This window comes from Nerophis lumbriciformis, linkage group LG36, assembly GCF_033978685.3.
Source record: "Nerophis lumbriciformis linkage group LG36, RoL_Nlum_v2.1, whole genome shotgun sequence".
NCBI classification, from domain to species: domain Eukaryota; kingdom Metazoa; phylum Chordata; class Actinopteri; order Syngnathiformes; family Syngnathidae; genus Nerophis; species Nerophis lumbriciformis.
This window is the reverse complement of record NC_084583.2, coordinates 15,223,926-15,495,000: the sequence shown is the minus strand read 5'-3', so window position 1 is coordinate 15,495,000 and position 271,075 is coordinate 15,223,926. Positions and strand designations below refer to the sequence as shown.

The 271,075-nt window shown below is 38.8% G+C and overlaps 7 protein-coding genes and 1 long non-coding RNA gene across 8 annotated transcripts; 2 read left to right on the top strand and 6 right to left on the bottom strand.

Moving 5' to 3' along the window:
• Nucleotides 1-39,442: 39,442 nt before the first annotated feature.
• Nucleotides 39,443-139,813, top strand: slc43a1a (solute carrier family 43 member 1a). The gene is made up of 15 exons (XM_061930077.2): nt 39,443-39,622; nt 61,371-61,531; nt 65,364-65,556; nt 71,383-71,438; nt 77,774-77,850; nt 125,385-125,477; nt 125,601-125,734; nt 125,808-125,935; nt 130,649-130,795; nt 130,880-130,915; nt 130,983-131,118; nt 131,185-131,314; nt 131,390-131,463; nt 134,308-134,431; nt 138,461-139,813. The coding sequence occupies exons 2-15, from the start codon at nt 61,378-61,380 to the stop codon at nt 138,656-138,658; spliced, it is 1,680 nt and encodes a 559-aa protein (XP_061786061.2). The 5' UTR covers nt 39,443-39,622; nt 61,371-61,377; the 3' UTR covers nt 138,659-139,813.
• LOC133576743 (uncharacterized) lies at nt 53,693-92,948 on the bottom strand. The gene is made up of 3 exons (XR_009811674.2): nt 92,447-92,948; nt 87,437-87,646; nt 53,693-53,848 (listed from the first exon to the last, which is right to left on the bottom strand). It is a non-coding gene; the product is annotated as an uncharacterized lncRNA (long non-coding RNA).
• Nucleotides 139,814-143,561: 3,748 nt separating the features above from the next.
• On the bottom strand, nt 143,562-151,879 carry med19a (mediator complex subunit 19a). Its single transcript, XM_061930645.2, has 6 exons — nt 151,476-151,879; nt 150,962-151,084; nt 149,016-149,149; nt 146,479-146,575; nt 146,295-146,392; nt 143,562-143,923 (listed from the first exon to the last, which is right to left on the bottom strand). Exons 1-6 carry the CDS (start codon nt 151,690-151,692, stop codon nt 143,858-143,860), a joined length of 735 nt encoding a protein of 244 aa, XP_061786629.1. The 5' UTR covers nt 151,693-151,879; the 3' UTR covers nt 143,562-143,857.
• Nucleotides 151,880-151,895: 16 nt separating this feature from the next.
• On the bottom strand, nt 151,896-160,456 carry pmf1 (polyamine modulated factor 1). The gene is made up of 5 exons (XM_061930646.2): nt 160,136-160,456; nt 157,512-157,617; nt 155,518-155,618; nt 155,126-155,321; nt 151,896-152,058 (listed from the first exon to the last, which is right to left on the bottom strand). Exons 1-5 carry the CDS (start codon nt 160,321-160,323, stop codon nt 151,993-151,995), a joined length of 657 nt encoding a protein of 218 aa, XP_061786630.1. The 5' UTR covers nt 160,324-160,456; the 3' UTR covers nt 151,896-151,992.
• Nucleotides 160,457-160,487: 31 nt separating this feature from the next.
• Nucleotides 160,488-170,797, top strand: tmx2a (thioredoxin-related transmembrane protein 2a). The gene is made up of 8 exons (XM_061930644.2): nt 160,488-160,676; nt 160,795-160,855; nt 164,227-164,340; nt 166,540-166,616; nt 166,682-166,788; nt 168,658-168,723; nt 170,213-170,342; nt 170,414-170,797. Exons 1-8 carry the CDS (start codon nt 160,488-160,490, stop codon nt 170,567-170,569), a joined length of 900 nt encoding a protein of 299 aa, XP_061786628.1. The 3' UTR covers nt 170,570-170,797.
• A 7,902-nt stretch (nt 170,798-178,699) lies between these two features.
• On the bottom strand, nt 178,700-222,139 carry zdhhc5b (zDHHC palmitoyltransferase 5b). Its single transcript, XM_061930632.2, has 12 exons — nt 221,992-222,139; nt 212,269-213,552; nt 205,936-206,057; nt 198,712-198,869; nt 198,440-198,612; nt 198,249-198,351; nt 198,066-198,157; nt 193,796-193,928; nt 187,133-187,247; nt 186,949-187,055; nt 180,496-181,382; nt 178,700-180,260 (listed from the first exon to the last, which is right to left on the bottom strand). Exons 2-12 carry the CDS (start codon nt 212,415-212,417, stop codon nt 180,155-180,157), a joined length of 2,145 nt encoding a protein of 714 aa, XP_061786616.1. The 5' UTR covers nt 212,418-213,552; nt 221,992-222,139; the 3' UTR covers nt 178,700-180,154.
• Nucleotides 222,140-232,444: 10,305 nt separating this feature from the next.
• Nucleotides 232,445-242,081, bottom strand: clp1 (cleavage factor polyribonucleotide kinase subunit 1). Its single transcript, XM_061930295.2, has 6 exons — nt 242,028-242,081; nt 238,293-238,572; nt 238,123-238,230; nt 237,928-238,047; nt 234,198-234,335; nt 232,445-234,119 (listed from the first exon to the last, which is right to left on the bottom strand). Exons 2-6 carry the CDS (start codon nt 238,563-238,565, stop codon nt 233,433-233,435), a joined length of 1,326 nt encoding a protein of 441 aa, XP_061786279.2. The 5' UTR covers nt 238,566-238,572; nt 242,028-242,081; the 3' UTR covers nt 232,445-233,432.
• Nucleotides 242,082-245,629: 3,548 nt separating this feature from the next.
• selenoh (selenoprotein H) lies at nt 245,630-258,387 on the bottom strand. Its single transcript, XM_061930615.2, has 5 exons — nt 258,340-258,387; nt 253,087-253,198; nt 252,763-252,905; nt 251,770-251,881; nt 245,630-245,843 (listed from the first exon to the last, which is right to left on the bottom strand). The coding sequence occupies exons 1-4, from the start codon at nt 258,356-258,358 to the stop codon at nt 251,775-251,777; spliced, it is 381 nt and encodes a 126-aa protein (XP_061786599.2). The 5' UTR covers nt 258,359-258,387; the 3' UTR covers nt 245,630-245,843; nt 251,770-251,774.
• Nucleotides 258,388-271,075: the final 12,688 nt, after the last annotated feature.

Genomic DNA, 271,075 nt, shown 5'->3' with positions numbered 1-271,075 from the left:
ATTTTTTACAACAAGCTTTTTTTATATTTGCATGGTAAGTATATATTATTAATGTTGTAAATACACTTCTTTGTATATCTAGAAAGGCTGGTCCTAAAGAGGGAGGATTTTTTTCTTGTGTGTGTGTGTGTGTGTGTGTGTGTGTGTGTGTGTGTGTGTGTGTGTGTGTGTGTGTGTGTGTGTGTGTGTGTGTGTGTGTGTGTGTGTGTGCGTTCTTGTATTTCCACCCTTCTTGGGACATGAAGAAGGAAACGTATCTTCCATATGAGGAAGTGTGAACAAGTGATGACATAAATCATGGTCCCAATAACATTGCATCTAATAGACAGTGTCTCATTTGCGCCCCCTGCTGGTCAAAATGAGGATGGTCCCAAAAAAAATTGACTGTCAACATATGAAATAACAAGTGTGTGTAAGGAATTGAAATGTGCCCCCTTTGGCCAAAATGTTTTGTTTTTTTTAATAAATAAATATGTATATAGAGAAATACTGTAATAACGAAGTAAATAATAAAGATTAAAAACCAATTACAAACAAAACATTTAAAAAATAAATAAATAAACTAAAAGCCGTCTTTTTCTCACAATGTGTCGACTTTTTTCTTATAAAATTGGGAACAATTTCTCATGTTCCTTCTGTTTCTGCAATATTGCAATATTTTCTCGGAAAACTATAATTTTATGTAAAATTATTACTTTTTAATGCAAAGTGGTGACATTTATCATATAAAATTCTGACTTTTATCACCATACTTTTCTCATAATATTGCAAAAATGTTCAGATTTTCTTGTCAAATTTGGACTTTTATTATAACACTGCCAAAATTCAAAGTTTTTCTTGTGAAATTGTGACCTTTTTCTTGTGAAATTCCAACTCATTTTTCACAACAAGCTTTTTTTATATTTGCATAGTATGTATATATTATTAATGTTGTAAATACACTTCTTTATATATCTAGAAAGGGTGGTCCTAAAGAGGGAGGAATTTTTCTTGTGTGTGTGTGTGTGTGTGTGTGTGTGTGTGTGTGTGTGTGTGTGTGTGTGTGTGTGTGTGTGTGTGTGTGTGTGTGTGTGTGTGTGTGTGTGTACGTATATGAACCCTATGAAGCCTAGGCCACTTGTCAACACATTGTTGTCGGGGGAATTATAACAATACAAATTAAAAATTAAAAAAAAGAATAGCGGCCATGTTTGCTGGGGAATCTTCACACATAAAAAGGAGGTATTTACAACAAACAGCCAGACGACATAAAAAAAAATTCCCACATACTGTGAACAAAACACTGCTGATAATTGTGTGAGATTTAAACATGCGGCGTTTATTTTTTTTGTGCACATAAAGCATGAGAATAACAATTGGTTGGACTTTTGAACACAGCGTGACGACTGGGAAGCTTTTTGTGTGGGCGTCACTGCCATAGAACATTCCCCCGTCCTGAGAAAACTGATGTTTAGATTCATATGTAGACTGCAGGGGTCCGAGAGTGATCTTATTATACAGATAACCAATAGTTCTGTTAGGTACCGATCGTATATATGGAAACACTGGTATCTCTGCCTTTTATACAATGTGTAGACGCATTTTTAAAGTATATATATATATTTATTTATTTTTTATCGCTGATTTTATTTATTTATTAGATGCCTTTTACTGAATATGCACAAGCACTGTTTTAAATAGTATGTAATAATTGCCTTTTATACTGTATTTTGTTAGTTTTATGTGATTGTATGTCTACTTGGACCTGGGAGTCTGCAATAAAGCTGGATTGATATTGTGGGGAGGCGTGGCCCGCAGGCCGACTAAGCGAGGTGGGGCACGCCGGGATCGACGCCGAGATAGATGTCAGCTGCGTGGATCGCCCACCTGGGCAGGATTATATAATCTCCTCTCGATGAATAAAGGGGCGACAGCCGAGCATGACGGGGCCAGAAGGAGTTGGAGACACGCGAGTAAATGTAGCGCGGAAGAGCCAGACAAAGATGACGCGGCAGGCTGAAAAGCGGACCGAAAAGCGAGCAGGAAGAGGAGCTGAAAAGCGACCCGAAGAGACTGAGTATTATTGAAAAATAAACAGAGTCAAAACTGCTCAAAGTCATGTCAGTCCTTGGTGGTCCATGGAACCCCCGACAGTGGAAGACTGTCACAGATATCATTTACTCAAAGAACCTGATGACTGTGGTTGCCATTTGAATGATAAAAGTGGGTTGTGACATAACCCAGAAGAGTACAGCTAAAGTATGACAAAAATGACTTTAATATATAACTTGTTATTCCTCAATGCACGGATGAATGAGTGAAATGTATCAGTGCAATTTCATTTTTCTATTCCTATTTCACGCATGTAGTTACGTTTCTCCTTATGTTCTTCAATAATGTGCTCCGTGAGGCTCTTTGCCTCGTTGGTGTGTTGTCGGAGGGTGAAACAACACGAACAGGGACGGATTCAAGTTGCACCAGTGGCCCAAAGATGCGAAAGTGGCAAGAAATTGGACGTTTCGCACACTTTACCGACGAAAGCTATGCTACGACAGAGATGGCAAGAATGTGTGAATATCCTGCGACACTCAAAGCAGATGCATTTCCAACGGTAAAGTCAAAGAAATCTGCCGCCAGACCCCCATTGAATCTGCCGGAGTGTGTGAGCAATTCAGGGACAAAGGACCTCGGTAGCACGGCAAGCAATGGCGGCAGTTTGTTCCCGCAGACGAGCGAGCTGAACCCCCTATCGACCCTAGCTTCCCTGGCCTGCTGACATCAACTCCAAAACTGGACAGATCAGTTTTCAGGAAAAGAGCGCGGATGAGGGTATGTCTACAGAATATATTAATTGATGAAAATTGGGCTGTCTGCACTCTCAAAGTGCATGTTGTTGCCAAATGTATTTCATATGCTGTAAACCTAGTTCATAGTTGTTAGTTTCCTTTAATGCCAAACAAACACATACCAATCGTTGGTTAGAAGGCGATCGCCCAATTCGTCCTCGCTTTCTCTCGTGTCGCTGGCTGTCGTGTCGTTTTCGTCGGTTTCGCTTGCATACGGTTCAAACCGATATGGCTCAATAGCTTCAGTTTCTTCTTCAATTTCGTTTTCGCTACCTGCCTCCACACTACAACCATCCGTTTCAATACATGCGTAATCTGTTGAATCGCTTAAGCCGCTGAAATGCGAGTCTGAATCCGAGCTAATGTCGCTATAGCTTGCTGTTCTTTCCGCCATGTTTGTTTGTGTTGGCTTCACTATGTGACGTCACAGGAAAATGGACGGGTGTTTATAACGATGGTTAAAATCGGGCACTTTGAAGCTTTTTTTAGGGATATTGCGTGATGGGTAAAATTTTGAAAAAAACTTCGAAAAATATAATAAGCCACTGGGAACTGATTTTTAATGGTTTTAACCATTCTGAAATTGTGATAATGTTCCCCTTTAAGAAGGGGTTAAAAACAAAACAGCAGCAGCATTGGTGAGGGAGGGGCAGAGACAGAGAGAGAGAGAGAGAGTTATGATAAACGTGCATGCGTCGCCAGGCTCTGCTTTTAATCCATAGATTTATCACATTTAATTTTTTATTATCTATAGCAGGGGTGTCAAAAGTGTGCCCCGGAGGCCATTTGCTGCCCACATATAATGTTTTAAAGACCCACTGTCATGTCTGTGTAATCATGTTTTGTTTTGTTTAGTTATTGGACTCTTTAGTTTCTGGCTTTTCACTCCCTTGTCTTGTTTCCATGGTTACCCATTAGTTTCACCTGTTTCACGTTTGGACTCATTGTGCACTCTTGTTTGTCACCATAGCAACCCATTAGTTTTCACCTGTCACGTCACGCACCTGTTTCACGTTTTGAGTCACGCACCTGTTTTCACTAATCATGTCTGTAGTATTTAAGTTCATTGTTTTCAGTTTGTCGTGCTGGTGACATCTGTCACGACTTGGACTTTGGCGTGGTTTGTTCCCCCGTGGTGCAAATGAACATTTGGACCAGACATGGCGTGAAGGTGAAGACATTATTTATTTTACACTAACAAAGGAACAAAAAGCGCGCTCAAGGCGGAAGTAGAAACTTGACTAACGAAACAAAAAGACTTGCACGTGGGCAAAAAAACTGTGAACAATTAAACAAAAACACTAACTGTGGCAATAATAGAAAAAACTTACTTGGACATGGCATGAAGTGCGCAGAGGTAGACAGAGTGTGACAGGGGTAAGAATGCCGGATGTCACCAGAACGACAAACTGAAAACAATGAACTTAAATACTACAGACATGATTAGTGAAAACAGGTGCGTGACTCAAAACGTGAAACAGGTGCGTGACGTGACAGGTGAAAACTAATGGGTTCCTATGGTGACAAACAAGAGTGCACAATGAGTCCAAACGTGGAACAGGTGAAACTAATGGGTAACCATGGAAACAAGACAAGGGAGTGAAAAGCCAGAAACTAAAGAGTCCAATAACTAAACAAAACAAAACATGATTACACAGACATGACACCCACGGCACATTCTAAAAATACTATTAAAATAAACAAAAACATAACAAAAGTGACATAAAAAAAAGCTTAAAGGTTAAATGTAATTTAGAAAAAGTTGCAATGTTGACTAATAAAACAAAGCTGTTTTTTTTTTTCTTTCAAACTGTCATTGCTCAAAACATAATATTGAATCAAAATCAATGTTACTATGAATTATTGACCTATCCAAGGTTTCCATTACTTCACATCAAATATTCCACTAAGAAACATATTTTTGGTGGAAGATTTTACAAATTTGGTACATAAATAACCCAAAAATGTATATTTTGTTGTTTTCTTACTGTACCGAAAATGAACCGAACCGTGACCTCTAAACCGAGGTACGTACTGAACCGACATTTTTGTGGACCGTTACACCCCTACTTATTCGGCATGGCCTTATTATAACCCTAACCCTCTAACCTTCTAACCCTAACCAAATTACTCTAAATGAAGTCTTTGTTACTTAGAATATGTTCCCCATACTAAAGTCTTACCAAAAACATATAACTTTGTCTACAATTTGAAAGAAAAAACATTTTTCACTATAGAAGGGTTAAGAACCAAACTGATCTAGAAGAACATTGATCAGTTTGCATTCTATAAAAGTTGGTTGCGACAAAGAGAACATTTGGAAATTGTTTAGCCTTTTGTTATTATTCAACATATTGCACATTCAAGTAATTGGAACAAATATATTTGTATTCAGGTATCAATGCTAGTTTTTGTACAAGATTGGTAAAACAAAGAGGACTTATTTGAGTAAGAGGAGTGAGTTCTTACTGTAAAAGGAGCATTGTTAGTTTATTGTGTTATTGCAGTCAAAAGTGTGCGAAAAAGAGCGTCTGAATGTCATTGAGAAGCATGAAAAGAGCCAGACTTTCAGCTTTTAAGAAGAAGAAGACCACATAATTGTCCTGCTCCAAATGGGACTTAATGAATGTTCTGTTTTACCTCACAAATCTACTTCCTAACAGACCAACAAGCCACTAACTTTTTCGTTTTTTTTTTTTTTTGGTCTGACAAGTAGAAGGTTTTGAAAGACTTCTACTTCCCTCCTGTGGTGAGAAGAGAGAGAAGTGATGATGACTAAGTTGTGTTTGCCAGCACGGAAACAATGATGAGTGCTTGATGAGCGTGGAGTTAATAGATGATCTTTGTACCTTTCAATCAGCGTGGAGTTAATAGATGATCTTTGTACGTTTCAGGTACCGTGAGACTCCAGCAGACCCCCAGCCAGGCCGCAAAACCTTCTCACGTTAATGCAAATGAAGACCACATTGGCTGTGTGTGTGTGTGTGTGTGTGTGTGTGTGTGTGTGTGTGTGTGTGTGTGTGTGTGTGTGTGTGTGTGTGTGTGTGTTGTGTTCGCTGATTGGATCTCATCTAAGTAGAAACAGATTGAAGAATGATAATTGCGCCTAATAGGTTGGAATTTGGAGAGTTCTGTCAAACAGCAGTCGCATCGCAGGGCTTCTTCTCAGAGGTCAATTGAAAACACACACACACACACACACACACACACACACACACACACACGCACACGCACACGCACACGCACACACTCCCGCGCACACTCACACACACATTGACGTACACGTCAACTTACACACACACATTCACATACACATTCATACACATACACTCGCTCACGCACACACTCACACACACACATACACATAGACACATTGACATAAACATAAACATACACACAAACTCCCGCGCACACTCACACACGTACACGTTAACTTACACATTCACATACACAAACACCCGCACACACACGCTCACAAACACACACATATACACTTTGACATACACGTAAACATACACACACACACACTCCCGCGCACACACACTCCCGCGCACACTCACACTCACACACACACACATTGACATACACATTAACTTACACACACACACACACATTCACATACACATGCATACACTTCCACCTGCACACGCACAAACACACATTCACACATACACATATACACATTGACATACACACACACACACACACACACACACACACACATTCAAATTCACATGCACACACGCGTACACACATACACACATACACGTTGACACACACACACACACACACACACGTTCACATTCACATACACACACACACACACGTACACACATACACTTACACGTTCACGCACACACGCACACTTACATGTTCACATACACATTCGCACATACACGTGTACACATTGACATACACATGCACACACACACACACATACACACACACATTCACACATACACAGTGACATACACACACACACATACACATTGAAATTCACATGCACACACACTTACACACATACACGTTGACACACACAGACACACATACATACACGTTCACATACACACGCACACACGTACACACACACGTTCACACACTCACGCACACACACACACACACACATACACTTACACATTCACATACAGACACACACACATTAACACATACACGTATACACATTGACATACACATAAACATACACACACACACACACACACATTAAAATTCACATGCACACACGCACACACATACACGTTGACACACACACACACACACACACGTTCACATACACACGCACACACATACACATTCACTTACACGTTCACACACACACGCACACACATACACATATACACATTGACATACACGTACACACACACACACATACACACACATACACTTACACATTCACACACATTAACACATATACACATTGACATACACATAAACACACACACACACATACACTTACACATTCACATTCACACACACATTCACACATACACATTTACACATTGACATACACGTTAACATACACACACACACACTTACACATTCAAATTCACATGCACGCACATGTACACACTTACACACGTACACGTTGACACACACACACACACACACACGTTCACATTCACATACACACGCACACACACGTACACACATACACTTACACGTTCACGCACACACGCACACACATACACTTACATGTTCACATACATATTCACACATACACGTGTACACATTGACATACACATGCACACACACACACACATACACTTACACATTCACATACACTCACACATACACAGTGACATACACACACACACATACACATTGAAATTCACATGCACACACACTTACACACATACACGTTGACACACACACACAGACACACATACATACACGTTCACATACACACGCACACACGTACACACATTCACTTACACGTTCACACACTCACGCACACACACACACACACACATACACTTACACATTCACATACACACACACACACATTAACACATATACACATTGACATACACATAAACATACACACACACACACACACACATTAAAATTCACATGCACACACGCACACACATACACGTTGACACACACACACACACGTTCACATACACACGCACACACATACACATACACGTTCACACACACACGCACACACATACACATATAAACACATTGACATACACGTACACACACACACACATACACTTACACATTCACACACATTAACACATATACACATTGACATACACATAAACATACACACACACATACACTTACACATTCACATTCACACACACATTCACACATACACTTTTACACATTGACATACACATTAACATACACACACACACACTTACACATTCAAATTCACATGCACGCACACGTACACACATACACACATACACGTTGACACACACACACATACATACATACATACATACATACACACATACACTTACACGTTCACGCACACACATACACTTACACACGCACACACATACACTTACACGTTCACATACACACGCACACACATACACATATACACATTGACATACACATACACACACACATACACACGCATACACTTACACATTCACATACACACACACACACACATTAACACAAACACGTATACACATAGACACACACATACACTTACACATTCACATTCACACATACACATGTACACATTGACATGCATATAAACATACACACACACACTTACACATTCAAATTCACATGCACGCACACGTACACACATACACACATATACACGTTGACATACACACACACACACACACATTCATACACACATACACTTACACGTTCACGCACACACATACACTTACACACGCACACGCACACACTTACACGTTCACATACACACACGCACACACATACACTTACACACGCACACACATACACTTTCACGTTCACACGCACACACATACACTTACACGTTCACTTACACACGCACACACATACACTTTCACGTTCACACGCACACACATACACTTACACGTTCACATACACACGCACACACGCACACACACATACATACATACACTTACACACACACACACACACATATTGCACATTCAAGTAATTAGGAAAAAAATAAATAAATAAAATAAAAAAATAACAAATAAATAAATAAATAAATAAAAAAACAAATATATATATATATATATATATACACACACATGTATATTCATATATAATTCATTGTTAAAAGTGTCCCTCTGAGGGCAAACATAAGTGTGACGTGGCCCTCAATGAGAAGCAGTTTGACAGGTGTGTGCTGGACGGACGTGGATCTTTGAGAGACGTTCTCTACGAGAGTTTAACGAGGCGCAGTTGAGGTGTAGAAGCATGCCGTAACACTACTCCAGCTACTTGGCAGCCATGTTGTCTGCTCAGACCTCACACAGGTGACAGCTGGACGTCATGACGTTCTGATCGATCCCCGCTCTCCTCCCGCGGGGCCGCGGCAGACGCCTGTCGGTCTGGAGACGCTGCCAAGGTCCTGCACCAAAGGCCCCCTCCACTGTCCATAGCATGCACCAGGACGCCCCAAAGAGCTTCCGTCGTTGCCAGAAGTCTTGCAAAAAGATCCTGCCAGAGGCCAAGAAGAGTTCTTCATCGTCCAGCGATCTGCAGGCTGAAGATCAAAATCCCCGAGGCGTCCGTGAAGAAGAGCATGATGCAAGATGAGGCCTGTGGAGGCTCAAGAAGAACAATGGACGGCTTGAGCCTGCCAAGAAAGCCTCCTTGTCTATGAGGACCACCGCTGGTCTGGTGGCTCCATCTGCTGCTACCATGCACGTGTCTTCTAATTCCACTCATGCAGCTACACAACACATGTCTTCTAATTCCACTCATGCAGCTACACAACACATGTCTTCTAATTCCACTCATGCAGGTACACAACACATGTTTTCTAATTCCACTCATGCAGGTACACAACACATGTCTTCTAATTCCACTCATGCAGCTACACAACACATGTCTTCTAATTCCACTCATGCAGGTACACAACACATGTCTTCTAATTCCACTCATGCAAGTACACAACACATGTGTTCTAATTCCACTCATGCAGGTACACAACACGTGTTCGAATTCCACTCATGCAAGTACACAACACATGTGTTCTAATTCCACTCGTGCAGGTACACAACACATATGTTCTAATTCCACTCATGCAGGTACACAACACATATGTTCTAATTCCACTCATGCAGCTACACAACACATATGTTCTAATTCCACTCATGCAGGTACACAACACATGTGTTCTAATTCCACTCATGCAAGTACACAACACATGTGTTCTAATTCCACTCATGCAGGTACACAACACATGTGTTCTAATTCCACTCATGCAGGTACACAACACATGTTTTCTAATTCCACTCATGCAGGTACACAACACATGTTTTCTAATTCCACTCATGCAGGTACACAACACATGTTTTCTAATTCCACTCATGCAGGTACACAACACATGTGCTCTAATTGCACTCATGCAGCTACACAACACATGTCTTCTAATTCCACTCATGCAGGTACACAACACATGTCTTCTAATTCCACTCATGCAGGTACACAACACGTTTTCTAATTCCACTCATGCAGCTACACAACACCTCTTCTAATTCCACTCATGCAGGTACACAACACCATCCATCCATCCATCCATTTTCTACCGCTTATTCCCTTTGGGGTCGCGGGGGACGCTGGAGCCTATCTCAGCTACAATCGGGCGGAAGGCGGGGTACACCCTGGACAAGTCACCACCTCATCGCAGGGCCGGTACACAACACATGTTTTCTAATTCCACTCATGCAGGTACACAACACATGTGTTCTAATTCCACTACAGACAGGGGACGTACAACCAAAAGTTCAGATAGTGAAGCAACTTTCTCCATTGGAAACAATTGAAACATGAATAAAAGGGTTCAATAGTCCAGTGTTTTTCAACCTTTTTTGAGCCAAGGCACATTTTTTGCGTTGAAAAGATGCGGAGGTACACCACCAGCAGAAATCATTAAAAAACGAAACTCAGTAGACAATAAAAAGTCGTCGTCGCAATTGTTGTTTAAAGCATAATCAAGCATGCATCACTATAGCTCTTGTCTCAAAGTAGGTGTACTGTCACCACCTGTCACATCACACCCTGACTTATTTGGACTTTTTTTTTGCTGTTTTCCTGTGTGTAGTGTTTTAGTTCTTGTCTTGCGCTCCTTTTTTGGTGGCTTTTTCTCTTTTTTCGGTATTTTCCTGTAGCAGTTTCATGTCTTCCTTTGAGCGATATTTCCCGCATCTACTTTGTTTTAGTAATCAAGAATATTTCAGTTGTTTTTATCCTTCTTTGTGGGGACATTGTTGATTGTCATGTCATGTTCGGATGTACGTTGTGGACGCCGTCTTTGCTCCACAGTAAGTCTTTGCTGTCGTCCAGCATTCTGTTTTTGTTTACTTTGTAGCCAGTTTAGTTTTAGTTTCGTTCTGCATAGCCTTCCCTAAAACTTCCATGCCTTTTCTTAGGGGCACTCACCTTTTGTTTATTTTTGGTTTAAGCATTAGACACCTTTTTACCTGCACACTGCCTCCCGCTGTTTCCGACATCTACAAAGCAATTAGCTACCGGCTGCCACCTACTGATATGGAAGAGTATTACACGGTAACTCTGCCGAGCTCTAGACAGCGCCAACACTCAGCAACAACACATCATTTGCAGACTATAATTACTGGTTTGCAAAAAATATTTTTAACCCAAATAGGTGAAATTAGATAATATCTCACGGCACACTAGTGTGCCACGGCACAGTGGTTGAAAAACACTGCAATAGTCCATATTGGAGTTGAGGTTTGTAAACACAATATAGAGTGCTATACAGTACTGTATACCAAACATGACATGGAGGTGATGTATCAACTTTCTCTTTATTAATAAGCCAAAACAACCACAGGCTGAAACACATTTGGTGCCCTCACAAGCGATCAGAAATCACAAAAACCCTTAACTTTAACAACCACATTGCGACGATAATACACACAGTAAAGTAAAATCCACTTACAGTACATTAGGGTTGTCCCGGTACAAATATTTTGGTACAGGTGCCAAAATGTATTTTGATACTTTTCGGTACTTTTCTAAATAAAGGGGACCACAAAAAAAGGGCACTATTGGCTCTATTTTAACAAAAAAATCTTAGGGTACATGAAACATATGTTTACTTTTGTAATTTAGTCCTTAAATAAAATAGTGAACATACTAGACAACTTGTCTTTTAGTAGTAAGTAAACAAAAAAAGACTCCTAATTAGTCTAATTGCGTCATTTATCATTCTATTATTTTGTACACATTATGAGGGACAAACTGTAAAAATTAATTATTAATCTACTTGTTCATTTACTGTTAATATCTGTTTATTTTCTGTTTTAATATGTTCTATCTACACTTCTGTTCAAATGTAATAATCACTTATTTAACTTTATATATATATATATATATATATATATATATATATATATATATATATATATATATATATAGCTGAGATAGGCTCCAGCGCCCCCCGCGACCCCAAAGGGAATAAGCGGTAGAAAATGGATGGATGGATGGATATATACATATATATACACAAAATGAGCAAGGAACATGAACAGGAAATCTTTACGCTGCATACTGTGATAATTTTGTGATATATATATACATATATATATCACAAATATATATATATATATATCACAAAATTATCACAGTATGCAGCGTAAAGATTTCCTGTTCATGTTCCTTGCTCATTTTGTGTCAGGAAGCATTGCATTTAAAATTCCATGTTAAATTCTACCTTTTTAAAACATATTGAGGTCGGTCGGTCGCGAGTTCAAACCAAAGACTATAAAAATGGGAGCCATTACCTCCCTGCTTGGCACTCAGCATCAAGGGTTGGAATTGGGGGTTGAATCACCAAAAATTATTCCCGGGCGCGGCCAGCGCTGCTGCTCACTGCTCCCCTCACCTCCCAGGGGGTGATCAAGGGTGATGGGTCAAATGCAGAGAGTAATTTTGCCACACCTAGTGTGTGTGTGACTATCATTGGCACTTTAACTTTTTATTTCAATCTTTTTTTAAATAAACCAACTAATTATTATTATTTATTTATGTATTTACATAATGAGTTGTGAAAAAGGCCATTTTATTCCCTGTTTTATTTTTTTTTTAAATGTCATTCCCATTTTATTTCACGCAAGGTGTTTCAAAAATAAAAAATAGCTTTTGACTTTAGTATTTGAGCCCCTTTAGCCCTATTGCGGTCCAAAATATTGTTGTTTTTTTAATAATTTAATTGCAAAGTTAAATTTTTTGGGTCGGGAATCAGCAACAACTCAAAAGTAAAATGTAGTTCAAAATAGCACTGAAGGGCTCATTTCAGCCACTACTGCTTCTGTCCGGCAGATGGCGACATTTAACAGGGAGCTCACGCTGCAGGCTTCCACACACGTCATGATGACGTCACACGCAACAAATGACATACATTGCACAAATACTTGCCTTGAACGATCTTTTTTATATAAATAAAAGTGTGTATATTACGATATACCGACACGTACTTTGCTATAACAACAAGAAAAAGGGAGATATAATTGGTCTTATGGGGTGAAATTGACCTAAAATGAACAAATAAATGATCATATTTTCCTTTTAATACAATTGTTGTTGTTTAATGTTATTTGTTGAAACCTTTTTTCACTGTTTTGTGTTTCTTGTCAACATGCTATTAGTATAAACACCGCATGTTTTTGCTAAGACTATGCTAAAAAAAATCACCCCTATTACTTTTAGTCCTGTCACACTAAATAAACCAACTAATTATTATTTATTTATTTATTATTTTACATAATGAGTTGTGAAAAAGGCCATTTTATTCCCCGTTTTATTTTTTTTAAATGTCATTCCCATTTTATTTCATGCAAGGTGTTTCAAAAATAAAAAATACCTTTTGACTTTAGTATTTGAGCCCCTTTCGTCCTATTGTGGTCCAAAATATTGCTTGTTTTTTTAAGAATTTTATTGCAAAGTTAAATTTTTTTGGTCGGGAATCAACAACTCAAAAGTCAAAAGTCAAATGTAGTTCAAAATAGCACTGAAGGGCTCATTTCAGCCACTACTGCTTCTGTCCGGCAGATGGCGACATTTAACAGGGAGCTCACGCTGCACGCTTCCACACACGTCATGATGACGTCACACGCCACAGGAAAATGACATAAATTGTACAAATACTTGCCTTGAACGATCTTTTTTTTATATACATAAAAGTGTGTATATTATGATATACCGACACGTACTTTGCTATAACAACAAGAAAAAGGGAGATATAATTGGTCTTATGGGGTGAAATTGACCTAAAATGAACAAATAAATGATCATATTTGCCTTTTAATACAATTGTTGTTGTTTAATGTTATTTGTTGAAACCTTTTTTCACTGTTTTGTGTTTCTTGTCAACATGCTATTAGTATAAACACCGCATGTTTTTGCTAAGACTATGCTAAAAAAAAATCACCCCTGTTACTTTTAGTCCTGTCACACTAAATAAACCAACTAATTATTATTTATTTATTTATTATTTTACATAATGAGTTGTGAAAAAGGCCATTTTATTCCCCGTTTTATTTTTTTAAATTTCATTCCCATTTTATTTCATGCAAGGTGTTTCAAAAATAAAAAATACCTTTTGACTTTAGTATTTGAGCCCCTTTCGTCCTATTGTGGTCCAAAATATTTTATTTTTTTTTAAGAATTGTATTGCAAAGTTAAATTTTTTTGGTCGGGAATCAACAATAACTCAAAAGTCAAAAGTCAAATGTAGTTCAAAATAGCACTGAGGGCTCATTTCAGCCACTACTGCTTCTGTCCGGCAGATGGCGACATTTAACAGGGAGCTCACGCTGCAGGCTTCCACACACGTCATGATGACGTCACACGCCACAGGAAATACTTGCCTTGAACTATCTTTTTTTTATATATATAAAAGTGTGTATATTATGATATACCGACACGTACTTTGCTATAACAACAAGAAAAAGGGAGATATATTTGGTCTTTTGGGGTGAAATTGACCTAAAATGAACAAATAAATGATCATATTTGCCTTTTGGTACAATTTGTGTTGTTTAATGTTATTTGTTTAAACCTCTTTTCACTGTTTTGTGTTTCATGATGACATCAAACGCAACAGAAAAATTACATAAATTATTCAAATACTTTCCTTTAACAATTTTTTTTTTTTTTTAGAAAAGTATATATATTATGATATATCGATATGTATTTTACAATAACATCGAGAAACTAGGAGATATATTTTGTCTTACAAGGTCAAATTGACCTAAAATGCACAAATATATTATCATATTTGCCTTTTCATACAATTTTTCGTCAAACGCAACAGGAAAATGACATAAATTGTACAAATACTAGCCTTGAACGATCTTTTTTTTTTATATATAAAAGTGTGTATATTATGATATACCGACACGTACTTTGCTATAACAACAAGAAAAAGGGAGATGTATTTGGTCTTTTGGGGTCAAATTGACCTAAAATTAACAAATAAATGATCATATTTGCCTTTTAGTACAATTTGTGTTGTTTAATGTTATTTATTTAAACCTTTTTTTACTGTTTTGTGGTTCATGATGACATCAAACGCAACAGAAAAATTACATAAATTATTAAAATACTTGCCTTTAACAATTTTTTTTTTAGAAAAGTATATATATTATGATATATTGATATGTATTTTACAATAACATCGAGAAACTAGGAGATATATTTTGTCTTACAAGGTCAAATTGACCTAAAATGCACAAATATATTATCATATTTGCCTTTTAGTACAAATTTTCGTCAAACGCAACAGGAAAATGACATAAATTGTACAAATACTAGCCTTGAACGATCTTTTTTTTTTATATATAAAAGTGTGTATATTATGATATACCGACACGTACTTTGCTATAACAACAAGAAAAAGGGAGATATATTTGGTCTTTTGGGGTCAAATTGACCTAAAATTAACAAATAAATGATCATATTTGCCTTTTAGTACAATTTGTGTTGTTTAATGTTATTTATTTAAACCTTTTTTTACTGTTTTGTGGTTCATGATGACATCAAACGCAACAGAAAAATTACATAAATTATTAAAATACTTGCCTTTAACAAATTTTTTTTTAGAAAAGTATATATATTATGATATATCAATATGTATTTTACAATAACATCGAGAAACTAGGAGATATATTTTGTCTTACAAGGTCAAATTGACCTAAAATGCACAAATAAATGATCATATTTGCCTTTTAATACAATTTTTCTTTTTTTTAATGTTATTTGTTGAATAACAGTTTTGTGTTTCTTGTCAACATGCTATTAGTATAAACACCGCATGTTTTTGCTAAAACTATGCTAAAAATATCCCCCCTGTTACTTTTAGTCCTGTCACTCAGAAAGTGAGTCAGAAGTCACATGGGCCAATGCACATCGTGAGTGGTTCAGTATGTTTGTGAGGTGGAAAGGAGTTCATTTTGGGAGGTTTACAAAAATAGGATTTGCAAGTAATCACCAAACTTGAACTCAAGTCATGAGTTTTCACTGCTATTTTCAGCGTGCGTGTAATTGGCCCACATATTTTCCTGAAAGTGACGTAAATGGAGCTGACTGCTTCTAGCGTGCATGCAGGTGGGGTTCAAGGGAGGGTGAAGGGGGGACTTCCCAGGTGCCCACAGCTGGAGAGAAGCTCACAGGAATTCCTACAGGATTATTTGATTAAAAAATCGGGGGGCCCACCCGAGTTCCTATCCTGACCCTGGAGGTGGAACAAAGATGACACGACTTTTGGCAAATTGCTATAGGTTGAAAAATTGCAGAGTGGACACTTCCCTGCGGAGCACAGCAGGATGCAGCTTTCCACTTGTTAAGACCTTTACTAGAATTACTCAGGACACATCAGCGGTAATAAATTAGACGAGAGGGGAGCTGATGGCGCCCGCTTTTCCATCGACAACCTCCGTGACCTCCACGGTGTGACGTCACGTGACTTGAAAGGCTTCGGATGTCAGCGATACCGGAGAACTGGGAGTAATGCGAGACACACACGCCATCACCACGAGAAAAAAAGTGTCTTGGCGGGCCAATTAGCTGTAAAAAACCGCTGTACAGTATGTGTGTTGGGGGCCCTTTTTGTCAGGAACACTAATACCAAAAGTCACAATGTCCCATAGAGTTCTAAAAAAGTTATGACAGACCACCTCAAAAAAACCGGAATGGAATTTTACAGTTTTTTACTGAATGGGACACCCAAAATGTACATGAAAATAAAGAAAGTGTGTTTGACAATATTAACTATGAACAATAAAACATTGAATATTAACAACATTTGAACATCGCTCCTCTTTTACGTGGGATTGACAATATTAACTATGAACAATAAAACACTGAATATTAAAAACATTTGAACGTCGCTCCTCTTTTACGTGGGATTTACAATATTAACTATGAACAATAAAACACTGAATATTAACAACATTTGAACATCGCTCCTCTTTTACGTGGGATTTACAATATTAACTATGAACAATAAGACATTGAATATTAACAACATATGAACATCGCTTCTCTTTTACGTGGGATTTACAATATTAACTATGAACAATAAAACACTGAATATTTACAACATATGAACATCGCTCTTCTTTTACGTGTGATTGACAATATTAACTACGAACAATAAAACACTGAATATAAACAACATATGAACATCGCTCCTCTTTTACGTGGGATTTACAATATTAATTATGAACAATAAAACACTGAATATTAACAACATATGAACATCGCTCCTCTTTTACGTGGGATTTACAATATTAACTATGAACAATAAAACATTGAATATTAACAACATTTGAACGTCGCTCCTCTCTTTTACGTGTGATTGACAATATTAACTATGAACAATAAAACACTGAATATAAACAACATATGAACGTCACTCCTCTTTTACGTGAGATTTACAATAATAACTATGAACAATAAAACACTGAATATCAACAACATTTGAACGTCGCTCCTTTTTTACGTGGGATTTACAATATTAACTATGAACAATAAAACACTGAATATTAACAACATTTGAACGTCGCTCTTTTAAGTGGCATTTGTAATATTAACTATGAACAATAAAACACTGAATATAAACAACGTATGAACGTCGCTCCTCTTTTACGTGGGATTTACAATATTAATATGAACAATAAAACACTGAATATTAACAACATTTGAACATCGCTCCTCTTTTACGTGGGATTTACAATATTAACTATGAACAATAAAACACTGAATATTAACAACATATGCACATCGCTCCTCTTTTACGTGGGATTTACAATATTAACTATGAACAATAAAACACTGAATATCAACAACATTTGAACATCGCTCCTCTTTTACGTGGTTTTTACAATATTAACTATGAACAATAAAACACTGAATATTAACAACATATGAACGTCGCTCCTCTTTTACGTGGGATTTACAATATTAACTATGAACAATAAAACACTGAATATTTACAGCATTTGAACATCGCTCCTCTTTTACGTGGGATTTACAATATTAACTATGAACAATAAAACACTGAATATTAACAACATATGAACGTTGCTCCTCTTTTACGTGGGATTTACAATATTAACTATGAACAATAAAACACTGAATATTAACAACATATGAACGTCTCTCTTCTTTCACGTGTGATTGACAATATTAACTACGAACAATAAAACACTGAATATAAACAACATATGAACATCGCTCCTCTTTTACGTGGGATTTACAATATTAACTATGCACAATAAAACACTGAATATTAACAACATATGAACGTCGCTCCTCTTTTACGTGGGATTTACAATATTAACTATGAACAATAAAACATTGAATATTAACAACATATGAACGTTGCTCCTCTTTTACGTGGGATTTACAATATTAACTATGAACAATAAAACACTGAATATTAACAACATATGAACGTCTCTCTTCTTTCACGTGTGATTGACAATATTAACTACGAACAATAAAACACTGAATATAAACAACATATGAACATCGCTCCTCTTTTACGTGGGATTTACAATATTAACTATGAACAATAAAACACTGAATATTAACAACATATGAACATCGCTCCTCTTTTACGTGGGATTTACAATATTAACTATGAACAATAAAACATTGAATATTAACAACATTTGAACGTCACTCCTCTCTTTTACGTGTGATTGACAATATTAACTATGAACAATAAAACACTGAATATAAACAACATATGAACGTCACTCCTCTTTTACGTGAGATTTACAATAATAACTATGAACAATAAAACACTGAATATCAACAACATTTGAACGTCGCTCCTTTTTTACGTGGGATTTACAATATTAACTATGAACAATAAAACACTGAATATTAACAACATTTGAACGTCGCTCTTTTAAGTGGGATTTATAATATTAACTATGAACAATAAAACACTGAATATAAACAACGTATGAACGTCGCTCCTCTTTTACGTGGGATTTACAATATTAATATGAACAATAAAACACTGAATATTAACAACATTTGAACATCGCTCCTCTTTTACGTGGGATTTACAATATTAACTATGAACAATAAAACACTGAATATTAACAACAAAAGAACATCGCTCCTCTTTTACGTGGTTTTTACAATATTAACTATGAACAATAACACACTGAATATAAACAACATTTGAACATCGCTCCTCTTTTACGTGGGATTTACAATATTAACTATGAACAATAAAACACTGAATATTAACAACATATGCACATCGCTCCTCTTTTACGTGGGATTTACAATATTAACTATGAACAATAAAACACTGAATATCAACAACATTTGAACATCGCTCCTCTTTTACGTGGTTTTTACAATATTAACTATAAACACTGAATATTAACAACATATGAACGTCGCTCCTCTTTTACGTGGGATTTACAATATTAACTATGAACAATAAAACACTGAATATTTACAGCATTTGAACATCGCTCCTCTTTTACGTGGGATTTACAATATTAACTATGAACAATAAAACACTGAATATTAACAACATATGAACGTTGCTCCTCTTTTACGTGGGATTTACAATATTAACTATGAACAATAAAACACTGAATATTAACAACATATGAACGTCTCTCTTCTTTCACGTGTGATTGACAATATTAACTACGAACAATAAAACACTGAATATAAACAACATATGAACATCGCTCCTCTTTTACGTGGGATTTACAATATTAACTATGCACAATAAAACACTGAATATTAACAACATATGAACGTCGCTCCTCTTTTACGTGGGATTTACAATATTAACTATGAACAATAAAACATTGAATATTAACAACATATGAACGTTGCTCCTCTTTTACGTGGGATTTACAATATTAACTATGAACAATAAAACACTGAATATTAACAACATATGAACGTCTCTCTTCTTTCACGTGTGATTGACAATATTAACTACGAACAATAAAACACTGAATATAAACAACATATGAACATCGCTCCTCTTTTACGTGGGATTTACAATATTAACTATGAACAATAAAACACTGAATATTAACAACATTTGAACGTCGCTCCTTTTTTACGTGGGATTTACAATATTAACTACGAACAATAAAACACTGAATATCAACAACATTTGAACGTCGCTCGTCTTTTACGTGGGCTTTACAATATTAACTATGAACAATAAAACACTGAATATTAACAACATATGAACGTCGCTCCTCTTTTACGTGGGATTTACAATATTAACTATGAACAATAAAACACTGAATATTAACAACATATAAACATCGCTCCTCTTTTACATGGGATTTACAATATTAACTATGAACAATAAAACATTGAATATTAACAACATATGAACATCGCTCCTCTTTTATGTGAAAACACTGAATATCAACAACATTTGAACGTCGCTCCTCTTTTACGTGGGATATACAATATTAACTATGAACAATAAAACACTGAATATTTACAACATTTGAACGTCGCTCCTCTTTTACATGGGATTTACAATATTAACTATGCACAATAAAACACTGAATATTAACAACATATGAACATCGCTCCCCTTTTACGTGGGATTTACAATATTAACTATGCACAATAAAACACTGAATATTAACAACATATGAACATCGCTCCTCTTTTACGTGGGATTTACAATATTAACTATGAACAATAAAACACTGAATATTAACAACGTTTGAACATCGCTCCTCTTTTACGTGGGATTTACAATATTAACTATGAACAATAAAACACTGAATATTTACAACATTTGAACGTCGCTCCTCTTTTACATGGGATTTACAATATTAACTATGAACAATAAAACATTGAATATTAACAACAAATGAACGTCGCTCCTCTTTTACGTGGGATTTACAATATTAACTATGAACAATAAAACACTGAATATTAACAACATATGAACATCGCTCCTCTTTTACGTGAGATTTACAATATTAACTATGAACAATAAAACACTGAATATTAACAACATTTGAACGTCGCTCGTCTTTTACGTGGGCTTTGCAATATTAACTATGAACAATAAAACACTGAATATTTACAACATTTGAACGTCGCTCCTCTTTTACGTGGGATTGACAATATTAACTATGAACAATAAAATACTGAATATGAACATTTGAACATCGCTCCTCTTTTACATGGGATTTACAATATTAACTATGCATAATAAAACACTGAATAATAACAACATATGAACATCGCTCCTCTTTTACGTGGGATTTACAATGTTAACTATGAACAATAAAACACTGAATATTAACAACATTTGAACGTCGCTCGTCTTTTACGTGGGATTTACAATATTAACTATGAACCATAAAACATTGAATATTAACAACATATGAACATCGCTCATCTTTTACATGGGATTTACAATATTAACTATGAACAATAAAACACTGAATATTTACAACATATGGACATTGCTCCTCTTTTACGTGGGATTTACAATTTTAACTATGAACAATAAAACACTGAATATTAACAACATATGAACTTCGCTCCTCTTTTACGTGGGATTGACAATATTAACTACGAACAATAAAACACTGAATATCAACAACATATGAACATCGCTCCTCTTTTACGTGGGATTTACAATATTAACTATGAACAACACTGAATATTAACAACATATGAACATCGCTCCTCTTTTACGTGGGATTTACAATATTTACTATGAACAATAAAACACTGAATATTTACAACATTTGAACGTCACTCCTCTTTTACGTGGGATTTACAATATTAACTATGAACAATAAAACACTGAATATTTACAACATTTGAACGTCGCTCCTCTTTTACTTCTCAGACCAGCTCCTCCATAGTTGTGTATCTTTTACAATCAAGCAAAACAAAAATGTAACAAACAGCAAAATATGAATGCAAAGTGTAATAAACACCTACAATATGATATATTATCACTTTTATGCAGAAATTTGTTGAAAAAATCTACTTCTGCATCTGTTCCTGACACATGCGTTTGGGGCTGGCTGCTCTGAAAACAAGCCCCGCCCACTCTGCTTTGTTCCTGATTACCGTAATAACTCCTATAACACCCAAAAGCTCAAATTTCAACCATTGAAATACTTGTTATAGTTCAAGACTTACGGTCATTTAAACACAGCACTGCACATCATAATGGCAAATACAGTTTTGATGTTAAAGGTCTAAAAAAAAAATTTACAGTATTTTTCGGACTATAAGGCACACTTAAAATCCTTTCATTTTCTCAAAATTCGACAGTGCGCCTCATAACCCGGTGCGCCTAATGTACGGAATAATTCTGGTTGTGCTTACTGACCTTGAAGCTATTTTATTTGGTACATGGTGAAATGATAAGTGTGACAAGAAGATGGCAGTGACACAGAAGAGATACGTGTGGACTGCAATATGACGCCAGTAAACAACACCAAAACTTTAAATGTTCCATTGAAAATAAAGAACATTACACACCGCACTCAAAAATCTTGAGAAAAAGCTTGATGGATTGTCGGCCCATTACGGCTACTGTAGTCAGAGATACAAGTATTACTATGGTGTGTGTATAAGGACCGCAAAATGGCACCCATTAGCAGACATTATTTGGCGTTTTGTTTCACAATATTATGCAAAACCAACTTTTCTTACCTTCTGGTACCTGCTGATGTGTATTTGAGATCTGCATAAGTCCTAAAAATGATAAGCGTCTTCTTTTTCTCTATCTTCTTGTTATGGGACATTCATCCTCTGCTGTTGCCATTTCTACTATAAAGTAGTGTAATGTTCTTACTTTTATCTGTCAGTAAACTGGCCATGAAAGCACTAAAACATACCGGTGTAGTGAGTTTACATTATTCACCCAAGGAACTTTAGTTATTAGAGAGTGACGGTTTTTCACGGGACACATTTCCGGGCGTTGTTGTTGCACTAGTGAGCCACGGATGAGGAGATGCTGCTCCGTCATTGATTGAAGTAAAGTCTGAATGTCATTAAAACAGTTAGCGCCATCTTTTGACACTTCTTCCACTCCTGTCCTTGCACGCTACAACAAAGATGACAGGGAGAAGACGCTGTCGAAGGTGAGCCACATAAATAAGACCGCCCACAAAAAGGCGCATCCTGAAGAGACTGTCAGAAAGCGACTTGAAGATGATGTGTAAAACATCATCTATGCAACATTTTGAGCAAAGAACCACCATCACATGTTATGTAGACCACAAGGAAGTCTTATACATTTAGAAAAAATCATAATAAGATCCCTTGAATGCGCCTTATAAGCAGGAGCTCTGTTCACTTGTGTCATCCTTTTGTGTTTCTGATGTTTCCTTCTTGTTTTCATGTGGGGTTTTTTTTTTTGCCTTTTGGTTGGGGACCCTTTGGGACTGTGCGACAAGGTGTGGCACTTTCGTGACTTCTGCCGTGCTTGTTTGTGAACTTCTGGATCTGCCTCCCGGAAGCCTTTTGGCCATGGGGACCATCTGCTGGATCTCTGCCACACCAGAGTCCGTTTGGAAAGACTGGAGGAGATGCGGATGAAGAGCTGGCGCCGAGCGCCGGGACGGACAGGCTTCACAGTGTCTTGGCTGAACGAGCAGGTATCGGACACCTCGGTCTCCTTGGACGTATCCTGGCTCATCCACGCGGACTGGACACTGGCCGAGAGTTGGTGGGCGGCCGAGGGTGGAGTCGGCTCTCTTGGTTGCTTTGTTGGGTTTGCTCCTGTCTCTGGTCGTGCTACGCCCACCCCAGCAGACGATGGCGTGGAACACCGCAGAGGCCACCACAGTGTATATGTTTTTTGTTGTTGTTGTTGTTTTACTTTTGTGGCTGTGTATAGAAGTAGCTGGTTGCATTAGCTCTGCTCTTCTAATGTCTTGAATGTCCTTTGTGTTCTTTGATGTTTCCCTCTTACACACATGATTATGTGTGCTATGGCTATCCATCCATCCATCCATCCATCTTCTTCCGCTTATCCGAGGTCGGGTCGCGAGGCAGCAGCCTAAGCAGGGAAGCCCAGACTTCCCTCTCCCCAGCCACTTTGTGCCCGAACCCCCTCATCTGGCTCCTCTCCATGTGGAGGAGCAGCGGCTTTACTTTGAGCTCCCCCCGGATGACAGAGCTTCTCACCCTATCTCTAAGGGAGAGACCCGCCACCCGGCGCAGGAAACTCATTTGTACCCGTGATCTTGTCCTTTCGGTCATAACCCAAAGCTCATGACCATAGGTGAGGATGGGAACGTAGATCGACCGGTAAATTGAGAGCTTTGCCTTCCGGCTCAGCTCCTTCTTCACCACAACGGATCGATACAGCGTCCGCATTACTGAAGACGCCGCACCGATCCGCCTGTCGATCTCACCATCCACTCTTCCCTCACTCGTGAACAAGACTCCTAGGTACTTGAACTCCTCCACTTGGGGCAGGGTCTCCTCCCCAACCCGGAGATGGCACTCCACCCTTTTCCGGGCGAGAACCATGGACTCGGACTTGGAGGTGCTGATTCTCATCCCAGTCGCTTCACACTCGGCTGCAAACCGATCCAGTGAGAGCTGAAGATCCTGGCCAGATGAAGCTATCAGGACCACATCATCTGCAAAAAGCAGAGACCTAATCCTGCAGCCACCAAACCGGATCCCCTTAACGCCTTGACTGCGCCTACAAATTCTGTCCATAAAAGTTATGAACAGAATCGGTGACAAAGGGCATCATCCCAGTCGCTTCACACTCAGCTGCGAACCTGCTATGGCTATGAGTTAGTTTTTTTCCTTGGCCTCAGTCTGGACCCCCTCTCTGTAAGGGGCGCCGGAAGTTGGCAGACCCGTCAGCAATCCTGTTCTGTCTCCCTGTAATGTTTGTCTGATCTTGAATGGGATTGTGCTGAAAATCTTAATTTCCGCTCGGGGATTATTAAAGTATTTCTGATTCTGATTCTGATTTTCTGCTCATCGGCAGTGCGCCTTATAATCCGGTGCGCCATACCGTCCGGACAATACGGTATGCGGAACGTCCGGTTGGCTGGATTTAAAATATTAATATCTAGGTCGTCCTCAGACGAGCCTTCCGTCGGTGCTTCCAGTCATCTTGATTCTCCATACATTTGGCCAGTTCCTTGGTACTCTGAGCTCCTGCACCCTTCTTGAGTATGTCCACGTATGTTAGTGTGGGACGTCCTCTTGACCGATGCCCATGCGTTGGTTCCCACAGCACCAATTTGCTGTCTGGCAGCTCCTGATGCCTTTGGCAGTGTCCTGCTAGTCTCATTCTCTATACAGCAATCTTCTCGCACACCCTTGGTATTCCCTTGTAGAGGATTCTGTTGGGTTGGACTCCGCCAAGGCTGCCCTTTGTCACCGATTCTGTTCATAACTTTTATGGACAGAATTTGTAGGCGCAGTCAAGGCGTTGAGGGGATCCGGTTTGGTGGCTGCAGGATGTGGTCCTGATGGCTTCATCTGGCCAGGATCTTCAGCTCTCACTGGATCGGTTTGCAGCCGAGTGTGAAGCAACTGGGAGTCCATGGTTCTCGCCCGGAAAAGGGTGGAGTGCCATCTCCGGGTTGGGGAAGAGACCCTGCCCCAAGTGGAGGAGTTCAAGTACCTAGGAGTCTTGTTCACGAGTGAGGGAAAAGTGGATCGTGAGATCGACAGGCGGATCGGTGCAGCATCTTCAGTAATGCGGACGCTGTATCGATCCGTTGTGGTGAAGAAGGAGCTGAGCCGGAAGGCAAAGCTCTCAATTTACCGGTCGATCTATGTTCCCATCCTCACCTATGGTCATGAGCTTTGGGTTATGACCGAAAGGACAAGATCACGGGTACAGGCGGCCGAAATGAGTTTCCTCCGCCGGGTGGTGGGTCTCTCCCTTAGAGATAGGGTGAGAAGCTCTGTCATCCGAGGGGAGCTCAAAGTAGAGCCGCTGCTCCTCCACATGGAGAGGAGCCAGATGAGGTGGTTCGGGCATCTGGTCAGGATGCCACCCGAACGCCTCCCTTGGGAGGTGTTTAGGGCATGTCCAACCGGTAGGAGGCCACGGGGAAGACCCAGGACACGTTGGGAAGACTATGTCTCCCGGCTGGCCTGGGAACGCCTCAGGATCCCCCGGGAGGAGCTGGACGATGTGGCTGGGGAGAAGAAAGTCTGGGCTTCCCTGCTTAGGCTGCTGCCCCCGCGACCCGACCTCGGATAAGCGGAAGAAGATGGACGGATGGAAGGATTCTGTTGGTTACGTGCGCACTCTTGTTGATGTTAAGCACTGCACGTTAAAGGGCCGATTTTTCCCAGGTCTGTGTTAAACAATAGGCTTCTGCTGGTTGAGTTTCCATGGAAGGCGTTAATCACAGTGCGGTGGAACCAGAAAAGGCCTGTGAAAGTCACGGCAAAGCAGCCTTGGTTCCATAGAAAAAGAAGATTGCGCAACAGGCTGTCGGCAGAATGCGTGGCTAAACATATTTACTTTGCTGGGCTGCTGCCCTGTCATGTGTTTGCCAACATTATTTACCCACACAAGACGGTCCCTGGCCACGACGTTATCGAATGTCAGCACGTCACTGATTATTACTCATTAATCAGGGGTGTCAAACTTGTTGTCATTGAGGGCCAGATCGCGGTCATGGCTGCCATTAGAGGGTTTGATTGTAACAGTGAATAATTCATGAATTTGCCTATTAATTAACATTGTTTACATTTTTTTAACGTAAAGAGTAAACAAAACTGTGGATTGTACCAGCGTTTTTTAAAGAAAAAAAATTGGCAGCTTAGTTGCCAGATTTTTACTGTAAAATATATAAATATATATATATAAACCCCGCCCACTCTGCTTTGTTCCTGGTCTGAGCTGCTGTGACGTAGATTACCGTAATAACTCCTATAACACTCAAAAGCGAAGATTTCGACCATTGAAATACTTCGTATAGTTCAAGACTTACGGTCATTTCAAAACAACACTGCACATCATAATGGCGGCGACAGTTTTGATGTTAAAGGTCTAAAAAAAAAAAAGATGTAGAACGTCCGGCGATAGAAAATCGTATTTTGCCGCGGTCTGGACAACCCGCACCGCCGTTATATTGCGGCTCCGTCGTGCAGCGAAATAGCGCGGACTTTTACGAGATCCCGCCAATCCGCACATAATCACGTGATAGGGGAAGTAGTAATAAAGCAAGCCACAAAACGTTTATTCTGTCCTTCCAAATCAACTCGGTCTTACCTTCATAAAGCACTTTATTTCGTCCAGTGACGTCACCCCTGGCGAGTCACAACAACAGTCCTCTGCTTTCCCGCGCTCCGTATCAGCTGATGTTTGACACAGGCCCCCACGTCCCCCATTTAGCTGTCCGGGATATGCCTGTACATTATTCTTTAATGTCGGACCTTCAGAATCAGCATGTCTTCATCCATTTGTGCCAACAAGATGAAATGAAGTCTGAAAACCTTTGACAGTTTGACTTCCTGTCGGTCTCTGCCCATTAGGGCGTTAAAAGTGTAAAATACGGTCTAGTCTTAGACTTAGATCGGTCAGATATAGTATTAGATTGGTCAGATCTAGTCTTAGACTTAGATCGGTCAGATATAGTATTAGCTTGGTCAGATCTAGTCTTAGACTTAGGTTGGTCAGATCTAGTCATAGACTTACATTGGTCAGATCTGGTCTTCGATTGGTCAGATCTAGTCTTAGATTAGTCAGATCTAGTCTTAGATTGGTCAGATCTAGTCTTAGACTTAGTTTGGTCAGATCTAGTTTTAGACTTAGATTGGTCAGATCTAGTCTTAGATTGGTCAGATCTAGTCATAGACTTATATTGGTCAGATCTGGTCTTAGATTGGTCAGATCTAGTCTTAGATTAGTCAGATCTAGTCTTAGATTGGTCAGATCTAGTCTTAGACTTAGATCGGTCAGATATAGTATTAGCTTGGTCAGATCTAGTCTTAGACTTAGGTTGGTCAGATCTAGTTTTAGACTTAGATTGGTCAGGTCTAGTCGTAGACTTAGATTGGTCAGATCTGGTCTTAGATTGGTCAGATCTAGTCTTATATTAGCCAGATCTAGTCTTAGATTGGTCAGGTCTAGTCTTAGACTTAGATCGGTCAGATATAGTATTAGCTTAGTCAGATCTAGTCTTAGACTTAGATTGGTCAGATCTGGTCTTAGATTGGTCAGATCTAGTCTTAGATTAGTCAGATCTAGTCTTTGACATAGATCGGTCAGATATAGTATTAGCTTGGTCAGATCTAGTCTTAGACTTAAGTTGGTCAGATCTAGTTTTAGACTTAGATTGGTCAGATCTAGTCTTAGATTGGTCAGATCTAGTCGTAGACTTAGATTGGTCAGATCTGGTCTTTGATTGGTCAGATCTAGTCTTAGATTGGTCAGATCTAGTCTTAGATTAGTCAGATCTAGTCTTAGACTTAGATCGGTCAGATATAGTATTAGCTTGGTCAGATCTAGTCTTAGACTTAGGTTGGTCAGATCTAGTCTTAGACTTAGATTGGTCAGATCTAGTCTTAGACTTAGATTGGTCAGATCTGGTCTTTGATTGGTCAGATCTAGTCTTAGATTAGTCAGATCTAGTCTTAGATTGGTCAGATCTAGTCTTAGACTTAGATTGGTCAGATATAGTATTAGCTTGGTCAGATCTAGTCTTAGACTTAGGTTGGTCAGATCTAGTTTTAGACTTAGATTGGTCACATCTAGTCTTAGATTGGTCAGATCTAGTCATAGACTTAGATTGGTCAGATCTGGTCTTAGATTGGTCAGATCTAGTCTTAGATTGGTCAGATCTAGTCTTAGATTGGTCAGATTTAGTCTTAGACTTAGATTGGTCAGATATAGTCTTAGACTTAGATTGGTCAGATATAGTATTAGATTGGTAATATCTAGTCTTAGATTGGTCAGATCTAGTCTTGGACTTAGATTGGTCAGATCTAGTCTTAGACTTAGGTTGGTCAGATCTAGTCTTAGACTTAGATTGGTCAGATCTAGTCGTAGACTTAGATTGGTCAGATCTGGTCTTAGATTGGTCAGATCTAGTCTTAGATTAGTCAGATCTAGTCTTAGACTTAGATCGGTCAGATATAGTATTAGCTTGGTCAGATCTAGTCTTAGACTTAGGTTGGTCAGATCTAGTCTTAGACTTAGATTGGTCAGATCTAGTCTTAGACTTAGATTGGTCAGATCTGGTCTTTGATTGGTCAGATCTAGTCTTAAATTAGTCAGATCTAGTCTTAGATTGGTCAGATCTAGTCTTAGACTTAGATCGGTCAGATATAGTATTAGCTTGGTCAGATCTAGTCTTAGACTTAGGTTGGTCAGATCTAGTTTTAGACTTAGATTGGTCACATCTAGTCTTAGATTGGTCATATCTAGTCGTAGACTTAGATTGGTCAGATCTGGTCTTAGATTGGTCAGATCTAGTCTTAGATTGGTCAGATCTAGTCTTAGACTTAAGTTGGTCAGATCTAGTTTTAGACTTAGATTGGTCAGATCTAGTCTTAGATTGGTCAGATCTAGTCGTAGACTTAGATTGGTCAGATATAGTATTAGATTGGTAATATCTAGTCTTAGTTTGGTCAGATCTAGTCTTAGACTTAGACCGGTCAGATATAGTATTAGCTTGGTCAGATCTAGTCTTAGACTTAGGTTGGTCAGATCTAGTCTTGGACTTAGATTAGTCATATCTAGTCTTAGACTTAGATCGGTCAGATATAGTATTAGATTGGTCAGATCTAGTCTTAGACATAGATTGGTCAGATCTAGTCTTAGATTGGTCAGATCTAGTCTTAGACTAAGATCGGTCAGATATAGTATTAGATTAGTCAGATCTAGTCTTAGACTTAGATCGGTCAGATATAGTATTAGATTGGTCAGATCTAGTCTTAGACTTAGATCGGTCAGATATAGTATTAGATTGGTCAGATCTAGTCTTAGACTTAGATTGGTCAGATCTAGTCTTAGACTAAGATCGGTCAGATATAGTATTAGATTGGTCAGATCTAGTCTTAGACTTAGATCGGTCAGATATAGTCTTGGACTTAGATCGGTCAGATATAGTATTAGATTGGTCAGATCTAGTCTTAGACTTAGATCGGTCAGATATAGTCTTAGACTTAGATCGGTCAGATATAGTATTAGATTGGTCAGATCTAGTCTTAGACTTACATTGGTCAGATCTAGTCTAGGGGCTGGTGCCAATATCTCAGTAGGCTTCATCAGTTCATGCTCATAGACTTAGATTGGTCAGATCTAGTCTTACACTGAGATTGGTCAGATCTAGTCTTAGACTTAGATCGGTCAGATATAGTATTAGATTGGTCGGATCTAGTCTTAGACTTAGGTTGGTTAGATCTAGTCTTAGACTTAGATTGGACCGTGAGGTGTATTATACAACTATTCTAGTATGGCATCGCCATTGACTTCCAGGAAGAGGCTGGATGACAACCCCGAAAGAGTGGTGACGACTGGAGAGACAGTTGACAGCCCGGAAAGACGGCAAGCGGGGCAGGGAGGGGTAGCATCCCAAGCTGCAGCTCTCGCAAGGGAGCACCCATACAGCGCTACGAAAAACCCTGAGGATACATCAGACCAAGATAGGCTTCCTAGGGAAACCCGTGGTGCAACGCACAGTGCCAGTACCCTGTACGGCACCCGATAAGACGGAGGAGGATCCAGGCCCGGACACTCCCCACAGTGCCCAGAACCTCCAAGCACCACCGGCGCAGCCCCAGTGTTGACCGTCGGAGGGGGGACGCGTGGCGTAGAGCGCTACCTGGACACAAGTCGAGGGACTGATCACCCTCGGCTGGGTCGCCCGGGTGAGGGTGTTTGATTAAGACCCGAAACACCCTATGACCCCGGGAGAATCACTGATGATGTGTCCAGGTTGCACCGTGAGGTGTATTATAAAACAATCAGATCTAGTCTAGCAGCTAGTGCCAATACCTTAGTAGGCTTCATCAGTTCATGCTCATAGACTTAGATTGGTCAGATCTAGTCTTAGCCTTAGGTTGCTTAGATCTAGTCTTAGACTTAGATTGGTCAGATCTAGTCTAGCAGCTAGTGCCAATACCTTAGTAGGCTTCATCAGTTCATGCTCATAGACTTAGATTGGTCAGGTCTAGTCTTAGATTGGTCAGATCTAGTCTTAGCTTGGTCATATTGGGTCACACGTATCAATGGATAGAATGCTTAGAGATTACTGGATGAATGAGAACATAGATAGACATTACCAACAGGTATCGTGGTGGACCTGGCAATGGTGTGGTTTTGCAGGTGGTACCAATGTTGTAACAAAGGCGGACCGCACCTGTGTGAGTGGTACCTCAACTTAAGACCTTTTTGAATCATCATTCTTTAAGTTGCGAGCACAAATCTGAGTTCCAATCATCCCGGTCATTATTTGGAGTAGCGAACGTCACAGTGAACCCTGTCACACCTTCTCCACCCTGTCACACCTTCTCCACCCTGTCACACCTTCTCCACCCTGTCCGAGAAGTGTTGTCCACACCATTATTAGTGTCAACAATTGCATAACCTTCCTGATAAAAAGCCGATATGTTACTCTTTTCTGCAAAATAAATGTAAACATAGTCACTGGTTGCACAATGCACAGTTCTATTGGATTACTCACGTGTATTCGTCATGGGCTGACTGGCTATTTTCAGCGCTCAAGTCATCATTTTATTTAGAATTGTGTTCATTCATGCATTACAGTTTTTGGATTAGATTAGGTTTAGATTTATTGGTCCCCGTTGGTTGACAAGACTCTGCAGCATCGCGTGGACATCGGGGGCGGTACCTCTGGATTGGCAGACCGGGGTGGTGGTTCCTCTCTTTAAGAAGGGGAACCGGAGGGTGGGATCACACTCCTCAGCCTTCCTGGTAAGGTCTATTCAGGTGTACTGGAGAGGAGGCTACGCCGGATAGTCGAACCTCGGATTCAGGAGGAACAGTGTGGTTTTCGTCCTGGTCGTGGAACTGTGGACCAGCTCTATACTCTCGGCAGGGTCCTTGAGGGTGCATGAGAGTTTGCCCAACCAGTCTACGCTTTGTGGACTTGGAGAAGGCATTCGACCGTGTCCCTCGGGAAGTCCTGTGGGGAGTGCTCAGAGAGTATGTGGTATCGGACTGTCTGATTGTGGCGGTCCGCTCCCTGTATGATCAGTGTCAGAGCTTGGTCCGCATTGCCGGCAGTAAGTCGGACACGTTTCCAGTGAGGGTTGGACTCCGCCAAGGCTGCCCTTTGTCACCCATTCTGTTCAGAACATTTATGGACAGAATTTCTAGGCGCAGTCAGGGCGTTGAGGGGATCCGGTTTGGTGGCTGCAGGATTAGGTCTCTGCTTTTTGCAGATGATGTGGTCCTGATGGCTTCATCTGGCCAGGATCTTCAGCTCTCGCTGGATCGGTTCGCAGCCGAGTGTGAAGCGACTGGGATGAGAATCAGCACCTCCAAGTCCGAGTCCATCGTTCTCGCCCGTAAAAGGGCGGGGTGCCATCTCCGGGTTGGGGAGGAGACCCTGCCCCAAGTGGAGGAGTCCAAGTACCTCGGAGTCTTGTTCACGAGTGAGGGAAGAGTGGATGGTGAGATTGACAGGCGGATCGGTGCGGCGTCTTCAGTAATGCGGACGCTGTATCGATCCGTTGTGGTGAAGAAGGAGCTGAGCCGGAAGGCAAAGCTCTCAATTTACCGGTCGATCTACGTTCCCATCCTCACCTATGGTCATGAGCTTTGGGTTATGACCGAAAGGACAAGATCACGGGTACAAGCGGCCGAAATGAGTTTCCTCCGCCGGGTGGCAGGGCTCTCCCTTAGAGATAGGGGGAGAAGCTCTGCCATCCGGGGGGAGCTCAAAGTAAAGCCGCTGCTCCTCCACATCGAGAGGAGCCAGATGAGGTGGTTCGGGCATCTGGTCAGGATGCCACCCGATCGCCTCCCTTGGTAGGTGTTTAGGGCACGTCCGACCGGTAGGAGGCCACGGGGAAGACCCAGGACACGTTGGGAAGACTATGTCTCCCGGCTGGCCTGGGAACGCCTCGGGATCCCCCGGGAGGAGCTGGACGAAGTGGCTGGGGAGAGGGAAGTCTGGGCTTCCCTGCTTAGGCTGCTGCCCCCGCGACCCGACCTCGGATAAGCGGAAGAAGATGGATGGATGGATGGATGGATGGTCCCCGTTGGGGAAATTCATTTTCACTGCCATACATTTGAACAATAGACATTACACATTACAAACAAAAATAACAAAAAGACATCATACTTGACTAACACACATTTATAGGCTTGTCAGACAGGTCGGCCAGGCCTGTTGTTAAGGGCGGCTATAGCTGCAGGGATAAGGCTTTTCCTGAGGCGGGCCCTCCGGAATTTGATGGTTCTGTACCTGCGCCCTGATGGTAGTGGGATGATGTATTGGTGTAGTGGGTGAGTGATATCCTGGACTATCGTGTTTGCCAGTCGAATGATGAACCTGTGGTTTAAATCTGAAATGTTGGGTGTGGGTAGGCCGATGATTTTAGCTGCTATGTTTGTAATGCGTGTGAGTTTGGTCCGGTTGGTTACAGAAAGCATGGTGAAAAAACATGTGGAACAGTACATAAGGCTGGGTTGAACAATGCTTTGGTAAGGTAATAACAGGAGATGAGGTGCAACGTATAGTCCTTTAAGTTTTCGGATGGCTGACAGTCTTTGTTGACTTCTTTTTTGGAATGTCCGTGGTGTGCTGATCAAAGGTGAGTTTATTGTCCAAGGTTACGCCCAGGTATTTAAAAGTGTCAACTGTTTTAACTGTGTGTGTGTTTATGATGATGGGGTGCTGAGACAAGGGGGGGTTGAACCATATTTATTCTCTTTTATTGACATTGGTTTCCAGTTTTGATGGCTGCTCTGAATATAAACAATATTATAAACTTCTACGTTTAAACAACAGCCGCTATTCGCTCTTCTGATTTGTTGTTGTCGCACTAAACCAGCCATATTGCTGGTGATTATACAGGTATATGCTATCCATCTTCTTCCGCTTATCTGATGTCGGTTCGCGGGGGCAGCAGCCTAAGCAGAGAAGCCCAGACTTCCCTCTCCCCAGCCACTTCGTCCAGCTCCTCCCGGGGGATCCCGAGGCGTTCCCAGGCCAGCCGGGAGACATAGTCTTCTCAACGTGTCCTGGGTCTTCCCCGTGGCCTCCTACCGGTCGGACATACCCTAAACACCTCCCTAGGGAGGCGTTCGGGTGGCATCCTGACCAGATGCCCGAACCACCTCATCTGGCTCCTCTCCATGTGGAGGAGCAGCGGCTTTACTTTGAGTTCCCCCCGGATGACAGAGCTTCTCACCCTATCTCTAAGGGAGAAACCCGCCAATTTGTACCCGTGATCTTGTCCTTTCGGTCATAACCCAAAGCTCATGACCATAGGTGAGGATGGGAACGTAGATCGACCGGTAAGTTGAGAGCTTTGCCTTCCGGCTCAGCTCCTTCTTCACCACAACGGATCGATATAGCGTCCGCATTACTGAAGACGCCGCATCGATCCGCCTGTCGATCTCACCATCCACTCTTCCTTCACTCGTGAACAAGACTCCGAGGTACTTGGACTCCTCCACTTGGGGCAGGGTCTCCTCCCCAGCCCTTTTCTGAGCGAGAACCATGGACTCTGACCTGTGCCGCTCCCAGTCTGTGGAACGCTCTCCCTGACCACCTGAGGGCACCACAGACTGTGGATGCTTTTAAAAAAGGCTTAAAAAGCATTTTTTTTTAGATGTATGCATACTAGTTTTAGCTATTTTGCTGTTCTAGTTTTTTTTTTTTTTTTTTTTTTATATATTTTTTAATACACTGTAGCACTTTGAGGTTGTTTACTCAATGTAAAGTGCTTTTTACAAATAAAAACTATTATTATTATTATATATGCTAATGCAACTTAATGTTAACTACATTTTTCATACGTTTGCGGTGTTCTACATTGTTTCCTCTTCATCCACCGTGTTAGGAGCGTGCAGAAAGAGTTCATATTGTCCTGTAAGTAGTTGGTATTCAGCACAAGAATAGCTTTGTGCACATGGCCTGCTGGAGTTCCAACCTCGCAACTGGAACGCTCATAGCCGGGCTGTGACGTCATCCCCAGCTCCCACTTCCGACTTCCGAGGTGACTGGAAGGCACCATAAATACCATGTTTCTTTGATTATGTTCCAGATTTTGCGCTGTGTGCAGGCGCCAAGTCCTGTTGGAACTTGAAATCTCCATCTCCATAGAGCAGGTCAGCAGCAGGAAGCATGAAGTGCTCTAAAACTTGCTGGTAGACGGCTGCGTTGACCCTGGATCTCAGGAAACAGAGTGGACCGACACCAGCAGATGACATGGCACCCCAAACCATCACTGATGGTGGAAACTTTACACTAGACTTCAGGCAACGTGGATCCTGTGCCTCTCCTGTCTTCCTCCAGACTCTGGGACCTCGATTTCCAAAGGAAATGCAAAATTTGCATGGTTGGGTGATGGTTTGGGGTGCCATGTCATCTGCTGGTGTCGGTCCACTCTGTTTCCTGAGATCCAGGGTCAACGCAGCCGTCTACCAGCAAGTTTTAGAGCACTTCATGCTTCCTGCTGCTGACCTGCTCTATGGAGATGGAGATTTCAAGTTCCAACAGGACTTGGCGCCTGCACACAGCGCAAAATCTACCCGTGCCTGGTTTACGGACCATGGTATTTCTGTTCTAAATTGGCCCGCCAACTCCCCTGACCTTAGCCCCATAGAAAATCTGTGGGGTATTGTGAAAAGGAAGATGCAGAATGCCAGACCCAAAAACGCAGAAGAGTTGAAGGCCACTATCAGAGCCACCTGGGCTCTTATAACACCTGAGCAGTGCCAGAAACTCATCGACTCCATGCCACGCCGCATTAACGCAGTAATTGAGGCAAAAGGAGCTCCAACCAAGTATTGAGTATTGTACATGCTCATATTTTTCATTTTCATACTTTTCAGTTGGCCAACATTTCTAAAAATCCCTTTTTTGTATTAGCCTTAAGTAATATTCTAATTTTGTGACACACGGAATTTTGGATTTTCATTTGTTGCCACTTCAAATCATCAAAACTAAATGAAATAAACATTTGAATGCATCAGTCTGTGTGCAATGAATAAATATAATGTACAAGTTACACCTTTTGAATGCAATTACTGAAATAAATCAAGTTTTTCAAAATATTCTAATTTACTGGCTTTTACCTGTATATATATATATATATATATATATATATATACATATATACATACATATATATATATATATATATATATATATATATATATATATATATATATATATATATATATATATATATATATATACATCCTGAAAATATGCAAACAAAACTGTGTTTAGATAATTGACACTTTAAACTTGCATAAATAAATATTAAGGATTATAACATAACTTGGCTTCTGAGAGTTTCAAAATGTAATGAATAAAATGCTAAAGTTGTTGATAAACAAGCAATTATTTATTTTATTTTAAATTAATTATTATGATAATTTAAAATCAATTATTTCAAATATGTTTATTGTAATGTATAATTCTATGGCTGGATGTAATAAAGAGTCAGGAAAAAATACAAATAAAAATACAATTAATTTTGATGTTTTTAGCAAAATATAGTAAAAATTTATTTTGTTTTTTGTTTTTTTTAATTAATAAATATATTTATTTTTAGGTAAGATAAACATAATAATACAATTTATCTCTAGTCTGGATGATTTAGTTCTTGTCACCCTGTTGTCCTCCCGTCATGAAAAAAGGCTGTCCTCACTCAGGTCCGCATGGAGCTGGAGGGGGCGTGGCTTCCAGCTCCGGCTGAAAATCGGGAGATTTTCGGGGGAATATTTGTCCCGGGAGGTTTTCGGGAGAGGCGCTGAATTTCGGGAGTCTCCCGGAAAATTCGGGAGGGTTGGCAAGTATGTTCATGGTACTTTAAACTCTACAATGCACTGTACTAGGGTTGTACAGTATACCGGTACTAGTATAATATCGCGGTACTAATGAATCAAAAACGGTACTATACTCTGTTTGAAAAGTACCGGTTCCCGGGCATGATGGCGCGGCGTGACATTGCTGGTTTTACGAGCAGAGGAGCATGTTCGGCAGCGCGCACACACAGAGTACTTACAAGCAGACACAGTGTGTAGACAGGAAAGGGAGAATGGACGCATTTTGGTGTAAAAAGTAAAGATAAAGGTGAAGTTATAACACTGAAACACCCTCAGGAAGAGCTGCTTTAAGACATGGCTAGATAGATAGCGGCTAATGTCCTTCCGCTGTCTTTAGCTACTTCTAAATCACTAATCCTCGCCTCCGTGGCGACAAATAAAGCATACTTGCCAACCTTGAGACCTCCGATTTCGGGAGGTAGGGGGTGGGGGCGTGGTCGGGGGTGGTTAAGAGGGGAGGAGTATATTGACAGCTAGAATTCACCAAGTCAAGTATTTCATACATATATATATATATATATATATATATATATATATATATATATATATATATATATATATATACATCCTGAAAATATGCAAACAAAACTGTGTTTAGATAATTGATACTTCAAACTTGCATAAATAAATATTAAGGAATATAACATAACTTGGCTTCTGAGAGCTTCAAAATGTAATGAATAAAATGCTAAAGTAGTTGATAAACAAGCAATTATTTTAATAATTAAATATGGTCATTTTAAATGAATTTATTAGGATAATTTAGAATTAATTATTTCAAATATGTTTATTTTAAAGTATAATTTTAATGCCTGGATGTAATAAGGAGTCAGAAAAAATACAATTAATTTTTATGTTTTTAGCAAAATATAGTAAAAATGTATTTAGTTTTTTTTTTAAATTATTAATAAACATATTTATTTGTAGGTAAGATAAACATAATACAATTTATCTCTAGTCTGGATGATTTAGTTCTTGTCACCCTGTTGTCCTCCCTTCGTGAAAAAAGGCTGTCCTCACTCAGGTCCGCATGGAGCTGGAGGGGGCGTGGCCTCCAGCTCCGGCTGAAAATCGGGAGATTTTCGGGGGAATATTTGTCCCGGGAGGTTTTCGGAAGAGGCACTGAATTTCGGGAGTCTCCCGGGAAATTCGGGAGGGTTGGCAAGTATGAAATAAAGTAAGTTTATTCCAACAAAAAATAAGCTGAAATAACTGAAAACATGTTTTATATTCTAGTTTCTTCAAAATAGCCACCCTTTGCTCTGATTACTGCTTTGCACACTCTTGGCATTCTCTCCATGAGCTTCAAGAGGTAGCCACCTGAAATGGTTTTCACTTCACAGGTGTGCTTGAAGCTCATGGAGAGAATGCCAAGAGTGTACAAGTTTATTCCAACAAAAAATAAGCTGAAATAACTGAAAACATGTTTTATATTCTAGTTTCTTCAAAATAGCCACCCTTTGCTCCCATTACTGCTTTGCCCACTCTTGGCATTCTCTCCATGAGCTTCAAGCACACCTGTGAAGTGAAAACCATTTCAGGTGGCTACCTCTTGAAGCTCATGGAGAGAATGCCAAGAGTGGGCAAAGCAGTAATGGGAGCAAAGGGTGGCTATTTTGAAGAAACTAGAATATAAAACATGTTTTCAGTTATTTCCCCTTCTTTTTTTGTTAAGTATATAACTCCACATGTGTTCATTCATAGTTGTGATGTGACAATCTACAATGTAAATAGTCATGAAAAAAAACAAAAAACACACGCGTCGAAGTAAAAAAAAAAAAAAAAAGAGCAAAATTGAAGTGAAGGAGGTGACTTCTCTCCTGCCTCCACCCCTTTGGCGAGGGAGGGAGGGCATTGCAAGTCAAATTAGGCAAAAGAGGGGGGCGCTTGTAGTGAAACTAAAGGGACAAAAGACGCGTGGACCCTCTGTGGAATTAAAACACGGGAAGCCAGCACGCAGAGGGAAGGAAGAAGTTTTGAAGTTTGAATGAATTTTCTTTTTTTTGTTGTTTGCGTTTGACTCTTCCCAGCAAGCTTCAAGAAGCCTCCTCGAAAAGACTCACCTTTTTCCTCACTGAGAAGCGACAGCACTCAAGTAAGTAGCATTTCCTCCCTAAACGGGTCGGATGGAAGATGTCACGAGAAAAGAAAAAAAAAGTGGCGCCGTGAACGCACACACACACGTGGCATTGCAACTTGCATTTCCTTCCAAGAAATGACAACTAAATAGACTTTTTTGTTTGTTTAACTAGGAGATGTTTGAACTAAACAAGAAACTAAATGAGGAGGAAGGAGGGGAAAAGTCCCAAGATGTTTAGGAAGTGAACATTCGGAAGGCATTGCTTAAAACTAAAAGTTCAAAAGGAGCACACCTTTTAAAAGTTGTATTTGTTGTACGTGTGCATGACTTACTTTCACACTCAACAATAAGTTCATTGGTAGAAATGAAGAACTACAGTTAGAAACACACAAAAGTGAACGTTAGACGGGGGAGATAAAAATGTTGCGTTTACTGACTCCAACAAAGTCGGCCATTGCCCCTTTCAGTTCTGAGAGAACCACAGCTAAAACACGCAAAAGTGATCGTTAGATACAAATGTTGCCTTCACTGACTCCAACAAAGTCGGTCATTTCCCGTTTCATCCATCCATCAATTTTCTACCGCTTGTCCCTTCTCCTTTCAGTTCTGAGAGAACTACAGCTAAAACACGTAAAAGTGATCGTTTGATACAAATGTTGCATTCACTGACTCCAACAACGTCGGTCATTTCCCTTTCAGTTCTGAGAGAACTACAACTAAAACACGCAAAAGTGATTGTTAGATACAAATGTTGCCTTCACTGACTCCAACAAAGTAAGACATTTCCCCTTTCATCTATCCATTCATTTTCTACCGCTTGTCCCGTCCCCTTTCAGCTCTGAGAGAACTCCAGCTAAAACACGCAAAAGTGATTAGACACAAATGTTGCCTTCACTGACTCCAACAAAGTCGGACATTTCCCCTCTCAGTTCTGAGAGAACAACAGCGAAACACACAAAAGTGATCGTTAGACGGGGAGATAAAAATGTTGCATTCACTGACTCCAAAAATGTCGGTCATTTCCCCTTTCAGTTCTGAGAGAACTACAGCGAAACACGCAAACGCGATCGTTAGATAAAAATGTTGCATTCACTGACTCCAACAAAGTCGGTCATTTCCCCTTTCATCCATCCATCCATTTTCTACCGCTTGTCCCTTCCCCTTTCAGTTCTAAGAGAACTACAGCTAAAACACGCAAAAGTGATCGTTAGACACAAATGTTGCCTTCACTGACTCCAACAACGTCGGTCATTTCCCCTTTCAGTTCTGAAAACTACAGCGAAACACACAAAATTCATCTTTAGACGGGGGAGATACAAATGTTGCCTTCACTGACTCCAACAAAGTCGGTCATTTCCCCTTTCAGTTTTGAGAGAACTACAGCTAAAACACACAAAAGTGATCGTTAGACATAAATGTTGCCTTCACTGACTCCAACAAAGTCGGTCATTTCCCCTTTCATACATCCATCCATTTTCTACCGCTTGTCCTTTCCCCTTTCAGTTCTGAGAGAACTCCAGCTAAAACACGCAAAAGTGATCGTTAGACACAAATGTTGCCTTCACTGACTCCAACAAAGTCGGACATTTCCCCTCTCAGTTCTGAGAGAACAGCAGCGAAACACACAAAAGTCATCGTTAGACGGGGAGATAAAAATGTTGCATTCACTGACTCCAACAAAGTCGGTCATTTCCCCTTTCAGTTCTGAGAGAACTACAGCGAAACACGCAAACGCGATCGTTAGATAAAAACACGCAAAAGTGATCGTTAGACACAAATGTTGCCTTCACTGACTCCAACAACGTCGGCCATTTCCCCTTTCAGTTCTGAAAACTACAGCGAAACACACAAAATTAATCTTTAGACGGGGGAGATACAAATGTTGCCTTCACTGACTCCAACAAAGTCGGTCATTTTCCCTTTCAGTTTTGAGAGAACTACAGCTAAAACACACAAAAGTGATCGTTAGACATAAATGTTGCCTTCACTGACTCCAACAAAGTCGGTCATTTCCCCTTTCATCCATCCATCCATTTTCTACCGCTTGTCCTTTCCCCTTTCAGTTCTGAGAGAACTCCAGCTAAAACATGCAAAAGTGATCGTTAGACACAAATGTTGCCTTCACTGACTCCAACAAAGTCGGTCATTTCCCCTCTCAGTTCTGAGAGAACAGCAGCGAAACACACAAAAGTCATCGTTAGACGGGGAGATAAAAATGTTGCATTCACTGACTCCAACAAAGTCGGTCATTTCCCCTTTCAGTTCTGAGAGAACTACAGCAAAACACGCAAACGCGATCGTTAGATAAAAACACGCAAAAGTGATCGTTAGACACAAATGTTGCCTTCACTGACTCCAACAACGTCGGTCATTTCCCCTTTCAGTTCTGAAAACTACAGCGAAACACACAAAATTCATCTTTAGACGGGGGAGATACAAATGTTGCCTTCACTGACTCCAACAAAGTCGGTCATTTTCCCTTTCAGTTTTGAGAGAACTACAGCTAAAACACACAAAAGTGATCGTTAGACATAAATGTTGCCTTCACTGACTCCAACAAAGTCGGTCATTTCCCCTTTCATCCATCCATCCATTTTCTACCGCTTGTCCTTTCCCCTTTCAGTTCTGAGAGAACTCCAGCTAAAACATGCAAAAGTGATCGTTAGACACAAATGTTGCCTTCACTGACTCCAACAAAGTCGGTCATTTCCCCTTTCAGTTCTGAGAGAACTATAGCTAAAACACGCAAAAGTGATTGTTAGATACAAATGTTGCCTTCACTGACTCCAACAAAGTCGGTCATTTCCCCTTTCATCCATCCATCCATTTTCTACCGCTTGTCCCTTCCCCTTTCAGTTCTGAGAGAACTACAGCTAAAACACGCAAAAGTGATCGTTAGATACACATGTTGCCTTCAGTGACTCCAACAAAGTCGGTCATTTCCCCTTTCAGTTCTGAGAGAACTACAGCTATCTACAGCGAAACACGCAAACGCGATCGTTAGATACAAATGTTGCCTTCACTGACTGAAACAAAGTCGGTCATTTCCCCTCTCAGTTCTGAGAGAACTACAGCTAAACACCAAAAGTGATCGTTAGACACAAATGTTGCCTTCACTGGATCCAACAAAGTCGGTCATTTCCCCTTTCATCCATCCATCCATTTTCTACCGCTTGTCCCTTCCCCTTTCAGTTCTGAGAGAACTACAGCGAAACACGCAAAAGTGATCGTTAGATACAAATGTTGCCTTCACTGACTCCAACAAAGTCGGTCATTTCCCCTTTCAGTTCTGAGAGAACTGCAATGAAACACACACAATTCTTCGTTAGACGGGGGAGATAAAAATGTTGCCTTCACTAACTCCAACAAAGTCGGTCATTTCCCCTTTCAGTTCTGAGAGAACTATAGTTAAACATACAAAAGTCATCGTTAGACGGGGGAAATAAAAATGTTGCCTTCACTGACTCCAACAAAGTCGGTAATTTCCCCTTTCAGTTCTGTGAAAACTACAGTTAAACACACAAAAGTCATCGTTAGACGGGGGAGATAAAAACGTTGCCTTCACTGACTCCAACAAAGTCGGACATTTCCCCTTTCAGCTCTGAGACGTCCGTCTCTTTACATTCCCGAGAAAGTGCTATTATGACGACGTAAACAAAGTCCAAGTATGTCAACACTCCACTATATATAGTAGCGTCAGAGTTGGCTCATGTGTTCCGTATATTACGAGCATGGGCCGTGCACTTGAACGCGGCAGCAGCCTCTCCTCCAGGAGGGAAGGAGGGAGGACTGAAGGCCGCCCAGGGGGCTCCGTAACTGGACGCCGCGCGGAGGCCGTGCCCGCGGAGAGACAGCTGCTCTCGGAGCACCTTCCTGCTTTTATACGATTTTATAACGGGGCCCCTTTAAAGAACCCCTGCTGGTTTGAGTTTATTTTCTCGGAAACGAGCGAGGAAAAAAAAAAAAAAGAGAGTTTTCTCTGCACTTTTGGTCTTGGTCACAATAATCATCAATAATAAGTGCATAACTGGGTTGGGAAAAGGCATCATAGTAATATTAATTGCAATATTAATATGTCTGACCAAAACAGATCCCATTCCTTAATGGAGGACACTGTACTATTCATTTATTACCATTTATAATTATATTTTGCATGTTATTTTATGTCAAGGATGAACACACTATTTATTTAAAAAAAAAAATTAAAAAAAATCCATCAATGTGGAAGTAGTGTCAAAGCGCTTTGAGTACCTTGAAGGTAGAAAAGCGCTATACAAGTACAACCCATTTATCATTTATTTATTTATTATCTATTTATTACACAAAATTCCATGCATGCCAAACTAACTAATTATATTTTTCTTCTAATTTCATGTCCCCAGAAACCCCAACACACAATTAATCAAATCCACTTTATTTGTATAGCATATTTTTAAAACACGCATAAGAAAAAAGTCGACACATTGTGAGAAAAAGACGGCTTTAAGTTCATTTATTTATTTTTTCAATTTTTGGTTTGTAATTGGTTTGTAATCTTTATTATTTACTTCAAGTTATTACAGCATGTCTCTCTATATACATATTTATTTTTATTTTTTAAATACATTTTGGCCAAAAGGGGCGCATTTCAATTCCTTACACACACTTGTTATTTCATATGTTGACAGTCAATTTTTTTGGGACCACCATCATTTTGACCTTGTGCAAAGTAGTAATTGGAGCAAAAGAGTGGCTATTTTGAAGAAACTAGAATATAAAACATGTTTTCAGTCCTTTTTTTTGTTAAGTACATAACTCCACGTGTGTTCATTCATTGTTTTGATGTGACAATCTACAATGTAAATAGTCATGAATATAAACATTGAATGAGGAGAAGGTGTGTCCAAACTTTTGGCCTGTACTGTGTATATATATATATATATATATATATATATATATATATATATATATATATATATATATAGTTATACAATACTTCTTTACTTTACTATATTATGGATCACGATGTGGGAAGAAAGGGATGGAAAGGAGAGGGAGAAAAGAGGAAGGGGAAGGAAAAAAGAAAGAAAAAAAGTGTGCTTTTGAACAATCATATATGGTATGTGTATATATGTGTATATGTATATGTATATATATATCGGTAAATGCATGTATTTACCTAAGTTAAAGTTCCAATGATAGTCACACACACACACTAGGTGTGGTGAAATTTGTCCTCTGCATTTGCCCCATCACCCTTGATCACCCCCTGGGAGGTGAGGAGAGCAGTGAGCAGCAGCGGTGGCCGCGCCCGGGAACCATTTTTGGTGATTTAACCCCCAATTCCAACCCTTGATGCTGAGTGCCAAGCAGGGAGGTAATGGCTCCCATTTTTATAGTCTTTGGTATGACTCGGCCGGGGTTTGAACTCGCGACCTACCCATCTCAGGGCGGACACTCTAACCACTAGGCCACTGATGCTTAACAAGGCATGTGACCAAGTAGTATGATTGTGACTCTCGAGTCCTCACTGCAAAAAGTCAGTGTTCGAAAACAAGAAGAAAAAAATTACAAAAATGAGGGGTATTTTATTTGAACTAAGCAAAATTATCTGCCAATAGAACAAGAAAATGTGGCTTGTCAAGACTTTCCAAAACAAGTCAAATTAGCTAACCTCAATGAACCCAAAAATAGCTTAAAATAAGTATATTCTCACTAATAACAAGTGCACTTTTCTTGGTAGAAAAAGAAGAGACCTTTAAAAATATTTTTAAATGAAGTAAATGCTAGTGCCATTATCTTGACATAATGATATGCGCTCGGCATTACATTTCTTGAAACCAGCAAACTTATACTAAAACCTAATTTATTGTTCTTAAAGGGGAACATTATCACAATTTCAGAATGGTTAAAACCATTAAAAATCAGTTCCCAGTGGCTCATTATATTTTTCGAAGTTTTTTTCAAAATTTTACCCATCACGCAATATCCCTAAAAAAAGCTTCAAAGTGCCTGATTTTAACCATCGTTATATACACCCGTCCATTTTCCTGTGACGTCACATAGTGATGCCAATACAAACAAACATGGCGGATAGAACAGCAAGCTATAGCGACATTAGCTCGGATTCAGACTCGGATTTCAGCGGCTTAAGCGAAATTGAAGAAGAAACTGAAGCTATTGAGCCATATCGGTTTGAACCGTATGCAAGCGAAACCGACGAAAACGACACGGGAGAAAGCGAGGACGAATTCAGCGATCGCCTTCTAACCAACGATTGGTATGTGTTTGTTTGGCATTAAAGGAAACTAACAACTATGAACTAGGTTTACAGCATATGAAATACATTTGGCAACAACATGCACTTTGAGAGTGCAGACAGCCCAATTTTCATCAATTAATATATTCTGTAGACATACCCTCATCCGCTCTCTTTTCCTGGAAGCTGATCTGTCCAGTTTTGGAGTTGATGTCAGCAGGCCAGGGAAGCTAGGGTCGATATTCTTCTCTTGATCATCTTCGGTGGCATAAGGGACGGTGTGAGTCAAGACATCCAGGGGGTTTAGCTCGCTCGTCTGCGGGAACAAACTGCCGCCATTGCTTGCCGTGCTAGCGAGGTCCTTTGTCCCTGAATTGCTCACACACTCCGGCAGATTCAATGGGGGTCTGGCGGCAGATTTCTTTGACTTTATGGTTGGAAATGCATCTGCTTTGAGTGTCGCAGGATATCCACACATTCTTGCCATCTCTGTCGTAGCATAGCTTTCGTCGGTAAAGTGTGCGGAACAAACCTCCAATTTCTTGCCACTTTGGCATCTTTGGGCCACTGGTGCAACTTGAATCCGTCCCTGTTCGTGTTGTTACACCCTCCGACAACACACCGACGAGGCATGATGTCTCCAAGGTACGGAAAACAGTCGAAAAAAACGGAAAATAACAGAGCTGATTTGACTCGGTGTTTGAGAAAATGGCGGATTGCTTCCCCGATGTGACGTCATCGCTCCGAGAGCGAATAATAGAAAGGCGTTTAATTCGCCAAAATTCACCCATTTAGAGTTCGGAAATCGGTTAAAAAAATATATGGTCTTTTTTCTGCAACATCAAGGTATATATTGACGCTTACATAGGTCTGGTGATAATGTTCCCCTTTAATGGAAAGGCAACAAGGCAAGCGCTTGTTACTCTCGGGGTCTCCTAGCCGCTCAGGCAAATCATATTGTCTAAAAATGCATTTTTCCATGGATAACATGACATCATCGTGCCAAGTGTGTGCTCTTTCAGTCAATTAGTGCGCATATATACAGCCCGGCCCCCGGCCAAAAATGTTTTAATTGTAATTTTGAAGAATTTACCTGAATGTGCATGAACTATTTCTGTTCAAAATTGTTATAAATGTTAAATGTTTAAATATTAACTGTCAGTTTACTGTACTGTGCCAACTGTACTACTATATGAGTTCGTGTTTTCTATTGTTTCTTTGAAAATAAAACAGCAAAGTCCATTTGGCTGTCATCTGTTTTAATTATGAGACACAATTGTGTCAAAGTCATGCTTTTTTATTTTATGCTTGAAATAAGAAATGATTACTTTAAAAAAGTAGTTTTATACTTGTGAGTGTTGATGACACAGCTTTGCAACACTTGATATTCTAGTTTCAAGCATGTTTTACTCAATATAGGTCATCAAATCTCAGCAACAAGCTGTAATATCTTACTGAGATCATTTAGGACCAAAACACTTAAACAAGTAAAACACTCTAACATAAAATCTGCTTAGTGAGAAGAATTATCTTATCAGACAGAAAATAAGCAAATATCACCCTTATTTGACATATTTCATCTTACTTAGATTTCACTTTTTGCAGTGCTTTCTTGTCTTTCTTTATCTTGAGATTGATTTCTTGTTTGTTTGTTTTTTCCCCTCTACTTGACATGTACAAAGTGAATGTGGAAAGCTTTTAGTACCTTTTTGGGGTCAGGGAATGTAAACCCATACTTGGATTTATTTATCTATCCACTACGCACTTGGAAGTGTATTGTTTACATGAACTGAACACCAGATAAAAACCATTGAATTTATATATTTATGAATAGTAATATCTAGCTATCCTGTAACATTGCATCATTCAGCCTCGCTCAGGCATTTCAGGAAGCAAATTCCTTATATGGCCTGAACACACACACACACACACACGCACACACCCATGAAAACAAACACACACACACACACACACACACACGCTTCACAGCCCTATGACAGTTTGTCTCACAACTTCCCGCCAACACCAAACCTGCCTGCATCTTAGTGTTGTGAGTCCTTTTGTGTGTTGATAGGAATGTCACAACAACATGAACGCCCTACTTTAACCCCCCCCCCTACACACACACACACACACACACACACACACACACACACACACACTCGTCTTTACCCTTGCAAGTGGACAAAACAGGCGGGACGCTTTCAAAGGATATCACCTTGCAAATAACCATTAACTTAGAATTTAATGGCAGCAACGCATTGCAAAAAGCGCATTTTTACCAGTGTGTTACATGGCCTTTCCTTTTAACAACACTCAGTAAAGGTTTGGGAACTGAGGAGACACATTTTTGAAGTGGAACTATTTCCCGTTCTTGTTTGATGTACAGCTTAAGTTGTTCAACAGTCTCCCTTCTCATATTTTAGCCTTCAACATTTTCAATGGGAGACAGGTCTGGACTACAGGCAAGCCACAAAATAAGCAGGGGCGTCCATGGTAACGTTGCTTGGATGGCAGCATATGTTGTTCCAAAACCTGTATGTGCCTTTCAGCATTAATGGTGCCTTCACAGATGTGTAAGTTACCCATGTCTTGGGCACTAATACACCCCCATGCCATCACACATGCTGGCTTTTACACTTTGCGCCTCGAACAATCTGGATGGTTCTTTTCCTCTTTGTCCACAGTTTCCAAAAACAATCAGACCACAGAACACTTTTCCACTTTGCATCAGTCCATCTTAGACGAGCTCAGGCCCAGCGTTTCTGGGTGTTGTTGATCAATGCTGGCTTTTACACTTTGCTCCTGGAACAATCCGGATATTTTTTTTCCTCTTTGTTCCGAGGACACAATGTCCACACAAAAACAATTTGAAATGTGGACTCGTCAGACCACAGAACACTTTTCCACTTTGCATCAGTCCATCTTAGATGAGCTCGGGTGTTGTTGATAAATGGCTTTGGCTTTTTGCATAATAGAGTTTTAACTTGCACTTACAGTTGTAGCGACCAGCTGCATCATAATTATCTGGATTGACACAGCATCTACACATCCGATCAAGTATTTCTTAATCAATGGATGACTTTTGCCATCACCTTGGGATTTGTGTGAGACAACTTGTGGGGGGGGGGGGGGGGCTTCATGTCTGGAGATTCACAGGGGAATGTGTGTGTGTGTGTGTGTGTGTGTGTGTTCTCGTATTTCTACCCTTCTTGGGACGTGAAGAAGGAAAAGTATCTTCCATATGAGGAGGTGTGAACAAGTGATGACATAAATCATGGTCCCAATAACATTGCATCTAATAGACAATGTCTCATTTGCACCCCTGCTGGTCAAAATGAGGATGGTCCCAAAAAAAATTGACTGTCAACATATGAAATAACAAGTGTGTGTAAGAAATTGAAATAACAAGTGTGTGTAAGAAATTGAAATGCGCCCCCTTTGGCCAAAATGTATTTAAAAAAAATATATATATGTATATAGCGACATGCTGTAATAACAAAGTAAATAATGAAGATTAAAAACCAATTATAAACAAAAAAAAATTGAAATAATAAATAAATGAACTAAAAGCAGTCTTTTTCTCACAATGTGTCGACTTTTTTCTTATAAAATTGGGAACAATTTCTCATGTTCTTTCTGTTTCTGTAAAATTGCAATATTTTCTAAAATTATTACTTTTTAATGCAAAATGGTGACATTTGTCATACAAAATTCAGACTTTTATCACAATATTGCCAATTGTTTTGTTGTACTTGTCAAATAGTGACATTTTTTTGAGTAAAATTATGACTTTTGTCATCATTTTGCCAAGTAAAATTCTGATTATTATTATAATATTGCCAAAATTTTAAAGTTTTCTTATAAAATTGTGACTTTTGTCGAGTAAAATGACGACTCTTTTCATTAAATTGCCAACATTTTAAGCTTTTCTTGTTAAATTGCGACTGTTATTTGGGTAAAATTCCAACTTTTATCATAATATTGCACAAATGTTCAGTTTTTCTAGTAAAATTTTGACTTGCATTGAGTGAAATTACGACTTTTATTATAATATTAGAGGTAGGCATTTTACGGAGGTCTCGACAAGGCAATAAATACAAGAATGTGTGTGTGTGTGTGTGTGTGTGTGTGTGTGTGTGTGTGTGTGTGTGTGTGTGTGTGTGTGTGTGTGTGTGTGTGTGTGTGTGTGTGTGTGTGTGTGTGTGTGTGTGTGTGTGTGTGTGTGTGTGTGTGTGTGTGTGCGTGTGTGTGTGTGTAGTGTCAGTTGCAGAAGAAACACCCTTTTCTTGAAATTCTCTTTATAGCACAATGGCTGCCTGCTGGACTGTATATAATCTCATTACACACTTCTTTCATGCTTACATACAGTATGAGGACATGGGCCGCACACGCGCACACACACACACACACACACACACACTCTTGTATGTGTTATCTTCTTGAGACCTGAGAAAAATGCCTCCCTCTTTAGGACCAGCCTTTCTAGATATATAAAGAAGTGTATTTACAACATGAATAATATATACATACCATGCAAATATAAAAAAAGCTTGTTGTGAAAAATGAGTTGGAATTTCACAAGAAAAAGGTCACAATTTCACAAGAAAAATGTAAAATGTTGGCACTATTACAGTAAAAGTCGTAATTTTGCTCAACGCAAGTCAAAATTTGACAAGAAAAACGGAACATTTCTGCAATATTATGATAAAAGTTGGAATTTTACCCAATAACAGTCGCAATTTTACAAGAAAAGCTTAAAATATTGGCGATATTATGAAAAGAGTCGTCATTTTACTCGACAAATGTCACAATTTTATAAGAAGACTTTAAAATTTTGGCAATAATATAATAATAATCGGAATTTTACTCGGCAAAATTATGATAGAAGTCATACATTTACTCAAAAAATGTCACTATTTTACAAGAACAACAACAAAAAAATGGCAATATTGTGATAAAAGTCAGAATTTGCATTTTGCATTCAAAAGTAATCATTTTAGATCAAATTATAATTTTCCGAGAAAATATTGCAATATTGCAGAAACAGAAAGAACATGAGAAATTGTTCCCAATTTTATAAGAAAAAAGTCGACACATTGTGAGAAAAAGACGGCTTTAAGTTCATTTATTTATTTTTTAAATTTTTGGTTTGTAATTGGTTTTTAATCTTTATTATTTACTTCAAGTTATTACAGTATGTCTCTATATGCATATTTATTTTTATTTTTTAAATACAATTTGGCCAAAAGGGGCGCATTTCAATTCCTTACACACGCTTGTTATTTCATATGTTGACAGTCAATTTTTTTGGGACCATCCTCATTTTGACCAGCAGGGGTGCAAATGAGACATTGTCTATTAGATGCAATGTTATTGATTTATGTCATCACTTGTTCACACCTCCTCATATGGAAGATACTTTTCCTTCTTCATGTCTCAAGAAGGGTAGGGATACAAAAGAACACACACACACACACACACACACACACACACACACACACACACACACACACACACACACACACATTCTTGTATTTGTTGCCTTCTCGAGACCTCGGTAAAATGCCTACCTCTAATATTATAATAAAAGTCGTAATTTCATTCAACACAAGTCAAAATTTGACAAGAAAAACTGAACATTTGTGCAATATTATGATAAAAGTTGGAATTTTACTCAAAAACAGTCGCAGAAGAAAAGCTTAAAATGTTGGCAATTACATGAAAATAGTTGTAATTTTACTCGACAAAAGTCACACTTTTATAAGAAAACTAACAATTTTGGCAACGTTATAATAATCGGAATTTTACTTGGCAAAATTACGACAAAAGTCATAATTTTACTCCTAAAATGTCACTGTTTTACAACAACAACAAAAAAATTGGCAATATTGCATGATAAAAGTCAGAACTTTATATGACAAATGTCATCATTTTGCATCAAAAAGTTATAATTTTACATAAAAAGGTAGTAATTTTAAGGGAAAATATTGCAATCTTACAGAAACAGAAAAAAGTCGACACATTGTGAGAAAAAGACTGCTTTTAGTTCATTTATTTTCGAGAACTTTTTTGTTTGTAATTGGTTTTTAATCTTCATTTTTTACTTTAGGTTATTACAGTATGTCTCTATATACATATTTACTTATTTTTTAAATTTTGGCTGAAGGGGGCGCATTTCAATTTCTTACACACACTTGTCATTTCATATGTTGACCGGAGGGGGAGCACTTTTAAAACCAACACAAAGTCAATTTGAAAAATCCCTAATTTTTGGGACCACCCTCATGTTGATAGATGTCACCACAAATGAGACATTGTCTATTAGATGCAATGTTATTGGGACCATGATTTATGTCATCACTTGTTCACACCTCCTCATGTGGAAGATACTTTTCCTTCTTCGTGTCTCAAGAAGGGTAGACATACAAGAACACACACACACACACACACACACACACACAAGAAAAATGCCTCCCTCTTTAGGACCAGCCTTTCTAGATATATAAAGAAGTGTATTTACAACATTAATAATATATACATACTATGCAAATATAAAAAAAGCTTGTTGTGAAAAATGAGTTGGAATTTCACTAGAAAAAGGTCACAATTTCACAAGAAAACCTTAGAATTTTGGCACTGTTATAACTGAACATTTGCGCAATATTATAATAAAAGTTTGAATTTTACTCAAAAACAGTCGCAATTTTACAAGAGAAGCTTAAAATATTGGCAATTATATGAAAATAGTCGTAATTTTACTCGACAAAAGTCACAATTTTATAAGAAAAGTAACAATTTTGGCAATGTTATAATAATACTCGGAATTTTACTCGGCAAAATGATGACAAAAGTCATAATTTTACTCAAAAAAATTTCACTATTTTACAAGAAAAAATTGGCCACGTTGTGTGATAAAAGTCAGAACTTTGTATGACAAATGTCACCGTTTTTGCATTAAAAAGTTATAATTTTACATAAAAAGGTAATCATTTTAAGAGAAAATATTGCAACATTACAGAAACAGAAAGAACGTGACAAATTGTTCCCAATCTTATAAGAAAAAAGTCGACACATTGTGAGAAAAAGACTGCTTTTAGTTTTTATTTTCGAGAATTTCTTTGTTTGTAATTGGTTTTTAATCTTCATTTTTTACTTCAAGTGATTACAGTATGTCTCCATTTACTTCACGTTATTACAGTATGTCTCTATATACATATTTACTGATTTTTAAAATTTTGGCCAAAGGGGGCGCATTTCAATTTCTTACACACACTTGTTATTTCATATGTTGACCAGAGGGGGATCACTTTTAAAACCGACACAAAGTCAATTTGAAAAATCCCTAATTTTTGGGACCACCCTCATTTTGATAGATGTCACCACAAATGCAATGTTATTGATTTATGTCATCACTTGTTCACACCTCCTCATATGGAAGATACTTTTCCTTCTTCATGTCTCAAGAAGGGTAGAAATACAAGAACACACACACACGGACACACACCAGTTGTGCCATTAGATTGTGATTGTGATTAGCTGACATTTGCATGCATACTTGAAGAAGTTGTCATTAAAAGAAGTGGAGGCCAAAGAGTTCCCTCCCTGTGTTCCCACCCTCTTCTTGCTGCTTGAATGCCAAATGGTTATATTTGGAACTATGCTTCCTCTTCAAATGTTTTCCAGTGTGTCGTGTCGTGTGCGCGTGTGCGTGTGTGCGTGTGTGTGTGTGTGTGTGTCAGGGTGCTCGTGACTGGTTAGGGTCATGAATGATTTAGGTTGCAGCGACCTGTGGCGTGTGTGTGTGCGTGTGTGTGTGTGTGTGTGTGTGTGTGTGTCTGTGTGTATGTTCTCCCATATTATTTACCCCCGTTACGTCATTTTGTCAAAGGGCGTGTGTATGTTGATGTGCGTCACCTCTCGGTGATGTCGGATGGACCTCCGCCTCCTCACCTTGCAGCTTTCACTTGCAAACGTGGCCCTTCAAGCGTGATAAAGTGGCCCTGAAGAAGACACAAAACAGAGGAAGTCACACAGAAAAGCATCAGTCACCAACATGTGGCCTCCTTAGAATAAAAAAGTTCTGTGTGCATTTTTAATAGGAAGAATAATAGATTTTTTTTTCAAAAGATGCACAATACACTGATAGCAGGGGTGTCAAAGTTGTTTTCACTGAGGGCCACATCACAGTTATTGCTGCCCTAAGAGGGCCGATTGGAACAGTGAATAATATCCCAATTTGCTATGTATTTGATTATTATATATACACTGTAAAAACAAAAAAATCTGTAGATTTTACAGTAAAGAAAATGGCAACTGAGTCACCAGAATTTTACGATAAAATGTACAGCTTTTTATTTAATTTTACAACATATTACGGTCAATAGAAAAACAGTAACACTGTTTTTTTAATATTCTGGCAACTGAGCTGCCAGTTTTTATTTTTTTATTTTTATTTTTTTACCATGAAATGTACGGTTGTTAATTGGAAAAAAACAGTCCAAAAAATCAGTAGATTTTACAGTAAAAAACTGGCAATTGAGTCACTAGAATTTTTGTACGTTTTTTTAAATATTCTGGTAACTGAGCTGCCAGTCTTTTTTTTTTTTTTTTTTTACCATGAAATGTACGGTTGTTGTTTTCACAACATATTGCTGTAATTGGAAAAAATAGTACAAAAAAAATCAGTAGATTTTACTGTAAAAAATTGGCAACTGAGTCACCATAATTTTAGTATTAATAGTACAGCTTTTTATTTAATTTAACAACATATTACGGTCAATAGAAAAACAGTAACACTATTTTTTTTATTTTTTTTTAATATTCTGGCAACTGAGCTGACAGTTTTTTGTTTTTTTTTACCATGAAATGTTTGGTTGTTGTTTTAACAACATATTACTCTAATTGGAAAAAATAGTAAAAAATAAAAAATAAAAAAAAATCAGTAGATTTTACAGTAAAAAACTGGCAATGAGTCACCAGAATTTTACTATTAAAAGTACAGCTTTTTATTTAATTTTACAACATATTACGGTCAATAGAAAAACAGTAACACTGTTTTGTTTTTAATATTCTGGCAACTGAGCTGCCAGTTTTTTTTTGTTTTGTTTTTTTAACCATGAAATGTACGATTGTTGTTTTCACAACATATTACTGTAATTGGAAAAAATAGTACAAAAAACTAAAAAATCAGTAGATTTTACAGTAAAAAAAAATGGCAACTGAGTCACCAGAATTTTACTATAAAATGTACAGCTTTTTATTTAATTTTACAACATATTACGGTCAATAGAAAAATAGTAACACTATTTTTTTTTAAATATTCTGGCAACTGAGCTGCCAGTTTGTTTGTTTTTTGTTTAGTTTTTTTTTTACCATGAAATGTACGGTTGTTGTTTTCACAACATATTACTGTAATTGGAAAAGATAGTACAAAAAAAAAAATCAGTAGATTTTACAGTAAAAAACTGGCAATGAGTCACCAGAATTTTACTATTAAAAGTACAGGTTTTTATTTAATTTTACAACATATTACCATCAATAGAAAAACAGTAACACTGTTTTGTTTTTTAAAAATATTCTGGCAACTGAGCTGCCAGTTTTTTGTTTTTGTTTTTTTTTACCATGAAATGTACGGTTGTTGTTTTCACAACATATTACTGTAATTGGAAAAAAATAGTACAAAAACAAAAAAAAATCAGATTTTACAGTAAAAAAATGGCAACTGAGTCACCAGAATTTTACTATTAAAAGTACAGCTTTTTATTTAATTTTACAACATATTACCATCAAAAAAAAACAGTAACACTGTTTTTTTTTTTTTAATATTCTGACAACTGAGCTGCCAGTTTTTTTGTTTTTGTTTTTTTTTTTACCATGAAATGTACGGTTGTTGTTTTCACAACATATTACTGTAATTGGAAAAAATAGTACAAAAACAAAAAAAAATCAGTAGATTTTACAGTAAAAAACTGGTAACTGAGTCACCAGAATTTTAGTATAAATGTACAGCTTTTTATTTAATTTTACAACATATTACGATCAATAGAAAAACAGTAACACTGTTTTTTTTTTTTTAATATTCTGACAACTGAGCTGCCAGTTTTTTTTTTTTTTTTTTTTTTTTTACCATGAAATGTTCGGTTGTTGTTTTCACAACATATTACTGTAATTGGAAAAAATAGTACAAAAAAAAAATCAGTAGATTTTACAGTTAAAAATTGGAAACTGAGTCACCAGAATTTTACTATAAAATGTACAGCTTTTTATTTAAATTTAGAACAAATTACGGTCAATAGAAAAACAGTAACACTGTTTTTTTTTAATATTCTGGCAACTGACCTGCCAGGTTTTTTTTTGTTTGTTTTTTTTTAAACCATGAAATGTACGTTTGTTATTTGGAAAAAACAGTAAAAAAAAAAAAAAATCAGTAGATTTTACAGTAAAAAAAATGGCAACTGAGTCGCCAGAATTTTACTATTAAAAGTACAGCCTTTTATTTAATTTTAGAACAAATTACGGTCAATAGAAAAACAGTAACACTGTTTTTTTTTAAATATTCTGGCAACTGACCTGCCAGTTTTCTTTTGTTTGTTTTTTTTTTACCATGAAATTTACGTTTGTTAATTGGAAAAAACCGTACAAAAATAAAAAATCAGTAGATTTTACAGTAAAAAACTGGCAACTGAGTCACCAGAATTTTACTATTAAAAGTACAGCTTTTTATTTAATTTTCAACATATTACGGTTAATAGAAAAACAGTAACACTGTTTTTTAAAAAATATTCTGGCAATCGAGTTGCCAGTTTTTGTTGTTGTTTTTTTTTACCATGAAATGTACGGTTGTTGTTTTGACAACGTATTACTCTAATTGGAAAAAATAGTAAAAAAATAAATAAAATAAATAATCACTAGATTTTACAGTAAAAAAATGGCAACTGAGTCACCAGAATTTTACTATTAAAAGTACAGCTTTTTATTTAATTTTACAACATATTACAGTCAATAGAAAAACAGTAACATTGTTTTTTCTATATTCTGGCAACTGAGATGCCAGTTTTTTTGTTTTGTTTTTACCATGAAATGTATGGTTGTTGTTTTTACAACATATTACTGTAATTGGAAAAAATAGTACAAAAAAAAATCAGTAGATTTTACAGTAAAAAATTGGCAACTGTGTCACCAGAATTTTACTATAAAATGTACAGCTTTTTATTTAATTTTAGAACAAATTACGGTCAATAGAAAAACAGTAACACATTTTTTTTTTAAATATTCTGGCAACTAAGCTGACAGTTTTTTTTTTGTTTGTTTTTTTTACCATGAAATGTACGGACGGTTGTTAATTGGAAAAAACAGTACAAAAATAAATAATCAGTAGATTTTACAGTAAAAAAATGGCAACTGAGTCACCAGAATTTTACTATTAAAAGTACAGCTTTTTATTTAATTTCACAACATATTACATTCAATAGAAAAACAGTAACACTGTTTTTTTTTAAATATTCTGGCAGCTGAGCTGCCAGTTTTTTATTTTTTGTTGTTTTTTTTGTTGTTGTTTTTTACCATGAAATGTACGGTTGTTGTTTTCTACGGAGTACCATTTGTCTGTCACAGAATGACATCACACTAAGACATTCAGTGACAGTTTTCCAGTGTTTATCAGTCATTTTTCTTTAGTTATTTAGAATTTTGGTACAGCAAAAACCTTTTAAACAAAGTGTTTGCAAGAGAAATGTTCTGAAATTTGTAGGTATATTCTTGCTACCGTTTACATTTTCAGAATGCATAATATTGTTTTTTAGAGAAATGCTTTGTTATTATTGTCAACATTATCTGGAATCAATTTTTGGCAGCAGCAAAGTGGCCATTTGGGTAGATATTTGTTCTAAAAAAAGGTATTTCAACAAGTAAACAGTACAGTAGGTACTTAATTTTGATATATGTAATGCTAATAAGGTTATTCTAGTAAAATATGCAGAGATAAGACTTGTCAATATCAAAATGTTACTTGAAATCATTTTTTGGCAGCAGCAAAGTGGTTGTTTTGGTAATGTTTAGCTTTGTAAAGGGTATTTCGACAAGTAAACAGTACAGTATGTTCTTGATTTATATATATGTAATGCCCATAAGGGTATTCTAGTAAAATATGCAGAGATGAGATGTGTCAGTATCAAAATATTACTTGAAATACATTTTTGGCAGCAGCAAAGTGGTCGTTTTGGTAGTTTTTAGCTCTAAAAAGGGTATTTAAACAAGTAAACAGTACAGTAGGTACTTGATGTTGATATATGTAATGCTCATAAAGATATTCTAGTAAAATATGCAAAGATGAGATGTGTCAATATCAAAATGTTACTTGAAATAATTTTTTGGCAGCAGCAAAGTGGTCGTTTTGGTAGTTTTTAGCTTTGTAAAGGGTATTTCAACAAGTAAACAGTACAGTAGGTATGTGATGTTGATATATGTAATGCCCATAAGGGTATTCTATAGTAGAATTTGCAGAGATGAGATGTGTCAGTATCAAAATATTACTTGAAATACATTTTTGGCAGCAGCAAAGGGCCATTTGGGTAGATATTAGCTCTAAAAAGGGTATTTCAATAAGTAAACAGTACAGTTGGTACTTGATGTTGATATATGTAATGCCCATAAAGGTATTCTAGAAAAATATGCAGAGATGAGATGTGTCAATATCAAAATGTTACTTGAAATAATTTTTTGGCAGCAGCAAAGTGGTTGTTTTGGTAATTTTTAGCTTTGTAAAGGGTATTACAACAAGTAAACAGTACAGTATGTACTTGATTTATACATATGTAATGCCCATAAGGGTATTCTATAGTAAAATATGCAGAGATGAGATGTGTCAGTATCAAAATATTACTTGAAATACATTTTTGGCAGCAGCAAAGGCCCATTTGGGTAGATATTAGCTCTAAAAAGGGTATTTCAACAAGTAAACAGTACAGTTGGTACTCGATGTTGATATATGTAATGCCCATAAAGGTATTCTAGTAAAATATGCAGAGATGAGATGTGTCAGTATCAAAATGTTACTTGAAATACATTTTTGGCAGCAGCAAAGTGGCCATTTGGGTAGATATTTGCTCTAAAAAGGGTATTTCAATAAATAAACAGTACAGTATGTACTTGATTTTGATATATGTAATGCCCATAAGGATATTCTAGTAAAATATGCAGAGATGAGATGTGTCCGTATCAAAATATTACTTGAAATCGATTTTTGGCAGCAGCAAAGTGGTAGTTTTGGTAGTTTTTAGCTCTAAAAAGGGTATTTAAACAAGTAAACAGTACAGTAGGTACTTGATGTTGATATATGTAATGCTCATAAAGATATTCTAGTAAAATATGCAGAGATGAGATGTGTCAATATCAAAATGTTACTTGAAATAATTTTTTGGCAGCAGCAAAGTGGTCGTTTTGGTAGTTTTTAGCTTTGTAAAGGGTATTTCGACAAGTAAACAGTACAGTATGTTCTTGATTTATATATATGTAATGCCCACAAGGGTATTTTAGTAAAATATGCAGAGATGAGATGTGTCAGTATCAAAATATTACTTGAAATACATTTTTGGCAGCAACAAAGTGATCATTTGGGTAGATTTTAGCTCTAAAAAGGGTATTTCAATAAGTAAACATTACAGTTGGTACTTGATGTTGATATATGTAATGCTCATAAGGGTATTCTAGTAAAATATACAGAGATGAGATGTGTCAATATCAAAATGTTACTTGAAATACATTTTTGGCAGCAGCAAAGTGGTCGTTTTGGTAGTTTTTAGCTCTAAAAAGGGTATTTCGACAAGTAAACAGTACAGTATGTTCTTGATTTATATATATGTAATGCCCATAAGGGTATTCTAGTAAAATATGCAGAGATGAGAAGTGTCAGTATCAGAATATTACTTGATATACACTTTTGGCAGCAGCAAAGTGGCCATTTGGGTAGATTTTAGCTCTAAAAAGGTATTTCAATAAGTAAACAGTACAGTAGGTACTTGATGTTGTGCGCCTTATAACCTGGTGCGCCTAATGTACGGAATAATTTTGGTTGTGCTTACCGACCTTGAAGCTATTTCATTTGGTACATGGTGTAATGATAGGTGTGACCCGTAGATGGCAGCCACACATAAGAGACACGTGTAGACTGCAATATGATGGCAGTCACACATAAGAGACACGTGTAGACTACAATATGATGGCAGTCACACATAAGAGATACATGTAGACTGCAATATGATGGCGGTCACACATAAGAGACACGTGTAGACTGCAATATGATGGCAGTCACACATAAGAGACACGTATAGACTGCAATGTGATGGCAGTCACACATAAGAGATACGTGTAGACTGCAATATGATGGCAGTCACACATAGAGACATGTGTAGTCTTTTACTTTTAGAAAAAAATCATAATAATATGACTCCTTTAATGCGTCTTACTGTATTAAAATGGAATTGTATTAAAAAACATGAGAAAATGTTTTACTTAATTGTAATTATTTTATATAAAAACTATTTACAACAAGTTATATTAAAATATATTCAAACATCAGGAAATACGACCACATCACACCAGTTCTCAAATCTCTTCACTGGCTTCCTGTTCCACTCAGGATTGAATACAAAGTCTCCCTTCTAACTCACCAGTGCCTCCATGGAAATGCCCCCCCTCTACCCAAACAACTGCTCACCCCCAAATCCTCCACACGAGACAGGCTAACGTCCTCCAACATCCGAGGACAAAGCTCCAGACTATGGGAGACCGGGCTTTCTGCTCCGCCGCTCCCAGTCTGTGGAATGCTCTCCCTGACCACCTGAGGGCACCACAGACTGTGAATGCTTTTAAAAATGCTTAAAAACCCTTCTTTTTAATAAAGCCTTTTTTTTTTTAGATATATGCGTGCTAGTTCTAATTTTTACTATCTTTTTTTTTTTTTTGGTAATACACTGTAGCACAGGTTGATTGGCAACACTAAATTGGCCCTAGTGTGTGAATGTTGTCTATCTGTGTTAGCCCTGCGATGAGGTGGCGACTTGTCCAGGGTGTACCCCGCCTTTCGCCCGAATGCAGCTGAGATGGGCTCCAGCGACCCCAAAAGGGACAAGCGGTAAAAAATGGATGGATGGATGGATATTCAAACATACATAGGAGTCCTGGAATTTTTCAAGTAAAAAAAAAAAGGTAAATGAATAAAAAAGCGAGGGATCGTCTACAAATGAAGTGTAATTATTTGTCATAACTGTGACAAACAAGGAAAAAATTGAGGCACCTTATAATATTATTAGTGTAAATAATATTTGACTTCTAATGAGAATATATTATATTTAAAAACCTTGCATATATATCTTTTTCGAATGAAATGATTTCATTCCTAAACATTTACAATAGCTTTGATATTTTTCTTGGTGGATTTGCTTAATTGTCAGTGTTTTAGCCACGTGTGACTAAGTTGAGGTATTTAAAGATGCACCGCTAACGTCTTTCCCCTTTTTATTGCAGAGCAGCGATGGCGCCATCTCTGCGCCAGGCCTACAGGAGGCGTTGGTGGATGGCGGTGACGGCCGTGATCGAGAACCTGCTGTGTTCCGCCGTGCTCTTGGGCTGGGGCTCGCTGCTCATCATGCTGAAGCGGGAGGGCTTCTACTCGCACCTTTGCTCAGGTGAGCTCACACGCCGCACACCTCATCACGGACACGAACGCACCATCGCATTTGAACGTGACAGGAGTGAGTTGTTAAGCGTGGAATTAGCAAATACGTGAGATATAACTTGTATTCTTCAGTTCCCAGAAAGGCGCCTTATAAGTGAAACATATTATTATTATTATTACTACAACCATGTGGCAACTGATGAAAACACAATTTTTTTTGTTTATATCCCAACTATTCCCCCCCCCCCCTTCCCCCAAAAAAAGACCTCTGGCCGGGGGTCGTTGGAAGCCGCCATACTTATTAAATGGTGCCGAGTGTCTGAATCCGTGAGTTTTAGGTGTAACTGTACAAAATGAGCCACGGAGCTACCCTAAAACAGTAGCATGTTTACATAAAAATGCTAACACTTAAAATGTGTGCTAACGATACTACGATAACAGTCAGAAGGTTTCATATACCAAGTTATTTGACTCAAAGGTGTGTGGCTGCGGAAATAGAGAAAAAAGTGTGCTGCAAGGGGTTCTGGGTATTTGTTCTGTTGTGTTTATGTTGTGTTACGGTGCGGATGTTCTCCCGAAATGTGTTTGTCATTCTTGTTTGGCGTGGATTCACAGTGTGGCGCATATTTGTAACAGTGTTAAAGTTGTTTATACGGCCACCCTCAGTGTGACCTGTATGGCTGTTGATCAAGTATGCGTTGCATTGACGTGTGTGTGCGTACAGAAGCCGCACATATCTTGTGACTGGGCCAACACGTTGTTAGAATGGATGAAAAGCGGACGTGACGACAGCTCGTAGAGGACGTTAAAGTGTGAAGTGAAGTGAATTATATTTATATAGCGCTTTTTTTCGAGTGACTCAAAGCGCTTTACATTGTGAAACCCAATATCTAAGTTACATTTAAACCAGTGTGGGTGGCACTGGGAGCAGGTGGGTAAAGTGTCTTGCCCAAGGACACAACGGCAGTGACTAGGATGGCGGAAGCGGGGATCGAACCTGCAACCCTCAAGTTGCTAGCACGGCCGCTCTACCAACCGAGCTATACCGTCCCAAGGCAGTGCCTTTAAGGCACGACCCAAAGACTCTGGTCCGGGTGGACTACGAGATATAATGACTGATGAACACCTTTGTTCGATAATGAAGGTTGCCTCAGCTTAAAGCCTGAGCCCCGACATTAATGAACTAGCCTCCAAGAAAAGATGGCAGGTATTTGGCTTGGGCACATCAGATTAGATCAGTGTGTTGCAAACTGAGCAGTTTAAAGTCCTGAATGGTTGGTTTATTCATTGTTATTTTATTTTCAAATTTATTAGGCTGTGGAAAAAGTTAACGTTGATATTTACCTCAGAAGGCTGCAAATAGAAAAGAGGCATTCAATTTTTATTTAAATTGTATTTAATTAAAAGGTTAATTTGTTCAACCTCAAGTTTAAAATTTTGGCCCACTCGGTATTTGAGTTTGACACCCCTGATCTACAGTCCCTTAGCCAATCAGGACGCAGAACACAATGCACATTCATTCATATGCTGTAAAAAAAAAAAGGGAGGGAACACTGTATATATTTTTTAATTATAATAATACATTTTAAAAAAATAAGTTTTTCGGCCATCTCAATGCAACCAGAAGGAGCTTTTCCAACCTGTAACCGGTTTTGAAAACGTCTCATAGCAAATAACACCTTGTGAGAATCTGTTTGAATCGAGAACCGCGTTGAATCTGGAATCTGAATCGAATCGTCGCACCGAGAATCAGAATCAGAACGAATTGTTCGGTGCCCAAAAGTTCACACGCCTACTATTGACTTTGTTTTGCTCAAACAATTTAGTGTAATAAAAGATAATAAGGAAGTCGTTTAAATACTGTGTCAGTTACAGCTCATTTATATTAGCGTATGTTCCGCACTATAAGGCGCACCGGATTATAAGGCGCACCTTCAATGAATGGCCTATTTTAAAACTTTTTTTTCATATATAAGGCGCACCGCATTATAAGGCGCATAGAATAGACGCTACAGTAGAGGCTGGGGTTACGTTATGCATCCCGTAGTTGCGAGACCTGTTGTTGCTCAATATTGGTCCATATATAAGGCGCACCGGATTATAAGGCGCACTGTCAGCTTTTGAGAAAATTGGAGGTTTTTAGGTGCGCCTTATAGTGCGGAAAATACGGTACCTATTCTGTGTTTTATGTTGCACGATTGTACCAAGAAAAATTCCTAGTTCGTGAACCCGTTCTCAAACAATGGCAGTAAAACTATTCTGACTTTGATATTATTGATCACATTATATAAATAAAGTGAAACATTCACAGTTAATACCAGTGTTTTTCAACCATTTTTGAGCCAAGGCACATGTTTTCCGTTGAAAAAAATGCGGAGGCACACCACCAGCAGAAATCATTAAAAAACAAAACTCGGTTAACAGTAAAAAGTCGTTGGATATGACTTTAGAGCATAACCAAGCATGCATCACTATAGGTCTTGTCTCAAAGTAGGTGTACTGTCACCACCTGTCACATCCCACCCTGACTTATTTTGACTTTTTTGCTGTTTTCCTGTGTGTAGTGTTTTAGTTCTTGTCTTGCGCTCCTATTTTGGTGTTTTTTCCTCTCTTTTTTGGTATTTTCCTGTAGCAGTTTCATGTCTTCCTTTGAGCGATATTCCCCGTATCTACTTTGTTTTAGCAATCAAGAATATCCATCCATCCATCCATCTTCTTCCGCTTATCCGAGGTCGGGTCGCGGGGGCAGCAGCCAAAGCAGGGAAGCCCAGACTTCCCTCTCCCCAGCCACTTCGTCCAGCTCTTCCTGTGGGACCCCGAGGCGTTCCCAGGCCAGCCGGGAGACATAGTCTTCCCAACGTGTCCTGGGTCTTCCCCGTGGCCTCCTACCGGTCGGACGTGCCCTAAACACCTCCCTAGGGAGGCGTTCGGGTGGCATCCTGACCAGATGCCCGAACCACCTCATCTGGCTCCTCTCGATGTGGAGGAGCAGCGGCTTTACTTTGAGCTCCCCCCGGATGACAGAGCTTCTCACCCTATCTCTAAGGGAGAGACCCGCCACCCGGCGGAGGAAACTCATTTGGGCCGCTTGTACCCGTGATCTTGTCCTTTCGGTCATAACCCAAAGCTCATGACCATAGGTGAGGATGGGAACGTAGATCGACCGGTAAATTGAGAGCTTTGCCTTCCGGCTCAGCTCCTTCTTCACCACAACGGATCGATACAGCGTCCGCATTACTGAAGACGCCACACCGATCCGCCTGTCGATCTCACCATCCACTCTTCCCCCACTCGTGAACAAGACTCCAAGGTACTTGAACTCCTCCACTTGGGGCAAGATCTCCTCCCCAACCTGGAGATGGCACTCCACCCTTTTCCGGGCGAGAACCATGGACTCGGACTTGGAGGTGCTGATTCTCATCCCAGTCGCTTCACACTCAGCTGCGAACCGATCCAGTGAGAGCTGAAGATCCTGGCCAGATGAAGCCATCAGGACCACATCATCTGCAAAAAGCAGAGACCTTTTTACCTGCACCCTGCCTCCCGCTGTTTCCGACATCTACAAAGCATTTAGCTACCTGCTGCCACCTACTGATATGGAAGAGTATTACACGGTTACTCTGCCGAGCTCTAGACAGCACAGACACTCAACAACAACACATCATTTGCAGACTATAATTACTGCTTTGCAAAAAATATTTTTAACCCAAATAGGTGAAATTAGATCATCTCCCACGGCACACCACACTGTATCTCACGGCACACTAGTGGCCGATCTAACACTTCACGAGTAATAGAATCTGTGTATTTTAGCCAAGGTTTCTAACTCGTGACTCCCCCAGAGAACGACTCGGTGGTGGTGACTCTGGGCAACGCCACTGATGGCGACGCGGAGGAGTGGCTGAGCTGCGTGGACCAGGAGGAGATGTTAAATCTGGGCTTCACCATCGGCTCGTTCCTGCTCAGCGCTACCACCTTACCCCTCGGGATCCTGATGGACAAGTTTGGGCCCCGCCCCATTCGCCTAATGGGCAGGTAATGCTGATTGAAAGAAATGAAATACCGTAGGTGTTTAGTCATCAGTCGCAGGTGAAAGACATGACTAATAATAATAATATGACCAGATTGTATTACTCTTTATATAAGAACACATACTGTTACTACGGGAATGCTGAGTCAGCATCTATTATTTTTGTTTATTTAGACCAGAGTTGGGCAAATATTTGGACTCGGGGGCCACATTGAGAGAAAAAATATGTCTGGAGGGGGCCAATGTGTATGTGTGTATAAATGATGTATACATATATATATGTTGGGGTCCCTTTTTTTCAGGAACACTAATACCAAAAGTCACAAGGTCCGATAGAGTTCTAAAAAAAGTTATGACAGACCACCTCAAAAAAAACTGAATGAAATTTTACAGTCTTTTACTGAATGGGACACCCAAAATGTACATGAAAATAAAGACAGTGGGATTTACAAATTTTAACCATACAAACAATAAAACACTGAATATTAACAACATACGAACATCGCTCCTCTTTTACGTGGGATTTACAATATTAACTATGAACAATAAAACACTGAATATCAACAACATATGAACATCGCTCCTCTTTTACGTGGAATTGACAATATTAACTATGAACAATAAAACACGGAATATTAACAACATATGAACATATTTTACTTCTCAGCCCAGCACCTCCATAGTTGTGTATCTTTTACAATCAAGCAAAACACAACAAAAATGTAACAAACAGCAAAATATGAAGACAACACATGATGTAAGTGTCTATATTAGCTATATTAGCCTACTATCAAAATTACTTTAAAAGCCTTATATAAGTGTAATAATGAAGACAACACATGATGTAAGTGTCTATATTAGCCTACTATCAAAATTACTTTAAAAGTCTTATATAAGTGTTATAATGAAGGCAACACATGATGTAAGTGTCTATATTAGCCTACTATCAAAATGACTTTAAAAGTCTTATATAAGTGTTATAATGAAGACAACACATGATGTAAGTGTCTATATTAGCCTACTATCAAAATTACTTTAAAAGTATTATATAAGTGTAATAATGAAGGCAACACATGATGTAAGTGTCTATATTAGCCTACTATCAAAATTACTTTAAAAGCCTTATATAAGTGTTACAATGAAGGCAACACGTGATGTAAGTGTCTATATTAGCCTACTATCAAAATGACTTTAAAAGCCTTATATAAGTGTTATAATGAAGACAACACATGATGTAAGTGTCTATATTAGCCTACTATCAAAATGAATTTAAAAGTCTTATATAAGTGTTATAATTAAGACAACACATGATGTAAGTGTCTATATTAGCCTACTATCAAAATGACTTTAAAAGCCTTATATAAGTGTTACAATGAAGACAACACATGATGTAAGTGTCTATATTAGCCTACTATCAAAATGACTTTAAAAGTCTTATATAAGTGTTACAATGAAGGCAACACATGATGTAAGTGTCTATATTAGCTATATTAGTCTACTATCAAAATGACTTTAAAAGCCTTATATAAGTGTTATAATGAAGACAACACATGTGTCTATATTAGCCTACTATCAAAATTAGTTTAAAAGTCTTATATAAGTGTTACAATGAAGGCAACACATGATGTAAGTGTCTATATTAGCCTACTATCAAAATGAATTTAAAAGTCTTATATAAGTGTTATAATGAAGACAACACATGATGTAAGTGTCTATATTAGCCTACTATCAAAATGACTATGTGTAAATGTAATATTTATTCTACACATTTTTACAGCATTAGAAAACTTTAGTAAAATTGAGGCGAATGGTAAAGATGTGTGTGTCCTAGTTAAAGGAAATGGCAGGATGTCTTCTTCTGATGGATTTATTACAATGTTTGCTGTGGTCTGGAACAACATGGCACACAAACAACTATCAGAAATGCAGCCAATATTACATACAGATAATGTGTCATGAGATATAAGTTAGATACACAGAAGACATAAGTAAAGGAAATTAAATGCACGCAAATACACCTACAAACGAGGCATAATGATGCAATATGTGCATACAGCTAGCCTAAATAGCATGTTAGCATCGATTAGCTTGCAGTCAATGACATCAACATAGATCACCTTTGTGCATTCACGCACAGCATAAAACGTTTGGTGGACAAAATAAGACAAAGAAAGAGTGGCATTAAACACGTCTTTCTGTGGCGGCGGCGGAGAAAGTTGTGCATGTAAACAAACTGTTACGTCACAGTCCACACAATTACGGTGAATTTAAGGACAGCCGAAATTAGTAGGTCAAAAGGGCGCTCAGCAAATACTCTCATTAGTGGAACTTAAACATATTAAATTGAGGGCTTTCTAACAATTAGGACGGTTTGTGTCACGTTTGTCTTCCTACAGAAACAATATCAAATATTTTATAAATACTTTTGCATTTTCATACATTTTTGAAGAAGGTCCAGGGAGCCACCAGGGTTGCTGACCCCCCCGTCCTAAGGGCACCCCAGCCCTAGTGCCTAAGGAGCGTGCTTCCTTAGTGAGTCACTAGCAGTCGTGAGAATGCCAGCAAGAATTTGAGTCTTTGAGCCATGATGGAGCTTGTAGGAGAAAGTGGAGAGATCACATTCCCCAAGTGGGAGGTTGGACGTTTGTGTCTTTTGTGCGGCGATGAATGAATGAAGGTGGGGCGCTCGTACGGCGTGTGCGTTGCCAGGTGGGAAGTCTGCTGTGTGCCATTTCAGACTTGTCCCAAATACAAACTAAAACAATTGAAAAGCGGACTACTTATGTGGTTTCTGTGTCGTATGTAAATAAACCTGATAATGACTGTAAATATCATACACTTCCTTCCTGGCAAGCACAGTCCGACATCAGAACGTGTTTTCTAACACGTACAGTACAGGCCAAAAGTTTGGACACGCCTTCTTCTTATTTAAAGTGTTTTCTTTATTTTCATGACTATTTACATTGTAGATTGTCACATCAAAACTATGAATGAACACATGTGGAGTTATGTACTTAACAAAAAGGAAGGTGAAATAACTGAAAACATGTTTTATATTCCAGTTTCTTCAAAATAGCTACCCTTTGCTCGGATTACCGCTTTGCACACTCTGGGCATTCTCTCCATGAGCTTCAGGTGGGTTTTGACCCTGAAAGGGTCATAGTTTTGATGCCTTCAGTGACAATCTACAATGTAAATGTGTGTGTGACAATCATTGGTACTATAACTTAACATGCTTTAAGTTATATATATATATATATATATATATATATATATATATATATATATATATATATATATATATATATATATACAAACCCCGTTTCCATATGAGTTGGGAAATTGTGTTAGATGTAAATATAAACGGAATACAATGATCCTTTTCAACCCATATTCAGTTGAATGCACTACAAAGACAACATATTTGATGTTCAAACTCAAACTTTATTTTTTTTTTGCAAATAATAATTAACTTAGAATTTCATGGCTGCAACACGTGCCAAAGTAGTTGGGAAAGGGCATGTTCACCACTGTGTTACATCACCCTTTCTTTTAACAACACTCAATAAACGATTGGGAACTGAGGAAACTAATTGTTGAACCTTTGAAAGTGGAATTCTTTCCCATTCTTGTTTTATGTAGAGCTTCAGTCGTTCAACAGTCCGGGGGTCTCCGCTGTCGTATTTTACGTTTCATAATGCGCCACACATTTTCGATGGGAGACAGGTCTGGACTGCAGGCGGGCCAGGAAAGTACCCGCACTCTTTTTTTTTTACGAAGCCACGCTGTTGTAACACGTGCTGAATGTGGCTTGGCATTGTCTTGCTGAAATAAGCAGGGGCGTCCATGAAAAAGACGGCGCTTAGATGGCAGCATATGTTGTTCCAAAACCTGTATGTACCTTTCAGCATTAATGGTGCCTTCACAGATGTGTAAGTTACCCATGCCTTTGGCACTAATACACTCCAACTTTGCGTCGATAACAGTCTGGATGGTTCACTTCCCCTTTGGTCCGGATGACACGATGTCGAATATTTCCAAAAACAATTTGAAATGTGGACTCGTCAGACCACAGAACACTTTTCCACTTTGCATGAGTCCATCTTAGATGATCTCAGGCCCAGAGAAGCCGGCGGCGTTTCTGGGTGTTGTTGATAAATGGCTTTCGCTTTGCATAGTAGAGCTTTAACTTGCACTTACAGATGTAGCGACCAACTGCATTTAGTGACAGTGGTTTTCTGAAGTGTTCCTGAGCCCATGTGGTGATATCTTTTAGAGATTGATGTCGGTTTTTGATACAGTGCCGTCTGAGGGATGGAAGGTCACGGTCATTCAATGTTGGTTTCCGGCCATGCCGCTTACGTGGAGTGATTTCTCCAGATTCTCTGAACCTTTTGATGATATTATGGACCGTAGATGTTGAAATCCCTAAATTTCTTGCAATTGCACTTTGAGAAACGTTGTTCTTAAACTGTTTGACTATTTTCTCACGCAGTTGTGGACAAAGGGGTGTACCTCGCCCCATCCTTTCTTGTGAAAGACTGAGCATTTTTTGGGAAGCTGTTTTTATACCCAATCATGGCACCCACCTGTTCCCAATTAGCCTGCACACCTGTGGGATGTTCCAAATAAGTGTTTGATGAGCATCCCTCAACTTTATCAGTATTTATTGCCACCTTTCCCAACTTCTTTGTCACGTGTTGCTGGCATCAAATTCTAAAGTTAATGATTATTTGAACACAAAAAAATGTTTATGAGTTTGAACATCAAATATGTTGTCTTTGTAGCATATTCAACTGAATATGGTTTGACAATGATTTGCAAATCATTGTATTCCGTTTACATTTACATATAACACAATTTCCCAATTCATAAGGAAACATGGTTTGTATATATATATATATATATATATATATATATATATATATATATATATATATATATATATATATATATATATATATATATATACATACACGTTAGGTCAGAAAAAACACAGAGGCTATTTCATCCCTACAAGCCTGTTTGGCAGGTTTCTCTGCAAAACAGACATAGTCCGACAAGTTGGTCAACTTTGGCATTCAATTTAGACCCAGCAATGGCGGTAAAGACAACAAAAGACGCTTGATTCCACCCCCCCACCCCCCTTTTTACTTTGCGAGGACTATGAGTCAACAACATTCTATCAATCGGCATCCTAATGACAGCAGACATTGTACAGCAAGTGATGTTTTATTATGTCTGTTGGCTTTTATGAAGAAAACGCGTACGTTGTGATGTGTTTTTGAAATTAATGCGCCGCCAAATGCTTATTAAAATGATCAAAATACATAAATATGACATGTTTTTTTATGAATGTGCCTGTTACTACATTACATATATACTTACAGTATGTACAGTACAGGCCAAACGTTTAGACACACCTTCTCATTTCAATGTGTTTTCTTTATTTGCATGACTATTTACATTGTAGATTGTCACATCAAAACTATGACACCTGTGAAGGGAAAACCATTTCAGGTGACTACCTGTTGAAGCTCATCAAGAGAATGCCAAGAGTGTTCAAAGCAGTAATCCGAGCAAAGGGTGGCTATTTTGAAGAAACTGGAATATAAAACATGTTTTCAGTTATTTCACCTTTTTTTTTTGTTAAGTACATAACTCCACATGTGTTCATTCATAGTTTTGATGTGACAATCTACAATGTAAATAGTAATAAAGAAAACACATTGAATGAGAAGAAGGTGTGTCTAAATGTTTGGCCTGTACTGTACATTGATGATAATTATGAGAGGATGCTTTAATAAAACAAACTTTCCCTGTGGTTACAGCTCTTGTTTTGGTTTTTCCTGCATCTTGATGGCTGTGTCTGCCTACGACCCTCCCAGTGAGTGCACACACACACACACACACACACACACACACACACACACACACACACACACACACACACACACACACCAGAATCCATCAGCTGTGATAGCCTTCATCTGTGTCACACGCTGCTCTCACATGTGTTGAAGTGTCAAACGGGAACATCAAGTGGCGTTAGTGATCATTGGCCAGGTCACTAAGTAATGCGTCCCCTGGCAACAAGAACGACGCCCCCGTGTGATGGATGGCGATGATGTCATGGCGAGCCGGGGATATTTTAAAATGTCGGTTGGGACTTGTGTGGAGTCAGCTGAAGAAATAGCAGCCCAGGGATAAATACAAAACCCACCTGACACTTAACTAGGTACACAAGCACATGTAATGAATACCATAGATACTAATGATCAATAATGTAATATATACCATAGATACTAATGATCAATAATGTAATATATACCATAGATACTAATGATCAATACTGTAATATATACCATAGATACTAATGATCAATAATGTAATATATACCATAGATACTAATGATCAATAATATTTACCATAGATACTAATGATCAATAATGTAATATATACCATAGATACTAATGATCAATAATGTAATATATACCATAGATACTAATGATCAATAATGTAATATATTCCATAGATACTAATGATCAATAATGTAATATATACCATAGATACTAATGATCAATAATGTAATGTATACCATAGATACAAATGATCAATAATGTAATATATACCATAGATACAAATGATCAATAGTGTAATATATACCATAGATACTAATGATCAATAATGTAATATATACCATAGACACTAATGATCAATAATGTAATATATACCATAGATACAAATGATCAATAGTGTAATATATACCATAGATACTAATGATCAATAATGTAATATATACCATAGATACTAATGATCAATAGTGTAATATATACCATAGATACTAATGATCAATAGTGTAATATATACTATAGATACTAATGATCAATAATGTAATATATACCATAGATACTAATGATCAATAATGTAATATATACCATAGATACGAATGATCAATAATGTAATAAATACCATAGATACTAATGATCAATAATGTAATATATACCATAGATACTAATGATCAATAATGTAATATATACCATAGATACTAATGATCAATGATGTAATATATACCATAGATACTAATGATCAATAATGTAATATATACCATAGATACTAATGATCAATAATGTAATATATACCATAGATACTAATGATCAATAATGTAATATATACCACAGATACTAATGATCAATAATGTAATATATACCATAGATACTAATGATCAATAATGTAATATATACCATAGATACTAATGATCAATAATGTAATATATACCACAGATACTAATGATCAATAATGTAATATATACCATAGATACTAATGATCAATAATGTAATATATACCACAGATACTAATGATCAATACTGTAATATATACCACAGATACTAATGATCAATAATGTAATATATACTATAGATACTAATGATCAATAATGTAATATATACCATACTAATGATCAATAATGTAATATATACCATAAATACTAATGATCAATAATATATAACATAGATACTAATGATCAATAATGTAATATATACCATAAATACTAATGATCAATAATATATAACATAGATACTAATGATCAATAATGTAATATATACCATAAATACTAATGATCAATAATATATAACATAGATACTAATGATCAATAATGTAATATATACCATAAATACTAATGATCAATAATATATAACATAGATACTAATGATCAATAATGTAATATATACCAGATATACTAATGATCAATAATGTAATATATACCATAGATACTAATGATCAATACTGTAATATATACCATAGATACTAATGATCAATAATGTAATATATACCAGATATACTAATGATCAATAATGTAATATATACCATAGATACTAATGATCAATAATGTAATACATACCATAGATACTAATGATCAATACTGTAATATATACCATAGATACTAATGATCAATAATGTAATATATACCATAGATACTAATGATCAATAATGTAATATATACCATAGATACTAATGATCAATAATGTAATATATACCATAGATACTAATGATCAATAATGTAATATATACCATAGATACTAATGATCAATAATGTAATATATACCACAGATACTAATGATCAATAATGTAATATATACCAGATATACTAATGATCAATAATGTAATATATAACACATAGTACCTCCATTTACTAGCTTCATTGTGTGAATGTTCCAAAACATTCACATATTATTATTATTATTATTATTATTATTATTATTATTATTATTATTATTACTTCTTCTTCTTCGGGAATTGCGGGCTTTCCCTTGACAAATTCCCAGATTTCCCAGAATTCCAGGTTTTCCGGGACATTTTTCCCCATTCAAAATGAATTGGCCATTTTTCAAACTTCCACCATTTCCATATTTTTCAACCGATTCATACCATTTTACCTTCAACACATTCCACCATCCTGGAAATTCAAACTACCTTTTTTCCAAGTTCAAAAAAAATTCCAGGATTTTTCAGAATTCTTGGTTTTCCAAAGCCCTATTTCCAGCCTTTTATCTGGCGACGACTCCTTCCACATTTTCCAACGCATTTCAACCGTTCCACCGTCAAAACATTTCTCTTAATCAGGACAAAAAACAAAGTTGTTTTTTGAACTAGAAACATTTTGGGTTTTCCCAAAATTCCAGGAATTCCGTAATACCATTCCTGAATTCAACATGTTACTACTTCAACATTTTTCGACCAATTTGAAAAAATTCCAACACCAACCATTTCAACTCATTCAAGTTTGTTTTTTTAACCATTATCAAGAAAAATTCCCGCTTTTCCCCAAATTCTTTGTAAATTCCCATTGAAATCAATGGGAAAATGTTTTAAGTTCCACAACTTCCACATTTTTCATCTGATTCAAACCATTCCACCTTCGACTCATCCTAGACATTCAAACATTTTTCCACATTCAACAAATTTCCAGGAATTCCTGTTTTTTTCCGTTTGACTACTCCTTTAACTTTTTTCCAATACAATACTCGAAAAAGGAAAACCAAAAATGTATAAAGAAATTAACATTATCAATGATAATAATCATTAACATCAGTAATATCAGTAACAGTTGTTTAATGTTTAAAATCCAAAAATTGATTCTTAAAAAACATTTTTAATGTTTTTTTAATCGGTTCCTATAAATTATGAATCGATTTAGAATCGTAATGAATAAAAAATAAAACATTTGGATGTGAATCGATTTATTGAGCATTTACTTACGACTAGATCTGACCAATCTAAATCTAAGACTAGATCTAACCAACCTAAGGCTAAGACTAGATCCGACCAATCTAATACTATATCTGACCGATCTAAGTCCAAGACTAGATCTGACCAACCTAAGTCCAAGACTAGATCTGACCAATCTAAGACTTTATCTGACCAATCTAAGTCCAAGACTAGATATGACTAATCTAAGACTAGATCTGACCAATCTAAGTCTAAGACTAGATCTGACCAACCTAAGTCTAAAACTAGATCTGACCAAGCTAATACTATATCTGACCGATCTAAGTCTAAGACTAGATCTGACCAATCTAATACTATATCTGACCGATCTATGTTTAAGACTACATTAAGCGGACTTCAATGGTCATCAAACACACCATCGGCAGCTTCTCCATATTTTCATGGATAAATGTCCGCCATTTAGGTATGATGTTAACATCGTTGGCTGCCGTTATCGACTCAACTCTGCTTCGGCGTGGCGACACGCTCGAACTGCTTCGCCGAGTTGGCGACGCGCTCGATCATGTTTTTGATGATTTCTTTTTTTAATTCAACTCACTTATGGCTGGAAAACAAAAGTTATGTCCGTGTCTAGCGGAGCGATCGCATTACATTACAGTCATTCTGTGACTCTGCGGGTTTAATCGCAGCGAGTGAGGCCAAATGTTTGGTTGAATCTTACAGATAATATCAGACTGCCGATATTATCGGCCGATAAATGCTTTAAAATGTGATATCGGAAATTATCGGTATCAAAAAGTAAAATTGATGACGTTTTAAAACGCCGCTGTACGACATAGGGAGAAGTACAGAGAGCCAATACATCTGCACCGTAACACAATATAAACACAGCAGAACAAATACCCAGAAGCTCTTGCAGAACTAACTCTTCCGGGACGCTATAATATACACCGGTCCGTGACGCATTTGCTACCGGGCCGCAGAGAAACATTAAATAATTTGTAAACAACTGCAAACGACATAAGCCTGTTTATAGATGTATGTAGCAGTTGCCCTCTAGTGGGTTCTCCTGACCACCACACACTGGCACGAGAGACCGGTATTCAGGATTCAACAACGTTTTATTGAGTTCTACGCCTCAGCAATCGCACTCAACTTTCCTAGTGTGTGTCTCGCTCTGTTCTCCAGCTTGTCTCTCTCTCTCTCGCTCCAACTCCAACACTCGTGTCTCGGCCCGGCTGCTGCTAATAAGCATGGCAGGTGATTGGATGATCAGCCCCAGCTGGGTAATCCAATCACCTGCAAGCTGTGCTCCGAGGCCGGTCCTTCCACAGCCCGCTCCGCGGCAGGCCCGCAGACCACGCCCCCCTCCACAATGTACAATATAACTCCTCATAGGAAGTTGCCATTTGTTTTATTTGACATGATACAACGCACATTAATGAACATATGCAATATAAATGTGCCAAAGGCTGATTTCCATCTGCAGGTTGATGGTAACCTGCTGGGGATCTCATTGCAAAGAAACAAGCTCCCACTAATTCAGCGTTATAGTGACTTGCATTTTTCATGCACTTATTTTTGCTGTGTTTATTTGGCACAAGTGGAAAGCCGGTCCCTGAAAATAATGCCAACATTAAACCGGTCCGTGGTGCAAAAAAAGGTTGGGGACCCCTGGTTTAATGCATCACAACACAATTAGGCATAATAATGTGCTAATTCCACCACTGTATATATCGGTATCGGTTGATATCGGAATCGGTAATTAAGAGTTGGACAATATCGGCAAAAAAGCCATTATTGGACATCTCTACTCTTAAGTTGAGGTGGCGCTGTAACATAATCACTATTAAGCACACCGCCAACTACCATCACTACAATATAAATGTGTGTTGGTCATGTATGATGTCTTTTTGTTATTTTTTTTGTGATGTGTAATGTCTATTGTTTAAATGTACGGCAGTGACAATGAATTTCCCCAAGGGGACCAATAAATCTAAATCAATAATATTTGTAACATAATCACTACCAAGCACACCGCCATCTACCATCACTATAATATTTGTAACATAATCACTACCAAGCAGACCGCCAACTACCATCACTACAATATTTGTAACATAATCACTACCAAGCACACCGCCAACTACCATCACTTTAATATTTGTAACATAATCACTACCAAGCACACCGCCAACTACCATCACTATAATATTTGTAACATAATCACTACCAACTACCATCACTATAATATTTGTAACATAATCACTACCAAGCACACCGCCAACTACCATCACTACAATATTTGTAACATAATCACTACCAAGCACACCGCCAACTACCATCACTACAATATTTGTAACATAATCACTACCAAGCACACCGCCAACTACCATCACTATAATATTTGACATAATCACTACCAAGCACACCGCCAACTACCATCACTATAATATTTGTAACATAATCACTACCAAGCACACCGCCAACTACCAACACTACAATATAAATGTGTGTTGGTCATGTATGATGTCTTTTTGTTATTTTTTTTGTGATGTGTAATGTCTATTGTTTAAATGTACGGCAGTGACAATGAATTTCCCCAAGGGGACCAATAAATCTAAATCAATAATATTTGTAACATAATCACTACCAAGCACACCGCCAACTACCATCACTATAATATTTGTAACATAATCACTACCAACTACCATCACTATAATATTTGTAACATAATCACTACCAAGCACACCGCCAACTACCATCACTATAATATTTGTAATATAATCACTACCAAGCACACCGCCAACTACCATCACTATAATATTCTGCTGTGTAGACCTCATGAAACAATGGAGGTGTACCTAATGCTGTGTCCACCTGTGTTGGGCTTGGTAACGCTCCACGGGAGTCGCACCCTGAAATGAAACACCCGTGACCACGTCAGCCGGACACTCCATGATTATCTCACAGCTGTAACTCTTTCTCCCGCAGCGCTCTCGGCCCTCATCTTCCTGGCTCTGTCTCTCAACGGCTTCGGGGGCATCTGCCTGACCTTCACATCGCTGACGGTGAGACGCAAAATAAAATAATACACCTTCATGATAATTATTCCTGTGTACATGCACTAGAGCAAAAGGTTACCAACATCTTTGACCTCGGGGCCCAACTTTTCTATGACAGAGAGGCCCCGAGGCCCACTTCAATTGTACGGTATACCGGTACTAGTATAGTATCGTGGTACTAAGGAATAAAAAACGGTACTATACTCCGTTTGAAAAGTACCAGTCCCCATATTTCTTTTTTTAACAAGGACGTGGTGACATTGCTGGTTTTACGAGCAGAGGAGCATGTTCGGCAGAGCACACACACAGAGTACTTACAAGCAGACACAGAAAAGGGAGAACGGACGCATTTTGGCTTAAAAAGTAAAGATAAAGGTGAAGTTATAACACTGAAACACCCCCAGGAAGAGGTGCTTTAAGACATGACTCACATCCATCCACCGTCGGCTGTGTTTTAGCTACTTCTAAATCTCTAATCCTGACCTTAACATGCTAAGTACATTTCTTACAAGTACCATTATCACTGGAGGAGGAGGAATAGCTAAACATGCTTCACTACACACCGTAGGAGGATACAATAGCTCACCGGCGTCACAACGTAAACAAACGCCATGGGTGGATCTACACCTGACATCCACTGTAATGATACCAAGTACAGGAGCGTATCTAGTCGATACTACTATAATTACATCGATGTTTTTTATCGTCACAAAATATTTTTTCCTTTTTTAAAAATGTATAATATGTTTATAAACTCAGTAAATACGTCCCTGGACACATGAGGACTTTGAATATGACCAATGTATGATCCTGTAACTACTTGGTATCAGATTGGTACCTAAATATGTGGTATCATCCAAAACTAGAGATGTCCGATAATATCGGCCGATCAATGCTTTAAAATGTAATATCGGAAATTATCGGTATTGGTGTCAACCTCCCGATTTTCCCGGGAGACTCCCGAATTTCAGTGCCCCTCCCGAAAATCTCCCGGGGCAACCATTCTCCCGAATTTCCACCCGGACAACATTATTGGGGGCGTGCCTTTAGCGTCCTCTACAACCTGTCGTCACGTCCGCTTTTCCTCCATACAGACAGCGTGCCGGCCCAGTCACATAAGATCTATGGCTTTTACACACACACAAGTGAATGCAATTCATACTTGGTCAACAAACATACAGGTCACACTGAGGGTGGCCGTATAAACAAGTTTAACACTGTTACAAATATGCGCCACACTGTGAACCCACACCAAACAAGAATGACAAACACATTTCGGGAGAACATCCACACCGTAACACAACATAAACACAACAGAACAAATACCCAGAACCCCTTGCAGGACTAACTCTTCCGGGACGCTACAATATACACCCCCGCCCCCATCTCCGAATTCGGAGGTGTCAAGGTTGGCAAGTATGCTGTAGTATACTCTGGACTGAAGCTGTGTGCCTTCATTGTTTTTGTAGCTGTTGTTTTGAGGCATGTTTAATTTTTTTTTTTTAATAATGCAGTTTGTGAAAGTCAAAGTATAGTATTTCCCATAGTTGTAGTGGGTATCAGGATTATCTCAGGGAGAGCAAATTCCAAGCTGCTGTTTTGAGGCATGTTTAAAAAAATAATGCACTTTGTGACTTCAATAATAAATATGGCAGTGCCATGTTGGCATTTTTTTCCATAACTGGAGTTGATTTATTTTGGAAAACCTTGTTTTTGATTGATTGATTGAAACTTTTATTAGTAGTTTGCACAGTACAGTACATATTCCGTACAATTGACCACTAAATGGTAACACCCCAATAAGTTTTTACACTTGTTTAAGTCGGGGGTCCACGTTAATCAATTCATGGTAAAGTTACATTGTTTAATGCAGTGGTTCTCAACCTTTTTTCAGGAATGTACCCCCTGTGAAAATGTTTTTAATTCAAGTACCCCCTAATCAGAGCAAAGCATTTTTGGTTGAAAAAAAGAGATAAAGAAGTAAAATACAGCACTATGTCATCAGTTTCTGATTTATTAAATTGTATAACAGTGCAAATTAAAGCTGCAAGCAGCATTGGTCGGGCCCGCATATTTGGCAGGTGCTAGTCCTAAGTGTCCCAATACTTTTGTTCAGTTTTCGTCATAAGTGTCCCAATACTTTTGTCTACTTTTAGTCCGAATTCTCCCAATACTTTTGTTTAGTGTACCTACCTTGTCTGCATTGTGTGGGCACGCTGATGCTTCCTGCTTTTAAGCAGCCTTCTTGAAAAAACAGCAGCATCAGCGCAGCAGCTCTTTGAAGGGTCATAAAATCAAAACCGGAGCCGGTATTAAAACTATTACGATAACTTTTAATCAAAAGGGTTCAATCTCTCTCCTGTGTTAGTTTGAAGCCGAAACAACAAACACGCTCAGAGGAGATAATGTTTGAAGAAAGGTGACCGGTTTTAACAAAAATGTTGTGTTGAAGGGGGAATAGCAAGCTTCTTGTAGATTTTTGCTGAGGGTTGTCAATTTATGAAATGTAGGTCTAAGTGAGACCTACGGAGAGGATTTTGTTTCATGTCTCTCCGACCTTCCCAGTGGGAGTTACAGGCAGTTTTGTCATTTTTTTTTTCTCCCGAGGAGCAGTTTTTTCTCCGTTTTATTCAAAAATTGCTCTAGAGCGCAATTTTTAAATTTGGGGTTAGGTTTTTTTATTAGATCACAATTTTTGCCAGTCCTTTTGCGTTCAGTTTGGTGAGTTTTGAAGCGTGTTAAGGGGGTCAAATTACAGCTCAAAGAGGCAAAAGTGACTGTTTTTAGTACTTTTTTGTCTTGAAGGGGTAATTGCCAACTTCCTGTTGATTTCTGCCCGATGATATACAATTATGAAAACTAGGTCTAAGTCAGACCTACATAGAGGTTTTTGTTTCATGTTTCTCCGATATTCCTAGTGGGAGATATAGGCAGTCTAGTTTTTTTTTTCCTAGGGGGGCGCTAGAGCGCAATTTTGAGTTTTGGGGTTCGGTTTTTTTATTAAAAGAGAATTTTCGCAGGTCCTGATGGGTGGGTAAAATATGGTGAGTTTTGAAGCATGTTAAGTGGGTCAAATTAGTGCTCAAAGAGGCGGCGGAAGAATAATAATAAAGAAAGAATAAAACCTTACAAATTCAATAGGTCCTTATGTCCCATTGCATAAGGACTCCCTGTGGGAGTCCTTATGCAATGGGCCATGCGGGCCCTAAATATTGCTCATTTGTAGTGGTCTTTCTTGAACTATTTAGAAAAAAAGATAGGTTTTTATTTATATTTTTATAAAGGATTTTTGAATTGTTGCTATTTTTAGAATATTAAAAAAAAATCTCACGTACCCCTTGGCATACCTTCAAGTACCCCCAGGGGGGTACGCGTACCCCTGGGGGTACGCGTACCCCCATTTGAGAACCACTGGTTTAATGCATCCAGCGGGGCATCACAACAAAATTAGGCATAATAATGTGTTCATTCCATGACTGTATATATCGGTATCGCTTGATATCAGAATCGGTAATTAAGAGTTGGACAATATCGGATATCGGCAAAAAAAGCTATTATCGGACATCTCTATCCAAAACTAATGTAAAGTATGAAAGAAGAGAAGAATAAGTGATTATTACATTTTAACAGAAGTGTAGATAGAACATGTTAAAACAGAAAATAAGCAGATATTAACAGTAAATGAACAAGTAGATTAATAGTCAATTTTTACAGCTTGTCCCTCATAATTTTGACAAATAGATGACACAATATGTTACTGCATACGTCAGCAGACTAATTAGGAGTCTTTGTTTGTTTACTTACTACTAAAAGACAAGTTGTCTAGTAAACGAGAGAATGCCAAGAGTGAGCAAAGCAGTAATCGGAGCGAAGGGTGGCTATTTTGAAGAAAATAAAACATGTTTTCAGTTATTTCACCTTTTTTTTGTGAAGTACATAACTCCACATGTGTTCATTCATAGTTTTGATGTGACAATCTACAATGTAAATAGTCATGAAAATAAAGAACACACATTGAATGAGAAGAAGGTGTGTCCTAACTTTTGGCCTGTACTGTATATAGTGGTTAACTCATTATGACGGCTAAGATATGGATCAAACTGCAATTTTTTTATTCAATTGTAATTGTGAGTAATAAAGAATTGTATCTCTTCTATTTTTGCTGTCCTGGTGCTGCAAATGGAATATCACTCTCTGAGGTGTGAGGACACGTTGTTGAGTGACAAGTTCAGTAAACTCTGAGCTGTCAACACAAGTGTCACATCACCAATAGTTTTGTGTACAACATCACAAGGTACATACACTTGTAAAGAACATCATGTCATGGCTGTCTTGACTTTACAATCATTTCTACAACTCTTATTTTTTTGTGATAGAGTGATTGGAGCACATACTTGTTGCTCACAAAAAAACATTCATGAAGTTTGCTTCTTTTATGAATTGATTATGGGTCTACTGAAAATGTGAGGGTCAAAAGTATACATACAGCAATGTTAATATTTGCTTACATGTCCCTTGGCAAGTTTACCTGCAATAAGGCGCTTTTGGTAGCCATCCACAAGCTTCTGTTTGACCACTTGACCACTAAATTGCTGCAGTTCAGCTAAATGTGTTGCTTTTCTGACATGGACTTGTTTCTTCAGCATTGTCCACACGTTTAAGTCAGGACTTTGGGAAGGCCATTCTATAAAGGTGGGGTGGGGAATGGATAGGTGGTAGCAAAGGGTTTATATTGTAGCGTCCCGGAAGAGTTAGTGCTGCAAGGGGTTCTGGGTATTTGTTCTGTTGTGTTACGGTGCGGATGTTCTCCCGAAATGTGTTTGTCATTCTTGTTTGGTGTGGGTTCACAGTGTGGCGCATATATGTAACGGTGTTAAACTTGTTTATACGGCCACCCTCAGTGTGACCCGTATGGCTGTTGACCAAGTATGCATGGCATTCACTTGTGTGTGTGAAAAGCCGTAGATATTATGTGACTGGGCCGGCACACAAAGGTTTATTGGCGCTCTGTACTTCTCCCTACTCCCTACAGCGGCGTTTTAAAAAAAGTCATACATTTTACTTTTTGAAACCGATACCGATAATTTCCGATATTACATTTTAAAGCATTTATCGGCCGATATTATCGGACATCTCTACTCACAAGTATAAAACTCCTTTTTTTAAAGTAATAATTTTTTATTTCAAGCCTGAAAAAAATAAATAATGAGCGCATATCATTATGTCAAGATAATGGCACTAGCATTTACTTCATTTAAGAATATTTTTCAACATATTGAGCAAAAAGGTCTTTTTTTTCTACCAAGAAAAGTGCACTTGTTATTAGTGAGAACATACTTATTTTAAGGTATTTTGGGGTTCATTGAGGTTAGCTCATTTGACTTGTTTTGGAAAGTCTTGACAAGCCAAATTTTCTTGTTCTATTGACAGATAATTTTGCTTAGTTTAAGTAAAATACCCCTCATTTTTGTATTTTTTTTTCTTGTTTTTGAACACTGACTTTTTGCAGTGTGTACACCGCAAAAACGGCAATGTAAGAAAGATTAAATACCTCAAATAAGGGTGATATTTGCTTATTTTCTGTCTGATGAGATAATTCTTCTCACTAAGCAGATTTTATGTTAGAGTGTTTTACTTGTTTTAAGTGTTTTGGTCCTAAATGATCTCAGTAAGATATTACAGCTTGTTGCTGAGATTTGATGACCTATATTGAGTAAAACATGCTTGAAACTAGAATATCAAGTGTTGCAAAGCTGTGTCATCAACACTCACAAGTATAAAACTACTTTTTTAAAGTAATCATTTCTTATTTCAAGCATGAAAAAAAAAATCATGATGTCATATCATTATGTCAAGATAATGGCACTAGCATTTACTTCATTTTTCAACATATTGAGCAAAAAGGTCTCTTTTTTCCTACCAAGAAAAGTGCACTTGTTCTTAGTGAGAATATACTTATTTTAAGCCATTTTGGGTTCATTCAGTTTTGTACTCCCTCGTCCCAGGAAGAATGCTTTATAGATCTGTATCGCTCTGGAATAACCTGCCTCAAATTCTCACCGGCATTGAAAGTAAACATGTTTTTAATAAGAAAGTCATATTTTATCTGAGTCTTTAAATTAGTTAGCTTGTTGATGATTTTGTTTGGTTTTATATTGTGTAGTTATATTTATATGGTAATTATTATTCTGTGACTGTAATTTGTTTGCTTGTTTTCTTATTGATGCTTTTATTTTTTTCTGTATTGTGTAGTTATAATTATATATATATCGAGTCATACCAAAGACTATAAAAATGGGAGCCATTACCTCCCTGCTTGGCACTCAGTATCAAGGGTTGGAATTGGGTATTAAATCACCAAAAATGATTCCAGGGCGCGGCCACCGCTGCTGCTCACTGCTCCCTTCACCTCCCAGGGGGTGAACAAGGGGATGGGTCAAATGCAGAGGACAAATTTCACCACACCTAGTGTGAGTGTGGCTATCATTGGTACTTTAACTTTAACTTTTATGCTTTTACTTGTAATTGTATTGAGTTGTGGACCCCAGGAAGACGAGTGGGTTGTTAATAAAAATCAAATCAAAAAAATCATTGAGGTTAGCTAATTTTACTTGTTTTGGAAAGTCTCGACATGCCGAATTTTCTTGTTCTATTGGCAGATCATTTTTCTTAGTTCAAGTAAAATACTACGGAGCCCCTAAAGGGACATGGGGGAATTTTTTTATTTTTTTTATTTTATTTTTATTTTTTATTTTTTTTAGACATGTATCTCGTGCGCACAAGATACTTTTTATAAAGTTATAAAAAAAAAATTTTTTTTTACAATTTTATTTTATTTTAATTTTTTTAGACTTTTTTTAGTCTAAAAAATAAAATAAAAAACTATAAAAAAAAAATTCCCACATGTCCCTGTAGGGCAGGGGTCGGCAACCCAAAATGTTGAAAGAGCCATATTGGACCAAAAATACAAACACAAATCTGTCTGGAGCCGCAAAAAATTAAAAGCCATATTACATACAGATAGTGTGTCATGAGATATAAATTGAATTAAGATGACTTAAAGGAAACTAAATGAGCTCAAATATAGCTACAAATGAGGCATAATGATGCAATATGTACATATACCTAGCCTAAATAGCATGTTAGCATCGATTAGCTTGCAGTCATGCAGTGACCAAATATGTCTGATTAGCACTCCACACAAGTCAATAACATCGACATTCATGCACAACGTTAAAAGTCTGGTGGACAAAATGAGACAGAAAAAGAAGTGGCATAAAACACGTCCTAGAAAGTCGGAGAAATGTAAACAAACTACGGTGAGTTCAAGGACCGCCAAAATTAGTAGGACAAAACGGTGCTCGTCAAATACTCGAATCAGTGAAGCATGTTTAATATAAACAGTGTGCTTTATAACAATTAGGGAGGTTTGTGTCATGTTTGTCCTCCTACAGAAACCATATTAAAACAAAAATATATATATATTTTTTTCCCCTCATCTTTTTCCATTTTTCATACATTTTTGAAAAAGCTCCAGAGAGCCACTAGGGCGGCGCTAAAGAGCCGCATGCGGCTCTAGGGCCGCGGGTTGCCGACACCTGCTTTAGGGGCTCCATAAAATACCCCTAATTTTTGTAATTTTTTTCCTTGTTTTTGAACACGGACTTTTTGCAGTGTACTTTCCCCACAGCTGATTCTGTTCAGGCGGGCGCCTCTTTAGCCGAAAGCGTCCCGCCTTACATACGACGTGTTCTGAGAAAAGTGGTGTTTTTTTTTTTGTTTTTTTGTTTTTTTACGGTTTTCATACCTGCCAACTTTTGAAATCAGAAAAACCTAGTAGCCAGGGTCCAAGGGCCGCAGGCCCCAGTAGGTCCAGGACAAAGTCCTGGTGGAGGGTTCAGGGCTTCGCCCCCCGACGCAAAATGATTATTAGCATTCAGACAGGTTAAAATGTTGCTAAAACCATCACTTTTCTATCAGTCACAGTGACTTTTCAAAACAAAAATATTACAGCAAAAATCATATGGGTTGATTGACATGTTTATTCTGTAAGCTAACTTCAATAGTTTGAAATTATTTTGACAGTTAATGCCAGTTATCCTGTCAACCTTTCACAAGACTTCAATTTGTTAATTGAAAGTATAAACAGTATAAACACTTTTTACAGTAAACAAATGGTAAAACAGTACTAAACAATTCCATAAAAAAAAAAATTGGTGTCATTATTAACTTTTTGTCCAAGCTTGTATAATCTACTGCCTTGTTCAATTGTAAAAAATATTCTGTGCCTAAAATTCACATTTCTATCACAATTATCATACTGTAAACATGGTAAGCTAACTTCATTAAAATTAATAGTCCTGTCAATAGCATGGAATTACAATTCAAATGTAGTTTTTTTGTAAGCCTTTCAAAAGAATTCAAAATATGAAAAATTAATGAAAATTAATTTAAGCCATCAGACACTTGAAAAGTGGCACATCACATCTCTAATGTAATCATTTGAACTTTTCAACAGAAATAGCACTGCAAAAATATTAAGGACATACTTCTGTATTTTGGTAGTTATGCTGTCAACATTTAACAAGATTTCTTCAACTTGGACTTGAAAGCATAAATAGTATAAACACTTTTAACAGTATGTCGTGCTGTGAAATACAGCCGACAGGATTGCGCACCAAACACGAAGCAAGGCCAAAGCGCATGCATGGTGCAGGAGAACAAAGGACTTCTTTCATTTAAGGTTTGTGATAAACCATCAAACTCATTCGTTAAAAGGACTCTATAGTAATATAAAGCAAATTTTTCTGGACATTATCATGCAAGAAAAGTTTATTTTTGGGACCGCGATCACCGCGTAATGATTTTTAAAGGTTGCATTACAAACATTTAACTGTCCCATGTGATCAGCCAGTGCGATTGGAAATCCATGCTCAATTATTGCCTCCGTAAATAAAACTTCGGCATTTATCACATCCAAAGAACCTGTTTGGGCGACGAAAAACGTTGAAAGTTTTCCACTTGTATCGCTAGCAACGGCATTAGACTTGTGTTTTTTTGTCCCAACGTGGTCTTTTACATCGCTAATTCCTCCGTGTCCGATCGAAAAATCTTGTCTGCACAAGGTGCAATTCACGTAGTTTTCACCCTTTTTTTTTTTTTAATTAATGAAAAAACGTATTTTTTATCACTGCAACCGTAACCCGGAATAGGTTGATGAAAACCGTACGAATTACGGGAAAACCGGAGTAGTTGGCAGGTATGGGTTTTGGTAGCGGAGAGGTGTCAGCGTGGCGGCAGCCTGTATTTGCCTCAGCTGAGGCAACAGCGCGTGGCGTGCCTGGGAGCCGCTCGTGTTGACATTGACAGCAGACATGTGTTTTTGCGTGTGATGTGTCAGCTGCTGAGGACATTTTATCGAGCGGGCTTTATTGTCGCCGTGTCACTGGTGTCCTGGCAGGTATTTGGCCCCTGCACTGTTCTCACAACAGCAAGGCGCACGTGTTTCCATCAGGTCCTCTCCACCAATGAGGGCCCCGGCTGGGCCACACACCCCCCTCCCTCCTTCCCTCCCTGGGCTCGGCCCACTCACCTCTATTTCCAAACAGTCAAGGCCGCACTTTCTCCTCTGTTGCCCCCTCGACTGCTTCCCTTCTTGCCTCGTCCTTTGCACGTGTTTGTGCTCGGCGTGTGGAGATGAATGCCAGACAGACGGCGAGATAAAAAATGTCAAAGCGGGAATTTCGGGGCTGATGACATTTGCAGCGGGGCGGACGTTGGCCCACTTTCACGTCAGATGTCACTAGCAAGACAAACAAACAAGGCATGAAGAAACCTAACTCAACTTGAACTACATTGACTTTTGAATGCTATCCTATTTGGGTTAAAAATTGTCAGGTTCAAACACTGATGACATTTATTAAACAAGACAAGAGGCAAACAATCAAACAGGCAGAATTCAATTTAGACTCAATATTGAGGAGAAAACGTGTCGACCTGTAACCTCTTACAGTGTCACCCACGCTCTGCCAAAAGATTGCACTCCTCCTTCTTTATTTGACTTTCTCCCACCACCTGCCCACAGCTGCTTCCAGAGGGAAGTGGGTCGTAAACAGCGTTGCCTTCGGTTACCGAACAGTTCAAAAGAAGAGGTCGTAAAATAGTTCAAAAAGAGTTCCATAAAATAGTTCAAAAAGGGTTCATAATATACTTCAAAAAGAGTTCGTCTGGAAATTGGGCAGATTCTGCCATCCGTCCGCTTTGAAGTCACAGTGGAGTTTTACGAGCCTTCCTCCTGGTAGGCCCCAAAGACAGCTCCCGTCCCCCTGCCAGGAACTCAATGTAATACAAAGCTTTTGTGATCATCTAGAAACAATTATTGTAACAAAAATATTTTTTGCAAACCAGTAATTATAGTCTACAAATGATGTGTTGTTGTTGAGTGTCGGTGCTGTCTAGAGCTCGGCAGAGTTACCGTGTAATACCCTTGCATATCAGTAGGTGGCAACCGGTAGCTAATTGCTTTGTAGATGTCGCAAACAGCGGGAGGCAGCGTGCAGGTAAAAAGGTATCTAATGCTTAAACCAAAAATAAACAAAAGGTGAGTGCCCTAAGAAAAGGCATGGAAGTTTAGGGATGGCTATGCGGAACGAAACTAAAACTGAACTGGCTGTAAAATAAACAAAAACAGAATGCTGGACGACAGCAAAGACTTACTGTGGAGCAAAGACGGCATCCACAAAGTACATCAGAACATGACATGACAATCAACAATGTCCCCACAAAGAAGGATTAAAAACAACTGAAATATTCTTGATTGCTAAAACAAAGTAGATGCAAGACATGAAACTGCTACAGGAATTTAGACTCAATATGGAGGAGAAAACGTGTCGACCTGTAACCTCTTACAGTGTCACCCACGCTCTGCCAAAAGATTGCACTCCTTCTTTATTTGACTTTCTCCCACCACCTGCCCACAGCTGCTTCTAGAGGGAAGTGGGTCGTAAACAGCGTTGCCTTCGGTTACCGAACAGTTCAAAAGAAGAGGTCGTAAAATAGTTCAAAAAGAGTTCCATAAAATTGTTCAAAAAGGGTTCGTAAAATAATTCGAAAAGAGTTCGTCTGGAAATTGGGCAGATTCTGCCATCTGTCCGCTTTGAAGTCACAGTGGAGTTTTACGAGCCTTCCTCCTGGTAGGCCCCAAAGACAGCTCCCGTCCCCCTGCCAGGAACTCAATGTAATACAAAGCTTTTGTGATCATTTAGAAACAATTATTGTAACAAAAATATTTTTTGCAAACCAGTAATTATAGTCTACAAATGATGTGTTGTTGTTGAGTGTCGGTGCTGTCTGGAGCTCGGCAGAGTTACCGTGTAATACTCTTGCTTATCAGTAGGTGGCAGCAGGTAGCTAATTGCTTTGTAGATGTCGGAAACAGGGGGAGGCAGCGTGCAGGTAAAAAAGGTATCTAATGCTTAAACCAAAAATAAACAAAAGGTGAGTGCCCTAAGAAAAGGCATGGAAGTTTAGGGATGGCTATGCGGAACGAAACTAAAACTGAACTGGCTGTAAAGTAAACAAAAACAGAATGCTGGACGACAGCAAAGACTTACTGTGGAGCAAAGACGGCGTCCACAAAGTACATCAGAACATGACATGACAATCAACAATGTCCCCACAAAGAAGGATTAAAAACAACTGAAATATTCTTGATTGCTAAAACAAAGTAGATGCGGGAAATATCGCTCAAAGGAAGACATGAAACTGCTACAGGAAAATACCAAAAAAAGAGAAAAAAAGCCACCAAAATAGGAGCGCAAGACAAGAAATAAAACACTACACAGGAAAACAGCAAAAAAGTCCAAATAAGTCAGGGTGTGATGTGACAGGTGGTGACAGTACACCTACTTTGAGACAAGAGCTATATTGATGCATGCTTGGTTATGCTTTAAAGTCATATGCAACAATTGCGACAACTTTTTACTGTCAACTGAGTTTCGTTTTTAATGATTTCTGCTGGTGGTGTGCCTCCGCATTTTTTCAACGGGAAAAAATATACCTTGGCTCAAAAAAGGTTGAAAAACACTGGTCTAAAAACATGAGAAACGTCCATCTTCTTCTCTATTGTCTTGTACCACAATGGTTGCTTTCTTAGTTCTGGTTTTTCATGACGTCATGAGGAGAAAAACATTCTTCCCCGTAGGCAATTTGCACGCCACTTCACGGAATAGGCTCCGTATCTTAAAATAGTAACTGGAGCTTGGAAATGACAGGCGGAGCTGTAAGTTCCATCATTTGGGGTCATTTTGCTAACCTTCTTTATATTTATATAGCGCTTTTCTCTAGTGACTCAAAGCGCTTTTACATAGTGAAAGACAATATCTAAGTTACATTTAAAGCAGTGTGGGTGGCACTGGGAGCAGGTGGGTAAAGTGTCTTGCCCAAGGACACGACGGCAGTAACTAGGATGGCGGAAGCGGGGATCGAACCTGGAACCCTCAAGTTGCTGGCACGGCCACTCTACAAACCGAGCTATACCGCCCCGCGCTAACAGTTTATAATAAGAACGCACTACAAAGCCATTACTAATTACTTAAATCATAACTTCTGAAGCATATTTCCGACATGAATACTTATTAATATGCAGTTTAATAGAATAGAATAGAAAGTACTTTATTGATCCCTGGGGGAAATTCAGCACCACAGTTCGCTCACAATAAACAATAAACACTTGGGTATTTTTTACATGTGAATAATATAAATACAGTCTATTATACAGCATTATTCACATGTGAATAACATAAATACAGTCTGTTATACAGCATTATTCACATGTGAATAACATAAATACAGTCTATTATACAGCATTATTCACATGTGAATAATATAAATACAGTCTATTATACAGCATTATTCACATGTGAATAATATAAATACAGTCTATTATACAGCATTGTTCACATGTAAACAATATAAATAGTCTATTATACAGCATTATTCACATGTGAGTAATATAAATACAGTCCATTATACAGCATTATTCACATGTGAAAAACATAAATACAGTCTATTATACAGCATTATTCACATGTGAACAATATAAATACAGTCTATTATACATCATTATTCACATGTGAATAACATAAATACAGTCTATTATACAGCATTATTCACATGTGAATAGTATAAATACAGTCTATTATACAGCATTATTCACATATGAGTAATATAAATACAGTCTATTATAGAACATTATTCACATGTGAATAATATAAATACAGTCTACTATACTGCATTATTCACATGTGAATATAAATACAATCTATTATACAGCATTATTCACATGTGAGTAATATAAATACAGTCTATTATACAGCATTATGCACATGTGAATAATATAAATACAGTCTATTTATTATACAGCATTATTCACATGTGAGTAATATAAATACAGTCTATTATACAGCATTATTCACATGTGAATAATATAAATACAGTCTATTATACAGCATTATTTACATGTGAGTAACATAAATACAGTCTATTATACAGCATTACTCACATGTGAATTATATAAATACAGTATTATACAGCATTATTCACATGTGAATTATATAAATACAGTCTATTATACATTTAAGTACAGTCAAAAAGTTGTTTAACACAGTCATAATTCTCACCATTAGTACATTTCTGAATACTTTGTGTGTGCGTGTGCGTGTGTGTGTGTGTGTGTGTGTGTGTGTGTGTGTGTGTGTGTGTGTGTGTGTAAATGACGAGAGATTAGATAGGTCTGATTTACAAAAGCCAAAAGCAGTGAAGTTGTCACGTTGTGTAAATGGTAAATAAAAAGAGAATACAACAAATCCTTTTCAACTTATATTCAATTGAATAGACTGCAAAGACAAGATATTTCATGTTCACACTGAGAAACTTCTTTCTTTCTTTCTCTGTTCCTGAGCCCATGTGGTGATATCCTTTACACACTGATGTCGCTTTTTGATGCAGTACCGCCTGAGGGATCCAAGGTCCGTAATATCATGGCTTACGTGCAGTGATTTCTCCACATTCTCTGAACCTTTTGATGATATTACGGAGCGTAGATGGTGAAATCCCTAAATTCCTTGCAATAGCTGCTTAAGAAATGTTGTTCTTAAACAATTTGCTCAGGCATTTGTTGACAAAGTGGTGACCCTCGCCCCGTCCTTGTTTGTGAATGACTGAGCATTTCATGGAATTTATTTTTATACCCAATCATGGCACCCACCTGTTCCCAATTAGCCTGTTCACCTGTGGGATGTTCCAAATAAGTGTTTGGATGGGCATTCCTCAACTTTCTCACTCTTTTTTGCCACTTGTGCCAGCTTTTTTGAAACATGTTGCAGGCATCAAAATCCAAATGAGCTAATATTTGCAAAATAACAAAGTTTTCCAGTTTGAATGTTAAATATCTTGTCTTTGCAGTCTATTCAATTGAATATAAGTTGAAAAGGATTTGCAAATCATTGTTTTCTCTTTTTATTTACCATTTACACAACGTGACAACTTCACTGCTTTTGGGTTTGGTATATTAGACATTTTTATACATTTTTCAAATCCGTACCTGTACATGAACGCATCACTTCTTCAGTTCAGTTCCAAGTTCAAGATGCACGACTACGTCGCCTGTTCAGTGTGAGCTAATAACACACAAACATACTTTAGTAAAACATTTAAATCTCCCATGGATGAACACTATAAGTGACTGTTCTACTCAGCGTGTACAGCGTGACCTTTCTTGTGTTGTTGTTGTTGTTGTTGTTGTTGTTGGAGCTCCACGTCACATCCTGATTGGAGACATCCCGCTTAAATAGCAACTCATGTTTCCCCAAACAAGACCTTCCAGTTCCCTTGAGGAGGCACATTCCTCCCTAATGCAATAACCCTTTCAACCATTATTACATTATTATGCTCAACTGCTCACAAATGGCTGTCCACAGTTTTGTGTACTTACAAGGGAATTAGACTCTTCCATATTGTCTGTTCAACAACAACAACAAAAATATACACAAAAACTGTAGAAAAAGTCAGTTGCTTGCTAGTTTGGTGGTGGCTAGCTGCTAAACCAAAACGTCTCAAAGCTACTGACGCGCTATCCGCTCAACCTGCGGCTAGCGTTAGCGGCTAGCGTTAGCGGCTAGCGTTAGCGGCTAGCGTTAGCGGCTAGCGTTAGCGGCTAGCGTTAGCGGCTAGCGTTAGCGGCTAGCGTTAGCGGCTAGCGTTAGCGGCTAGCGTTAGCGGCTAGCGTTAGCGGCTAGCGTTAGCGGCTAGCGTTAGCGGCTAGCGTTAGCGGCTAGCGTTAGCGGCTAGCGTTAGCGGCTAGCGTTAGCGGCTAGCGTTAGCGGCTAGCGTTAGCGGCTAGCGTTAGCGGCTAGCGTTAGCGGCTAGCGTTAGCGGCTAGCGTTAGCGGCTAGCGTTAGCGGCTAGCGTTAGCGGCTAGCGTTAGCGGCTAGCGTTAGCGGCTAGCGTTAGCGGCTAGCGTTAGCGGCTAGCGTTAGCTAATTGATTCAGAATCAGAATTAATAAGAAATAATACATTTTTTGACACCCCTGGTATACACGCAGCTAGTAATGCAAGAAGGTCTGAAATACGCTTGTTAAAAAATGTATTCTTTAAAAAAAAACATTTTATTTTTTGTTTAAAATCGATTTAAAAAAAAAAAAAATTGATTCAGAATCGGAATTAATAAGAATCGCGATTCATTCGTATTTTATTTTTTTGAAACCCCTAGTATACACGCAGTTAGTAAGCACAAGGTCTAAAATACGCTTGTTAAAAAAAACATTCTTAAAAAAAAAGACATTTATTTTTGGTTTTAAATCTATTTTAAATAAAAAATAGTAATTGATTCAGAATCAGAATGAATAAGAATCGCAATTCATTGGAATTTTTTTTTTTTTTTTGACACCCCTACTATACACGCAGCTAGTACGCGCAAGAAGGTCTAAAATGCGTTTGTTAAAAAAAAAATTCTTAAAAAAAACATTTATTTTTTGTTTTAAATCTATTTAAAAAAAATAGTAATGATTCAGAATCCGTATTAATAAGAATCGTGATTCATTCGAATTTATTATTTTTTGACACCCCTCGTATACACTCAGCTGGCAAACGCAAGAAGGTCTAAAAAAAACCGGCTGTTAAAAAAGGTACCCTTAAAAAAAACATTTATTTTTTGTTTTAAATCGTTTTAAAAAATAAATAAATAATTGATTCAGAATCGGAATTAATAAGAATCGCGATTAATTCGAAATAATACTTTTTTTGACACCCCTGGTATACACGCAGCTAGTAATGCAAGAAGGTGTGAAATAGGCTTGTTAAAAAATGTATTCTCTAAAAAAAAACATTTTATTTTTTGTTTAAAATCGATTTAAAAAAAATAAATAATTGATTCAGAATCGGAATTAATAAGAATCGCGATTCATTCGTATTTTATTAAAACCCCTAGTATACACGCAGTTAGTAAGCGCAAGGTCTAAAATACGCTTGTTAAAAAAAACATTCTTAAAAAAAAAAATAATTTATTTTTGGTTTTAAATCTTTTTTAAATAAAAAATAGTAATTGATTCAGAATCAGAATTAATAAGAATCGCAATTCATTCAAAAAACTTTCTTTTTTTTGACACCCCTAGTATACACGCAGCTAGTACGCGCAAGAAGGTCTAAAGTACGTTTGTTAAAAAAAAAATTCTTAAAAAAAACATTTATTTTTTGTTTTAAATCTATTTAAAAAAAAAAATCGTAATGATTCAGACTCGGTATTAACAAGAATCGCGATTCATTCGAATTTATTATTTTTTGACACCCCCAGTATACACGCAGCTAGTAAACGCAAGCAGGTCTAAAAAAAAAACGTCTGTTAAAAAAGGCACCCTTAAAAAAAACATTTATTTTGTTTTAAATCAATTAAAAAACACTTTTTTAATTGATTCAGAATCGGAATTAATAAGAATCGCGATTAATTCGAAATAATACATTTTTTGACACCCCTGGTATACACGCAGCTAGTAATGCAAGAAGGTCTGAAATACGCTTGTTAAAAAATGTATTCTTAAAAAAAAACATTTTATTTTTTGTTTAAAATCGATTTAAAAAAAAAAAAATAATTGATTCAGAATCGGAATTAATAAGAATCGCGATTTATTCGTATTTTATTTGTATTTTTTTTAAACCCCTAGTATACACGCAGTTAGTAAGCACAAGAAGGTCTAAAATACGCTTGTTAAAAAAAACAAATTCTTAAAAAAAACATTTAATTTTTGTTTTAAATCTTTTTTTTTTTTTAAATAGTAATTGATTCAGAATCAGAATTAATAAGAATCGCAATTCATTTGAATTTTTTTTTTTTTGACACCCCTAGTATACACGCAGCTAGTAAGCGCAAGAAGGTCTAAAATACGTTTGTTAAAAAAAAAATTCTTTAATAAGAATAATACAAAAGAAAACACATTTTTTATGCATATGTAAATGTATTCAGTTATAAATATTCATTCACTTTCTTCATGAATCTACGGAGCCCCTAAAGGGACATGGGGGAATTATTTTTTGAAATTATTTTTTATTTGTAATTTTTTTTTAGACATGTATCTCGTGCGCACGAGAAACTTTTTATAAAGTTATAATTTTTTTTTTAGACATGTATCTCGTGCGCAAGAGAAACTATTTATAAAGTTATAAAAATAAAAAATGTATAATTTTTTTTGTAGACATGTATCTCGTGCGCACGAGAAACTTTTTACAAAGTTATAAAAAAAAAAATGTTTTAATTATTTTAATTTATTTATTTTTTAGACATGTATCTCGTGCGCACGAGAAACTTCTTAGAAAGTTATAAAAAAAAATTGAAGGTATAATTTTTTTTAGACATGTATCTCGTGCGCAAGAGAAACTATAAAGTTATAAAAATAAAAAATTTATTTTTTTTTAGACATGTATCTCGTGCGCATGAGAAACGTTTTATAAAGTTATAAAAAAAATGTTTTTAAATTATTATTTTTATTTATTTTATTTTTTTTTAGACATGTATCTCGTGCACACGAGAAACCTTTTAGAAAGTTATAAAAAAAAATTAAAGGTATAATTTTTTGTTTGACATGTATCTTGTGCGCAAGAAAAACTATTTATAAAGTTATAAAAATAAAAAAGATATAATTTTTTTTAGACATGTATCTCGTGCGCACGAGAAACTTTTTATAAAGTTATTAAAACATTTTTTTTTAAATTATTATTTGTATTTATTTTTTAGACATGTATCTCGTGCGCACGAGAAACTTTTTAGAAAGTTATAAAAAAAAATTAAAGGTATAATTTTTTTTTAGACATATATCTCGTGCGCACGAGAAACTTTTTATAAAGTTATTAAAAAAAATGTGTTTTTAATTATTATTTTTATTTATTTATTTATTTTTTAGACATGTATCTCGTGCGCACGAGAAACTTTTTAGAAAGTTATAAAAAAAACTTAAAGGTATAATTTATTTTTTAGACATGTATCTCGTGCGCAAGAAAAACTATTTATAAAGTTATAAAAATTATAAATGTATAATTTTTTTAGACATGTATCTCGTGCGCACGAGAAACTTTTTAGAAAGTTATAAAAAAAAAATAAAGGTATAATTTTTTTTTTAGGCATGTATCTCGTGCGCAAGAGAAACTATTTATAAAGTTATAAAAATAAAAAATGTATAATTTTTCTCTAGACATGTATCTTGTGCGCACGAGAAACTTTTTATAAAGTTATAAAAAAAAACATTTTTTTAATTATTATTTTTATTTATTTATTTTTTAGACATGTATCTTGTGCGCACGAGAAACTTTTTAGAAAGTTATAAAAAAAAATTAAAGGTATAATTTTTTTTTAGACATGTATCTCGTGCGCAAGACAAACTATTTATAAAGTTATAAAAATAAAAAATGTATACTTTTTTTTAGACATGTATCTCGTGTGCACGAGAAACTTTTTATAAAGTTATAAAAAAAAAATTAAAAAATTATTATTTTTATTAATTTTTTTAGACATGTATCTTGTGTGCACGAGAAACCTTCTCATGCGCATGAGATACATGTCTAAAAAATTGTTTAATTATTAAAAAAAAAATGTATTAAAAAATAAATTTCCCCCATGTCCCTTTAGGGGCTCCGTATGAATCTCAACTTTACCGCGTTTTTTCTATGTTTTTATTGTAATATTTTCAGAATGTGTTTGTTCTATTTTTGACCAAACTAAGACAAAGAAAACAATCTGAAGTTGTCTTTATTTTTTAATTTTAATGCCATGATTTTAGGTTCCTCCATGCGGTTCTGAGCTAAAATGACTTTGACACCCCCGATTCTTGAACATGCCCTTTTTTAGTGTCAGTTCAACGAGGTCGATTTTAGGTCACAATGACCCCGGCGTCTAGTTCCCGCTAAAATTATAATGAGAAGACACGCCCTCTTGGTTCCTGTCAGGTAACCACGACGCCCGTCTGACGTCTGACACTGCAGGAATGAAGACTGAAATTCCCTCCAGGGACATGTTCCAGTTAAATAACTCCTTGTTACGAGAGCTGTCACTTTTTGTCATGCGCAGCTAAAAAAAAAAAAAAGAAAAGAAAAAGTCACAGCGGGGAATGACGGAGGAGCCTCTGTAAAGTCACACGGGGTCAACTCCAAAGAAAGTTCAAAAGCAAAAGTGTTTGTTGTGTTATTGCACGGCCTCTTGTGATAGACAAACAATCCAATCTGATTTTTTTGGGGGTCGTACAAGTGTGGCGCAGCTGTGAAGGATAGTAACTCTACATGCTCAAAAAAAGGGGAAAAAAGTCGGCGTTAATCAGCTGTGGTTTAGTGTTTCCTGCTGGGAACTGTGGGAGAAAATCTGCAGCTGTCAAACCAAAAATAAGAACAATATCACTAACCCCATGACTGTTCTCGTATTTAGTAGGGTTTTTTTTCATTATTAAGTTTGAACTTATTAATATTGGCAATTTTCCTTATTTTATTAGGCACTAAATACCCCTCATGTACTGACTAAATTACACCACGTCATCTTTTACTTTGTCTTCTTATTCTCTGGCAGACCAGGCACAAAAAAAAAGTTGCGTCAGCAGGTGGTGACAGGAGTAACTTTCACCGCAAATGTTGGTGTGGGAGAAAATCTGCAGGTGAAAATCAAAAATAAGAACAATATAACTAACCACATTACTTTTCTCGTATTTAGTCGGTAATATTAAGATTTTTTCATTATTAAGGTTTTAACTTATTGATATTGGCAATTTTCCTTATTTTATTAGGCACTAAATACCCCTCATGTACTGACTAAATTACACTACGTCACCTTTTACTTTGTCTTCTTATTCTCTGGCAGACCAGGCACAAAAAAAAAGTTGCCTCAGCAGGTGGTGACAGGAGTAACTTTCACCGCAAATGCTGGTGTGGGAGAAAATCTGCAGCTGTCAAACCAGAAATAAGAACAATATAACTAACCACATTACTTTTCTCATATTTAGTCGGTAATATTACGATTTTTTCAATATTAAGGTTTTAACTTATTGATATTGGCAATTTTCCTTATTTTATTAGGCACTAAATGTAGCAATACCCCTCATGTGCTGACTAAATTACACCACGTCACCTCTTTGGCGGACTAGGCACAAAAAAAAGTTGAGTCAGCAGGTGGTGACAGGAGTAACTTTCACCGCAAATGTTGGTGTGGGAGAAAATCTGCAGCTGTCAAACCAGAAATAAGAACAATATAACTAACCCCATTACTTTTATCGTATTTAGTAGGTAATATTATGTTTGTTTTTTTCATTATTAATTTCTAACTTATTAATATTGGCAATTTTCCTTATTTATTAGGCACTAAATACAGTAATACCCCTCATGTGCTGACTAAATTACACCACGTCACCTTTTACTTTGTCTTCTTATTCTCTGGCAGACCAGGCACAAAAAAAAAGTTGCATCAGCAGGTGGTGACAGGAGTAACTTTCACCGCAAATGCTGGTGTGGGAGAAAATCTGCAGCTGTCAAACCAGAAATAAGAACAATATAACTAACCCCATTACATTTCTCGTATTTAGTAGGTAATATTACGATTGTTTCATTATTAAGTTTTAACTTATTAATATTGGCAATTTTCCTTATTTTATTAGGCACTAAATGTAGCAATACCCCTCATGTGCTGACTAAATTACACCACGCCACCTTTTACTTTGTCTTCTTATTCTCTGCCGGACCAGGCTCAAAAAAAAGTTGCGTCAGCAGGTGGTGACATGAGTAACTTTCACCGCAAATGTTGGTATTTATAGAAAAATTATATATTGTAAAAAAAAAAGTTGCGTATTCCTGCAAACTATTTCAACCAGGCATAGAAGTTTTTCAACTCGCAACTGTCTCTATGTACTGCTTTCATTCCTTTTAAACTTTAATACTATCCATTATTGCAACAAATATGACAGTATATTATCATACTTTCCAAACATGTTTTTGTCTAAATAAAAATATATAAAAATACTGAACTTTAAAACAAACTCCCCATCAAATTAATACAAATGACAATACATTTTTACTGTAAATTGAAAAAAACTACGACAGTTTTTTTGCGTAAATATCATTTTTACTGTAAAATCTTGTTTTTAACGGTGTATTACTGTAAATGGAAAGACGGTACATTTGTTTTTACGGTAGAAAAACTGGCAGCTAAGTTGCCAGAATAAAAAAATTACTTGCAGTGTTTTCCATGAACAATATAATGTTGTAAAAAAAACAATGTCAATTCAACACAAATATTCTGGCAACTAAATTGCCAGCTTTTACCGTAAAATCGCCCCAAAAAACAGTGGTACTGTTTTTCCATTTACCGTAAAATGTTGTAAAAATTAAAAAACATTTTTTTTACAGTAAAATGTTGTAAATGTAAAGTTTCTACAGTAAAATGGATAGTCTACTTAAAACAATTGATATAATTAACTAGATGAGGGAATTCCTGAAGGAATTGCATGTGAATGCTCCAATGCTGAAGTTGAACTGAAATCCTGGAATTTTTTAAAATAATTGTTGAAGTAGAGCACACAATTCCAAAAAAGGCTGAATATTTTGAAGTTGGAACAGTTTGAATCAGATGAAAAATATGGGAGTTGTGGAACTTTGAAGAATGTCCATTGATTTCAATTGGAATTTCCCAAAAATGTTGGGAAAAGCGGGAATCTTTTTGAAAATGGTAAAAAAAAAACTTGAATGTTCTGAATGAGTTGGAAATGGTTGGTGTTGGAATTTTTCAAATCGGTCCAGAAATGTTGAAGTAGTAACATTTTTATTTGAGAAATGGTATTAAGGAATTCCTGGAATTTCGGGAAAACCGGGAATATTTCCAGTTCGAAAAACATCTTAATTTTTTGTCCTGATTAAAAGGAATGTTTGGATGGTGGAACGGTTGAAGTGGGTTGAAAAATGTAGAAGGAGTAGTCGCCAGAAAAAAGGGTCAAAAAAGGGTTTGAAAAAACGGCAATTCTGGGAATTCCTGGAATTTTTTTTTGTTGGAAAAATGATTGTTTGAATGTCCAGGATATGTGGAATATGTTGAAGGTGGAATGGTTTGAATCGGTTGAGAAATTTGGAAATGGTGGACGTTTGGAAAAATTCATTTTGATTGGGAAAAATGACCCGGAGAACCTGGAATTCTGGAAAATCTGGGAATTTTTGGAATTTGTCAAGGGAAAGCCCGCAATTCCCGAATAGGCTGAACAGCTTGAAGTTGGAACGGTTTGAATCAGATGAAAAATATGGGAGTTGTGGAACTTTGAAGAATGTCCCATTGATTTCAATTGGAATTTCCCAAAAATGTGAGGAAAAGCGGGAATTTTTTTCAAAATGGCAAAAAAAACCTTGAATGTTCTGAATGAGTTGGAAATGGTTGGTGTTGGAATTTTTCAAATCGGACGAGAAATGTTGAAACATTTTGAATTGAGAAATGGTATTACGGAATTCCTGGAATTTCGGGAAAATCGGGAATTTTTCGAAAAACAACTTAATTTTTTTGTCCTGATTAAGAGGAATGTTTGGACAGTGGAATGGTTGAAGTGGGTTGAAAAATGTGGAAGGAATAGTTGCCAGAAAAAAAGGTCAAAAAAAGGGAATTCTGGGAATTCCTGGAATTGTTTTGAATATGGAAAAATGATCGTTCGAATATCCAGGATATGTGGAATGTGTTGAAGGTGGAATGGTTTGAATAGGTTGGAAAAATTTGGAAATGGTGAACGTTTGGAAAAATGGCCAATTCATTTTGATTGGAAAAAATGACCCGGAGAACCTGGAATTCTGGAAAATCTGGGAATTTTTGGAATTTGTCAAGGGAAAGCCCGCAATTCCGGAATAGGATGAACAGCTTGAAGTTGGAACGGTTTGAATCAGATGAAAAATGTGGGAGTTGTGGAACTTTGAAGAATGTCCCATTTATTTCAATTAGAATTTCCCCAAAATGTTGGGAATTTTTTTGAAAATGGTAAAAAAAACCTTGAATGTTCTGAATGAGTTGAAATGGTTGGTGTTGGAATTTTTAAAAACGGTCAAAAAGTTTTTTGAAGTAGTAAGATTTTTAATTGACAAATGGTATTAAGGAATTCCTGATATTCCAGGAAAACTGGGAATTTTTCCAGTTCGAAAAACAACTTAATTTTTTGTCCTGATTAAAAGGAATGTTTGGACGGTGGAATGGTTGAAGTGGGTTGAAAAATGTGGAAGGAATAGTTGCCAGAAAAAAGGGTTCATAAAGGGTCAAAAAAGGGTTTGAAAAAACGGGAATTCCTGGAAAAAAATTTTACTTAGAAAAATGATTGTTTAAATGTCCAGAATATGTGGAATGTGTTGAAGGTGGAATGGTTTGAATCAGTTGAAAAATGTGGGAGTTGTGGAACTTTGAAGAATGTCCCATTTATTTCAATTGGAATTTCCCCAAAATGTCGGGAATTTTTTTGAAACTGGTAAAAAAAACCTTGAATGTTCTGAATGAGTTGAAATGGGTGGTGTTGGAATTTTTAAAAACGGTCAAAAAGTTTTTTGAAGTAGTAAAATTTTTAATTGACAAATGGTATTAAGGAATTCCTGAAATTCCAGGAAAACCGGGAATTTTTCCAGTTCGAAAAACAACTTAATTTTTTGTCCTGATTAAAAGGAATGTTTGGACGGTGGAACGGTTGAAGTGGGTTGAAAAATGTGGAAGGAATAGTTGCCAGAAAAAATGGTCAAAAAAGGGTTTGGAAAAAAAGGGAATTCTGGGAATTCCTGGAATTATTTTGAATATGGAAAAATGATTTTTCGAATATCCAGGATATGTGGAATGTGTTGAAGGTGGAATGGTTTGAATAGGTTGAAAAATTTGGAAATGTTGGAAGTTTGGAAAAATGGGCAATTAATTTTGACTGGGAAAAATGTCCCGGAAAACCTGGAATTCTGGGAAATCTGGGAATTTTTCTAGTTCGAAAAACAACTTAATTTTTTTGTCCTGATTAAGAGGAATGTTTGGACGGTGGAACGGTTGAATTGGGTTGAAAAATGTGGAAGGAATAGTTGCCAGAAAAAATGGTCAAAAAAGGGTTTGGAAAAAAAGGGAATTCTGGGAATTCCTGGAATTATTTTGAATATGGAAAAATGATTGTTCGAATATCCAGGATATGTGGAATGTGTTGAAGGTGGAATGGTTTGAATAGGTTGAAAAATTTGGAAATGTTGGAAGTTTGGAAAAATGGGCAATTAATTTTGACTGGGAAAAATGTCCCGGAAAACCTGGAATTCTGGGAAATCTGGGAATTTTCCTAGTTCGAAAAACAACTTAATTTTTTGTCCTGATTAAAAGGAATGTTTGGACGGTGGAACGGGGTTGAGAAATGCAGAAGGAGTACTTGCCAGAAAAAAGGGTTTGATAAAAACGGGAACTCTGGGAAATCCTTGGAATTTTTTTTTAACTTAGAAAAATGATTGTTTGAATGTCCAGAATATGTGGAATCAGTTGAAGGTGGAATGGTTTGAATCAGTTGAAAAATGTGGAAATGCTGGACGTTTGGAAAAATAGCCAATTCATTTTGATTGGGAAAAATTACCCGGAGAACCTGGAATTCTGGGAAATCTGGGAATTTTTGGAATTTGTCAAGGGAAAGCCCGCAATTCCCGAATAGGCTGAACAGCTTGAAGTTGGAACGGTTTGAATCAGATGAAAAATGTGGGAGTTGTGGAACTTTGAAGAATATCCCATTTATTTCAATTGGAATTTCCCCAAAATGTCGGGAATTTTTTTGAAAATGGCAAAAAAAAAACTTGAATGTTCTGAATGAGTTGAAATGGTTGGTGTTGGAATTTTTAAAAACGGTCAAAAAGTTTTTTGAAGTAGTAAAATTTTTAATTGACAAATGGTATTAAGGAATTCGTGAAATTCCAGGAAAACCGGGAATTTTTCCAGTTCGAAAAACAACTTAATTTTTTGTCCTGATTAAAAGGAATGTTTGGACGGTGGAACGGTTGAAGTGGGTTGAAAAATGTGGAAGGAATAGTTGCCAGAAAAAATGGTCAAAAAAGGGTTTGGAAAAAAAGGGAATTCTGGGAATTCCTGGAATTATTTTGAATATGGAAAAATGATTTTTCGAATATCCAGGATATGTGGAATGTGTTGAAGGTGGAATGGTTTGAATAGGTTGAAAAATTTGGAAATGTTGGAAGTTTGGAAAAATGGGCAATTAATTTTGACTGGGAAAAATGTCCCGGAAAACCTGGAATTCTGGGAAATCTGGGAATTTTTCTAGTTCGAAAAACAACTTAATTTTTTTGTCCTGATTAAGAGGAATGTTTGGACGGTGGAACGGTTGAATTGGGTTGAAAAATGTGGAAGGAATAGTTGCCAGAAAAAATGGTCAAAAAAGGGTTTGGAAAAAAAGGGAATTCTGGGAATTCCTGGAAATATTTTGAATATGGAAAAATGATTGTTCGAATATCCAGGATATGTGGAATGTGTTGAAGGTGGAATGGTTTGAATAGGTTGAAAAATTTGGAAATGTTGGAAGTTTGGAAAAATGGGCAATTAATTTTGACTGGGAAAAATGTCCCGGAAAACCTGGAATTCTGGGAAATCTGGGAATTTTCCTAGTTCGAAAAACAACTTAATTTTTTGTCCTGATTAAAAGGAATGTTTGGACGGTGGAACGGGGTTGAGAAATGCAGAAGGAGTACTTGCCAGAAAAAAGGGTTTGATAAAAACGGGAACTCTGGGAAATCCTTGGAATTTTTTTTTAACTTAGAAAAATGATTGTTTGAATGTCCAGAATATGTGGAATCAGTTGAAGGTGGAATGGTTTGAATCAGTTGAAAAATGTGGAAATGCTGGACGTTTGGAAAAATAGCCAATTCATTTTGATTGGGAAAAATTACCCGGAGAACCTGGAATTCTGGGAAATCTGGGAATTTTTGGAATTTGTCAAGGGAAAGCCCGCAATTCCCGAATAGGCTGAACAGCTTGAAGTTGGAACGGTTTGAATCAGATGAAAAATGTGGGAGTTGTGGAACTTTGAAGAATATCCCATTTATTTCAATTGGAATTTCCCCAAAATGTCGGGAATTTTTTTGAAAATGGCAAAAAAAAAACTTGAATGTTCTGAATGAGTTGAAATGGTTGGTGTTGGAATTTTTAAAAACGGTCAAAAAGTTTTTTGAAGTAGTAAAATTTTTAATTGACAAATGGTATTAAGGAATTCGTGAAATTCCAGGAAAACCGGGAATTTTTCCAGTTCGAAAAACAACTTAATTTTTTGTCCTGATTAAAAGGAATGTTTGGACGGTGGAACGGTTGAAGTGGGTTGAAAAATGTGGAAGGAATAGTTGCCAGAAAAAATGGTCAAAAAAGGGTTTGGAAAAAAAGGGAATTCTGGGAATTCCTGGAATTATTTTGAATATGGAAAAATGATTTTTCGAATATCCAGGATATGTGGAATGTGTTGAAGGTGGAATGGTTTGAATAGGTTGAAAAATTTGGAAATGTTGGAAGTTTGGAAAAATGGGCAATTAATTTTGACTGGGAAAAATGTCCCGGAAAACCTGGAATTCTGGGAAATCTGGGAATTTTTCTAGTTCGAAAAACAACTTAATTTTTTTGTCCTGATTAAGAGGAATGTTTGGACGGTGGAACGGTTGAATTGGGTTGAAAAATGTGGAAGGAATAGTTGCCAGAAAAAATAGTCAAAAAAGGGTTTGGAAAAAAAGGGAATTCTGGGAATTCCTGGAATTATTTTGAATATGGAAAAATGATTGTTCGAATATCCAGGATATGTGGAATGTGTTGAAGGTGGAATGGTTTGAATAGGTTGAAAAATTTGGAAATGTTGGAAGTTTGGAAAAATGGGCAATTAATTTTGACTGGGAAAAATGTCCCGGAAAACCTGGAATTCTGGGAAATCTGGGAATTTTCCTAGTTCGAAAAACAACTTAATTTTTTGTCCTGATTAAAAGGAATGTTTGGACGGTGGAACGGGGTTGAGAAATGCAGAAGGAGTACTTGCCAGAAAAAAGGGTTTGATAAAAACGGGAACTCTGGGAAATCCTTGGAATTTTTTTTTAACTTAGAAAAATGATTGTTTGAATGTCCAGAATATGTGGAATCAGTTGAAGGTGGAATGGTTTGAATCAGTTGAAAAATGTGGAAATGCTGGACGTTTGGAAAAATAGCCAATTCATTTTGATTGGGAAAAATTACCCGGAGAACCTGGAATTCTGGGAAATCTGGGAATTTTTGGAATTTGTCAAGGGAAAGCCCGCAATTCCCGAATAGGCTGAACAGCTTGAAGTTGGAACGGTTTAAATCAGATGAAAAATGTGGGAGTTGTGGAACTTTGAAGAATATCCCATTTATTTCAATTGGAATTTCCCCAAAATGTCGGGAATTTTTTTGAAAATGGCAAAAAAAAACCTTGAATGTTCTGAATGAGTTGAAATGGTTGGTGTTGGAATTTTTAAAAACGGTCAAAAAGTTTTTTGAAGTAGTAAAATTTTTAATTGACAAATGGTATTAAGGAATTCGTGAAATTCCAGGAAAACCGGGAATTTTTCCAGTTCGAAAAACAACTTAATTTTTTGTCCTGATTAAAAGGAATGTTTGGACGGTGGAACGGTTGAAGTGGGTTGAAAAATGTGGAAGGAATAGTTGCCAGAAAAAATGGTCAAAAAAGGGTTTGGAAAAAAAGGGAATTCTGGGAATTCCTGGAATTATTTTGAATATGGAAAAATGATTGTTCGAATATCCAGGATATGTGGAATGTGTTGAAGGTGGAATGGTTTGAATAGGTTGAAAAATTTGGAAATGTTGGAAGTTTGGAAAAATGGGCAATTAATTTTGACTGGGAAAAATGTCCCGGAAAACCTGGAATTCTGGGAAATCTGGGAATTTTCCTAGTTCGAAAAACAACTTAATTTTTTGTCCTGATTAAAAGGAATGTTTGGACGGTGGAACGGGGTTGAGAAATGCAGAAGGAGTACTTGCCAGAAAAAAGGGTTTGATAAAAACGGGAACTCTGGGAAATCCTTGGAAATTTTTTTTAACTTAGAAAAATGATTGTTTGAATGTCCAGAATATGTGGAATCAGTTGAAGGTGGAATGGTTTGAATCAGTTGAAAAATGTGGAAATGCTGGACGTTTGGAAAAATAGCCAATTCATTTTGATTGGGAAAAATTACCCGGAGAACCTGGAATTCTGGGAAATCTGGGAATTTTTGGAATTTGTCAAGGGAAAGCCCGCAATTCCCGAATAGGCTGAACAGCTTGAAGTTGGAACGGTTTGAATCAGATGAAAAATGTGGGAGTTGTGGAACTTTGAAGAATATCCCATTTATTTCAATTGGAATTTCCCCAAAATGTCGGGAATTTTTTTGAAAATGGCAAAAAAAAAACTTGAATGTTCTGAATGAGTTGAAATGGTTGGTGTTGGAATTTTTAAAAACGGTCAAAAAGTTTTTTGAAGTAGTAAAATTTTTAATTGACAAATGGTATTAAGGAATTCGTGAAATTCCAGGAAAACCGGGAATTTTTCCAGTTCGAAAAACAACTTAATTTTTTGTCCTGATTAAAAGGAATGTTTGGACGGTGGAACGGTTGAAGTGGGTTGAAAAATGTGGAAGGAATAGTTGCCAGAAAAAATGGTCAAAAAAGGGTTTGGAAAAAAAGGGAATTCTGGGAATTCCTGGAATTATTTTGAATATGGAAAAATGATTTTTCGAATATCCAGGATATGTGGAATGTGTTGAAGGTGGAATGGTTTGAATAGGTTGAAAAATTTGGAAATGTTGGAAGTTTGGAAAAATGGGCAATTAATTTTGACTGGGAAAAATGTCCCGGAAAACCTGGAATTCTGGGAAATCTGGGAATTTTTCTAGTTCGAAAAACAACTTAATTTTTTTGTCCTGATTAAGAGGAATGTTTGGACGGTGGAACGGTTGAATTGGGTTGAAAAATGTGGAAGGAATAGTTGCCAGAAAAAATAGTCAAAAAAGGGTTTGGAAAAAAAGGGAATTCTGGGAATTCCTGGAATTATTTTGAATATGGAAAAATGATTTTTCGAATATCCAGGATATGTGGAATGTGTTGAAGGTGGAATGGTTTGAATAGGTTGAAAAATTTGGAAATGTTGGAAGTTTGGAAAAATGGGCAATTAATTTTGACTGGGAAAAATGTCCCGGAAAACCTGGAATTCTGGGAAATCTGGGAATTTTTCTAGTTCGAAAAACAACTTAATTTTTTTGTCCTGATTAAGAGGAATGTTTGGACGGTGGAACGGTTGAATTGGGTTGAAAAATGTGGAAGGAATAGTTGCCAGAAAAAATAGTCAAAAAAGGGAATTCTGGGAATTCCTGGAATTATTTTGAATATGGAAAAATGATTGTTCGAATATCCAGGATATGTGGAATGTGTTGAAGGTGGAATGGTTTGAATAGGTTGAAAAATTTGGAAATGTTGGAAGTTTGGAAAAATGGGCAATTAATTTTGACTGGGAAAAATGTCCCGGAAAACCTGGAATTCTGGGAAATCTGGGAATTTTCCTAGTTCGAAAAACAACTTAATTTTTTGTCCTGATTAAAAGGAATGTTTGGACGGTGGAACGGGGTTGAGAAATGCAGAAGGAGTACTTGCCAGAAAAAAGGGTTTGATAAAAACGGGAACTCTGGGAAATCCTTGGAATTTTTTTTTAACTTAGAAAAATGATTGTTTGAATGTCCAGAATATGTGGAATCAGTTGAAGGTGGAATGGTTTGAATCAGTTGAAAAATGTGGAAATGCTGGACGTTTGGAAAAATAGCCAATTCATTTTGATTGGGAAAAATTACCCGGAGAACCTGGAATTCTGGGAAATCTGGGAATTTTTGGAATTTGTCAAGGGAAAGCCCGCAATTCCCGAATAGGCTGAACAGCTTGAAGTTGGAACGGTTTGAATCAGATGAAAAATGTGGGAGTTGTGGAACTTTGAAGAATATCCCATTTATTTCAATTGGAATTTCCCCAAAATGTCGGGAATTTTTTTGAAAATGGCAAAAAAAAAACTTGAATGTTCTGAATGAGTTGAAATGGTTGGTGTTGGAATTTTTAAAAACGGTCAAAAAGTTTTTTGAAGTAGTAAAATTTTTAATTGACAAATGGTATTAAGGAATTCGTGAAATTCCAGGAAAACCGGGAATTTTTCCAGTTCGAAAAACAACTTAATTTTTTGTCCTGATTAAAAGGAATGTTTGGACGGTGGAACGGTTGAAGTGGGTTGAAAAATGTGGAAGGAATAGTTGCCAGAAAAAATGGTCAAAAAAGGGTTTGGAAAAAAAGGGAATTCTGGGAATTCCTGGAATTATTTTGAATATGGAAAAATGATTGTTCGAATATCCAGGATATGTGGAATGTGTTGAAGGTGGAATGGTTTGAATAGGTTGAAAAATTTGGAAATGTTGGAAGTTTGGAAAAATGGGCAATTAATTTTGACTGGGAAAAATGTCCCGGAAAACCTGGAATTCTGGGAAATCTGGGAATTTTCCTAGTTCGAAAAACAACTTAATTTTTTGTCCTGATTAAAAGGAATGTTTGGACGGTGGAACGGGGTTGAGAAATGCAGAAGGAGTACTTGCCAGAAAAAAGGGTTTGATAAAAACGGGAACTCTGGGAAATCCTTGGAATTTTTTTTTAACTTAGAAAAATGATTGTTTGAATGTCCAGAATATGTGGAATCAGTTGAAGGTGGAATGGTTTGAATCAGTTGAAAAATGTGGAAATGCTGGACGTTTGGAAAAATAGCCAATTCATTTTGATTGGGAAAAATTACCCGGAGAACCTGGAATTCTGGGAAATCTGGGAATTTTTGGAATTTGTCAAGGGAAAGCCCGCAATTCCCGAATAGGCTGAACAGCTTGAAGTTGGAACGGTTTGAATCAGATGAAAAATGTGGGAGTTGTGGAACTTTGAAGAATATCCCATTTATTTCAATTGGAATTTCCCCAAAATGTCGGGAATTTTTTTGAAAATGGCAAAAAAAACCCTTGAATGTTCTGAATGAGTTGAAATGGTTGGTGTTGGAATTTTTAAAAACGGTCAAAAAGTTTTTTGAAGTAGTAAAATTTTTAATTGACAAATGGTATTAAGGAATTCGTGAAATTCCAGGAAAACCGGGAATTTTTCCAGTTCGAAAAACAACTTAATTTTTTGTCCTGATTAAAAGGAATGTTTGGACGGTGGAACGGTTGAAGTGGGTTGAAAAATGTGGAAGGAATAGTTGCCAGAAAAAATGGTCAAAAAAGGGTTTGGAAAAAAAGGGAATTCTGGGAATTCCTGGAATTATTTTGAATATGGAAAAATGATTTTTCGAATATCCAGGATATGTGGAATGTGTTGAAGGTGGAATGGTTTGAATAGGTTGAAAAATTTGGAAATGTTGGAAGTTTGGAAAAATGGGCAATTAATTTTGACTGGGAAAAATGTCCCGGAAAACCTGGAATTCTGGGAAATCTGGGAATTTTTCTAGTTCGAAAAACAACTTAATTTTTTTGTCCTGATTAAGAGGAATGTTTGGACGGTGGAACGGTTGAATTGGGTTGAAAAATGTGGAAGGAATAGTTGCCAGAAAAAATAGTCAAAAAAGGGTTTGGAAAAAAAGGGAATTCTGGGAATTCCTGGAATTATTTTGAATATGGAAAAATGATTGTTCGAATATCCAGGATATGTGGAATGTGTTGAAGGTGGAATGGTTTGAATAGGTTGAAAAATTTGGAAATGTTGGAAGTTTGGAAAAATGGGCAATTAATTTTGACTGGGAAAAATGTCCCGGAAAACCTGGAATTCTGGGAAATCTGGGAATTTTCCTAGTTCGAAAAACAACTTAATTTTTTTGTCCTGATTAAGAGGAATGTTTGGACGGTGGAACGGTTGAATTGGGTTGAAAAATGTGGAAGGAATAGTTGCCAGAAAAAATAGTCAAAAAAGGGTTTGGAAAAAAAGGGAATTCTGGGAATTCCTGGAATTATTTTGAATATGGAAAAATGATTGTTCGAATATCCAGGATATGTGGAATGTGTTGAAGGTGGAATGGTTTGAATAGGTTGAAAAATTTGGAAATGTTGGAAGTTTGGAAAAATGGGCAATTAATTTTGACTGGGAAAAATGTCCCGGAAAACCTGGAATTCTGGGAAATCTGGGAATTTTCCTAGTTCGAAAAACAACTTAATTTTTTGTCCTGATTAAAAGGAATGTTTGGACGGTGGAACGGGGTTGAGAAATGCAGAAGGAGTACTTGCCAGAAAAAAGGGTTTGATAAAAACGGGAACTCTGGGAAATCCTTGGAATTTTTTTTTAACTTAGAAAAATGATTGTTTGAATGTCCAGAATATGTGGAATCAGTTGAAGGTGGAATGGTTTGAATCAGTTGAAAAATGTGGAAATGCTGGACGTTTGGAAAAATAGCCAATTCATTTTGATTGGGAAAAATTACCCGGAGAACCTGGAATTCTGGGAAATCTGGGAATTTTTGGAATTTGTCAAGGGAAAGCCCGCAATTCCCGAATAGGCTGAACAGCTTGAAGTTGGAACGGTTTGAATCAGATGAAAAATGTGGGAGTTGTGGAACTTTGAAGAATATCCCATTTATTTCAATTGGAATTTCCCCAAAATGTCGGGAATTTTTTTGAAAATGGCAAAAAAAAACCTTGAATGTTCTGAATGAGTTGAAATGGTTGGTGTTGGAATTTTTAAAAACGGTCAAAAAGTTTTTTGAAGTAGTAAAATTTTTAATTGACAAATGGTATTAAGGAATTCGTGAAATTCCAGGAAAACCGGGAATTTTTCCAGTTCGAAAAACAACTTAATTTTTTGTCCTGATTAAAAGGAATGTTTGGACGGTGGAACGGTTGAAGTGGGTTGAAAAATGTGGAAGGAATAGTTGCCAGAAAAAATGGTCAAAAAAGGGTTTGGAAAAAAAGGGAATTCTGGGAATTCCTGGAATTATTTTGAATATGGAAAAATGATTGTTCGAATATCCAGGATATGTGGAATGTGTTGAAGGTGGAATGGTTTGAATAGGTTGAAAAATTTGGAAATGTTGGAAGTTTGGAAAAATGGGCAATTAATTTTGACTGGGAAAAATGTCCCGGAAAACCTGGAATTCTGGGAAATCTGGGAATTTTCCTAGTTCGAAAAACAACTTAATTTTTTGTCCTGATTAAAAGGAATGTTTGGACGGTGGAACGGGGTTGAGAAATGCAGAAGGAGTACTTGCCAGAAAAAAGGGTTTGATAAAAACGGGAACTCTGGGAAATCCTTGGAATTTTTTTTTAACTTAGAAAAATGATTGTTTGAATGTCCAGAATATGTGGAATCAGTTGAAGGTGGAATGGTTTGAATCAGTTGAAAAATGTGGAAATGCTGGACGTTTGGAAAAATAGCCAATTCATTTTGATTGGGAAAAATTACCCGGAGAACCTGGAATTCTGGGAAATCTGGGAATTTTTGGAATTTGTCAAGGGAAAGCCCGCAATTCCCGAATAGGCTGAACAGCTTGAAGTTGGAACGGTTTGAATCAGATGAAAAATGTGGGAGTTGTGGAACTTTGAAGAATATCCCATTTATTTCAATTGGAATTTCCCCAAAATGTCGGGAATTTTTTTGAAAATGGCAAAAAAAAAACTTGAATGTTCTGAATGAGTTGAAATGGTTGGTGTTGGAATTTTTAAAAACGGTCAAAAAGTTTTTTGAAGTAGTAAAATTTTTAATTGACAAATGGTATTAAGGAATTCGTGAAATTCCAGGAAAACCGGGAATTTTTCCAGTTCGAAAAACAACTTAATTTTTTGTCCTGATTAAAAGGAATGTTTGGACGGTGGAACGGTTGAAGTGGGTTGAAAAATGTGGAAGGAATAGTTGCCAGAAAAAATGGTCAAAAAAGGGTTTGGAAAAAAAGGGAATTCTGGGAATTCCTGGAATTATTTTGAATATGGAAAAATGATTTTTCGAATATCCAGGATATGTGGAATGTGTTGAAGGTGGAATGGTTTGAATAGGTTGAAAAATTTGGAAATGTTGGAAGTTTGGAAAAATGGGCAATTAATTTTGACTGGGAAAAATGTCCCGGAAAACCTGGAATTCTGGGAAATCTGGGAATTTTTCTAGTTCGAAAAACAACTTAATTTTTTTGTCCTGATTAAGAGGAATGTTTGGACGGTGGAACGGTTGAATTGGGTTGAAAAATGTGGAAGGAATAGTTGCCAGAAAAAATAGTCAAAAAAGGGTTTGGAAAAAAAGGGAATTCTGGGAATTCCTGGAATTATTTTGAATATGGAAAAATGATTGTTCGAATATCCAGGATATGTGGAATGTGTTGAAGGTGGAATGGTTTGAATAGGTTGAAAAATTTGGAAATGTTGGAAGTTTGGAAAAATGGGCAATTAATTTTGACTGGGAAAAATGTCCCGGAAAACCTGGAATTCTGGGAAATCTGGGAATTTTCCTAGTTCGAAAAACAACTTAATTTTTTTGTCCTGATTAAGAGGAATGTTTGGACGGTGGAACGGTTGAATTGGGTTGAAAAATGTGGAAGGAATAGTTGCCAGAAAAAATAGTCAAAAAAGGGTTTGGAAAAAAAGGGAATTCTGGGAATTCCTGGAATTATTTTGAATATGGAAAAATGATTGTTCGAATATCCAGGATATGTGGAATGTGTTGAAGGTGGAATGGTTTGAATAGGTTGAAAAATTTGGAAATGTTGGAAGTTTGGAAAAATGGGCAATTAATTTTGACTGGGAAAAATGTCCCGGAAAACCTGGAATTCTGGGAAATCTGGGAATTTTCCTAGTTCGAAAAACAACTTAATTTTTTGTCCTGATTAAAAGGAATGTTTGGACGGTGGAACGGGGTTGAGAAATGCAGAAGGAGTACTTGCCAGAAAAAAGGGTTTGATAAAAACGGGAACTCTGGGAAATCCTTGGAATTTTTTTTTAACTTAGAAAAATGATTGTTTGAATGTCCAGAATATGTGGAATCAGTTGAAGGTGGAATGGTTTGAATCAGTTGAAAAATGTGGAAATGCTGGACGTTTGGAAAAATAGCCAATTCATTTTGATTGGGAAAAATTACCCGGAGAACCTGGAATTCTGGGAAATCTGGGAATTTTTGGAATTTGTCAAGGGAAAGCCCGCAATTCCCGAATAGGCTGAACAGCTTGAAGTTGGAACGGTTTGAATCAGATGAAAAATGTGGGAGTTGTGGAACTTTGAAGAATATCCCATTTATTTCAATTGGAATTTCCCCAAAATGTCGGGAATTTTTTTGAAAATGGCAAAAAAAAACCTTGAATGTTCTGAATGAGTTGAAATGGTTGGTGTTGGAATTTTTAAAAACGGTCAAAAAGTTTTTTGAAGTAGTAAAATTTTTAATTGACAAATGGTATTAAGGAATTCGTGAAATTCCAGGAAAACCGGGAATTTTTCCAGTTCGAAAAACAACTTAATTTTTTGTCCTGATTAAAAGGAATGTTTGGACGGTGGAACGGTTGAAGTGGGTTGAAAAATGTGGAAGGAATAGTTGCCAGAAAAAATGGTCAAAAAAGGGTTTGGAAAAAAAGGGAATTCTGGGAATTCCTGGAATTATTTTGAATATGGAAAAATGATTGTTCGAATATCCAGGATATGTGGAATGTGTTGAAGGTGGAATGGTTTGAATAGGTTGAAAAATTTGGAAATGTTGGAAGTTTGGAAAAATGGGCAATTAATTTTGACTGGGAAAAATGTCCCGGAAAACCTGGAATTCTGGGAAATCTGGGAATTTTCCTAGTTCGAAAAACAACTTAATTTTTTGTCCTGATTAAAAGGAATGTTTGGACGGTGGAACGGGGTTGAGAAATGCAGAAGGAGTACTTGCCAGAAAAAAGGGTTTGATAAAAACGGGAACTCTGGGAAATCCTTGGAATTTTTTTTTAACTTAGAAAAATGATTGTTTGAATGTCCAGAATATGTGGAATCAGTTGAAGGTGGAATGGTTTGAATCAGTTGAAAAATGTGGAAATGCTGGACGTTTGGAAAAATAGCCAATTCATTTTGATTGGGAAAAATTACCCGGAGAACCTGGAATTCTGGGAAATCTGGGAATTTTTGGAATTTGTCAAGGGAAAGCCCGCAATTCCCGAATAGGCTGAACAGCTTGAAGTTGGAACGGTTTGAATCAGATGAAAAATGTGGGAGTTGTGGAACTTTGAAGAATATCCCATTTATTTCAATTGGAATTTCCCCAAAATGTCGGGAATTTTTTTGAAAATGGCAAAAAAAAAACTTGAATGTTCTGAATGAGTTGAAATGGTTGGTGTTGGAATTTTTAAAAACGGTCAAAAAGTTTTTTGAAGTAGTAAAATTTTTAATTGACAAATGGTATTAAGGAATTCGTGAAATTCCAGGAAAACCGGGAATTTTTCCAGTTCGAAAAACAACTTAATTTTTTGTCCTGATTAAAAGGAATGTTTGGACGGTGGAACGGTTGAAGTGGGTTGAAAAATGTGGAAGGAATAGTTGCCAGAAAAAAGGGTCAAAAAAAGGTTTGAAAAAACGGGAATTCCTGGAATTTTTTTTACTTAGAAAAATGATTGTTTGAATGTCCAGGATATGTGTTGAAGGTGGAATGGTTTGAATCCGTTGAAAAATGTGGGAAATGGTGGACGTTTGGTAAAATGGCCAATTCATTTTGTTTGGGGAAAATTACCCGGAGAAGCTGGAATTCTGGGAAATCTGGGAATTTTCGGAATTTTTCAAGGGAAAGCCCGCGATTCCCGAATAAGCTGAACAGCTTGAAGTTGGAAGGGTTTGAATCGGGTGAAAAATGTGGACGGTAGAGCGCAACAAAATCTGGAGAAGAAGAAGAATAAATAGATGGATTTTGGTGTAGAAAACATATTGTGTGAATGTTTTGGAGCATTCACACAATAATAATTCATAAATGCTTCACTGTTACTGACGACAGCCATAACTTTGACGTGGCCCTCGATGAAAACCACTTTGACCTCCCTGCTCTAAAGAGTTCTTCCTCTCCCCCTTACTCATTTACACTCCTCATCTATTACTAATAGCCTTTCTTTCTAGTGCATTCCACTTCCCCTGCAGAACCCACCGTCGCATAATTAAGGCCCGCATTTGGCGTGCGGTCTGAAGGATTAGTGGCGATTAAAGTCAGTGCCAAGGTGGGACAAGAGGCAGGTGAGTGGGCCCAGCAGGACGTGAAGCAGGACATGAGTGGGAGTGACAGGGGAGCACCAGCCTCCGTACATTGCTTCACCCCATGACCATGGTGTCCCTGCAGACGTGAACACGGTGTCCCTGCAGACGTGAACACGGTGTCCCTGCAGACGTGAACACGGTGTCCCTGCAGACATGACCATGGTGTCCCTGCAGACGTGAACACGGTGTCCCTGCAGACATGACCATGGTGTCCCTGCAGACGTGAACACGGTGTCCCTGCAGACATGACCATGGTGTCCCTGCAGACGTGAACACGGTGTCCCTGCAGACATGACCATGGTGTCCCTGCAGACATGAACACGGTGTCCCTGCAGACATGACCATGGTGTCCCTGCAGACATGAACACGGTGTCCCTGCGGACATGACCATGGTGTCCCTGCAGACATGAACACGGTGTCCCTGCAGACATGACCATGGTGTCCCTGCAGACATGACCATGGTGTCCCTGCAGACATGAACACGGTGTCCCTGCGGACATGACCATGGTGTCCCTGCAGACATGAACACGGTGTCCCTGCAGACATGACCATGGTGTCCCTGCAGACGTGAACACGGTGTCCCTGCAGACATGACCATGGTGTCCCTGCAGACATGAACACGGTGTCCCTGCAGACATGACCATGGTGTCCCTGCAGACGTGAACACGGTGTCCCTGCAGACATGACCATGGTGTCCCTGCAGACATGAACACGGTGTCCCTGCGGATATGACCATGGTGTCCCTGCAGACATGAACACGGTGTCCCTGCAGACATGACCATGGTGTCCCTGCAGACGTGAACATGGTGTCCCTGCAGACGTGAACACGGTGTCCCTGCAGACATGACCATGGTGTCCCTGCAGACATGAACACGGTGTCCCTGCAGACGTGAACACGGTGTCCCTGCAGACGTGAACACGGTGTCCCTGCAGACATGTCAGCTACCTCACATGGCTGGAGTGAGTTTGCTTTAACTCGAGTAAGAGGTGCAAACTCTGGCCTGGTTCCTAGACGTACTCAACTATTTCTATTCTAAGAAGCCGTGAATGAGTGAATGGGTGTTCTCTCTCCCCTTGACATCCTCAGGAAAGCCTTTTTTTTTTTTTTTACTTCCCTGTTTACCCGCCATCAGAATCGTGGTCTGCGTGCCAGCAGTAGCGAGATCTGACCCTCCAGGTCGTTCTCGGACAGGAGCTGAGAAAACACGCCTATGAAAAACATCCACCTTCACATTTCTGTGGTCGACCCCAAAAATGTCCTTTTAAAGACTTTGCTGAAAGTATTCATATAAATGCTTAATTAACGATAACCTAATCACGGTCATTAGAAAGGTAACAACTAGGGTTGTCCAGATAACAATATTTTGGTGTATTTTGACACTTTTCTAAATAAAGGGAACCACGAAAAAATGTCATTAATGTCTTTATTTGAACAAAAAGTCTTAGTGTACATGAAACATATGTTTATTATTGTCATTTAGTCCTTAAATAAAATAGTGAACATACTAGACAACTTGTCTTTTAGTATTAAGTAAACAAACAAAGACTCCTACTTAGTCTGCAGTAACATATTGTGTCATTTATACACCTATCATTTTGTCTACATTATGAGGGACAAACTGTAAAAAATGATTATAAATCTACTTGTTCATTTACTGTTAATATCTGCTTATTTTCTACACGTCTGTTAAAATGTAATAATCACTTATTCTTCTCTTCTTTGATACTTTACATTAGTTTTGGATGATACCACACATTAAGGTATCGACCCGATACCAAGTACCGTATTTTTCGGAGTATAAGTCGCTCCGGAGTATAAGTCGCACCGGCCGAAAATGTATAATAAAGAAGGAAAAAAAACCATATACAAGTCGCACTGGAGTATAAGTCGCACCAGCCGAAAATGCATAATAAAGAAGGGAAAAAAACATATATAAGTCGCACTGGAGTATAAGTCGCACCTGCCGAAAATGCATAATAAAGAAGGAAAAAAACATATAAAGTCGCACCGGAGTATAAGTTGCAGCTGCCGAAAATGCATTATAAAGAAGGAAAAAAACATATATAAGTCGCACTGGAGTATAAGTCGCACCTGCCGAAAATGCATAATAAAGAAGGGAAAAAACATATATACGTCGCACCGGAGTATAAGTCGCACCTGCCGAAAATGCATAATAAAGAAGGAAAAAAACATATATAAAGTCGCACTGGAGTATAAGTCGCACCAGCCGAAAATGCATAATAAAGTCGCACTGGAGTATAAGTCGCACCTGCCGAAAATGCATAATAAAGAAGGGAAAAACATATATAAGTCGCACTGGAGTATAAGTCGCACCTGCCGAAAATGCAAAATAAAGAAGGAAAAAAACATATATAAAGTCGCACCGGAGTATAAGTCGCACCTGCCGAAAATGCATAATAAAGAAGGAAAAAAACATATATAAAGTCGCACTGGAGTATAAGTCGCACCTGCTGAAAATGCATAATAAAGAAGGAAAAAAACATATATAAAGTCGCACTGGAGTATAAGTCGCACCTGCCGAAAATGCATAATAAAGAAGGAAAAAAAACATATATAAAGTCGCACTGGAGTATAAGTTGCACCTGCCGAAAAAGCATCATAAAGAAGGAAAAAAACATAAATAAAGTCGCACTGGAGTATAAGTCGCACCTGCCGAAAATGCATAATAAAGAAGGGAAAAACATATATAAAGTCGCACTGGAGTATAAGTTGCACCTGCTGAAAATGCATAATAAAGGAGGAAAAACATATATAAAGTCGCACTGGAGTATAAGTTGCACCTGCTGAAAATGCCTAATAAAGATGGAAAAAAACATATCTAAAGTCGCACTGGAGTATAAGTCGCACCTGCCGAAAATGCATAATAAAGAAGGAAAAAAACATATATAAGTCGCACTGGAGTATAAGTCGCACCTGCCGAAAATGCATAATAAAGAAGGAAAAAAACATATATAAAGTCGCACTGGAGTATAAGTCGCACCAGCCGAAAAGGCATAATAAAGTCGCACTGGAGTATAAGTCGCACCTGCCGAAAATGCATAACAAAGAAGGGAAAAAAAAAAACATATAAGTCGCTCTGGAGTATAAGTCGCACCTGCCAAAAATGCATAATAAAGAAGGAAAAAAACATATAAGTCGCACTGGAGTATAAGTCGCACCTGCCGAAAATGCATAATAAAGAAGGAAAAAAACATATATGAAGTCGCACTGGAAAATAAGTCGCACCTGCTGAAAATGCATAATAAAGAAGGGAAAAAAACATATATAAGTCGCACTGGAGTATAAGCCGCACCTGCCAAAAATGCATAATAAAGAAGGAAAAAAACATATAAGTCGCACTGGAGTATAAGGCGCACCTGCCGAAAATGCATAATAAAGAAGGGAAAAAGCATATATATGTCGCACTGGAGTATAAGTCGCACCAGCCGAAAATGCACAATAAAGAAGGAAAAAAACATATATAAGTCGCACTGGAGTATAAGTCGCACCAGCCGAAAATGCACAATAAAGAAGGAAAAAAACATATATAAGTCGCACTGGAGTATAAGTCGCACCTGCCGAAAATGCATAATAAAGATGGAAAAAAACAAATATAAAGTCGCACTGGAGTATAAGTCGCACCTGCCGAAAATGCATAATAAAGAAGGAAAAAAACATATATAAGTCGCACTGAAGTATAAGTCGCACCTGCTGAAAATGCATAATAAAGAAGAAAATAAACATATATAAGTCGCACTGGAGTATAAGTCGCACCTGCCGAAAATGCATAATAAAGAAGGAAAAAAACATATATAAAGTCGCACTGGAGTATAAGTCGCACCTGCTGAAAATGCCTAATAAAGATATAAAAAAACATATATAAAGTCGCACTGGAGTATAAGTCGCACCTGCCGAAAATGCATAATAAAGAAGGGGAAAAACATATATAAGTCACACTGGAGTATAAGTCGCACCTGCCGAAAATGCACAACAAAGAAGGAAAAAAACATATATAAGTCGCACCGGAGTAAAAGTCGCACCTGCCGAAAATGCATAATAAAGAAGGAAAAAAACATATAAGTCGCACTGGAGTATAAGTCGCACCTGCCGAAAATGCATAATAAAGAAGGGAAAAAACATATATAAGTCGCACCTGCCGAAAATGCCTAATAAAGAAGGAAAAAAACATATATAAGTCGCACTGGAGCCCGGCCAAACTATGAAAAAAACTGCGACTTATAGTCCGAAAAATACGGTAGTTACAGGATCATACATTGGTCATATTCAAAGTCCTCATGTGTCCAGGGACGTATTTACTGAGTTTATAAACATATTATATATATTTTTTTAAACGAAAAAATATTTTGTGATGCTAAAAAATATCGATGTAATCATAGTAGTATCGACTAGACACGCTCCTGTACTTGGTATCATTACAGTGGATGTCAGGTGTAGATCCACCCATGGCGTTTGTTTACATTGTGACGCCGGTGAGCTATTGTATCCTCCTACGGTGTGTAGTGAAGCATGTTTACTCCAGTGATAATGGTACTTGTAGGAAACTTACTTTATTTGTCGCCATGGAGGCCAGGATTAGTGATTTAGAAGTATCTAAAACACTACCGACTTTATCTATCAAAATGCGTCCATTCTCCCTTTTCTGTCTATACACTGTGTCTGCTTGTAAGTACTCTGTGTGTGCGCGCTGCCGAACATGCTCCTCTGCTGGTAAAACAGTCACGACTTGACGACGAGTGCCAAGAGTGTGCAAAGCAGTAATCGGAGCAAAGGGTGGCTATTTTGAAGAATATAAAACATGTTTTCACTTATAACTCCACGTGTTCATTCATAGTTTAGATGTACAATGTAAATAGTCATGAAAATAAAGAAAACACATTGACTGAGGAGAAGGTGTGTCCAAACTTTTGGCCTGTACTGTATTTGAGGCGGGGGTCTTAGGTTAAAGCCGCCCTGCAGAGGGGTCCTGACTTAATTCCCTAATTGTGCCTTCGCACCTCATGACATCAATTAGGCCGACGCAGGCCTGTGGACTATCGGGGGCGACGAGACTTGATGAAGTGGAAGAAGTTGGGAATACCCCGGTCATGGAGTTAGGACGACAGAATAGCGAGCTTGTTATCCCCGCACATGTGATCTTATAATCGTGATTGACCCACTTCAAAAAAGGAATGAAAGTACATGTGCGCCACAATGGATGCTTTGTTGGGCGGGCTAAGCTGCTTATTACTGTAAACAGGTCAACCTGATGTGTGAGGTCTCAGTCGTGCCTGGTGCCGCCCTCGCCCGAGTTCAATAGCGTGATTTAATCCCACCGTTTCTGAGAAAGTTACAGTTGGGGCGGAGGTACGGTATAGGTTTAGTCCCTCGGTTGTTTGGGGTCAGCTTTCTGTCTTCTGGACGAGTGTTGAAATTATTGGGACCTTCTCTGAGTTACTGAGGGAGCAACTTCAGCTTTTTTCCCTGCTCTGACCAGAACAACACAGAAGAAGTCTGCCCCCTGCTGGTTAAAATAGCAGCTGCACAAAACAAAATAGGTACCATGAGAGGAATATATAAAAACAGTGAATTCTGGGTCCTAATTTGATGACAAATTTGCACATTTTAAACCACCGCAATTCTAGTTTTTCTCTTGAAAAAAATATTACCTATAAATAAAAATTAAAATTAATGTACTGGACTATTTAATGACAAGCTTGCAATGCCGTTTTGGAAAGTTTTGCACCCCTAAAAACAACAAAAGTGACTTGTTTTAAGGTTGGAAATGATCCGTGTATCTTCCGTTCATTCTATTTCCAATTCTTAAATGCAAATCAAATTTTGGGGCATTTTTTCTATTTTCATTTCTGAAAGAAAAGTTAGACAATTTTTTAAAAGGACAATAGGACTCCTGCTGAACAAAGATGTTAGCGTTATGCTAAAAACATGCTAAATGAAAAGCTAAAATACTGCTTCCGGTTCAATTTGTCATCACACAGATAAAGAAGCATTTTTGCATTTTGGATGAACATTTATTAGATTTTTGTGTTTATCTGGAAAAATAAAAAGCCATAAAAGGAAATCCAATTTTATGGCAATATGTATGTAGGTATGAAAATCAACCGTTTGTTTGTTTTCAAAACTGCCATATATATTAAAAAAAAAAATCGAAAAACGGCCCTAATTTTGTTTTGTTTTATTTGCGTTTCAGAATTGGAAATAGAATGAACGGAAGGCACACGGTTTTTATTGCCATAAAATTGGATTTTGTGTCATTTTCCTTTAATGGATTTTTATTTTTACAGATAATCACAAAAATCAAATAAATGTTCATCCAAAATGCAAAAATGCGTGTTTATCTGTGTGATGACAAATTGAACCGGAAGCAGTATTTTAGCTTTTGCTTTGCGTTTAGCATATTTTTAGCATAACGCTAATGGTCTGTTTACCTTCCGTTCATTCTTTTTCGAATTCTTAAATGTAAATAAAAAAAAACAATGAGACATTTTTTGTATTTTCATTTCTGAAAAAAAAGTTGGACAACTTTTGAGACTGAGACTTTTTTTAAAAGGACAATAGGACTCCTGCTGAACAAAGATGTTAGCATTATGCTAAAAACATGCTAAATGCAAAGGAAAAGCTAAAATACTGCTTACGGTTCAATTTGTCATCACGCAGATTAAATATATTTGTGTTTATCTGGAAAAATAAAAATCCACTAAAGGAAAACAGCACAAAATCCAATTTTATGGCAATATTTTAATGAGCCGTTTTTCGATTTTTTAAAATTATATTTCAATTTGTCATCAGACAGATAAACACGCACTTTTATATTTTGGATTAACATATATTAGATTTTTGTGTTTATCTGGAAAAATACGAATCCATAAAAGGAAAACCGCACAAAATCCAATTTTATGGCAATATTTTAATGAGCCGTTTTTCGATTTTTATTATATTTCAATTTGTCATCGCACATTTTTACATTTTGGATGAACATATATTCGATTTTTGTGTTTATCTGGAAAAATACAAATCCACTAAAGGAAATCAGCACAAAATCCAATTTTATGGAAATATTTTTATGAAAATCAACCCTTTTTTTTGTTTGTTTTAAATATGCCATACTGTATATAGTCAAAATACAAAAACGGCCCTAATTTAGTTTTTTGATTTCAGAATTGGAAATAGAATGAACAGAAGGTAGGTTTTTCATTTTTATTATATATGGTAGATTTTAAAACAACAAAAAATCATTAAAATATTGCCATAAAATTGGATTTTGTGCTGTTTTCCTTTTATGGATTTTAATTTTTAAAGATAAACACAAAAATCGAATAAATGTTCATCCAAAAGGCAAAAATGCGTGTTTATCTGTGTGATGACAAATTGAACCGGAAGCAGTATTTTAGCGTTTCGCATGTTTTTTAGCATAGCGCTAATGGTCTGTTTACCTTCCGTTCTTTCTTTTTCGAATTCTTAAATGTAAATATAAAAAAAAACAATTTGAGACATTTTTTGTATTTTCATTTCTGAAAAAAAAGTTGGACAACTATTGAATGAGACTTTTTTTTTAAAGGATAATAGGACTCCTGCTGAACAAAGATGTTAGCATTATGCTAAAAACATGCTAAATGCAAAGGAAAAGCTAAAATACTGCTTACGGTTCAATTTGTCATCACGCAGATTAAACACACATTTTGCATTTTGGATGAACATTTATTCGATTTTTGTGTTTATCTGGAAAAAAAAATCCACTAAAGGAAAACAGCACAAAATCCAATTTTATGGCAATATTTTAATGAGCCGTTTTTCGATTCTTTTTATTATATTTCAATTTGTCATCAGACAGATAAACACGCATTTTTACATTTTGGATTAACATATATTCGATTTTTTTGTTTATCTGGAAAAATACGAATCCATAAAAGGAAAACCACACAAAATCCAATTTTATGGCAATATTTTAATGAGCCGTTTTTTGATTTTTATTATATTTCAATTTGTCATCACACATTTTTACATTTTGGATGAACATATATTCGATTTTTGTGTTTATCTGGAAAAATACAAATCCACTAAAGGAAAACAGCACAAAATCCAATTTTATGGCAATATTTTAATGAGCCGTTTTTCGATTTTTTACTATATTTCAATTTGTCATCAGACAGATAAACACGCATTTTTACATTTTGGATTAACATATATTCGATTTTTTTGTTTATCTGGAAAAATACGAATCCATAAAAGGAAAACCGCACAAAATCCAATTTTATGGCAATATTTTAATGAGCCGTTTTTCGATTTTTATTATATTTCAATTTGTCTTCACACATTTTTACATTTTGGATGAACATATATTCGATTTTTGTGTTTATCTGGAAAAATACAAATCCACTAAAGGAAAACAGCACAAAATCCAAATTTATGGCAATATTTTTATGAAAATCAACCCTTTTTTTTGTTTGTTTTTAAATCTGCCATACTGTATATAATAAAAAAAATACAAAAACGGCCCTATTTTAGTTTTTTGGTTTCAGAATTGGAAATAGAATGAACGGAAGGTAGGTTTTTGATTTTTATTATATATGGCAGATTTTAAAACAAACAAAAAAAGGGTTGATATTCATTAAAATATTGCCATAAAATTGGATTTTGTGCTGTTTTCCTTTTATGGATTTAAATTTTCCCAGATGAACACAAAAATCGAATATATGTTCATCCAAAATGCAAAAATGCGTGTTTATCTGTGTGATGACAAATTGAACCGGAAGCAGTATTTTAGCTTTTCCTTTGCGTTTAGCATGTTAGCATGTTTAGCGTGTCGCCTCCATGGCGACAAATAAAGTGAGTTTCTTACAAGTATCATTATCACTGGAGGACGAGGAATAGCTAAACATGCTTCACTACAGGATACAATAGCTCACCGGCGTCACAATGTAAACAAACGCCATGGGTGGATCTACACCTGACATCCACTGTAATGATACCAAGTACAAGAGTATATCTAGTTAATACTACTATGATTACATCAATATTTTTTATCATCACAAAACCTTCTTTTGTTTTTTAAAAATTTATATTATGTTTATAAAGTCAGTAAATACGTCCCTGGACACATGAGGACTTTGAATATGACCAATGTATGATCCTGTAACTGCTTGGTATCGGATCGATACCTAAATGCGTGGTATCATCCAAAACTAATGTAAAGTATCAAACAAGAGAAGAATAAGTGATTATTACATTTTAACAGAAGTGTAGATAGAACATGTTAAAACAGAAAATAAGCGGATATTAACAGTAAATAATTAAGTGGATTAATCATTTTTTACAGCTTGTCCTTAATAATGTGTACAAAATAATAGGTGTATAAATGACACAATATGTTACTGCATAGACTAATTAGGAGTCTTTGTTTGTTTACTTACTACTAAAAGACAAGTTGTCTAGTATGTTCACTATTTTATTTAAGGACTAAATTACAATAATAAACATATTTTCAATGTACCCTAAGATTTTTTGTTAAAATAAAGACAATGCATTTTTTTGTGGTCCCCTTTATATCGGAAAGTATTGAAAAGTATCGAAATACATGTTGGTACCGGTACCAAAATATTGCTATCGGGACAACCCTAATATAAATACACAGTTGTTCATTTGACGCCTGTCATTTTTTACACCAATGATTGATTGATTATAAATTGTATACATCAAAGCTCTTCAAGATATATTAATAATTGTTTTGTGCTGCTTCAATGTGAGCAGCTGCCCAACATGTTTGGCGCCCTGAGCTCCACCATCATGTCTCTGATGATTGGCTCCTACGCCTCGTCTGCTGTCACCTTCCCTGGAGTCAAGGTAACTTTTTTAAACCAACATACAAATAAACTTTAATGCTCACGTTTGAATAATAATGTTTAAAAGACGTCACCTAATACTTAAATTCTACCGTGTTGTGTTTGTACACTTTTGTGTCTCCAGCTGATCTACGACAGGGGCGTATCCTTCCAGGTGATCATGTGGGTCTGGGCGGGCCTCGCCGCGTTTGTCTTCGCCAACTGCTTCATTAATTGGCCCAAAGAAGGCTTCCCCACACCTGAAGAGGTGGACTACAGGTCAGCGTGGCGGCCAAATATGCGTCGGGATCCGAATACGAGCCTGATCGTCTCCTCTTTGTGTGGGTTCCAGCAAGATCCTCACACTGCAAGAAGTGCCGTCGTCAGACCAGAAAGTGGTCGGAGAGAGACTCAAGGAAAAGAATGGAGACCTTCAACATTCCACGGAGAAACTTCCTAATGGCGGCAATGTTGCAAGCAGTAAGTGACCAACAACTCTTGGCTCCAGACGCCATCACGCTAGTATTAATTAGTTGCTACGAAGGGTTGTCCCCATACCAATAGTTTGGTACCGTACGCTGCAAAAAGTCAGTGTTCAAAAACAAGAACAAAAAATACAAAAATGAGGGGTATTTTATTTGAACTAAGCAACATGATCTGCCAATAGAACAAGAAAATTCGGCTGGTCAAGACTTTCCAAAACAAGTCAAATTAAAGCTGCAAGCAGCGATGGACGGGACCGACTTTGAGGGCTCATAAAATCCAAACCGGAGCAGTAATTAAAACTCTTTCATCAACTTTTAATCACAAGGGTTCAATCTCTCTCCTGTGCTAGTTTGAAGCCGACACGACAAACGCGCTCAGAGGAGATAAAGTTTGAAAAAAGGTGAAGGGGGAATTGCAAATTTCCTGTTGATTTTTGCTGGGGGTTGTCAGTGTATGAAATCTAGGTCTAAGTGAGACCTACATAGAGGTTTTTGTTTCATGTCTCTATGACTTTCCTACTGGGAGTTACAGGCAGTTTTGTCTGTGTTTTCTTCCTAGGGGGCGCTAGAGCGCAATTTTGAGTTTTGGGGTTTGGTTTTTGGATTAGATCCCAATTTTCGCCAGTCCTGATGTGTGTGTCCAATTTGGTGAGTTTTAAAGCATGTTAAGGGGGTCAAATTACAGCTCAAAGAGGTGGCGGTATAATAATAAAACGCTAGAAATACAATAGGGTCCTCTGTCCCAAAGGGACTCGGTCCCTAATTACTGACTTTATTTAAGTTTATTATTCAGTATCAAATGCTTCAAGTCGGTCAAAATGTTTTTAAAGTTTAAAGATTGACTTTTTTTTAAATTTCAGACAAATTGATGCACTATAAATCTTTTCGATTACAGACTAAAAAACAATGTTACTGGTAATCACAATTCTTTTTTGTTCTAATTTTATAAATGCTCCTTTCTTTTTTCTTTTCTTTAGTGTTAATAAGGATACAATGTTCTGCAGAGGTGTACTTATAGATATAGATAATGTTTGAAAAAAGGTGACTGTTTTGACCCAACTTTTGTTTTGAAGGGGGAATTGCAAACTTCCTGTTGATTTTTGCTGGGGGTTGTCAGTGTATGAAATATAGGTCTAAGTGAGACCTACATAGAGGTTTTTGTTTCATGTCTCTATGACTTTCCTACTGGGAGTTACAGGCAGTTGTGTCTGTGTTTTCTTCCTAGGGGGCGCTAGAGCGCAATTGAGTTTTGGGGTTTGTTTTTTTGATTAGATCCCAATTTTCGCCAGTCCTGATGTGTGTGTCCAATTTAGTGAGTTTTGAAGCATTAAGGGGGTCAAATTACAGCTCAAAGATAATAATAAAACGCTAGAAATTCAATAGGGTCCTCTGTCCCAAAGGGACTCGGTCCCTAAAAATACAAAAATGAGGGGTATTTTATTTGAACTAAGCAAAATTATCTGCCAATAGAACAAGAAAATTCGGCTGGTCAAGACTTTCCAAAACAAGTCAAATTAAAGCTGCAAGCAGCGATGGACGGGACCGACTTTGAGGGCTCATAAAATCCAAACCGGAGCAGTAATTAAAACTCTTCCATCAACTTTTAATCAGAAGGGTTCAATCTCTCTCCTGTGCTAATTTGAAGCCGACATGACAAACGCGCTCAGAGGAGATAATGTTTGAAAAAAGGTGACTTTTGTTTTGAAGGGGGGATTGCAAACTTCCTGTTGATTTTTGCTGGGGGTTGTCAGTGTATGAAATATAGGTCTAAGTGAGACCTACATAGAGGTTTTTGTTTCATGTCTCTATGACTTTCCTACTGGGAGTTACAGGAAGTTGTGTCTGTGTTTTCTTCCTAGGGGGCGCTAGAGCGCAATTTTGAGTTTTGGGGTTTGGTTTTTTGATTAGATCTCAATTTTCGCCAGTCCTGATGTGTGTGTCCAATTTAGTGAGTTTTGAAGCATTAAGGGGGTCAAATTACAGCTCAAAGAGGCGGCGGTATAATAATAAAACGCTAGAAATTCAATAGGGTCCTCTGTCCCAAAGGGACTCGGTCCCTAAAAATACAAAAATGAGGGGTATTTTATTTGAACTAAGCAAAATTATCTGCCAATAGAACAAGAAAATTCGGCTGGTCAAGACTTTCCAAAACGAGTCAAATTAAAGCTGCAAGCAGCGATGGACGGGACCGACTTTGAGGGCTCATAAAATCCAAACCGGAGCAGTAATTAAAACTCTTTCATCAACTTTTAATCAGAAGGGTTCAATCTCTCTCCTGTGCTAGTTTGAAGCCGACACGACAAACGCGCTCAGAGGAGATAATGTTTGAAAAAAGGTGACTTTTGTTTTGAAGGGGGAATTGCAAACTTCCTGTTGATTTTTGCTGGGGGTTGTCAGTGTATGAAATATAGGTCTAAGTGAGACCTACACAGAGGTTTTTGTTTCATGTCTCTACGACTTTCCTACTGGGAGTTACAGGCAGTTTTGTCTGTGTTTTCGTCCTAGGGGGCGCTATAGCGCAATTTTGAGTTTTGGGGTTTGGTTTTTTGATTAGATCCCAATTTTTGCCAGTCCTCATGTGTGTGTCCAATTTAGTGAGTTTTGAAGCATGTTAAGGGGGTCAAATTACAGCTCAAAGAGGCGGCGGTATAATAATAAAACGCTAGAAATTCAATAGGGTCCTCTGTCCCAAAGGGACTCGGTCCCTAATTACTGACTTTATTTAAGTTTATTATTCAGTATCAAATGCTTCAAGTCGGTCAAAATGTTTTTAAAGTTTAAAGATTGACTTTTTTTTTAAATTTCAGACAAATTGATGCACTATAAATCTTTTCGATTACAGACTAAAAAACAATGTTACTGGTAATCACAATTCTTTTTTGTTCTAATTTTATAAATGCTCCTTTCTTTTTTCTTTTCTTTAGTGTTAATAAGGATACAATGTTCTGCAGAGGTGTACTTATAGATATAGATAATGTTTGAAAAAAGGTGACTGTTTTGACCCAACTTTTGTTTTGAAGGGGGAATTGCAAACTTCCTGTTTATTTTTGCTGGGGGTTGTCAGTGTATGAAATCTAGGTCTCAGTGAGACCTACATAGAGGTTTTTGTTTCATGTCTCTACGACATTCCTACTGGGAGTTACAGGCAGTTTTGTCTGTGTTTTCTTCCTAGGGGGCGCTAGAGCGCAATTTTGAGTTTTGGGGTTTGGTTTTTTGATTAGATCCCAATTTTCGCCAGTCCTCATGTGTGTGTCCACATTGGTGAGTTTTGAAGCATGTTAAGGGGGTCAAATTACAGCTCAAAGAGGTGGTGGTATAATAATGAAACGCTAGAAATACAATAGGGTCCTCTGTCCCAAAGGGACTCGGTCCCTAATTAGCTAACCTCAATGAACCCAAAAATAGCTTAAAATAAGTATATTCTCACTAATAACAAGTGCACTTTTCTTGGTAGAAAAGAGACCTTTTTGCTCAATATGTTGAAAAATATTCTTAAATGCTAGTGCCATTATCTTGACATAATGATATGCATACATCATGATTTTTTTTTCATGCTTGAAATAAGAAATTATGACTTTAAAAAAGTAGTTTTATACTTGTGAGTGTTGATGACACAGCTTTGCAACACTTGATATTCTAGTTTCAAGCATGTTTTACTCAATATAGGTCGTCAAAGCTGTAATATCTTACTGAGATCATTTAGGACCAAAACCCTTAAAACAAGTAAAACACTCTCACATAAAATCTGCTTAGTGAGAAGAATTATCTTATCAGACAGAAAATAAGCAAATATAACCCTTATTTGAGATATTTCCTCTTACTTAGATTTCAGTTTTTGCAGTGTACCGGTACCAAAATGTTGTTCGATACTTTTCTAAATAAAGGGGACCGCAAAAAATGTCATTATTGGCTTTATTTGAACAACAAATCTTAGTGTACATGAAACATATGTTTATTATTGTCATTTAGTCCTTAAATAAAATAGTGAACATACTAGACAACTTGTCTTTTAGTAGTAAGTAAACAAACAAAGACTCCTAATTAGTCTATGCAGTAACATATTGTGTCATTTATACACCTATTATTTTGTACACATTATGAAGGACAAACTGTAAAAAAGTATTAGTAATCTACTTGTTCATTTACTGTTAATATCTGCTTATTTTCTGTTTCAACATGTTCTATCTACACTTCTGTTAAAATGTAATAATCACTTATTCTTCTCTTCTTTGATACTTGACATTAGTTTTGGATGATACCACAAATGTAGGTATAGATCCGATACCAAGTAGTTACAGGATCATACATTGGTCATATTCAAAGTGTCCAGGGACGTACTTTCAGAGTTTACAAACATAATATTAATTTTAAAAAAGGGAAAAAATATTATGTGTCGATAAAAAATATCGACGTAATCATAGTAGTATCGACTAGATACGCTCTTGTACTTTACCATGAATTGATTAACGTGGACCCCGACTTAAACAAGTTGAAAAACTTATTGGGGTGTTACCATTTAGTGGTCAATTGTAGGGAATATGTACTGTACTGTGCAATCTACTAATAAAAGTCTCAATCAATCAATCAATCAATACTTACCCAATTCCAGACCAACCCTGTGATGCAATATCGTTCCAAGGACCAGAACCGTGTTTGTCTCTTGCTGCGTTTGATAGTAAGTGGATAATAAATATCATCTTCTCCCAAGACGCCGTCCCCTTCCGCCGCTCCGTCTTCTCCCCCATCTTCTTGTGGAGTCTGGTGACCATGGGCATGTCCCAGCTGAGGATCATCTTCTTCATGGGCGCCATGAACAAGATGCTGGAGTTCATGGTGACGCACGGCCAGGAGCACCGTGAGCGTCTCCCCACTCTCTCAAACTCCCCAAAAAAAGTCTCCTCTTTTCCAACAAAGTCCTCTTTTTTTTCTCCCCTTCTAGTTTCCGAAGAGTTGGTGGTTGAGAGCGCAGAGAAAGGTCAGCAGGCATTTCCGTGAAGTGAATTCTTCCTTTTATCGACCTTTCCTGTCGGTTTGTTCTTCAGTGAGCTTCTACTCGTCCATCTTCGGCACCCTGCAGCTGCTGTGCTTGGTGACGTGTCCTCTCATCGGTTACATCATGGACTGGAAGATGAAGGAGTGCGAGGAGGAGAAACCCTTCTCATCGGCCGTGGAAAAGAGGTAGGGGGATATTTGGGGGTAGACACACATGCAAGGTGTTTGATGTCTTTGTGGTGACCTCATCAGCCAGCCTGGCGGGCCCACGCGTGACCGTAAGATCCAGAAGGTGACCAACGCCATGAGGGCCTTCGTCCTCACCAACGTGCTCCTCATCGCTTTTGGCTGCTGCTCCCTCATAGACAACCTGCCGCTACAGGTGGAGCAGGCGCCTCAGGCAAACACGCTCAGGTGTATATGTGGGAGGAGCTAAGCCCGTTCTCTCCCCTGCTAGATCCTGACCTTCATCCTTCACACCATGGTCCGAGGCTTCATCCACTCCTGCTGCGGAGGACTTTATGCTGCCGTGTGAGTATTTTATAGTCAAACTGGTTTCATTTCAAGTCTTAATTGTGTGAATGCTCCAAACATTCACACATTCTTTTCTACAACAAAATTCATCTATTTATTCTTCTTCTTCTTCAGATTTTGGCGCGCTCTACGTTCCACATTTTTCACCCGATTCAAAGCGTTCCAACTTCAAACTGTTCAGCCTATTCGGGAATCGCGGTCTTTCCCTTGACAAATTCAAAAAATTCCCAGATTTCCCCAAATTCCAAGTTTTCCGGGACATTGTTAGAGTGTCCGCCCTGAGATGGGTAGGTTGTGAGTTCAAACCCCGGCCGAGTCATACCAAAGACTATAAAAATGGGAGCCATTACCTCCCTGCTTGGCACTCAGTATCAAGGCTTGGAATTAGGGGTTAAATCACCAAAAATGATTCCCGGGCGCGGCAGATTCAAACCTTTACACTTTCAACACATTCCACTCATCCTGGACATTCAAACTATCATTCATTTCCAAGTTCCAAAAAATTCCAGGAATTCCCTTTTCTTCCGGCAACTACTCCTTCCACATTTTGCAACCCACTTTAACCGTTCCATCGTCAAAACATTCCTCTTAATCAGGACAAAAAGTGAAACATGTTTAATATTCTACTTTCTTCAAAATAAATAAATAAAAGGGTGGCTATTTTGAAGAAACTAGAATATAAAACATGTTTTCAGTTATTTCACCTTTTTTTGTTAAGTACATAAAATAACATAAATAAATAAAAGGGTGGCTATTTTGAAGAAACTAGAATATAAAACATGTTTTCAGTTATTTCACTTTTTTTTGTTAAGTACCGTACATAAAGTAAAATAAATAAATAAATAAAAGGGTGGCTATTTTGAAGAAACTAGAATATAAAACATGTTTTCAGTTATTTCACCTTTTTTTGTTAAGTACCGGTACATAAAATAAAATAAATAAATAAATAAAAGGGTGGCTATTTTGAAGAAACTAGAATATAAAACATGTTTTCAGTTATTTCACCTTTTTTGTTAAGTACATAAAATAAAATAAATAAATAAAAGGGTGGCTATTTTGAAGAAACTAGAATATAAAACATGTTTTGAGTTATTTCACCTTTTTTTGTTAAGTACATAAAATTAAATAAATAAATAAATAAAAGGGTGGCTATTTTGAAGAAACTAGAATATAAAACATGTTTTGAGTTATTTCACCTTTTTTTGTTAAGTACATAAAATAAAATAAATAAATAAAAGGGTGGCTATTTTGAAGAAACTAGAATATAAAACATGTTTTCAGTTATTTCACCTTTTTTTGTTAAGTACATAAAATAAAATAAATAAATAAATAAAAGGGTGGCTATTTTGAAGAAACTAGAATATAAAACATGTTTTGAGTTATTTCACCTTTTTTTGTTAAGTACATAAAATAAAATAAATAAATAAATAAAAGGGTGGCTATTTTGAAGAAACTAGAATATAAAACAGGTTTTCAGTTATTTCACCTTTTTTTTGTTAAGTACATAAAATAAAATAAATAAATAAATAAAAGGGTGGCTATTTTGAAGAAACTAGAATACAAAACATGTTTTCAGTTATTTCACCTTTTTTTGTTAAGTACATAAAACAAAATAAATAAAAGGGTGGCTATTTTGAAGAAACTAGAATATAAAACATGTTTTCAGTTATTTCACCTTTTTTTTTTTAAGTACATAAAATAAAATAAATAAATAAATAAAAGGGTGGCTATTTTGAAGAAACTAGAATATAAAACATGTTTTCAGTTATTTCACCTTTTTTTGTTAAGTACATAAAATAAAATAAATAAAAGGGTGGCTATTTTAAAGAAACTAGAATACAAAACATGTTTTCAGTTATTTCACCTTTTTTTGTTAAGTACATAAAATAAAATAAATAAATAAATAAAAGGGTGGCTATTTTGAAGAAACTAGAATATTAAACATGTTTTCAGTTATTTCACCTTTTTTTTGTTAAGTACATAACTCCACATGTGTTCATTCATAGTTTTGATGTGACAATCTACAATGTAAATAGTCATGAAAATAAAGAAAACACGTTGAATGAGGTGTGTCTAAACTTTTGGCCTGCACTGTATATTTTTATGTTGTAAAAGAAAATTCTAAAAAAAATGACATATTTAAAGACCAAACTTAGTGTCATTTTTTTCCTATAGATGAAAAAGTGTACTATTATAAATAAAAGAAAACTATAAAAATGGGGGGAAAAAGACAATGAGAAAAAGCTGTGATTTTGAAATGAATAAAACACTGTTGCTTAAAACAAAACTTACCCTAAGTTTTGTTTTTAAATACTGTAAATATAATGTCTGTTTTTAATGTTAATTTTTTTTACAAAACTGCATACTTTAACTTTTCAGTATGCGACCCTTGGTGGAAGACATTTGGATCCATATTAGTATGAAATATTTAGCTTTTTTTCCACATTACATCACAAATTGTTGCTCTTTTTTTTACATTTTACATCTTGTCAAACTTGTAGTAAACTGCAGCTGCAGGCCACACTGTGTTATTATGTTTCTGCATGCTCACATAGTCCCCAAGTTTAAAAGACAGGCACTTTTATGCGGTACATGTCATTTTTTTTGGGTCAAAATTGAAAGAAGGAATATGTTTATGAAGAAAGATGAAGTGCTTTATTAATGCGCATTATTTCCAGGCTTTCGCGGGCCACATTAAACGACGTGGCGGGTTAGATGTGTTCTAGGTTCTTAGATGACATGCCTCGGAACAGGCAGGATTTGTGATGTGGCTCTTGTGCTGGATTTTCATGCGTGTCCCTGTCAGCCAATGATAAACCTCCAGTCCCTCTGCCAACACAGATACCCATCCAACCACTTTGGCACACTGACGGGCCTCCAATCCATGATTAGTGCAGTGGTTGCCTTGCTGCAGCAGCCTCTCTTCATCGCCATGGTCGGCCCTCTTAAAGGAAACCCCTACATGGTGAGGACATGCTTTCCTACCAATAATATTTCCCAATGCTTAATACATTTTCATCCATTTTCTACCGCTAGTCCCTTTCATGCTGGAGCCTATCCCAGCTTACAATTGCTTTTTACAAACCCCGTTTCCATATGAGTTGGGAGATTGTGTTAGATGTACCGGTAAATATAAACGGAATACAATGATTTGCACAAGACAACATATTTGATGTTCAAACTGATAAACATTTGTTTTTTTTGCAAATAATCATTAACTTTAGAATTTGATGCCAGCAACACGTGACAAAGAAGTTGGGAAAGGTGGCAATAAATACTGATAAAGTTGAGGAATGCTCATCAAACACTTATTTGGAACATCCCACAGGTGTGAAGGCAAATTGGGAACAGGTGGGTGCCATGATTGGGTATAAAAGTAGATTCCATGAAATGCTCAGTCAGGATGGGGCGAGGGTCACCACTTTGTCAACAAATGTGTGAGCAAATTGTTGAACAGTTTAAGAAAAACCTTTCTCAACCAGCTATTGCAAGGAATTTAGGGATTTCACCATCTACGCTCCGTAATATCATCAAAGGGTTCAGAGAATCTGGAGAAATCACTGCACGTAAGCAGCTAAGCCCGTGACCTTCCATCCCTCAGGCTGTACTGCATCAACAAGCGACATCAGTGTGTAAAGGATATCACCACATGGGCTCAGGGACACTTCAGAAACCCACTGTCAGTAACTACAGTTGATCGCTACATCTGTAAGTGCAAGTTAAAACTCTCCTATGCAAGGCGAAAACCGTTTATCAACAACACCCAGAAACGCCGTCGGCTTCGCTGGGCCTGAGCTCATCTAAGATGGACTGATACAAAGTGGAAAAGTGTTCTGTGGTCTGACGAGTCCACATTTCAAATTGTTTTTGGAAACTGAGGACGTCGTGTCCTCCGGACCAAAGAGGAAAAGAACCATCCAGATTGTTATAGGCGCAAAGTGTAAAAGCCAGCATGTGTGATGGTATGGGGGTGTATTAGTGGCCAAGACATGGGTAACTTACACATCTGTGAAGGCGCCATTAATGCTGAAAGGTACATACAGGTTTTGGAGCAACATATGTTGCCATCCAAGCAACGTTACCATGGACGCCCCTGCTTATTTCAGCAAGACAATGCCAAGCCACGTGTTACATCAACGTGGCTTTGTAGTAAAAGAGTGTGGGTACTAGACTGGCCTGCCTGTAGTCCAGACCTGTCTCCCATTGAAAATGTGTGGCACATTATGAAGCCTAAAATAGCACAACGGAGACCCCCGGACTGTTGAACAACTTAAGCTGTACATCAAGCAAGAATGGGAAAGAATTCCGCCTGAGAAGCTTCAAAAATGTGTCTCCTCAGTTCCCAAACGTTTACTGAGTGTTGTTAAAAGGAAAGGCCATGTAACACAGTGGTGAACATGCCCTTTCCCAACTACTTTGGCACGTGTTGCAGCCATGAAATTCTAAGTTAATTATTATTTGCAAAAAAAAATAAAGTTTATGAGTTTGAACATCAAATATGTTGTCTTTGTAGTGCATTCAATTGAATATGGATTGAAAATGATTTGCAAATCATTGTATTCCGTTTATATTTACATCTAACACAATTTCCCAACTCATATGGAAACGGGGTTTGTAGTAGAGATGTCCGATAATGGCTTTTTTGCCGATATCCGATATTGTCCAACTCTTAATAACCAATTCCGATATCAAGCGATACCGATATATACAATCGTGGAATGAACACATTATTATGCCTAATTTTGTTGTGATGCCCCGCTGGATGCATTAAACAATGTAACAAGGTTTTCCAAAATAAATCAACTCAAGTTATGGAAAAAAAGTGCCAACATGGCACTGCCATATTTATTATTGAAGTCACAAAGTGATTTTTTTTTTTTTTAACATGCCTCAAAACAGCAGCTTGGAATTTGGGACATGCTCTCCCTGAGAGCGCATGAGGAGGTTGAGGTGGGCGGGGTTGAGGTGGGAGGGGGGTAGGGGGTAGCGGGGGGTGTATATTGTAGCGTCCCGGAAGAGTTAGTGCTGCAAGGGGTTCTGGGTATTTGTTCTGTTGTGTTACGGTGCGGATGTTCTCCGCCCACCTCAACCTCCTCATGCTCTCTCAGGGAGAGCATGTCCCAAATGCCAAGCTGCTGTTTTGAGGCATGTTAAAAAAAATAATGCACTTTGTGACTTCAATAATAAATATGGCAGTGCCATGTTGGCATTTTTTTCCCATAACTTGAGTCGATTTATTTTGGAAAACCTTGTTCCATTGTTTAATGCATCACAACAAAATTAGTAGAGATGGCCGATAAATGCTTTAAAATGTAATATGGGAAATTATCGGTATCGTTTTTTTTTATTATCGGTATCGTTTTTTTTATTTTATTAAATCAACATAAAAGACACAAGATACACTTACAATTAGTGCACCAACCCAAAAAAACTCCCTCCCCCATTCACACTCATTCATACAAAAGGGTTGTTTCTTTCTGTTATTAATATTGCGGTTCCGACATTATATATCAATATATATCAATACAGTCTGCAAGGGATACAGTCCGTAAGCACACATGATTGTGGTCCACTAATAGTACTAACCTTTAACACTTAATTTTCATTAATTACTAGTTTCTATGTAACTGTTTTTATATTGTTTTACTTTCTTTTTTTATTCAAGAAAATGTTTTTAATTTATTTATCTTATTTTATTTTGTTAATTTTTTTTAAAAAAAGGACCTTGTTGTCCAAATTAGGCATAATAATGTGTTAATTCCACGACTGTATATATCGGTATCGCTTGATATCGGTAATTAAGAGTTGGACAATATCGGAATATCGGCTATCGGCAAAAAAGCCATTATCGGACATCCCTAAAAATTAGGCATAATAATGTGTTAATTCCACGACTGTATATATCGGTATCGGTTGATATCGGTAATTAAGAGTTGGACAATATCGGAATATCGGCAAAAAAGCCATTATCGGACATCCCTAAAAATTAGGCATAATAATGTGTTAATTCCACGACTGTATATATCGGTATCGGTTGATATCGGTAATTAAGAGTTGGACAATATCGGAATATCGGATATCGGCAAAAAAGCCATTATCGGACATCCCTAAAAATTAGGCATAATAATGTGTTAATTCCACGACTGTATATATCGGTATCGGTTGATATCGGTAATTAAGAGTTGGACATAATCGGAATATCGGCAAAAAAGCCATTATCGGACATCCCTAAAAATTAGGCATAATAATGTGTTAATTCCACGACTGTATATATCAGTATCGGTTGATATTGGTAATTAAGAGTTGGACAATATCGGAATATCGGATATCGGCAAAAAAGCCATTATCAGACATCCCTAAAAATTAGGCATAATAATGTGTTAATTCCACGACTGTATATATCAGTATCGGTTGATATCGGTAATTAAGAGTTGGACAATATCGGAATATCGGCAAAAAAGCCATTATCGGACATCCCTAAAAATTAGGCATAATAATGTGTTAATGCCACGACTGTATATATCGGTATCGGTTGATATCGGTAATTAAGAGTTGGACAATATCGGAATATCGGCAAAAAAGCCATTATCGGACATCCCTAAAAATTAGGCATAATAATGTGTTAATGCCACGACTGTATATATCGGTATCGGTTGATATCGGTAATTAAGAGTTGGACAATATCGGAATATCGGCAAAAAAGCCATTATCGGACATCCCTAAAAATTAGGCATAATAATGTGTTAATTCCACGACTGTATATATCGGTATCGGTTGATATCGGTAATTAAGAGTTGGACAATATCGGAATATCGGATATCGGCAAAAAAGCCATTATCGGACATCCCTAAAAATTAGGCATAATAATGTGTTAATTCCACGACTATATATCGGTATCGGTAATTAAGAGTTGGATAATATCGGATCAAATCTCTACTTGTTATGAATGAAGACAAATATTTCCCCTGTAACTTTGCAACTTTCTTCTAATCAGATCAACGTGGGCCTGCTGATCCTCTCTCTGGCTGGCTTCCTGTTGCCTGGTTACCTCTTCTACCACCGCAGAGCCTTGATCAGAGAGAAGGCGGCCCGAGACTCCAGGGCCGCCGGCCAGGAGATGCAAGCCCTCAACCACGCGGAGGCAAACGGCTTCAAGCCCCACAGCAACGGGCAGGCGGCTGTGGAGGCTTGAAACCCCCAAGGATTCGAGGAATTATAGGATTTTATTTTTGTATGTGCCTTTATAATGAGCGGCGATATATCCAGTGTTCCTTTTTTGGGGGGGGGTCATTGTAAATCAGATGAAAATAGGAACGACCCGCCCCCATCCGCCCCCTTGCTTTGCATCCACTGAGTGTTTGTGTTGATGCTGTGGTGTGATGTGGAGAAACTGTGTGAGCGCCGCTGTTTATTTATTTCTGGGGGTTCATGTCACAGAGCCAAACGAGTGCGATCCAAAGCCATACGTAGGATTTACTCAACAAGCCGACGCAAAGACACTACGGCTATAGCCGTACTTGATGGAGTTTTCAAGAACAAATCATTGCTAACACCAAAGAACAGCTCGGACAATAGGAGAAACGTTCTGTTTTCAGTATTGTTTGAAGAGTGTGATGAAGTTTTTAGTGTATTATTAATCAAATCAGAGATGATAAAAAGATAAGAGTTGAAGGTGATTCATACGGATAGGCTGGTTGTAGAGACGCCACATCTACCTCCTCCATTTCATTCTTTGTACTGTCTCTCTGCAGCCATCTGCCGCCTTCGTCTTTTTATTTTATTCACAGTGTAAAATGTTGATTCCCACACCGCAAAATGTAATCGGCGCATCATTTCTTCCTTGTGCATACGAACCCCTGGCATTACTATTTTTAAAGATGTATAGCAAATTTGACAAGGAAGAATATGACTGATACGCAATTAGAAGAGTGTGTGTTGTTTGAAACACTTTGTACTGCTTTATGCACAGAGATGAACTAGTGTGTGTATAAAATATGTATTTAAAGTGTATTTTTGATACTTTAGCTGCAGTAGCATTGAGAGAGAGAAAAAAGGGAACTACGGTACTAGCAAATGTTCAGTAGTGTGCCAAAATGATTGCTTTGAAACTTTGTTTTCGTTTGTGTTGATTCTCAATTAAGAAAACCTGCCAAAACGTGTGTAAGTAAACCAAGGGTGCACAAAGTGGGGGCCGCGGGCCAAATTCCATTTTGCCCACCTAAGAGAGGCTTCCTCGATTGAATACATATTTATACGGACCTCTTTCAAGCTTACGGAGCCCCTAAAGGGACATGGGGTAAAAACAATTTTTTATGATTTTTTTTTTTTTTTTTTAGACATGTATCTTGTGCGCACGAGAAACTTTTATAAAGTTATAAAAATAAAAAATAAATTAATTTATAATTATTTTTTTTTTAGACATGTATCTTGTGCGCAGGAGAAACTTTCTCGTGCGCACAAGATACATGTCTAAAATATATATATATATATATATATAATTTTTTTTTTTAGACATGTATCTCGTGCGCACAAGAAACTTTTTATAAAGTTATAAAAAAAGTTTTTTTTAAATTATAATTTTTTTTAGACATGTCGAGATACATGTCTAAAAATAAATGTATATATATATATATTTATATATCTAATATATATAATTATTTTTTTTAGACATGTATCTCGTGTGCACGAGAGTTTTCCTGTGTGCATGGGATACTAAAAAAAAATTATATATATATATATATATATTTTTTTTTTAGACATGTATCTCGTGCGCAGGAGAAACTTTTCGTGCACACAAGATACATGTCTAAAAAATATACCGGTATATATATATATTATTTTTTTTTTTAGACATGTATCTCGTGTGCACGAAAAGTTTATATATATATATATATATATATATATATATATATATATATATATATATATTATAACTCGTGCGCACGAGAAACTTTTTATAGTTATAAAAAAAAAAATTTTTTAAATGTATAATTTTTTTTTTTTTAGACATGTATCTCGTGCGCACGAGAAACTTTCTCGTGCGCACAGGATACATGTCTAAAAAAATAAAATTATACAATTTTTTTAATTTTTTATAACTTTATAAAAAGTTTCTCGTGCGCAGGAGATACATGTCTAAAAAAAAAAAATTATAATAAATTATAAATGATAAAATTATATTAAAAAAATTGTTTCCCCCATGTCCCTTTAGGGGCTCCGTACAAGCTCACACAATCATTGAGGCTAAAATCCTCCATCATGGTGCTGCTGTACACGGAAAAAATGCTGCTTTTGGCCCGTGGCCCATTGTCACTTGTGGGCAAAGTTTGGGCACCGCTGGTGTAAATAATAGTGGCATGAGTGTTGTATTGGATGACATACTGCTTGCTTTACCCATTGTGTGTGTGTACAGTATATTGCAGTGTATTATTACGATGAGATGTCGGCTGTGCTCCATTTTATTCTAGCGTGTACGAGTAAGACCGGCTTCAAATTATGCAATCAGTTTGTAAAGAATGATTTTTGTCTTTTGACTCACCGCATTTCAGTGTCAGTACATGTTTATTACTGGATGCCTTTTAGATGTGATGCCATTATTTCCTGATTTATATGAGTGCACTCTGTTTCAAACTGTCTGGACTTGAGGAACAAGGCTAGGCCAAAGCAAAGCTGGTTCATTAGAGAAACGCCTGGAAAGTGTTGGTCGCTGCAAGACTTGCTTGTGAAGAACCGTACAACACGAAGCAGTTTTTGATTGATCATTCCTGCAGTTTTTTCCCAACAAAAGGTTAAATGTAAGATTCATCATAACTAATGCAATGCTTGTTGTGGGGGAGAGACATTTTGCACATTACATGAAATCACCCCCGACATTGTTCTTGGCTCTATTAATCGTCTCTGCTCACACTAATCTCTCCAAGTAACCATTATTACTGTTTTATGCTTGTCTTTCTCTGCTAAAATCATTTTATGCAGCTTGCGCATTTTATAAATAAATATATGTAAGAAGACTTTTTGTGTGAGTTTTTATTTTATTTTATTTACAATGTCTCCAAAACTCCAAAACAAAAATCCATAGCAAAAGTGTTATTTTTACAAGCAAACACACAGTGTGAACCCACATAGGACTCATTATGGCCAAACTTGGACTTGAAGTTCATTTTATGTTTGTATCCTATCGCTGGAAATAACACAAGAAGCTGGATCATATAAATCTCCATCAATTATACTTTTTTAAATTAATATACAAACCCCAAAACCAATGAAATTGTCACGTTGTGTAAATGGTAAATAAAAAGAGAATACAATGATTTGCAAATCCTTTTCAACTTATATTCAATTGAATAGACTGCAAAGACAAGATATTTCATGTTAACACTGAGAAACTTAATTTTTATTTGCAAATAATCATTAACTTAGTATTTAATGGCAGCAACACATTGCTTAAAAGTTGTCACAGGGGCATTTTTAACACTGTGTTACATGGCCTTTCCTTTTAACAACACTCAGTAAAGGTTTGGGAACTGAGGAGACACATTTTTGAAGTGGAATTCTTTCCCATTCTTCCTTGATGTACAGCTTAAGTTGTTCAACAGTCTCTGTTGTGGTATTTTAGGCTTCATATTGCGCCACACATTTTCAATGGGAGACAGGTCTGGACTACAGGCAGGCCAGTCTAGTACCCGCACTCTTTTACTATGAAGCCACCCTGTTTTGACACGTGCCTTGGCATTGTCTTGCTGAAATAAGCAGGGGCGTCCATGGTAACGTTGCTTGGATGGCAACATATGTTGCTCCAAAACCTGTATGTACCTTTCAGCATTAATGGCGCCTTCACAGATGTGTAAGTTACCCATGTCTTGGGCACTAATACACCCCCATATCATCACACATGCTGCCTTTTACACTTTGCGCCTATAACAATCTGGATGGTTCTTTTCCTCTTCGGTCCGGAGGACACGACGTCCAGTTTCCAAAAACAATTTGACAAGTGGACTCGTCAGACCACAGAACACTTTTACACTTTGCATCAGTCCATCTTAGATGAGCTCGGGCCCAGCGAAGCTGGCAGCATTTCTGGGTGTTGTTGATAAATGGCTTTCGCTTTGCATAGTAGAGTTTTAACTTGCACTTACAGATGTAGCGACCAACTGTACTTACTAACAGTGGTTTTCTGAACTGTTCCTGAGTTAATGTGGTGATATCCTTTACACACTGACGTTGCTATTTGATGTAGTACCGCCTGAGGGATCGAAGGTCTGTAATATCATCACTTACGTGCAGTGATTTCTCCAGATTCTCTGAACCCTTTGATGATATTACGGAGCGTAGATGGTGAAATCCCTAAATTCCTTGCAATAGCTGCTTGAGAAATGTTGTTCTTAAACTGTTCCACAATTTGCTCAGGCATTTGTTGACGATGTGGTGACCTTCACCCCATCCTTGTTTGTGAATGACTGAGCATTTCATGGAAGCTGATTTTATACCCAATCATGGCACCCACCTGTTCCCAATGAGTCTGTTCACCTGTGGGATGTTCCAAATAAGTATTCCTCAACTTTCTCAGTCTTTTTTGCCACTTGTGCCAGCTTTTTTGAAACATGTTGCAGGCATCAAATTTCATATGAGCTAATATTTGCTAAACATAAAAGTTTTCCAGTTCAAACGTTAAGTATCTTATCTTTGCAGTCTATTCAATTGAATATAAGTTGAAAAGGATTTGCAAATCATTGTATTCTCTTTTTATTTACAATCTACACGTGAGAAACTTCACTGGTTTTGGGGTTTGTAAAAGGACATTTTCCCCCCATATTTCTTTAGGTATTGTGCCTCTCTGAAGTCTGGCTATCGACATTTATTTTAAAGTTCAGGACGCTGAATATTTGTTAACATCTCTATTGTGTGATCTTACAGACTTTAAAACATTCTTGTGTCATGTCCAGCCTAGAAAGACTCATTCAACAACTTAAAAAAAAAGTTTTTTACTGCAAATATGCCCAGAGTCCAGACTATGAATGACTTGGGCTGGAACTGTGTGTGCCTGGTCGTACTGTTAAGGAATCTAAAATCTGTAAGACATGTTTAAAGGCAAAAAGTAAAGACATTAAAGGAAGTTTATTTGATTTTGGTAATAGAGTGCAATGTTGTTATAACATTGCCATTATAAATGTCCATTGCATTGTTGAAGGCGTCACGCGATCATTTGTGATTCCAGCCAGTCCGTTAGGGTAGCATACGATAGTACCAGTCAAAATTTTGGACACGCCTTTCCGTTCGATAGCATGAGCCAAACCGACTGGTACTGTACTTTGAATATTATGCTTCTCTGTACACACGCTCGCTTACAAAAACCGCTCACATTCACTCAGACATGCACACGTGGGGCCCGGGCCTATCTGAGGCTGTTGCTGTTGGGCTGTGAGCCGGCGAGGCCAGTGTGGTCGGGGCTGTGGCGGTTCTGGAAGATGGAAGGGGCGTGGGGGAGAACCAACAATATCATTAGGACTTCGGAGCCGTATGTTTGTGGGGTCTGTACACAGGTTGAAGCCATTTGCATGATGAAGCGTTTCTGTTACCGTCAAATGCAAGGAGTATTTTTTTTACTACATTAATAAGGGGTTTCCTAAAGCTACAAAGATATACAGTATATTCTCAGCATTGTTTTCTTATGTGTGTATTCAGTTATTGGTATGATCATTCAAATGACAGGACACAAAGAGGGTATGAATTAGAGAAACATTGTGCATGACTAAAAATAAAAATACTGGAAATGCATAAACAAACTATACTGAACTGCCCGTATAGTCATGAAGTCATTCATTAAATAATCAAAAAAGGCCTAAAAATAGAATGATACATATACAACATGCTAAGAAAACCCCACTTAAATAAGGTAATTAATAATAGACTATTTGCATATTAATCATTATTAGGAATAATGACACAATTAGTAGGGCTGCAACGATTAATCAGATCAGACCAGTGTTTTTCAACCTTTTTCGAGCCAAGGCACATTTTTTCCGTTGAAAAAATGCGGAGGCACACCACCAGCAGAAATCATTACAAAACAAAACTCAGTTGACAGTAAAAAGTCGTTGTCACAATTGTTGGATATGACTTTAAAGCATAACCAAGCATGCATCACTATAGCTCTTGTCTCAAAGTAGGTGTACTGTCACCACCTGTCACATCACACCCTGACTTATTTGGACTTTTTTCCTGTTTTCCTGTGTGTAGTGTTTTAGTTCTTGTCTTGCGCTCCTATTTTGGTGGATTTTCCTCTTTTTTTGGTATTTTCCTGTAGCAGTTTCATGTCTTCCTTTGAGCGATATTTCCCACATCTACTTTGTTTTAGCAATCCAGAATATTTCAGTTGTTTTTATCCTTCTTTGTGGGGACAATATTGATTGTCATGTCATGTTCGGATGTACTTTGTGGACGCCGTCTTTGCTCCACAGTAAGTCTTTGCTGTCGTCCAGCATTCTGTTTTTGTTTACTTTGTAGCCAGTTCAGTTTTAGTTTTCGTTCTGCATAGCCTTCCCTAAGCTTCAATGCCTTTTCTTAGGGGCACTCACCTTTTGTTTATTTCTGGTATAAGCATTTGACACCTTTTTACCTGCACACTGCCTCCCGCTGTTTCCGACATCTACAAAGCAATTAGCTACCTGCTGCCACCTATTGATATGGAAGAGTATTACACAGTTACTCTGCCGAGCTCTAGACAGCACATCATTTGCAGACTATAATTACTGGTTTGCAAAAAATATTTTTAACCCAAATAGGTTATATTAGATAATCTCCCACGGCACACCAGACTGTATCTCACGGCACAAAGTGGTTGAAAAACACTGGATTAGACAACAGCTTTGATATATTATGTTTCTTCAATTAATCATTTAAGGAGTAACTAATAAAAACTTTAGACGTGCAGACATGGTTTCCGCCATCAGTTGCAATAATACGTACATGAGAGCGGTGGTGAATGATCTGAGTTATTTTCCTTTAAGGGGGCTGTTTGCAACATTTACACAGATGGCTAGAGGGCGCCAACTTCCCAGTGTATTTTACACAGTATATCCTGGCCTCTTATGGCTTCTGGTACGTAATTAGGTACGTACGTAACACATGCGCACGCATTAGCTTTGGGTGTTGTTAGCTAAAAATAGCCATTTGGATAGCTAGCATTAGCTGTCATTGAATGTATATTCTATCAACACAACAGGACTGCAAATTATCAGTTGCTTCTCTTGGACTGCTTTTGTGAATGTGCACGCATTCTCTGCGAAGAAAGGTGTTGACGAGACAGGGTGAGTGACCGCCGTAAACGCCAATAATTGTTTTCGGGCCGGTAAACATTTTTACTACATAAACTATGTAATTGGGATGAATATAGAGAATTGTCAAACAAATGTGTAATGTTATTAATGGTAACATAAGCTCGCCGGTGGTGTCCTTGATGTATTTTTTGCTTATAAAAATGTTACTGTGTGCAAACAGCACCTTTGATTATTTTTTATTAAATCACACATGTTAAAAGTGCAATTTCAATGTTGATTTAAAAGGAATGAAGGTTCTGACAAGCAGAAAAATCATTGTTGATTTCAACTATTTTCCCTAAAATACGCATTGAGGCTACAAAGCGTGTTTACCAGATTACTGTGATCAATCAAACAAACTATTCGATGGATCACTAAAATTATTGATCGCTGCAGCCCTAGAAAATAGTGCTTTGAGAACCAATTCTGAATAAGACAACTTTCTTGGTTTAAAATGTGTCTTGCAACAATATCTCTACATGTCTGCTGGATGTGTGGGATCATGTTTCCTACCTTCTTCTTTTTCTTGTCTTTCTTCTTCTTCTTGCGGTCGGGATCATCATCCCGCTTTTTCTTCTTCTTCTTGGGGTCAGTGTCTGATGGCGTCTCTGCTGCATCGCATCGGAAGCAAATATGGAAGACTTTTAAAAAGGCTGTGTGTTAGTGTACGCCTGTGCGTGTTGGGTTCATGTCCTACCTTGTGGTAATGGGTCCTGCGGGCGATGGTGTTTGTGCCTGTGTTTGTTCTTCTTCTTTGGAGGCTGTATGTGCATTAGTCTGTACTGTTCTGGTAGCTGCAAAACAAGGTTCACAAGCATGCATGTAGTATTATTTAAGGACGACAAATTGGCAAGATTACTGTAATTGCAAACAAAGTAGACGGAAAAACGGATTTTGGGACACCTTTAGAAACTAAAAATGAAATAAATATAGGTTACAGCAGTGTTTATTAACCATAGGGCCATTGTTCGGGCCACGAGCGCCCCTTAGAGGGACGCCAAAACATATCTCTTCCTCAGCTGTGGTCCATATGTTGTGAACCACTTGTGGCAGTAATGACAATATCAAGCAAATAAAGGAAGTCTGGAGCTAAAGTCATAGAGGTTTTTTAAGCGCAAAACTGATGACTAAAGCGATTAAGCTGTATTTTAATTTGCACTTTAATTTTATTGCCAGTTTAGTAAAAAAAATATTTATTTTTAATTTGGTTAAAATTAATTTACTTTAACACTGCGTAAATGTATGTATTTATTTTGCATCAGTCCCTTATTTTGTAGCACCGTATTTTTCGGAAATCCTTTCAATTTCTCTAAACTCGACAGTGCGCCTTATAACCCGGTGCGCCTAATGTACGGAATCATTTTGGTTGTGCTTACCGACCTCAAAGCTGTTTTATTTGGTACATGGTGAAATGTTAAATGTGACCTGTAGATGACAGTCGCACATAAGAGATACAGTATGTGTAGACTGCAATATGATGGCAGTCACACATAAGAGATACGTGTATACTGCAATATGACTCAAGTAAACAACACCAAAATTGTATACAGTATTTTTCGGATTATAAATCGCAGTTTTTTTCATAGTTTGGCCAGGGGTGCGACTTATACTCAGTAGCGACTTATGTGTGAAATTAACAACACATTACCGTAAAGTATCAAATAATATTATTTCTCATTCGCGTAAGAGACGAAGCAAATGTCAGCAATCGTCAAACACACGTCAACCAATAAGAATTCGGCGGGGGCGGGTCATGGCAAATGTCTATTCTTGGTGTTGGATTTTATCAAATAAATTTCCCCCAAAAATGCGACTTATACTCCAGTGCGACGTATATATGTTTTTTTCCTTCTTTATTGTGCATTTTCGGCCGGTGCGACGTATACTCCGGAGCGACTTGTATTCCGAAAAATACGGTATGTTCCATTGAAAATATAGAACAATACACATGGCGCTCAACAATCTATCAAAATGTTTTAGTGACACTTTGGTAAGCTATGAAGCCGCATCGCTTGATGGATTCTACTGTGCTTCAACATAGGAGTATTATTATGGTGTGTGTATAAGGAAAGACATTATATGGCGTTTTGTTTCGCAATATTATGCAAAAGGGACTTTTCTTACCTTCTGGTACCTGCTGATCTGTATTTGGGATCTGCATTAGTCCTGAAAATTAGCATGCGTCCACCTTTGTAGTTCGTGGAAACACCGTAGTCGATAAGCTTTTTCTTTTTTTCTATCTTCTTGTTATGGGACATTCATCCTCCACTGTTGCCATTTCTAATATAAAGTAGTGTAAAGTTCTTACATATATCTGACTGTAGACTCGCCATGGAAGTGCTAAAACATACCGGTGTAGTGAGTTTACATTATTCACCCAAGGAACTTTAGTTATTAGAGTTCTGGTCGGACGGTTTTTCACGGCGTTGTTGTTGCACTAGTAAGTCACGGATGAGGAGATGCTGCTCCGTTATTGATTGAAGTAAAGTGTAAATGTCTTTAAAACAGTTAGCGCCATCTTTTGACACTTCTTCCACTCTTGTCCTTGCACGCTACACCGCTACAACAAAGATGACGGAGAAAAGATGCTGCCATAGGTGAGCCACGTAAATAACACCGCGTACAAAACGGCGCATCCCGAAGTACTGTCAGAAAGCGACTTGAAGATGATCTGTAAAACATAATCTATGCAACATTTTGACCAAAGAACCACCATTACATGTTATGTAGACTGCAAGGAAGTCTTTTACATTTAGAAAAAAATAAAAATAATATGACCCCATTAATGCGCCCTATGCACCTTTTGTATGAAAATAGACCTAACTAGACCCGCTCATCGGCAGTGCGCTTTATAATCCGGTGCGCCCTATTGGTCCGGAAAATACGGTATATTTGATTAGCATTTATATTTCTAATCAGCCTGAATTCAGCCTTGATAATAATCTTTGTGATTAACACATGCATCATATCATTTGACAAAGTTGTACATTGTAAATAGATCAAATATAATTATCGAATAAGATTTAAATCAAGAGTAATGCAGTGTTAATATTTGAGTGGGCCGGGGCTCTGAGGTCAGAAAGGTTAAGAACCCCTGGTTTACAGCAACTACTCAATACAATTAGACGATCAGAGACACTTTCCCCCGGATAAGTCACATGCAAATATTTCTTAACGAACCCTAACACTTGTGTTGTGTGTGTAAGACGAGCTAAAACTGTATTGGGTGGTTACCGGCCCAGTGTGTAGTCTGAAGCCTGTTAGCAGGGCGCCTGTAAGCGGACTGAAAGAGTTTCCAGATACTGGCGGCTTATCGATAAGGGATCGTAGTGAGCTTCCATCCTGATCCCCGGGACAGTCAATCATACCTGCAATAAAAAAGAAAAGGGACAAATAAGCACACAACTTTATTAAAGGAGGGCTGGTTATAATGCATGTCTAACATTATGACTATGCTGGTTCAGAATGGATATCAGCTGATTAGATGTTGGAATCGTATGCCTACTACACAGAACACACTGACCTGTAGACCAGTGTTTTTCAACCTCTGGGAGATTATGTAGTTTCACCTATTTGGGTTAAAAATATTTTTGCAAACCAGTAATTATAATCCGCAAATAATGTGCCGTTGTTGAGTGTCAGTGCTGTCTAGAGCTCGGCAGAGTAACCATGTAATACTCTTCCATATCAGTAAGTGGCAGCCGGTAGCTAGTTGCTTTGTAGATGTCTGGAACAGGTCGTGTGAGACGACGATGGTTTGTCGTGATCACAATATGCAGGCAATAGCGGGAGGCAATGTGCAGGTAAAAAGGTATCTAATGCTTAATCCAAAAATAAACAAAAGGTGAGTGCCCCTAAGAAAAGGCATTGAAGCTTAGGGAAGGCTATGCAGTATGAAACTAAAACTGAACTGGCTACAAAGTAAACAAAAACAGAATGCTGGACGACAGCAAAGACTTACTGTGGAGCAAAGACGGCGTCCACAATGTACATCCGAACATGACATGACGATCAACAATGTCCCCACAAAGAATGATAAAAACAACTGAAATATTCTTGATTGCTAAAACAAAGTACCGTATTTTTCGGAGTATAAGTCGCCCCGGAGTATAAGTTGCACCGGCCGAAAATGCATAATAAAGAAGGAAAAAAACATATATAAGTCGCACTGGAGTATAAGTCGCATTTTTTGGGGAAATTTATTTGATAAAACTCAACACCAAGAATAGACATTTGAAAGGCAATTTAAAATAAATAAAGAATAGTGAACAACAGGCTGAATAAGTGTACGTTATAAGAGGCATAAATAACCAACTGGTATGTTAACGTAACATATTATGGTAAGAGTCATTCAAATAACTATAACATATAGAACATGCTATACGTTTACCAAACAATCTGTCACTCCTAATCGCTAAATCCCATGAAATCTTATACAACTAGTCTCTTACGTGAATGAGCTAAATAATATTATTTGTTATTTTACGGTAATGTGTTAATAATTTCACACATAAGTCGCTCCTGAGTATAAGTCGCACCCCCGGCCAAACTATGAAAAAAACTGCGACTTATAGTCCGAAAAATACGGTAGATGTGGGATATATCGCTCAAAGGATGACATGAAACTGCTACAGGAAAATACCAAAAAGAGAGAAAAAAAAACACCAAAATAGGAGCGCAAGACAAGAACTAAAACACTACACACAGGAAAACACCAAAAAAGTCAAAATAAGTCAGGGTGTGATGTGACAGGTGGTGACAGTACACCTACTTTGAGACAAGAGCTATAGTGATGCATGCTTGGTTATGGTTTAAAGTCATATCCAACAATTGTGACAACGACTTTTTACTGTTAAATGAGTTTTGTTTTTTACTGATTTTCGCTGGTGTTGTGCCTCTGGATTTTTTCAAAGGAAAACATGTGATTTGGCTCAAAAAAGGTTGAAAAACACTGCCTTAGAGCGTGGTGGCGGACTGTAACTGAGTGTGCAGCCCCAAACGTTTCTCCTCATGAGCAAAATTGAACTCTGTCTCTGCCTGATTCCTTGCTTCTTGTCTTGTTTAATAGATAGTTCAATGTTTGAACCTGACACTTAACTTTAAGAGGTTGAAAAACACTGCAGTAGGCAAACCTTGTACAACCCTAACTCGATGTTACCATTACACACACGAAGACCCACCTGGTAACTCTGGTAGAAAGTTGCTGAGCTTCTCCTTCACCTTCTTCCCACAGAACTTGTTGTAGGCATGCTCCAGGTTGTAATGTGTGATGAGGTTGGTGTTCCCTGTTAATTCGTTTCCCACTAAACACAAAGCGGACGTTAGTAAGACTTAAACATGTGAAAGGGCTAGTCATGAACAACAAAACATGTGAAAGGGCTAGTCATGAACAACAAAACATGTGGAAGGGCTAGTCATGAGCACTATGAAGCTAGTTCGTTAGCAGTTGGTGAAAGCAACATTGTAATAGAACGGTTAAAAGGTGAAGAAGTTATTTATAAGGATGTTGTGCTACAGTATGTAAGCACAATAGCGTCAATAAAACAAAGTACTGTCATTATTAGCTTGATCAGAAATGCTAACATGCTTGCTTGTTGTTAACTAGTCTGTTGGCATTGTTGACAAACTCTACCCTCTAGTTATTAAGTTCATAACACGTCAGAATAACACAAATTTATCAGAGTGGCACAATACCAGGTAGTTCTCGTAGTAAGTAGAATGGTTCGTTCATGGCGCCAGACTTCCGCAGAGGAGGCCCCTCATCCCCGAGCTGTGGTGGCATCTGCCCCGCGACAGAGGCTTGATTCTGCGGCAGAGGCGCAGGTTTCCCCGCCCCGAATCCGAGGGACGACGAACCGGGCGGTCCCTGAGATTCATTTTGCCCGAATAATGTTGAGAATATCTCTGTCATATTCGTGACTTAAGATAGATTTATGTACAAATAAATACCGGGTTCTTATGTATTCAGAAGCCTGAGATTTCATTGAAACCCAGTCTGTCTTTGTGACGCTCTCACGTAATGTCGCAAGTAAACACGCACACACACTACCGTAATACTTGCTCAATGTGCGCAAACAGTTTTTTTTCTCCACACATACCACAAAAAGCGATCGCTTTAATTAATTAATTGTATTTCGTTCCACAAAGAACAATGAACAAAGTCAGTATATACAGGTACATTAGTCATTTCGGCCAAATACATTTGGAAGAATCACACATCAAAAACATTTGCAGGGCATAGAGAAGATGCAAGGTTTTCAAATTCAGTTGCTGATGCCTGCAAATACAAAAAACAAATACAAATGATTAATTTAATTATACATACAACACAAATAAAAATAATGAGTGTTAATTATTACATATATTTTCTCTTAAAAATAAAGTATTAATAGTTGAGGAAGTGATTGAACTTTAAAGGGGCCCTATTATGCAAAACCAACTCTTCCTACCGAGCGGTACCTGCTGGTGTGTATTTGGGGTCTGCATTATTGCGAAGATATTTATTAAAGAATCCTGACTTCTTTCATACTTACGGGAAACGAGCTGTTTGGAATTTTCCCTTCATTTTCCCATTGTTGAAGTTAGCAGATTATCCATTTACAAACCCCGTTTCCATATGAGTTGGGAAATTGTGTTAGATGTAAATATAAACGGAATACAATGATTTGCAAATCATTTTCAACCCATATTCAATTGAATATGCTACAAAGACAACATATTTGATGTTCAAACTGATAAACATTTTTTTTTGCAAATAATCATTAACTTTAGAATTTGATGCCAGCAACACGTGACAAAGAAGTTGGGAAAGGTGGCAATAAATACTGATAAAGTTGAGGAATGCTCATCAAACACTTATTTGGAACATCCCACAGGTGTGCAGGCTAATTGGGAACAGGTGGGTGCCATGATTGGGTATAAAAACAGCTTCCCAAAAAATGCTCAGTCTTTCACAAGAAAGGATGGGGCGAGGTACACCCCTTTGTCCACAACTGCGTGAGCAAATAGTCAAACAGTTTAAGAACAACGTTTCTCAAAGTGCAATTGCAAGAAATTTAGGGATTTCAACATCTACGGTCCATAATATCATCAAAAGGTTCAGAGAATCTGGAGAAATCACTCCACGTAAGCGGCATGGCCGGAAACCAACATTGAATGACCGTGACCTTTGATCCCTCAGACGACACTGTATCAAAAACCGACATCAATCTCTAAAGGATATCACCACATGGGCTCAGGAACACTTCAGAAAACCACTGTCACTAAATACAGTTGGTCGCTACATCTGTAAGTGCAAGTTAAAGCTCTACTATGCAAAGCGAAGGCCATTTATCAACAACATCCAGAAACGCCGCTGGCTTCTCTGGGCCCGAGATCATCTAAGATGCAAAGTGGAAAAGTGTTCTGTGGTCTGACGAGTCCACATTTCAAATTGTTTTTGGAAATATTCGACGTGTCATCCGGACCAAAGGGGAAGTGAACCATCCAGACTGTTATCGACGCAAAGTTCAAAAGCCAGCGTCTGTGATGGTATGGGGGTGCATTAGTGCCCAAGGCATGTGTAACTTACACATCTGTGAAGGCACCATTAATGCTGAAAGGTACATACAGGTTTTGGAACAACATATGCTGCCATCTAAGCGCCGTCTTTTTCATGGACGCCCCTGCTTATATCAGCAAGACAATGCCAAGCCACATTCAGCACGTGTTAGCACAGCGTGGCTTCGTGAAAAAAGAGTGCGGGTACTTTTCTGGTCCGCCTGCAGCCCAGACCTGTCTCCCATCGAAAATGTGTGGCGCATTATGAAGCGTAAAATACGACAGCGGAGACCCCCGGACTGTTGAACGACTGAAGCTCTACATAAAACAAGAATGGGAAAGAATTCCACTTTCAAAGCTTCAACAATTAGTTTCCTCAGATCCCAATCGTTTATTGAGTGTTGTTAAAAGGAAAGGCCATGTAACACAGTGGTGAACATGCCATTTCCCAACTACTTTGGCACGTGTTGCAGCCATGAAATTCTAAGTTAATTATTATTTGCAAAAAAAAATTAAGTTTATCAGTTTGAACATCCGGGTTGGGGAGGAGATCTTGCCCCAAGTGGAGGAGTTCAAGTACCTCGGAGTCCTGTTCACGAGTGAGGGAAGAGTGGATCGTGAGATCGACAGGCGGATCGGTGCGGCGTCTTCAGTAATGCGGACGCTGTATCGATCCGTTGTGGTGAAGAAGGAGCTGAGCCGGAAGGCAAAGCTCTCAATTTACCGGTCGATCTACGTTCCCATCCTCACCTATGGTCATGAGCTTTGGGTTATGACCGAAAGGACAAGATCACGGGTACAAGCGGCCGAAATGAGTTTCCTCCGCCGGGTGGCGGGGCTCTCCCTTAGAGATAGGGTGAGAAGCTCTGCCATCCGGGGGGAGCTCAAAGTAAAGCCGCTGCTCCTCCACATCGAGAGGAGCCAGATGAGGTGGTTCGGGCATCTGGTCAGGATGCCACCCGAACGCCTCCCTAGGGAGGTGTTTAGGGCACGTCCGACCGGTAGGAGGCCGCGGGGAAGACCCAGGACACGTTGGGAAGACTATGTCTCCCGGCTGGCCTGGGAACGCCTCGGGGTTCCACAGGAAGAGCTGGACGAAGTGGCTGGGGAGAGGGAAGTCTGGGCTTCCCTGCTTAGGTTGCTGCCCCCGCGACCCGACCTTGGATAAGCGGAAGAAGATGGATGGATGGATGGAGTTTGAACATCAAATATGTTGTCTTTGTAGTGCATTCAATTGAATATGGGTTGAAAAGGATTTGCAAATCATTTTCACGGTGGCAGAGGGGTTAGTGCATCTGCCTCACAATACGAAGGTCCTGAGTAGTCTTGGGTTCAATCCCGGGCTCGGGATCTTTCTGTGTGGAGTTTGCATGTCCTCCCCGTGACTGCGTGGGTTCCCTCCGGGTACTCCGGCTTCCTCCCACCTCCAAAGACATGCACCTGGGGATAAGTTGATTGGCAACACTAAATTGGCCCTAGTGTGTGGATGTGAGTGTGAATGTTGTCTGTCTATCTGTGTTGGCCCTGCGATGAGGTGGCGACTTGTCTAGGGTGTACCCCGCCTTCCGCCCGATTGTAGCTGAGATAGGCTCCAGCGCCCCCCGCGACCCCAAAGGGAATAAGCGGTAGAAAATGGATGGATGGATGGATGTATTCCGTTTATATTTACATCTAACACAATTTCCCAACTCGTATGGAAACGGGGTTTGTATGAAAAAATCCTAATATGACCACTTTAAATAGATATGAGAAAGAAATGACACAAAACGGTTTCTTTCCTCTTTTTTGACACTTTTCATTCTCACCTTCCAGTCGGCAACGGCAGCTGAAATGAGATGTTCAGTCTGAGCAATCCTCTCCCTGCCAGCCTGAACCTTTTGTGCGAGGGCCGCATTCTCCGCTTTGATATTCTTCACTTCCAGCCGTAAGTAAGCCTTCTGCTTTCGATAAAATGGCTTTATAAAGCTGCTAAAGTCTTGCTCTGGAACGCCAGAAGGACGCCTAAAAGGACAAGACGGGATAAACAATACACTCGATGGATAAATAGTCGTAATCCTGTAGTGGCGAACAACAACAATATGTATGAAGCATAAAGAAACATGAGATGGCCTCAAGTAAAAACACAAAAAGAATGACATAAACGTAAAATCTCCCCAAAGTAACCATTATATTTTTGCCGAGCTGATATTGTACTAACCATGCAGGGTCTGGGTTGTTTTTGGCAGCACTCTCCAGTTGGTCCAGCTCATTTAGTTTGGCCTCAAGTCTCCCTTCTTTAATCAGTGTGCTGATATCCTCCTTTAACACAAAACACAAATGTAAGTGTACATAAATAAGCAGGCATTAAAGCTGGGTAATAAACATTGATGTAAGAGTCCATACAGTACCATCATTAAAAATAATTGACATTAAGTCATTGATTTTCCACTGTCAAAAATATTGAGTTAACTCATGGGATTAATCACAAAAAATCCCATTAACCATGACAATCCCCAAGTTGGCGCATTGTGTAAATCGTAAATAAAAACAAAATACAATGATTTGCAAATCCTTTTCAACCTATATTCAATTGATGGACTGCAAAGACAAGATACTTAACGTTCGAACTGGAAAACTTTGTTATTTTTTGCAAATATTAGCTCATTAGGAATTTGATGCTTGCAACATGTTTCAAAAAGCCTGGCACAAGTGGCAATAAATACTGATAAAGTTGAGGAATGCTCATCAAACACTTATTTTGAACATCCCCTAGGTCAGGGGTCGGCAACCTTTACCACTCAAAGAGCCATTTTGACCGGTTTCACAAATTAAAGAAAACAATGGGAGCCACAAAAATCTTTAGAAATTTAAAATGAAATAACACTGCATACAAAGTTGTTTTTTTTGCTTTGTGCTATGTATAAACCAAGGGTCTCAGACACGCGGCCCACACCTTAATATGTAAATTGAACGTTAGTGCGGCCCGCGAGTTTTATATGAATGGTGCTTGACAGCATCTTACTTACCAACCCTCCCGATTTTTTCGGCACACTTCGATTTTCAGGGTAATTATTCTCTCGAACGTGCCGTGAAGGTACGGCATTTAGCGCCCACTACAGCTAGCGTGCCGGTCCAGCCACACGTATGAGGCTTCTGCTTGCTCACGTTAGAGACAGCAAGGCATTCTTGGTCAACAACCACACAGGTTACACTGACGGTGGCGGTATAAAAAACGTTAACACTCTTACTAATAATGCGCCACACTGTGAACCCACACCAAACAAGAATGACAAACACATTTCGGGAGAACATCTGCACCGTAACACAACATAAACACAACAGAACAAATACCCAGAATCCCATGCAGCCCTAACTCTTCCGGGCTACATTATACACCCCCGCTACCAAACCCCGCCCACCTCAACCGACGTACAGAAAGGGGGTTGGGGGGGTTGATTGGGGTGGTGGCGGGGTTTGGTGGTGGCAGGGGTGTATAATGTAGCCCGGAAGAGTCAGGGCTGCATGGGATTCTGGGTATTTGTTCTGTTGTGTTTATGTTGTGTTAAGGTGCAGATGTTCTCCCGAAATGTGTTTGTCATTCTTGTTTGGTTTTGGTTCAAAGTGTGGCGCATTATTAGTAAGAGTGTTAAAGTTGTTTTATATGGCCACCGTCGGTGTAACCTGTGTGGCTGTTGAGCAAGTATGCCTTGCTGTCACTTATGTGAGCAAGCAGAAGATGCATATGACCAAAGGCTGGGCTGGCACGCTGTTTGCACAGACTGTAAAGGGTGCTAAATGTTGTACCATCATGGCACGTCCTCAATATTATTGTAAGGGTGAAAACCTGAGAATATTGCTGAGCCGCATCAGAGTGATCAAAGAGCCGCAGCCGCGGGTTGCCGATCCCTGCCCTAGGTGAACAGGTGGGTGCCATGATTGGGTATAAAAGCAGCTTCCATGAAATGCTCAGTCATTCACAAACAAGGATGGGGCGAGGGTCACCACTTTGTCAACAAATGCCTGAGCAAATTGTTTAAAAACAACATTTCTCAACCAGCTATTGCAAGGAATTTAGGGTTTTCACCATCTACGGTCTGTAATATCATCAAAAGGTTCAGAGAATCTGGAGAAATCACTGCACGTAAGCCATTATATTAAATAATTGACATTAAGTCCCCCATTTTCCACATTTTGATATAAATATCTACATACCTTTACAGCACTGCGCAACTCTTCTAAAAACTGCTTATGGATGCATTCCATCCTCCGAGGGCTCATCTTGTACAGCTGATGGAACATGCTGGCAAACCTGTTAAAACTGTTTAAAAGAAGGATGTAGAAAAGTCAGGCAATTGAACTCTTCGACGCAGTAAACTATTTATTATTTTATAGCAACAAAGATGAAGACCTGTTCCAAAAAAAACAAATTGAACCGAGTACGCTAGCATTTCCTGGTGAGTACAAGTTGATGTATAGTTTGTCTTCACTGCAATAGTTTTGACTATATAAATTCATTACTAGAATTCGCTTCGTTGATTGGGTTGATATTTATATACACTGTTTTGAATATCAGGTTGAAATCTCTATAGGGTCACATCTTCATATGTATTATTTTCTCTGACCATTAGAAGACCCCGCCTTCCGCCCGATTGTAGCTGAGATAGGCTCCAGCACCCCCCGTCACCCCGAAGGGAATAAGCGGTAGAAATTGGATGGATGGATGGCATTAGAAAATAGACTCTAACACAGAAAGTGAACAAACGTTAAATAAATACAAAAGTAAAGCAATTGAAAATATTGTAAATGTCAACATTTAAAACACATGGTGAGAATGAATAATCAATAATGGACCTGCAGATAGGGTAGGATTAAATATTATTAGCTTCTTCCTACTCCTTTTCGGATATGATAAATTGTGCAGCGTAAACATACAATGTTCCTTAATGCAGTGTTTTTCAACCTTTTTTGAGCCAAGGCACATTTTGTGAATTATATTTTTTTTTTTTGTGAATTATATTTATATAGCGCTTTTCTCAAGTGACTCAAAGCGCTTTACATAGTGAAACCCAATATCTAAGTTACATTTAAACCAGTGTGGGTGGCACTGGGAGCAGGTGGGTTAAGTGTCTTGCCCAAGGACACAACGGCAGTGACTAGGATGGCGGAAGCGGGGATCGAACCTGCAACCCTAAAGTTGCTGGCATGGCCGCTCTACCAACCGAGCTATACCGCTCCCGTTGAAAAAATGCGGAGGCACACCACCAGCAGAAATCATTACAAAACTAAACTCAGTTGACAGTAAAAAGTCGTTGTCGCAATTGTTGGATATGACTTTAAAGCATAACCAAGCATGCATCACTATAGCTCTTGTCTCAAAGTAGGTGTACTGTCACCACCTGTCACATCACACCCTGACTTATTTGGACTTTTTTGCTGTTTTCCTGTGTGGAGCGCTTTAGTTCTTGTCTTGTGCTCCTATTTTGGTGTTTTTTTCTCTTTTTTTTTGTATTTTCCTGTAGCAGTTTCATGTCTTCCTGTGAGCGATATCTACTTCCATCCATCCATCCATCTTCTTCCGCTTATCCGAGGACGGGTCGTGGGGGCAGCAGCCTAAGCAGGGAAGCCCAGACTTCCCTCTCCCCAGCCACTTCGTCCAGCTCCTCCCGGGGGATCCCGAGGCGTTCCCAGGCCAGCCGGAGACATAGTCTTCCCAACGTGTCCTGGGTCTTCCCCGTGGCCTCCTACCGGTCGGACGTGCCCTAAACACCTCCCGAGGGAGGCGATCGGGTGGCATCCTGACCAGATGCCCGAACCACCTCATCTGGCTCCTCTCGATGTGGAGGAGCAGCGGCTTTACTTTGAGCTCCCCCCGGATGACAGAGCTTCTCACCCTATCTCTAAGGGAGAGCCCTGCCACCCGGTGGAGGAAACTCATTTCGGCCACTTGTACCCGTGATCTTGTCCTTTCGGTCATAACCCAAAACCCTTCCGGCTCAGCTCCTTCTTCACCACAACGGATCGATACAGCGTCCGCATTACTGAAGATGCCGCACTGATCCGCCTGTTGATCTCACGATCCACTCTTCCCTCACTCGTGAACAAGACTCCGAGGTACTTGAACTCCTCCACTTGGGGCAGGGTCTCCTCCCCAACCCGAAGATGGCATTCCACCCTTTTCCGGGCGAGAACCATGGACTCGGACTATCTACTTTGTTTTAGCAATCAAGAATATTTCAGTTGTTTTTATCATTCTTTGTGGGGACATTGTTGATCGTCATGCCATGTTTGAATGTACATTGTGGACGCCGCCTTCGCTCCACAGTAAGTCTTTGCTGTCGTCCAGCATTCTGTTTTTCTTTACTTTATAGACAGTTCAGTTTTAGTTTTGTTCCGCATAGCCATCCCTAAGCTTTGATACCTTTTCTTAGGGGCACTCACCTTTTGTTTATTTTTGGTTTAAGCATTAGACACCCTTTTACCTGCACACTGCCTCCCGCTGTTTCCGACATCTACAAAGCAATTAGCTACCTGCTGCCACCTACTGATATGGAAGAGTATAACATAGTTACTCTCCCAAGCTCTAGACAACAACACATCTTTTGCAGACTACAATTACTGGTTTGCAAAAAATATTTTTAACCCAAATAGGTAATATTAGATAACCTCCCACGGCACACCAGACTGTATCTCACGGCACACTAGTTGAAAAACTCTGGATTAGAAGACGTTTCGCCGCTCATCCGAGTAGACTTCATCAGTTCGTGCTCAAAGACTTATATTGCAATAGTACAAATGTAAAAATGTATTATCATATAAAAAAACAGTGATTTCGTTACCTCGCCAAGTCGATGAACTTCTCCAGGCTTTTATGCATCACTTTATCGAACAACTCTAGCCTACTCCAGCGAGTTTCGTCATTTACCAATGCCTTGCAAGCATCTCCTGCTTCAACTGTGAGGTTTTCTGGACAACTTGTGTCCGCGTTTTCGTTTTGACGAACTGTTGTCGCTTCGTCGTCCTCCATTTTTAATTTTTGCTCTGTTTACAATTCGCGCCTAAACTACGGCACGTCACGAGGCCCATTTCGCACGGACAATTATATGTTCTGCGCATGTGCGGAAGTAGTGTTGCGACATTTCCGGCGGTTGACTTTCCCACCGTCAGCTGTATCACTCCGCCTCGGCCAGAATGGGCTTAATCACCGGGCTCTGCGCGTTCTTGTACCACCTGCCACAGATCTACAAATGGCTGCTGAGACCTTACTATATCACCTCCTTCTTCATGACCATCGCCTTCGTGGTGGTCCGCAAGGCTCCCGGCTTGTGCGAGCACCTCTCCACCCAGAGGGAGGACGGCAACTCATGCGACTTCGACTGGGTGAGAGCACGCCGGGGTCGTATCACCACTGCAGTGGCGGTGCTAAATTAAAATGGAGGCTTCTTATTACCGGCCAGTAGTAAATCATTGGATGTTTATTTGTATTTATTTTTTACAGAGAGAAGTCGAAATTCTCATGTTTCTGAGTGCCATAGTGATGATGAAGAACAGAAGAGCAAGTGAGTGTCCTCCATAGTACTGTAGGTGCCCCTCGTAGGACACTTCATTAGGTACACATCTACCAGTGAGGTTTGAGGCACCGACTCACTATTTACAAACATACAGTATGATGCTGAGTCACCGACTCACTATTTACAAACATACAGTATGATGCTGAGACACCGACTCACTATTTACAAACATACAGTATGATGCTGAGTCACCGACTCACTATTTACAAACATACAGTATGATGCTGGATCACCGACTCACTATTTACAAACATACAGTATGATGCTGAGGCACCGACTCACTATTTACAAACATACAGTATAATGCTGGGTCACAGACTCACTATTTACAAACATACAGTATAATGCTGAGTCACCGACTCACTATTTACAAACATACAGTATGATGCTGAGTCACCGACTCACAAACATACAGTATGATGCTGAGTCATATTTATTTATTATTATTATTATTTATTTATATATATATATATATATATATATATATATATCCATCCATCCATTTTCTACCGCTTATTCCCTTTGGGGTCGCGGGGGGCGCTGGAGCCTATCTCATATATATATATAAATATGTATGTTCCTCGTGCACTAATTGACTGAAAGAGCCTGCCCAATATGATATGCCTGAGCGACTAGGAGACACAGAGAGTAACAAGTAGTGGAAAATGGATTAGAAAGGACAGATTTAAAAAAAAATTAAAAAAAATTAAATAATTACCGGTATAATAATAATGAACATTTTGGACGTTGGCCTTGGGGACCCCTGCACTAGACAGTATATCTTACCTTTACTTGTAAACGAAGTCCATTCGCCTTTTCTTCTGGATGAAGATCTCTACAACTTTGTTGTAGAAGTCCTTTTTTCTCTTTCTGTGAGTTTTAAAAGTCTCTCTTTCTCAATTGAGATAATTGCCACGAAATGCAAGCTCCCGTTTCCCCAAAAAACAAGTGGCGTTTATTAAGTCTTTTAATGTCTCACCATGTTCCTTTACATGGATGCTGATATTTAGTCCCCGTTGTTCATTTAGAGCCAGATCAATGCTTGATATTTAATTTACACATTTTTCATTGAGGGGTTTTGTGATTTTTGACTTAAATGTGTTGATTATTAAAGTCAGAATAAAACACAGGATGAAGATTTCAGGCAAATATAAATAAATAATTAATAAATACATGTGATGTATGTATATTAACGTGTTTGTGTATGTACATATACAGGTAAAAGCCAGTAAATTAGAATATTTTGAAAAACTTGATTTATTTCAGTAATTGCATTCAAAAGGTGTAACTTGTACATTATATTTATTCATTGCACACAGACTGATGCATTCAAATGTTTATTTCATTTAATTTTGATGATTTGAAGTGGCAACAAATGAAATCCAAAATTCCGTGTGTCACAAAATTAGAATATTACTTAAGGCTAATACAAAAAATGGATTTTTAGAAATGTTGGCCAACTGAAAAGTATGAAAATGGAAAATATGAGCATGTACAATACTCAATACTTGGTTGGAGCTCCTTTTGCCTCAATTACTGCGTTAATGCGGCGTGGCATGGAGTCGATGAGTTTCTGGCACTGCTCAGGTGTTAGAGCCCAGGTTGCTCTGATAGTGGCCTTCAACTCTTCTGCGTTTTTGGGTCTGGCATTCTGCATCTTCCTTTTCACAATACCCCACAGATTTTCTATGGGGCTAAGGTCAGGGGAGTTGGCGGGCCAATTTAGAACAGAAATACCATGGTCCGTAAACCAGGCACGGGTAGATTTTGCGCTGTGTGCAGGCGCCAAGTCCTGTTGGAACTTGAAATCTCCATCTCCATAGAGCAGGTCAGCAGCAGGAAGCATGAAGTGCTCTAAAACTTGCTGGTAGACGGCTGCGTTGACCCTGGATCTCAGGAAACAGAGTGGACCGACACCAGCAGATGACATGGCACCCCAAACCATCACTGATGGTGGAAACTTTACACTAGACTTCAGGCAACGTGGATCCTGTGCCTCTCCTGTCTTCCTCCAGACTCTGGGACCTCGATTTCCAAAGGAAATGCAAAATTTGCTTTCGTCAGAAAACATGACTTTGGACCACTCAGCAGCAGTCCAGCTGGTGTCGGTCCACTCTGTTTCCTGAGATCCAGGGTCAACGCAGCCGTCTACCAGCAAGTTTTAGAGCACTTCATGCTTCCTGCTGCTGACCTGCTCTATGGAGATGGAGATTTCAAGTTCCAACAGGACTTGGCGCCTGCACACAGCGCAAAATCTACCCGTGCCTGGTTTACGGACCATGGTATTTCTGTTCTAAATTGGCCCGCCAACTCCCCTGACCTTAGCCCCATAGAAAATCTGTGGGGTATTGTGAAAAGGAAGATGCAGAATGCCAGACCCAAAAACGCAGAAGAGTTGAAGGCCACTATCAGAGCAACCTGGGCTCTCATAACACCTGAGCATTGCCAGAAACTCATCGACTCCATGCCACGCCGCATTAACGTAGTAATTGAGGCAAAAGGAGCTCCAACCAAGTATTGAGTATTGTACATGCTCATATTTTTCATTTTCATACTTTTCAGTTGGCCAACATTTCTAAAAATCCCTTTTTTGTATTAGCCTTACACAATATTCTAATTTTGTGACACACGGAATTTTGGATTTTCATTTGTTGCCACTTCAAATCATCAAAATTAAATGAAATAAACATTTGAATGCATCAGTCTGTGTGCAATGAATAAATATAATGTACAAGTTACACCTTTTGAATGCAATTACTGAAATAAATCAAGTTTTTCAAAATATTCTAATTTACTGGCTTTTACCTGTGTATATATATTCATTTTGCCTATCTAAAAGTTAGTTTTTCTTTTTAAAGGACATAGCATGTGTTAAATTGTGCTGTTTTTCCAATAAAATGTATTTAAATGAATTTCAAAGGCAGATGTTGATTTGAGATGTAAGTGTTTTGAGTTAACAGCTCTGTCACAGGACCAATTAAGCTTACAAGATGAGGTCCTACTGTATTGTACAGATAAAAAAAACAAAAAAAATAAAAGCACACACATTGAACACAAAAGAAAGACACAATAATTTGTATAAAGGCAGACTTGTGGAACATGTGTACTGATTGTGGCCTGTCTTGTAAGAATATGGTGTTAAATGTCAAACACTCCAATTTAGTATGAAAGAACAATTGCATGCTAAAGTGTAGACTTCACTCTAACTTCTAAATGTTTAACCTGTGTGACTTATTACCTTGCAGGAAGTGCATGCTTGACCACAAACCTGCATCTGTTGTGTAAACATTACCTTGTGGAGGTCCTTTGTTGACCTTGTATCAACCTGTTTTTCCTCCATTTGTCTCCCCACCTCCCAGTCACCTTGGAGCAGCACGTGGGCAACTTGTTCCTCTTCAGCAAAGTGGCTAACGTCATCCTCTTCTTCAGGCTGGACATCCGTCTCGGCATCCTCTACCTGGCTTTGTGTGTGGGTCAGTGGCTCCATCAGTTCATGCAAACATCCATCCATCCATCCTTTTTCTACCGCTTGTCCCTTTCGATGTCACATGTGCAGGCATATTTGCTGCATAGTAATGACCGGGAAAGAGTGTGCTTACACAATACCTACTGGTTGTTGCTTTTGGGAGTAAAAACCATGCTCTTATAGGGGTGTAACGGTACGTGTATTTGTATTGAACCGTTTCGGTACGGGGGTTCCGGTTCAGTTCGGAACAAGTTTCCACACGGACATATTAAAGGGGAACATTATCACAATTTCAGAAGGGTTAAAACCATTAAAAATCAGTTCCCAGTGGCTTATTATATTTTTCGAAGTTTTTTTCAAAATTTTACCCATCACGCAATATCCCTAAAAAAAGCTTCAAAGTGCCTGATTTTAACCATCGTTATAAACACCCGTCCATTTTCCTGTGACGTCACACAGTGAAGCCAACACAAACAAACATGGCGCATAGAACAGCAAGCTATAGCGACATTAGCTCGGATTCAGACTCGGATTTCAGCGGCTTAAGCGATTCAACAGATTACGAATGTATTGAAACGGATGGTTGTAGTGTGGAGGCAGGTAGCGAAAACGAAATTGAAGAAGAAACTGAAGCTATTGAGCCATATCGGTTTGAACCGTATGCAAGCGAAACCGACGAAAACGACACGACAGCCAGCGACACGGGAGAAAGCGAGGACGAATTCGGCGATCGCCTTCTAACCAACGATTGGTATGTGTTTGTTTGGCATTAAAGGAAACTAACAACTATGAACTAGGTTTACAGCATATGAAATACATTTGGCAACAACATGCACTTTGAGAGTGCAGACAGCCCAATTTTCATCAATTAATATATTCTGTAGACATACCCTCATCCGCGCTGTTTTCCTGAAAACTGATCTGTCCAGTTTTGGAGTTGATGTCAGCAGGCCAGGGAAGCTAGGGTCGATAGGGGGTTTAGCTCGCTCGTCTACGGGAACAAATTGCTTGCCGTGCTACCGAGGTCCTTTGTCCCTGAATTGCTCACACACTCCGGCAGATTCAATGGGGGTCTGGCGGCAGATTTCTTTGACTTTATCGTTGGAAATGCATCTGCTTTGAGTGTCGCAGGATATCCACACATTCTCGCCATCTCTGTCGTAGCATAGCTTTCGTCGGTAAAGTGTGCGGAACAAACGTCCAATTTCTTGCCACTTTGGCATCTTTGGGCCACTGATGCAACTTGAATCCGTCCCTGTTCGTGTTGTCACACCCTCCGACAACACACCGACGAGGCATGATGTCTCCAAAGTACGGAAAACAGTCGAAAAAACGGAAAATAACAGAGCTGATTTGACTCGGTGTTTGAGAAAATGGCGGATTGCTTCCCGATGTGACGTCATCGCTCTGAGAGCGAATATTAGAAAGGCGTTTAATTCGCCAAAATTCACCCATTTAGAATTCGGAAATCGGTCAAAAAAATATATGGTCTTTTTTCTGCAACATCAAGGTATATATTGACGCTTACATAGGTCTGGTGATAATGTTCCCCTTTAAGTAGCGTAACGCACGTTGTGTAAACAATGCACACCGAGGCACAACACACGGCATGCTAGCAGCTAACGGGCTACGATAGACTGACCATACGTCCTCTTTTCACCGGACATGTCCTCTTTTGCGCAGCTGTCAGGGCGGAGTTTCTTAAATGCCTCAAATGTCCGGCATTTTGAATTAGGGTTGCCTGTATTTTCAATGTACGTTCAGGGTTAAGAAGGGGTTAAAAACAAAAATTGTGCGCTCAGCAGCATTGGTGCATTCAGCCAGATGTTCACTATTCTTTATTTATTTTAAATTGCCTTTCAAATGTCTATTCTTGCTGTTGGCTTTTATCAAATACATTTCCCCCAAAAATGCGACTTATACTCCAGTGCGACTTATATACGTTTTTTCCTTCTTTATTATGCATTTTCGGCCGGTGCGACTTATACTCCGGAGCGACTTATACTCCGAAAAATACAATATTTGTATTAATGGATACATGTTGAAAGTGCACTTTCAATGTTGATGATGTTCAATGAAAAAGTGCTACATAAATATCAATTTAAACATGAGTATTTTCCCTGAAAGCCAGCCTGAGGCTGTAAAGTCTTTTATGGATGAATGAGTGAACTAACCTGCAGCCATCTTGTATGTTGTGTGTCTGCAGCGTTCATGATGACATGCAAGCCTCCTCTCTACATGGGCCCAGAGTACATCAAGTACTTCAGCGACAAGACCATCGACGTGAGTTGCCCACAGACCATGTGCCAGGGACCAGCTGTGTTGAAACCCCGGTCATGTGTTGTTAGGACGAGCTGCAGAGGGACAACCGCGTCACCTGGATTGTGGAGTTCTACGCCAACTGGGCCTCCGAGTGCCAGTCCTTTGCTCCCGTCTTTGCTGACCTGTCACTCAAGTAAGAGATCATCACAATGTGTCTTTTTTGTCAGCATATACAACACTTGCAGAACATTTCTATAAGCATATTTTCTTTATTTTCATGACTATTTACATTGTAGATTGTCACATCTAAACTATGAATGAACACATGTGGAGTTATGTACTTAACAACAAAACGTGAAAACATGATTTATATTCTAGTGTCTTCAAAATAGCCACCCTGTGCTCTGATTACTGCTTTGCATACTCTTGGCATTCTTTCCATGAGCTTCAAGCATTTGCAAAGGAAAAATCTAACTATAAAGAAAACCGTGAAGTCAGTCACGTGTGTGTGTGTGTGTGTGTGTGTGTGTGTGTGTGTGTGTGTGTGTGTGTGTGTGTGTGTGTGTGTGTGTGTGTGTGTGTGTGTGTGTGTGTGTGTGTGTGTGTGTGTGTGTGTGTGTGTATACCCTCCCTTCTTGAGACATGACTGTGTTGCTTTTAAAAGTGCTCCCCCTCTGGTCAACATATGAAATAACAAGTGTGTGTAAGAAATTTAAATGTGCCCTCTTTGGCCAAAATTAATTAAAAAAAAAAAAAAAAAATATGTATATAGAGACATACTGTAATAACTTGAAGTAAATAATGATGATTAAAAATCAATTACAAACAAAATAATTAACTAAAAGCCTATATTTGTTATATTTGCATAGTATGTATATATTATCAATGTTGTAAATGCACATCTTTATATATCTAGAAAGGCTGGTCCTAAAGAGGGAGGCATTTTTCTCAGGTCTCAAGAAGGTATCAAATACAAGAGTGTGTGTGTGTGTGTGTGTGTGTGTGTGGTGTGTGTTCTTGTATTCCCTCCATTCTTGAGACATGACTGTGTGTCGGTTTTAAAAGTGCTCCCCCTCTGGTCAACATATGAAGTAACAAGTGTGTGTAAGAAATTGAAATGTGCCCCCTTTGGCCCAAATTAATAAAAAAAAATAAAAAAATATATGTATATAGAGACATACATTTTTCTCAGGTCTCAAGAATGTAACAAATACAAGAATGTGTGTTCTTGTATTGCTACCCGTCTTTAGACATGACTGTCGGTTTTAAACGTGCTCCCTCTCTGGTCAACATATGAAATAACAAGTGTGTGTGTAAATAATGTAAGTGCGCCCCCTCTGGTCAACATATGAAATAACAAGTGTGTGTAAAAAAATTGAAATGTGCCCCCTTTGGCCAAAATTAATAAAAATTAAAAATATGTATATAGAGACGTACTGTAATAACTTGAAGTAAATAATGATGATTAAAAACCAATTACAAACAAAAAATAATGATCTAAAAGCTTATCTTTTTTTATATGTGCATAGTATGTATATATTATTAATGTTGTAAATACACTTCTTTATATATCTAGAAAGGCTGGTCCTAAAGAGGTAGACATTTTTCTCAGGTCTCAAGAAGGTGACACATACAAGAATTTGTGTGTGTGTGTGTGTTCTTGTATTTCTACCCTTCTTGAGACACTAAGAAGGAAAAGTATCTTCCACATGAGGAGGTGTGAACAAGTGATGACATAAATCATAGTCCCAATAACATTGCATCTAATAGACAATGTCTCATTTGCACCCCAAATAGACTGTGTCGCTTTTAAAAGAGCTCAACCTCTGGTCAACATATGAAATAACAAGTGTGTGTAAAAATTTAAAGTAAAAGCTTGCCTTTTTTATATTTGCATAGTATGTATATATTATTAATGTTGTAAATACACATCTTTATATATCTAGAAAGGCTGGTCCTAAAGAGGTAGGCATTTTTCTCAGGTCTCAAGAAGGTAACAAATACAAGTGTGTGTGTGTGTTTGTATTAAGAGGATGCTCACAGTGTGTGTGTAAACCCGCAGGTACAACTGTACTGGTCTCAGGTTCGGGAAGGTGGACATCGGCCGTTACGGAGAGGTTTCACAAAGGTAAGTTTGCTTCTCGCTCCTCAATTGTTGGGATTTGGACTTAAGTTAATTTTTCATTTTAACAAGACATTCTGAACTCCTCTTTGAACTTTCTCCTCTGTGGGAAGAGTTTAGAGAAGGTCCTACATGACTGTGCCCCCCGTGAAACACTGAAGGCACACATGAGAGCCTGGAAATAATGTACTTTAATTAAGTACTTTATCATTTCTTACTAAATGTATTCCTTCTTTCAAATTTTACAAAAAAAAAAATACATGCACTGCATGCAATGACATGTCTTCTAAAAGTTAATATTATCTCATAATAAAACAAAATATGATATGTTTTTGTTAAATTAAAGAAAATACTTAAATATCTGCTGGGTTTTTGATTTCATAGTTATCCATCAAATTGTACACTGTAAAAAGGACAGTAGATTTTACAGTAAAAATGTGGCGACTGAGTTTTTGTTTTTATTTACCGTAAAATCAACTTTGGTATTGTTTTTCTAAACACAGTACTACACTATAAAAAATAGCTACCGTGGATTTGACAGTAAAAACAGTCAGATTTTCAGAAAAAGAGAGCCTGGAAATAATATACTTTAGTTAATTACTTTATAATTTCTTACTAAATGTATTCCTGCTTTCAATTTTGACCAAAAAAAAAATACATGCACTGCATGCAATGACATGTCTTTTAAAAGTTAATATTATCTAATAATATATGTTCCAAGAAAATGTTTTTGTTAAATTAAAGAGAAATACTTAAATATCTGCTGGATTTTTGATTTCATAGTTATCCATCAAATTGTACACTGTAAAAATGACAGTAGATTTTACAGTAAAAAAAATTTTTACCGTAAAATAAACTTTGGTATTTTTCCAAACACAGTATCACACTATACAAACAGCAACTGTGGATTTTACAGTAAAAAGTTACATGAATTTTACTGTAAAAAACCCCAGCTGTTTTTCCATTTCATTTTTTTTAAGCTGCAAAATAACTACGGTTTTTACGGTAAAAATTCTGGCAACTAAGCTGCTATTTTTATTTTTTTTTTACAGAAAAATCTTAAGGGTTTTTTTGTACAGTGTACGTAAAAGAATATATAATATTCAAACACATAGGCAGTTATATAAATGTATTATACATAATTAGTCATATTTCACTATATATGAATGCAGTACTCCTGCCACCCAGCAGGGAGCAGCAGTGAGGCACAGTAAAGGAAGAGGACATTATTGTTTCTGGAAAAAATGTGAATAAATCGTGAGAATCTGACTTTTTAACAGAAAAGTACGAATGCATTGAAATTGCTGACGTCTTTTGTGTTGGTGGTCGCTTTACTTTTGGTTATTAAATACATGTAGCGCTGAATTTGACCAGCAGAGGGCAATAAAGCGACACCTTATTAGTACATGAAGATATTATGGTCACACTTATCGTGTGTTTGTAGATGAAGAGAAAGCAAGTGCGTGACTAGACGGGTATGATCTTTCTTGGCCAGGTACAAAGTGAGCACGTCCCCTCTCTCCAAGCAGCTCCCCTCGCTGATCCTCTTCCAAGGAGGTCAGGAGGTCATGAGACGGCCAGCGGTGGACAGCAAAGGTCGAGCCGTGTCGTGGACCTTCAGCGAGGTTTGCCCGCCTTTTGTGGCGTCCATCGCCGCCGCTAAAAAAAACGCCAATGTCGTCCTTTCCGTCCCCAGGAGAACATCATCAGAGAGTTCGACCTGAACGAGTGCTTCCAGAAGTCCAAGAAGCTGAGTAAGAGTCGCGGTTTGAAGGAAGAACAACAAGCGGACAACTCCCGGCAAGAGGGGGCGGAGCCTGAGGAAAGTTCCGAGAGCAAGAAAGAGAAGTGAAACCACGCTTGTTTTTTTAAATTTTCACCTCAGTGTTTTCTAAACAAACCCTAATAATGTAGAATGTATTGGTTATTAATTTCAACTTTGTATCAATCAAGGGAAGTTTTATTTAACTTTTTGTATTTGTTGACTTGTGTGTAACATGTTGTGTTAAAACCTGTCCAACTCATGTTTACAAATGTTCCCTTCATTTAAACCCTAATTAAAGTCTAATCCATTACACCAGTGTGTTTCCCACTTCAATGATTACCTCGCTAAATACCACATGACCATTGCTGGGGAAATACTATACAGAAACACATTTACACACTACTGGCCATTGAATCAAGTAAAACACATCTTATGTGGTACTGTCAGAATTAAAATTGCAAAAAACATATTAAACGTGAAAAACTAAGGAAATAAAATATCTGAATTCACAATTTGTTGAACCCTTTCGAGTTTCCGGGGTTGGCCGACATGGTCTCACAAGATGTAGTTTCTCTTTAAATACCATCCATCCATCTTTTTCCGCTTATCCAAGGTCGGGTCGCGGGGGCAGCAGCCTAAGCAGGGAAGCCCAGACTTTCCTCTCCCCAGTCACTTTGCCCAGCTCCTCCCGGGGGATCCCGAGGCGTTCCCAGGCCAGCCGGGAGACATAGTCTTCCCAACGTGTCCTGGGTCTTCCCTGTGGCCTCTTACTAGTCGGACGTGCCCTAAACACCTCCCTAGGGCGGCGTTTGGGTGGCATCCTGGCAAGATGCCTGAACCACCTCATCTGGCTCCTCTCTATGTGGAGGAGCAGCGCCTTTACTTTGAGTTCCTCCCGGACGGCAGAGCTTCTCACCCTATCTCTAAGGGAGAGACCCGCCACTCATTTGGGCCACTTGTACCCGTGATCTAGTCCTTTCGGTCATAACCCAAAGCTCATGACCATAGGTGAGGATGGGAACGTAGATCGACCGGTAAATTGAGAGCTTTGCCTTCCGGCTCAGCTCCTTCTTCACCACAACGGATCGATACAGCGTCCGCATTACTGAAGACGCCGCACCGATCCGCCTGTCGATCTCACGATCCACTCTTCCCTCACTCGTGAACAAGACTCCGAGGTACTTGAACTCCTCCACTTGGGGCAAGATCTCCTCCCCAACCCCGAGATGGCACTCCAACCTTTTCCGGGCGAGAACCATGGACTGGGACTTGGAGGTGCTGATTCTCATCCCAGTCGCTTCACACTCGGCTGCGAACCGATCCAGTGAGAGCTGAAGATCCTGGCCAGATGAAGCCATCAGGACCACATCATCTGCAAAAATCAGAGACCTAATCCTGCAGCCACCAAACCGGATCCCCTCAACGCCTTGACTGCGCCTAGAAATTCTGTCCATAAAAGTTATGAACAGAATGGGTGACAAAGGGCAGCCTTGGCGGAGTCCAACCCTCACTGGAAACGTGTCCGACTTACTGCCGGCAATGCGGACCAAGCTCTTTAAATATCCTTCTTGAAAATGGCCTTGCAAATATATGTGTTGTCTTGTCTAATCAGAAAAGATGCAGACGAGGCGTGTTGGCTGACTTCTTCAAGTTTACTCCACAGTGTGCTCATCAAAAACATCCAGCTGCCGGCATGTCTACATTTTCATTTTATGTGGCCCGTGAGAGCCTGGAAATAATATACTTGAATTAAGTATGTTATCCTTTCTTACTAATTCTTTTCCTTCTTTAATTTTGACAAGAGAAAAAAGACATGCACTGCATGCAGTGACATGTATTTTAACAGTTAATATTATCTCATAATGAAACAAAAAATGTATATGTTCCAAGAAAATGTTTCTGTTAAATTAAAGACAAATACTTAAATATCTGCTGGATTTTTGATCATATCATACACTGTAAAAATTACAGTAGACTTTACAGTAAAAATCTGGCGACTGAGTTTTTTTCAATTGTAAAATCAACGTTGGTTTTGTTTTCCAAAGACAGTACCGTATTTTTCGGACTATAAGTCGCAGTTTTTTTTCATAGTTTGGCCCGGGGGTGCGACTTATACTCAGGAGCGACTTATGTGTGAAATGATGAACACATTAGCGTAAAATATCAAATAATATTATTGATCTCATTCACGTAAGAGACTAGACGTATAAGATTTCATGGGATTTAGCGATTAGGAGTGACAGATTGTTTGGTAAACGAATAGCATGTTCTATATGTTATAGTTATTTGAATGACTCTTACCATAATATGTTACGTTAACATACCAGTTGGTTATTTATGCCTCATATAACGTACACTTATTCAGCCTGTTGTTCACTATTCTTTATTTATTTTAAATTGCCTTTCAAATGTCTATTCTTGCTGTTGGCTTTTATCAAATACATTTCCCCAAAAAATGCGACTTATACTCTAGTGCGACTTATATATGTTTTTTTCCTTCTTTATTATGCATTTTCGGCCGGTGCGACTTATACTCCGGAGCGACTTATACTCCGAAAAATACGATATGTTCCAAGAAAATGTTTTTGTTAAATTAAAGACAAATACTTAAATATCTGCTGGATTTTTGATCATATCATACATTAAAAATTACAGTAGATATTACAGTAAAAATCTGGCGACTTGAGTTTTTTTTAAATTGTAAAATCAACGTTGGTATTGTTTTTCCAAACACAGTACTACGCTATAAAAACAGCAACTGTGGAGTTTACAGTAAAAAACTGCAGATTTGTTACATTAATTTTACTGTAGAAAAAACTCCATTCCATTTATTTCACGCTGCAAAATAACCGCAGTTTTTATGGTAAAATTCTGGCAACTGAGCTATTTTTTTAATTTGTTACATTAAAATCCATAGGGTTATTTTGTACAGCGCACGTAAAAGACATAATATTCAAACACATAGGCAATTATATGAAGGTATTAAACATATACATAATTAGTCATATTTTCCATCCATCCATTTTCATACCGCTTGTCCCTCATGGGGTGGCGGGGGGTGCTGGAGCCTATCCCAGGGCAGCTGTGGCTACAAATGTAGCTTACCACCACCAGGTGTGAATGAATGATGGGTTCCCACTTCTCTGTGAGCGCTTTGAGTATCAAATAATAGAAAAGCGCGATATAAAATCTAATCCATTATTATTATTATTATTATTATCCCAGCTGCACATCTTATTCACTATAAATATGTATGCAGTACTCCCGCCACCCGGCAGGGGGCGGCAGCGGAGCAGCAGTGGGTGAGTAGAAGAAGATGGCCCTATTGATTCTGAATAATTACGTCAACTGGCCATTGAATCAATTAAAACATTGTATGTGGTACTGTCAACATTAAAATGGCAAAAAAACATATTAAACGTAAAGAAATAAAATATCTGAACTCACGTTTCATCGACAGCTGAGCCAGCTTCCGGGGTTGGCGGACATCGTCTCACAAGATGTAGTTTCTCTTTAAATATCCTTCTTAAATGGCCTTACAAATATATGTGGCTTGTCTAATCATAAAAGACGCAGACGAGGCGTGTTGGCTGACTTCTTCAAGTTTACTCCGGAGCGTGCTCGTCAAAAACATCCCGCTGCCGGCATGTCTACATTCATTTAACATAAACGGGGTTACTGCGCATGCTCTTCACTACTGTGGCATGCTGGGTAATGGAGTTCTTATGTTACCTAGCTCATTACATCACAATTAGGCCAGCAAGAAGGCCTTACTGACACCAGCTCGTGATCTGATTGGCTAGCGCAACTGTCTGTCAAATGTGTCTGAAGGCAGATTTGGTACAGCATGGCAACACGAGCTAGCTGAATTCTGATTGGATAACAACTCCACACTAAAAACAACAGCACTGGAAGGAGCATAATATGACATGAAGAGAATATGAATACTTTTATATATTTAGGGAAAGTAAATAAAAAAATATTTTTGTCTGTATCTGCATTACGCCCATTTCCTACCGCTTGTCCCTCTCAGGGTGGCTTAAGCCTATCCCAGCTGCATTCGGGCGGACACCACCTCATCACAGACCAACAGCATTTACACTCACATTCAAATGAGTGGTTTAGTTCCTGCGTGTCAAAGACGTGATTAGTATTAGAAGCGGCCTGCTGCTGTTTTGCTCGCACCAATACTGTCAGAATAATTGTATCTAAGTTATCACGAAACTTTGTGTTTCCATGAGTTCCCGGCGAGAGGACAAAAGCCGTCTTTGATCTTACCAAGCAAAAGGCTTGTAAAGCTCCGCTGTGTACATGAAAGTGTCAGTTTCTTTGATCTATTGTGATCCACGGGAAGATCTTGTCTTGACCCGAGATCTACAAAGCGGAGAGGAAGCAGGACCCGACGCAAGCTCCAGGCATATTTTCTTTGAACCGTTTTGTGACCGAGGGCAACGGCTGTTTATGACCCCCTCTCCTCTTAGAAACAGCCATTGCCATGTAATCAGTGAAAGTCCAAATAAAAGAGGTGGCGTGCAATCCTTTCGTCAGAGCGTGGTGGGAGACTGTACAAGAGTGCAGCCCAGACGTTGCTCCTCATTGAGCTAAATTGAATCCTGTCTCTGTTTAATTCCTTGCTTCTTGTCTGTTTAATAAATGTCATCGGGGTTTGAACCTGACAAATACTCTTGTCAGTGTTGGCGCTAGAAGTCATAAAAATGGGGTCCCACAGTAGATTTTTGGGGTGCCTCTTTTTTTGTAAGCGTTTTGAAAACAAATGATAAATGTATGCATTGTCCTGTTATATCTCGCATTCTATATTGTGTTTTGGAAAAAAGTTGTCGTAAATGCACCAGCTCAGTGGCCAAGTGGTTAGAGTGTCCGCCCCGAGATGGGTGGGCCGTGAGTCATACCAAAGACTATAAAAATGGGAGCCATTACCTCCCTGCTCGGCACTCAGCATCAAGGGTTGGAATTGGGGGTTAAATCACCAAAAATGATTCCTGGGCACGGACCTCCGCTGCTGCTCACTGCTCCCCTTACCTCCCAGGGGGTGAACAAGGGGATGGGTCAAATGCAGGGGATAGTTTCACCACACCTAGTGTGTGTGTGTGACTATCATTGGTACTTTAACTTTAAACATTAAAAAATAATACAAAAAAACCAAATATATATGTTAATGTATTCAGTTATAAACATTCATTCACTGGGAGACCGGGCTTTCTGCTCCGCCGCTCCCAGTCTATGGAACGCTCTCCCTGACCACATGAGGGCACCACAGACTGTGGATGCTTTTAAAAAAGGCTTAAAAACCCTTCTTTTTAAAATAATAATAATAATAATTTCTTTAGATATATGCATACTAGTTTTAGCTATTTGGCTGTTCTAGTTTTTCTTTTTCTTTTTTTTAATACACTGTAGCACTTTGAGTTTGTTTACTCAATGTAAAGTGCTATTTACAAATAAAATCTATTATTATTATTATTCACTTTCTTCTTTCCTTCATGGATCTAAACTTTACCGCTTTTTTTCTATATTTTTATTGTAATATTTTCAGAATGTGTTTGTTCTATTTTTGGCCAAAGTAAGACAAAGAAAACAATCTGAAGTTGTCTTTATTTTTGACTTTTAATGCCATGATTGTAATAGTGTGCACACACTTCCCTCCATGCGGCCCCTGAGATAAAATGACTTTGACACCCCTGCTTTAGTTTGACCTTTTTTATTCTGAGAAGACATCTTCAAAAAAATTCTTTATAAGGCCATTTCGGAAATGTCTTAAATATTCTCGGTACAGATCTTTTTGTGAATCGCATTCCGATCCCACGTTGAGCAATATTTATTCTGGCACGCTTTGAGCGGCCTTCAGGAAACAAGACAGGTTGATTTCTTAGTCCGTGTCATGTGACTTCTTGTTTGATGTTAGAACTGGGACCGCCCACTGGGCTCATTTTTGTTTTAGTTTTTAGTCTCACACAGCAGGGAACAGCATGAGCAAGAATCACATGCATGATGAAGACACAGCCTTCTTTCTACGCTTTCATTCCTTTAAAGCACAGGTGTCAAACTCAAGGCACGGAGGGCCATTTCTGGCCCGCCACATCATTCTATGTGGCCCACAAAAACCTGGAAAAAATGGGTTTCAATAAAATACTTTTTTTAATTTTTTTTTTTTTTTACTAAATGCTTTTCTTTTTTTTACTTAAATTTAAATTTTGACAGAAAAAAAAGGCATATTTTAAACTTTAATATTATCTGATCATGCCAATTATTATATACTGTATTGCAAAACTTTTTTTGTGAGATAAAAACAAATAGTTAAACAACTGCTTGTCACCTTTATTTATGATTTTAAAGCCAGTTATACATAAAAAAATGTAATGCAATATGCATTTCTATTAATCATGATTAATCACAGGTTATTACCCGCATGCATAATGTAAATTTATTATGATTTTAAAGCAAGTTATACCAAAAAAAAATCGAATAAATCCATATGCATTTCGATTAATCATGATTAATCGATTAATCATGATTAATCAAATCACACATATGGATTTATAGTCGAATTCAGCGCTACATGTATTTAACCGGTTATGAGAGTTTTAACAGCCAAAAGCAAATGGATGTGCATTTCAATTAATCATGATTAATGACAGGTTATTACCTGCATGCATAATGTAAATTTATTATGATTTCAAAGCAGGTTATACATAAAAAATCTAATAAATGCAATATGCATTTCGATTAATCATGATTAATCACAGGTTATTACCCGCATGCGTAATGTAAATGTATTATTATTTTAAAGCAAGTTATACATTTAAAAATCGAATAAATCCATATGCATTTCGATTAATCACGATTAATCAATTAATCATGATTAATCGTGATTAATCGAAATGCAATATGGATTTATGGTCAAATTCAGCGCTACATGTATTTAACCGGTTTTGAGAGTTTTAACAGCCAAAAGCAAATGGATGTGCATTTCAATTAATCATGATTAATCACAAGTTATTACCCGCATGCATAATGTAATTTAATTATGATTTTAAAGAAAGTTATACATAAATAACTAATAAATGCAATATGCATTTCGATTAATCATGATTAATCACAGGTTATTACCCGCATGCGTAATGTAAATTTATTATGATTTGAAAGCAAGTTATACATAAAAAAAAATCTAATAAATCCATATGCCTTTTTTTATTAATCATGATTAATCGATTAATCAAAATGGATTTATGGTCAAATTCAGCGCTACATGTATTTAACCGGTTTTGAGAGTTTTAACAGCCAAAAGCAAATGGATGTGCATTTCGATTAATCACAGGTTATTACCCGCATGCGTAATGTAATTTGATTATGATTTTAAAGCAAGTTATACATTAAAAAAAATATAATAAGTCCATATGCATTTCGATTAATCATGATTACGTGGTGAAGTGGGTAGAGTGGCCGTGCCAGCAATCGGAGTGTTGCTGGTTACTGGGGTTCAATCCCCACCTTCTACCATCCTAGTCACGTCCGTTGTGGGCAAGACACTTCACCCCTTGCTCCTGATGGCTGCTGGTTAGCGCCTTGCATGGCAGCTCGCGCCATCAGTGTGTGAATGGGTGAATGTGGAAATACTGCCAAAGCGCTTTGAGTACCTTGAAGGTAGAAAAGCGCTATACAAGTATAACCCATTTATCATTATTTATTAATCGATTAATCATGATTAATCGAAATGCATATGGATTTATGGTCAAATTCAGCGCTACATGTATTTAACCGAGTTTGAGAGTTTTAACAGCCAAAAGCAAATGGATGTGCATTTCAATTAATCATGATTAATCACAGGTTATTACCCGCATGCATAATGCAAATTTATTATGATTTTAAAGAAAGTTATGCATAAAAAAAATCTAATAAATGCAATATGCATTTCGATTAATCATGATTAATCAATTAATCGTGATTAATCGAAATGCAATATGGATTTATGGTCAAATTCAGCGCTACATGTATTTAACCGGTTTTGAGAGTTTTAACAGCCAATAGCAATTGGATGTGCATTTCAATTAATCATGATTAATCACAGGTTATTACCCGCATGCATAATGTAAATTTATTATGATTTTAAAGAAAGTTATGCATAAAAAAATCTAATAAATCCATATGCATTTCGATTAATCATGATTAATCAATTAATCGTGATTAATCGAAATGCAATATGGATGTATGGTCAAATTCAGCGCTACATGTATTTAACCGGTTTTGAGAGTTTTAACAGCCAATAGCAATTGGATGTGCATTTCAATTAATCATGATTAATCACAGGTTATTACCCGCATGCATAATGTAAATTTATTATGATTTTAAAGAAAGTTATACATAAAAAAACTCTAATAAATGCAATATGCATTTCAATTATTAATGATTAATCACAGGATATTACCCGCATGCATAATGTAAATTTATTATGATTTTGAAGCAAGTTATACATACAAAAAAAAAATCAAATAAATGCATATGCATTTTGATTAATCATGATTAATCATAGGTTATTACCCACATGCATAATGTAAATTAAATTTAAAAAAAGCGGCCATTACTGCGATGTGGCCCTCAATGAAAATGAGTTTGACACCCCTGATTTAAGGCAAGAGTAGAATTTAGTGCGAGGCTCAATTGGAAAATGAACTTGAGTGTTTTGTCCTTTCCTGCTTAACATGGCTGTGGGTTTCAAATAAAGTCACTTGTACCTTTTGCCATTTCATGTGAAAATCAGACCTACTGTACACAATATGCGAGGAAAGTGGAAAAACAATAGAAACAAAAAGCAAAAATGTGCCTGCTCTACACTAAATGCTGGAAAGGAAGCAAACATAAATCAGGACCGGCGTTACAAACCAGTCACTAAAACATCGATAATCACAAGAAGCTCATTAGAAATTCCAAACCTTGAAAACAAAACAAAAGACTGCTTTGAAATGTTTCCTCGGATCTACTTTTCTTTTTCTTGTATGAAAGGTAAAATAAATAAGCCCATCCCTCGCTGACACTAATTGGCTGAAGAGGATTAAAAAGGTTCTGCGATCATCAAAACAACAAACACGGATCTTAAAGCTACACGAGTGAGTTTGCATAACGCCTCCAGCACATTCCGACGACACGCCTCCCGCTTGTCCATTCATCTGTGGCTTTTAGGAAAATAAAAGCATTCTTTGCCACGTCTTTTGGAGGATTTCCTGCCAGAGCTCAGGAGTGGCTGATGCAGCCGTCAATTATAAACAGGCGATTAACCATACAAAAAAAAAAAAAACAATGATACACATTTTCCACCCTCATTGATACCTGACAGGACCCGATAATAATCTGCAAGATTTGACATTGATATAAAAGAATATTTCAAAACTTATAAAACTAAAAGGATACTGTGTCTTTTCATAGGTCGGTTGCTTCTTTCGACAAGTCGTGTGGTCCGTAGAACAGGTCAGTCTTCCTTGGTCCACACCTTCAAATGTGACATCCACAGACCGGAGTGTGGAGAATACAACATCTGTGAAGAACCCGTCTGCAAAAGTGTCTTGAGGGAAAAGAAACCAGCGTCCGAGAGTCGGACTTGTCTTTGGGAAAACCAACGAGCGGCACCGGGATGTCAGGTCTGTAATATCCAGCTGTCAATCAAACCGATATCTCATAAGTGGTCCCTCCCACGCCCGTCACCTTCTTCACTCCGCCTCCCGGCTTAGATGACGTGTGATTGGCCAAGATTGTGCGAGAGGACATCCTGAAAGAGGGAGACGGGGGTGAGTGCTTGGAGAACAACATGACGGTTTCTCTCCTTTTGAAACGAAACAACCGCATGCTAGCATGCTGCTAACTGGAAACCGGAGGAGGAAGAGCAAGACTCACACAGATCAGGGAGGAAGAGGATGGCTGACACAATGCAGGAAGGAAGAAGAAGATTAGGAAGAAAGGGAGGAGGAAGAGGAGCAGGCGAAGCGTTACGTAGCGTTACTCACTGTGGAGCCTGAAGCCCTCCTCCGGCTCCTCCCCCTCCCAGCGCCGCTGCCACCCGAGGCTTGTGCTGAGGCCCCGCCTCCCCGGTGTACGACTGGGACTTGCCCAGGGAGAGGCCGCGCGGGGGCGGCGAGATGGGAGGCGAGGAGGGCGACGGCACAGAGTTACGGGGGGCCCTGGAGGAGGAGTCGTGGTTATGCTGGAGCAGGTGCTGGGTCTCCGGGAGGCCGGAGGCAGGGGGCGGGCTGACGGCGCGCAGGTAGGCCCTGTGGGGGGAGGAGAAAGTGGCAGAACCCTGGAGCAGATGGCCCTCCCTCTGCTGGGCGATCTGAGCCGAGAGGAAGGGGGACGTGTAGCCCTGCAGCGGCGAGCCGGGGGGCGCCGTGTCAGGCTGGCCTCGGACCAGCGCCGGCAGCGGGGCGCGAGGCTTCTGGGGCGACAGCTCGTGGGCCGCCGACTCAAACTCCGGGCTGTCGGACGGCGTCAGCAGGCTGTCGTAGGAGAGACTGCCGTTGCGAGGGGTCTGATTGGCCAGGCTCTTGTAGCTGGTGTCCGTGGTGCCTTCTGATTGGAGGGTGGCCAGGGGGTTGTGCGCCATGTGGGCCGAGCGCAGGCTGGAGGAGTAGGAGCCGCCGGCGGACAGAACCAGAGAGGACGGGTACGAGGTGTGGGAGCGTGCGGTCAGGGAGTAACCCGACACACCGCCCACGGTCCTGCCTGAACCCCCGGGGCCCTCGCCCCTCTCCCCTCCCCCTCTGAACGCCCCCGCGCCGCCCCCCAACGCCACCGTGGTCCCGTCCAGTTTGCTGGGCTCCGAACGGTAGCTGGGATGGCGGCTGGAGTGGAGGATGGAGGGAGACGGAGAGTCCAGACTCTCGCCGCGGATCACCTGAGGAGAGCAGAGAGGAAGAGAGGCGGAGGTCCGGACAGCAGCAGGAGGAAGAAAGATGAAGAAGTCCCCATGTTACCACAGGAAGACCACACACAAACAACCCACAGTTTGGACAAGAGTGGTGGGGTAGGGGGGTAGGGGAGGGGATGCTTGATTGGTGACATCATCACACTACTGCTCGGGAAACATGGACTGTCAAAGACCAACATGGAAATGGACGCTACGACACATTCCAGTCACTGCACTTTCAGGGGGAGGGTACTGGGGGAAGGGGGCGGGGGGGTGTTCAAGCAGAGTGGTGTATAAAAGTCGCTTTCAGACCACCTCCTCACTGATTGGTCAACAGGCACTCATGTGACTACAGGGCGCCATGACTGCTACAACTTTGAGATCATGCTATGCGTCTGCGGCGCTTCCTCGTTACTTTTTGCACGTGTAAAAATGCTCTGTTGTGCAGCATATGGGGCTGCTCCACCCGTGAGGAAGAAAGAAGGAAAGAAGGAGGAAGGAAGGAGAAAGAAAGAAAGAAAGAAAGAAAGAAAGAAAGAAAGAAAGAAAGAAAGAAAGAAAGAAAGAAAGGAAGGAAGTATGCTCCATCCGTGAGAAAGAAAGAAGAAAAGAAGAATGAAGGAGAAGGAAAGAGGAAAGAAAGAAAGGAGGATGCTCCATTCGTTAGAAAGAAAGAAGAAAATAGGAAGGAAGAAAAAAGTTAGGAAGGAGAAAGAAAGAAAGAAAAAAGAGGAAGGAAGAATTAATGACGGATGTTTCACCTGTGAGAAAGAAAGAAAGAAAGACAAACAAACAAAGAAAAAAAGGAAGGAAGGAGAAAGAAAGAAAGAAAGAAAGAAAGGACTATCCACCCGTAAGAAAGAAAGAAAGACAAACAAAGAAAGAAAGAAAGAAAAAAAGGAAGGAGGAAGGAGGGAGAAAGAAAGAAAGGACTCTCCACCCGTAAGAAAGAAAGAAAGAAAGAAAGAAAGGATGCTCCGTCCGTGAGAAAGAAAGAAGAAAAGAGGAATGAAGGAGAAGGAAAGAGGAAAGAAAGAAAGGAGGATGCTCCATCCGTGAGAAAGAAAGAAGAAAAGAGGAAGGAAGAAAAGAGTTAGGAAGGAGAAAGAAAGAAAGAAAAAAGAGGAAGGAAGAATTAATGACGGATGTTTCACCTGTGAGAAAGAAAGAAAGAAAGACAAACAAAAAGAAAGAAAGAAAAAAAGGAAGGACTCTCCACCCGTAAGAAAGAAAGAAAGAAAGAAAGAAAGAAAGAAAGAAAGACAGAAAGAAAGAAAGAAAGACAAACAAACAAAGAAAGAAAGAAAGAAAAAAAGGAAGGAGGAAGGAGGGAGAAAGAAAGAAAGAAAGAGAGGACTCTCCACCCTTAAGAAAGAAAGAAAGAAAGAAAGAAAGAAAGAAAGAAAGAAAGAAAGGATGCTCCATCCGTGAGAAAGAAAGAAGAAAAGAGGAATGAAGAAAAAAGTTAGGAAGGAGAAAGAAAGAAAGAAAAAAGAGGAAGGAAAAATTAATGACGGATGTTTCACCTGTGAGAAAGAAAGAAAGAAAGACAAACAAACAAAGAAAGAAAGAAAAAAGAAAGGAGGAAGGAAGGAGAAAGAAAGAAAGGACTCTCCACCCGTAAGAAAGAAAGAAAGAAAGAAAGAAAGAAGGAAAGAAAGAAAGAAAGAAAGAAAGAAAGAAAGAAAGAAAGAAAGAAATGCCCGTGACTTTCGATCCCTCAGGCGGTACTGCATCAAAAAGCGACATCAGTGCGTAAAGGATATCACCACATGGGCTCAGGAACACTTCAGAAAACCACTGTCAGTAACTACAGTTGGTCGCTATGCAAAGCCAAAGCCATTTATCAACAACACCCAGAAACGCCGCCGGCTTCGCTGGGCCCGAGCTCATCTAAGATGGACTGATACAAAGTGGAAAAGTGTTCTGTGGTCTGACAAGTCCACATTTTAAATTGTTTTTGGAAACTGTGGACGTCGTGTCCTCCGGACCAAAGAGGAAAAGAACCATCCGGATTGTTATAAGCGCCAAGTTCAAAAGCCAGCATGTGTGATGGTATGGATGGTATTAGTGCCCAAGACATGGGTAACTTACACATCTTACACATTAATGCTGAAAGGTACATACAGGTTTTGGAGCAACATATGTTGCCATCCAAGCAACGTTATCATGGACGCCCCTGCTTATTTCAACAATGCCAAGCCACGTATTACGACAGCATGGCTTCGTAGTAAAAGAGTGCGGGTATAGACTGTCTCCCATTGAAAATGTGTGGCGCATTATGAAGCCTAAAATACCATAACAGAATCCCCGGACTGTTGAACAACTTAAGCTGTACATCAAGCAAGAATGGGAAAGAATTCCACTTCAAAAATGTGTCTCCTCAGTTCCCAAACCTTTACTGAGTGTTGTTAAAAGGAAAGGCCATGTAACACAGTGGTAAAAATGCCCCTGTGACAACTTTTTTGCAATGTGTTGTTGCCATTAAATTGTAAATTAATGATTATTTGCCAAAAAAAAAAAAGAAGTTTCTCAGTGTGAACATGAAATATCTTGTCTTTGCAGTCTATTCCAGGGGTGCTCATTACGTCGATCGCGATCTACCGGTCGATCTCGGAGGGTGTGTCAGTCGATCACCAGCCAGGCATTAAAAAAATAGTCCTAAAAATGAGCGATCATAAATCTTCACTATGACGTCACTTTCGTCACTTGATTGACATTCACGGCACCCGAGGGTCTTCTGAGATGACGCTGGCTGCTGCCAGCTCATTAAAATTACCGACTGGAAGTCGAGAAACACTTTATTTCAACAGACTCTGGCGCCGTACCTGTCGTCAAAACTCCAAAGACCGACTGCACAGTTGCACAATAAAAGCTCTGTTTCATCCTGCCTGCGCTACCAAAATAAGAGTCTCAGAAAGCTGGCGTGCACAAGCTAGCAAGCTACGGAGTTTGCCGACAATGTATTTCTTGTAAAGTGTATACAAAGGAGTACGGAAGCTGGACAAATAAGATGCCAAAAACCAACCACTTTCATGTGGTATTGGACAGAAAGGAGGACTTTTTTCCTCCTCCATTCGAAAATGCGGACGTTATCAGCACCACTGTCTGATTCCAATCAATGCAAGTCATCACAATCAGGTAATACACCAACTTATATTCTTGTCTTCATGAAAGAAAGGAATCTATATGTGTTAAACATGCTTGTATTATCTTTAACCACCTTTAACTTGTTAACAATATTAACTATTTGTGTTAAACATGCTTGTATTATTTTTAACCACCTTTAACTTGTTAACAATATTAACTATATGTGTTAAACATGCTTGCATTATCTTTAAACACCTTTAACTTGTTAACAATATTAACTATATGTATTAAACATACTTGTATTATCATTAAACACCTTTAATGTATTAACAATATTAACTATATGTGTTAAACATGCTTGCATTATCATTAAACACCTTTAACTTGTTAACAAAAACATATATTTCATAAATAAGTAAATATAAATTATATATATGAATGAGGTAGATCCCCACGACTTGATCAATTGAAAAGTAGCTCGCCTGCAGAATAAGTGTGAGCACCCCTGGTCTATTCAATTGAATATACCCCGTATTTTCCGCACTATTAGCCGCACCTAAAAACCACAAATTTACTCAAAAGCTGACAGTGTGGCTTATAACCCGGTGCGCTTTATATATGGATTAATATTAAGATTCATTTTCATAAAGTTTAGGTCTCGCAACTACGGTAAACAGCCGCCATCTTTTTTCCCCGTAGAACAGGAAGCGCTTCTTCTTCTACGCAAGCAACCGCCAAGGTAAGCACCCGCCCCCATAGAAGAGGAAGCGCTTCTTCTTCTACTGTAAGCAACCACCCGCCCCCGTAGAAGAAGAAGAAGCGCGCGGATATTACGTTTCATTTCCTTTGTGTGTTTACATCTGTAAAGACCACAAAATGGCTCCTACTAAGCGACAGGTTTCCGGTTCATGAAAAGACGCAATCTCTCCATCCGCACACGGACTACTATTTCACAGCAACTGCCTAAAGACTTTCAAGAAAAGCTGGCTACTTTCCGTGCATATTGTAAAAACAAGATAGCTGAAAAAAAGATCCGGCCAGAGAACATTATCAACATGGACGAGGTTCCACTGACTTTTGATATTCCTGTGAACCGCACTGTGGATACAACGGGAGCACGTACGGTGAATATTCGCACCACAGGGAATGAGAAGTCATCCTTCACTGTGGTTCTAGCTTGCCATACTAATGGCCAGAAACTTCCACCCATGGTGATATTCAAAAGGAAGACCTTGCCAAAAGAGACCTTTCCAGCCGGCGTCATCATAAAAGCTAACTCGAAGGGATGGATGGATGAAGAAAAGGTGAGCGAGTGGTTAAGGGAAGTTTACGCGAAGAGGCCGGGTGGCTTTTTTCACGCAGCTCCGTCCATGTTGATATACGACTCCATGCGCGCCCACATCACGCTGGTTTTTAATATATTATTAAAGTTTGACTGACCTATCTGACTGTTTTTTTGACATTCCTTTAGCGCAGTTAGATGCGGCTTATAACACGGGGCGGCTTATAGGTGGACAAAGTTTTGAAATATGCCGTTCATTGAAGGCGCGGCTTATAACCCAGGGCGCCTTATGGTGCGGAAAATACGGTATTTGTGTTAAACATGCTTGTATTATTTTTAACCACCTTTAACTTGTTAACAATATTAACTATATGTGTTAAACATGCTTGCATTATCTTTAAACACCTTTAACTTGTTAACAATATTAACTATATGTATTAAACATACTTGTATTATCATTAAACACCTTTAATGTATTAACAATATTAACTATATGTGTTAAACATGCTTGCATTATCATTAAACACCTTTAACTTGTTAACAAAAACATATATTTCATAAATAAGTAAATATAAATTATATATATGAATGAGGTAGATCCCCACGACTTGATCAATTGAAAAGTAGCTCGCCTGCAGAAAAAGTGTGAGCACCCCTGGTCTATTCAATTGAATATAAGTTGAAAATGATTTGCAAATCATTGTATTCTGCTTTTATTTAGCATTTACACAACGTGACAACTTCACTGCTTTTGGGTTTTGTATACAAAGATGCATTATTTCAGTTTATTTGGTGGTCAAAACGACAGCAATTGCACAGTCATGGCGCCTGTCGTTATGTCGGCCATACTCGGGCTATACACCACGCTGGTGTTCAAGGAGATCCACTCCCACAGACAGACTGGCAAAAGGGGAGAACACACATGACACTTGCTGAGGACTTACTGATCAACCGATGGCCACTGAACGATCATTTTCAAAAACAAAACAAAAAGAGGGGCATGGTGTTAAGCACAAAGGAAGTCAGAGGGCAGGGCATGTTGGGAACATATTATAAATAGACGGAAATGCAGGGAGCTGGGTTATCCTCGCTTAAACGTTAGGATTTAACTTCTCATGTTAAGTTAAATCTTAGCTGTTTAATGTACAACTTATTACACAAGAGTATCTATTTCCAAAGTACCTTGCCAGCGTGTGTGTGGGCACTGTGGTTTCTTCCTGGGCTGTTGTACGCGGGCCGGTACTTGTACATGGACTGTGTGGGCACACCTTCTGTCAACAAGCTGCTTTCTGCAAGTCAAGAAACGAGGCGCACGCATGAGATGGTAGCCAGCTGGGGCGCTACTTTCGGAAAGGTGCCGGCTTACCCTCGGTGTCGGCACGAGGCAGCCCCGGGTAGCGAAGCTCTGGCTTCGGGGGAGGCGGCGGCGGAGGCTCCGTGTCTGCCGACTGGCTCTCCATCTGATCTAAACTGCTCTTTGACTGAAAAGAAACACAGCATTCAAATGAAATGTTAACATAAAGTAAAGGAGCGATCACAATACTGCACCGCTGCAATGGTTTATGTCAGCAAAAGCACCAAGCTTGTGGTGAGACAAGACAAACCCCCCAATCCAGATCGAAAGCACCGTTTCCCCCAAGCAATGCATTTGGCTTCAATTCTGTGTCTTGATAGCATGTGGAATTTATTTGCATTTTTTCCATTGTCAGAGGTCCAAATAACTGATGTGATGGTAATGGAATGAGAAGATGCAACGTTACACCCAGTGGAACTTTGGAGCGTTTCACCAAATCAATACATGTCTGGACAGACAAGCACATGAACGTAATGTTTGAGCAAGCTGGGTGGAACAACATGGAGGCCACAAGCATAACGTCTTTGCAGAGCCATGAGTCATTGACCATTCCTGGATAAAATGTTGAGGATATCTGTATTACATGCATGTCATTTTTCACATGACTGTATATGTATGCATACCAGAGATTGACATAATTGTCAACAATAAACAAATCATGGGTGATATGGCCTAAAATCAATATCACAATATACAGTACACCTTCTCCTCATTCAATGCGTTTTCTTTATTTTCATGACTATTTACCAGTGACGTGCGGTCACTGGAGGCAGGGCCTCACCTGCCATCATGGAAAGAAAAAAAATGTAAAAAGAAAAAAAAATGTTTAATTGTTATATGTATCCAGTGATTATACTATAAAGTTATTTTCCATTTAACTTCACCAGTTTTAGATTATTTTTATTCAAAATCGCTGAATTTTCACATTTGCCGTTCAAATACTGAGAAGAGACGGTGCGGTGAACAGCAGCCAGTCGAGGCACGTCACTCAGTGCCTCAACATGGATTGCGCAATGACTCGGCTAACTGCTGGCCTGCTGTGCAGTGAGACTGTATTGCTATATGAATTATACTATACATTTCCATAGTTTAGTTAGCTGAGGTATATAATGTACAGTGTATTTTGTCAACAACTGTATGTGTGTAAAGTATTTATTGTGCTGAGAGATCATAAAATGGCTGCAAAAGACGCACTGGCTGAGGCTCGCCTCCTGCACTCCCGCCGTAGAATTGTTATATCAACTAAAGCCCACACTTAAACTTTCCATGTGCAAGATTGAATCTATTTAAAAAAATTATTTCATAAGAAGCCAAAAAGTGCAAAAACAATAATGTTGGTGTTGGAGGAGTTGTGAATGACTGCAGGGACACAACATTAGATACACCTGCAGACTGCAGGTGTACCTAATTCACAACTCCTCCAACACAAACATTATTGTTTTTGCACTTTTTGGCTTCTTATTAAATAACTTTTGTAACCTATTTTCCTGGGCTTTCCTCTTTGTGATGTTAAGTTCCTGTTATGCGCTGTTATACAGTATATGCCTTGAGCTCTTATTTTGAAGGCATGTGATGACACGTTGCGGAAGTTTTTGAAAGAAGGTAAATAAAGTGGTCCTCGTGTAAACTGGAGCCTCCGTGTTTGTTATTTTGTAGTTTCATACAGTATTGGCGACATTTATAAACCCTCGGTTACACTTTTTTAAATAGATTCAATCTTGCACGTGGAAAGTTTAAGTGAGGGCTTTAGTTGCGGCGCATGGACTTAATTTATAAGTAAAGGTAAGACCATAATAACGGTTTTTTTTATTAAATGTGCTTTTTTGTGTGCTACAGTTTGTATGTGTAAAGTTAAAGTTAAGTTAAAGTAGCAATGATTGTCACACACACACTAGGTGTAATGAAATTTGTCCTCTGCATTTGACTCTTCCCCTTGATCACCCCCTGGGAGGTGAGGGGAGCAGTGGGCAGCAGCGGCGCCGCGCCTGGGAATCATTTTTGTTGATTTAACCCCCAATTCCAAGCCTTGATGCTGAGTGCCAAGAAGGGAAGAATGCTGGTATGAGCTTTTAAACATAACCCGTTAACTGCTGCCAATCAAATGGTGAATAAGATACGGTACTCTTTAGGGTTCATATGTTTGTAAATCTGACTGTGATGAAGTCAGTGCCTCACCAGCTATCAACCTCACCGCACGTCACTGATATACACATTGTAGATTGTCACATCAAAACTATGAATGAACACATGTGGAGTTATGTACTTAACAAAAAAAAAGGGGAAATAACTGAAAACATGTTTTATATTCTAGTTTCTTCAAAATAGCCACCCTTCGCTCTGATTACTGCTCTGCACACTCTTGGGATTCTCTCCATGAGCTTCAAGCACACCTGTGAAGTGAAAACCATTTCAGGTGACTACCTCTTGAAGGAACATTTTTATCGTCATCATTTTTTAAATTCTCAATAAAATTGGGTTTATGTCCATTTTGTGTTCAGCTGTTTAAAAAAAGCATAATGTTCAAAGGGTTGAAAAACACTGGAGTAATCTATCAAATCATTTATTAAAGCCTCAAGGCGTCTTTTATGTGAAATAGGTCAAATGAACAAGGGTTTTTCTAATGATCTTTCTTCTTATAAACGCACATAACATTTAAAGGGGAACTGTACTTTTTGGGGAATTTTGTCTATCATTCAAAATCCTTATGAGAGACAAGACGACGGATATATTTCTAACTCGTATAGAAATGGAAATAAAATCGGGTGGTCCTCTATTTCTGCCCATGAAGCCCTCGAAATAACCATTCAAAAAGCGCCAACAATACTTAATTTTACATTAGGTGACTTGAATATTAACCAAGTATTAGTGATATAACACACCTAACGCAAACTAATTGTCCAGTCATGATATTATAAACACTTGAAATTGATCTGTCTCGGGTACACTTATTGACAAAAAAATAGTCTATCTGCGATTAATTTTGAGTAAACTATGAACAAACTACAATTAATACATTTTACAGCCATTATAGTGTCTTATAGTGTCTGTGCAGTTTTTTTCTCCAAAAATAGGGACTTTTGTCAAAGCTCGAACCAATTATTCATGGTTCATAAACGTTTAGGTCTACAAACCATGTTCAAGAACCAATTACGTTTGTAAATTGAGGTTCCACTGTATACAACCTCCTTTCTGGAGTCTCTCTTTAAAGCAGCAGTTCCATTGGCAGCAAAACAGGCCCAGAGCATAATACTACCACCACCATGCTTGACGGTAGGCATGGTGTTCCTGGGATTAAAGGCCTCACCTTTTCTCCTCCAAACATATTGCTGGGTATTTTGGCCAAACAGCTCCATTTTTGTTTCATCTGACATCACATGGACAAAGATAAGACCTTCTGGAGGAAAGTTCAGTGGTCAGATGAATAAAAAATGGAGCTGTTTGGCCACAATACCCAGCAATATGTTTGGAGGAGAAAAGGTGAGGCCTTTAATCCCAGGAACACCACTTCTACCGTCAAGCATGGTGGTGGTAGTATTATGCTCTGGGCCTGTTTTGCTGCCAATGGAACTGCTGCTTTAAATGGGACAATTAAAAAGGAGGATTACCTCCAAATTCTTCAGAACAACCTAAAATCATCAGCCCGGAGGTTGGGTCTTGGGCGCAGTTGGGTGTTCCAACAGGACAATGACCCCAAACTGTCATGACGAGGGGGTTTTCGCAGCTTACTGCGAGGATTGTTCTCCCAGGACGCAAACGGACTTTTCCGGACAACGGTAGCAGGTAGGAACATATTTAATAATCACTCTCAAACAGGTACCAACAAAAAAGGCGCACAAGGCGATGGCACAACTTAGCGCAGGAAAAAAACTAACACTTAGCGTAAACTATGGACAGGGCAAAACAAAAACTCGCTAACTGTGGCATGAATAAACAAAAGTTACTTGGCATGGCATGAAGCAAGAAAAGAGCATGAAACAATCGCATGAATACCAGCATGAACTATGGCATGAAAAGAACAATGTCGCCAGGCCGACTAACTGGCAACGACAGGCTTAAATAATAATCTCCTGATTAGAGGAGGTGCGTGTCCCGAACACATGAGGCAGGTGAAACTAATAAGTCGTCATGGAAACTAAAACAAACAAGGGTGCACAAAAACAGGAACTAATGGAGTCTTCAACAAACAGAAAATAACAAAAAACATGATCCAGACTAGGGATGTCCCGATCCGATATTTGGATCGGATCGGCTGCCGATATTTGCCAAAAATTGCGTATCGGCAAGGCATGGGAAAATGACGATCCAGATCCCGTTTAAAAAAAAACTCCGGTCCGTGTTTTCCAACGCACCGATTTAAATAATACATTCCACTTTTCTGCTGCTCCGTAATTTCCGTTCCACATTTTCCAGAACACCTTCAACACATCCACAGGTCTGTGGAATCTCACGCAGTTGCTTTTAGCTGCTGGCATTACACGACAGGCTCTTCTCACTCTTTCCTGTGTCTCCCTCTCACAGACAGCAAGTGCACCTTCTTACACACGTCACATACCGTCATGACAGACGTCACATACTGTCACGACATACGTCACATACTGTCACGACATACGTCACATACGTATACGTCCTCCCCGAGCAGAGAGGTAGCAGCATGGCTAACGTTAGCTGTGATGCTGGCGCAGCCATGCGAGCAATGCTCCCTCTAAGGTGCTCGCCTGTGCATTTGCGCACTGTTTAAGCGTCCTCTGCGCATAGCAAATCTATGCCACGCACAAAATCAAATAAAAAAATAAGCGCATAACAATTTTCGACACACGGACACGACAGAGAAAACAGTTTTCGTCATCATTGTTCAAATATTGTGACGTCTGTCGAGACGCTTATCTCCATTCGGTGCCACACGCCCACACCATCAAAATGCTGAGGCAAATATTTCCACATCAACACCGTATGAAAAAATTAGTGATTTTTTTAGTTGCGATTTCCTTCTCTGCATGAAAGTTTAAAAGTAGCATATATTAATGCAGTATGAAGAAGAACGTTTTAATGTAGACATGCAAGCCTTGAAAGAAAATTTTGAAAATCAAGACTACATTTCCTTCAAATGGGTGCATTTCTACCCTATATTTTAACTTTAGATTTATTCTCATATCAAACTCTTTTGGCGGTCTTTTTGACACTTACATCAGGCGCCCCCCTCCACACCCTGGATTATAAATAATGTAAATAATTCAATGTGATTATCTTGTGTGATGACTGTATTATGATGATAGTATATATCCGATAGTATATATCTGTATCATGAATCAATTTAAGTGGACCCCGACTTAAACAAGTTGAAAAACTTATTGGGGTGTTACCATTTAGTGGTCAATTGTACGGAATATGTACTTCACTGTGCAACCTACTAATAAAAGTCTCAATCAATCAATCAAAACACATAGAATCATCATACTGCTGTGATTACGGTATATGCATCAAGTGTTCATTCAAGGCTAAGGCAAAATATCGAGATATATATTGTGTATCGCAATATGGCCTTAAAATATCGCAATATTAAAAAAAGGCCATATCGCCCAGCCCTATTTCAATGATGCCATTTCTGTTTGTCATGTATAATTTTGTCTATTTTGTGTTTATCCTTGAATAAACAGGTCAGTTTCTTGTTACCAACCATTGTGTATTATTCAAACTCCCCTAATTCAGCTGGCTAGTTGTTATCAAGAGTACTAAAACCCTTTTCAACATGATTCTGACAACTAAGTAGGCTAAATAACTTTAAACTTTAATACATGCTCGGATAGGCCAGTATCGGTCAGTATTGGTATCGGATCGGAAATGCAAAAACAATATCGGTATTGGATCGGAAGTGCAAAAACCTGGATCGGGACATCCCTAATCCAGACCACAGATCATGGCACAAACACACGTCAAAAGTGGTAAAGGAATGGCTAAATCAGGCTAGAATGAAGGTTTTAATTAAAGTCCTGACTTAAACGTGTGGACAATGCTGAAGAAACAAGTCCATGTCAGAAAAGCAACACATTTAGCTGAACTGCACCAATTTTGTCAAGAGGAGTGGTCAAGCAGAAGCTTGTGGATGGCTACCAAAAGCGCCTTATTGCAGGTAAACTTGCCAAGGGACATGTAAGCAAATATTAACATTGCTGTATGTATACTTTTGACCCTCACATTTCCAGTAGAGCCATAATAAATTCATAAAAGAAGCAAACATCATGAATGTTTTTTTGTGACCAACAAGTATGTGCTCCAATCACTACATCACAAAAAAATAAGAGTTGTAGAAATGATTGTAAACTCAAGACAGCCATGACATGATGTTCTTTACAAGTGTATGTACACTTTTGACCACCACTGTATATATTGAAGACCACACTCTTTTTTTTTTGTGTCAAATTTGACATCTCACTTTTAAAGAAGACCAAATGCTGTCATATTCTTTGTTGCATGCATTGGCAGCTCAGCCAGTATGATCTGCCAACCACACTCCTCGTGTAGCTGCTACCATCCCGCCTACAGCCGTGGAAACATGTCAGATCTGCGTTTCGTAAGCCAAAGAAACGTGCGGGGTCCAATAGATCATGAAAGCCGACGTGTGCACAAAAGAAAATGGATTTAGAAACAATTGTGTCCGTGGGACTTAGCTCTACTTACTCTAGTGCTGTGTCGGTCATTCTGAATGCCGTTGTCCAGCACCTTGGCTTCCAGCTGGGCCTCGGTGAGGGCCGGCCTGAGGAAGGGAGGATGTATTTCCACTGTCTGAGGCTTCCGGAAACGACCCGTGTATCTGAGGGAAAAAACGATGTGTTTTGAATTGAACAGACAAACTTCACGTAGTAACGACTGACTTCCAACACCAGTTGTCACGAGGAATTATTAGGATTCAAAGGAGCTTTATTTGTCATACACGTACACATTTGCACATGTGAGGGGCGAAATTTGGACTCAGGTCCTGGCAAGTATTACAAAAAAAAAACAGTAATAATTAAAGCTGCAAGCAGCAATGGACGGGACCGACTTTGAGGGCTCATAAAATCCAAACCGGAGCAGTAATAAAAACTCTTTCATCAACTTTTAATCAGAAGGGTTCAATCTCTCTCCTGTGCTAATTTGAAGCCGACACGACAAACGCGCTCAGAGGAGATAATGTTTGAAAAAAGGTGACTGTTTTTACACAACTTTTGTTTTGAAGGGGGAATTGCAAACTTCCTGTTTATTTTTGCTGGGGGTTGTCAGTGTGTGAAATATAGGTCTAAGTGAGACCTACATAGAGGTTTTTGTTTCATGTCTCTACGACATTCCTACTGGGAGTTACAGGCAGTTTTGTCTGTATTTTCTTCCTAGGGGGCGCTAGAGCGCAATTTTAAGTTTTGGGGTTTGGTTTTTTGATTAGATCGCAATTTTCCAGTCCTGATGTGTGTGTCCAATTTGGTGAGTTTTGAAGCATGTTAAGAGGGTCAAATTACAGCTCAAAGAGGCGGCGGTATAATAATAAAACGCTAGAAATACAATAGGGTCCTCTGTCCCAAAGGGACTCGGTCCCTAATTAATATGCAATAACTTAAGGCACTTAAATAATTATTGAAGTTTCATTTAGGGGTTGTCTTTACAATTTTTTCACTTACGATACAATACCAATACTGGAGAGTTGACCGATATTAATCTGATATATCAGCACAAATCATAGCACATACTTTTACCATTTTGTAGTGTGGAATGTTAGAAAAAAGGCTTGATCAAGTGACATTACTCAAACAGAGAAGACTGGTAGGTATTAAGAACACTAAACTTATGACAGATGTATGCTGTCTTTAAATTGAACTAGAGTGGTAATAGTTTTTTGGTGACATTTTGACCTGTTTTTTGTGACCTTTTTGAAAACATATTGCTAATAAACAAGGATTTGTTATTATTTAGGCATGACAAGATGACATTAGCAAATCTCCATTGCTTTCCTCACCCCACAACAAGATGAGTGTAAACACTTTAATTGTCGCTTGCTGTGTAAACTTGGGAGAAAAGATTAGGTATGAGAAGCTGACCTGAAATTATTGGAACAAATAATATAAAAGAATTATGTTTTTTTTTAAATATAGTTTTACTGTTGAGCACACTACTAGCACAGAGAAATGAGCGTGTGCTTACTGTATGTAATAGTATGATTTCACTACTAAGCATTAACGTGGACCCCGACTTAAACAAGTTGAAAAACTTATTGGGGTGTTACCATTTAGTGGTCAATTGTACGGACTATGTACTGTACTGTGCAATCTACTAATAAAAGTTTCAATCAATCAATCAATCTCCTTCGGCCACTTAACCCGCATAACACTCCTTTGTAAAGTTGGGAAAGTGTTTGTGACATTTCAGCATCTTTTGACATCTTTTTTTACTTACCCATCTTATGCAAGTCATTTGGCTTTGCTGTGGGCTTTTGTTAAGTTTTCTCCGCTGCTATGGTAACTAAGCGGTCAACACACAGCTGTGCGCGCACAGCAATAGCTCTGCTGGGGTTCCATAAATTCTGACCGGGCAGCAGAGTTAGTTCCGCTGTGCAGTTACGTTATAGCGTCCTTAAAACCGAAACATTTCAAAGCGAAACTGAAGCTTATGCATGTTTTAAAGAAAACTGACGTCAATAGATTTTTAAGACCTTTCAAAATCGTATTCAAGACCTTTTATGAGATTTTAGGAGGATTTTAATAATTCAAATGATTGAATTTAAGACCCTGTATTATGTGCTAAGCTGTTGTGTAGCTGCAAGCTCCTAGTAGCCTACAGCCTACCATATTAGCCTTTTATAAATGACTTCCATACAATACAAAAAAGGACCAACTGTGTGATGTTAACTTTGCACAAGTAAACGCGGTTTACCATGGCCTTATTTATATCAGTGATTTTAGATGCAAGCCGATATATATATATATATATATATATATATATATATATATGTATATATATATATATATATATATGTATGTATATATATATATATATATATATATATATATATACATACATATATATATATATATATACATTAATATATATATATATGCATATATATATATACATACATATATATATGCATATACACATACATACATTAATATATATATGCATATATATATATATACATATATATATGCATATATATACATATATATGTATATATGTACATATACATATATATATATATGTGTATATATATATATATACACACATATATATACGCAAATATATACATACATATATATGCATATACATATATATATACATATATATACACATATATATATACATATGTATATATTCATATATATATGTATATATATATATACGTATATGTATATATATATATGTATATATACGTATATATATATATATATATACACATATATATACATATATACGCATATATATACATATATACACACATATATATATATATGTATATATATATATATATACATATATATAAATGTATATATATATACATATATATGTATATATATATATGTATACATATACGTATATATGTATATATATATACGCACATATATACACATATATATATATATATATATGTATGTATGTGTGGGGAAAAAAATCACAAGACTACTTCATCTCTACAGGCCTGTTTCATAAGGGGTTCCCTCAATCATCAGGAGATTTTAATAGAAGCATTCACATACCATGGTTTATATAGGGCACAGAACGGGTAGGTACAGGCAGGCGTAGGGGCGTGGTGATTGGCTCATGTGTTACCTAGGAGGTGTTTCCGTCTGTGACGGCATGCTAATACAATTTCGCTGCGCTTGTTGAGGGATGACAGGTCTGGGCGGTATATAATAAACAGTTTCTCTTTCAAGCATAGGTTGCATCTTTTATTACCACTGTTGTAAGGTGTGCTGGATGCAAGAATTTGCCTTGTTATTAAATATTCAACATTATTGTCTTTGAGGTTCCAAATGTATATATATATATATATATATATATATATATATATATATATATATATATATATATATATATATATATATATATATATATACATATATACATATATTTATGTACTATATGTACTGTAAATGTATAATGTATTTATATTATTCACATGTGAATAATGCTGTATAATAGACTGTATTTATGTTATTCACATGTGAATCATGCTGTATAATAGACTGTATTTATGTTATTCACATGTGAATAATGCTGTATAATAGACTGTATTTATATTATTCACATGTGAATAATGCTGTATAATAGACTATTTATATTATTCACATGTGAATAATGTTGTATAATAGACTGTATTTATGTTATTCACATGTGAATAATGCTGTATAATAGACTGTATTTATGTTATTCACATGTGAATAATGCTGTATAATAGACTGTATTTATATTGTTCACATGTGAATAATGCTGTATAATAGACTGTATTTATGTTATTCACATGTGAATAATGCTGTATAATAGACTGTATTTATGTAATTCACATGATAGGCTCCAGCGCCCCCTGCGACCCCAAAAGGGAATAAGCGGTAGAAAATGAATGGATGGACATGTGAATAATGCCGTATAATAGACTGTATTTATGTTATTCACATGTGAATAATGCCGTATAATAGACTGTATTTATGTTATTCACATGTGAATAATGCTGTATAATAGACTGTATTTATATTATTCACATGTAAAAAATACCTAAGTGTTTATTGTCTATTGTGAGCGAACTGTGGTGCTGAATTTACCCCAGGGATCAATAAAGTATTCTATTCTATTCTATTTTATATTATCTGATACTTGTTTTTTGCTGTAATTTCCCTCTGGGATTAATAAAGTACTTCTGATTCTGATTTGGGATCTGACACCCGTAGTTAAAACTAAAAAGAACAAAAAGAGAGAGAAGAATACTGACCTCGGTGCCAGTGAGCTGCAAAGTACATGTGAAATATTCCTCATGCAGCCATTAGTGAAGGGATTAACGCCTCCACGAAACTTTCCTGTCACCTACAGTGGACGAGAGACAGAGTAATAAAAGACAACGACCATCAGAAAGTGTTTTCTTTTCACTCGTAGAAAAGCTGACTAAGACAATGACCTGTTCATTTGTGGTGCGACCCCGTGCCACAAGCACAATATGGAACCCGGTCAGGCCGGCGACTGGGACAAAAAACATACCAGCAACGCACATCACAACCATACTGGTGGGGGATGAGATTAAGGAAATGTACAAAAAAATACATGACAGAGATGCCAAAATAAAAAGTCTAAATAGGGGATAAAGGATACGTCACAATAGCGTGTGGCGTGTCGAGTTGCTGGCGATGGTGCAGCACGTAAACGAGCCCGAAGCCAAACACGTTGACAATGTGGGTGGTGAGGGACAGCAGGAAGAGGAAGAAGTAGCGGTAGTTGCGTCGACCGATGCAGTTGTTCACCCAGGGACAGTGGTGGTCGAAGTCCTGACAGAGCATAGCGTGTATTTATTAATAGCAACAAGTCCATGAACAGAATACCGTAACCACACCAAGGTGTGCTGGGTGTGGCAGAGAAGACATTACCTCCACACAGTTGTCACAGACCGAGCAGTGTGAGCAGCGCGGGGGTCTGTAGAAGCGACAGGTGGAGCACCACTTCATGCGCACCTGGATGCCTTTGATCTCCACCGTCTTGTAGAGAGGAGCGCGGAAATCATCCTCTTTATCCTCATCCTCCTCCGCTACGGGGTAAAAAATAATAATAATTAGAGCAAAAATAAACACACTATCACTTCAGAATGTCACAGTGCGTGTGGGAATTTTGACGCAAATTTGCTGTCAAACTTGGATCTGGAAATGATTATTCGCACGTTCATTTCATCTGCACTGCAAAAACTACAATCTAAGTAAGATGAAATATCTCAAATAAGGGTGATATTTGCTTATTTTCTGTCTGATAAGATCATTCTTCTCACTAAGCAGATTTTATGTTAGAGTGTTTTACTTGTTTTAAGTGTTTTGGTCCTAAATGATCTCAGTAAGATATTACAGCTTGTTGCTGAGATTTGATGACCTATATTGAGTAAAACATGCTTGAAACTAGAATATCAAGTGTTGCAAAGCTGTGTCATCAACACTCACAAGTGTAAAACTACTTTTTCAAAGTAATCATTTCTTATTTCAAGCATGAACAAAAAAATCATGACTTTGACACAATTGTGTCTCATAATTAAAACAGATGACAGCCAAATGGACTTTGCTGTTTTATTTTCAGTGATACAAGAGAAAACACGTACCGGTACTCATATAATAGTACAGTTGGTACAGTACAGTAAACTGACAGTTAATTTTTAAACATTTAACATGTGACATGTCTAACTATTTTGAACAGAAATAGTTCATGCACATTCAGATAAATTCTTCAAAATTACAATAAAAAAAAAATAAAAATAAAAAATAAAAATATATATATATATATATATATATATATATATATATATATATATATATATATATATATATATATATATATATATATATATATATACATATATGTGTGTGTGTGTGTACAGCTCCACTAATGGACATTGGAGTGTTACTTTCAAAGGCAAAATTAAAGTATTGCTAGAAACATAATTTTTTATGGGACTTTATTGTATTATATGTATAGTACATGTTCCAAAAGAAAAAAGGCATAAAACACCACCAGAATTAGAGATATTACGAGTCAAAGTGATGAAGCTTAGTGTTACGCTCATGACTTGGTGTAACTAAACATTACCCTATAAGATGAAGGCAATTGCATTTTATTGATATTTGAAATGTATTCAATGTTTATAAATTAATATTTAAATATACTACATGTAAAAAAGGGAATAAATATTCAAAATAAGATCATTAAATGAAATCTAGTTTGGTTACGCCATCATGAGCGCAACACAAGGTTGTAAAAGTTTCAACTACAATTCTAAATAAGATGTCAAAAGCAAACTGAAATCAAATACACACAGCTTAAAGATTGATCAATACCTATTTAAATTTAGTAATACATAAATATGATGATTTATCAAAATATAAAAGAAATATACCTGAACAGATTGATCCTGATGGTTAAACCAAAAAGTAACGCTATGAATCGCGTTTTTCCAAGTTTTTGGGGCATTTTTATGCTATTTCCAAGCATCTCCTTTTTATTATTTGGCCAAACTAATGCATATTATATATGCATGCCCTAGTAAACAAAAAAAAAGTCATATTTATTTTGATTGTTACATTTTGAAGTACATTTGTGCAGGTGGGTGCCAATGTACCCATTACCAGAGCTGTACACACACACATATATATATATATATATATATATATATATATATATATATATATATATATATATATATATATATATATATATATATATACATACACATACACATATATATATATATTTATATATAGTAAAGGAGTAAATATATATATATATATATATATATATATATATATATATATACACACACATATATATATATATATATATATATATATATATATACATATATATATATATTTACTCCTCGCGCACTAATTGACTGAAAGAGCACACACTTGGCGCGATGATGTCATGTTATGGATGGGAAAATGCCTTTTTAGACAATATTGAATGTGAGTGTGAATGTTGTCTGTATATTTGTGTTAGCCCTGCGATGAGCTGGCGACTTGTCCAGGGTGTATCCCGCCTTCCGCCCGATTGTAGCTGAGATAGGCTCCAGCGCCCCCCGCGACCCCGAAGGGAATAAGCGGTAGAAGATGGATGGATGATTTGCCTGAGCAGCTAGTAGACCCCAAGAGTAACAAGCGCTTGCCTTGTTGCCTTTTCATTAAGAACAATAAATTAGTTTTTAGTATAAGTTTGCTGGTTTCAAGAAATGTAATGCCGAGTGCATATCATTATGTCAAGATAATGGCACTAGCATTTACTTCATTTAAGAATATTTTTCAACATATTGAGAAAAAAGGTCTCATATTTTTTTTTTCTACCAAGAAAAGTGCACTTGTTATTAGTGAGAATATACTTATTTTAAGGTATTTTTGGGTTCATTGAGGTTAGCTAATTTGACTTGTTTTTCAGATAATTTTCCTTAGTTCAAGTAAAATACCCCTAATTTTTGTATTTTTTTCTGGTTTTTGAACACTGACTTTTTGCAGTGTGGTATTGACTATTGCAATTCTCTCTTCACTCTTTTCAACAAGTCAACGCAAAAGAGACTTCAGACGGTGCACCCAGACCAGCCCACATTACCCTCGTTTTATCCAGTCATCATTGGCTTCCAGTCAAATTCCGCATAGAGTTTAAGATTTTAGTCCTGACTTTCTGTGCGTAGCATGGTGGGGCCCTTCAGTACATCACTGACTTGTTATGCCCCTACTCTTCAGGGTCTTCAGGCCAGGGCCTTATAAAGATCCCCAAAACTAATTCTAAAACCCTGGCATTCCAGGCTATAGCTCCCAGACTCTGGAACAACTTGCACCAGTCCCTCCGTGATCTTGACTGTGTTGACAATTTTAAGAAACATTTGAAAACTTCTCTTTTTAGTAAAGCTTTTAGTTCATGCACCTTTTAACTATCATTTTAATCCACTCTGTATGATGTTGCTCCTGTTGTTTTAATTGAATTGTTGTTTTACTTCACCTTAGGGCTGCAACAACTAATCGATTAAAATTAATTATAAAAATAGTTGCCGATTAATTTAGTCATCGATTCGTTGGATCTATGCTATGCGCATGCGCAGAGGCTACTTTTTTTTATATAAACCTTTATTTATAAACTGCAACATTTACTAACAGCTGAGAAACAATAATCAAAATAAGTATGGTGCCAGTATGCTGTTTTTTGCAATAAAATACTGGAAAGGATAGAAATGTAGTTTGTCTCTTTTATCCGATTAGTAATCGATTAATCGAAGTAACAATCGATAGATTAATCGATTATCAAATTAGTTGTTAGTTGCAGCCCTACTTCACCGATGTTTTGTACAGCGTTTGTGATTCTATCTGTGAAAAGCGCTTTAGAAATAAAACTTACTTACTTACTCCCCTCAATAAACCACATCACCCCAGTGCATGCAGCACTCATGCATCCCCAAGACCGTCACACTACCACCACCATGCTTGACTGTATGTAAGATACAATTATCTATTTACTTGTGTTGCCATCTATTTAGACAACAATGGCTGCATAATTAGCCATTTCCGTGGATAAAAAAAAAATCTGTTTTACAAGCTGTACACTGACTACTCTAAGCTATATCCAAAATTAATTCATACAGCATTGTGTCTTGAGCAGACCTGGGCAAAATACGGCCCATTAAGATTTTCAATCCGGCCCACCGGACGTTCTGCATCATTTTTTTAGACCTTTAACATCAAAACTGTATTTGCCATTATGATGTGCAGTGTTGTTTTTAAATGACCGTAAGTCTTGAACTATAGAAAGTATTTCAATGGTCGAAATCTGCGCTTTTGAGTGTTATAGGAGTTATTACGGTAATCTAGGTCACAGCAGCTCAGACCAGGAACAAAGCAGAGTGGGCGGGGTTTGTTTTCAGTGCAGCCAGCCCCAAACGCATGTGTCAGGAACAGATGCGGAAGCAGATTTTTACAAAAAATGTCTGCATAAAAGTGATAATATATCACATTGTAGATGTTTATTACACGTTGCATTCATATTTTGATGTTTGTTACGTGGACGCATGTGAAAAAGTGCAATATATTTATCTGTACAGTAATCTATTTATTTATTTATTTATATATATTTATTTATTTTATATATATATATTTATATATTATTTATATAGATATATTTATTTATTTATATATGCACCTTATTGCTATTAGATTTTTACAAAAAATGTCTGCATAAAAGTGATAATATATCACATTGTAGATGTTTATTACACGTTGCATTCATATTTTGATGTTTGTTACGTGGACGCATGTGAAAAAGTGCAATATATTTATCTGTACAGTAATCTATTTATTTATTTATTTATATATATTTATTTATTTTATATATATATATTTATATATTATTTATATAGATATATTTATTTATTTATATATGCACCTTATTGCTTTTTTATCCTGCACTACCATGAGCTTATGTAACGAAATTTCGTTCTTATCTGTGCTGTGAAGTTCAAATTTGAATGACAATAAAAAGGAAGTCTAAGTCTATTTTTGTTGTGTTTTGCTTGATTGTAAAAGATACACAACTATGGAGGCGCTGGTCTGAGAAGTAAAAGATGTTCATATGTTGTTAATATTTAGTGTTTTATTGCTCATAGTTAATATTGTAAATCCCACTTTCTTTATTTTAATGTACATTTTGGGTGTCCCATTCAGTAAAAAACTGAAACATTCCATTCCGTTTTTTTGAGGTGGTCTGTCATAAGGTTTTTGGAACTGTATCGGACATTGTGACTTTTGGTATTAGTGTTCCAGAAAAAAAGGGACCCAAACACACATACTGTACAGCAGATTTTTACAGCTAAATGTGTATATATAATTTATACACACATACACATTGGCCCCCCCAGACACATTTTTTCTCTCAATGTGGCCCCCGAGTCAAAAATATTTGCCCACCTCTGGTCTTGAGAATGGTTGCTGAAATGTAAGTGCAGCGATATGATGAAACTTTATTCATCCTTAGTGCGTTTGCCCACAGGCCAATGAAGGTTCCAATAGCAGCAAAGACCATATGCAGTATTCAGCACAATAGCAATAGCAGCACAGCTCACAAAGTCATCAGCTAATAGATAACAATAGAATAATAAAGTATGAATTATTCATTTAGTTATTGCACAATGTCCATGTACCCATCTCCATCTGCCCTCCATGCCCATCTCTCCCTTCCACCTGGTGAGGCGTTATCTCATGGCACGGATCACAAAGGAGTTTTTGACGCAAGTTTTAAAGGGGAACATTATCACCAGACCTATGTAAGCGTCAATATATACCTTGATGTTGCAGAAAAAAGACCATATATTTTTTTTACCGATTTCCGAACTCTCAATGGGTGAATTTTGGCGAATTAAACGCCTTTCTAATATTCGCTCTCGGAGCGATGACGTCACATCGGGAAGCAATCCGCCCTTTTCTCAAACACCGAGTCAAATCAGCTCTGTTATTTTCCGTTTTTTCGACTGTTTTCCGTACCTTGGAGACATCATGCCTCGTCGGTGTGTTGTCGGAGGGTGTAACAACACGAACAGGGACGGATTCAAGTTGCACCAGTGGCCCAAAGATGCGAAAGTGGCAAGAAATTGGACGTTTGTTCCGCACACTTTACCGACGAAAGCTATGCTACGACAGAGATGGCAAGAATGTGTGGATATCCTGCGACACTCAAAGCAGATGCATTTCCAACCATAAAGTCAAAGAAATCTGCCGCCAGACCCCCATTGAATCTGCCGGAGTGTGTGAGCAATTCAGGGACAAAGGACCTCGGTAGCACGGCAAGCAATGGCGGCAGTTTGTTCCCGCAGACGAGCGAGCTAAACCCCATGGATGTCTTGGCTCACACCGTCCCTTAAACTGGACAGATCAGCTTTCAGGAAAAGAGCGCGGATGAGGGTATGTCTACAGAATATATTAATTGATGAAAATTGGGCTGTCTGCACTCTCAAAGTGCATGTTGTTGCCAAATGTATTTCATATGCTGTAAACCTAGTTCATAGTTGTTAGTTTCCTTTAATGCCAAACAAACACATACCAATCGTTGGTTAGAAGGCGATCGCCAAATTCGTCCTCGCTTTCTCCCGTGTCGCTGGCTGTCGTGTCGTTTTCGTCGGTTTCGCTTGCATACGGTTCAAACCGATATGGCTCAATAGCTTCAGTTTCGTTTTCGCTACCTGCCTCCACACTACAACCATCCGTTTCAATACATTCGTAATCTGTTGAATCGCTTAAGCCGCTGAAAACCGAGTCTGAATCCGAGCTAATGTCGCTATAGCTTGCTGTTCTTTCCGCCATGTTTGTTTGTGTTGGCATCACTGTGTGACGTCACAGGAAAATGGACGGGTGTTTATAACGATGGTTAAAATCAGGCACTTTGAAGCTTTTTTTTAGGGATATTGCGTGATGGGTATAATTTTGAAAAAAACTTCGAAAAATATAATAAGCCACTGGGAACTGATTTTTAATGGTTTTAACCATTCTGAAATTGTGATAATGTTCCCCTTTAAGTAGTCACTTTTGACAAATTAGGTAAATATTGGGGTAGCCTGACTAAAACATGGCTTTTTCTCACTAAACTAAACTATGACTAAAACTAAATTCAGGAAGTTAACATTTAGGTTGAAGTGCTTATGCACTTTTTTAAATGTTTTTTTTTTTACATATAAAGGGTGTGCAACAACCTTTAATGGAATAACTAGAGTGCTAAAAACAGCAGAGCGCTCCAGTAATTTTGACAAAATGAATAGCATAGACTCTTCTGTAGTGGATGCTGGTTCTCAGGAATATACTAAGTAATCGATGAAGAGGGAAGTCTGGACCCCCCCGGTTCTTAGCTTTCTGGAAATGTGGCCCCCAAAACAATTTAGTTGAATATCCCTGATGTACCCCACCTTGAAGTGGACCAGACTAAGAATGGGAGTATGGCACAGCGGTTTATACTATAGCAATGTGACTGTAAAGGTCACAACAAAGGCTGTTCCCACAATGTATTGCTTCTAGTGCAGCAACCTAAACAGTGGGCATTGGTACAGTACACTCGTGGTTACGTAACCTCATTTGCAAAACCGGGTTTACCTCGAGGGAAGATTCCAGGATCCATAAAGGTGGCCATGCAGAAGTTGGCCAGGGTGAAGAGGAAGATCACGGCCATGTAGATGGGAATGACGGAGGACAAATACTCAGACAGCCACGGGCATCTAAAAAATGGTCGAAAAAATACATTGTGACTAGGGTTGCAAAATTCCGGGAATATTCAAAGTTGGAAACTTTCCATGGGAATTCACGGAAATGAATGGCAATAAAGATTGAATGCAACATGCTGGATCTTGCAGCATGATTATTAGCTAAAACAACCTGATTTAATGCAAATTCATTCGATTTTCAACCCTTAACGGTGCATTCTTCCATCACATGCCCAGATAATTCCCAGCATGCTACACACTACAGCAGGGCTATTGAGGCCACACTAGTAATTGAGCCCAAGGACTGGTAAGTGTTGATGATATTACTGGGGTAAATATATTTGATGTATGGTATTTAAGTGTAATAGAGGTGTAATTGCTTGTTACTGTATGACTGTAGACTACTCCAGCAGACTAGCTGTTCCTGTACTTGTTCAATGATTTTGGGGCCAATATCTCTAGCTAGCTAGGTTTATGTACCACCACAGTCTCATACTGAACTGAAAATATTTCTCCGTTAGCTGTGGTGCTAATTTTCTCTATGTTAAATCCCATTAATTTATGCTAACAACGTTAGCGATCCGAATTGACCTTTTTTGTGATGTGTAAAGTTCAACTAGCAAATACTAAATGAAAAGGTGTAGTTTCCTCTGCCTTCTGTTCTGCTAGCCATTCTGTTGTCATACAAGAATGTAGCTTATAGTTTGATTTAGCATGCTGATTGACTGTTCATTTATTCATCTGGCCTATTTCTATTCATTTGTCCATCAGTCAAATATTTTTAAAGACTACTCCAATTGTTTAGCTGACTATTTAAATCTGTGTGTGGCATTGCATTAGTCTTCTACAAGAATAAATAAATAAATAAATACAAACAGAATAATTTCACCCCAACCATGAATTGATTAACGTGGACCCCGACTTAAACAAGTTGAAAAACTTATTCGGGTTAGGACTGCAACAACTAATCGATTAAATCGATTAAAATCAATTATAAAAATAGTTGGCGATTAATTTAGTCATTGATTCGTTGGAACTATGCTATGCACATGCGCGGAGGCTTTTTTAAATTTTTTTTAAAAATAAATCTTGATTTATAAACTGCAACATTTACAAACAGCTGAGAAACAATAATCAAAATAAGTACAAAAACAGTACAAAACAGCGCTGAGGCTACGTCTCATGAGGTGGAGGTAAGCTAGCCAATGATGTGTCATGTGCAGCTCACGTGACGACGTCGTCTCCTTTGCTGGAAATATTCGAAAAATGGCGCAGGAAAACAGTACGGATAGTTTAGCGGAAAAACATCTTGAGGTTATTGCTTCAATGGAGAAAAGTGTACGACCTAAGTCGTCAAAAGTGTGGGAACACTTTACTTTAAAGACTTCAAAGAAGACTGTTTTCTGCAAAATGGCACGGAAGTACAACATTGCTTCAGGAGCACCTGAAGAAGAAACATGTTGGAGCCATGGATGAAGGGAAGTACTCAGGGTACGTAACTTTTTAAGTCCATAGTGGCAACAGGCATTCAGGAGTTCAGCTTTTTTGTGAGTAACGTTAACGTTATGCCTTTGTTGCAACGCGGGGCTGATAATGTGTCTCCGGCACATTTGACTCCGTTTTGAGAGAGAAAACGCACGGTTACCAATTTCGAAATAAACGTATCGGACAGAAATATCTCAGGTTGGTTTCATAATGGATCAATGTAGCCGGGCCCGATAAAGCTATATATATATATATATATATATATATATATATATATATATATATATATATATATATATATATATATATATATATATATATATATTTATATTTATATATATATATATATATATATATATACAAAATATATTAGAGTGACGCTTTAGTATAACTAAACGTTATGAAGGTTCTGGAATATTTCATGCTATTTTTCAGAGGCAGCCTAAAATTAATCCTTTATTATTCACAACAGAAACATGTACAATATCTGATTCAGTTCTAATCTGATGAGTTACATTTAAGAGTTATTATTGCTGTATGCTGCACCCCCAATGTCCAGAACATGGTGCCAGTATGCTAGTTTTTTTCAATAAAATACTGGAAAGGATAGAAATGTAGTTTGTCTCTTTTATCCGATTATCAATTGATTAATCGAAGTAATAATCGACAGATTAATCGATAAGTTGATTGGCAACACTAAATTGGCCCTAGTGTGTGAATGTTGTCTGTCTATCTGTGTTGGCCCTGCGATGAGGTGGCGACTTGTCCAGGGTGTACACCGCCTTCTGCCCGATTGTAGCTGAGATAGGCTCCAGCGCCCCCCGCGACCCCGAAGGGAATAAGCGGTAGAAAATGGATGGATGGATGGATGGGGTGTTACCATTTAGTGGTCAATTGTACGGAATATGTACTGTCCTGTGCAATCTACTAATACAAGTTTCAATCAATCAATCAAAACCAATGTAGGCGGAAAGGCTGTGTACATTTTCAAATACAGTGCAAAAAGCTACGTCAAAAATGCCACGAAGATGCAGCAGCACATAGACAAGTGCCCAATAATATATCATTATTGTAATTCTCCATTAATTCCCATACCGTATTTTTCGGACTATAAGTCGCAGTTTTTTTCATAGTTTGGCCGTGGGTGCGACTTATACCGTATTTTCCGCACTATAAGGCGCACCTAAAAACCACAATTTTTCTCAAAAGCTGACAGTGCGCCTAATAACCCGGTGCGCTTTATTACGATTCATTTTCATAAAGTTTCGGTCTCGCAACTTCGGTAAACAGCCGCCATCTTTTTTCCCGGTAGAACAGGAAGCGCTTCTTCTTCTACGCAAGCAACCGCCAAGGAAAGCACCCGCCCCCATAGAACAGGAAGCGCTTCACCCGCCCCCATAGAAAAGGAAGCGCTTCACCCGCCCCCGGAAGAAGAAGAAAAAACGCGCGGATATCACCGTACGTTTCATTTCCTGTTTACATCTGTAAAGACCACAAAATGGCTCCTAATAAGCGATCCGGTTCATAAAAAGACGCAATCTCTCCATCCGCACACGGATTACTACCGTATTTCACAGCAACTGATATTCCTGTGAACCGCACTGTGGAACGGGAGCACGTACGGTGAATATTCGCACCACAGGGAATGAAGTCATCCTTCACTGTGGTTCTAGCTTGCCATGCTAACTTCCACTCATGGTGATATTCAAAAGGAAGACCTTGCCAAAAGAGACCTTTCCAGCCGGCGTCATCATAAAAGCTAACTCGAAGGGATGGATGGATGAAGAAAAGATGAGCGAGTGGTTAAGGGAAGTTTACGCGAAGAGGCCGGGTGGCTTTTTTCACACAGCTCCGAAGGCGAACACACCTTCACTAAGACGGGCAGACAGCCTCGGACGACATACGCCAACATTTGCCAGTGGATCGTAAATGCTTGGGCAGATATTTCGGTCACAACTGTGGTCCGAGCTTTCCGGAAGGCAGGATTCACAGAACAACAGCGACACTGACTCCCGATGACTTCTACGAGACGGAACCGGCCATTTTGGATCCCGTATTCGCCCAACTTTTCAATTCGGACACCGAAGACGAAGAATTCGAAGGATTTACGAATGAAGAATAACTTCAGAAGGTGAGCGCTATGTTTATTTTGTGTGTTGTGACATTAACGTTAAAGCAACATTATGTTGCTATTGTTCTACACCATTTTGAATTTTACTATGTTTGTGATTGCACATTTGCGTACATTTTGGGACAGAGTTGTTAGAACGCTGGTTTTCAATATATTATTAAAGTTTGACTGAACTATCTGACTGTTTTTTTGACATTCACTTTAGCGCAGCGTTTTTTTGACATTCACTTTAGCGCAGCGTAGGCGCGGCTTTTAGTCCGGGGCGGCTTATTGGTGGACAAAATTATGAAATATGTAATTCATAGAAGGTGCGGCTAATAATCCGGTGCGCCTTATAGTGCGGAAAATACGGTACTCAGGAGCGACTTATGTGTGAAATTATTAACACATTAGCGTAAAATATCAAATAATGTTATTGATCTCATTCACGTAAGAGACTAGACGTATAAGATTTCATGGGATTTAGCGACAGATTGTTTGGTAAACGTATAGCATATTCTATATGTTATAGTTATTTGAATGACTCTTACCATAATATGTTACGTTAACATACCAGTTGGTTATTTATGCCTCATATAACGTACACTTATTCAGCCTGTTGTTCACTATTCTTTATTTATTTTAAATTGCCTTTCAAATGTCTATTCTTGGTGTTGGCTTTTATCAAATAAATTTCCCCCAAAAATGCGACTTATACTCCAGTGCGACTTATATATGTTTTTTTCCTTCTTTATTATGCATTTTCGGCCGGTGCGACTTATACTCCGGAGCGACTTATACGCCGAAAAATATGGTATATTCCCATTAATTCCCGTGGACGGTGTCCAACTTTGAATAATCAAAAAATGGTCGATATTTCCAAACTTCCCGAGCTTAACTTCCCGTGGTAAATTTCCGGAAAGTTTCTTGGAAATTTACCGGAAACTTTCCACCCCTTTGCAACCCTAATTGTGACATAACGTCAAAAAAGCAGTTCTATCTCAAACGGAATGCAGACGTTAATGCAAATCATTCAGAATGTATACCGTATTTTTCGGATTATAAATCGCAGTTTTTTTCATAGTTTGGGGGGTGCGATTTATACTTCGGAGCGACTTATGTGTGAAATTATTAACACATTACCGTAAAATATCAAATAATATTATTTAGAAGCGACACAGAGGAAGAAGATTTCATGGGATTTAGCGATTAGGGGTGACAGACTGTTTGGTAAACGTATAGCATGTTCTATATGTTATAGTTATTTGAATGACTCTTACCATAATATGTTACGTTAACATACCAGTTGGTTATTTATGCCTCATATAACGTACACTTATTCAGCCAGTTGTTCCTTATTCTTTATTTATTTTAAATTGCCTTTCAAATGTATATTCTTGGTGTTGGCTTTTATCAAATAAATTTCCCCAAAAAATGCGACTTACACTCTAGTGCAGGGGTGTCAAACTCAAACACAGAGTGGGCCAAAATTTAATACTGAACAAAGCCGCGGGCCAAGGTTGAACAAATTAACCTTTAACGTACTCTACGAGCTATCGTCACGTCCGCTTTTCATCCATTCTAACATCATTCAGACCCAGTCACAAGATATGTGCGGCTTCTGTACGCACACACGGGCGAATGCAACGCATACTTCATCAACAACGATACAGGTTACACTGAGGGTGCCAGTATAAAAAACTTTAACACTGTTAGAAATACAAGCCATACTGTGAATCTACACCAAACAAGATAGACAAACACATTTCGGGAGAATATCCGCACCGTTACACAATGGCCTAGTGGTTAGAGTGTCCGCCCTGAGATCGGTAGGTTGTGGGTTCAAACCCCAGCCGAGTCATACCAAAGACTATAAAAATGGGACCCGTTACCTCCCTGCTTGGCACTCAGCATCAAGGGTTAGAATTAGGGGTTAAATCACCAAAAATGATTCCCGGGCGCGGCACCGCTGCTGCCCACACCTCCCAGGGGGTGATCAAGGGGATGGGTCAAATGCAGAGGACAAATTTCACCACACCTAGTGTGTGTGTGACAATCTTTGGTACTTTAACTTTAATAAACACAACAGAACAAATACCCAGAATCCTTTGCAGCACTAACTCTTCCGGGACGCTACAAAATACGCCCCCGCTACCACCAACCCCCCCCCCACACACACACACACACACACACACCTTGTAGCATCCCGGAAGAGTTAGTGCTGCAAAGGGTTCTGGTTTGGTGTGGATTCACAGTGTGGCGTATATTTCTAACAGTGTTAAAGTTTTTTATTCGGCTACCCTCAGTGTAACCTGTATCGCTGTTGATGCACATGTTATGTGACTTGGCTGGCTGGCAGGCTGGCTGGCTGGCCGGCTGGCGGATCGGCGGGCCAGCTTTAGTGTTAATTTGATATCGCCTCAAGGGCCAAGTGAAATTACACAGCGGGAGAAATTTGGCCCGCGGGCCGTAGTTTGACACCCATGCTCTAGTGCGACTGATATATGTTTTTTCCTTCTTTATTATGTATTTTTCGGCCGGTGCGACTTATACTCCGGAGCGACTTATAATCCGAAAAATACGGTAATAACAATGTGCACCACTTCATTTGTGAATATAGGGAAAACTCACGTGAAGCAGAAGAACAAGGAGGTGGATCCGACCAGGAAGGTGGTGGCCGCAGACACCGGGACATAGCGGCTGGGTCGGAAAGGGCGGGGAGGAGCAGAAACTTGGCCGCCCGCTCCTCCCCCAACACCTCCGGTGTTGGCGCACGGCATCAGAGACGGAATAAAGGGAGAAAGACCAAGCCAGGTGTCTACTGTCTACCTATTTTAAAAGCTCTTCTAGGGGGTCAAAATGACAAAAACTGTGTCTTTTTGGGAGAGGCCATTGCTATAATTTCAAAAATAAGCACTAGGCTAAGCAGCATATGAACGGAAACTGTTACTAACAATTTCCCAGCACTACAATACTTACTCAAATATATTTTTTTTATCTCACATAATACACTTTGACTTGCATAAATATAAAATGTTCTGTGCTGAATTATAATTTAAGCGTAAAAAAGCAGGGGTAGCAATATGATACAAAAATAAGTGTAGGAAATTCATAAATATTTTTGCATGGCTTCAATGGTATTGTTTGGTGCAAAAATGTTATTAGGTGCTATAACACTGCTGCACAAACTTGAGCAAGTTCTGCAAAACACTTAAAACTCAAATCAATTCGAATCGCTGTGCTTGAGTTCTGATTATCTGCTTTGCAGAAAAAAATAAATCGATCTCAACGTAAGGGAGCAGGGAAATTAAAGACTGGTGGTATAGAGCAGAAGCACATCGAGGAGAAACAGGCAGGGGATTGAGCACAGCAGCTGCTGATGACTTCTGTGATTGTCCCGAAGGGGCTTATTTAGGCACTGGGTGGGTGGAAGAAAGTGAGGATGGTTGATGGCTGCAAGCGGGACGCTTCCACACTTTTTGAAGCAGCTCAACAATGATTGTCTTTTTTTGTTTCTTTCTTCAAAATCAAAGAAAACTATGACGGTTTAAAAAAATAAGGCAGAACCTCGCCTGTGGACTTAAAAAACTCCAGCCAAGTCCATGTTAGATCCGTTCTTTCAGTTTGTGTGTTAATGTGGCAACAAAAAATCAAATAAAAAATCAACTCATTCCAAAAAGAAGCCATGTGCACGTCACTGCGGTGTCACTGCAGGCGGCCAAGCCCGGATGGAGAAACCTCTCCCACCTCCAGATTCTTTGCACGTAGACCTCCTCTCCCATTGTTTGGCTTTTAAACACAGACATCTGCAGGAGTCTGATGCATGGTAGTTTTTTTTGTTGTTTTTTTAACTTTTTTTTGTCCCTCCCGATTTGTATTTGTCCACTGCTTGTGATGTCAGATTGTAGGATGCCCCTGAAAAAAACAAATACAAATATCAGTTTAAATAGCAAGTGTCTATTTGCTGCCCTTATTCCTCCTTCAGTAGACTCCATCCATCCATCCATCCATTTTTCTACCGCTTATTCCCTTTGGGGTCGCGGGGGGCGCTGGAGCCTATCTCAGCTACAATCGGGCGGAAGGCGGGGTACACCCTGGACAAGTCGCCACCTCATCGCAGGGCCAACACAGATAGACAGACAACATTCACACTCACATCCACACACTAGGGCCAATTTAGTGTTGCCAATCAACTTATCCCCAGGTGCATGTCTTTGGAAGTGGGAGGAAGCCGGAGTACCCGGAGGGAACCCACGCAGTCACGGGGAGGACATGCAAACTCCACACAGAAAGATCCCGAGCCCGGGATTGAACCCAAGACTACTCAGGACCTTCGTATTGTGAGGCAGATGCACTAACCCCTCTGCCACCGTGAAGCCCCTTCAGTAGACTCGTCTTCTAAAAATTAAATACCCAATCCACAAAAGTGACCAGTAAGGGTGTAACGGTACACAAAAATGTAGCTTAATTTTAGCTTAAAAACATTACAACGCTTAAAAACAAACACATACCAATCGTTGGTTAGAAGGCGATCGCCGAATTCGTCCTCGCTTTCTCCCGTGTCGCTGGCTGTCGTGTCGTTTTCGTCGGTTTCGCTTGCATACGGTTCAAACCGATATGGCTCAATAGCTTCAGTTTCTTCTTCAATTTCGCTTAAGCCGCTGAAATCCGAGTCTGAATCCGAGCTAATGTCGCTACCTTGCTGTTCTATCCGCCATGTTTGTTTGTATTGGCATCACTGTGTGACGTCACAGGAAAATGGACGGGTGTATATAACGATGGTTAAAATCAGGCACTTTGAAGCTTTTTTTTAGGGATATTGCGTGATGGGTAAAATTTTGAAAAAAACTTCGAAAAATAAAATAAGCCACTGGGAACTGATTTTTAATGGTTTTAACCCTTCTGAAATTGTGAAAATGTTCCCCTTTAACACTATATTATTATTTATACACCTATAGTGATCACAGAGACAGGTTGTTTTTGTGTTACTGTATATATTAGTTTTTCTGAAAAATCCCACTTAATATACTTTGGGTAACAACAGTCAATATTTATTTATTTTATTTTATTTTTTTAGGGGGTTAACAGTCAATATTTACTTATTTATTAGATTACATTTTTTTTTAATAAAATAAAAGTGAGCTTTTGTTAAAGGGGAACATTATCACCAGACCTATGTAAGCGTCAATATATACCTTGATGTTGCAGAAAAAAGACCATATATTTTTTTAACCGATTTCCGAACTCTAAATGGGTGAATTTTGGCGAATTAAACGCCTTTCTAATATTCGCTCTCGGAGCGATGACGTCACAACGTGGCGTCACATCGGGAAGCAATCCGCCATTTTCTTAAACATCGAGTCAAATCAGCTCTGTTATTTTCCGTTTTTTCGACTGTTTTCCGTACCTTGGAGACATCATGCCTCGTCGGTGTGTTGTCGGAGGGTGTAACAACACGAACAGGGACGGATTCAAGTTGCACCAGTGGCCTAAAGATGCAAAAGTGGCAAGAAATTGGAGGTTTGTTCCGCACACTTTACCGACGAACGCTATGCTACGACAGAGATGGCAAGAATGTGTGGATATCCTGCGACACTCAAAGCAGATGCATTTCCAACGATAAAGTCAAAGAAATCTGCCGCCAGACCCCCATTGAATCTGCCGGAGTGTGTGAGCAATTCAGGGACAAAGGACCTCGCTAGCACGGCAAGCAATGGCGGCAGTTTGTTCCTGCAGAGGAGCGAGCTAAACCCCCTGGATTTCTTGGCTCACACCGTCCCTTATGCCACCGAAGATGATCAAGAGAAGAATATCGACCCTAGCTTCCCTGGCCTGCTGACATCAACTCCAAAACTGGACAGATCATTTTTCAGGAAAAGAGCGCGGATGATGGTATGTCTACAGAATATATTAATTGATGAAAATTGGGCTGTCTGCACTCTCAAAGTGCATGTTGTTCTTATCAAACATCATCCCCAGGTAGGTGACCTCATCTTTCCTGGTGATAACAATGTCATCCACGTTAAAAGGGAACATTATCACAATTTCAGAATGGTTAAAACCATTAAAAATCAGTTCCCAGTGGCTTATTATATTTTTCAAAGTTTTTTTCAAAATTTTACCCATCACGCAATATCCCTAAAAAAAGCTTTAAAGTGCCTGATTTTAACCATCGTTATATACACCCGTCCATTTTCCTGTGACGTCACACAGTGATGCCAATACAAACAAACATGGCGGAAAGAACAGCAAGCTATAGCGACATTAGCTCGGATTCAGACTCGGATTTCAGCGGCTTAAGCGATTCAACAGATTACGAATGTATTGAAACGGATGGTTGTAGTGTGGAGGCAGGTAGCGAAAACGAAATTGAAGAAGAAACTGAAGCTATTGAGCCACATCGGTTTGAACCGTATGCAAGCAAAACCGACAAAAACAACACGACAGCCAGCGACACGGGAGAAAGCGAGGACAAATTCGGCGATCGCCTTCTAACCAACGATTGGTATGTGTTTGTTTGGCATTAAAGGAAACTAACAACTATGAACTACCGTATTTTCCGCACCATTAGCCGCACCTAAAAACCACAAATTTACTCAAAAGCTGACAGTGCGGCTTTTAACCCGGTGCGCTTTATATATGGATAAATATTAAGATTCATTTTCATAAAGTTTCGTTCTCGCAACTTCGGTAAACAGCCGCCATCTTTTTTCCCGGTAGAGCAGGAAGCGCTTCTTCTTCTACGCAAGCAACCGCCAAGGTAAGCACCCGCCCCCATAGAACAGGAAGCGCTTCTTCTTGTACTGTAAGCAACCACCCGCCCCCGGAAGAAGAAGAAGCGCGCGGTGCATGCTGGGATATGTGACGTTTCATTTCCATTTGTGTGTTTATGTAAAGACCCCAAAATGGCTCCTATTAAGTGTGTTGTCTGTCTAATTATAAATAATGCAGACGAGGCGTGTTAACTGAGTTCTCAACGTTTACTCACAGCGTGCTCATAACCACATTCTAACTGCCAGCATACAACGCTTCTCAGGGCTACCGCGCATGCTCGTAACTATCGTTGCATGCTGGGTAGTGTAGTTGTTATATTTGCTAGCTCATAACATCACATTGAGAGACACGCTTACGCGCTTAATTCAATACTCGCCGTCATTCCGGGTGGATTGACAAAAGACCTCCAGCCGCTAGATATTGGTGTCAACAGGGCATTCGAAGCTAGACTGCTAACTGCGTGGGAACAATGGATGACAGAAGGCGAACACACATTCACTAAGACAGGGAGGCAGCGCCAGACGACGCCAACATCTGCCAGTGGATCGTAAATGCCTGGGCAGATATTTCGGTCACAACTGTGGTCCGAGCTTTCCGGAAGGCAGGATTCACAGAACTGCTGGATAACAGTGACACTGACTCCGATGACTTCGACGAGACGGAACCGGCCATTTTGGATCTCACATTTGCCCAACTTTTCACTTCGGACACCGAAGACTAAGGATTTACGAATGAAGAATAACTTCAGAAAGTGAGCGCTATGTTTATTTTGTGTGTTGTGACATTAACGTTCGAGCAACATTATGTTGCTATTGCTCTGCACTATTTTGAATTTTACTATGTTTGTGATTGCACATTTGGGTACATTTTGGGAGTGAACAGAGTTGTTAGAACGCTGGTTTTTAATATATTATTAAAGTTTGACTGACCTATCTGACTGTTTTTTTGACATTCCCTTTAGTGCAGCGTAGGCGCGGCTTATAGTCCGGGGCGGCTTATTGGTGGACAAAGTTATGAAATATGCCATTCATTGAAGGTGCGGCTAATAATCCGGTGCGCCTTATAGTGCGGAAAATACGGTAGGTTATATACACCCGTCCATTTTCCTGTGACGTCACATAGTGATGCCAATACAAACAAACATGGCGGATAGAACAGCAAGGTAGCGATATTAGCTCGGATTCAGACTCGGATTTCAGCGGCTTAAGCGAAATTGAAGAAGAAACTGAAGCTATTGAGCCATATCGGTTTGAACCGTATGCAAGCGAAACCGACGAAAACGACACGGGAGAAAGCGAGGACGAATTCAGCGATCGCCTTCTAACCAACGATTGGTATGTGTTTGTTTGGCATTAAAGGAAACTAACAACTATGAACTAGGTTTACAGCATATGAAATACATTTGGCAACAACATGCACTTTGAGAGTGCAGACAGCCCAATTTTCATCAATTAATATATCCTGTAGACATACCCTCATCCGCGCTCTTTTCCTGAAAGCTGATCTGTCCAGTTTAAGGGACGGTGTGAGCCAAGACATCCAGGGGGTTTAGCTCGCTCGTCTGCGGGAACAAACTGCCACCATTGCTTGCCGTGCTACCGAGGTCCTTTGTCCCTGAATTGCTCACACACTCCGGCAGATTCAATGGGGGTCTGGCGGCAGATTTCTTTGACTTTATCGTTGGAAATGCATCTGCTTTGAGTGTCGCAGGATATCCACACATTCTTGCCATCTCTGTCGTAGCATAGCTTTCGTCGGTAAAGTGTGCGGAACAAACGTTCAATTTATTGCCACTTTCGCATCTTTGGGCCACTGGTGCAACTTGAATCCGTCCCTGTTCGTGTTGTTACACCCTCCGACAACACACCGATGAGGCATGATGTCTCCAAGGTACGGAAAACAGTCGAAAAAACGGAAAATAACAGAGCTGATTTGACTCGGTGTTTGAGAAAATGGCGGATTGCTTCCCATTGTGACGTCATCGCTCCGAGAGCGAATATTAGAAAGGCGTTTAATTCGCCAAAATTCACCCATTTAGAGTTCGGAAATCGGTTAAAAATATATATGGTCTTTTTTCTGCAACATCAAGGTATATATTGACGCTTACATAGGTCTGGTGATAATGTTCCCCTTTAATATACTTTGGGTAACAACAGTCAATATTTATTTATTTTATTTTATTTTTTAGGGGGGTAACAGTCAATATTTATTTATTTATTAGATTCTGTTCATAACTTTTATGGACAGAATTTCTAGGCGCAGTCAAGGCGTTGAGGGGATCTGGTTTGGTGGCTGCAGGATTAGGTCTCTGCTTTTTGCAGATGATGTGGACCTGATGGCTTCATCTGGCCAGGATCTTCAGCTCTCACTGGATCGGTTCGCAGCCGAGTGTGAAGCGACTGGGATGGGAATCAGCACCTCCAAGTCCGAGTCCATGGTTCTCGCCCGGAAAAGGGTGGAGTGCCATCTCCGGGTTGGGGAGGAGATCTTGCCCCAAGTGGAGGAGTTCAAGTACCTCGGAGTCTTGTTCACGAGTGAGGGAAGAGTGGATGGTGAGATCGACAGGCGGATCGGTGCGGCGTCTTCAGTAATGCGGATGCTGTATCGATCCGTTGTGGTGAAGAAGGAGCTGAGCCGGAAGGCAAAGCTCTCAATTTACCGGTCGATCTACGTTCCCATCCTCACCTATGGTCATGAGCTTTGGGTTATGACCGAAAGGACAAGATCACGGGTACAAGCGGCCGAAATGAGTTTCCTCCGCCGGGTGGCGGGGCTCTCCCTTAGAGATAGGGTGAGAAGCTCTGCCATCCGGGGGGAGCTCAAAGTAAAGCCGCTGCTCCTCCACATCGAGAGGAGCCAGATGAGGTGGTTCGGGCATCTGGTCAGGATGCCACCCGAACGCCTACCTAGGGAGGTGTTTAGGACACGTCCGACCGGTAGGAGGCCGCGGGGAAGACCCAGGACACGTTGGGAAGACTACAGGTAAAAGCCAGTAAATTAGAATATTTTGAAAAACTTGATTTATTTCAGTAATTGCATTCAAAAGGTGTAACTTGTACATTATATTTATTAATTGCACACAGACTGATGCATTCAAATGTTTATTTCATTTAATTTTGATGATTTGAAGTGGCAACAAATGAAAATCCAAAATTCCGTGTGTCACAAAATTAGAATATTACTTAAGGCTAATACAAAAAAGGGATTTTTAGAAATGTTGGCCAACTGAAAAGTATGAAAATGAAAAATATGAGCATGTACAATACTCGATACTTGGTTGGAGCTCCTTTTGCCTCAATTACTGCGTTAATGCGGCGTGGCATGGAGTCGATGAGTTTCTGGCACTGCTCAGGTGTTATGAGAGCCCAGGTTGCTCTGATAGTGGCCTTCAACTCTTCTGCGTTTTTGGGTCTGGCATTCTGCATCTTCCTTTTCAGGGGAGTTGGCGGGCCAATTTAGAACAGAAATACCATGGTCCGTAAACCAGGCACGGGTAGATTTTGCGCTGTGTGCAGGCGCCAAGTCCTGTTGGAACTTGAAATCTCCATCTCCATAGAGCAGGTCAGCAGCAGGAAGCATGAAGTGCTCTAAAACTTGCTGGTAGACGGCTGCGTTGACCCTGGATCTCAGGAAACAGAGTGGACCGACACTAGCAGATGACATGGCACCCCAAACCATCACCCAACCATGCAAATTTTGCATTTCCTTTGGAAATCGAGGTCCCAGAGTCTGAAGGAAGACAGGAGAGGCACAGGATCCACGTTGCCTGAAGTCTAGTGTAAAGTTTCCACCATCAGTGATGGTTTGGGGTGCCATGTCATCTGCTGGTGTCGGTCCACTCTGTTTCCTGAGATCCAGGGTCAACGCAGCCGTCTACCAGCAAGTTTTAGAGCACTTCATGCTTCCTGCTGCTGACCTGCTCTATGGAGATGGAGATTTCAAGTTCCAACAGGACTTGGCGCCTGCACACAGCGCAAAATCTACCCGTGCCTGGTTTACGGACCATGGTATTTCTGTTCTAAATTGGCCCGCCAACTCCCCTGAAAAGGAAGATGCAGAATGCCAGACCCAAAAACGCAGAAGAGTTGAAGGCCACTATCAGAGCAACCTGGGCTCTCATAACACCTGAGCAGTGCCAGAAACTCATCGACTCCATGCCACGCCGCATTAACGCAGTAATTGAGGCAAAAGGAGTTCCAACCAAGTATTGAGTATTGTACATGCTCATATTTTTCATTTTCATACTTTTCAGTTGGCCAACATTTCTAAAAATCCCTTTTTTGTATTAGCCTTAAGTAATATTCTAATTTTGTGACACACGGAATTTTGGATTTTCATTTGTTGCCACTTCAAATCATCAAAATTAAATGAAATAAACATTTGAATGCATCAGTCTGTGTGCAATGAATAAATATAATGTACAAGTTACACCTTTTGAATGCAATTACTGAAATAAATCAAGTTTTTCAAAATATTCTAATTTACTGGCTTTTACCTGTATGTCTCCCGGCTGGCCTGGGAACGCCTCGGGGTCCCACAGGAAGAGCTGGACGAAGTGGCTGGGGAGAGAGAAGTCTGGGCATCCCTGCTTAGGCTGCTGCCCCCGCGACCCGACCTCGGATAAGCGGAAGCAGATGGATGCATGGATGGATAGATAAAATTTTGTTCTTATATAATAAAAGTGAGCTTTTGTTAAACCAAATATTGTATGTTTTTTTTCTCCTTATACAACAACCTATCTGGACTCGATAAGAGAATTGATAAGGAATCGGTTCGATAAGAGGATTCGATAATAGGCTCGAACTCGATCATTTCTTATCAAACATCATCCCCAGGTAGGTGACCTCATCTTTCCTGGTGATAACAATGTCACCCACGTTAATAGTGAAGTCATGGATTGATTGATATCTAGATTTGACATAATACGTGACAGAACTTAAACAAAACTTGTCGGTGCGGTGCGAACCCGCTGAAAACGGATCCGGATGGAGCGTCGTAATCTGATCGTGAGGACACGCCCCTTTTGCAAAGCAGCAAGTCGCGTCGCGACAAGCCACTCTTGACACGCGTGGGCATCATCTCGCCACTATAATGGATGTTAATCCCCCAAAATGTCACCGTCGCCCCATCATGTTACCTAACAATTCACAAGCTCGGGGGGCTAACGGCTAGGCGACTAAAGTGCCTCGTAGGCGTGTTTTGACGCCTAATGGTGTCAAAAAAAAGGTGCCTTTCGTGGCGTGTGTGTGTATGTGTGTGTGTGTGTGTGTGTGTGTGTGTGTGCGCCATGTTGTGGTACATTAGACCTGGCATTAACACCAGGCCATCATCAAGCAGTGTCATCAACATTCATGCTTTAATCGACATTTAACCCCCGTAGGAATAAAGGAATGTGTTTAAAAAAAAAAAAAGGCTCAATTATTAGTCGCCTTCTCTCCCAAAGTTAGTGTCGAGCAGCTAACGGGAGTTAGCATGGAAACCTTCCACATTCTCCATTACGCCGCCTTCACCCGCTGTCGTTACGCCTAAATACACGCAGCGAATTCTAGGCAAACGGGGGGGGGAGGAAGCCACACGTACCTGAAATATCCTTCCCCCGTTGGGTTGGTTTGAGTGTTGGGGTGTGAGCACTTTCGGTCTCCGCCTCAGTTAGCCGCTAGCACGCCGCGTAGCTCGCCTAGGCCGACATCGGAATCCCGGAAAAGGTCCATTGTGTGGTCGTCCTCCCAGGTGGGGCGGGGAGCCAATCAGAGCAAGGAGGGGCGTGGCCTAGAGGACAACTCATAACAGGATATAGATAGGGAACTATAAGAAATCAACTTAATTACATCACAAATGACTGAGTTTTAGTGTAATTAAATAACATACAGACTACACAAAGTTAAATTAAAGTATATTAATACCTGCCTTATCCTTTCCATCCTTACACTTGAGCTACTGTGTGGAACAATTTCCCTTGTGGATCATTAAAGTTAGTCTAAGTCTATCAATATACTTTAATTTAACTGTGTGTATGTTATTTTATTACACTAAAAATCAGTCATTTGTGAGGTAATTAATGCCAATTTTTTGGCATTTTCAGTGTATTTTATACCTGCATTGTCCTTTCCAGCCTTACACTTTCTATCCTTTGTAACTTAGCTACTGTGTGGAACAATTTCACTTGTCGATCATTAAAGTTTGTCTAAGTCTAAGTCTATCAATATACTTTAATTTAACTTTGTGAAGTCTGTATGTTATTTAATTACACTAAAAGTCAGTCATTTGTGAGGTAATTAATGGCAAAAGAAAATTGGCATTTTATACTTGCATTTTCCTAACATCCTTACACTTTCCATCCTTTGTTTCACACAGTAGTTGAAGTACTTTAACATTAACTACTGTGTTTTGGCATTTTTAGTCTATTTTATACCTGCAGTATCCTTTCCATCCTTACACTTTCCATCCTTTGTATGCTTTGTTCCACACAGTAGTTGAAGTACTTTAACATTAACTACTGTGTTTTGGCATTTTTAGTCTATTGTATACCTGCAGTATCCTTTCCATCCTTTGTATGCTTTGTTCCACACAGTAAATAAAGTACTTTAGCTTTAACTACTGTGTTTTGGCATTTTTAGTCTATTTTATACCTGCATTATCCTTTCCAACCTTACACTTTCCATCCTTTGTAACTGGGCTACTGTGTGGAACAATTTCCCTTGTGGATCATTAAAGTTAGTCTAAGTCTAAGTCTATCAATATACTTTAATTTAACTTTGTGTAGTCTGTATGTTATTTAATTACACTAAAAGTCAGTCATTTGTGAGGTAATTAATGGCAAAAAATTGTTGGCATTTTATACCTGCATTGTCCTTTCCATCCTTTGTATGTTTTGTTCCACACAGTAGTTGAAGTACTTTAACATTAACTACTGTGTTTTGGCATTTTTTGTCTATTTTATAACTGCATTGTCCTTTCCATCCTTACACTTTCCATCCTTTGTATGTTTTCTTTCACACAGTAGTTGAAGTACTTTAACATTAACTACTGTGTTTTGGCATTTTTAGTCTATTGTATACCTGCAGTATCCTTTCCATCCTTTGTATGCTTTGTTCCACACAGTAAATAAAGTACTTGGGCTACTGTGTGGAACAATTTCCCTTGTGGATCATTAAAGTTAGTCTAAGTCTAAGTCTATCAATATACTTTAATTTAACTTTGTGTAGTGTGTATGTTATTTAATTACACTAAAAGTCAGTCATTTGTGAGGTAATTAATGGCAATTTTTTTTGGCATTTTATACCTGCATTGTTCTTTCCATCCTTACACTTTCCATCCTTTGTATGTTTTGTTCCACACAGTAGTTGAAGTACTTTAACATTAACTACTGTGTTTTGGCATTTTTAGTCTATTTTATACCTGCATTATCCTTTCCATCCTTACACTTTCCATCCTTTGTAACTGAGCTACTGTGCGGAACAATTTCACTTGTGGATCATTAAAGTTTGTCTAAGTCTAAGTCTATCAATATACTTTAATTTAACTTTGTGTAAATGGATGGATGGGATAGTCTGTATGTTATTTAATTACACTAAAAGTCAGTCATTTGTGAGGTAATTAATGGCAATTTTTTTTGGCATTTTATACCTGCATTGTTCTTTCCATCCTTACACTTTCCATCCTTTGTATGTTTTGTTCCACACAGTAGTTGAAGTACTTTAACATTAACTACTGTGTTTTGGCATTTTTAGTCTATTTTATACCTGCAGTATCCTTTCCATCCTTATACTTTCCATCCTTTGTATGCTTTGTTCCACACAGTAGTTAAAGTACTTTAGCTATAACTACTGTGTTTTGGCATTTTTAGTCTATTTTATACCTGCATTATCCTTTCCATCCTTACACTTTCCATCCTTTGTAACTGAGCTACTGTGTGGAACAATTTCCCTTGTGGATCATTAAAGTTTGTCTAAGTCTAAGACTATCAATATACTTTAATTTAACTTTGTGTAGTCTGTATGTTATTTAACTACACTAAAAGTCAGTCATTTGTGAGGTAATTAATGGCAAAAAAAATTTTGGCATTTTATACCTGCATTGTCCTTTCCATCCTTTGTATGTTTTGTTCCACACAGTAGTTGAAGTACTTTAACATTAACTACTGTGTTTTGGCATTTTTAGTCTATTTTCTACCTGCAGTCTCCTTTCCATCCTTACACTTTCCATCCTGTGTATGCTTTGTTCCACACAGTAGTTAAAGTACTTTAGCTTTAACTACTGTGTTTTTGGCAATTTTAGTCTATTTTATACCTGCATTGTCCTTTCCATCCTTACACTTTCCACCCTTCCTAACTGAGCTACTATAGTTAAAGTTAAAGTACTTTAATTACTGTGGGTAACAAAACATACAAAGGCTGGAAAGTGTAAGGATGGAAAGGATAATGCAGGTATAAAATAGACTAAAAATGCCAAAACACAGTAGTTAAAGTTAAAGTACTTTAACTACTGTTGGGAACAAAACATACAAAGGCTGGAAAGTGTAAGGATGGAAAGGATAATGCAGGTATAAAATAGACTAAAAATGCCAAAACACAGTAGTTAAAGTACTTTAACTACTGTGTGGAACAAAACATACAAAGGATGAAAAGTGTAAGGATGGAAAGGATAATGCAGGTATAAAATAGACTAAAAATGCCAAAACACAGTAGTTAAAGTTAAAGTACTTTAACTACTGTGGGGAACAAAACATACAAAGGCTGGAAAGTGTAAGGATGGAAAGGATAATGCAGGTATAAAATAGACTAAAAATGCCAAAACACAGTAGTTAGAGTTAAAGTAGTTTAACTACTGTGGGGAACAAAACATACAAAGGATGGAAAGTGTAAGGATGAAAAGGACAATGCAGGTATAAAATAGACTAAAAATGCCAAAAAATTGCCATTAATTACCTCACAAATGACAGAATTTTAGTGTAATTAAATAACATACAGATTACACAAAGTTAAATTAAAGTATATTGATAGACTTACACTTAAACTTACTTTAATGATCTACAAGGGAAATTGTTCCACACAGTAGCTCAGTTACAAAGGATGGAAAGTGTAAGGATGGAAAGGACAATGCAGGTATAAAATAAGACTAAAAATGCCAAAAAATTGCCATTAATTACCTCATAAATGACTGACTTTTAGTGTAATTAAATAACATACAGACTACACAAAGTTAAATTAAAGTATATTGATAGACTTAGACAAACTTTAATGATCCACAAGGGAAATTGTTTCACATAGTAGCTCAGTTACTTGCTTTTTCTGTAAACCCCCTCCCCAAAAAAAACAGTGGTACTGTATTTCCATTTACCGTAAAATGTTGTTAAAAAAAATAAAAATAAAATAAAATAAAAAAATCACTATTTTACAGTAACGTTTTGTAAATGTTACGTTTTTACTGTAAAATCGACAGCTTACTTCAAACAATTTATGGAATTAATAATGAAATCCAGAGGCAAATTCATGCATTATTCGGCCCAATGAAAAGGAGTTTGACATCCCTGTACGAGATGAAACATGATGATGAAAACTCAAGTATGTAAAATAAAACCTGCAGAGTGAGATGTCAGGTGTTGACTAAACAAACAAATGAGCTCTGCGGAAATTGATGTGCTCGCTTGTTGCCTTCGCTCGTGTGTATTTTCCAACATTTGATGGTCAAAGACTGCGGTGTCAGGTTTGCAAATGTATTTAATCATGCATCTAGCCCGGTGTTTTTCAACCACTGTGCCGCGGCACACTATACAGTCTGGTGTGCCGTGGGAGATTATCTAATTTCACCTATTTGGGTTAAAAATATTGTTTGCAAAGAAGTAATTTTAGTCTGCAAATGATGTGTTGTTGTTGAGTGTCTGTGCTGTCTAGAGCTCGGCAGAGTAACCGTGTAATACTCTTCCATATCAGTAGGTGGCAGCAGGTAGCTAATTGCTTTGTAGATGTCGGAAACAGCGGGAGGCAGGGTGCAGGTAAAAAGGTATCTTAATGATTAAACCAAAAATAAACAAAAGGTGAGTGCCCCTAAGAAAAGGCATTGAAGCTTAGGGAAGGCTATGCAGAACCAAACTAAAACTGAACTGGCTACAAAGTAAACAAAAACAGAATGCTGGACGACAGCAAAGACTTACTGTGGAGCAAAGACGGCGTCCACAAAGTACATCCGAACATGACATGACAATCAACAATGTCCCACAAAGAATGATAAAAACAACTGAAATATTGTTGATTGCTAAAACAAAGTAAATGCGGGAAATATCGCTCAAACCGCTACAGGAAAATACCAAAAACAAGCCACCAAATTAGGAGCGCGAGACAAGAACCAAAACACTACACACAGGAAAACGTCAAAAACCTCAAAATAAGTCAGGGTGTGATGTGATATGTGGTGACAGTACACCTACTTTGAGACAAGAGCTATATTGATGCATGCTTTAAAGCAGGGGTCTCAAACTCAATTTACCTGGGGGCCACTGGATGCAGAAACTGGGTAAGGCTGGGCCGCAAGAAAATATTTCTTAAAAAAGTATAACATGCACTTTTTAATGAATTCACCTTCTTTGAATGGCTATCCCGCCCTAGCAACATACTTGGGTTGGGGTGTGGGGGGGTTGGTGGTAGCGGGGGGTGTATATTGTAGCCTGGAAGAGTTAGTACTACAAGGGGTTCTGGGTATTTGTTCTGTTGTGTTACGGTGCGGATGTTCTCCCGAAATGTGTTTGTCATTCTTGTTTGGTGTGGGTTCACAGTGTGGCGCATATTTGTAACAGTGTTAAAGTTCTTTATACGGCCACCCTCAGTGTGACCTGTATGGCTGTTGATCAAGTATGCCTTGCAGTCACTTACGTGTGTGTACAGAAGCCAAATACAACATGTGACTGGGCTGGCACGCTGTTTGTACAGGTTGTAGAGGGCGCTAAAATTGTTGTTTGGGTGAAAATCGGCAGACATTCGAGAGACGAAATTCGGGAGTCTCCCGGGAGGGTTGGCAAGTATGACGCTGTCAAGCGCCATTCCTATAAAACTCGCGGGCCGTACTAACATTACATTTTTATAATAAGGTGCGGGCATACTTGCCAACCTTGAGACCTCCAATTTCGGGAGGTGGGGGGTGGGTGCGGGGGGCGTGGTTGGGGGCGTGGTTAAGAGGGGAGGAGTATATTTACAGCTAGAATTCACCAAGTCAAGTATTTCATATATATATATATATATATACAGTCAAGAAAATAAGTATTTGAGCACCCTGCTATTTTGCAAGTTCTCCCACTTAGAAATCATAGAGGGGTCTGAAATTTTCATGGTAGGTGCATGTCCACTGTATCACAGATAACCTAAAAAGAAAAATCCGGAAATCACAATCTATGATTTTTTAACAATTTATTTGTGTGATACAGCTGAAAATAAGTATTTGAACACCAAGATTAATAATTGGTAGAGTAGCCTTTGTTTGCAATTACAGAGGTCAAACGTTTCCTGTAGTTCTTCACCAGGTTTGCACAGACTGCAGGAGGGATTTTGGCCCACTCCTCCACACAGATCTTCTCTAGATCAGTCAGGTTTCTGGGCTGTCGCTGAGTAACACAGACTTTCAGCTCCCTCCAAAGATTTTCAATTGGATTTAGGTCTGGAGACTGGCTAGGCCACTCCAGAACCTTGATATGGTTCTTACGAAGCCACTTCTTGGTTTTCCTGGCTGTGTGCTTTGGGTCATTGTCATGTTGGAAGATCCAGCCACAACTCATCTTCAATGATTTGACTGAGGGAAGGAGGTTTTTGGCCAAAATCTCACAATACATGGCTGCAGTCATCCTCTCCTTAATACAGTACAGTCGTCCTGTCCCACGAGCAGAAAAACACCCCCAAAGCATGATGCTACCACCCCCATGCTTCACAGTAGGGATGGTGTTCTTGGGATGGTACGCATCATTCTTCTTCCTCCAAACACGCATAGTGGAATTATGACCAAAAAAGTCAATTTTGGTCTCATCTGTCCACAAAACTTTCTCCCATGACTCCTCTGGATCATCCAAATGGTCATTGGCAAACTTAAGACGGGCCTTAACATGTGCTGGTTTAAGCAGGGGAACATTCCGTGCCATGCATGATTTCAAAGCATGACGTCTTAGTGTATTACCAACAGTGACCATGGAAACAGTGGTCCCAGCTCTTTTCAGGTCATTGACCAAGTCCTGCCGTGTAGTCCTGGGCTGATTCCTCACCTTTCTTAGCATCATTGAGACCCCACCAGGTGATATCTTGCATGGGGCTCCACTCCCATTGAGATTGACCGTCATGTTTAGCTTCTTCCATTTTCTAATGATTGCTCCAACAGTGGACCTTTTTTCACCAAGCTGCTTGGCAATTTCTCCGTAGCCCTTTCCATCCTTGTGGAGTTGTACAATTTTGTCTCTGGTGTCTTTGGACAGCTCTTTGGTCTTTGCCATGCTGAATGTTTGGGTCTTACTGATTGTATGGGGTGGACAGGTGTCTTTATGCAGGTAACGACCTCACACAGGTGCATCTGATTCAGGATTATACAGTGGAGTGGAGGAGGACTTTTAAAGACGGACTAACAGGTCTTTGAGGGTCAGAATTCTAGCTGATAGACAGGTGTTCAAATACTTATTTTCAGCTGTATCACACGAATAAATTGTTAAAAAAATCATAGAATGTGATTTCTGAATTTTTCTTTTTAGGTTATCTCTCATACAGTATACATGCACCTACCGTGAAAATTTCAGACCCCTCCATGATTTCGAAGTGGGAGAACTTGCAAAATAGCAGGGTGTTCAAATACTTTTTTTCTTGACTGTATATCCCCGCGACCCCGAAGGAAATAAGCGGTTGTAAATGGATGGATGGATATATATATATATATATATATATATATATATATATATATATAAGAAATAATTGACTTTCAGTGAATTCTAGCTATATATATATATATATATATATATATATATATATGTATATATATATATATATATATAAATAAAAGAAATACTTGAATTTCAGTGTTCATTTATTTACACATATACACACACATAACACTCATCTACTCATCGTTGAGTTAAGGGTTGAATTGTCCATCCTTGTTCTATTCTCTGTCACTATCTTTCTAACCATGCTGAACACCCTCTCTGATGATGCATTGCTGTGTGGCACGCACAAAAGTGCTTTCATCAAATGCACTAGATGGCAGTATTGTCCTGTTTAAGAGTGTCACGACATTGCTGTTTACGGCAGACGGACTGTTTTACTGTAGACGTTCTTTATATTGTGGGAAAGCGGACTCAGGTCCGCATAGAGCTGGAGGGGGCGTGGCCTCCAGCTCCGCCTGAATTTTGGGAGATTTTCGGGAGAAAATTTGTCCCGGGAGGTTTTCGGGAGAGGCGCTGAATTTCGGGAGTCTCCCGGAAAATCCGGGAGGGTTGGCAAGTATGTGTGCAAAATAATGTCTCGCGGGCAGCAATTGGCCCGCGGGCGGCGTGTCTGATACCCCTGCTTTAAAGTCGTATCCAACAATTGCGACAACGACTTTTTACTGTCAACCGAGTTTCGTATTTTAATTATTTCTGCTGGTGATGTGCCTCCAGATTTTTTCATTGCAATAAATGTGCCTTGACTCAAAAAAGGTTGAAAAACACTGATCTAGCCATCCATTTTCCATACAGCTTGTCTTTATTAGTCACATGTTAGACGGAGACCTTCCCAGCTGAATTAGAGTGAGAGAGGCGGGTTCCGAACTAGACTGGTCGCCATTCAATCACATACACGCCAATGGACGATTTTAGTCTCCGTTTGACCCATCGTGCGTGTTTTTTGGGGACGCCGCGTGTTCAAAGACAACATGATAAACATGAAGAGTTTCTGTGAGGAGGCGTGGCCCGCAGACCCACAGCGAGGCGGGGCGCGCCAGCACCGGCTCCGAGATGGATGGCAGGTGCGTGGATCGCCCACCTGGGCACAATTCTGTAATCACCTGTCAGTGTGTACAAATCCCATTTCCAAATGAGTTGGGAAATTGTGTTAAATGTAAATATAAACGGAATACAATGATTTGCAAATCCTTTTCAACCCATATTCAGTTGAATATGCTACAAAGACAACATATTTGATGTTCAAACTCATAAACATTTTTTTTTTTTTGCAAATAATCATTAACTTTAGAATTTGATGCCAGCAACACGTGACAAAGAAGTTGGGAAAGGTGGCAATAAATACTGATAAAGTTGAGGAATGCTCATCAAACACTTATTTGGAACATCCCACAGGTGTGCAGGCTAATTGGGAACAGGTGGGTGCCATGATTGGGTATAAAAACAGTTTCCCAAAAAATTTCACAAGAAAGGATGGGGCGAGGTACACCCCTTTGTCCACAACTGCGTGAGCAAATAGTCGAACAGTTTAAGAACAACGTTTCTCAAAGTGCAATTGCAAGAAATGTAGGGATTTCAACATCTACGGTCCATAATATCATCAAAAGGTTCAGAGAATCTGGAGAAATCACTCCACGTAAGCGGCATGGCCGGAAACCAACATTGAATGACCGTGACCTTCCATCCCTCAGACGGCACTGTATCAAAAACCGACATCAATCTCTAAAGGATATCACCACATGGGCTCAGGAACACTTCAGAAAACCACTGTCACTAAATACAGTTGGTCGCTACATCTGTAAGTGCAAGTTAAAGCTCTACTATGCAAAGCGAAAGCCATTTATCAACAACACCCAGAAACGCCGCCGGCTTCTCTGGGCCCGAGATCATCTAAGATGGACTCATGCAAAGTGGAAAAGTGTTCTGTGGTCTGACGAGTCCACATTTCAAATTGTTTTTGGAAATATTCGACATCGCGTCATCCGGACCAAAGGGGAAGCGAACCATCCAGACTGTTATCGACGCAAAGTTGAAAAGCCAGCATCTGTGATAGTATGGGGGTGTATTAGTGCCCAAGACATGGGTAACTTACACATCTGTGAAGGCACCATTAATGCTGAAAGGTACATACAGGTTTTGGAACAACATATGCTGCCATCTAAGCGCCGTCTTTTTCATGGACGCCCCTGCTTATTTCAGCGAGACAATGCCAAGCCACATTCAGCACGTGTTACAACAGCGTGGCTTCGTAAAAAAAAGAGTGCGGGTACTTTCCTGGCCCGCCTGCAGTCCAGACCTGTCTCCCATCGAAAATGTGTGGCGCATTATGAAGCGTAAAATACGACAGCTGAGACCCCCGGACTGTTGAACGACTGAAGCTCTACATAAAACAAAGAATGGGAAATAATTCCACTTCAACAATTAGTTTCCTCAGTTCCCAATCATTTATTGAGTGTTGTTAAAAGAAAAGGTGATGTAATCATACTTGCCAACCTTGAGACCTCCGATTTCGGGAGGTGGTGGGTGGGGGGCGTGGTTGGGGGTGGGACGGGGCCGTGGTTGTGGGCGGGGGCGTGGTTAAGAGGGGAGGAGTATATCGACAGCTAGAATTCACCAAGTCAAGTATTTCATATATATATATACAGGGCCGCCGAAAAGGGGGGGGGGGGGGGGTAAAGGAGACGGATTGTAGGGGCCCATGATGGAGGGGGGCCCAGAGAGGCCCCTAATGAAGATGAAATTATAATACAGAAAAAATAATGACACTGTGTTGGGGGCCCTGTAAAGATTATTTTCATGGGGCCCAAAATCCCTAGCGGCGCCCCTGTATATGTATATATATATATATATATATTTATATATATATATGTACGTATATATATCCTGAAAATATGCAAACAAAACTGTGTTTGGATAATTGATACATCAAACTTGCATAAATAAATATTAAGGAATATAACATAACTTGGCTTCTGAGAGCTTTAAAATGTAATGAATAAAATGCTAAAGTTGTTGATAAACAAGCAATTATTTTAATAATTAAATATGGTCATTTTAAATGAATTATTATGATAATTAAAATTAATTATTTCAAATATGTTTATTTTAATGTATAATTCTATGGCTGGATGTAATAAGGAGTCAGAAAAAATACAAATAAAAACACAATTAATGTTGATGTTTTTAGCAAAATATAGTAAAAATGTATTTAGTTTTTTTTTGTAATTAATAAATATATTTATTTTTAGGTAAGATAAACATAATAATACAATTTATCTCTAGTCTGGATGATTTAGTTCTTGTCACCCTGTTGTCCTTCCGTCATAAAAAAAAAGGCTGTCCTCACTCAGGTCCGCATGGAGCTCCGGCTGAAAATCGGGAGATTTTCGGGAGAATATTTGTCCCGGGAGGTTTTCGGGAGAGGCGCTGAATTTCGGGAGTCTCCCGGAAAATTCGGGAGGGTTGGCAAGTATGGATGTAACACAGTGGTGAACATGCCCTTTCCCAACTACTTTGGCACGTGTTGCAGCCATGAAATTCTAAGTTAATGATTATTTGCAAAAAAAAAAAAAAAAGTTTATGAGTTTGAACATCAAATATGTTGTCTTTGTAGTGCATTCAACTGAATATGGGTTGAAAAGGATTTGCAAATCATTGTATTCCGTTTATATTTACATCTAACACAATTTCCCAACTCATATGGAAACGGGGTTTGTAAAAGGGGCAGCAGCAGAGAAGGATGGGGCAGAAGGAGTTGGAGAGCCAGTGGATGCAGAGCGAAAGCGACCGAGAGCGAGACGAAGACGACGACGCGGGAGGCTGAAAAGCGAGCAGTTGAAGGAGGAGCTGAAAAGCGACCCGACGTGCACCGAGGTTTATTGAAACAAACAAAGTCACAACGCTGCTCGCAGTCATGTCTGTCCCTGGTGGTCTGTGGAACCCGGACAGAGGAAGTCTGTCACAGTCTCTTTTCAAAGAGACGAGAAAAAAGGCAATAAAAGTGGCCGTACGAACTAATAAAATACTCCTTATCAAAAACGGGTACAATCTGGTTTATAAAATGGAAAATAAATTAGAATCCTTTCCTAATTTGGTCAACCAGGCTGCATGTTTCTCCTCATTTGGTGTCCATGAAGCGGATGTCCATGATGAGCAGGGTGTGTCTGGGCAGTGGTCTTGGTGCGGGAGACAGCACTTTCATCACCTGCGCTTGCGTGTCCACGTTGGTGACCACGATGAAGCCACACACCGGGCTCTCCACGATGCCCTTCCTCGCCGCCTCGTCTCCGTCCTCTGCGCTGCTGACGCTGAGCACGTGGTAGGTGAGGTCTCTCCCCGGCGTCACGGGCACCAGCTTCAGCTGGGTGTCGTCCTGAGACATTCCCAGCGGCAGGCACGAGTCCGGGATCGACGGCGCTCCGATTTTATAGATGCGGACGTCGGAGAAACGCACCTCGTACGAGAACGGATAGAAGGAGACTCCCCGGAAGCCGTAGAAGTACTCCCGGATCTTCTCATCCCGGGTCTCCCTTCTGCACTCTTTGGAGCGCTCCACCACGCCGCCGGACTTGGGCAGGAGCACCACGCGGACAAAGTGAGGGAGGTCTCGCTTGAGCTCGTTGTAGAGCCTCTCGTGGTCCAGCACCAGCACCACGTCCACCTCGAAGGCGGAGGCGCAGTGGACCAGAGCCTGGTACCCGGATCCCTTCACCCAGCCGCACGTGTTGATGATGCAACCGCCCACGCTGGCCTTCCTGTTCACCTCGCAGCGCTGGGAGAACACGTCGGCGAGGCACGACGTCAGCTGGAATATAAACATATATAATCATTTTAAATTGAAAATTGAAAAGTGTGGAGTTAGATATGCACCGCCATGTCTCACTTTATTGTAAAGTTTGATGTTGGTCCCGGGAGAGGTTGAGCCAAAGTGGTAGACCAAAGGAGCCTGGACCGAGAAGCCCTCCTCCACATCTGCTGGACGCTCAATGCACAGGGCAGCCACCGTCCCAGGTACTGACACCTTGGAGGCACATATTTAATATTCATTCAGCCATTAAAGCTCAAGCTTATACAATGTCTGTGGGTTTGTTTCAGGATTTTCGCCCCAAAACAATGCTCCTCATAGTTAGGATGAGTACATACCGGTACTAGGGTAGTATGATAGAATATAACAGAATAGAAAGTACTTTATTGATCCCTGGGGGAAATTCAGTACCACAGTTCGCTCACAATAAACAATAAACACTTAAGTAATTTTCACATGTGAATAATGCTGGAGTCCACTATGGACTGGACTCTCACTATTATGCTAGATCCACTATGGACTGGACTCTCACAATATTATGTTAGATCCACTATGGACTGGACTCTCACACTATTATGTTAGATCCACTACGGACTGGACTCTCACACTACTTTGTTAGATCCACTATGGACTGGACTCTCACACTATTATGTTAGATCCACTATGGACTGGACTCTCACTATTATGCTAGATCCACTATAGACTGGACTCTCACACTATTATGTTAGATCCACTATGGACTGGACTCTCACAATATTATGTTAGATCCACTATGGACTGGACTCTCTCACTATTATGTTAGATCCACTATGGACTGGACTCTCACACTATTGTGTTAGATCCACTATGGACTGGACTCTCACTATTATGTTAGATCCACTATGGACTAGACTCTCACACTATTATGTTAGATCCACTATGGACTGGACTCTCACTATTATGTTAGATCCACTATGGACTGGACTCTCACACTATTATGTTAGATCCACTATGGACTGGACTCTCACACTATTATGTTAGATCCACTATGGACTGGACTCTCACACTATTATGTTAGATCCACTATGGACTGGACTCTCACTATTATGTTAGATCCACTATGGACTGGACTTTCACACTATTATGTTAGATCCACTATGGACTGGACTCTCACAATATTATGTTAGATCCACTATGGACTGGACTCTCTCACTATTATGTTAGATCCACTATGGACTGGACTGAAATATGGTACTGGATTACTGTTCGTGCCACAGGTTTTTCCAGTCAGCCGTCCTTGGCTTCGGGGTTTTGTTGTGTGCATTTCATCATTTCTTTTCCATGACGCGAGTGAGTGAGTCCAAACGTGTTAAATGGCTTCCAAAAACTATGGAACTCTCTACCTGACACTTTGAAATGTATACCTGCACTTGTCACTTTCAAAAAACAAACACAATTGTGGCTAGTTGAGCAACAATCATGTTCCCATGTTTAGTTTTTACTAATCTAGTCTGCACTTTGTCTGTGTTATTATTATTATTATTATTATTGGCTTTTATCTAGTTTGCACTTTGTCTGTATTATTACTATTATCATTATTATCGACTCCTCTTTGGCTCATTCTTTTTATTTTCCTATTTTAATGTTAGATCTGTGTTGTTGTTGGGGACAAGTGTTGTAAATTAGTTTTAGCTACAAACACTATGATGCATACATTGGATAACTGTTTCAGATATCTGTGTTCCTTTATCTGTCCCTATTTCAAATAAACCTTTATATATATATATCTTTACTGTGTATATAAGTGAACAGTGTTTATGTTGTGTACAAGGTGTATTTATAATATGTTGTGTAAAGGAAATTTCATATTTTTAGGAACTTCATCTGGTATTTGACATTGTTTATAGGGTTAGGCGCAATAAGTGTTCAACTTCAGCCTAAACCCTTTCGGTCTGCAACATTTTCAACTTATGAATGTACAACTGTTTGTTTATGTAAAACTCTTTGTTTATTTTGTTGACCACTGACCGAAGAAATAATAAACTAATAAAAAAATACAGTTTATAGCCTTATAGAGCCTTCAGCAATCTCCTATTCTCACACAGTACTTTTACTTTAGTTTCATTTAATCTCCTTCAACAAGGGTTAAATATAACTTTTAAACGGTTTTATCCTTTCCATCATGTCCTGCAGTATTTGTTTTGTGGCCAGTTTTGGACATTCCAGAGTGTGTTTCATCATTAGCGAATATAGCGCATGTGTTCTTAGACTTAGACAAACTTGAATGATCCACGAGGGAAATTGTTCCACACAGTAGCTTAGTTAAAAAGGATGGAAAGGATAAGGATGGAAAGGATAATGCACACAAGGGCGAAAAAAAAAGATATAAAGTAGACTAAAAATGTACCATAGTAGCAATATAAATATAACATATATGTAATATCTACAAATTATATATACAGTATATAATATATACGGCTATATCATATTATATTATATTATTACATAATATATACAATATATAACAAATCCTAGGGGTGTAACGGTACACAAAAATTTCGGTTCGGTACGTACCTCGGTTTAGAGGTCACGGTTCGGTTCATTTTCGGTACAGTAAGAAAACAACAAAATATACATTTTTTGGTTATTTGTTTACCAAATTTGTAAACAATGGCTTTATCCTTTTAACATTGGGAACACTATAATAATTCTGCCCACGTTAATCAACATTAAACTGCCTCAAGTTGTTGCTCAGATTAAATAAAATGACAAAACTTTTCTTCTACCGTACATATAAAAAGTGCAACGTTAAACAGTTTCAAGTCAACTCATCATGCTTCATTTATTACAGCATTTGGGAAGCCTGTAGTTGATTTTTATTATGTAAATGTTATATTTTTATCAACATGTGATAGCAGGGACCCTGCCATTCAAAACTAGGCTGCTGCATTACTAATGATTAATGTAACTATAGCTGAAAAAAATAGTACAATAGCAATAGGAGAGACTATTCATCCCTGAACACCATGGAGCTCATGTAGGCTTAATGATGCACTTACATTATTATATCAACTATCAGAGACAGAAACTCTTCATTTAACATAATGTCCTTTTTTGCTGCTTCAACACAGCTCAATCAACACAGAAAAAGGTAAAGTGAAATAACAGACAGACAGGGCTTTGCTGTCCGTAACACACACACACACCGCAAAATGAGCTAACGTTACGCTAAAAGCGAAATAGCCTTCACCTCAAGCCAGGACTGCGAGCGAGCTGAGCTGCAGTTAATATTTCTAGAAGGTCAACGGGCTCATAGTGATGTTACTCGTAGTTGACTGGGAGGTGTTTATTATAATCTGGGGAGAGTCCGCTGCCTGATGCTTACCTGCTAAACGCTAAGCACTGACTACATGCGCTCTGAATACGCACTGCTGATTGGCTGTTACCGCTCTGTGTGTAACCAATCAGATGGTTGTGTGGGTGGGACAATGCTGGGTGCTGTGTAGAGGACTGACAGAGACAGGCAGAAGGAAGCGGAGCAGCTTTTTAAGACTTTAGATTAGGCGGCTACTTTATATGTTCGTGTGGAAACTCGTTCGGTACACCTCAGAACCAAACCGAACCCCCCGTACCGAAACGGTTCAATACAAATACACGTACCGTTACACCCCTAACAAATCCTGTACAATATTACAGTATCTGTAACTGCTGTGGCAAAAAAAAGGGCAGAGTAGATCCAGCAGAAAATCTACACTATGAACAAAGAGAGGTAGCTTGGACGGAATGACAATTTTCTGTTTTTTTATGAGAATCTATTCATTCATCTTACCCCGCTCTGGCCGACATCCAGTTCCACCAGCGTGGGCCTCCTGCCCACTCTCACTGCGTAGCTCAGTAGCAGTCGACACACAGTGGACTTGCCCACGTCTGTCGGTCCCACCACCATCACCTGAGAAAGGAATCATAATTTGAGTTTCAGTACGGGTTATAAAAGCCTCGCTCGCGACCGGACGAGGACATCTACCCTCGGCCCTCTCTCTTTGTCTCGCTCTGCCTGCTTTCTCATCTGTTCCAGTGCGGCGTGCGTGTTCAGGTAGAGCAGCATGGGAGTATCTTTGGACACGTAGGCCACCTGAAGCGGTGAAGGAAAAGTTTAACTGGACGTTTAGACTCAATAAAGTGTTTCATCCTCACCTCAGGCTTCCCATACAGGTTCACACTGCAGCCCTGCCAGGTGAACACGGCAATCTTGGCACCAGGCCCGAACGCGTATTTCTTGTTCCGGTTCAGCTCGGAGCCAAACACCTCCGCCATGCCCGTGAGGAGCTCCATCTCCACTTGCTCTGCGGCCTCTCCTGCTTCCACCTCAAAGCGAAGCTCAGTCTCCTTCTCCAGGTCAAATCTGGTGCCGACTTTACCCGCTTGCAATGGATCCTCAGCCGCCTTTTCCCCGAGCTCGGTCGCCATGGCGATTCTAAATGAATGCGACATTAAAAAAAATCTTTACCCAACAAGTCAGACAACAGACATGGAGAGCATTTGTGTTTTCATGACGTAGTAAAACGCAGAGGTGTGGACTCGAGTCATGGATTTGATGACTTTAGACTCGACTTGACAGAATGTTAAGAGACTTGCAACTCGATTTGGACTTTAACATCATTGACTTTTGACTTCAAAGGTACCGTCCCCCACTCCTCAGCCTTCCCGGTAAGGTCTATTCAGGTGTACTGGAGAGGAGGCTACGCCGGATAGTCGAACCTCGGATTCAGGAGGAACACTGCGGTTTTCGTCCTGGTTGTGGAACTGTGGACCGGATCTATACTCTGGGCAGGGTCCTTGAGGGTGCATGGGAGTTTGCCCAACCAGTCTACATGTGTTTTGTAGACTTGGAGAAGGCATTTGACCGTGTCCCTCGGGAAGTCCTGTGGGGAGTGCTCAGAGAGTATGGGGTATCGGACTGTCTGATTGTGGCGGTCCGCTCCCTGTATGATCAGTGTCAGAGCTTGGTCCGCATTGCCGGCAGTAAGTCGGACACGTTTCCAGTGAGGGTTGGACTCCGCCAAGGCTGCCCTTTGTCACCCATTCTGTTCAGAACTTTTATGGACAGAATTTCTAGGCGCAGTCAGGGCGTTGAGGAGATCCGGTTTGGTGGTTCCAGGATTAGGTCTCTGCTTTTTGCAGATGATGTGGTCCTGATGGCTTCATCTGGCCAAAATCTTCAGCTCTCACTGGATTGGTTCGCAGCCGAGTGTGAAGCGACTGGGATGAGAATCAGCATCTCCAAGTCCGAATCCATGGTTATCACCCGGAAAAGGATGGAGTGCCATCTCCGGGTTGGGGAGGAGACCTTGCCCCAAGTGGAGGAGTTCAAGTACCTTGGTGTCTTGTTCACGAGTGAGGGAAGAGTGGATCGTGAGATCGACAGGCGGATCGGTGCGGCGTCTTCAGTAATGCGGACGCTGTATCGATCCGTTGTGGTGAAGAAGGAGCTCTCGATTTACCAGTCGATCTACGTTCCCATCCTCACCTATGGTCATGAGCTTTGGGTTATGACCGAAAGGACAAGATTACGGGTACAAGCGTCCGAAATGAGTTTCCTCCGCCAGGTGGCGGGGCTCTCCCTTAGAAATAGGATGAGAAGCTCTGCCATCCGGGAGGAGCTCAAAGTAAAGCCGCTACTCCTCCACATCGAGAGGAGCCAGATGAGGTGGTTCGGGTATCTAGTTAGGATGCCACCCTAGGGAGGTGTTTAGGGCACGTCCGACCGGTACGAGGCCACAGGAAGACCCAGGACGCGCTGGGAAGACTATGTCTCCTGGCTGGCCTGGGAACGCCTCGGGATCCCCCGGGAAGAGCTGGACGAAGTGGCTGGGGAGAGGGAAGTCTGGGCTTCCCTGCTTAGGCTGCTGCCCCAGCAACCCGACCTCGGATAAGCGGAAGAAGATGGATGGATAGATGGACTTGTGACTTCACTTGGACTTGAGCCTTTTGACTTGACAAGACTTGCTACTTTCCCCTAAACCCAAAGATTAAAACGTTTCCCAGGAGCGCTCCGTATCTTTCATTGTGTACGTGTGTGTGTCTGTCAGTGTGTGTGTTGCCTGTCAGTACAACATCCAATCAAATGACATCCACGTTGTTTTCATCCCCACAGCATTCATCCAATCAAATTTCAGGACAACCAACGAAGAAGAGCTGTCAAACAACCCGCCAGTGAGGAAAAATGATACCAAAGATAGTTTCGTTCGGGTATAAAAAACTACGACTTGGTCAACAAAAAAGGAATTGCAGTATACAAAACATGCAGTTCCAAGATTACAGACGGAGACGCCACAACTTCCAACTTTTTCCGACATTTGAAGATGCACAAAGAAGGGTAAGTTTTGAATGTAAGCTATACGTTTATTGGCATAACGTTACGTTAGTCCATGTATCACACACAGTAACATTAGACAATGTATCACACACAGTAACGTAACGTTAGACGACGGTCAGCAGCACCGCATATTTTAACCACCTACAAAAAGACAAACATAGTCAAATAAAGGTCAGTTAAAAAGTATAGTATATTAAGAATATGTGTATATATTGCATAGAGCCCTGACATCTAAAAAGTACAACTCTGTTCATTGTTATTGTGTTGGAAGTATAATTGTTTGTATATAGTATATAATTGGTAAAAAGTTTTAACACGTGTACAAGGATATTTCACACTGTGTATATAAGTGAACAGTGTTTATGTTGTGTACAAGGTGTATTTATAATATGTTGTGCAAAGGAAATGTCACAATTTTTGAAAGTTCATCTTGTATTTGACATTGTTTATAGGGTTAGGCGCAATAAGTGTTCAACTTCAGCCTAAACCCTTTCGGTCTGCAACATTTTCAATTTATGAATGTACAACTGTTTGTGTATGTAAAACTGTTTGTTTATTTTGTTGACCACTGACCGAAGAAATAATAATCTAATAAATGTATTTATGTTTTTCATGTGTACACACACATACAGTATGAGATGAGATCAATGAGATAAGGTAAGAACGGGATAGAAACTAGTGTGGAACTAGTTACAATGCAATAAGCCATGGAAATACAATGTTAACACTTTTGTGCAAATAAGTACAGTTGCACTTGCTTTTTCGTCTGTAAAGGAAGGAGTTAAATGTTTAAAAGGACTGGTTAATAGTGATATGATGAAGTGCAATTTTTCAAATGCACTTGTTTTAATAAATAAACAGCGTTTTAAATGCATACACAATCTGTGTAAATATATTAGTCTGTGGTTAAAAGGACTTGAAAGGACTCGAAACTCAAAATGCAGGACTTGGGACTTGACTTGAGACTTTTCCAGTCTTGACTTTGGACTTGACTCGGGACTTGCCTGTCTTGACTCTGGACTTGCCTGTCTTGACTTCGGACTTGCCTGGACTTGGGACTTGACTCGGGATTTGCTTGTTGACTTGCCTGTCTTGACGTGGGACTTGCCTGTCTTGACTTGGGACTTGCCTGTCTTGACTTGGGACTTGCCTGTCTTGACTCGGGACTTGAGGGCAAAGACTTGAGACTTACTTATGACTTGCCAAACAATGACTTAGTCCCACCTCTGGTAAAACGTCAATGTTTGCCAAAAACAAAAAAAATTTAACAACTTATAATGAAAATATCTAACATAAGTACCCAACACTTAAAGTATTCATGTAAAATACTTGTTAGTTGAAGTGTAGAGTTTAACTTATGTCTGTGAAGATTATTTAGTAGAATATGGTTGCTAAATAAAATGCTAACTCGAAGGCAAACGTGCAAGTTAGCATAATCGGAGCAGGGCCCAAAAAAAACAATTTTTACTGTTCAAATATGATTTAACTAAATTTAACAGATTAACCTTGATGTAATTAAGGTGATATTTAGTTATATAAATGTTTGTACTTACGAAATAATAAGAGTTGTTTTCGGGGAGTCCAACAACTTCTGCGTCGCGCCCCAGTGTGTGCGTCGCGTGTAGATGACGTCACTATCCTTCCAACCAATAGCAGACGAGATGAGAAAAGGGGCGGGGACTGTTTTCTCCATAGAAATCATCCATCCATCCATCCATCCATTTTCTACCGCTTATTCCCTTTGGGGTCGCGGGGGGCGCTGGAGCCTATCTCAGCTACAATCGGGCGGAAGGCGGGGTACACCCTGGACAAGTCGCCACCTCATCGCAGGGCCAACACAGATAGACAGACAACATTCACACTCACATCCACACACTAGGGCCAATTTAGTGTTGCCAATCAACTTATTCCCAGGTGCATGTCTTTGGAAGTGGGAGGAAGCCGGAGTACCCGGAGGGAACCCACGCAGTCACGGGGAGAACATGCAAACTCCACACAGAAAGATCCCAAGCCCAGGATTGAACCCAAGACTACTCAGGACCTTCGTATTGTGAGGCAGATGCACTAACCCCTCTGCCACCGTGAAGCCCCCATAGAAATCATATACATATATATATATAGACATCATATATAGATATAGACATCATATATAGACAAAGTCATCATATATAGACATAGACATCATATAGACATAGACATCATATTTAGACATAGACATCATATAGACATAGACATCATATAGATATAAACATCATATACAATATATAGACATCATATATAGATATAAACATCATATACAAGATATAGACATCATATATAGATATAAACATCATATATAGATATAAACATAATATACAAGATATAGACATCATATATAGATATAGACATCATATATAGATATAGACATACAGTCAAGAAAATAAGTATTTGAACACCCTGCTATTTTGCAAGTTCTCCCACTTAGAAATCATGGAGGGGTCTGAAATTTTCATGGTAGGTGCATGTCCACTGTATCACAGATAACCTAAAAAGAAAAATCCAGAAATCTCAATCTATGATTTTTTAACAATTTATTTGTGTGATACAGGTGAAAATAAGTATTTGAACACCAACATTAATATTTGGTAGAGTAGCCTTTGTTTGCAATTACAGAGGTCAAACGTTTCCTGTAGTTCTTCACCAGGTTTGCACAGACTACAGGAGGGATTTTGGCCCACTCCTCCACACAAATCTTCTCTAGATCAGTCAGTTTTCTGGGCTGTCGCTGAGTAACACAGACTTTCAGCTCCCTCCAAAGATTTTCAATTGGATTTAGGTCTGGAGACCGGCTAGGCCACTCCAGAACCTTGATATGGTTCTTACAAAGCCACTTCTTGGTTTTCCTGGCTGTGTGCTTTGGGTCATTGTCATGTTGGAAGATCCAGCCAGGACTCATCTTCAATGATCTGACTGAGGGAAGGAGGTTTTTGGCCAAAATCTCACAATACATGGCTGCAGTCATCCTCTCCTTAATACAGTACAGTCGTCCTGTCCCATGAGCAGAAAAACACCCCCAAAGCATGATGCTACCACCCCCATGCTTCACAGTAGGTATGGTGTTCTTGGGATGGTACGCATCATTCTTCTTCCTCCAAACACGCACAGTGGAATTATGACCAAAAAGGTCAATTTTGGTCTCATCTGTCCACAAAACTTTCTCCCATGACTCCTCTGGATCATCCAAATGGTCATTGGCAAACTTAAGACGGGCCTTAACATGTGTTGGTTTAAGCAGGGGAACATTCCGTGCCATGCATGATTTCAAAGCATGACGTCTTATTGTATTACCAACAGTGACCATGGAAACAGTGGTCCCAGCTCTTTTCAGGTCATTGACAAAGTCCTGCCGTGTAGTCCTGGGCTGATTCCTCACCTTTCTTAGCATCATTGAGACCCCACCAGGTGATATCTTGCATGGGGCTCCACTCCCATTGAGATTGACCGTCATGTTTAGCTTCTTCCATTTTCTAATGATTGCTCCAACAGTGGACCTTTTTTCACCAAGCTGCTTGGCAATTTCTCCGTAGCCCTTTCCATCCTTGTGGAGTTGTACAATTTTGTCTCTGGTGTCTTTGGACAGCTCTTTGGTCTTTGCCATGCTGAATGTTTGGGTCTTACTGATTGTATGGGGTGGACAGGTGTATTTATGCAGTTAATGACCTCACACAGGTGCATCTGATTCAGGATAATACAGTGGAGTGGAGGAGGACTTTTAAAGGCTAACTAACAGGTCTTTGAGGGTCAGAATTCTAGCTGATAGACAGGTGTTCAAATACTTATTTTCAGCTGTATCACATGAATAAATTGTTAAAAAATCATAGATTGTGATTTCTGGATTTTTCTTTTTAGGTTATCTCTCATACAGTGGACATGCACCTACCGTGAACATTTCAGACCCCTCCATGATTTCTAAGTGGGAGAACTTGCAAAATAGCAGGGTGTTCAAATACTTATTTTCTTGACTGTATATAGATATAGTCATCATATATAGATATAGACATCATACACAAGATATAGAAATCATATATAGATATAGACATCATATATAGATATAGTCATCATATATAGATATACACATCATATACAAGATATAGACATCATATATAGATATAGACATCATATATATAGACATTATATACAAGATATAGACATCATATATAGATATAGACATCATATATAGATATAGACATCATATACAAGATATAGACATCATATATAGATATAGACATCATATATAGATATATATACTGTACATCATATATAGATATAGACATCATATAGATATCATATACAAGATATAGAAATCATATATATAGACATCATATATAGATATAGACATCATATATATAGTCATCATATATAGATATAGACATCATATACAAGATATAGACATCATATATAGATATAGACATCATACATAGATATACACATCATATATAGATATAGACATCATATATAGATATAGATATCATATACAAGATATAGACATCATATATAGATATAGACATCATATACAAGATATAGACATCATATACAAGATATAGACATCATATATAGATATAGACATCATATACAAGATATAGACATCATATATAGATATAGACATCATATATAGATATAGACATCATATACAAGATATATATATATCATATATAGATATAGACATCATATACAAGATATAGACATCATATATAGATATAGACATCATATACAAGATATAGACATCATATATAGATATAGACATCATATACAAGATATATATATATCATATATAGATATAGACATCATATATAGATATAGACATCATATATAGATATAGGTGCATACATATACTAGATATTTTTGGTTTTCTCTCCCATCACAAAAGTCCTCACTTTCCTTCATTTGCGTTTTGGTTTACACTCGTGATTAAACTGGTGATTATTTGATATTTATTTCATAATCATAGTGTTACTTTGTCTATTACTTATTTCACATGCTATTTTTGTTCACGTTTTTCTCTGCACAATATAATTACGGTACAACTGAAAGCCTTTGTTTTGACTACATTTGTATTTATTTTGTAAATATCTATCCTTGAGCCCTTACTAAATGATTCAACAAATCAACAACCATAACAAAACTAATTCCACCTTTATTAAACACAACATGTCAAATCCCAAAAACTAGAGTGTGTACTGTACATTCTCCAAAGTGTTCCAGTAGAGGTCAGCATTCCTTCAAAGACCGGATCTGCAGAAGCTTGGTCCATCAGAGGAGAGACTGTGACCATCCAGTTTGGTCTCTCCTCGTCATTTTGCTTCCACAAGTCTCATGCCATCGACGATTAGCTGCATGAAAGACAGGCAACAATGTTACAAGCTCTTAAACCAGACCTGGGCAAATTAAGGCCCCGGGGGCCGCATGCATTGAGCTTTTCAATCTGGCCCGCCGGACATTCCCAAATCTTTTTTTAGATCGTTAAGATGTAAAGTGTAGCTGCCATTATGATGTGCAGTCATGTTTTCTAATGACCGTAAGTCTTCAACTATACAAAGTAAGGGTGTAACGGTACACAAAAAATTCGGTTTGGTACGTACCTCGGTTTAGAGCAGGCCTGGGCAATTATTTTGACTCGGGGGCCACATTTAGAGAAAAAAATGTGTCTGGGGGCCGGTATATCTATTTTTAGGGACACTAATACAAAACCTCACAATAATGTCTGATTGAATGCTAAAAACGTTATGACAGACCGCCTTAAAACACAGAATGGAATTTTACATGTTTTCTATGAAGGATACAACACTGAATATTGACAAAATATGAATGCCACACCCCCTTTCGATCGACATATTTTACAATCAAGTGAAACGCAACAAAAATGCAACAAACAGTGAAATATGAACGCAAAGGGTACAAAATAAACCCATCTACAATCTGATATATAAATAAATGATAAATGGGTTGTACTTGTATAGCGCTTTTCTACCTTCAAGGTACTCAAAGCGCTTTGACACTACTTCCACATTTACCCATTCACACACACATTCACACACTGATGGAGGGAGCTGCCATGCAAGGCGCTAACCAGCACCCATCAGGAGCAAGGGTGAAGTGTCTTGCTCAGGACACAACGGACTTGACGAGGTTGGTACTAGGTGGGGATTGAACCAGGGACCCTCGGGTTGCGCACGGCCACTCTCCCACTGCGCCACGCCGTCCCTTTGATATATCACTAAGCTTTAGAACTTTGTTGTGAAAATCTCCTTCCGCGTCTGTGGAAAGGCTTCCCGCCCACACTGCTTGGTGCCTCGTCTGAGCTGCTGTGACGTGGATTACCATAGTACAGGGGTCGGCAACCCGCGGCTCCGGAGCCGCATGCGGCTCTTTGATCACTCTGATGCGGCTCAGCAGCTTACTTGCTGAACCCCCCAATTTTCCCGTGAGACTTCCGGATTTCAGTGCCTCTCGCAGAAAACTCCCGGGATTAATATTCACCGATTTTCACCCTTACAGCTATAATAAGGGCGTGCCATGATGATACAACATTTGGCGCCCTCTACAATCTGTATTAACAGCGTGCCAGTCCAACAATTGTTATACAATATACATCTTCTGCTTGCACACGTACGTGACAGCAAGGCATACTTTGTCAACAGCCACACAGGTTACACTGACGGTGGCCATATAAAACAACTTTAACACTCTTACTAATAATGCACCACACTTTGAACCAAAACCAAACAAGAATGGCAAACACATTTCGGGAGAACATCTGCACCTTAACACAAAAAAACACAACAGAACAAACACCCAGAATCCCATGCAGCCCTGACTCTTCCGGGCTACATTATACACCCCTGCTACCACCAAACCCCCCCTCCCCCCTGTGCTCGGTTGAGGTGGGCGGGGTTTGGTATATAATGTATCCCGGAAGAGTTAGGGCTGCATGGGATTCTGGGTATTTGTCCTATTGTGTTTATGTTGTGTTACTGTGCAGATGTTCTCCCAAAATGTGTTTGTCATTCTTGTTTGGTGTGGGTTCACAGTGTGGCGCATTATTAGTAAGAGTGTTATAGTTTTTTTTTTATACCGCCACCGTCAGTGTAACCTGTGTGGTTGTTGAGCAAGTATGCCTTGCTGTCACCTACGTGAGCAAGCGGAAACACCATACAACGTGTGGCTGATCAGGCACGCTGGTTGTAGTGGGCGCTATATGCTGTACCATCACTGCACGCATGACGCTGACAAGCGCTATTCATTTAAAACCTGCGTGCCGCAACGGCTTTCAAATTCCATATAAAGGTGTGGGCAGCGTGTCTGAGACCCCTAGTTAAACATAGCACAAAGCAAAAAAAAAACTTTGTATGCAGTGTTATTTCATTTAAAATTTCAAAATTTTTTTGCGGCTCCCATTGTTTTCTATAATTTGCGAAACTGGTCAAAATGGCTCTTTGACTGGTAAAGGTTGCCGAACCCTGCCATAGTAACATATTAGATGACCATAGTAACTAATTAGATTACCATAGTAACTAATATATCATCCCAAAGTGCAGATTCCAACCATTGAAATACTTAGTATAGTTGAAGATTTACGGTCATTAGAAAACATGACTGCACATCATAATGGCAGCTACACTTTCCATCTTAAAGATCTCAAAAAATTATTTGGGAATGTCCGGCGGGCAAAATTGAAAAGCTTAACGAGCCTTAATTTGACCAGGTCTGGTTTGGACGTCACGGTTTGGTTCATTTTCGGTACAGTAAGAAAACAACAAAATATTCATTTTCTGGTTATTTATTTACCAACATTTGTAAACAATGGCTTTATCCTTTTAACATTGCTTTAAAATAGCTGTGTGTGTGATGGATGTGAGCCACCACTAGGAATGCTAAGCATAATAATAACATACATATACACACAGGGGCGATTCCCAGGGTTAATGCAGTCAACATATATCAAATAAAAACTAAATAAGATGAGGCTCATAATTGGTTTCTTAACAAAACCTTTCTACATATAAAGTGCAACATTTCCACATATAAAGTGCAACTTTAAACTGCTTCAAGTTGTTGCTCAGATTAAATAAAATGACAAAACTTTTCTTCTACATACAAAAAGTGCAACATTAAACAGTTTCAAGTCAAATTCACTTTTCTTTTCTCCCCCCCAGCCTTTAACCTTGGTGACTTTCACTCAATTTTCATGTTTTTTGCCAGAAAAATCAGTTTATCCACGTTGTCTGCAGAAAGAGCAGACCTGCTTGCAGTTAAAATGTCTCCAGCTGTAGAAAATAGCCTTTCACTGGGCACGGAGGTAGCAGGTATGGCGAGGTAGTGCCTGGCTAACTTGGCAGTAAGAGGATATATGGGTTCATTGTTCTTCCACCATAGGAGTGGGTCAAAATCTAGTTTTTAATGCAATATGGACTTAAATCTGCTGCTATAAAAACATTTGTTATTGCTTTAGCCCTGCCTGACTCGCCGAGGAGAGGCTGCTTGAATGCGGTGTTTGCACAACGCTCGTCTTTCTCTTCGTTGAAGCGATGTTATCCATTGTTGTATCGCACCGCGAAGCCGAAATGTTCCCAAACGGGAGATCTTCACGAGGCAGGAGGGTCTTCCAGCTCTGGCTTTTTGCATTTTGTACAAACCCTGTTTCCATATGGGTTGGGAAATTGTGTTAGATGTAAATATAAACAGAATACAATGATTTGCAAAACCTTTTCAACCCATATTCAGTTGAATATGCTACAAAGACAATATATTTGATGTTCAAACTCATAAACTTTATTTTTTTTTGCAAATAATCATTAACTCTAGAATTTGATGCCAGCAACACGTGACAGCATCTTGAATCTTGAATCTTGACTTACAGCATGTATATAAACTATTGATGAAGGTTTGTGGATGTTTATCTAGAGTACTTTATAGGCGGAATAGAACGAATACCATTAGCTTCATTGATAGCTGACTTTTGCTAGATTTTAATTATGAGTTAGATTGCGTGAAAAATAAAAACTTAATGTGTGCTTGTCTCGCATAAGGATTGTGAATGATTGGCAAAAATCCCAAAAAAGCGCAGTTACCCTTTAAGAACCTAATATTTGGAAATAAAAATGCGATTTTATTATCAGATTGTCATTTGGGAACATTTTAAAAATATTTTACTTGGATATTTATTTGCTCAGTCTGTCACGGTTTAAGTAAGGTAAAGGAGCATGCATGGTCAAAATAAATGCCGTAATTAATCAGCGTATATCCATGATTGGCGCAATGTTTTTCGAGTCATACCAAAGACTATAAAATGGGAGCCATTACCTCTCTGCTTGGCACTCACATACCTGCCAACTTTTGAAATCAGAAAAACCTAGTAGCCAGGGTCCAAGGGCCGCAGGCCCCGGTAGGTCCAGGACAAAGTCCTGGTGGGGGGTTCAGGCTTCGCCCCCCGACGCAAAATGATTATTAGCATTCAGACAGGTTAAAATGTTGCTAAAACCATCACTTTTCTATCAGTCACAGTGACTTTTCAAAACAAAAATATTACAGCAAAAATCATATGGGTTGATTGACATGTTTATTCTGTAAGCTAACTTCAATAGTTTGAAATTATTTTGACAGTTAATGCCAGTTATCCTGTCAACCTTTCACAAGACTTCAATTTGTTAATTGAAAGTATAAACAGTAGAAACACTTTTTACAGTAAACAAATGGTAAAACAGTACTAAACAATTCCATAAAAAAAAAAATTGGTGTCATTATTAACTTTCTGTCCAAGCTTGTATAATCTACTGCCTTGTTCAATTGTAAAAAATATTCTGTGCCCAAAATTCACATTTCTATCACAATGATCATACTGTAAACATGGTAAGCTAACTTCATTAAAATTAATAGTCCTGTCAATAGCATGGAATTACAATTCAAATGTAGTTTTTTTGTAAGCCTTTCAAAAGAATTCAAAATATGAAAAATTTATGAAAATTAATTTAAGCCATCAGACACTTGAAAAGTGGCACATCACATCTCTAATGTAATCATTTTAACTTTTCAACAGAAATAGCACTGCAAAAATATTAAGGACATACTTCTGTATTTTGGTAGTTATGCTGTCAACATTTAACAAGATTTCTTCAACTTGGACTTGAAAGCATAAATAGTATAAACACTTTTAACAGTTGTCACTATGACGGGAGTAACATTAACAATAACAGTGACGTCACTATGACGGGTGTAACCGCACACCAGCGGCAGTATTCATTCATTGTCTTTACCATAGCATAAAAAGTGCAAATGGCCTTAAAACGCCACAACACTCAGTTACCATATGTAAATACCCAAAATAAAGACTCGACATAAATATAAATTCAATCGGATCAGAAACATTGGAGGAAACGGGATTTAAAACCCGATGCTAACCGCCCATAGGAAATACATGGGTACGGCTAGTCGCTACTATTAGCAAACAGATTCACTTACCAACTCGGCTTAATATCTTATCATCGACACACTCTCTCGTCGCAACACGTCCCTGATGTTCGGCACCTACAAGTTTACAATTAGTTGTAAAATGTTGGACGGTTGTTTTTACAATATGCAAGCAAACGACAACTTTAAAACATACCGGCTTCATATGTCCCCAGGCTTAGCCACCGCACCTGGCAGCCATCTTGGAATGCTGGATTTTATAGAGCGTGATTGGCTGCAGCGGGTCACGTGAGCGCGTGTGTTAAACTCGCGAGATTAAACGTGGAAACGGCGCAGGTAATATGAGGAAATGTCATCAGAGGAAATATGGCTTATTTCCCACCCGTGTTACACATGGCATTCGGAATGGCTCGATAGGAAGTTACGGGAAGCAGTGTCGATTGTCATTGTTGTTACGCGATTTCGTGAATAAAACTTAAAAAAAAATTATTTTTTTTAATTAATGAAAAAACTTATTTTTTATCACTGCAACCGTAACCCGGAATAGGTTGATGAAAACCGTACTAATTACGGGAAAACCGGAGTAGTTGGCAGGTATGCACTCAGCATCAAGGGTTGGAATTGGGGGTTAAATCACCAAAAATGATTCCCGGGCGTGGCCACCACTGTTGCTCACTGCTCCCCTCACCTCCCAGGGGGTGATTAAAGGGATGGGTCGAATGCAGAAAATAATTTCGCCACACCTAGTGTGTGTGTGACAATTATTGGTACTTTAACTTTTAACTTTTAGTGATTAATCACTAGAGTTAAGTCATTATTTTCCACAGCCATAACTTAATTAGAACGACAAACCTTCTCTACTCCGTGCTTAGAGCCTCCTGGAATGCAGCAGCAATGGCGCCAGGGTCAGGAAACTTGAGTTTACGGGGTGGACCTTTCTTTATCCCCGTCCAGAGAGATGTTTCTATTGACATGAGACATGCAGTGGTTAATAGTGCTTGGGTTAATAATAGGATCATTCAAAGTTAGCACAGTGGGTGTCCAGTAAGATCTAGTATCGGCGGTATCGATATTTCAGTATCGATCCGCACATCGCTGGCAAAATCGGCCTCTTAAAAAAGTGCAGGAGACATTATGTCCGTGTATTCAAAGCCGTGACACACCTCCATGTCTCATGTCCTCCCAGTACTTGCTTAGGGTTTCTTCGGGTTAATCTGAGACTTAAAATCATCCATTCATGTTAACGTGAGTGTAAATGGAATCCCCAGTGTCTCCTTTTTCTGACAATCCGCTGGGATAGGCTCCACCCCCCCAAACCCGATGAGGACAAGCAGTATTGACGTACGGGCATACTTGCCAACCCTCCCGATTTTCCCGGGATACTCCCGAATTTCTCCCGAAAATCTCCCGGGGCAACCATTCTCCCGAATTTCTCCCGATTTCCACCCAGACAACAATATTGGGGGCGTGCGTCACGTTCGCTTTTCCTCCATTCAAACACCGTGCCGGCCCAGTCACATAATATATGCTGTTTTTACACACACAAGTGAATGCAAAGCATACTTGATCAACTGAGGGTGGCCGTATAAACAAGTTTAACACTATTACAAACATGCGCCACACTGTGAACCCACACCAAACACGTTTCGGGAGAACATCCGCACCGTAACACAACAGAACAAATACCCAGAATCCCTTGCAGCACTAATTCCTCCGGGACACTACAATATACAACCCCGCTACCACCAAACCCCGTCCACCTCAACCCTCCATCTCCCGAATTCGGAGGTCTCAAGGTTGGCAAGTATGCGTACGGGGTGGCTGAGCGCCATTCCTTCTGCTCACCTTTGCCTCCGTCAAGCAGAGTGATCTCAAAGCTGTTCCTGCGAGGCTTCTCTGGGTTGAGGACCACAGTGAGTTGAGGGCGTGCAGCCAGCAGGGCAGATTTAACACCCTCAGCATTACGCCCATACACTCGTCAGCTCTTGCTGCCAAAAATAACAGACAAGCAGAAGGATGTCAGTGTTACATTCAGTAATGACTCCACGTGATCTGCGGTAGAATCTTCTCTCGCCATTTCATGTGATCTCAATTTGGAACCCTAACTTTGGCCAGTTTATTACTTCCACTCAAGTTACTATGTTTGGAGTGGTGACATCAAATACTCACCAGTGTTCAATGATCACCTTTTGACCCTCCAGCAAAGGCGCCTCTTCCCCTTTTGCCTCCTTGGTGGGCTTCTCCTCCTCATTCTCGGTTTTGCGCTTGGTGCCACGGCGGCCTAAACATGTTTGTTCACATCAGAATCAGGAATACTTTATTAATCCTGACAGAATAATTGCATCTAAGTTATCACAACAGACAAAAGCTGTCTTTGATTTTAACAATCAAAAGGCTTGTAAAACTCCACTGTGTAGGATGGGAAGCGACATGTCGGTTTCTTTGATGTATTGTAATCCACGGGAAGATTTTGTTTGGACCCGAGATCTACAAAACGGAGAGGAAGCTGGACCTGACTCCCCTCCAGGCACCTTTTCTTTGAACTGTTTTGTGACCAAAGGCCGCGGCTGTTTACGACCCCCTTCCTCTAGAAACAGCTGTTGCCATGTAATCAGGGAAAGTCCAAATAAAAGAGGAGGCGTACAATCTTTGGGGGAGACTGTGCAAGAGTACAGCCCAGACGTTTCTCCTCATTTGAGCTAAATTGAATTCTGTCTCTGTTTAATTCCTTGCTACTTTGTCTGGTTAATAGATGTCATCGGGGTTTGAACCTGACACATCCCTAAAGGACATGGGAGGAGTTTGGGGAGGCCATGGAAAAAGACTTCCGGACGGCTTCGAAGCAATTCTGGACCACCATCCGCCGCCTCAGGAAGGGGAAGCAGTGCAGTGTCAACACCGTGTATGGTGGGGATGGTGCTCTGCTGACCTCGACTGCGGATGTTGTGGATCGGTGGAGGGAATACTTCGAAGACCTCCTCAATCCTACCAGCACGTCTTCCTATAAGGAAGCAGGGCCTGGGGAATCAGTGGTGGGCTCTCCTATTTCTGGGGCTGAGGTTGCCGAGGTAGTTAAAAAGCTCCTCGGTGGCAAGGCCCCGGGGGTGGATGAGATCCGCCCGGAGTTCCTTAAGGCTCTGGATGTTGTGGGGCTGTCTTGGTTGACAAGACTCTGCAACATCGCGTGGACATCGGGGGCGGTACCTCTGGATTGGCAGACCGGGGTGGTGGTTCCTCTCTTTAAGAAGGGGAACCGGAGGGTGTGTGGGATCCCACTCCTCAGCCTTCCCGGTAAGGTCTATTCAGGTGTACTGGAGAGGAGGCTACGCCGGATAGTCGAACCTCGGATTCAGGAGGAACAGTGTGGTTTTCGTCCTGGTCGTGGAACTGTGGACCAGCTCTATACTCTCGGCAGGGTCCTTGAGGGTGCATGGGAGTTTGCCCAACCAGTCTACATGTGCTTTGTGGACTTGGAGAAGGCATTCGACCGTGTAGCCCGGGAAGTCCTGTGGGGAGTGCTCAGAGAGTATGGGGTAACGGATTGTCTTATTGTGGCAGTTCGCTCCCTGTATAATCAGTGTCAGAGCTTGGTCCGCATTGCCGGCAGTAAGTCGGACACGTTTCCAGTGAGGGTTGGACTCCGCCAAGGCTGCCCTTTGTCACCGATTCTGTTCATAACCTTTATGGACAGAATTTCTAGGCGCAGTCAGGGCGTTGAGGGGACCTGGTTTGGTGGCTGCAGGATTAGGTCACTGCTATTTGCAGATGATGTGGTCCTGATGGCTTCCTCCGGCCAAGATCTTCAGCTCTCACTGGATCGGTTCGCAGCCGAGTGTGAAGCGACTGGGATGGGAATCAGCACCTCCAAGTCCGAGTCCATGGTTCTCTCCCGGAAAAGGGTGGAGTGCCATCTCCAGGTTGGGGAGGAGATCTTGCCCCAAGTGGAGGAGTTCAAGTACCTCGGAGTCTTGTTCACGAGTGGGGGAAGAGTGGATCGTGAGATCGACAGGCGGATCGGTGCGGTGTCTTCAGTAATGCGGACGCTGTATCGATCCGTTGTGGTGAAGAAGGAGCTGAGCCGGAAGGCAAAGCTCTCGATTTACCGGTCGATCTACGTTCCCATCCTCACCTATGGTCATGAGCTTTGGGTCATGACCGAAAGGACAAGATCACGGGTACAAGCGGCCGAAATGAGTTTCCTCCGCCGAGTGGCGGGGCTCTCCCTTAGAGATAGGGTGAGAAGCTCTGTCATCCGGGGGGAGCTCAAAGTAAAGCCGCTGCTCCTCCACATCGAGAGGAGCCAGATGAGGTGGTTCGGGCATCTGGTCAGGATGCCACCCGAACGCCTCCCTAGGAAGGTGTTTCGGGCACGTCCGACCGGTAGGAGGCCACGGGGAAGACCCAGGACACGCTGGGAAGACTATCTCTCCCGGCTGGCCTGGGAACGCCTCGGGATCCCCCGGGAGGAGCTGGACGAAGTGGCTGGGGAGAGGGAAGTCTGGGCTTCCCTGCTTAAGCTGCTGCCCCCGCGACCCGACCTCGGATAAGCGGAAGAAGATGGATGGATGGATGGACATCCCTAAAGGGAAATTGGGGATTTTCAGCACAATCCCATTCAAGAGCAGAGAAACATTACAGGATCGCTGACGGCTCTGCCAACTTCCTTACAGAAAAGCGTGTGAAACCGGTAAACAGAAACATATCAAATTGTTGGTATAAATAGTCTTATATTAAAAATTGAGAGCACATAATGACAAAACTAAAGGTCGGCAATTCAATTTGTGAATGGGCTTTTATTCTGAAGGTTTCTGCCAGTCAAATCAGAGGCTGTTTTTCTTGAGGAAACTGAGGGGCTTTCAGGTACTTTTTTTTTCTTCTTCATTTCCATCCATCCATTTTCTACCGCTTATCCCCTTTGGGGTCGCAAGGGGCAAAGAAGAAAAATTATGAGAAATACTTTCAACCTTATTGTACTTTGTAAGCACTATTACTAATATTGATACTGTTGTTGATAATATTCATTTTTGTGTCACTACTTTTGGTTTGTTCTGCATGTTTGTGTCTCCTCTCAATTGCTCTGTTTATTGCAGTTCTGAGTGTTGCTGGGTCGGGTTTGCTTTTGAAATTGGATTGCATTGTTATGGTATTGCTGTGTATCGTTTTGTTGGATTGATTAATTTAAAAAAAATAAAATTAAAAATTAAAATTAAAAAATGATAATAATAAAAAAACAAAACGATCTTTTAAAAATGAGAATTGATTCTGAATCACACAACATAGGAATCGCGATTCGAATTCGAATCGATTTTTTCCCCACACCCCTAATATATGTACAGGTAAAAGCCAGTAAATTAGAATATTTTGAAAAACTTGATTTATTTCAGTAATTACATTCACAAGGTGTAACTTGTACATTATATTTATTCATTGCACACAGACTGATGCATTCAAATGTTTATTTCATTTAATTTTGATGATTTGAAGTGGCAACAAATGAAAATCCAAAATTCCGTGTGTCACAAAATTAGAATATTACTTAAGGCTAATACAAAAAAGGGATTTTTAGAAATGTTGGCCAACTGAAAAGTATGAAAATGAAAAATATGAGCATGTACAATACTCAATACTTGGTTGGAGCTCCTTTTGCCTCAATTACTGCGTTAATGCGGCGTGGCATGGAGTCGATGAGTTTCTGGCACTGCTCAGGTGTTATGAGAGCCCAGGTTGCTCTGATAGTGGCCTTCAACTCTTCTGCGTTTTTGGGTCTGGCATTCTGCATCTTCCTTTTCACAATACCCCACAGATTTTCTATGGGGCTAAGGTCAGGGGAGTTGGCGGGCCAATTTAGAACAGAAATACCATGGTCCGTAAACCAGGCACGGGTAGATTTTGCGCTGTGTGCAGGCGCCAAGTCCTGTTGGAACTTGAAATCTCCATCTCCATAGAGCAGGTCAGCAGCAGGAAGCATGAAGTGCTCTAAAACTTGCTGGTAGACGGCTGCGTTGACCCTGGATCTCAGGAAACAGAGTGGACCGACACCAGCAGATGACATGGCACCCCAAACCATCACTGATGGTGGAAACTTTACACTAGACTTCAGGCAACGTGGATCCTGTGCCTCTCCTGTCTTCCTCCAGACTCTGGGACCTCGATTTCCAAAGGAAATGCAAAATTTGCATGGTTGGGTGATGGTTTGGGGTGCCATGTCATCTGCTGGTGTCGGTCCACTCTGTTTCCTGAGATTCAGGGTCAACGCAGCCGTCTACCAGCAAGTTTTAGAGCACTTCATGCTTCCTGCTGCTGACCTGCTCTATGGAGATGGAGATTTCAAGTTCCAACAGGACTTGGCGCCTGCACACAGCGCAAAATCTACCCGTGCCTGGTTTACGGACCATGGTATTTCTGTTCTAAATTGGCCCGCCAACTCCCCTGACCTTAGCCCCATAGAAAATCTGTGGGGTATTGTGAAAAGGAAGATGCAGAATGCCAGACCCAAAAACGCAGAAGAGTTGAAGGCCACTATCAGAGCAACCTGGGCTCTCATAACACCTGAGCAGTGCCAGAAACTCATCGACTCCATGCCACGCCGCATTAACGCAGTAATTGAGGCAAAAGGAGCTCCAACCAAGTATTGAGTATTGTACATGCTCATATTTTTCATTTTCATACTTTTCAGTTGGCCAACATTTCTAAAAATCCCTTTTTTGTATTAGCCTTAAGTAATATTCTAATTTTGTGACACACGGAATTTTGGATTTTCATTTGTTGCCACTTCATCAAAATTAAATGAAATAAACATTTGAATGCATCAGTCTGTGTGCAATGAATAAATATAATGTACAAGTTACACCTTTTGAATGCAATTACTGAAATAAATCAAGTTTTTCAAAATATTCTAATTTACTGGCTTTTACCTGTATATAATAATATATATATATATAGCTAGAATTCACTGAAAGTCAAGTATTTATTTTATTTATATATATAAGAAATACTTGAATTTCAGTGAATTGTAGCTATAAATATACTCCTCCCCCCTTAACCCCGCCCACCTTTTTTTACCGCTTGTCCCTTTTGGGGTCGCTGGAGCCTATCTCAGCTGTACACGGGCAGAAGGCGGCGTACACCCTGGACAAGTCGCCAACTCATCGCAGGGCCAACACAGATAGACAGACAACATTCACACTCACATTCACACACTAGTTGAGATACTAATATTAAAACATGACGATGTAAAACAAAAAAAACCGTGCTAGCAACAATGGGAGAGTAAGCTGCGAAGCTAAAATGACCGTCGTCAAATATTTGTAATGATTAATATGAGAAGTGTTAACACATAGAGGTAATGTTACTTCATATGTAACATAAGCATGCGTGTTAGAAACAAAAGTGAAACTGAAACTGACAGACATTAATACTGACCTGCTTCGACGGACGCCATTGTTGTGATGGAACTTTCCCGCGCCGGACATGGACTGTACCAACTTAGTTAAAGGGGTGTACTGATTTATTCCGTTATGATAAATGCACATTTTATCCGTCACGTTCCATTTGAAAATGCCAATTATATTGTAATATTTTCAGTTAAGATAAAAATTATTATTATTTTTTTTATCATCGCCTTTTAATTTTTTTTTAAAATGGACTCCACCATCTCACTGCCGCTGACGTTACACTCCTTACAACAAGGGGGCGCAGTTTTTCCAGTGGCATCATTTACGAGTGACGTGCGATACCGCTAATTTTTTTTCCGATCCAATACAAAGTACAATTCCGGCTGGATACCGGCGATGCCGATCCGATACCGATTATTTGTGCAAATATACCATACTTGCCAACCCTCCCGAATTTTCCGGGAGACTCCCGAAATTCAGCGCCTCTCCCGAAAACCTCCCGGAACAAATATTCTCCCGAAAATCTCCCGATTTTCAGCCGGAGCTGGAAGCCACGCCCCCTCCAGCTCCATGCGGACCTGAGTGAGGACAGCCTTTTTTCAGGGTGACAAGAACTAAATCATCCAGACTAGAGATAAATTGTATTATTATGTTTATCTTACCTAAAAATAAATTTATTTATTAGTTAAAAAAAAAAAAAAAACTAAATACATTTTTACTATATTTTGCTAAAAACATCAAAATTAATTGTATTTTTATTTGTATTTTTTCTGACTCCTTATTACATCCAGGCATTAGAATTATACATTAAAATAAACATATTTGAAATAATTAATTTTAAATTATCATAATAATTCATTTAAAATGACCATATTTAATTATTAAAATAATTGCTTGTTTATCAACAACTTTAGCATTTTATTCATTACATTTTGAAGCTCTCAGAAGCCAAGTTATGTTATATTCCTTAAGATTTATTTATGCAAGTTTGAAGTATCAATTATCTAAACACAGTTTTGTTTGCATATTTTCAGGATATATATATATATATATATATATATATATATATATATATATATATATATATATATATATATATAATGTATGAAATACTTGACTTGGTGAATTCTAGCTGTCAATATACTCCTCCCCTCTTAACCACGCCCCCAACCACGCCCTGCCCCACCCCCGACCACGCCCCCACCCCCCACCTCCCGAAATCGGAGGTCTCAAGGTTGGCAAGTATGAAATATACCGAACAAAGTTTAGGTGAGAAAAATAATATATTTACTGGAAAGATAACAGTAAAAATGTGAGAAAAGAGAAACACTTTGAGAAAAAGCTTAATTTTCAAAGATAATAATAATAATATACTTAGTCACCTATAACATCAAGTTTTGTCTTCATATATATGTATATTAGTGTTGTCCTGATACCAATATGTTGGTACTGGTACCAAAATGTATTTTGATACTTTTCTAAATAAAGGGGACCACAAAAAAATTTCATTATTAGCTTTATTTGAACAAAAAATCTTAGGGTACATGAAACATATGTTTATTATTGTAATTTAGTGCTTAAATAAAATAGTGAACATACTAGACAACTTGTCTTTTAGTAGTAAGTAAACAAACAAAGACTCCTAATTAGTCTGCTGACGTATGCAGTAACATATTGTGTCATTTATTATTTTGTCAACATTACGAGGGACAAACTTTAAAAAATTATTGTTAATCTAATTGTTCATTTACTGTTACTATCTGATTACTTTCTGTTTCAACATGTTCTATCTACACTTCTGTTAAAATGTATTAATCACTTATTCTTCTCTTCTTTGATACTTTACATTAGTTTTGGATGATACCACACATTTAGGTATGGATCCGATACCAATCAGGATCATACATTGGTCATATTCAAAGTCCTCATGTGTCCGGGGACGTATCTACATAATATGAATTTTAAAAAAGGAAAAAAGATTTTGTGAATCAACCTATCCCCAGGTGCATGTCTTTGGAGGTGGGAGGAAGCCGAAGTACCTGGAGGGTACCAATTCATTCAAATTCGTAGCCTCCTCCAAATGCAGCCGATGAATGCGCCCTCCTTTTCCCTGTATTCCGAGGATGCACCGCGACCATCCTTCGTGGCCTCCCATATCCCAAGATGCTTTGCGCGCCTTTGTTCAACCCGGATCTTTTTGACGATGGCGGCAAATACAAGCACCGGCACCGGCAGCGAATACACTTTCAAATGTAAGTATCCTCCGCAGGCTAGACTGTCCCATTTACCAACGGGTGACGCATCCTTCAGAGGTGCCTCCGAAGGTCCAGCCTTCTGAGGCTGCGTAGGCCGGGTCCTCCGAAGGATGCAGTGTCATGTCACGTGAGGGGGGTCGCAGCTTGCTGCAAGGTTTGTTTCCTCGGGATGCAAACGGACTACTCTGGACAGGTAAAAACATGATTTAATTATCCAACTAAGAAAACAAAGGCAAGCGTGCCTATCGCACACGGAAGCTAAGGCAAAAACTTAGGGCAGGAAACATGAAACTATAGACATGAAACCTCACTAAACTGTGGCATGAAACGAATAGCATTAACTATGGCATGGAACAAACAGAAACTGTGGCATGAAACGAATAGCATTAACTATGGCATGGAACAAACACGAAACTGTGGCATGAAACGAATAGCATTAACTATGGCAGGGGTCGGCAACCCACGGCTCCGGAGCCGCATGCGGCTCTTTGATCACTCTGATGCGGCTCAGCAGCTTACTTGCTGAACCCCCCAATTTTCCCGTGAGACTTCCGGTTTTCAGTGCCTCTCGCAGAAAACTCCCGGGATTAATATTCACCAATTTTCACCCTTACAGCTATAATAAGGGCGTGCCATGATGGTACAACATTTGGCATCCTCTACAATCTGTATTAACAGAGTGCCAGCCCAACACTTGTTAATCAATATACATCTTTTGCTTGCACAAGTACATGACAGCAAGGCATACTTGGTCAACAGCCACACAGGTTACACTGACGGTGGTCATATAAAACAACTTTAACACTCTTACTAATAATGCGCCACACTTTGAACCAAAACCAAACAAGAATGACAAACACATTTCGGGAGAACATCTGCACCTTAACACAACATAAACACAACAGAAGAAATACCCAGAATCCCATGCAGCCCTGACTCTTCCGGGCTACATTATACACCCCTGCTACCACCAAACCCCGCCCCCACCCCAACCCTGCTCCCTCACACATCATCCTACCATCCTGCTTAAAACCACCTGCGTAAAACTGGATCAGGGTGATTCTTTTTCTGCCAGGCTGTGTTGTAGCCTTGATAGACTCTTTGCTACGGTCAGATCTACTTTGTCTTTGATGCTACCTTGTTTTTGTTCCCATTTTTGTTAAGCTATTTGTTTAACTTGTGCCACACATTTTTTTTTTGTCTTCGGGGTCTTTTTTCACCTTTCTGTAAAAATGTAGACAATTGTTAAACAAATATGTTCTGCCAAGCCACTATCCATCCATCCATCCATTCATTTTCTACCGCTTGTCCCTTTCGGGGGTGCTGGAGCATATTCCATGGTGTTCTTGATATATTTATTCTTGAGGGTGCATGGGAGTTTGCCCAACCAGTCTACATGTGCTTTGTACCTCTGGATTGGCAGACCGGGGATGGTGGTTCCTCTCTTTAAGAAGAGGAACCGGAGGGTGTGTTCCAACTATCGTGGGATCACACTCCTCAGCCTTCCCAGTAAGGTCTATTCAGGTGTACTGGAGAGGAGGCTACGCCGGATAGTCGAACCTCGGATTCAGGAGGAACAGTATGGTTTTCGTCCTTGTTGTGGAACTGTGGACCAGCTCTATATTCTCGGCAGGGTCCTTGAGGGTGCATGGGAGTTTGCCCAACTAGTCTACATGTGCTTTGTACCTCTGGATTGGCAGACCGGGGATGGTGGTTCCTCTCTTTAAGAAGGGGAACCGGAGGGTGTGTTCCAACTATCGTGGGATCACACTCCTCAGCCTTGCCAGTAAGGTCTATTCAGGTGTACTGGAGAGGAGGCTACGCCGGATAGTCGAACCTCGGATTCAGGAGGAACAGTATGGTTTCCGTCCTGGTTGTGGAACTGTAGACCAGGTCTATATTCTGGGCAGGGTCCTTGAGGGTGCATGGGAGTTTTCCCAACCAGTCTACATGTGCTTTGTACCTCTGGATTGGCAGACCGGGATGGTGGTTCCTCTCTTTAAGAATGGGAACCGGAGGGTGTGTTCCAACTATCGTGGGATCACACCCCTCAGCCTTCCCAGTAAGGTCTATTCAGGTGTACTGGAGAGGAGGCTACGCCGGATAGTCGAACCTCGGATTCAGGAGGAACAGTATGGTTTTCGTCCTGGTTGTGGAACTGTGGACCAGCTCTATATTCTCGGCAGGGTCCTTGAGGGTGCATGGGAGTTTACCCAACCAGTCTACATGTGCTTTGTGGACTTGGAGAAGGCATTCGACCGTGTCCCCCAGGAAGTCCTGTGGGGAGTGCTCAGAGAGTATGGGGTATCAGACTGTCTGATTGTGGCGGTCCGCTCCCATATATGATCAGTGTCAGAGCTTCGTCCGCATTGCCGGCAGTAAGTCGGACACGTTTCCAGTGAGGGTTGGACTCCGCCAAGGCTGCCCTTTGTCACAGATTCTCTTCATAAATTTTATGGACAGAATTTCTAGGCGCAGTCAGGGCGTTGAGGGGATCCGGTTTGGTGGCTGCAGGATTAGGTCTCTGCTTTTTGCAGATGATAAGGTTCTGATGGCTTCATCTGGCCAGGATCTTCAGCTCTCACTGGATCGGTTCACTGCTGAGTGTGAAGCGACTGGGATGAGAATCAGTACCTCCAAGTCCGAGTCCATGGTTCTTGCCCCGGAAAAGGGTGGAGTGCCATCTCCGGGTTGGGGAAGAGATCTTGCCCCATGTGGAGGAGTTCAAGTACCTCTGTGTATTGTTCACGAGTCAGGGAAGAGTGGATGGTGAGATCGACAGGTGGATCGGTGCGGCGTCTTCAGTAATGCGGACGCTGTATCGATCCGTTGTGGTGAAGAAGGAGCTGAGCCGGAAGGCAAAGCTCTCAATTTACCGGTCAATCTACGTTCCCATCCTCACCTATGGTCATGAGCTTTGGGTTATGACCGAAAGGACAAGATCACGGGTACAAACGGCCGAAATGAGTTTCCTCCGCCGGGTGGCGGGTCTCTCCCTTAGAGATAGGGTGAGAAGCTCTGTCATCCGGGAGGAGCTCAAAGTAAAGCCGCTACTCCTCCACATCGAGAAGAGTCAGGTGAGATGGTTTGGACATCTGGTCAGGATTCCACCTGAACGCTTCCCTAGGGAAGTGTTTAGGGCACGTCCGACCGGGAGGAGGCCACGGGGAAGACCCAGGACACGTTGGGAAGACTATGTCTCCCGGCTAGCCTGGGAACGCCTCAGGATCCCCCGGGAGGAGCTGGACCAAGTGGCTGGGGAGAGGGAAGTCTGGGATTTTACCCGACCTCGAATAAGCGGAAGAAGATGGATGGATGGATGGATTTATTTATTGCTTTGAAAAATGTTACTGTGAGGAAGTTGCAAACACCACCTTTAAGTTCCTTGCCAGTAAAGTGTCAATTGTCCTAATGCAACAAACGTAGTTTCATGTCAACATCAAAAATGATGGCTCTGATTTAGAAGGGTTCTTTCCTGCCAAAGCTAAAGATCCGTTCTCTAATCAGTCATCCTTCTGGTGTTTCTTAAAGGTAATCTGTGCAAATAATAGCACAGATGAATTCATGTCTCCGAGCACGTGTCGCTCGAGTCTCGCTACTTTTTTGCAATCCCCAAACATCCATTTGTATTAATCATCTCAAATCTGGCAGGCGTAACGTGGAAGAACGTATGAGAAAATCTGCCAAGCAACAGATGGACGTGCTCAAATACCACCAATCCAAAAGTAAATACCATATGGAGTATCAAAAAATAGCAATGGAGGATCCATGCTTGTTTCACCCGGAAGTGGTGTTGACATTTATAGAACGTCAAAGAAAATGCTGGCGGACGTCACGAGACAACAAAGGCTGTTAAAACCTCCCAGAGCGAGTCTGCGTGATGTCGGTCTGACTCATTCACTCCTTTGTTCTTTTCTTTTCTCCACAACAGCTTTTAGTTGTTTGCCACAGTCGTCGTGCACGTGCAGAACTCAGTCCCAATGTGACCTCACTAGACACGTTTTCTGAATGACTCAAAGCCTGGTGATGCTCCCCACTTATACATTGGACTGAACCACGGTCGTCGTTCATACAATGCGTTACCTTCGTCTGTCAGTGTGACTTATTGTTAGAATAAATATGTGTAAGTTATCACACAAGTCTTATGCTTAAAGGCTGTTGCTATAGTTATTATCAATTGTGCTGAAGTTGTACTTTTAAATCTGTGTAAAGGGACAACTTGCAAATCCAAGATTGCGAGTCGTCTTGTATCAGTGTTTGCGTCCAGAACATCGAGTACCCTGACGCAGACAAAGCAGGGACAGGGCGATACCACGAGTGTCAGTGTCATGAATAATCATATATTGTGTCCAACTGGGGCTGCAGAAATTACCCCCCTTCCTTCAGAAGCAGCCTCAGTGATGTAACCACGGAACTCCCAAATAAATAGTGGAGCACGTGGGCTGTGCCTTAGAGCGTAGGTTGGTTCTGTAACTGAGAGTACAGCCCAAAACGTCTCTCCTCATTCAACTAAATTTAACTCTGTCTCTGCATGATTCCTTGCTTCTTGTCTGTTTGAACCTGACACTTATTACGGAGAATAAAACCATTTATTGACAGCAATGAGCCAAACAGTGGGTAACTCATGTCGCCAGTTCTCAAAATTGGATCTAATACTACCAAATGGGGCGGAGTAGCTAGTAGGTAGCGCCGCTGTCCAGAAACTTGGAGGTTTCTGATTCGATTCCAGCATCCACCATCCTAGTTGCTGCCGTCAAGACTGTATTTATATTACTCACATGTGAATAATGCTGTATAATAGACTGTATTTATGTTATTCACATGTAAATAATGCTGTATAATAGACTGTATTTATATTATTCACATGTGAATAATACTGTATAATAGACTGTATTTATATTATTCACATGTAAATAATGCTGTATAATAGACTGTATTTATATTACTCACATGTGAATAATGCTGTATAATTGACTGTATTTATGTTATTCACATGTGAAGAATGCTGTATAATAGACTGTATTTATATTATTCATATGTGAATAATGCTGTATAATTGACTGTATTTATGTTATTCACATGTGAATAATGCTGTATAATAGACTGTATTTATGTTATTCACATGTGAATAATGCTGTATAATAGACTGTATTTATGTTATTCACATGTGAATAATGCTGTATAATAGACTGTATTTATATTATTCACATGTGAATAATGCTGTATAATAGACTGTATTTATGTTACTCACATGTGAATAATGCTGTATAATAGACTATATTTATATTGTTCACATATGAATAATGCTGTATAATAGACTATATTTATATTATTCACATGTGAATAATGCTGTATAATAGACTATTTATATTATTCACATGTGAATAATGCTGTATAATAGACTGTATTTATATTATTCACGTGTGAATAATGCTGTATAATAGACTGTATTTATATTATTCACATATGAATAATGCTGTATAATAGACTGCATCTATGTTATTCACATGTGAATAATACTGTATAATAGACTGTCCATCCATTTTCTACCGCTTATTCCCTTTAGGGTCGCGGGGGGCGCTGGAGCCTATCTCAGCTACAATCGGGCGGAAGGCGGGGTACACCCTGGACAAGTCGCCACCTCATCGCATTATTATTAGTAATATAACCATCCTAGTTGCTGCCGTCAAGACTGTATTTATATTACTCACATGTGAATAATGCTGTATAATGGACTGTAATTATGTTATTCACATGTAAATAATGCTGTATAATAGACTGTATTTATGTTATTCACATGTGAATAATGCTGTATAATAGACTGTATTTATATTATTCACATGTAAATAATGCTGTATAATAGACTGTATTTATGTTACTCACATGTGAATAATGCTGTATAATAGACTATATTTATATTATTCACATGTGAATAATGCTGTATAATAGACTATATTTATATTATTCACATGTGAATAATGCTGTATAATAGACTATTTATATTATTCACATGTGAATAATGCTGCATAATAGACTGTATTTATATTATTCACATGTGAATAATGCTGTATAATAGACTGTATTTATATTACTCACATGTGAATAATGCTGTATAATAGACTGTATTTATGTTATTCACATGTGAATAATGCTGTATAATAGACTGTATTTATATTATTCACATGTAAAACATACTTAAGTGTTATTGTCTATTGTGAGCGAACTGTGGTGCTGAATTTCCCCCAGGGATCAATAAAGTACTTTCTATTCTTTCTATTCTATCATTTCCACAGCTAGAGGGTCCATAACGACAACTTCTATTTTGTTTTTTCAGCCGTTTTACTGCCGTGCTACAGGCAATTAGGGTATGTAAAAAAAAAACATTTGCCCAATGCTTTTGTGTAAATAACTCATTCAACCAAGTATATATTAGCCACTTATAGTATTCAATCTCTTTCGATGACCTCCTCGGGTTTTAGTTTCCATTCTGGTAGCAGAGCAGCGAGCGGCTCATGTTTCCACGTGCAGGACAAAAAAAAGAACGATTAATTAGCACGTCTCTCATAGGCCTCCCTCATGGTTGTTCCATCCCAAAATGACATGTGCAGCCATGTGCGTCACAAAAAGGATTGACAAAGACCGACACATGCGGCAGCACATTTGACGGAAGAGAAAGAATCGGCGCTGAGACAAAGACTGAGTGACACACAGGAAACATAGAGCCAAGATTCTTGGGTGACATGTGAGTGGGCGATTCATTCAGGGATGCGCTGACGAGCTTTGGGTCCATACTGTCGATTTTTGTACAGGAAAGAAAATGACCATATTTGTCCCTTTTAGCAGCAGCCAGGCAGCTACGTCGGAGCATCGAACGCAAACGCCGACATGAGCTGCAGAATGACTCGTTCACGCTTATTAAACCTGCGAGGAAAGACTGATAGCAGGTGACCTTGCTTGACCTCGTCCTATGGACCCGTTCAACATTGTTCATTTAAAAGTTACAGTTAAAGTAGCAATTGTCAGAAAAATTGTATGTTAAATTATCAAAACATTTTCCGTACGCTGAGTTCCCAGTGAACAGATGAAAGCTGTCTTTGTTGCACCAAGCCAAAGGCTTGGAAAATTCCATTGTGTACGATGGGAGGAGATTAGGGGTTATCTGTTGTCATCCAAGACCTGCCCAAGCTCGATCCAGGACCAGCCCAAGTCTGAAGCATCTTTTTCTTTTGTGTTAATGTGACCAAACACAAGAGCTGTTTACATTTCCCCATTCCTTTAGAAACAGCTGTTGTTGTGTAAACAGGGAATATCCAAATAAAGGAGGAGACGTAAACCTTTTTTCGTCAGAGCGTGCTGGAAACTGTGCAAGAGTACAGACCAGACATTTCCCCTCAAAATAGAGCCAAATTGAATTCTGTCTCTGTTTAATTCTTTGCTTCTTGTCTTGTTTAATAGATGTCATCAGTGTTTGAACCTGACAGCAATGATCGTCACACACACACTAGGTGTGGCGAAATTATTCTCTGCATTTGACCCATCACCCTTGTTCACCCCCTGGGAGGTGAGGGGAGCAGTGAGCAGCAGCGGTGGCCACGCCCGGGAATCATTTTTTGGTGATTTAACCCCCAATTCCAACCCTTGATGCTGAATGCCAAGCAGGGAGGTAATGGCTCCCATTTTTATAGTCTTTGGTATGACTCGCCGGGGTTTGGACTCACAACCTACCCATCTCAGGGCGGACAATTTCTGTATGATCTCCTTTTTTTATTAGTGTGTCCATTGGTGATGACATCATCAGTATCAGCATCATCCCACATAACTACTAACTGTATTGTGGTTGTAAGCCTTTTTTGTTGTATTGTTGTTTAATACACACGAGAGTTGTCCCGATACCAATATTTTGGTACCAGTACCGGTACCAAAATGTAATTCGATACTTTTCTAAATAAAGGGGACCACAAAAAATATAATTATTGGCTTTATTTGAAGAAAAAATCTTAGGGTACATGAAACATATGTTTATTATTGTAACTTAGTCCTTAAATAAAATAGTGAACATACTAGACAACTTGTCTTTTAGTAGTAAGTAAACAAACAAAGACTCCTAATTAGTCTATGCAGTAACATATTGTGTCATTTATACACCTATTATTTTGTACACATTATGAAGGACAAACTATAAAAAATTTATTATTAATCTACTTGTTCATTAACTGTTAATATCTACTTATTTTCTGTTTTAACATGTTCTATCTACACTTCTGTTAAAATGTAATAATCACTTATTCTTCTCTTCTTTGATACTTTACATTAGTTTTGGATAGCGATGTCCGATAATGGCTTTTTTGCCGATATCCGATATTCCGATATTGTCCAACTCTTAATTACCGATACCGATATCAACCGATACCGATATATACAGTCGTGGAATTAACACATTATTATGCCTAATTAGGACAACCAGGTATGGTGAAGATAAGGTCCTTTTTAAAAAAATTAATAAAATAAAACAAGATAAATAAATTAAAAACATTTACTTGAATAAAAAAGAAAGTAAAACAATATAAAAACGGCTACATAGAAACTAGTAATTAATGAAAATGAGTAATCTCTAGTTTTGGATGATACCACACATTTAGGTATCGATCCGATACCAAGTTGTTACAGGATCATACATTGATCATGTTCAAAGTCCTCATGTGTCCAGGTACGTATTTCCTGACTTTATGAATATGATATGAATTTTAAAAAGATTTTGTGACGATAAAAAATATAGATGTAATCATAGTAGTGTTAACTAGATACGTTCTTGTACTTGGTATCATTACAGTGGATGTTAGGTGTAGAGCCACCCATGGCATTTGTTTCAGAGACCTAACCCTAACCCAAAATAAGACAAAGAAGGAGTGGCATAAAACACGTCTTTCTGTGGCAGTGTCGGCGAAAGTTGTACATGTAAACAAACTACGGTGCGTTCAAGGGCTGCCAAAATTAGCAGGACATAACGACGCTCGCCAAATCCTCTCATCAGTGAAGCATGTTTAACATAAACAGTGGGATTTTTAACAATTAGGAAGGTTTGTATTTATATTTATATTTTTTCACACAGCTCCAGGGAGCCACTAGGGCGGCGCTAAAGAGCCGCATGCGCCCGACCCCTGAACTAGCGGTATGCCAAAGAATCACTTGAATAAGGTAGTGATTTATTATCCTATGTATCCTATAGTGTTACTATTCAAAATGTGTTTAATATGTTTAACCTGCTCAGTGGCCTAGTGGTTCAGAGTGTCCGGCCTGAGATGGGTAGGTCGTGAGTTCAAACCCCGGCCGAGTCATACCAAAGACTATAAAAATGAATTGGCCATTTTTCAAACTTCCACAATTTCCACATTTTTCACCCGATTCAAACCGTTCCAACTTCAAGCTGTTCAGCCTATTCGGTAATCACGGTCTTTCCCTTGACAAATTCCAAAAATTCCCAGATATCCCAAAATTCCAGGTTTTCCGGGACATTGTTAGAGTGCCCGCCCTGAGATCGGTAGGTTGTGGGTTCAAACCCCGGCCGAGTCATACCAAAGACTAGGGATGATGTTTGATAAGAAATTACCGAGTTCGAGCCCATTATCGAATCCTCTTATCGAATCGATTCCTTATCGATTCCCTTATCGAATCCAGATAGGTTGTTGTATATGGAAAAAAACACAATATTTGGTTTAACGAAAGCTCACTTTTATTTTATAAGAAAAAAATAAATAAAAAAAAATAAAAAAATATTGACAGTTACCTCCCTAAAAAAATAAAATAAATAAATATTGACTGTTGTTACCCAAAGTATATTAAGTGGGATTTTTCAGAAAAAAAAAATATATATACAGTAACACAAAAACAACCTGTCTCTGTGATCACTACAGGTGTATAAATAATAATATAGTGTTAAATAAAATCAGTCCCTTGGGCACAAAACTGAAAATAATACAGCTCTCCAAAAAGTGCACTTCTGCTGCTATTGGAACATACTAACTATACACACAGGCAGACAGCTAACAAACAATCCAAGACGTCTAATAAAGTTCCAAAGCAGATTAATCCATTTAGGCTCTTTATTGTTGTTGATCTTGCTTTGTCTTTTCCTATCTTTACTTTTGTCTTGCACTGGACTGTTTTTTGTTTTTTTAAACTGAAATACAGACAAAGACAAATGTATAAGCTATGTGATTCAATTAACATACTGAAATTTAATACACAACATGTACTATTATCAAACAAATACTTCTGAGTGTTGAAACTATTTCATTGGTGGAAATGCACGACTGGCAGCCGTTTTAAGTCCTCAAAACATCCATTAAAACAGTGCACAAAAATCGTTTTTCAATAAACATCTTAGTATCAAACTTAACCACTTTCCACCTTAATATTGAGTTACATAAAGAAGTTAAACAGTTTACTTACAGACTTATCTTTTCCAAGGCTTGTAAGAGCTAACACAACTTGTCTACTTCTCAATTGTCT

Excerpts from the sequence above, each read along its gene's own strand:
- clp1 (XM_061930295.2), bottom strand. The coding sequence starts at position 238,565 with ATGGCGACCGAGCTCGGGGAAAAGGCGGCTGAGGATCCATTGCAAGCG. Across the intron at positions 234,336-237,927 it reads TGGATGTCGGCCAGAGCGGG|GTGTCAGTACCTGGGACGGT; the intron begins GTAAGATGAATG and ends TGTGCCTCCAAG. Across the intron at positions 234,120-234,197 it reads ACATCAAACTTTACAATAAA|CTGACGTCGTGCCTCGCCGA; the intron begins GTGAGACATGGC and ends TTTATATTCCAG.
- tmx2a (XM_061930644.2), top strand. The coding sequence starts at position 160,488 with ATGGGCTTAATCACCGGGCTCTGCGCGTTCTTGTACCACCTGCCACAG. Across the intron at positions 166,617-166,681 it reads TCAGCGACAAGACCATCGAC|GACGAGCTGCAGAGGGACAA; the intron begins GTGAGTTGCCCA and ends ATGTGTTGTTAG. Across the intron at positions 168,724-170,212 it reads TACGGAGAGGTTTCACAAAG|GTACAAAGTGAGCACGTCCC; the intron begins GTAAGTTTGCTT and ends TTTCTTGGCCAG.
- pmf1 (XM_061930646.2), bottom strand. The coding sequence starts at position 160,323 with ATGGAGGACGACGAAGCGACAACAGTTCGTCAAAACGAAAACGCGGAC. Across the intron at positions 157,618-160,135 it reads AAGTTCATCGACTTGGCGAG|TTTTAACAGGTTTGCCAGCA; the intron begins GTAACGAAATCA and ends TCTTTTAAACAG. Across the intron at positions 155,619-157,511 it reads AGTTGCGCAGTGCTGTAAAG|GAGGATATCAGCACACTGAT; the intron begins GTATGTAGATAT and ends TTTGTGTTAAAG.
- med19a (XM_061930645.2), bottom strand. The coding sequence starts at position 151,692 with ATGACAGAGATATTCTCAACATTATTCGGGCAAAATGAATCTCAGGGA. Across the intron at positions 151,085-151,475 it reads CTTACTACGAGAACTACCTG|TGGGAAACGAATTAACAGGG; the intron begins GTATTGTGCCAC and ends CTTTGTGTTTAG. Across the intron at positions 149,150-150,961 it reads CTTTCTACCAGAGTTACCAG|GTATGATTGACTGTCCCGGG; the intron begins GTGGGTCTTCGT and ends TTTTTATTGCAG.
- zdhhc5b (XM_061930632.2), bottom strand. The coding sequence starts at position 212,417 with ATGCCGTGCGCCAACACCGGAGGTGTTGGGGGAGGAGCGGGCGGCCAA. Across the intron at positions 198,613-198,711 it reads TCTGTGACAACTGTGTGGAG|GACTTCGACCACCACTGTCC; the intron begins GTAATGTCTTCT and ends ATGCTCTGTCAG. Across the intron at positions 193,929-198,065 it reads TGCAGCTCACTGGCACCGAG|ATACACGGGTCGTTTCCGGA; the intron begins GTCAGTATTCTT and ends TTTTTCCCTCAG.
- slc43a1a (XM_061930077.2), top strand. The coding sequence starts at position 61,378 with ATGGCGCCATCTCTGCGCCAGGCCTACAGGAGGCGTTGGTGGATGGCG. Across the intron at positions 77,851-125,384 it reads TGACCTTCACATCGCTGACG|CTGCCCAACATGTTTGGCGC; the intron begins GTGAGACGCAAA and ends CAATGTGAGCAG. Across the intron at positions 130,916-130,982 it reads GGTTGAGAGCGCAGAGAAAG|TGAGCTTCTACTCGTCCATC; the intron begins GTCAGCAGGCAT and ends TTTGTTCTTCAG.